This window comes from Triturus cristatus, chromosome 5_1 (genome assembly GCF_964204655.1).
Source record: "Triturus cristatus chromosome 5_1, aTriCri1.1, whole genome shotgun sequence".
Lineage (NCBI taxonomy): Eukaryota > Metazoa > Chordata > Amphibia > Caudata > Salamandridae > Triturus > Triturus cristatus.
This window is the reverse complement of record NC_140587.1, coordinates 38,401,506-38,689,863: the sequence shown is the minus strand read 5'-3', so window position 1 is coordinate 38,689,863 and position 288,358 is coordinate 38,401,506. Positions and strand designations below refer to the sequence as shown.

General features: G+C 46.2%; 2 protein-coding genes across 5 annotated transcripts; one reads left to right on the top strand and one right to left on the bottom strand.

The window, feature by feature from the left end:
- Nucleotides 1-78,734: 78,734 nt before the first annotated feature.
- Nucleotides 78,735-152,067, bottom strand: LOC146830094 (uncharacterized). 2 transcript variants are annotated; one of them, XM_085604323.1, is made up of 3 exons: nt 151,671-152,042; nt 86,192-86,247; nt 78,735-81,795 (listed from the first exon to the last, which is right to left on the bottom strand). In XM_085604323.1, the coding sequence occupies exon 3, from the start codon at nt 80,852-80,854 to the stop codon at nt 79,913-79,915; it is 942 nt and encodes a 313-aa protein (XP_085460449.1). In that variant the 5' UTR covers nt 80,855-81,795; nt 86,192-86,247; nt 151,671-152,042; the 3' UTR covers nt 78,735-79,912. The 2 variants fall into 2 exon arrangements, with proteins under 2 accessions (XP_085460449.1, XP_085460450.1); XM_085604324.1 differs by lacking the exon at nt 86,192-86,247 and having other exon boundaries at nt 151,671-152,067.
- Nucleotides 152,068-152,073: 6 nt separating this feature from the next.
- Nucleotides 152,074-258,506, top strand: LOC146830093 (uncharacterized). 3 transcript variants are annotated; one of them, XM_085604320.1, is made up of 3 exons: nt 152,176-152,311; nt 166,057-166,189; nt 253,781-258,506. In XM_085604320.1, the coding sequence occupies exon 3, from the start codon at nt 255,054-255,056 to the stop codon at nt 256,050-256,052; it is 999 nt and encodes a 332-aa protein (XP_085460446.1). In that variant the 5' UTR covers nt 152,176-152,311; nt 166,057-166,189; nt 253,781-255,053; the 3' UTR covers nt 256,053-258,506. The 3 variants fall into 3 exon arrangements, with proteins under 3 accessions (XP_085460448.1, XP_085460446.1, XP_085460447.1); XM_085604321.1 differs by lacking the exon at nt 152,176-152,311 and adding an exon at nt 165,702-165,756; XM_085604322.1 differs by lacking the exon at nt 166,057-166,189 and having other exon boundaries at nt 152,074-152,311.
- Nucleotides 258,507-288,358: the final 29,852 nt, after the last annotated feature.

The following is a 288,358-nucleotide window of genomic DNA, read 5'->3' as shown; positions in this document are numbered from 1 at the left end:
TTGTAGATCAGAGGTCGCTTTGGCCGAGGTCAAAGGCACGGTTTGTTGTAAAAGAATGGCTTTCATTCTGCTTAAAGTATCAACTCGTATAGAAAAGATTTTCTTTGAAGGCCATAAAGGCGACTCCCTGACTGTGTCAACTGGGGGGAACAAGACCTGCATACAGCAAGTGACCCTGGAAGTAACTGTTGCTAGATACGGGATGCCTGGCAACATGCCACAACAGCTGTGACCATATAACATGAGGTAATTTCCATTCGAAAGTAATCCAAAAGTTGGATTAATCACGGCGGCTGGAGAACCCTGCAGGTTGCAGGATAGATTTGCAGCAGAACCATTGCAGGCCCCGTGTAAATTAATACCCTGACATATGAGAGAACTGCTAAGTGCATTTTCACAGTGTGTACCACTAAGAAACACTTCACGCCCCCCACGCCAACATCTGTGTGTGTAAGGTAAATCCCAGGATGTTTTGATGTACTCTTTACCCAACCTTTCATATCTGCCTTCTGGTATGTTTTAGGCAATACTGAAAATGGAAAGTTGTAACAGGCAGAATTATTTTGCCATGAATGATCCATTCAGTAGCTGATTTTTCTGCTACCGTAAATGGCAATTTTTCCAGTTTTTCAATGCTTAGCACTGTATACTTTGCTCCCCTTTATGCCAATTCATTCTGTTTATCAGTGAGATTAAATTCTGAAAACAGAGACGACGTGTTGATGAAACGCCAAGGCACATAGCCTGCACGCAAGTTTTGTAGCATCCAGCTCAATAACAGAATAGAATGTAATTGAGACAGGCCTTGTCACAGCATGACCAAGTCTTGTTCCACAATGTCTATGGCAGAGGATACAATGTTGCCCAATGAATGAATTCTGGATGACAGTCGTTAACCCATTGTCGATTACAGCGAGAGATTTCTCTAAATTAATAAAATCAATTTCTCATATTCTTTCTGCAGCGTCTGCTTGGCTTACCTTCCATATTTCATTATAAGCAGCATAGATACCAGCATATATGAAACGTTTTTGACGCGGTTTCCTTGGACCTAGCAAGAAATCCCTAAGTTCTGCTCCTTCTTTAAGCAAAGATAGGTGTTGTTTCACATCCTCAAGTGTAGATGTCTGTAGCCAATCAAGGCATAGTTTCCCTACACTGTATGTTGTTACTACCCCTGGATGCTGTCTTTGAACATAGCGTGGGTGTGGCCTATTGATAGTAAGAAATCGATCATGACAGATATTTGTGTCTGTGGGCCAGAGTAACCATTTTTCCCATTCGGGATCTGATCTATTATTTTGTAAGATTGTATGTACGTCGACCTCCCCCTGTGTAGTGCTATTGCGAGCATGTGTATGTATGGACTGTGTTTTCATGTCCTTGATCTTGGCTAACCCAAGGCAAGACGTTTCTTGGACAGTGTCATTCAAAAACATTATTTGCTGTGGGATAATGCAGGTTCTAAACAAAGCTTCATTTCCTTGTACTTGCCAATCTTTTGTACCCCAAAGAGATTTTGTGTCAATTGTGTCTTTCCAAAAGTCGAAACCCTGTCTAGACAGTTGGGCAATAAAGCTGCAAAATAAATCTGTTTTGTATTTGTTAACATATTTTTCGTTCCGTTTTTGTTCATATTCTTAAAATAAAACATTTCTGGATTGGATATGTTGAACCCTGAAAAATATGGAAACGTCTTAGCAAACGTTTTTGAACTACCCTTTGGTGGTGTCGGACAATGTTCCCATTGGTTATACATATATACATTTCTAGGTGATGCAGTTCTATGCAAGAAATAATGACCATAATGTTTGTAACAAAAAAGCTGTTCATAGTCTGTTGAACCCTCTAAGTACTCATGGTTAGAGAAAGCTGCAGACATTTCTCGATCAGACATCATGTTATTACCAGTCTCAATGTCCCAATCATTTGATAGAGAACTGGAGGTAATAAAGTCACTTAATGAAATCTTAAACAAGTATGGAATCGTCAAAAGTTCCGACGGGCCGAATATATCATATTCAGTTTTGTCCCAAACTATACCATCTGGTATAGGAAGGGCTGTGAAATGAAAAAAATCTGTTGCTTGTTCTTTGAAAGTTCTTTTTGCTGGCGACGTTTTGGGTTCACATGGATCCTCAGAAAACATATCAAGGTTAATGAAATAGCCAGAGGCAGTTCTGTCAATGGTCGAAATTGCATCAGGATTCTTTGAAATCGCTGGAACCAGTTAATCACTTGTTATGTTGGTGTAGACAGGTGTATCAGGACGAACTGTTTTTTGGGTCTCAAGAGGAATAAGTTCCATAGCATTGTTGCATGGTCCTTCATTTCTCCCTGGTGAATTCTCAATGGTGATGAGTCTTTCAGTTAGAACCTCTTGGATAGTAGCTTGAGGAGTGCATCTGCTACTTGGTCAGAGTCCACGTGGTCTACTGTTTAGTATCGGCCACATAGTGTGGTTTGATCAGGTCGATGGAGACAAATCTTTTCTCCTTTTTTCCAGCAAGGAGCAGCAGAAGTACTGTTCTTGATCCTTGGATAGCTAGGACAGGTACTGGTTGTCTGTAAGAAGGCCCAAATTCCTTCAAGTCCGCGATATTTTCTCTGACTAGATCCCCCAAGCTTTGGGATCCAGACAGGCCTTGCTGGGACGGCTGGTTTTTCCCCAGTGGTGGTTGGCTTCAGGAACACGTTGCTTTGTTTCGTTCTTAGTTCATTTAAGTCCTGTCAAACAGCCAAACGATCTTTGATGTCAAAAGGTTCATTTTCCACCACTGTGCCACTGCAATCTAGGTCCGTTATCCACATTCTTGTCCCAAATAGGACCTCATATGGAGTGACACCCCCTAGATAATTTCTTGGCATATTGTTTAATGAGCGTTGGACCCCATAAAGATGTTTGACCCACCCGTCACCCGAACCTAATACCCTAGCTGTTATAGACCGCTTTATGTCCCTGTTTTTCCTTTCCACAAATAAATTTCCCTCAGGATGGAATGGAGAGGAATACCGCAATGCAACACCCAAGCTGTCCATGGCTTCTTTGTATGCTCGAGAGCTAAATGCAGGACCCTGGTCAGAATGTAGGGTGATTATTGTGTATGTGCCGATAAAGACTCCTAAATCTTTTATAACAGTTTGAGCGTCAGCCGAGCGCTGAGGCCACATCCATAGGAACCTTGACTTAGTGTTGGTGGGATTGCATTCGTCCAAAGGGACGCCTGCACGTAGATAGTCTAATGCTGTCTAACAATGGTGTCTGTACTGGGCAGACTACTTCGTAGTCCGGTGTCTGGTGGCGTTCAGTACTGCGATCTCTAGTGTAGCCTATGCAATTAATGATGTAGATGTGAATCAGTGCATTCATTCCTGGCCACCAGTACCTCTCCTTTATTTTTAATATAGTTTTAGAGATCCCCTGATGTGACAGACCCTCTCCCAGATGTGTTTCATAAATCAAAGCAGCTCTGCGTTCCATGTTTGAAATTACCCTATCCCCCACTCTAGGGATTCGAGCAAACGGAACGTTGTTCGCATCAATTATATACGAGTATTTGAGTGGAGCTTTTTAGGTAACGCTGCACTACTGCCTTGAAGCATTGACAGCCAATAATATCTCACTGTCTATCCTCGTTTTGAATGAGTGATCGCAGCTATGGAAGCCGTTTGCACAGCCCCCTTCGCGGCTTCATCAGCCAATGAATTCCCTGCAACGTGAACGCCATCACGTTGATGACTCAGCGTGTGTATCACGTGAGTGTTTTGTAGTCCGTTTTGCAACTGAACTACTTGTTCCCAAAGCGTTTTATGCTTAATTGTGCCACCTTTGGCATCTTTGAAATCATTTTGAAGCCAATTCTGTGAATATTCATTATATGACTGAACACAATAAAAAGAATCACACACTATGAGTGTGGGGAATTCGCGATCCGTATTTTCAAGTGCCATTATGAATGCTTGTAGTTCAGCTCGCTGAGCTGTACAATCTCCTAGAGATTGTGTTTTTGTGACCATTGGTCGGAATTTACCATCGCGCATACGACCTTTAACGATCGTGAATGCTGCACTGTAGGCTTGCTTACTTTCCGTTGCGGGTTGTGCTGATCCGTCAGTACAAATTATAAATTCATACTGATCAAGAGGCAGAATCTCAGTGGGCAGAGGAAATTCTTGTTCATACTGTAGGAATGCTTGTGTTTTTAGATATGGATCAAAAACATATTCAACATCAGTTGCAGCAAGAGAATTAACCCGTTGTTTCCATCTTGGATGTAAAGCTTTTGCATTTGGAATGCTCGCTTTCGTGACCGCCTCTAGGGCTGGTACTGGAGTCACGACAATAATGTGTTTCCCCTGGGCTAGAGCTCTTTCATTTGCTACAGTGGTTTGAACTGCTGTCAGATTTTTGCTGTTGAAGTGAATCGCATTTCTGCTTGTGTGTACAAATGTGATTTGTACGCTATTGGTACTTTTTCACCTTCATTAAAAGTTAAGTAGGTGAATCCGCATTGAACTGGAATGATTCGGATCACTAAATTGCGTACGTTTACTCGTGTTTGTAAGTGATTTGTTGCTAACATGTCAGCTTGTAGTGAACGCAGGATATTTGTGTGTTCCTGTGTCCAATTATTGATTTTGAAATCAAGTTTGATTAATTCATGGAGAGGCTTAACCCTTTCTGCATAATTTAGAGTGTAAGTTCTTCCAAAATTCAGGAAACCTAGAATCGACTACGTTTTTCAGTGTTTTTGGAGGTTGGAGCAGCGCACACTTTTCTAAAAAGTTGGCTGCCAGGCTTTTGCCTTCACTTGAAAGTTCATATCCCAGGAAAAGGACATTGAAATGGGCAATTCTTGATTTCTTAAAATTGAATTTGTAACTGTCAGAGACGAAGCCTAATATAATGGTGTTCACCCTGTTCAAGTGCCTATCCAGTTCATCGTCTGTCAGACAGATGTAATCGACATATGACAATGCCTTGTCATCATAAATTTGTAGTAACTCTGTTACTCTTGCTGAGAATAACCCTGGGCTGTTCTTGAACCCTTGTGGGAGTCGACAAAAGTGACCCTGCGTCCCCATTATTGAGAAAGCTGTCAAATACCTAGTTTCAGGTGCTATGTTTTGACAGAAGAAACCATTAGAAATATCTAATGTGGTTTTATATTTTTTACACACAATGTTATTCACTAATGCTGTACTATGTGCATTTTGCACTGCAAATGTTTTAGAACAAGAGTCAGGTGTCTGTAATCCAAAACGAGACGATATGTATTGTCTGGTTTCGAAACAGGAAACAAAGAATTGTTCATTGATGAGGTGCATGTTTCAATCACCCCTTGGTATTCAAGTTGATCTATGATCTCCCTGACTTGTTTTTTTAGCTTCTTGCTTAATTGGGTACTGCCTTTGTGCAGTTGGTTGATTATTCAACTGGATTTTGTGGTGAGGTGAGCCCTCATTCCAGCCTACATGATTTTTATATAATGCTGGAGCCTGGGCCACTGCCCATTTTCTGGCATAAGTGTATTTTAAAAGTACTGGAACATGGTTGGAGAAAGCTGGCATAATGATGCCTTCGCCATGTGGGCACTCCCTGACAAATTGTGGTGGCCAGTCCTGTTCTGCTAGAAGTATATCATAACCGTTTGAAAGTCTCTCCCAAAAGAGTGCTTTTACTTTTCTTGGTATGTCTCCCTCCATCCAAAGTGTTATTTCAAATAACTTTTGTGGAGAACTAACCCTGGTGTCCACAGTTTCAACTTTGATGTACTCATTCAAGTCCACTGTCTCCAGAAGTCCCTCCAGGTTCTGACAAGCTATTGCTACTTCAGCTGCACTGTCCAGAATTGTCTGAGCCCATTCTCCGTTCTTGAGTTGTGTTCTCAGAATATTCGGCATGTCTGATCTTCAGACCTACTACCTTTTTCTTAGTGAATTGAGGTTTTGGTTTATTTTTCTGGACGTGTTGATCGTCTCTGGAATTCACGCGTTCTTCTTTTTGATCTGATCGTCCTCTTCTTTGGGATGTCTGTGAAGATGTCTGAAAGGAACAAGAGGAACATGTATCAGTATCTTGATACCTATCAGGTTTTTTCAAATTATCCCTATTCCTGAGGGTGTACCTCCTTTCAGAGGGCTCCTTTTGAGGAGACCTACCTCGGGATTAAGAACGTTTCTCTCGAATTATTTTTATTATTTTCCCACTTCTTTTTAGAAGATGTAGGATTGCGTTTACTAGAGTCCTTCTCAGGACCTACAGACAGTTGTGGTTTTACCAATTTTCCACCCAAACTGTCTCTGCCTAATTCTTCATAGGATTTTTCTATTATTCTGGGTAGTTCTTGTTGATGTTCTGTTACATCAAATTCCCTCAAGCGCTGGTGGATCGCCGCTGATGCTGCCTCTCCTTTAATATTAGATAATATTATTATTGTTGAGTCCTGGTCGAAGTTTTTCAGTAGTTTCATACCTAAATTTAGAGCAGGCCCTGCCCCGTATTCATTTTGAATTAGTTTCAGTTCATCAGGTATTACCGCAATAGACGGAACACTATGTGTTTTAGTGTAGATGGCAGCAAAGACTGTTCCCCATGTTGTGCAGTCTTCCAGATTTGGTGTGATCCCCATTGGTAAACAGATTGTTAGAATCCTGTGTTTCTCATGAGGGCTAGTATTGGGAAATACTGCTTCGATTTGAGTAATCATTTGAGCTATCCAGAATGGAATTTGTTCACGTTTTGTGGGCATTTTACCCGTGACTGCGTGTAAAGTCTGTGGAGTTATTTTTAGTGTATTCCCCTGGTGAGGGGTTTGTGTTGGAACCATTAATGGTGGTTGGACTGTGAGAGTCCGCATGACATATTGGACCAATTGTCTGTACATTTTTATTAACTCTTTTAGTTGAGTGAGTAAGTCATCCTCTGACATATCTTCTATGTCAGGGTGAGGTGTGTAGCCGGCTAAAATCGGCCATGTTGCTCCTGGTCTACCTAGTGGACCGAGTCTGGTAATGTGAATGTGATGTTTTAGGGCGCCTTTAAACCAGAGCTGATGCTCCTGGTATGTGAGTTGAATTTCAACATCCTTGAAAGGAATGTATTCCTCAGGTGGTTCATCTTCTTTGAAGAAGTGATACACTTTGGTTACTGGATTTACTACTGGGAATATAATCCAAGAATAGAATACCTCTGTCTGAAATGATTCATGTGCCTCTATCACAAATACTGCTCTAGCACCTCTTGGCTTTAGACTGTATTGTATATGTTTTAGAGTGATGTCTCTCCTTAAATTTGGTTGGATGTTTATAATACCCACCTCGGTTTCATTTAACTCTATAAGGTTAAAACCTGTAGCAACAATCGCAGCCACTCCGTTCTCGGTGACAATATCTCCATTTTTGGACATTGTTTAAAATTTTGCAGAACAAGTTTCAAGGAAACAAAGATAAGGTGCACAATATTTTGGAACACTGTAACCTTCAACGTTGAACAAACCAAACAGCTAATACATAAGATTTTTGTCCTACTCAGCTATGGCGGGTATTATCCCTACTCACTCCAGTCGTCTTATGGAGAATTATGAGTAGCGATCTCTGAGAAAAGCACGACTGAGTTAATTCAGTATCTAGCATTAAATTATTGCCGTACCAAACACGTTGGGCGCCATGTAGTGTAGTTCCTATTTCTCTTATAGGCTCTGCGCATTGGAATAATATACACTATAGTTTTTAAATAGGACTGAGGTCAGTATGCTCCTATCGAATATATTAAACTTAATTACTTTGTGCCAGCTAACTCAGAGGTCACTAGAAACTTCTCAAATGAACAAGAAGGGATTAGGTTCATAAACATGACAACTTTGTTTCCCTGTAGAATCGGAACTGTCTCAGAATCGTGGAAACAATAGATAACAGTTTCACTCAGTCTTTCGTGCATGCTTAGTTTCTTCAGAGTTACACAGAAAGCATAGTCGGGAGTTTTCAATAAAAGGGTTTATTGAACAGTCTTGTTTCTCGTGTAAGAGATATGAGCTGTTACAATCGTAGGACAGTATGCGAGATATAAGATGTACAGCGTAAGCAGTAAAAATAAATAATACTGCAATAGCATGGTCTTTTAGCTATGACATATATTCATATATACATACATAAATAACACAGGCTAAAAATGTGAATACTCATCTGGTGCTTCTAAATAGTTCCACGACAGTGTACCTAACCTAAGTGTAGTACGAGGTAAGAAGTAGGTGTTCCCTTCTATAGTTTAGTTTAGCTATAGTTGGTATGCCTAGTTTAGTATAGTATGCCAAGAGTTCCTCTAGGTTCTAGTCTGCTCCATACCTTAGAATGAGAGAGGTGGGAATCTCTTTCCCGAACTTCGATCTCTAACACCCCGCAAGGGGAGTCAGAACACTGGAAGCTGCATTCTCTGCGAGGAGGATGACAGCGTCTGGTCAGTGCGTCTGGCAGGGAACTCAAACTCCTTCCGAACTTGCCGTGGCGAGCCGTATCGAGCTGCATAGTCGAGTCATGGTTTTCCATGGTAAGTGAAGGTATATTTGTACCTTGAAGGTGATTTGGAATGTTAGCATTGACATAAAAGTCGAGCAGAGTAACGTCACGAAGGAACCCCCAAGGAATAGTTCTTGGAGAAATGAATATTCCCAGCAAGAAAAGTTCCAATCAATCAGTCAATCAATCAGTTAATTTTTAAAGCGCACTACTTACCCGTAAGGGTTTCAAGGCGCTGGGGCGGGGGGGTGCTGCTACTGGTCGAAAAGCCAGGTCTTGAGTCGTCTCCTGAAAGTCAGCAGGTCTTCAGTTTGTCGTAGGTTGAGGGGGAGGGTCTTCCAGGTCTTGGAGGCGCGGTGGGAGAAGGACCTGCCTCCAGAGGTGGTTCTACGCATGCGCGGGACCGTGGCCAGGGCGTGGTCGGCGGAGCGGAGTGTCCTGTTGGGTACGTAGAAGGAGAGTCGACTGTTGAGGTAGGCTGGGCCGGTTTTGTGGAGTGCCTTGTGTGCATAGATCAGGAGCTTGAAGGAGATTCTTCTGTCGAAGGGGAGCCAGTGCAGGTTCCTCAGGTGGGGGGTGATGTGGTCGCAGCGTGGGACGTCGAGGATCAGGCGTGCAGAGGGTTCTGGATTCTTTGCAGTCTGTTGATGAGCTTGGACGGAGCTCCGGCGTAGAGGGCATTTCCATAGTCGAGTCGGCTGCTGACTAGGGCCTGGGTGACTGTTTTCCACGTGTCTGTCGGGATCCATCTGTAGATCTTGCGGAGCATACGGAGGGTGTTGAAGAAGGTAGAGGAGACTGCGTTGACATGTTTGGTCATGGTGAGTTTCGAGTCGAGGATGACTCCCAGGTTGCGTGCGTGGCTGGTAGGAGCCGGGGGTGTCCCTAGTGATGCGGGCCACCAGGAGTTGTCCCATGCTGAAGGGGTTGGGCCCGAGGATGAGGATCTCCGTCTTGTCTGAGTTCAGTTTAAGTTGGCTTTCCTTCATCCAGTCGGTGACAGCCTTCATTCCCTGGTGGAGGTTGGATTTGGCGGTGGGGGGGTCCTTGGTGAGGGAGAGGATCAGCTGCGTGTCGTCGGCGTAGGAGAATATGTTGAGGTCATGCTATCGGGTGATGCGTGCGAGTGGTGCCATGTAGACGTTGGCCCAATGGCTTAAAGGTCTGAATTCTAAGAACTCGTTGTGACGTAGGATGGACGTTTGTAGGTGACCATGCCTGTATTTGGATAGCTTGGTGAATGCCTAAATAAGGACAATGGGAGTTGTGCCTATATAAGGGCAAGATTAGGGAAACCTACATACGGGTATCTAAATCAGAACACAACATACTCTGTTTACTATCCACACACCTGCTTTCACCTTTGCACCTATCATCTGCTTACTATCCAAACACCTGTGCTGCTTTCACCTCTGCACATATCCTCTGCTTACTATCCAAACACCTGTGCTGCTTTCACCGCTGCACCTATTCTCTGCTTACTATCCACACACCTGTGCTGCTTTCACCCTTGTACCTATCTTCCACGTACTATCCACACACCTGTACTGTTTTCACCTCTGCACCTATCGTCTACTTACTATCCACACACCTGTGCTGCTTTGACCCCTGCACCTATACTTTGCTTACTATCCACATACCTGTACTGCTTTCACCTCTGCTTACTATCCACACACCTGTGCTGCTTTCACCCCTGCCCCTATTCTCCGCTTACTATCCACATACCTGTACTGCTTTCACCTCTGCACCTATCCTCTGCTTACTATCCACTCACCTGTACTGCTTTCACCACCTGCACCTATCCTCTGCTTACCATCCCCCACCTGTGTTGCTTTCACCTCTGCACATATCCTCTGCTTACTATCCCACACCTGTACTGCTTTCATCACTTCACGTATCCTCTGCTTACTATCCACATACCTGTGCTGCTTTTACCACTTCACGTATCCTCTGTTTACTAGCCACACACCTGTACTGCTTTCACCTCTGCACCTATCCTCTGCTTACTATCCACACACCTATACTGCTTTTACCTCTGCACATATCCTCTATTCACTTATATGCAGCCTGCCATCACTCTATGCACTTATCCTCTACTCACTGCCCACATATCTGCAGCCGGCCCTCATTATCTGCACCTATCCTGTGAGAAGTTGGCCTGATATATGCTGTCCACTAGTTAGAGTGGGCACCTTGTATCAGTCCAAACAACCCCTTATGGTGATAGGTTAAAGACAACATTTATTGAAAGCTATCCTAGTGGTAGCTATGGAGAGCAGCCTTCAGGCTAAGTCTTGAATGAATGTAAAGCAGCTTGTTTTGCCAGTTTATAATCTTTTGAATGATCAAATGAAAAGACAACCACACCAGGTATATATTTAAAATATATGTATTTAAGATAAAACACAGGGGACCCACGGGGGACGCGTGCAGTGTGAGAACACAGCTGCGAATCGCCGTTAACTTCTATGGGGAAAGTCGCGGTTGGAAATTAAGAGTTTAAGGACACTTAGAGGAAGACTACGAGCGAACCCTTTTGGACTTAGAGGTGGCTAGGGCCAACACCCACGGGAGCACCAGAGTACTCGAGTTACCTCACCCATGGAAGCCGGGTGCATAGGTGTCAAATGGTGTCTGGTCGCGTCGCTGTTTTCAATGGAAGCTGCTCAGGAAGTGCTGCTGCCGTGAAGAGGAGAAGTGTCCGGAGAGATCCAAGCCCGGATCTAGGATGGAAGGAACCTGAAAGCAGAGGGGACAGAGTCTGGGTCACTTACCAGTGACCAAGGGCACGATAGTCCAATGGCCACAGATGTCGGGTGCTTCAGGTGAGTTGACAGGTGTCTTGACTCTTCAGCCACGAGGTCCAGGAGGCGCCAATGACAACCAAGAGCTGGATTCAAGCTGTCCCACGAAGTCTGTCGAGTGCTGCAGTGTCGGCGACCAGATTGGACCCAACAAGCCTTGCCAACGGCAAGTCACTGGGAAGCAGAGAAAGGACGTTGTTGCAGACCAGCAAGGTCTGGGGGACTCACCCAGCGAGGGTAAGTCGGGGCATGTCTGGAGCAACCAGGAAAGCCCAATCAGAAGAGGAGTCACCTTTGTGGGGACCTACTAGCCAACGGGCTAGCGATCGCGAAGGAGCCTCAAGCGGTTGCACTGGAAACTGGCCCACGGGTCACTCGTGGAGTGGAGGCCAGAAATCTTCAGTGCAGGAGGTGCTCAAGGCTGGGGCTACTCGGAGCCCAAATATATATATATATATATATATATATAATATAATATATATAAAGATATATAGATATATAGATAGATATATAGATATATATCCACACTAACAGGAACCCAAATTCGAAAAAGGCCACAAGACGTTTTGAGTTCAGCTCACTTCTTTAATATTCGGCAGCTTGCAGGCAAACCCACTGCCCAGGAAAACACATCAAAGATTAAAACACCAAACGCGTTTCGGGAAATGAAAATCCCTTCATCAGCGGCGTAAGTTCTTTGAAGGAGTGGAAGCGCTGTTCAAGAAGCACTCTTTTCAACCGCCCAGTGGGCGTGGCCATCACTATGGCCTTCTGGTACGTGTAGTGCCTGATTATAATCCCAAGTGGGTGCACTGTCCATTCTTTACACAGTAAAACCCAAATGAAAACCCCAGTGGGTTGACGCGAAATCCTGGCGTGCGCCTGCCACTGCTTTGTAGATGCCGAGTTGAGCATAAGCTGGCAGCTCCCTGCAAAGCGCCGACTTCCTTCCTTCCAAAATTCAAACACCAACGTGGTGTCGGAATGGACCCGCAGCTGCGGTGGGCCAAATCAAAAACACAGCGCTCTAACCAGCTCTCCAGACTAGGATCATCAATCTCGAGATCACCACAAAAAGGAATCAGATGGTGATTCAGGGCTGCCTTCATAGCCTTGGACTTAATCTGGCAAAAAGGTCTAAAACTATAAGGGCGCGGTGTGCCGTGCGGTTGGGAGTGGGGTACTATCTTGGAAACTCTAAAGCATAAAAGAAAATGGTCAAACCACACCACAGGACGAGGTTTGTCCGTTTCAATTCTAATATTAGAAAATATCTGATCTAAGATATGACCCTTCTCATGAGTAGTAAGGTGAACATAAGGGACCAGATAAAAAATTTCAAAAGAATCCCACAATTTCATGGACTCGGGATCTGGCAAGTTATCCATATCTATATTAAAATTTCTCAATACTACACAATGCTTATATTTAGTGGCCACTGGAGAGACTGCTTGGCTAAGTGACTCTGTAAATCTACCAGCAGGACCGGTAGGTTCATAAATGAGTACACATGCCAGAGTCTGATGCGCGGATGCGGTAAAGAGGAACCCAAGGCTCTCAACTCCATCTACATCCTCAATGGGGAGAATGGAACACACAAAAGGTTTTTAGAAAATTATCGCAATTCCTCCCCTTTTACCCACCAGCTAATCCTTTTTTATGATCAAATAGCCTGGTGGGATAGCGCAAGCAATGGTGGGATTAGAAGCCTCATTAAACCAGTTTTCAGCGACAAACATTATGTCATGGTTAAAATCAGTTAAAAGATCCTACAATTCTAACTCATGTTTTTTTATGGACCTGGTGTTCAATAGGCAGGCCATAAAGTGACCGCCTACCCGGGATCACATATCTTGGAGGGGTTCACTGGGCTTGCTTGCCATGCTTTCCCCAATATATATATATTTATATATATATGTATATATATATACACATTATCTACTGGCGGTCGCCAGTAGATAGGTATAGTTAGGACCGTGTTTCCAAAGGAAATCCGCAACATTCTATTTGGAATAACTTTGGCGCCAGTTGACGAATCCTCGCGAAATTTTCAAAATAGGTGGGGCGCTCCGCTCCTACCCTGAAAGTCTTGGGGGGATTCGTCAAGCGGGGGCTGAGAAAAAAGGGGGGTCCCAAAACGCGTTTTCCCCATGCAATTTTCCATAGGGACCTTTAGTCCAAGGTACAGCCCGAACGGCTGAACAGAATTACTTGAAATTTGGCAGAGAGGTAGTCCTCAGCTCAGGGAAGTGCCTTTTGCAGGTCTGGTGTCAATCTGTTCAGTAGTTCCTGAGAAAATCAAAAGTAAAATCATATATATATGTGGGCGGAGCCTACCCACAGATCTCATCCTGAGATCTTATTGGCTGTCAGCACTTCATCCAAGAAGTGTTGGCAGCCATCTTGGGACCAATATACATGATAGCACCTCATTAAAAAGCATTGCAGTTAATAGAAGGTTTTAAGACTTTAGTTACATTATAAATCATTTGTTGATGGTACCATACGCATTTTAGGAATTGTGGTATGTTCTAAGGTGATTTCACCATGTGAAAAAGCCTTCTGCTGGGATATCATGATTGAGAGAAAAATATTTTCTCATGCTTTTCCCACAGAGGTTTGGAAGGTGATCTATAAGCTAAACTGAGAGCTTATTTTCTGTAAATTCACATTATCTTTCTCAGTCATGTGAGAATGAAGTCTGACATTCTCAGTAAAACATGTACATCCAACAAGGGCAGAGACTGTCAGTTGATTCCTTTGTGTTCTACTGCAGCTTCCCAGAGTGTTCCAAAGAACAACTAGAGCGCTAACAGTCCTACTTATGATAAACGTATGGCACACCTGAAGCCATCTTGCTTGGATTAAAGTGGTAACTCTTAAAACATTTAATTTAAAAAGGAACAAAATGAGGGGGTTCATTTTTCCATAACAAGTATGATTAGTGCTGCAGAAAGAAAAACTAGGACACATTTTGACTTCTGAAATCCTCTTTTATTTCATAAAAAAATTCTGACATGCAGACTGAAACATGCACTTTCAATACCAGCAGCAGCTTTTCTTGGTGAGCAGTAGCTTTACTACAGTGATCTAATGAGCAAAAAGAGTGCTAACATTCTGAATTTATGGCAAATGTGTGACACATCTGAATGCCTTCTTGATGGAATCAAAGTAAAAAACTGAAAGTATTTCCTACTGAGGAGACTGCAGTAAATGAGGAAATTAGGAAACTTCATAACAAATAAGTCTCCCAAGATGGCCACCAGAGACAAAAGAGCCCAAATGTAGCCCAAATATCACCCAGATGTAGCCCAAGTATAGCCCAATGACAGAATGTCCCAGAGTGTTCTTAAAAACAACTAGAGCGCTTTCTGTCTTCATTATGACAAAAGTATGGCACACCTGAAGCCCTCTTGATTGGAATAAACTGGTAACACTTAAAACATTTAATTTAAAAAGGAACACAATGAGGGGGTTAATTTTGCCATAGAAATTATGATTAATGCTGAAGAAAGAAAATGAGGGCACATTTTGAGTGACTTCTCAAATCCTCTTCTATTTTATTAAAAAATTCTGACATGCAGACTGAAACATGCACTTTTAATACCAGGAGCAGACTTCCATGGTGAACAGTAGTTTTACTACAGTGATCTAATGAGCAACTAGAGTGCTAACTTTCAGAATTTATGGCAAATGTGTGACATATCTGAATACCTTCATGATGGAATCAAAGTAAAAAACTGAAAGCATTTCCTACTGAGGAGACTGCATTACATGAGGAAATTAGGAAACTTCATAACAAATAAAATACCCAAGATGGCCACCGGAGACAAAAGAGCCCAAATGTAGCCCAAAATCACCCAGATGTAGCCCAAATATAGCCCAATGACAGAAGTGTGCAAAACACTTATTATTTTGTGTTTTTGCAGTGTTATATAGTGCAGACTTGTCAGGTATTGGAGTGCTTTACATGAGCATTGGTTACATCACACAAGAACAAATTCATTTTGGTTGTAGACATGGGGAGACTAAGTGATTTGACCAAAATCCCAGAATGTCGAGCTGAAGCAGAAACTCCAACCTGGTTCCCCAGTTGCAAAGTCTGCAGTTCTGGAAGTAACACCACATCCTCTCCCCTAAGTGCAACATTTAATCAAGTGGGCAACTGGATAAAAAAACATAAAGATAACAAATAATTTAAAAGTGCTTTGTCGCTATTTGAAAACTCAGAAAATATGTCCTTATTTTAGTCTTTTAGAGCACTAACCATAATTTTGATGCCAATAAGACCCTCTCATATATGTAATTTCTAAAGGAAATGCTCTAGGCATTACAGTTTTGATTACATCAAGATGACATCAGGCGTTCCACACTTTTGTAATAAATATAGAATGTTAGCAATCTAGTTGTTCATTAGGATACTGTTGAGAGGCAGAGGCCAGGGGCACGGACTCTGAAAATTGAAGGCAATTGCAAAGGCAACAATTTAACCACACTGAGCAGGCAGGAAGGGCCGTGGCAGCACAACAGACTATGGAGGGCAGTGGAAAGAGGGGCAGGGGCAACAAACCAACAATACAGGACTTGCAAGAGAGGCTGTGGCAATGTAATAGACCATTGTGGGCAGAAGGAAGAGGCAATGGTAGTACAACCATACATGCCAACAGACCCGATTCAGCCAGGAAACGTCCAATGTTTTTAAGCTCAAATGGGCTTTATTTGATCTGTCTCCTGTCTACAATCTCCTCTTTTTCAATGTAACTCAAAGGGGAAAATCAATACCCCAGTTTTTTTTCAAAATCTCCCTCTAACCAAGTTCAAAATGTTCGCAAGTATGGTACATTGGATCATGGAAGGAAATGGGGTAGGGACATGGACTTGGATAACAGAGGACAGGAGGGACATGGAGAGGTGCACCAACCTGACCCTACAGGGCAGGCATCAGGGTTTGCAGCAGCACAATACACCACACAGCGCATGCGGGACGGGAGTGCAGCACAACAATCCATAGAAAGCAAGAGGGAGGGGACAGGACCATGCACATGGACAACAGAGAACAGAGGGGCAAGAGGCAATGGTAGCTAGCTGACCATAATGGACAGACAGGAGAGAAAGCTGCAGCATAACAGACCATAAAGGGCAGGAGGGACGGATCAGGGGCATTACAATGGAACAGACAAGCCAGGAGGGAGGGAGTAGGGGTCTGCACATGTAAACAGAGGGCTGGGGGCAAAGGGGCAGGGCAGGAGCAGCAAGATAGCCATGGAGGTCAGGCAGGATGGGCACTAGAAGCAAGACACACCATGAAGAGCAAAAGTGAGACTGTGATGGCATACACACAGACCATGGAGGGAAGGTGGGAGGGGGTCAGGGGCAGCTAACTGACCACACAGTAAAGGTGGGAGGGGCCATGGCAGCACAGAAGACCATGCATGGCAAGTGGGAGGGTTAGTGGCAGCACAATGGCTATGATGGGCAAGAAGGAGGGTGCAGGGGCATGCACAAAGGACGATGGAGGATAGAAGGGAGGGTCAGGACCTGTGCACAGACAAGAAAGTTCAGGGGAAAGGGCCTCACAACAGACCGCACGGGGCAGGCAGGAGGAGCAGTTGCAGCACAACAGACCAGGGAGGGCAGAAGGGTGTGGCAGTTAAATGGACCATGTAGGACAGGAGGAAGAGGATAGGGGCATGGCATGTGGACATGCAGGGTGGAGGTGGCAGGGACAGGTTACAGTCATCTGACAATGCTAGGCAGGTGGGAGGGGAGTGGCAGCTCAACAGAACACTCAGAGTAGATAGGAGTGGCAGGTCCATGGAACATGGTGGGTAAAAATGATGGGGCATAGAATTGGGCAATGGAGGGCAGGAGGAGGGGACTGGTACATCATACTAAATTGAGGGCAGTGGCAGCACATCAGACCATGCATGGCAGGAGGGAGGAGGCTAGTCCATGGATTCACACAACATAGGATAGGGAGGAGGGGGATGGGGCAGCAAGCTAACTGTTCAGAGAAGGCGGGTATTAGGAACTTTATTGTTTTTAAAACGTGTGTCTGTGCGAACTACTTAAAATATGAACAAGTATGCAGCATAATCTCACTTTTATTCAGGAAGAAGAAGACGTTTGTGACTGTGACTCCGGGCTCACTTGGCAGAAACACCCCCTGACCCTCCACCCCCTATCGCAAAATGTAATGCCCGTGAAAAGGGTAGGTGAACACAGTGGTATATAGAACATAGTCCTGAGAGCACGATTGAAAATGAAAACTAGATATAGTGTATGGTATAAACTATGCACCAAAAAGTGTGATATAAGATGAACCGGGCGTGAAATATAATATGCAATACATTGTGCGCAATGACAGATTCATTGGAGAGCGCGAGATAGCACAGGCACTAGCGCGTGCTATGCGATGTGCGCCTTGGAGTGTAATATGCACAGGGCAGTGTTGTGTAACCTAACTAGTCTCTAAAGTTGTAATATAAAATATGTGCTGGGGAGTGTAACGTTGCATATGCACTGTGACAAAGATATGGATCCCAGATTGTAATATGTATGGCATAGCACTGTGCGTTATAACGTAGGCATCGAGGAAGGCACGTTAGATGGGGCAATATAACCCGTGCGAAGACAAGTGTGGCATGACATATTCACGGGGTGGTGTTACAGTGCACATGGGCTAGAGAGTGTCATAGCATATGCACTAGCTGGTGGAATACAACACAGAGGTGTGTGGCACTCGGCAGGCAATGGTGGGTGTAACACAGCATTGGGCTCTGCCAGGAGCGCGCTGTAACTCTCAAGTGATGTTCGTCCCCTTTCCAGAGAGTAAAATAAAAAGTATTACACATCCGGCAGTGGATGTGTGTTTTATTAACCGTGAGGGGGGTTTCTTACATAGTTTTGGTCGAATTTTTGTCGAATCCTCTTTGAATGGTTTGGTGTGCATGTGTATTAAATGTGCCCGTCAATAGCTACCCATGTTTGTATAAATAAACGACAAGGGTGTCTACCGGGATTAGGCACGGTAGGTCATCAGACATGTCAGAGCTTCACTAGTGGTGTAAATACATTCCACGTGGATTCATTGTATGCATAGTCGCCTTTTAATGAATATCACTCAAATCCTCATGGTGATAGGTACGTACGGTTTGTCCAGCATGTCCTAGGTGTGTCTATAAATATATATTTTTAAAAAATAATAAAAAACAGTGGCCGGCCCTGGGGATTGGGGTCAAAAAAATATAATTAGGAGACAGGTCCTGGGGGATGGGGTCATCAGGGCCAATAAATTAGAATAAGAAGGGGAACCACACAGCCCCCCTTCTTAAAAAATTAAAATAAATAAAAGACTGGCATCGTGCCGGAGGCCACGCCCCCTCCTTGCAGCACTCTGCAAACGCACCCCCTGGCAACTTGTAAGTTGGGGAATTAATTCCTCTTCAATACTGAGGGTCCCTGAGGGCCAACTAGCCCAACAGGCATCTCCAGTATGCGCCAGGGAGCTGCGCTGCAGACAGGTGTTCTGAGGCCAAGCCCCTTTTTACACCTCTCTGCAACGCAGCTCTGTGGCGCTTACTGGAGGTACCTAGTGGTCTAGTTTGACCCTAGGGACCCTTAGGATTCAAGGGGACTTAATCTCTCAACTTAGAACAGCCACAGGGCGCGTTTACACAGTGGTGAAGGGAGGGGACGGGGCCTGAGGTGACGTGTGCAAACACGTACTATGGCACGTTTTAAATTGGGGATATAATTTCCCTTCAATACTGAGGGTCCCTGGGGGCTAACTAGCCCACCAAGTGCTTCCAGTAAGCGCCACTGAGCTGCATTGCAGAGAGGTGGTCCAGGCTGTGCCACTTTTTACACCTCTCTGCAACACAGCTCTGTGGCACTTACTGGAGGTACCTAGTGGGCTAGTTGGACCCTAGGGACCCTCAGGATTCAAATGAACTTAATCTCCCAACTAAAAACGGACACAAGGCGTGTTTACACAGTGGGGAGGGGACGGGGCCTGAGTTAACGTGTGCAAAAACGCCCTGTGGCCTGTTTTAAGAGGTAGTTTTAATCCCCCTGCCCTATTATATACTAGGGGCTTACAGAGGAGGTCATGCTAATCACAGGGGGACCCCAACGCATAATGTTCCCTAGTGTATGTAGGTGTTTTCACTGTATTCTAAGTGTCTTTTAACATAGCACTGGCTCTAGGACTGGTTAGTCAGACTCAGTTACCACCAGTATCCGTCTGAAAAAGTTGAGGGTACAGGATGATTTTGCAACAAGGATTCTTTCTGCTCTTCTTTTTGTTCTTTCTGCACGTTATCCTTCTTCCTGCACTTTTCTTCGTCTTTGAGGACTTCTGTTGCTTCTTTCTGCACTTCTTTTTTTTCTTTCTGTGCATTTTTTCTTCTTTCTTCACATGTCCTATCTCTGTAGGCATAGTTAGAAATTAGCATTTAAAAAACCTTTGAAATTCACAGAAAAAAACATAGGTTTCAGGCACGTTATAGTTAGAAATTAGCATTTAAAAAACCTCAGAAATTCACTGAAAAAACCATAGGTTTCAGGGGTGTTATAGTTAGCTGGACTTTTCACTTGTACAAAAACATTGAAATTCCCCTGTTATAGTTAGTCCAGCTAACTATAACTCGCGCGCCCGCAATGCACTGCTGATGACGTCACATATTACATCACTCATGACATGGTCAGTGACATCACTGATGACATCTCAAATGACATCACTGATGAGGTGATAGAGTGGCAGACCTCCTCTCACCCTAATATAACCTTTGATACACACATTCAAACATAGAGACTAAAATTTTCAAAACAATGGACATACCAATACCAGTTACAACAACCTCTTCAGTAATTCTAAGATCCACATACACATCCACTCATTCACCAACAGTCCTATACAGTCACTCATACATGTACTCACTCATCATATGTACTCATACACCTATACATCCTGTTACACAATGCCACTCATCCATAGAGTTACTCACACACATAGTCACTCATGCTAATAAAGAATCAAACATACATTTACTTGCATATACAGTTATACACACACCACCACACTTACTTCTACGGAAACTTACACATACTTAGTCTTTTAAACAATCACTTATAGAAACACATACTTATTCATCCAGGAACTCTTTCAATCTCTCACTCTCACATATACTCACTTATATACACCAATAGTCACATATACTAGTTTAAAACATATGTAGTTACTCATAAAGACACTATTGAGACAGTGATTCACTCACTAACACACCCATACACACACTCATCCACCCATACAGTCCTGCACACATGCTGTCTTCAACACATACAAACAGTGAGTCACTCGTTCATGCACCTATGCACTACGTAATACCCCCCACCGAACCAAGCAGACACTCAGACTGATACTCAAAAAACCAACTAATAACCTATATAGACACCCATGTAGCTACTCACCAACCCATGCAGCCACTTAAACACAAAGTGAGAGACTGATACAGATATTTACATATTTAAACATTACTCACTAAGCCATGTATTCACTATGATACACTTAATCAGTCAGTTACACAATCAATTTTTCAAAAACAAATCATCCATTTAGACACTTATATACCCATTTATTCTTCCATCGACCTTGAGATATACATATATAAAACATATTTAATTTTCAGAAAAACAGACATTCACTGGATGATGTCATCAGTGATGTCATCAGTGATGTCATCAGTGTTGGAAAGGCGTTCGCCGGAGGGGGGTTCAATGCCCGTCTTGCCCACCCCTTTGACCCACCTCTCCCACGTAGGCCGAACCAGGCGCGCACACCCTGATATACACTACGAACAGAGTGACACCACACGTATTCTTTGTAGGACGATAGGTTCTTTTATCGATGTTTTCAAGGGATCTTTATGATCCAAGATGCAAGCAGTACAGCAGTGGCACTTAGCACCACAAATTGGTCGTGGGGAATGGGGGTAGCGGGACAGTCTTTCAAGATAGTGTCTCTGCGGAATACCCTGCTGTAGGACTTGGCCCTTTTTCCCTCATTTGTTTTCGTTTTTGTAGTATTGATGCAGATTCAGGGAGCCATTTTATCTACCCCTGGAACTTCTGTCTGAGGGCCTGGAGCACACAATGGTGGCCACCTGTGACATCATCAGCACCCACTGGAACCTACTAGAACCTTCTCCAACATTCTGGAGCCCTGTGACAGTTGGAGGCGGTTTAGAATGTTGGGAAGCTAAGACAGAGTGTTGGCAGTTGGAGCTGGCAGTTGGCACCTGACTGGTGAAGAGAGAGCAGCAGAAACCTGAAGGAGGAAGGAGTGAAGCAGCAGGGGTGGAAACTTGTGCCTGGAGTGGGGTCCATAAACCCACCCTTGATAATAGTCCCTACTGACTGAGCCCAGCCTGGAGCCCTGTGTGGGAAGAAGCAAGAAAAACCATCCTAAGGACCTGGACAGCAGGAACAGGCCTTAGAAACAGAGAACAGCAAGATCCTGACCTGGAAACTGGTTTCCCTGGAGCCCGGCGTCGAGTAGCCTGAGACCTGGAGCCCGAGGTGGAGAAGCGGCGCTGACTGGAAAGCAGACGTCGTACCCGGAGCCGCCGGAGGTCGAGAGAGGGCGCCGACGGAGGTCGTGGAGAGTACCAGAGGTCGAGGAGGAAGTCACCCGAGGTCGAGTGAGCGGCGTCATCGGAGGAGTGAAGTCCGCCCTCCGGAGTCGTCGGAGACCGAGGTGAAGCGTGCCGGAGGTCGGGAGTGGAGATCGCACTCCGGAGTCGCCGGAACCTGAGGAGAATCGTGCCGGAGGTCGGGAGTGGAGGTCGCACTCCGGAGTCGCCGGAAACCTGAGGAGAGGAGTACCGGAGGTCGGGAGTGGAGATCGCACTCCGGAGCCGCCGGAAGTCGACATCGAGCCAAGGCCGGCCGACGTCATCGAATCCGAGGTCGCCATCGGACCGGAGCCGCCCGACGTCGACACCGAGCCAAGACTGCCCGACGTTATCGAACCGGAGATCGACATCGAACCGAGGCCGCCGACATCAAACCGGAACCGCCTACCGGCGTCGTCAAGAACTGACATTGTGCCGAGGTCGCCGACATCGAACCGGAACCGCCTCACGGCGTCGACACGACTCCAGTGGCGTCGGAGCTTCAGAAAAAGGGCAGTAAGTGGAGTAGAGGGCGCCGAAGGCCCTGTGGAGACCTGAGAGACAACTCTAAGGGGCTAGGGAGGTGCTGGAACCAGCTGGACTGTGCCAGGGGTGAGCTGAGACTAATTCAGTGGGGTTGTGTAGAGTGGGAGAGCCAGATCTCTAGAATCCCCCCTTAATCTACCTCAGTTTAGGCCTCAGCCTTGTCCAAGCCAGGGAGTAGACACCCTCAAGCCAACCACCTCACCACAAGCTGTGCCTGGGCCAATTCAGCCCATAAGAATTTAAATGTGATCTGATTCTATAAGTGTCACTGTCAGCTTTTGATTATTTATTGAGTGCACTGTATTTATTGTATTTAACCTATTTATTGCTTCACTGTATTTATTGTTCCACAGTATTTATGGTCGCACTGTATTTATTGGTTTGCAGTATTTATTGCCTCAGAATATTTAATTGCTTGTATGTATTGCACTTATATTTATGCCTTAGTTATTTATGATCACCCCTATTTATTGAATCCTTAAGTATTTATTTGACCTGCACTATTTAAAAAGCCTTGTATATTGTGATTGTGTTATTATTTATTTAATCAGCAACTAAGAGAAAAAGAAGATAAAGAGAGATATTTTCATAATTTTTACGGTGTAGAGTTGTTTTTGGAACGGATGCACGTATGGTTATTGTATGGGTATATCGTATGCTTAGCACGGTGCCTGATTCCTGACCACTCGAGCCAAGCTACCACAGTGTGTCCGGAAGAACACCACCACCCTTCCGGTGTGGGAGTGTGTTTTTCCAACATAATTGGTGTTCAGTGGTGGGATAGAGCTGTGCCTACGTATACTCAACAATAACTGTGGGTAGTCCATAGGCCTACACCGGGAGTTTTCTCAAAGCGGCCTTCCTAATTGTGGGTTTTTGTTTTTTTCCAAATTTACTCTGGTGGTGGGAGGAGGTATTATATAAGGTACCCCCCTGCATAGTTACTGCACAAAACCTGTCCTCTAACCTGAGTGGGCAAGATGGAGTTTGTACTGGAGAACTTAGAAACGTACACTGTGGCCCAACTCAGGGAGTTTTGCCAGCGGGAGGGGGTGTACTGTCCCCCAGGAGCAAAGAAGGGTGCACTCCAAACCAGCTTAAGGGCTTGGGGGGAGGCACGACGGGAAAGCAAGGCTGAGGAGGAGGACAGGGATAGTGAGCCCGACAGTGAGGGAGCTGGTTTGTACCAACCTGAGGTGGGGAACCTGTCAGCGGGGCCCAGGACACTCTCCAGGAAGGGCAGCAGTGCCTCTAGCGGTGGCTTGTCTAAAGTGGAGTTAACAGACCGGAGGGAGAAAAGACAGCTCACATGGGACTTAGCAAGGCTGGAGAAAGAGATGGAGGAGAGAAGGATGGCGCACGAGCTTCGGATGAAGGAGTTGGAGCTGCGTGCCCTCCAGATGAGTGTGTCCAGCGAGGAAACTGGTGGCAGCATACCGGAAGCTCCACAGGAGCTAGAAGTTTATTTACCCCAGGATGACATCACCAGGGTGTCTGAGGAGGCATTGGGGTGGGAACCTGAAGGGGGTAGTGCAGGGATCTCCCAACCCAGCGAGGTGGGAGGAGTGGCAGATAGCCCAGCTAGGTCCCAGGGAGAGAGGGTTGTAGGGCCTCACGACCTATCTGTAGGAAGGCGTGAGACGGGGAGGTGTCCCGAGGTGCCCCAACCGAAGTCTCAGGGCCTGGAGAGTTCCGCAAGGGAGCCCCAGGTTGGGAGCCTAGGCTGTCCCGATGTGCCCTCCAGTGCAGGGGAGCCCCTAGTGTCAGGAGGACCCAGGGCGACTGTAACCAGCGCGCCTGAGGTTCTGGGGTTGGCCCAGTTTCAGGGTTTAGGTCCTGGGCTGGGATGCCAGGCTCAGGGGTTGCCTGACCTGGCGGGTGGGGCCTCTGTTAACCGGGTCCCCCTGAAATTGACTTCCAGGGGTACTTTTCCCGTTAGGAGGGTGCTGAAATCTGGAAGGGGGTGCAGAGGGAGGAAGGTCTCGCCTCGGGCACCGACTCAGCCTAAGGGTTTAGACCCTAGGTTGAAGGATCAGTTGAGGGGTCAAGGCCCTAGACTGAGGAGGAAGTGTTGGTCTGAGGGTGCCTCGCAGGGTAGGGTGAGGAACCCCAGAAGGAGAGTTAGGGGGAGGAGAGCCTCGCCCCTGAAGGCTGGTCAGCCTAAGGGTGTGAACCCCAGGAGGAAGGACCAGAGGCAGTTTAGGACTGCAAGGAGGAGGACCGGAGTGGTCAATGGGCACTACAGGCCTGGGGCTACTGCCCCCCACTCCGCGAGATCACCCGGGCCAGAGACATCTGGACGGCCCAGGGGCCGGTCCTGGCCACAACTAGCTAGGGAGCCCCAGTGGGGTGGTTTTGTTGGTCCAGGGAGGTTTGTTAGGGAACCATTGGGTTCCAGAGCGGAGGAGAACTTGCGGGAGCTCCTGCCGTTGCGGGCCGGCGTCCACCTTTTCTCGCCCCAAGCAGGGAAGACCATCAAGGCATTGATCGGTCTACCCTGGCTTTTGGCTGGAAGGGGGTTATGTAGGACTTGGCCCTTTTTCCCTCATTTGTTTTCGTTTTTGTAGTATTGATGCAGATTCAGGGAGCCATTTTATCTATCCCTGGAACTTCTGTCTGAGGGCCTGGAGCACAAAATGGTGGCCACCTGTGACATCATCAGCACCCACTGGAACCTACTAGAACCTTCTCCAACATTCTGGAGCCCTGTGACAGTTGGAGGCGGTTTAGAATGTTGGGAAGCTAAGACAGAGTGTTGGCAGTTGGAGCTGGCAGTTGGCACCTGACTGGTGAAGAGAGAGTAGCAGAAACCTGAAGGAGTGAAGCAGCAGGGGTGGAAACTTGTGCCTGGAGTGGGGTCCATAAACCCACCCTTGATACTAGTCCCTACTGACTGAGCCCAGCCTGGAGCCCTGTGTGGGAAGAAGCAAGAAAAACCATCCTAAGGACCTGGACAGCAGGAACAGGCCTTAGAAACAGAGAACAGCAAGATCCTGACCTGGAAACTGGTTTCCCTGGAGCCCGGCGTCGAGTAGCCTGAGACCTGGAGCCCGAGGTGGAGAAGCGGCGCTGACTGGAAAGCAGACGTCGTACCCGGAGCCGCCGGAGGTCGAGAGAGGGCGCCGACGGAGGTCGTGGAGAGTAGCAGAGGTCGAGGAGGAAGTCACCCGAGGTCGAGTGAGCGGCGTCATTGGAGGAGTGAAGTCCGCCCTCCGGAGTCGTCGGAGACCGAGGTGAAGCGTGCCGGAGGTCGGGAGTGGAGATCGCACTCCGGAGTCGCCGGAACCTGAGGAGAATCGTGCCGGAGGTCGGGAGTGGAGGTCGCACTCCGGAGTCGCCGGAAACCTGAGGAGAGGAGTACCGGAGGTCGGGAGTGGAGATCGCACTCCGGAGCCGCCGGAAGTCGACATCGAGCCAAGGCCGGCCGACGTCATCGAATCCGAGGTCGCCATCGGACCGGAGCCGCCCGACGTCGACACCGAGCCAAGACTGCCCGACGTTATCGAACCGGAGATCGACATCGAACCGAGGCCGCCGACATCAAACCGGAACCGCCTACCGGCGTCGTCAAGAACTGACATTGTGCCGAGGTCGCCGACATCGAACCGGAACCGCCTCACGGCGTCGACACGACTCCAGTGGCGTCGGAGCTTCAGAAAAAGGGCAGTAAGTGGAGTAGAGGGCGCCGAAGGCCCTGTGGAGACCTGAGAGACAACTCTAAGGGGCTAGGGAGGTGCTGGAACCAGCTGGACTGTGCCAGGGGTGAGCTGAGACTAATTCAGTGGGGTTGTGTAGAGTGGGAGAGCCAGATCTCTAGAATCCCCCCTTAATCTACCTCAGTTTAGGCCTCAGCCTTGTCCAAGCCAGGGAGTAGACACCCTCAAGCCAACCACCTCACCACAAGCTGTGCCTGGGCCAATTCAGCCCATAAGAATTTAAATGTGATCTGATTCTATAAGTGTCACTGTCAGCTTTTGATTATTTATTGAGTGCACTGTATTTATTGTATTTAACCTATTTATTGCTTCACTGTATTTATTGTTCCACAGTATTTATGGTCGCACTGTATTTATTGGTTTGCAGTATTTATTGCCTCAGAATATTTAATTGCTTGTATGTATTGCACTTATATTTATGCCTTAGTTATTTATGATCACCCCTATTTATTGAATCCTTAAGTATTTATTTGACCTGCACTATTTAAAAAGCCTTGTATATTGTGATTGTGTTATTATTTATTTAATCAGCAACTAAGAGAAAAAGAAGATAAAGAGAGATATTTTCATAATTTTTACGGTGTAGAGTCGTTTTTGGAACGGATGCACGCATGGTTATTGTATGGGTATATCGTATGCTTAGCACGGTGCCTGATTCCTGACCACTCGAGCCAAGCTACCACAGTGTGTCCGGAAGAACACCACCACCCTTCCGGTGTGGGAGTGTGTTTTTCCAACACCTGCGGATAGCTCACAATCCTCGAGCCGGAGGGTGTCGTGTCTCTGGGCGATCTCTTACCGAGTCGTCCTCAAGGGGAGCGCCGCGAGTCTCTCAGCAGGCACAGGTGGTCGGAGTTCGGGAGCCGCGATTCCGTCAGCAAGGCTCAGATGGTTCAATAGCTGGGGGCCGCGAGTCACTCAGCAGGCCTAGGTGGTTCAGGGTTCGGGAGCCGCGACCTCGTCAGCAGGGCTCAGATGGTTCAATAGCGAGAGGCTGCGAGTCACTCAGCAGGCCCAGGTGACTTCAGCGTTCAGGAGCCGCGACAGCGTCAGCAGGCTCGGATGGTTCCAGGTCTTCTCTGCATTCGTCTCTCCGGCACCCCTTGTTATACTCCGCTGGCTCTTTGAAGTCCGGAGTCCTCGCAGAGGGGGGACTGGGGTGACGGAGGGGGTTCGGCGGGATTTCCTGCCGCTCACTTCTTTGGTCTTTTCAGGTGGGTCTGGGAGGGACCCCAGACGCTCGGCAGGGGAGGCGCCTGCTCCCCAGGGGCCTGGTGGCCGATCGAGTCCTCCCGGGGAAGGCGACCCGAGGTGTGACTGGGCTGGCGCCTCTGGGTCTGGTTCGAGGGTTCCCGCTCCCTCGGGCGGACATGCGTGGTAGGGTGTCGAGTCTGTCAGGGCTCTGGCCGGCCCTCGGATCGGGGTGGCTGGGGCGGCCGGAGTCGGAGATGTCGTGTCTTGAGGGTGGTGGCAGGTTGGCTGGGTGATGGGGAGGGCAACGCCGTGAGGCCGGTCTCACACGCGTCCCCCCCCAGCTGAAAGGCGTGGAGAACTACCCATCCACTGGGGGGTTCTCCTCGCCGAAGCGGAAGAACCGGGACAGGCCGTCGGCGTTGGCATGATCCGTCCCGGGGCGATGTTCGACAGTGAAATCCATCCCTTGGAGAGAGATGGACCATCGTAGTAGCTTGGGGTTCTCCCCCCTCATCTGCATTAGCCACCGCAAGGGCCGGTGGTCCGTCTGTACTCGAAAATGGGTTCCGAACAAGTAGGGCCGTAGTTTCTTGAGGGCCCAGACTACGGCAAAGGTCTCTCGTTCTATAGTACTCCAACGCTGCTCTTGCGGCAGCAGCCTTCGGCTGATGAAGGCTATGGGCTGATCAATGCCCTTGTCGTCGAACTGCGAGAGGACGGCCCGATGCCGTGTTCGGATGCGTCGGTCTGGACCACAAACTCTTGGGAGTAGTCGGGGGCCTTGAGTACGGGGGCGGTGCACATGGCGGTTTTCAAGGCGTCGAACGCCTGCTGGCACGGGGTGGTCCACTGCACCTTCTTCGGGAGCTTTTTGGAGGTCAACTCCGTGAGGGGCCCCGCGATACTACCATAGTTTTTAATGAACCTCCGGTAGTACGCTGTAAGGCCCAGGAAGGCCCAGACCTCCGTCTGCGTGGTGGGGGGCTCCCAGGACTTGATGGCGTCGATCTTCGGTTGGAGGGGGGCGACCTGGCCGCGGCCCACCTGATGCCCCAGGTAGACCACGGAGCCTTGCCCGAGCTGGCATTTGCTGGCTTTCACTGTTAGGCCGGCTTGGCGCAGGGCCATTAGTACTTGTCGGAGGTGCTGGAGATGCTCGTGCCATTGAGAGCTGAATACGGCGATGTCGTCAAGGTACGCTGCGCTGAACTCCTCGAGTCCGGCCAGGACCTTGTTCACCAACCGCTGGAACGTGGCTGGGGCGTTCTTCATCCCGAACGGCATGACCCTGAAGCGGTAGTGGCCATCTGGCGTGGAGAAGGCAGAGCGTTCTTTCGCTCCCTCGGTGAGAGCAACCTGCCAGTATCCGCAGGTCAGGTCGAAAGTGCTGAGGAACCGGGCGGCCCCCATGCGGTCGATGAGCTCGTCGGCGCTGGGTATAGGGTGAGCGTCTGCTCGGGTGACCGCATTGAGCCCCCGGTAGTCCACACAGAATCTTAGTTCAGGGGCGACCCCTGGGGAAGCCGCCTTCGGGACCAGGACCACCGGGCTGGCCCAGGGGCTGTCGGAGGGTTCGATCACTCCCAGGGTGAGCATCTTCTGTACCTCGGTCTTGATGCAGGTGCGGACCCGGTCAGGCACCCGGTAGGCTCGGTGTCTCACAGGCGGGCTGTCGCCAGTGTCCACGTCGTGGACACACCAGTCGGTGACCCTTGGAATGAGGGAGAAGAGGTCTGCGAATTGTCTGAGCAGCTGGCGGCAGTCGTAAGACTGTTGGGGAGTGAGGGTGGTTGAAAGTCTCACTCCCTCCACGGAACCATCCAGGTCTTTAGCGCACAGGGGGTCGGGCAGGGGTTAGGTGTCTTCTTCCGCCCCATCATCGGTGGCCAGTAGCAAACTTAATTCTGTTCTCACAAAGTGGGGCTTGAGACGGTTCACGTGGAGGACCCGGAGGGGGTTCCGTGGGGACTGTACATCGACCAGGTACGTGACCTGGCTCTTCCGCTCGATCACCTTGAAGGGACCAGTCCATTTGTCTTGTAGGGCGCAGGGCTTCACCGGGGCCATGACCCAAACCTGCTGGCCCGGCTGGAACTCGACCAGGGTTGCGTTCTGGTCATACCAGCGCTTCATTTCTTCTTGGCTGGCCTCGAGGTTAGCCTCTGCGAGTTCTCTGAACTTTCTCGTCTGGTTGCGGAGCGCCAGGATGTAGCGGAACACATCAGGGGGTGTCCCCCGGGGGCTTGTCTCCCAGCCCTCTTTGACCAGGCTCAGGGGCCCTCGGATGGGATGTCCGTATAGCAGTTCGAAGGGGCTGAACCCCAGAGACTTTTGGGGAACTTCTCGGTATGCGAACAGGAGGCAAGGGAGGAGGACGTCCCATTTCCGGCGCAGGGGCTCTTCGAGGCCCAGGATCATTCCCTTCAGGGTTCGGTTGAAGCGTTCCACTAGGCCGTTGCCCTGGGGGTGGTAGGGGGTCGTGAACTTATATGTGACTCCGCACTGCTGCCACAGGGACTTCATGTAGCGGGATATAAAGTTAGTGCCGCGATCACTCACAACCTCGCGGGGAAATCCGACACGGGAGAAGATCCCCATGAGAGCCCGGCCCACCACGGGAGCCGTCACGGTGCGGAGGGGGATGGCCTCGGGGTAGCGGGTGGCATGGTCCACCAGGACAAGGATGAATCTGTGGCCCTGGGCGGTCTTCGGATCCAGGGGTCCCACGATGTCGATGCCGACCCGCTCGAACGGGGTACTCACAACGGGGAACGGTTGTAAGGGAGCTTTGCGTTTTCCGCCACTCTTCCCACTGCCCTGGCACGTGAGGCAGGATTTGCAGTGTACTTCTACATTCGCTCGCATCTTGGGCCAATAGAAGCGGGTAACCAATCGCTGATATGTCTTGTCTTGGCCTAAGTGTCCTGCCAAGGGTACATCGTGGGCCAGGCCCAGGAGGCGGCTCCGGAAACGCAGGGGTACCACCAGTACCCGGGCTGCGCCTAGCTCGGCGGACTTTTGCTCGCTGTATAGGAGGCCATTGTCCCAATAGATCCAATGTGTCCCGGTTCGGTCACCGGCGGCCTGGGCTTCGGCTTGTTGTCCGAGTCCCACGAGGGAGGGGCAGGTGGCCTGTTCCTGGCAGAACTCTTCACGGGAGGGCCCCCCCTCACAGCGCCACTGGGCCATCTCGGGCAGTTCTCCGAGCTCGGTCAGGGCCTCCGGGGCGGAAGGTTCCGGCCCTTCTCCCGGGTTAGTGCCTTCTTCTCCCTCTGAAGGAGGGTTGTCCGCTTCTGGTAGGGTGCCCCGGCCCTCGGGGATAGTGTTCGGTAGGAGGGCTTCACCGCCCTCGGAGAGAGGCAATCGCGCGGTCATGGAGCGCGTGGTGACGCAGACCCATTCTGGTAGGCCCATCATCTCCAGATGGGCTCTTCGTTCTACTTGCCCCCACGGGTAACTCTCCAGGTCGTTGCCCAGGAGGCAGTCTACGGGCTGTGATGTCCGGACCGCTACCTTCAGTTCTCCGGAGACCCCTCCCCACTCGAAGGGCACCAGCGCCATCTGGCAGAGGCTCTCAGAATTGTCGGAGGATACGACCGGACAGAGGGCACCGGTTAGGATCTGGTCTTCTGAAATTAGGCTGCGGTGGACCGCGGTGACACTCGCCCCGGTGTCGCGGAGGCCCTCGACTCGGTGGCCGTTGATGGTCACCTGCTGTCGGTATTTCTTTGTGTTGGCGGGCAAGGGTGTCCCAGGGACCATTTCTCGATCACCCAGGGAGACCAGGGCCATGGCCGCCGGTTCCCATTCTTCGGAGTCCTCCATCTCTTCCCCCAGAGCCACGGAGGCCATCTGCCGGGCCGTGGGGTTGGTCGTTGTGGTTCGCTGATACTGGGGACACTGGGGGTCATTGGCGTAGTGTCCGGGCTGTTGGCAGCGGAAGCAGGTGATCCTAGCTCGTGGACCTAGCCGTCCTGGGGCTCCGGTGCTGGCTGGGGACGGGGCTGAACCCGCCGCTGGTGGGCTGCTGGGGGGGCTGGTTGAGGACCCCCCGGGGAAGTCTCTTGGTCGGCCGTGGTTCCCTCCGCCCCTCTGGCGGGGGGGGCCTTGACTGTGGCGGCCGTAGTCCCCCACGTGGCCCCGGGTGGCTCGGGTATTCACCCAACGATCAGCCTCAGCGGCCAGCTTCCGAGGGTCGGTGAGTTTACTGTCCAGGAGATGCTGGCGCAGTTCTACAAAGCAATTGGCCGCTAAATGTTCCCAGGCAATCAGATCAAACAGTTCTTCGAAGGTGGAGACCTTGCTGCCCTTGATCCACCCGTCCAAGGCTCGGCTGTAAAAGTTCACGTATTCTACCCACGTGGTGCCCGGTATCTTCTTGCAATCTCGGAACCGTTGTCGGTACATTTCGGGGGTGAGTCCATACCGTCCCACGAGGGCTTCCTTCATGTGGCTGTAGGAGTTCATGACCGTGGAGGGCAGATCTAGCAGGGTGTCTCTTCCTTCGCTTAAGAACCGGCCCCATAGGCCAGCCCCCCAATCCTTCTGCGGGACTCGGTGAGAGGTCATGGCGACTTCGTAGGCCTTAAACCACTGCTGGATATCGTCGTTCTTGTAATACTCCTTTACCACATCTTTGGGGATGTGGACTTTGGTTTCCCCGGTGGGAGTGAACGGTGGATTCCCGGGTGGCTGTGACTTTTCGTTTTTAGCCCGCCACTCGATCTCCTTCAGGCTGCGTTCATGTTCTAGCTGGAGTTTCTTTTCGTCGTGCTCCCTTTGGCGTCTCTTCTCTTCGAGTTCCCCTTGTAGCCGTAACTGCTCGACGGCCAACTTTTTCTCTGCCAGTTTTATTTCTCCCTCGATTTTTAGTTTTGCCAGTTCAAGTTCATGGTTGCGGCTTCTCTCTCGGTCCGCTAGCTCCTCGGGGGACAGGTTCCCCTCTGGCCCGTTGTTTCTCGCCGGGATGCTTGGTGGTTCATGGGCAGAGTCTCCTTCCGTTTGGGTCGGGGTCGCCCCCGTCTCGACCCAGGTTTTCAGTACTTTCTGGAAGTCTTCCTTTGTGCTTAATCCGGTGGTAGCGATGCCAAGGTCTTTGCAAAACTGTTTTAATTCTCTATGTGTGTAATAGTCCAATTGATCCTCTCGGAACGGTGAGCTTATTTCGGTACCTGCGGCACCCAGGGAGGTTTCTCCTTCCATCTCTGTTTGGTAGTGCGTCAGTCGTTCACTGCACGCTCTCTTTCGGTGTCGGCTCGGATCCCGTCGTCTGCCACCAAATGTTGGAAAGGCGTTCGCCGGAGGGGGGTTCAATGCCCGTCTTGCCCACCCCTTTGACCCACCTCTCCCACGTAGGCCGAACCAGGCGTGCACACCCTGATATACACTACGAACAGAGTGACACCACACGTATTCTTTGTAGGACGATAGGTTCTTTTATTGATGTTTTCAAGGGATCTTTATGATCCAAGGTGCAAGCAGTACAGCAGTGGCACTTAGCACCACAAATCGGTCGTGGGGAATGGGGGTAGCGGGACAGTCTTTCAAGATAGTGTCTCTGCGGAATACCCTGCGGATAGCTCACAATCCTCGAGCCGGAGGGTGTCGTGTCTCTGGGCGATCTCTTACCGAGTCGTCCTCAAGGGGAGCGCCGCGAGTCTCTCAGCAGGCACAGGTGGTCGGAGTTCGGGAGCTGCGATTCCGTCAGCAAGGCTCAGATGGTTCAATAGCTGGGGGCCGCGAGTCACTCAGCAGGCCTAGGTGGTTCAGGGTTCGGGAGCCGCGACCTCGTCAGCAGGGCTCAGATGGTTCAATAGCGAGAGGCTGCGAGTCACTCAGCAGGCCCAGGTGACTTCAGCTTTCAGGAGCCGCGACAGCGTCAGCAGGCTCGGATGGTTCCAGGTCTTCTCTGCATTCGTCTCTCCGGCACCCCTTGTTATACTCCGCTGGCTCTTTGAAGTCCGGAGTCCTCGCAGAGGGGGGACTGGGGTGACGGAGGGGGTTCGGCGGGATTTCCTGCCGCTCACTTCTTTGGTCTTTTCAGGTGGGTCTGGGAGGGACCCCAGACGCTCGGCAGGGGAGGCGCCTGCTCCCCAGGGGCCTGGTGGCCGATCGAGTCCTCCCGGGGAAGGCGACCCGAGGTGTGACTGGGCTGGCGCCTCTGGGTCTGGTTCGAGGGTTCCCGCTCCCTCGGGCGGACATGCGTGGTAGGGTGTCGAGTCTGTCAGGGCTCTGGCCGGCCCTCGGATCGGGGTGGCTGGGGCGGCCGGAGTCGGAGATGTCGTGTCTTGAGGGTGGGGGCAGGTTGGCTGGGTGATGGGGAGGGCAACGCCGTGAGGCCGGTCTCACAATCAGTGATGTCATGAGTGATGTCACTGACCATGTCATGAGTGATGTAATATGTGACATCAGCAGTGCATTGCGGGCGCGCGAGTTATAGTTAGCTGAACTAACTATAATGGGGGAATTTCAATGGTTTTGTACAAGTGAAAAGTCCAGCTAACTATAACGCCCCTGAAACCTATGGTTTTATTAGTGAATATATATATATTTGAATATCCTTTCGTCGCAAGAAGTCTCACTCAAGATTTCAAAAAGAGGGTTTCAAGTATTTATTGACTGATGTGTTTTGTTAGCACGGTCTTTGTCAAAAGTCATACAATGACCCGGAAGTGGCAGTGACCTTTTAAAGCATTTCCTGTGTGGTAATAAACATGAAAGAAATCTGCACAAAAGGAGTGTGTGTGTTAGTTTAAACAGAAAACAGACTCTTAACATGTGGTTGAAATGCATAATTATCACATGCTGTAAATAACAATATTTAATTTAAAAGAGTGCAATAAATGCTTCCTGAATAAAGGGTGTATTTTTAAAGTCCCGGTCCAAAAATGTCCAGATAGCAGCCCAGGCTAATACTAAAAGGCATGTGCATCGTGCGCGCTCATCGTTCTGTGACTTTAGCCTAAAAAGTTAATAATGGGAGGCAAGTGCCTGATTCGGCGCGTAGTAACTGACCTCTACCTGGCATGCTAGTTGTAGTAGCTCGTAGCACATCGGTCAAGTGACCTTACATAAGTAGTGTCAGGTAGTTCCTGCCATGACCTCTGGTAGCAGGAGGACCAGACCAGACCAACCCAGATAGTGAACTACGGAAGTGCCCATTAAAGAAACACTGGTTTACACCCACCCATGGTCTATTTAAACAAAAATAATTGGTAACGAAAACACGAGCAGGCAGGCATGGGTCATCAGAGCAGCCGCTCTAAAACCATGGTGTGTTAAAAAGCGTTAAAGGAGGTCGATACTCTGGGATAGCTGGAGGAGGGCAGGAAAAATTGAGGCGGTGTAGTGTGGGGAAAGTGGAGGATCTCTGGGGGAGGATTTTCTTATAAATACGACTCCCCCATCCTGGGTGATGTGATACTTGCGACGTGAAGGGAATTTGACTGTGCACCAGAAGTATACAATTATCATCACTACCCTAGCCTAGATGTACATGGAGGTCCTCCTCATGGTTGAGGCCTCTAGGGATCTTGCTCTGTAGTTGTATAATATATTCAGATTCCAGGCGTCGCAGTTGACGTTCCCGATCTCCTCCATGTGCTGAGGCTGGAACTCTGTCAATGCCAGAGTATTAGATATTAGTACTGATGTCTGTGACATTTCCATGCATAAGGTTACAGTGTTTTGCCAAAGTGTAAGAGATGTCACCATTTCTGATAGCGCGTAAGTGCTCTAGGGTGCGCTTCTTCACAGGGAAGATGGTACTTCCTGCATATCATAGGCCACATAAATAAGTTACAACATAAATAACATACTCAGCGTTACAGTTAATGAAATTGTAAATTCTGCCAGATTTGCCATTTAGGAGATGGTATGATTTCACATTGGTGCTACCACTACAAGCCTTGCACCGTCAACACTTGTGAAAACCTGGGAGTTCCCTCAACCAGGTGCCTTGTGTCTTACTTTTCTGCGAGAGGTGGCTATGTACAAGCATATCTTTTAGCGTGTTGCATTTCCTGTACGTAATGTGTGGTGTGAGGCTGACCAGCTAACCTATTACCACATCGTTCTTGACTATATGCCAATGTTTACGCACTAACTTTTGTATAGGTTGTGAAGCATGGATGAAAGTGGTAATTAGTCTAACTTCCTGTTTGCCACTGTCCTTTACTTTAGGAACCAGGAGACTGTTTCTGTCCCTCTTCTCTGCTTTTTCTGAAGCTATTTTTATGGTTTTGCTGGTGTACCCTCAAAGTTTAAAATGGCCACACATGCCCTTTTTGACCCTATTGTATGCCTAAGTGGAGCTGCAATTGCGCTTTGCCCTGAGAAGTTCTCCATAAGGGATACACACCTTCAGGCCGTCAGGGTGATGACAATGGGCATGCAGCATGCTGTTTCCTGAGGCGAACTTCCTATATAGACTAGTATGTATTGCTTCTCCCTTGGCTTCCACCAGGACATCAAGAACCTTGTTAGTCATGGTATGTGTCTTGCTAGTGAAAGTCAGGTTTAAGTTGTTCTCAGACAGACCTGTAATAAAACTGTCTAAATCCTCCTGTGGACCGTCCCATATCAGAAGAATATTGTCTATGTAGCAGGTCCACAGGATGAGATTGTTCATGTAGGCTTCGCTCCCACTGTGCCACAGGTGCTCCGCCTCCTACCATCCCATAAACAGGCGTAGCTGGGAGCGAAGCAACTTCCCATAGCAGTTCCAGTGTACTGTTCATACCATTTATCCTCAAAGAGGAAACAATTGTTGTGTAAGCACAAATGAAGCATTTTCGATAAAAAGTACGGTATGGTCATACATGTTCAGGGGCCTCTCTGAGATAATATTTACAAGCCTCCAGTCCCAAACTGTGCTCGATACAGGTGTATGAAGAAACCACATCAACTGCGGCCAGGATGTATAAATCCTTCCAAGGAATCTCCTGTATCTTGGAAACGAAATCCATAGTATCTCTGCAATAGGAGGGCAAATTGGGGACACATGGGCAAAGAAAGTAGTCCAAATAAATCGAAGTATTTTCTAAAAGGCTCTGGTTTGCCGAAATTATGGGTCTGCCTGGAGGGTCTGTGGGATGTTTATGCACCTTAGGTAGCATGTAGAATACAGGGATCACAGGTTTCTTCACCAAGAGAAAGAGAAATCCATTTTGACTCAACATGTCATTCTCGTACCATTCGTTTAGTAAGTTGTGAAACTCCTGTACTGTTTTATTGTATTTGGTTAAGCTGGATCTCAGATAGCTCCCTGAGAATTCCAGTTGCCGCTTGGCCTCTGATCGATATTTGTTAATGTCCCAGAGGACATTATTGCCCCCCTTATCCGAGGGCTTGATCACAAAGGTTGTCGCTTGTTTCAAGGACTGTAGTCCTGCCCTTTGTGATTGTGTTAGGTTACTAGCAAAATAGCTTCTCTGTTTCTTCCAGAGTTCCAATAAATCCACTATGATACTCTCATGATATGTGTCAATCCCATCATGTAGGGTCGCAAGATTGAATTTGGATTTAGGTTTAACATCGTTTCTGGATTTCCTGTCTAGCACCATGTCCATACTGACCAATAGTTCTTGATCAGTTGCTCAGTTTCTTGCTCTCACCGCCATTTCTCTTAGCGTGGCAAGCATCTCGATGTCACCTACGGAAAGTGCCGCTGGTGAAGGGTCCGCAGAAGTATCTGGTTGTGAAGCACCAGGTACATTACTGGTCTGCTTGAGGGTGTGAATTTTTAAAAGTTTACATTTTCTCATGAAGAGAAAAAGGTAAATAGGAGTTTTAGCAAAGTCAAAATTAGCTGTGGGGCAAAAAGACAGTCCTAATTCCAAAACAGACCGTTATTCAGGGGAAATCAAGTGAGAGGAAAGGTTAACAATAGAAAGGTTATGCTGCTCACCCATCATTTGTTGCGTTTGGGATGCCGTGTGCCTCTCCCATGTGGCGTCTCATTGTCTCTTGCCTTCACTCCCTCTCCTGGTCCTTCTTTTTCTTGTTCTTTGCCTCCTCCTTTTCCTCGTGGCGGTATTTTCTTTCCACTGAGGCTCAGTTGTAGAAGCTGGACCATATATATATATGTGTTATGCAGAAATGTTGAAAGAACAAATGATGCAATTCTCACCCTGGGCGAAGAGGTTGATTTTTTAGCGGATGCACGGAGACAAGCTCTGAGACCGCGAAACGAAAGGAACAATACAAGAAAAGACGCAACACAATCAGAAGAACGAGGCGCCGTAGGCGGAAACGTGAAGCGGAGAGGAAATCAGCGCAAATACTGGCGCAAAATGTAGAACCTGACGAAAAAACCATTATAAACCTATCGTCCACAACACTAACAAAGGCTGAGGAACAACTTCTAGCCCTCGGACTCAATTATTGCCCCGAAAGCAACTTTAATTATTCCACAACAAGAGTAGATATTTTTTGCTTTATACGAAAATTAAAATTGAAAAAATTCTTCATGATCAAAACAAGACTTGAAAAGAAAAAGAATACTTATGATATGACCAATCAGGCTGGATTACAAGCCTCAGATGTGCAAACATTATTGACAATGCATGAGTTGGAAAACAATGAGATCGAAGAACCATCACTGTCAACACAACAAAAATTACGCACTATTGATTTACTCCAAAAGGGTGCAGGAGAAAGCCCCTATAAAGCGAAATCTACATTTTTGCCAATCATGCCCAAGGACGCTGTGGATATCTTCCATGAACGTGTTACAGATGAAATAAAGAAACTTCATCGCCAAGTGAATTATAAAAAAAACAAACCAAATTTGAATCAAAGACATTATCAAAACTTGATAAAAAAACTCAGAGATGACAATGAAGTTATTGTGAAAAAATCAGATAAAGGTGGCAACATTGTTCTATGGCCCAGATCACAATACACACAGGAAGCTATGCGACAATTAAACGACACAAGTTGCTATGAGAAATCCACAACACTAGCCTATAATAAAGCGAAAGAATCATTAAAGAAAGAATTGAAAAAATGGAAATACGAGGGACTCATTTCCCCAGATGAATACCAATTTATGTTCAATGAACATCCGGTTCTTCCGTTTCTTTACTGATTGCCAAAAATACATAAGGGCAGGGTTCCAGTTCCCGGTCGCCCCATCATTTCAGCAATCAAAAGCATGACTGAACAAGTGGGATGATATGTCGATTTCTATCTACAAGACATAGTGAAGACATTGCCTTCCTTTGTCAAAGACACAGGAGATTTCATAAACAAGTTAAAGGATATTTCATGGAACAACGATTGGATTCTAGTAACTCTTGATATAGAATCGCTTTATACCAGTATTCAACATTCAAGTGGGATAAAGGCTATTGAACATTTTTTAAGCTCTAGGCCATGTGAATATGTGATGCATAACAAAATGCTGTCTTCTTTGATTACTTGGTGTTTGAACAACAACTACTTTATGTTTGGGAAAGATATTTACAGGCAAATACAAGGTGTCGCGATGGGGGCCTGCTTCTCCCCTAGCTACGCGTGTTTGCATGTGGGCTATTGGGAGGAGCAGGTCCTCAGAACAGAACATAAGGAAATGTTTAATACAAGAATCATGCACTGGTTGCGGTATATAGACGATGTTTTTATGATTTGGAATGGAGATTGCAAGAGTGCAAAGGATTTTATCAGCACCATCAATGTGAATTGTTTTAACTTACAATTTACATCATGTATTAGTCCCATCAAAATTGAATTTTTGGATGTCTCCATTCAAATTAAGAATTGTGAATTAGTCACTACTGCGTTTAGAAAGCCTACAGCAGGAAACGCTACATTACACGCGACCAGTGCACACCCAAAACATTTAATCACCAGCATTCCTTATGGGGAAATTTTAAGACTCAAGCGTATTTGCAGCAGTTCAGAGGACTTTGAAAAATGCCAAAGTGAAGCCCTAATTAGATTAGGGAAAAGGGGTTATTCTAACAAAATACTAACAGAAGCCGTTGTAAAAGCCAGTAAGAAATCTAGGGCATCTCTTTTACCAAATGCCCCAGATAATGAAGGACAGATTACTTCATCGGAAGAATCACCAAGACTTATTATGACATTTAGTCGTCAGGAAAGAAAAATCAGAGCCATTGTGAATAAAAATTGGCCCATTGTTCTTACCGATAACGTCCTCAAAAACACACTGCCAGATAAACCGACCATCACTTTTAGAAAAAACCAGTCAACAGCAGGTAGACTATCTAAAAACTGTCCTGAACTTGCACAGTCCACTTCATGGCTAAAACCCAGAAAAGGTTTTTTCAGATGCACAAGTTGTCGTGCATGCAAATTTGGTGTGAACACTACCAAATACCGTTCCCCATTTAGGGAAAATGAGGCACAAATCAATGGCAATTACAACTGCCGTACTGATTTCGCGATATATGTACTCACATGCACCTGTGGGCTTCGGTATGTGGGAAGTACCAAGCTCCAGGTGCATGTGAGAATCCTACAACACCTTCGTGCTATCATCAACAGCGATCCGGCATATCCGGTCGCTCGTCACTTCAAAGAAGTCCACAACAAAGATATCAATTGCCTTTCTTATTTTGTGATTGACTCAGTTTTAGCTTCACGCAGAGGAGGAAATCGAGAAAAAATACTAAGGCAGCGAGAAACAAAATACATTTTAGAACTTGATAGTAAATTTCCCAACGGTCTTAATAACACAGAGGACATGCATACCTTTTTATAGTTTTTAACTGGGCTCAGTTTTTAAACATGCATGATATCATTAGACCTTTGTAAACCCTGTTGTATCTCATAACATTTTATGTAGCTGCAATTGGAAATATGATCATTGTATTATCAGGTTCATTTATATTGCTGTCACCACTCGTATTTCCTTAACCTTAATCTGTGCCATTCGCTTCTGAACAATATTTGTTGAATTATTATTTTGTTCCCAATCAATAATTCTTATCGAAAATAGATTTTTTTTAAAAATGCATTTGCACTTGACAATTCACTAGGAACAACAATTTCTTTATACATCTAGGCTTTCATAAACATCAAAAGACACTTCTTAATATTTAACTTACGTTTTTAACATTGACAGCTAGCTTCACTTATAACAGCACCATTTTGCACAAGCGGATCCACATTAGTGTGGTGATTTGCACATCTTAAAATAACTTGCACCAATCATAGCTTAGTTTGCACTTGCGTATTTTGCACACATATAATGTGACATTATTTTATACATTATATATAATGTATGTAAATTGCATGTATAGTTGTATTCAGACACATCATGTCAATTATCAAAATGAAGATGCATCATTAATAATTGTTTACAGCGTAGTATTGCACATGCATACTTTGCACACTCAAGGTTGCTTAATATACATTACTTGTTGCATATTTATTATTGCTGCTAAATAAGTTTTTTTGAGATGTTTAATATTTGTGACGCTAAATACTGTCATGCAATAAGACAACGTATTGATTGATTGATTGAAGCTTTATTTCGATATAAAAACATATCATAAAAGCAATACATTACATCAATAGAAAAAAAAGAAAAAAAAGAACAGTTTGACAAAGCACAGTATAAAGGCCTACAGAATCAACAGTGGCATTTAAAAAAAATAAATAAAATGGTAGCCAAGTTTTAAGAGCCAGTACAGGCCGAAGCACATTACTTTATCAACTGTTTCTTTGCAGTTCTTATCCTCCAAACCCAGCCCAGAAATTTAGCCATACAGCAGGCAAAAAAGGGACGGGCATCTGAGCGCAATATGCGTAAGGCTTCCAAGTGTGATCTTGTGCCCAGACTCCTACATAGGGGCTTCAACCATCTCAACCTAGGCACAGCATAAGCATGGCACTCAAACAACAGATGAGCTATGGACTCAACCCTTGAGTCACAGAAGGGGCAATAAGGTATAGTTTGAAATGGAGGTTTCCAGGTGGAAGTTAACAATCCTAAGGGAAGTACACCCACCCTAAATTTAAAGTACAATGCTCTGTCGCCCGAGTTATGGATTGAGACCAGATAAGGTTCTCTGAAGGGGAGCTCCTTAACTAGCAGGAACTGGGCAACAGATTTACAATGTTTAGGGTTGCACAATCTCTCGTTATCCACCCAAAACCAATAAGCCTTCTTTAGCATTTGTTTTGAAGGTGCTGTTCTGTTGACCCAAGCGTCTCCTAAACCCAACTCATAAAGAAGTCGCTTAACCTCCCTGAGCCAGGTTACCTTATGCCAGCCTGATATGGATAAGAGTTCGCTTAGGGCATCTGCATAGCTACTCAGTTCAGGGACGTTCCATATCCTGGCCCATAATAAAAGGGGGCGTAGCCTAGCTTGCTCGCAAATTGGGCGTGTGCCTGCATCTAGCAAGAGGGGGATTGTAGGGGTACTGTGGAGTAACTTCATAAGATCTTTATAGAAGTTGTTTTCGAGGTGAGTTAAGATGTCAACTCTCTGTATGCCCCACAATTCCGCGCCATACAATGCTACACTCACCACCCTTGCCCTGTAAATGTCTAGTAGTGCCCCAATAGGTTTTAAGGATGAGGCACGTTGTTCTTTGAGCAGGGCCCCTGCAACCCTCTTATGGGTCAGAAACACCTTTTGGTGGTGCGCCTTCCAACTCATATTGTCACAGAGTCGAATGCCTAGGTAGTCAAATTCTTTGACTTTTTCGAGTGGAACAGAGTCTAAAGTAGGAGGGACAACAGATTTCCTGGGGGGGTTAAGAACAAGGAATTTGGTCTTGCTTATATTTATGGACAGGCCCTTGTTGTCACAGAAGGCCTTGAAACTAGAAAGCAACTTTTGGATACCTACTGGTGATTTTGAAATTAGGAGGGTATCATCCGCAAATAGGAGCGTAGGAACTTTCCTGCCAGCCAGGGATGGTGCATCTGACGGGTGCTGAAGCAGATGCTCCACCACTCTGTTAACATAGAGAGAAAACAGAGTGGGGGCAAGCACACACCCCTGGCGGACGCCCCTATCTACGGGAATACGAGATGTTTTTCCCCCTGGGTACCCCATCTAATCTGAGCAAAGTTGCTTTCATGAAACTTTATGAGCAAAGCCAACAAGTAAGGGGGTATGCCCAACCTATCGAGGACATTCCACAATTGGGCTCGTGGGACCAGGTCGAAGGCAGTTCGCAAGTCTATAAAGACTAAATACAAGCTGCCCCCACCCAGCACAACCACTTTCCAATATATCGTTAGAAGGCGAAATGTCTGCTCGATGGTGCCTATCCCTGTTCTAAAACCTGCCTGGAAATCTGACAGAACCTGGTTTTCTTCGGCCCACTGCAAGATCCTACCTAGCACCACTTTGCCCGCGACCTTTTGTGTTGAGTCAAGCAGACTAATAGGGCGATAGTTGGCTGGGTCGTCCCGGCAGCCTTTTTTAAAAATAGGGACGACCTCAGCGCCCCTCCATGAGTCAGGGAGAGAACCTCCCAGCAGAGCCTCATTCAAGAGTGAGGCAATTAGTCTACTCCACAGTGATGGGTATTTCTTCAACAGGTCACCCGGAATTCCATCAGGACCTGCAGCCTTATTGGATACAATACAGCTGATTGCCCTTTCAACTTCCTCAGTGCTGAAGGGGCAGTCGTTAAATGAAATCTCGGCTGGAAAACTGGCAAGAAGACCCATACTAAGATGGGGTGCCCCCCATGGAACAGAATACAGTTTGGAAAAGTGGGCAAACCAGACATCACCAGGGATATTACAGGTAAACTGAAGATCAAGAGGTTTGTCCCTGGCTCTCAGCAGATCCCAAAACCCCTTGGAATCTTTCCTGGTACTTGCCTCCACTAGATCCCGCCAAAAACTGTATTCATGAGCCTCCTTAGCCTCAGCTACAACTTTTTTGTAAAGTTTCCTCGCAAGTCTGATATTGCCTGGATCCTTGCTTTTCACTGCGGAAATGAGTTCCCCCTTAGCAACCCGACATTTGGAGGAATACCACTTATTTCTTGCCCTAGAAGCACCTTTCACAGCAACCCTCGCGCTGGTTTGGGATATAATAAACAGATCGCTTAATGCCACAATGGTTTCTGTGAATATCGGTAAAACAATTTGGCTGGTGACACCTAAGGCATCAAGGCGCGGCCCCACCGCTAACATGATGGTCCCTGCCTGAGCCATCCTTTCCTCATCCGCTGCTGCTTTAGCCCACTTTAGGCGCCTGCCACAGTTCGAAGGTACAAGTTCATGGGAGGTTTTCCACTTGTGGGGAAACTTGGCTAAGTTCCCAACCTGCCAAGGCGGAGTCAAGGTTAAAGAGAGATGATTGTGGTCACTATCACAAGACGCTATAACCTCCATGTCATAGTGGAATGACCACAGATTGTAATTCAGCATGATATAGTCTATTCTGGAGGTATGTCCCATCCTGTTATAGGTATGCGCACCCATAGGATCCGATTTGGATCGTCCATTAGTTGGTCTTAGGTCGTGTTCCATGCAGAGTGCATTGCTGTCTATCGCACTCTGCGTCCATTTAGGAATCGGGTCTAGGGTCAGGGTGGGGATACCTCTCCTTGTGTCCTCATCCCAAGTGTCCAAAATGTCCTCCCTAGCCAATGGTTCAAAGCAGCAGTTGAAGTCGCCTGCAAGAAAAACGTAAGAATCAATGCTGCAGGCGGCTAGATCACTGTTTAGTCCTGTAGAGGATAGAGATGATGCCCCGCCCCTGGCCCCCCTTAAATAGAGGTTAAAAACTTCTAACTTCCTTCCCCCTGGGCATAGTATAGTTATCCTCTGAAGGTCAGGAGAATGAGTGGACTTTTGGCTTACACTTAAACCTAGTGCGATATTGACCCATATAAGAAGGCCACCAGACGGGCGACCTTTGCATCCATGTTGTTGGGAAGCTGGGACGAAGTAAGTCGTGAAGCCTACTCTGTGCCTAGGTTCTAGGCACCAGGTTTCCTGCAAAAGACAGATGTTATAAGGGTCCAAAAAGGCATTCCATTCGGGAATTTCAAGATTGCGGGCAAGCCCTGCCACATTCCAACTTATGATCTTTAACAAGGGGTCGGCTGGGGTAATCTGCCTTGAAGGGTTATCAAGTATAGCCAAATTGAGCACAGGTCCTGCCACCCCCGCAGCTGTTCTATTTAACCTATGCAGTGGCTCAGTCTGGTGATGGTAGGGAGCCATTGCTGCATCGGTCAACTTCCTATCTGTTGGGACATTCTGAGTAGGTGGCAAGGGAATCGTACGAGGTGAGTCCAGTCGTTCCACTACGACTTGGGAGTCTAAAGTGCATGACGTGTTCAATCCCCCCTCTGTAGGTAAAGCAAATGGCATTCCCTCTGGGCCTAGGGAGCTAACAACAGAAGGTTCAATCAACACAGGAAAAGATTCTGTGAGCCCTAGGACCTGAGGTGAAGGTGCTTGGAGAGCAGATTGCCATAGGAGTCAATCTACCTCCTCAAGACCACCAAACCTATTCGAGGTTGGGAGGCCATTCCAGTTTAAGGGGAAATCTTGGTGGTTATTAGGAGGACTCCTCCAAGTGTGATGGTGTACTAATGACCAGTCCTCTTCCCGTGTATGTCTAGGGCGTGGTGGATAAAAGAAGGACAGTGGCCTAGGTATAACAAGAGAACCTTCACCAATAGGCCAGGAACAGATGTGGTGTGCCGTGTGAGAGTCCTCAAAGGTCACCACTATACAGTCCCCGGAACTGGTTTTCCTTGTGGGACCCACCCAGGGGATTCTACGTACTATCAGGACTCTGCTTCTCCGGCCATTGGGAATTGGTCTATTCACATGAAGCCAATGCATTATCTTATTCTTCAGAGACCAGTGGTTCTCGTATTGACCGTTTCCAATCTGGGGGACACCCGTCAACACAACCACATAATCATTGGCCTCTGGAGGGAGATCGATATAGCCCCCTCTAAAATTGTTCTTATCAGGAGGGCCCTGGGTTAGTTGGTACGCCACTTCACTGGGAGGGGGTCTATGTGGGACGCCTGCATTGGGTTTGACTGATGGTTGAGGGGTGGGGCGCTTGGGAGCCTTAAGTTTAGGGGCGGTGGTAATATGATCCACACCCACGGTCCGCGGTTTGGGAACCAGCCGTACAAAAGCTGGTACTGGAGGGGGGTGGTTGCGGGGCTTGTGAAATTAGGACTTGAGGTGGTGGGTCAACTACAGGAAGGCCCTGATTTTCTAGACTTCTCAGGCCGAGAGTGGCCAGGGCAATAATGCTCTTTTCCATCTCAAGCAAGTTATTCTCAATGCGTGAGAGTCTAAGATCAAGGGGGGAGAGAAGTTTCTTAAGAGTTTCCCAAACTAAACCTATTAATTCCCCTTCATTCCTTTCCAGACCCTCTACGTGTAAGCCCTCATCCTCTGCCATAATGGTGGAAAAAGCAGTGGCTGTCCCTTCTTTGGCTCCCTCACATTGTGGTTGTTCCCTGGAAACACACCCTCCTATAGCATTGGATACCGGTACACTAATCAATTTCAGCTGTTGTGCAACCGCAATTTTAGCCTTCTTACGACAGTAAGCAGACCGAGAATTGCATTTTCTTTTAGATTGTTTATCTTTACTAGTGATACACCTAGGTGAAAACATTGCAGGGGTGGGGGAATTAAAACTAACATCCTGCTTAAGAGAAATGGTAGGTAGGTTCACTACACTTTCCTGAGTCGATGGCTCTAAAGTAGGGGAAAGTGGGGGAAAAGTCGGGGTGTGGGGAACATCAACCTGCGTGACTACACAGTGGGGAATAACTGGACGCACCGGGGTAACCGCGGTGGCTATGTGGCCCAGGGAGGATTTTTTTGAAAGTTCGATTACCTGGGACAGTCTTCTGGCGGCTGCCAATTCCAGGGAGACACGAGTCTGAAGTTTAGAAATTTCATGGTCTATGGCTGTATTGGTACGGGTGATGAAATCATCCATGGGGCCATTGATTGGAGGGCCACCCTTGGCGGCCTTGCTCCGTGTTAACCTGGTGCACATAACTTAACAACAACAACAAGGGCAACCCCCTAGCTTAACAGTGGGGATGAGATGATAGAATGGTTTGACAATTTAGGCTCAGACGAGGAAATGTTGGGAAAAGAACGAAAGAGGGTGGCCCAGTCCAGTCCTCGCAGACCTCGAACGGCCTCAAACGGCCCGGTCTTCGCCCCGGTCTTCGCCCCGGTCTTCGCCCCGGTCTTCGCCCCGGTCTTCGCCCCGGTCTTCGCCCCGGTCTTCGCCCCGGTCTTCGCCCCGGTCTTCGCCCCGGTCTTCGCCCCGGTCTTCGCCCCGGTCTTCGCCCCCGCGCAGCGGTGACTCCATCTGGTTGTCTAGGGCTGGGGCAGGGCTGGGGGCGTGGCCGGCAGGGAGAACGGCCACAGGTGTGACACGCAGGGACTCCTGGGCAATGGAGTCCCTGCTGGGCTCGCTGCTCGCAGCCCTGCCGGTTCACGAGGGCTCAGATCTTTTTCAGCTCGCCTCCCCACAATGACTCCTAGTGCAGCGGGACCCGCGCAGCGGGTCCAGCAAGATGCAGGTTCCTCCCCTCAGCACGGGGCACAATCCAACGACGGCAGGTAAAGACTCCAGATCGTCCGGGCAGCAACAGCAAGGTTTGGTATTTATACTAGTGATTTGAAAACGAGTGAGAAGAAAAAAGGAAAAAAGCCTACATGTATAGTATGTTGTCACTTTTCATTATCACGTGGTGCAAACGTAAAAAAACAAAAGGGAAAAAAAGAAAGAGTATATATACCTGAATTGTACCGCCATTTCATTATGTGATCAAGGGCACTAGATGCCCGAAACGCGTCGTGAGGAACGATAAGCGATGTAATGAGCAAATAAATCACCTGTGATTGACGAGCTTTCGCGTGGGACGTTGCTTTTCTTGTTCGCCGCCAGGAGGTACAGGAAGGTTTGTGATATTGATTCACGGAAGTCCGGTTGCTTCCGCCGCAACGGTCCCCTCTCCAGAAGCTGGTGGCAGCCCTCAATCGAACTGTTGCTGTGGATCCGAAAAGGGAATTTTGGCTGCATACCCCCTACAAGCCGGAAATACGTACACCAAGAAGCAGACACCCGAGTTTGCAGTCGGAGGACTCGCGAAGGTATACTGCGCATATTGGTGAGTAATACGGCATTTTTGTAGGTTGGGGAATTACGTTAGCTCACACAGGACTGTTTTCTCTTGAAAAACAACATTATTGGTTGTCTTCATATCGCCTAACTAGAATCCTTAAAACATGTCAAATGACGCGGTACAAGAACGCGAAGCAGCGGCAGATATACTGTTTGCAAATCTACCAAGAGTCAATCCAAACACTACGGTCAGCAGTGAATTAAATGGCAATACAGAAAGTGATGTTAACTTCATGTTGAAAAATCTAGAGAAAAAGATGAGAAATGAAGTTACGAAGTGGTGGGAGCACAAATCCCTAACAAAGTATATGGAAGTAAACAGAATACCTCGTGGTCTAAGAATTCTTCTGGCTCCAAGTTTTGATAACCCTAACCCAGAAATGCTCAGAGAATGGGGTGAAAGTAACCTGACAGCATCCATGAATTTGGTACGCATATTAATTAAATATGCAGAAATAGATCGCCAAACATTACTAATGGAAATAGTGACAATCAATAAAGATCTAGATAAAATGGAAAACAAAAAAGATTTCATCTCAACGAAACGAAAATAAATTGATGAGCGCTTAAAGAAACACGAAGAAAAGATAAAAGCAAGAAAAGCCCACAAGTTTGCCCGGGATCAAACGGACTATGAGTTGGGTCAAATCTACACATTTGCTCGTAAATATGACAATGCAAGAAAACTAAAGGCAAGCAACAGCAATAAACCCAATGCCATACGTCTTGCTCAAACAGGCAATATTGAAAACAATACTATTGAAACAGATACTGCATCTCTCACAAGCGATTCTAGCATTGAGGGCAGAAATGTTGAAAGAACATCAAATGATGCAATTCTCACCCTGGGCGAAGAGGTTGATTTTTTAGCGGATGCACGGAGACAAACTCTGAGACCGCGAAACGAAAGGAACAATACAAGAAAAGACGCAACACAATCAGAAGAACGAGGCGCCGTAGGTGGAAACGTGAAGCGGAGAGGAAATCAGCGCAAATACTGGCGCAAAATGTAGAACCTGACGAAAAAACCATTATAAACCTATCGTCCACAACACTAACAAAGGCTGAGAAACAACTTCTAGCCCTCGGACTCAATTATTGCCCCGAAAGCAACTTAAATTATTCCACAACAAGAGTAGATATTTTTTGCTTTATACGAAAATTAAAATTGAAAAAATTCTTCATGATCAAAACAGGACTTGAAAAGAAAAAGAATACTTATGATATGACCAATCAGGCTGGATTACAAGCCTCAGATGTGCAAACATTATTGACAATGCATGAGTTGGAAAACAATGAGATCGAAGAACCATCACTGTCAACACAACAGAAATTACGCACTATTGATTTACTCCAAAAGGGAGCAGGAGAAAGCCCCTATAAAGCGAAATCTACATTTTTGCCAATCATGCCCAAGGACGCTGTGGATATCTTCCATGAACGTGTTACAGATGAAATAAAGAAACTTCATCGCCAAGTGAATTATAAAAAAAAAAAAAAAATATTTGAATCAAAGACATTATCAAAACTTGATAAAAAAACTCAGAGATGACAATGAAGTTATTGTGAAAAAATCAGATAAAGGTGGCAACATTGTTCTATGGCCCAGATCACAATACACACAGGAAGCTATGTGACAATTAAACGACACAAGTTGCTATGAGAAATCCACAACACTAGCCTATAATAAAGCGAAAGAATCATTAAAGAAAGAATTGAAAAAATGGAAATACGAGGGACTCATTTCCACAGATGAATACCAATTTATGTTCAATGAACATCCGGTTCTTCCGTTTCTTTACCTATTGCCAAAAATACATAAGGGCAAGGTTCCAGTTCCCGGTCGCCCCATCATTTCAGCAATCAAAAGCATGACTGAAAAAGTGGGACGATATGTCGATTTCTATCTACAAGACATAGTGAAGACATTGCCTTCCTTTGTCAAAGACACGGGAGACTTCATAAACAAGTTAAAGGATATTTCATGGAACAACGATTGGATTCTAGTAACTCTTGATATAGAATCGCTTTATACCAGTATTCAACATTCAAGTGGGATAAAGGCTATTGAACATTTTTTAAGCTCTAGGCCATGTGAATATGTGATGCATAACAAAATGCTGTCTTCTTTGATTACTTGGTGTTTGAACAACAACTACTTTATGTTTGGGAAAGATATTTACAGGCAAATACAAGGTGTCGCGATGGGGGCCTGCTTCTCCCCTAGCTACGCGTGTTTGCACGTGGGCTATTGGGAGGAGCAGGTCCTCAGAACAGAACATAAGGAAATGTTTAATACAAGAATCATGCACTGGTTGCGGTATATAGACGATGTTTTTATGATTTGGAATGGAGATTGCAAGAGTGCAGAGGATTTTATCAGCACCATCAATGTGAATTGTTTTAACTTACATTTTACATCATGTATTAGTCCCATCAAAATTGAATTTTTGGATGTCTCCATTCAAATTAAGAATTGTGAATTAGTCACTACTGCGTTTAGAAAGCCTACAGCAGGAAACGCTACATTACACGCGACCAGTGCACACCCAAAACATTTAATCACCAGCATTCCTTATGGGGAAATTTTAAGACTCAAGCGTATTTGCAGCAGTTCAGAGGACTTTGAAAAATGCCAAAGTGAAGCCCTAATCAGATTAGGGAAAAGGGGTTATTGTAACAAAATACTAACAGAAGCAGTTGTAAAAGCCAGTAAGAAATCTAGGGCATCTCTTTTACCAAATGCCCCAGATAATGAAGGGTAGAACACTTCATCGGAAGAATCACCAAGACTTATTACGACATTTAGTCGTCAGGAAAGAAAAATCAGAGCCATTGTGAATAAAAATTGGCCCATTGTTCTTACCGATAACGTCCTCAAAAACACACTGCCAGATAAACCGACCATCACTTTTAGAAAAAACCAGTCAACAGCAGGTAGACTATCTAAAAACTGTCCTGAACTTGCACAGTCCACTTCATGGCTAAAACCCAGAAAAGGTTTTTTCAGATGCACAAGTTGTCGTGCATGCAAATTTGGTGTGAACACTACCAAATACCATTCCCCATTTAGGGAAAATGAGGCACAAATCAATGGCAATTACAACTGCCGTACTGATTTCGCGATATATGTACTCACATGCACCTGTGGGCTTCGGTATGTGGGAAGTACCAAGCTCCAGGTGCATGTGAGAATCCTACAACACCTTCGTGCTATCATCAACAGCGATCCGGCATATCCGGTCGCTCGTCACTTCAAAGAAGTCCACAACAAAGATATCAATTGCCTTTCTTATTTTGTGATTGACTCAGTTTTAGCTTCACGCAGAGGAGGAAATCGAGAAAAAATACTAAGGCAGCGAGAAACAAAATACATTTTAGAACTTGATAGTAAATTTCCCAACGGTCTTAATAACACAGAGGACATGCATACCTTTTTATAGTTTTTAACTGGGCTCAGTTTTTAAACATGCATGATATCATTAGACCTTTGTAAACCATGTTGTATCTCATAACATTTTATGTAGCTGCAATTGGAAATATGATCATTGTATTATCAGGTTCATTTATATTGCTGTCACCACTCGTATTTCCTTAACCTTAATCTGTGCCATTCGCTTCTGAACAATATTTGTTGAATTATTATTTTGTTCCCAATCAATAATTCTTATCGAAAATAGATTTTTTTTAAAAATGCATTTGCACTTGACACTTTAATTCACTAGGAACAACAATTTCTTTATACATCTAGGCTTTCATAAACATCAAAAGACACTTCTTAATATTTAACTTACGTTTTTAACATTGACAGCTAGCTTCACTTATAACAGCACCATTTTGCACAAGCGGATCCATATTCGTGTGGTGATTTGCACATCTTAAAATAACTTGCACCAATCATAGCTTAGTTTGCACTTGCGTATTTTGCACACATATAATGTGACATTATTTTATACATTATAAATAATGTATGTAAATTGCATGTATAGTTGTATTCAGACACATCATGTCAATTATCAAAATGAAGATGCATCATTATTAATTGTTTATAGCGTAGTATTGCACATGCATACTTTGCACACTCAAGGTTGCTTAATATACATTACTTGTTGCATATTTATTATTGCTGCTAAATAAGTTTTTTTGAGATGTTTAATATTTGTGACGCTAAATACTGTCATGCAATAAGACAACGTATTGGTATTTATACTAGTGATTTGAAAACGAGTGAGAAGAAAAAAGCCTACATGTATAGTATGTTGTCACTTTTCATTATCACGTGGTGCAAACGTAAAAAAACAAAAGGGAAAAAAAGAAAGAGTATATATACCTGAATTGTACCGCCATTTCATTATGTGATCAAGGGCACTAGATGCCCGAAACGCGTCGTGAGGAACGATAAGCGATGTAATGAGAAAATAAATCACCTGTGATTGACGAGCTTTCGTATGGGACGTTGCTTTTCTTGTTCGCCGCCAGGAGGTACAGGAAGGTTTGTTTGATATATTTCCACAAGGAAGTAGCGATTCGAAAGTACGGAATAACTTCCAGCGGCACACCAAAGGACGAGACCAATAAAGATTTATTGTCTCAAAAACCAAACAGTACGACGCGTTTCGGCGAAGCCTTTGTCAAGTGGATGACCTGTGCCCAATTACCCTCAGAAATAGGGGTTATGGTTTGTAGATAGTGAGAAAATACTATCAACATATCAGCACTTTTAGGAAAACAAATTAATCGAAAACACAGTGCACACAGTTTCCTCATAATTAAGAAAAAACAAATGTATAAAATACAGATGTAAATTGAGTACAGTCTCTTACAATTACATCAAACAAAGTCAGTTATTATGCAACAAATGTTCAATATCAATAAAGTTTTGGCCGTTTTGTATTGCATATGAAAATTCACCTAATGACATTTCATTGTTTTGAATTGGCTAAACCATATAGCTACGCATGGAAAAATACATTGTGAGTGCAACAACGTGTTTTCCAATCGTGCCGAACCTATATAGATCCACGTGATGGTCATTTATATGAATAAAAAGTACAATCAAATCATAAACCCACGATTAGCCTGTGAATGACGGGTAATGTACCCAACTATTCCATGGTGCCACTGTATATACTATATCATATTCAGAGTAATGTACTCATGATAAGGCACCCAACAATCGTGTCCTGTAATACGGACCATCAAGGATCATACTAGTAAACTCACTGTCAATACGGGCAAAGGGGTGTTTAATGTTTGTGAATACAAATGTGTAAATAAACAGTGAATCTACGATGTGTAAATAACAGGCAAAATGTTAATGAAAATTAATGAAGGGGAAAGAGAAGATTGTGACTCGGGGTTAGGCTGGATATTATTTAGTCATAACATACATGCTACCTACACTGCTTCTAGTGTGGTAAACAGGGGTTCTGGGTCGAATTCTAATTATTTGTCATTTATGCCACAGAATCCCTTACCCCACAATCGGACACAATGGCTGGAAAGCCCCTACTTTAAAATGTGATAAAGTGAGCTAAAACAGCAACAGCTGAAAAGTATTGTGGAAGATGCGGAAGGTGGAGGTCTTTCAAGGTATCAGATATGGCCTATATGCGTTGCCAATTCCTCCCCATAATTCATACCATTCGGGATTTTCGTGTTTAAATCTATGATATACTTAGATTCTGTGATTCGTAACAATTTTTCCCGATCTCCCCCTCTGGGGTGTGGTAGAATTCTGTCAATGCCATAGAATTTGAGTAAATCTGCATTGCCATGATGTTTCTCTTGGAAGTGTCTTGCGACCGGGTAATTCAGATCAGCATTGGTGACAGCCCTCATGTGTTGTAACACCCGTGTTTTTAGTTGTAGTTTCGTACTCCCCACGTAGTTTAAGCCACAGGGGCATTCTAGGGCATAAATGCTGAAGTCACTGGTACATGTAATGAATTTGTTGATATCTTTTTTCTTTCTTTTATCCTGCCCTATAAAGTAGCTGTCACGATTTACACTGTGTTTACAAGCTTTGCAGGAGTTACATTTCTTGAAGCCCTTAGCCCTTCCTAACCAAGTGGTGGTGTTGGATATTTGCTGGTAACTGTGAACCAAATGGTCACGAAGTGATTTAGATTTTCTACAAGTTATCGCGGGTGCTTTTCCCACATCCTGACCAATTACGGGATCCATCTCTATAAGTCCCCAATGTTTTCGCATAATGTTTCTTAACTGATTGGACCTTCCATTAAAGGTGGTAATTAGTCTGGGTGCCCTGGTACTGTCTGTGGGTCTCTTTTTGGTTGAAAAGAGTGCTTCATTGCGGGAAATGGCTTTGACTTTTTTATTGGCAGCTTCAATAGTCTTGTATGTGTAACCCCTTTGTCTAAATCTTTCTGTCATGGTGTGTTGTTCCTTTTCAAAATTATTGTTGGTGCTGCAATTCCTTCGAGCCCGAAGGAATTCACCATAGGGGATACTGTTTTTTAGAGGGGCAGGATGGTTGCTTCCGGCATGGAGTAAGGTATTTCCAGCCGTTTCTTTGCGAAAGAGATTCGTGGTCATTTTGCCTCCCTCAATAGTGATTGCGACGTCCAGAAACTCGCAATACGAGCGGCTGATGGACTGTGTAAATTTCAGATTTAGATCATTTTTCCCAAGTTCATGTATGAACTCCAATGCCAAATCCATGGGGCCATCCCATATCAGGAACAGGTCATCAATGTACCTGATCCAGATAGGGATGTGCTCAGTGTACCTATCGTTCGCCTCCACCCAGACTACACGCTCCTCACACCAGCCGAGGAAAAGATTCGCCAGACTGGGGGCAAAGCATGTACCCATCGCGGTCCCTGCCTTCTGACGGTATAAGGTCTTATCAAAGAGGAAAATATTTTCATTTAGGCAGTAAAGCATCATTGTTCTTAGCATTGCGTATGATCCCATAGGGAGATGTGTCTTTCCTTCATGTTTTCCTCTTTGATAAGACCTTATACCGTCAGAATCCAGCCGAAATTGTTAAAAAACAAAATGAAGCGCTTCATTTAAATGAGGCACCCGGGTGGGCCAGGACCCGGGGGCATTGCCCACAAAAAATAGCGCAGGCCCCAGGACCGCCACCTCCCCGGGGCTTATTATAAAAGTATGTGGGGTGCACTACAGCCCCCGCAGGCCCAGGGACCGCTACCTCCCCGGGGCTGTAGAAAAAAAAAGTGTGTGGGCGTCCCAATCCCCCTACGCTGCCCCGGGGACCACCACCTCCCCGGGGCTTTGATAATAAACCACGGGGGCATGCGGCCCCCCCGCAGCCTTAGGGACCGCCACTTCCCTGGGGCTCTTTTTTTTATTACAAAAGATATGTGGGGGGCTGAGCCACCCCACACATCCCAACCCACTCTAAATTTAAATGCGGGGGTCCGTTATGGACCACCACCTCCCTGGGGCTTTCGACACATTGGGAGGGGGGCCGCACGGCACCCCTCCTGGAGCCCTCCATGGCCCTGGGGACCGCCACTCCCAGGGCCGGCTCCTGCAGTGTCCCAGGGTGCCCACCCTGGGACACTGCTGTTTGCAGGGTGGGAGCACGCCTCCCGCCCTGTCATAGCAAACTTGCTTTGGATTTTGGAAGCAAGAGTTGCCTGCTCTTTCTTCAAAAATCTAAAGTAGATTGCTTTTTCACGCGGGAGGTGCATGTCAGCAGCTCCCCGTGTGGAAAAGCAATGCCGGCTCCCGCAGGAGGCGGGGGGCCGGCGGGACCGTGGGGGAATTGGGGCTCCCCGCACGGTCCCCAACAAAGTGGCCAGGTCCCAGGGGATGCGGTCCCCGGGACCAGAAGTGGCCAAGGCCACGTCCCTTTGTACACCTCTCTGTAACACAGCTCTGTGGCGCTTACTGGACGTACCTGGTGGGCTAGTTAGACCCCAGGGACCCTCAGGATTCAAGGGGACTTAATGCACCAACTTAAAACGCGGCACGGGGCGCGTGTGCAGAGTGGTGAAGGGAGGGGGCAAGGCCTGATGTGACACGTGTGCAAACATGACTGTTCCACAGTGGTGAAGGGAGGCCCGCCCCTCCCTTCACCACTGTGGAAACACGCCCTGTGGCGTGTTTTAGGTTGGGGGATTAATTCCCCTTCAATCCTGAGGGTCCCTGGGGGCCAACTAGCCCACCGGGTACCTCCAGTAAGCGCCACAGTGCAGAGTTGCAGAGAGGTGGTCCGAAGCTACACCCTTTTTACACCTTTCTGCAATGCAGCACTGTGGCGCTTACTGGAGATACCTGGTGGGCTAGTTGAAGCCCAGGGACCCTCAGGATTCAAGGGGACTTTATCCCCCAACTTAAAACATGCCACAGGGTGCGTTTCCACAGTAGTAAAGACAGGGGGCGGTGCCTCATGTGAGAAGTGTGAAAACGTGCTCCATGGTGCGTTTGAAGTTGGGTCCCTGGGGGCCAACTAGCCCACCAGGTACCTCCAGTAAGCACCACAGAGCTGCTTTGCAGAGAGGTGTAAAAAGGGGTGTGGCCTTGGACCACCTCTCTTCAATGCAGCTCTGTGGCACTTACTGGAGGTACCTGGTTGGCTAGTTGGCCCCCAGGGACCCTCAGGATTCAAGGGGACTTAATACACCAACTTAAAACGCGTTACGTTGGCGCGTTTGCACTCTTGTCACATCAGGTCCCATCCCCTCCCTTCACCACTGTGCAAACAGGCCCTCTGGCACATTGTAAATTGGGGGATTAACTCCCATTGAATCCTGAGGGTCCCTGGGGTCCTACTAGCCCACCAGGTACCTCCAGTAAGCACCATAGAGCTGCGTTGCAGAGAGGTATAAAAAGGGGCGAGGCCTTGGACCACCTCTCTGCAAAGCAGCTCTGTGGCGCTTACTGGAGGTATCTGATGGGCTAGTTAGCCCACAGGGACCCTCAGATTCAAGAGGACTTAATCCCCCAAATTACAACGTGCTAGGGTGCACGTTTGCACAGTGGTGCAGGGAGGGGGCGGAGCCTGATATATGAAGTTAGCAATCCTTCTGTATGGGACTTAATGGTGATAATAAAAGGGGGAGTTGGCCCCTAAGGTTGGTGTTGGGGGCTAATTACTCCTCCTGTTACCTCCAGTAAAACCCACACAGTGGGATTTCTAAGAGGTGTTTGAAGACCACGCTCTCCTTTCTCCACCACTCTGCAAAGGCGACTGCTATGTTATAGTTAGAAATTAGCATTTAAAAAACCATTGAAATTCACTGAAAAAACCATAGGTTTCAGGGACGTTATATTTAAAAATTAGCATTTTAAAAAACCTTTGAAATTCACTGAAAAAAACATAGGTTTCAGGCACGTTATAGTTAGAAATTAGCATTTAAAAAAACCTTAGAAATTCACTGAAAAAACCATAGGTTTCAGGGACGTTATAGTTAGTTGGACATTTCACTTGTACAAAACCATAGAAATTCCTCACACTCTAATATAACCTTTGATACACCCACTGTAAAATATAGACTACCATTTTCAAAACCATTGATACACCAATACCAGTTACTACATACGCACTCACTGATTCCTAGTTCTACACATACATCCACTTATTCACCCATACAATATCTCATACATGCAGTCACTCATCAATACAACACTATCATAAGCACTCATACACCTATACACTCACACACCACCACTCATCCAGAGTTACTCACACACCTAGTCAGTCATGCAAAGAATCAATCACACTTCCATTTACTGACCTATACAGTTATACACACACCACATCACTTATTTCAAACAAACCAATGCATACTTGCTCTCTTCTACAATCACTGATACAAGTACACACTCATCCATTCCGCCACTCTCACAATCACCGACTCTCACGTATAGTCATTTATATACTTCAACTCTCACATACACTGCCTTTTACATATGTAGTTACTTGGACATGTACCATTGAGACATCCATTCACTCACCAACATACCCATACACACACTCACCCACCCATACAGCTGTTTTCACATGCACTCTTGAACCCATACACATGGTGAATCAACCACTCAAACATCTATGCACAGAGTCACATTCCTCCCACCCACAAACACACTCAGGTACCCATACAAATACTCAGGCAACCAATCGATAACCCATATAGACACTCATGTAGCTACTGACCAATGCAGCAGTTTATACAACAACAGACAGACTGATACAGACATTCACACAGTTTAGTCACTAATACATGCATTCAGTAATACACATGTGATCACTCACTTAAACAGTCAGTCACGCACCTACTAAATCCTCCATCCAGACATTTATACACCCACTCATTCTTCAATACACCTTGGCATATATATATAATAAATATTTAAACTTTAAAGAAAAACACAGTCACTGGATGATGTCATAATTGATGTCATCAGTGATGTCATTTGAGATGTCATCAGTGATGTCGCTGACCATGTCATGAATGATGTAATATGTGACGTCATCAACAGTGCACTGCGGGAGCACGAGTTATAGTTAGCTGGACTAACTAAAATGGGGGAATTTCTATGTTTCTGTATGAGTAAAATGTCCAACTCACTACAACATCCCTGAAACCAGTGAATATATATATATATATATATATATATATATATATATATATATATATATATATCTACATATATAACTATCTATTTTTTTTGGGGGTGTTATTAACTTTGGCCCGGTTTGATGAATCTTCAGAAAACTTGCCCCAATAAAGTTAATCCACCTCAGCTCCTTCCTGGCAAGTTTTGGGGTGATCCGTCTCTGCCCCTGGTCTATGTGGATTCTTTGAGAGACAGGTGGTGTTGTGTGTTTATATGTCTGTGTGTGTGTGTGTGTATATATATATATATATATATATATATATATATATATATATGTCACTCTTGTAACCGAACTTACTTGGTAAAGCTTAGGGCGACCACCAACATCCACGGGAGCGAAGACCAGAATCACCTATCTCCCCTAGGGTATATTCATTGTCAGGAGCACAAGCGCACTGAGCAACGATGTATACCACAGGGAAGAGCCGGGACCAAGAAAGTAATTCCAGATAGCCCACCAGGGAGGCGACAGAGTCTCAGGGGGACGGCAGGAGCAAGGTAGGAGACTGAGGACTGCAGTAAAAGAAAAATAATAAACAGGGAAACAAGATAATGAAGAGAAGGGTTAATACTACCGCTGCACTGTTGTGAGCAACAATCACCTCGCCCTAGGTATGTGTATTCAATGGAATAGGTAAAGAGGGAGTACCTTCGCAAAATCCTTCTAAATATGCAGTGGAGATCGTTGTTTCGGAGCGTGCTCCCCAATGAGGATTGAAGGGAGTTTGAAAAGTAGCCAAAAGAACGTAAGTCCCAATCTTACTCTCCTCTAAATAACGGTTGATTCTTGGTGTCGGGAATTGAATCAGCAATAAAGTTTTTGTTGAAGAAAAAAACCATTCAGGACGTACAAGTCTAGAAAAACTCCCACAAGAATTCACCAGGCTATCAGGAAAGGATTTGGAGTTCGTAAATGTTGTTAGCAGTCTTGTCGTTGTGCTTCTTGCAACCATCCAACAAAAATAAGATCCAACAAAAATAAGATCAAACCCAACAAAGCGGCACACGAGCAACGCGTGCTATACACTAGAAGCGCCAATATCAGGTTAGTCCATCAGTGCGGCGGGAATTTCCCCCTACGATGATTCCTCCAGGAGTAGGCACTGTTAACGGCAGCACAGTGCAAATGAATCCGGCAACGCGGGCAGAAGAGCGGGGACGAAGTAGTGAGGCTCGTAGTGGCAGAGCGAGGTTCCGTGATAGGCTCGGGGTCCTGAATCAAGGCAAGGGATACAATGTGTCTTTGCCGGTCCGCGGCTTAGGAAAAGCCATGAAAAGCTCCAAAGGAAAGATAGTTGATCCGGAGACCTCCTTTTCGTGACGTCGGGAAACGCTTCCGTGCAGCAGCAGAGTTCTGGTGTAACAGCAGGCAGCAAAAGCAAGGAAAGGGCTAGGCAGGTTCCACTGGTTTAGCAAGAGCTTCGGAAGCCAAGCAACGACTTCCAGGAGGGGCTTGGTTTAAACGTCCTCAAGGACCAATGAGCATTCTTAGGGGAGGGTTTGGGAAGGTACACAACTCGCCACCTATTAGGAGGCATTATGGGAGTCGTAGTTTGTGTTAGGGATCGTGTTCAATGCACAAGTGGACGAGCGGGTAACAGTTCTCCCCCTAATGGCCTATTTACAGGTCGAGGTTTATCTGGATGCAACGCATGAAATCGTCTTACCAGAAAGGGGGCATGAACGTTTTCTGCGGGTTCCCAAGACCGGTCTTCTGGAGCGTATCCCACCCAATCCACCAGGTACTGCAGTCTACCTCGTTCTCTTCGAGAGTCGACAATTCTCCTGACTTCATACTCCAACTGACCTTCCACAGTAACGGGAGGAGGGGGTGTTTCAGGACGAGAAGGTTGTTCATATTTCTTCAATAAAGAAATGTGAAACACAGGATGTATTTGGTACTCAGGGGGTAACTCCAGTTGCAGGGCTACTGGGTTGATAATGCGGGAGACAGGAAATGGTCCTATATATCGAGGTTGTAGCTTCCTAGGACCTGCTAACCTAAGGTTTTTTGTAGCCAACCATACTAGCTCTCCTACAAGGTAAGTGGGTGCACGATGTCTGTGTTTATCAGCTTGTTCTTTCATATGAATTTTGGCCTCTTGTAATTTTTGTTTAGCCAAGGCCCAAATGGAAGACAGATGTGCATGGTGTTCTGCTACTGCAGGTATGTCTGCCAAGGAGGGAGGAAAATGTACAGGTAGGGAAAGGGGAGGATATCCATGTAAGAAATAAAAAGGAGAAATCTGAGTGGCTGTGTGACAGGTGTTGTTGTAAGCAAACTCCGCTAAAGGGAGAGCTTGGACCCAATCACTAGTGACTGTTCCTAACAAACATCGTAAAAACTGTTCCAATGTTTGATTGGTCCTCTCAGTCTGCCCGTCTGTTTGGGGGTGATAGGCGGAAGACAGCCGGTGATCGATATGAAGGGCTGTACATAGCCCTTGCCGGAATTTGGAAATGAACTGCGGGCCTCTGTCGGAGATAATGATAGAGGGTAAACCATGAGCACGTACAATATGTTGTATGAAGATGTTGGTCAACTCTTTGGCCGATGGTAGTTTGGAAAGAGGTATGAAATGAGCCATCTTGGACAACATATCCACTACTACTAAGATCACACAATATCCTCTGACAACAGGTAAGTCCGTAATGAAATCCATGCTAATGGAAGACCAGGGAGTGTGCGGAATGGGCATGGGTTGTAACAACCCTGCTGGAGCACAATGAAGCGCTTTTTGTCTTGCACAAGTGGGACAAGACTTTACATATTCATATATGTCCTGTGTCATTCCTTTCCACCAAAACCATCGTTGGCAGACATTGATAGTTTTATCACCTCCAGGATGACCTGCCAAAGGGGAAGAATGACACCAGTCCATAATCAGAACTCTTAACTCTGGGGAGGGGACAAACAAACGACCCTTATGATAAAATAAGCCATTGAGAATAGAATTCTTGGGATCAACTAACCAGTCTTCTGTCTTGAGAGAGGAATATTCAGAGACGAGTCTTTTCACAAATGCGCACTCGCTCTGTGTCTCACCTATTGCCACGATTTTGTGTTCAGGTATGATGAGTGGGGGACTTTCTTCGGTGTGTTTATGCTCTTTACCGAGTCTTGATAAAGCATCGGCCTTGCCGTGTTTGGCTCCTGGTTGGAAGTGTATGACAAAGTCATATTCGCTAAAGAAAGACACCCACCGCATTTGTCGGGGAGTAAGGGCCTTTGCTGTTTTAAAAAACTGTAAATTGCGATGGTCAGAGAGTATGGTAATAGTATGAGGAGACCCCAAGAGATAATGTCTCCATTCTTGAAATGCAAGCTTAATGGCCAACGACTCCCTCTCGCCTATGGTGCAATTTTGTTCTGCCATAGAGAGAGTTTTGGAAAAATAAGCCACAGGGTGCATGGTCCCATTATGAGGGTGTCTTTGGGACAGTATTCCCCCAACCGCATATTGGGACGTGTCGGCTTCCAGGTAAAAAGGTTGCGGAGTATTTGGATGGCTCATAACAGGTGCTGTTATGAATCTTTGAGTGTTTGGAAGGCTTGTTCAGCTTTGTCATCCCATTGAAATACTACTCCTTTTTTCAGAAGTCGGGTGATAGGTGTGATGAGTTCTGAAAAACGTTCAATGAACCTTCTGTAAAAATTGGCGAATCCTAGAAAGGACTGTATCTCTTTTACAGAAGCAGGACTTGACCACTTGATTATGGCTTCAACCTTTGAAGAATCCATATGAATTCCTTCAGGTGATATGACAAAGCCAAGAAAATCCACCTTGGTAGTATGAAACAGACATTTATCTAGTTTGGCAAAGAGATGGTTCTCTTGCAGATTTTGCAGAATCAAACGGACATGTTGCACGTGTTCTTCTTCTGATTGTGAAAACACTAGGATGTCGTCTATATAGACAAATCGCAAAAACATCTAAATACTCTCTTAGTATGTCATTAATAAAAAACTGGAAAGCAGCGGGGGCATTGCATAAACCGAATGGCATTATGCAATACTCAAACAGTCCAAATTTTGTATGAAAAGCCGTCTTCCACTCATCTCCTTGCCTGACACGAATTAAATGATAAGCACCCCTCAGGTCTAATTTAGTGAAGATTTTTGCATTCCTAACCTGATCTAGAAGATTGGAGATGAGAGGAAGAGGGTATTTGTTCTTAATTGTGACTTTATTGAGGGCTCTATAATCCAGACAGGCTCTCAATCCCCCTTCCTTCTTGGGGATGAAAAAAATAGGAGAAGAAACAGGTGAGGTAGAATGTCTTATAAAACCCTTTGTTAGCATATCCTGTAAATAATCGTACAGATACTTATTTTCAGGCTCTGTGAGAGCATATACTCTGCTTACCGGCAGTACTGCCCCAGGGATTAAATCAATCCGGCAATCATATGCCCTATGTGGGGGCAAGGCTACTGCCTTTACGTCATCAAACACGTCCTTGTATGTCTTATATTCAGCTGGGAGTTCCGTAGCACTTGAAGATTCCATAGCACAACATAAAGATTTATGCCATGTGGGTGACTCTTGGTAACAATGCATAAGACAATAATGAGATCTTAGTGTAACCGTTCTGGAGACCCAATCTATCTGAGGGTTATGTACCTGTAACCATGGTACCCCTAAAATGGCACCAAAATTGGGTGTATCTATTAAATCAAACTGGATATTTTCCAAGTGCCCATTGTCGCATACCATCGTCAGACTGGGCGTTTGAAAAGCAAGGGGACCTGAGGACAACTCAGTCCCATCTACGGCTCTAATGGTCTCACGGTGAGTCTTAGGCACGAACTCTATACCTAAAGATTTGGCCAAGGATATGTCCAGAAAGTTCCCTGTGGCTCCAGAATCCAGAAGTATGGGCATCGTCTTACGATAGTGAGACGGTAAAATTAAGACTACCATTAGGATGAAATGTTTGGGTATCAGGGGAACTGAGTTGGCCAATAAGTGTGAGGTCTGTCTTACCGAACGACTTGGAGGAGCGACCCCTCGGTCCCCCAAGTCACTTAGTTTTCCGGAGCAGTAGCATGACTGGTCTGAACAGGAGATGGTCTTACAATCGGTTTAGGTTTATTGGGACATTCTCTCGCGTAATGACCTCCCTTCCCACAATATAAACATAAATTGAGTTTTCTTCTTTTCTCCCGCTCAGTACTGGATAACGGACCTCTGATACCCCCAATTTGCATGGGTTCCCCCAGATCTTTGTTTTCTTTCTTTTCCGTTCGACCCAATACGAAGCGAGGATAGTCAATCTTAGTTTTTTCACCTCGTCTTTCTGAAAGACGGTGATCCAATTTTACTACCAGATCTATGAACGAGGGACAGTCCTCAGGGGGATCTACTATCTGAGAGAGAATGTCTTTCAACTCATCTTTAAGACCTCTATAAAACAATGATGTCCTCTTCTCTTCAGGCCACTGGGTTTCCGCTACCAGTCTATTGAAAGTAGTGATGTATGTTAAGAGGTCTTTAGAACCCTGTTTCAAGCCCAACAATTCGTTATCACTGGCTTGCATATACGAATGACGAGCAAAAAGATTTCGCATCTTGTCGATAAAGAGGGTTAAATTATATAAGACGGGGTCGTCATTTTCAACCAATGGCACTGCCCATAAGGCTGCATTACCTGTTAAATATGAGATGATGAACGCCACTTTCGATGCGTCGTCAGGAAATGACGCGGCTCGACAAAGAAATTGGAGATGGCACTGATTTATGAACACCCCAGATTTGCTACTATCGCCGTTAAACCGTTCCGGCATGGCTAATGGTGTTGGGGAAGGGGTTACTACCGTGACATTAACAGGTGGAGTCTCACTATCCCTGATAGGTGTAGCTGTAAAGGGAGGTGTATGAGAAGGACCTGGGAAGAGAGCGGGACGGATATAGGGTTTCCTAGGTCTTGTAACTACCTCCTCTACACTAGCCCCTTCCCTTGCGTGTTTCTTAAAGTGGTCTAGTTCTGTAACCAGTCTTTGGTTCTCTGTGCGTAATAAACTGAGTTCTGTCTGTAAATTAACTACATCGGACGCTAATTCCTGCATGGTGGTTTCTGGTGTATCACCGGACTGGGTAGCGTCCGGGAGTACACGATTCATCTTCGCTCGGGGGATGCAACTGTTCGTGGGCTTGGCTTTCTGTCACTCTTGTAACCGAACTTACTTGGTAAAGCTTAGGGCGACCACCAACATCCACGGGAGCGAAGACCAGAATCACCTATCTCCCCTAGGGTATATTCATTGTCAGGAGCACAAGAGCACTGAGCAACGATGTATACCACAGGGAAGAGCCGGGACCAAGAAAGTAATTCCAGATAGCCCACCAGGGAGGCGACAGAGTCTCAGGGGGAAGGCAGGAGCAAGGTAGGAGACTGAGGACTGCAGTAAAAGAAAAATAATAAACAGGGAAACAAGATAAAGAAGAGAAGGGTTAATACTACCCCTGCACTGTTGTGAGCAACAATCACCTCGCCCTAGGTATGTATATTCAATGGAATAGGTAAAGAGTGAGTACCTTCGCAAAATCCTTCTAAATATGCAGTGGAGATCGTTGTTTCGGAGCGTGCTCCCCAATGAGGAATGAAGGGAGTTTGAAAAGTAGCCAAAAGAACGTAAGTCCCAATCTTACTCTCCTCCAAATAACGGTTGATTCTTGGTGTCGGGAATTGAATCAGCAATAAAGTTTTTGTTGAAGAAAAAAACCATTCAGGACGTACAAGTATAGAAAAACTCCCACAAGAATTCACCAGGCTATCAGGAAAGGATTTGGAGTTCGTAAATGTTGTTAGCAGTCTTGTCGTTGTGCTTCTTGCAACCATCCAACAAAAATAAGATCCAACAAAAATAAGATCAAACCCAACAAAGCGGCACACGAGCAACGCGTGCTATACACTAGAAGCGCCAATATCAGGTTAGTCCATCAGTGCGGCGGGAATTTCCCCCTACGATGATTCCTCCAGGAGTAGGCACTGTTAACGGCAGCACAGTGCAAATGAATCCGGCAACGCGGGCAGAAGAGCGGGGACGAAGTAGTGAGGCTCGTAGTGGCAGAGCGAGGTTCCGTGATAGGCTCGGGGTCCTGAATCAAGGCAAGGGATACAATGCGTCTTTGCCGGTCCGCGGCTTAGGAAAAGCCATGAAAAGCTCCAAAGGAAAGATAGTTGATCCGGAGACCTCCTTTTCGTGACGTCGGGAAACGCTTCCGTGCAGCAGCAGAGTTCTGGTGTAACAGCAGGCAGCAAAAGCAAGGAAAGGGCTAGGCAGGTTCCACGGGTTTAGCAAGAGCTTCGGAAGCCAAGCAACGACTTCCAGGAGGGGCTTGGTTTAAACGTCCTCAAGGACCAATGAGCATTCTTAGGGGAGGGTTTGGGAAGGTACACAACTCGCCACCTATTAGGAGGCATTATGGGAGTCGTAGAGTGTGTTAGGGATCGTGTTCAATGCACAAGTGGACGAGCAGGTAACAATATATATATATATATACATATACACATATATACATATACATATAAACATATTACCTACTGTCTGTCGCCAGTAGGTAGTTATAGTTAGGACCTATTATCCATAGGAAATTCGTAACATTCTTTTCCCAATAACTTATGCGCCGGATGACGAATCTTCGTGAAATTTTCAAAACTGGTGGGGCGCTCAGGTCAGCTCCTATCCTGAAAATTTGGGGGTCATTCGTCAAGCGTGGGCTGAAAAAAAATGGGGGTCCCAAAAGGTGGTTTCTCCGTGTTAGCCCTTGGCTCAGAATGAGACCTTTTTTTTAAATGGTGTAAATCCGTTCAGTCGTTCCTGAGAAAATGAAAAAATAGAGGTCAAAAAATCAATTTCCCATAGGAAAGTTTAGACACAGTTATAGCAAAAACTGCTGAACGGAATTACACCAAATTTGGCAAAAAGTTACTGCTTGGCTCAGAAAGTGTCCTTTTTTAAAATGGTGTAAATCTGTTCATTAGTTTTTGAGAAATTAAAGAAATAAAGATAGTGATATCTATGGCCGCAGAGGATTTGCGCACCCTCCCGATCACGAGCTTCATGCTAGTTGGCTGTCAACACTCCAAACCAGGAAGTATTGGCAGCCATCGTGTGCCTCGTTAGAAGTGAGGCACAAGAAAACAGAAAAACAGATGTATAAAACAGGAAAAGGGGCCAGGGCCCAAAAATCTTTTTTTTTCAATTAAATCGCTGGATGCACGGAGGATCCGCGGATCCGGACGCGAAAAGGTAAAAAACGAAGTGCGGGCACCCGTGCTTCGTTAGTAATTAGCCCCCGGGTGGGCCAAGTCCCAGGGGCATGGGCAAAAAATAATTGCGGGGGCCCAGGGGGACCCCCGCAGCCCCGGGGACCGCCACCCCCGGGCTTTCTATAAATATTTGCAGGGGGGGCCACACAGCCCCCACAGCCCCAGGGACTGCTACCCCCAGGGCTTTTTTTTTAATGTACGGGGGCCTCAATTATTTAGCGGGGGCACACATCCCCCTGCTGCCCCAGGGACCGACACCCCCGGGGCTTTAAAAAAAAAATAGTACCAGGGACCGCCACCTCCCGGGGCACTAGTATTTAAATTCAGGGGTCCGTAATGGACCCCTGGCCCCGGGGATCACCACCTCCCCGGGGCTGTGCAATTGTTGGGAGGGGGCCCGCGCGGCTCCCCTCCTGGAGCCCTTCATGGGCCTGGGGATCGCCACCCCCCGGGGCCGGCTCCTGCAGTGTCCAGGGGTGCCCACCTCCGGGACACTGCTGTTTGCAATGACAGGGCCGGAGCCGCAAGGCTCCCGCCCTGTCATTGCAAAATCTGCTTTGCTTCATTGAAGCGAGAGCAGAGAAACCTGCTCTCGTTACAATGAAGCAAACCAGAATTGCTTTTCCATAAGGGGAGCTGCATGTCAGCAGCTCCCCTTGTGGAAAAGCATTGTTGGCTGCCGCAGGACGTGGGGGGCCGGCGGGACCGTGGGGGGATTGGGGACCCCCCAGTGATGTCACTGAACATGTCATGAGTGATGTAATATGTGACGTCATCAGCAGTGCATTGCGGGGGAGCGAGTTATAGTTAGCTGAACTATAACAGGGGAATTTCTATGGTTTTGTACGAGTAAAATGTCCATCTAACTATGACTTTCCCTAAAACCTATGTTTTTTTCAGTGAATATATATAGTGAACAAGCCTGCGGGATAAGCGAAACGCGTCTAGCATTTTCAGCTGGCATTAAATTAATTTTGTGCACAGACACAGCGTCGATTGCTTTAGTTGAAAAGTGTGGCAAATATATATATATAAAAGGTATACATTAACTGCATTTCCCAGCATGCATTCGAAATGACTATTTACACCGTGGCACACCGGAGGCCAAATAAGGCTATTTTAGGAGCATGCAGGGGAGAGGCAGTGTACGAGATTAACTGGTATTTGACAAATGGCTTCTGAAGAAAGAGACAGACTCTCTGAAATGCATCAAGCAGGGACTGGAAAAGGGATGTGAAGTTGCCTGTTTGTCTAAATAAAGGTTTGCTGACATACCTGTAGCTGTGTGCGGCCTCAAGCGTTTGGGCGTTTTTGGGTGATATATATACAGCACTGTGCTGAAGTCGGAACACACAAGAAAGCTAACACTCTGAAATAGCATTTGCTGTAGTAGTTTACTCAAAGGCTGACTTGTATGTGTATGAACCTTGTGGGCTCTGAAGATCAGCCCTAGGACTTGTCTGCTTCCGCTTAGGGACTTTTTTTCTGTTCAACTGCCTCTATTTAAACGACAAGCAGAGGTCAATAAAATACCAGAATTACTTTCTGCATAGGGACTTTCTTTTTTACATTTTTCTGGCAATTGCCTCTATTTAACTTTCTTGATAGAAAGCGACCAGCAGAGGTCAGTAAAATACCAGAATCACTTTAGCATTCTCTAGATTCCAGTCCATAGAAATTGTCTTCCACAAGCAACCGTAGACAATATTTTCTTTTTCAAATCTTGTATTTTCAGTGATGTGACCACTGAAGGCCCTGATTTTATATTAAAAACAGAGCTTGGAGTTTGGTGCTTACTTTCCCTCATGTTAAAGAACAGTAGATGTTTGAGCACCCAGGCTAATGTGCTGCATAGCTAAATACATATAAGGTCCCAAAGGCGAGACCGATTGAATTCCAAATGCTCGTTCAGTGTTGCCGCCTGTTCTCAGACAACGGTTAAAGGTTAATTCAGAATGTTTGTGGTTTAAAGACTGTGCAAATGCCTTTGTGAGTAACAACATAAGTAGTGCACCACCTTTGAAGACGTTTGCCTCAAGTTTCCTGAGTGTGATTACAACGGATGCTAGTGGTAGGGGTCTAGAGGCTGTTCTACCACAGATAGAGGTAAATGGTAAGGAAGTAGTGATAGCATTTGCTTCACAGTGTTTGACACCCACTGAAGAAAGATATTCAGTGATTGAACGTGAGACCTTGGCATGTATGTGGGGGATGGAACATTTTAGTCAATTTGTGCGGGGGAAAGGAATTAGATTTAAGAACAGATCCCAAGCCACACACGAAAATACTTACTACTAGCAGGGAACAAAAAGTGCCTACACATATTGCAAATATGTTAATAAGATTACAAGATTTTATTTACAAGGTATCGTAGTATGTAGCTGAGGTAAGAAATTGGGTCACGGATTGTCTCATCAGATTACCTTAACCATTAAAGAAAATGCCAATAGATAATTGTGAGGATTTTGCAGTAGCCATTGTAGAAGATGACGAGGAATACAGCATTGAAAAGAGTAAGCAAACAACTGCATATGAAAAGGATGATGAACTTGTGAAAATCAAGCATTTTCTGAAGGGAGGTGGGTCACACAAGAGAACTTTGAGTGTCCATCTCAGGAAATACTGAGAGGTATGAATGAATTGAGTGAGAGTGTCTAGAGAAGGGAGAAACTTATACCTCCAGTGAATATGAGAAACAAGAATTATAGTTGTCACGTTAGTCATCTAGGAATAGCAAAAAATAAGAGAAGAGTTTAAATATTGATTGGTGTCCCTTTGTAGATAAGGACACAGAAAGACAGGTGAGGATGTGTGTAGATTGTTGCAGTACAGACAAAACACATAATCCCTTCCGTCCCACTTTAAGTCCGATTGGGTCCTAAGATAGTGTGGGAGACTCTTGGAGTGGATATCTTGGGACCAGTTTCAGATGATCAAGGTGGGTATAAGTATGTAATCGTTCTAGTGGATCATTTTTCTAAGAAGATTGAGTTGGAGATTATGGAAAGTGCTAATGTGAAAGCAGTGGTTATGTTTTTGGATGGGGTCTTTGCGCATGAAGGGTTACCCAAAACTTTGATTAGTGACAACAGTGGTGGCTGGTGACATTTGAAAGTGGGGAGGCAAATAGTTTGGGATGAGTGCCCTGTGGCAAGTGAGCGTACCAAGCGACCCCAACCATCATAAGGTGGGTTCAGGGAGGTTCTCAATGTCTCAATGGTGCATTTTCAAACAGATTTGAGAACACAAGAAGATTAATAAAGCTATTGTAGTTAGGAAATCATTAGGGCACACAAGAAGAATTTAAGCCTAATCATACTGTCAATATGTATATTATAATATCAACAGTATTCAGGGACTAGTACTACATTAGTATTCTAAAACATTTGTGAAGGAGTACATAGCATTCTTCACACTAACACTGATCCACTCTCTTATTCATTGTAGAGCGGGGTCTCCCATCCCTGAGTTAGTGACCAGGTGAGGTGAGGTCTGTATCTAGAAAGGTGCAGGTGAGTGCACAGCTTTAATAGCTTACTATTACAGTGCGCCAATAATTATTGGCATTTGCTTATAAAGAACCGCCTCGAATGATGCGTTGTTTAGACTTGTAAGGAACTTATTAGACTATGCCTATCTCTCAAAACAATAAATACTCTGATTTCTCCATTTGTTTCAGGAGTGAAGTTCACCCTGCCTTTTCTGAGATCTCATCACTCAAGGTTGTACATTTGACAATTTTGTTTTAAACCACTATTTCTCTGTTGCAGTAGCTCCATTTGATATATAGGTCCTGAAGAAAGCCGGACACAGTTCCATCTAGGCTGAAACTAGTTGACCCACTGTGAAGCAACCTATCTGTTCAAAGTTGCTTTAATATGTTATTAATAGGATTGGCACAGAGATGGTGATTAAAGGCTGTTTCTCTCTTCTCCAACTCCTTTTTAAATTTCACTGTCCTGCACTGCACTAATACTATTTCCATCAAGCAAGAGATAATTTACTATCTTTCGTGATCACACTGATCAGCCACCTTTTGCTTCTCTCCTTCTGCGACTAGACTTTGTTTGTTCAGTTGCAATCTTATTGCTACACGATTTCCCTCAAGGATTTGAGGAAGAGTGGCTAAGATTGAAGGATGACCAGATGATGACACTGGCCTCTCTTGGCAGTTGATGGAAATCCTGACAACTTTTTGTGATCTCTGCTGTACATAGGTATAATCCCATGTAGTTTAGTTCATCTTTGTGTTTGGGATGTTGGTAGTTCTGTTCCCTACAAGTTTTGTTTCATTAGACCACCAGTTCCTCACTGTTTTTTTGTTATAGGTTTTGGGGATTGGAACTGTAGCTTGGTCGGTAAACTTTCCCTCAGACCCTTTTTCTCCCTCTTGGAGTAGTGTATTATGATCATGCAATCTCCCCAGCCAATGAGCTCATAAATAGGTTGAGAGCTGCCAAGTTACTCAATACTTTTGATCTGACTAGTGGGTACTGCAGTGCTTAATTTGTAAAATATGAAGTGCAGGTGCTGAAATGTTTGTCGGAGGCCACACCTACTTTTCACCGGCTCCACCCACTTCCTCCACTGGCTCCACCCACTTACTATATTAGCTCCACCCACATCTTCAACTGGCACTGCTAAAAGTCAGAAACGACTTAGTCATGCATTTTCATTGAGCACCACCAGATTTACTAAAGAAACAACAATGCTCTTCCTATGGAAATTCTGACCTACCTACCTATATATCTACAGTTCTACACAGTATTGACAAATATACATACAGATAAACAGTGCATTGTAATAATGTGAACGGAGATATGGGCTTTGTTTAGCAGGGCATCTCAATATTATGGAGAAAGATTATGTGCCTCCTTAGCGGAGCTCATTAATATTGTGGAGGGAGCTGCACCCACAGTTCAGCTGGGCACCTAATAAGTCCCAAACCTGAGACATCTTAGTGACACAGACATGCTCTCTTTAGCACTACCATGGCAGTACTGTAACATGGTGCACAGCACAGAGTGGAGAATCTCTTGCCACTCCATCAATGGCAGTGCGTTGTGAATGACGAGGCCATGCCCAATGTATACACAGTAAGATCAGCCTGCCCTTACGTAGAATCATGGGTGCCATGCGCTGTGTATAGTGTACGCTACTGCTACGTAGTGCTCTAGATAACATGGGATGGGAGTCTTGCAGTCCTTTCAGGATGGACCTGAACCACCTATGACCCTCATCTCTTGTACCAATCTTTGCACTTCGCAGGCTATATAGACCCCGAGCTATCATCAGTAGCATCAGCAGTCTCTGCGCATTGCAAGCTGGGGTTCCAGCACGTTTTCAGTAAAAAAAAAAAAAAAAAAAACCCTGTGTACAATGTGCCTGCAACCGTCACTCCACCACCACACTGCACATTATGCTTTCGCAAAACGTAAACACACAACGTTCTCTCTTTAGTTCTTGTGACCGGTTTCGTCATGCTTCAGCGGCCGTGCCGTTCAATGGTTCAAGATTAGAACAGTTGGTTCTAAGTGAAAGTCTGAGTACTGGCATGCAACAGCTGACAGCACCAGGTGAGACAGGGCCTGGCAGGCCTAATCAGTTAATAAAGCTGCGCAGCAGCCTAAGGCAGTGCAGTGCACTGCAGCAGTCAGTGTGTGTCCCGGGCCTGCAGTTGTGAGCATGTTGAGTGTGAGAACGTTTCGCTGTTATAGGGCAGTGGTGTGCTGGGTGAAGAGCACTCCAAAGTTGGGATAATATTGGATGCCCGAAAATGCTTTTGCTGTAAAAGCTCTGCTGGTGAGAGAGTATTGGGTGTGAGAACGAAGCAACATGTACTGCTCTACCACCCAGATTGTCTTCACCACCACTGCGAGAGCATGCTGGCTGTGAGTGCAGGTTTAATTGAATACTGTGAGTGTGCTGGGAGGTTCGACAGCTTGCCCCGTCCCCCCAACACTCATTCACACAATTACAACCAGCCTGCTTAGGCAGGGGGATGATGTTCAGTATTCACTGCGAAGAGCGCCTAATTTTTCCATCCAAAATTTGGGTATGTCCAAAAATTGATGTGCGCAGAGGACACTAGCGTCCGAGGGGAACTTTAGCATCAACAGCGGCTGTGCCTGCTACTACAACCACCTGGGAGCAGGGGTTGGAAAGCATTCTAGGTCAGGCACAAAGCAAACAAAAGTCCTGAAAGGTTGCAGAAAGAGGGTGTATGAAACAGGAGAGAGAGGGGATGAGAAGATGAGGAGGAGCAAGAGAGTGCGCAACGGAGAAAGAAATGATTGTGACAAAAGAAGAGAGAATTACATAATATATATATAAATATATCGTCCTCCTAGTTCGGCATGCTGCCTCTGAGCAGGGGACCCTGAATAAGTCACGCATCCTTTCGAAATATTTGTCCCAAGTTAGGGATCTATATCGAGACAGACTCCTCTACAAGCCTCTGTGCACTGAATGGGTCTAGTTTTCAGAAATGTGCAATAAAATCAAAAAGCTCCGGTTTCTTGTTGCCAGTTCTTTAGAAACCACGCCACTCCAGCTCTGTTTAATTTAATCACGGCCGCTGAAGCACGATGACTCGGTGGTGGGGTGCGGGTGTATGCTAGGGCATGGCAATCATCATGCAGCAAATGCGCGCGCAATCTCAAAAAATATGCCCACGCTGCTGCGCACAGCCCCATCCCCCCACAGATTCATAGAACCAAATCCAGCCCGGGCCGGCAACAACACCGAAGGGCCGCGGCCGCCACACCTTTAACATTAATGCATCCATGACTTCCAATGACCAGACCACCCAGACAGTCGGCCACGCCACCACGTCACTCCCAAAAAAAAGCCAGACATGCCAACCCTCCCGATTCAGGCGGGAGACTACCGATTTCAAGGCTAGTCTCCCGCCTCCTGATTCCTGCAAGCAATAACCCGATTTCTCGAGGTTTCAGCAGACAGGGCTTGGTATTGTGTAACATGCAAATTCTTCCAGCAGTAGTCAGAGTGGCGATGCAGGGGCTCTAGAAGGAGTGAAAAACCAACAAAGCCTCATTCACATGCAAATGGTCTTTTAAAGACCTGTGAAGTACTGGTGTGCGGCTGTGTGTGTGCCCGGGAAGCTATTTCAGCCCGGGCTGCTACACACGGGGGGGGTGTATGCACTGCCAGCAACCTGCCAGGCCAGTGTACAACACTTGCATCACCCTCTCTCTGCCTGCCATTGCGCTCCATGCTTCTGAAAGGTAAGAAAAAAACGAACGTGCATTTGCATTTCAAATGTCCAATCCTGCAGCAGCACACTTCCAAAGCCCATACATGACAGTAACCCGATTCAAGGCCCCATTCTCCCGATTTTTTTGATAAAATCTCCCACTTTGCACTTCTGAAATGTTGGCATGAATGGTTTAGCATGGTGATGTTGTCATGGCATATTATTGGCATCGTCGATCATAACTACTACTTAGTTATATTGCAAGTGTCCGTACTTAATTTATTTTTCCTGTACTCTTGAACTGCACTGCCACTGACTGGTTCACTTAGGCGGGCCCCTGGAGGTGCTGCTGCCTGTTAGTACTAACGGATGACTCGCAGTAGAGTGGGGTGCGTGCATGCTGGGGCCTGACAATTTGAAAAAAATCTTCGCATGCTGACTGCTGCCCCTGTGGCCTCCCCCTGCAGAATTAGTGTGTCCCACGGCGCCGGCCCGCCCTCGCCTACAACACATAACTAAGGGCCGCAGCCGCCGTCAACACACTTAATCTAGTGATTTCATTTCATGAATCATTTATTGGCATCGTCGAACATAACCACTGGCTACCACTTAAAGATATACTGTCCGTGCTTAATTAATTTACCCGTACTTGGTGGCTTGGCCGCCGGACACAAACTGAAACTGCACTGTGACTGGACCGTGGTTCCGTTAGGCAGGCCCCTGGAGGTGCTGCTGCCTTCTAGTAACTGTCTGTTGAACGGATGACTGACTCGCCGTGGAGTGGGGTACGCGCATGCGGGTATGCTGGGGCGTGGCAATAGGAAAAAAATCTGCCCAACAACCAAAATTCAGATTACAGCGCCCAATGATGAATTAGTGTGTCCCACGGCGCCGGCCCACCCACCACCTGCAACACTGAACTAAAGGCCCGGGCCGCGGCGCCATCAATGAACATTTAAGTGTGATTTAGCTCAGCCGGCTGTTTCACAGCCGCAAGACCACTACTAGTCCGGGACACAGACACTCACTCAGGAGAAATGGAGTGTGACCACCACGTGCAGCAAATGGGTGTCTAGAATGTAGACCCGGCCCTGATCAGAAAGTGCCGGTGCTAAGCACCGGCACAAATTAAGCCCTGGGGTACTGCTAGTTGCCATAACTGAGGGGGTAAAAGCGAGGCCTGCATTCTCAACCCGAGAGACATTTCTAATTCAGAGTGATGCCCTTTGTGTTAAAGAATGCACCTGTCACCTTTCAGAGGTTGGTCAACAGGGTCCTGGCTGGGATGGAGGCATTCAGTGCCGCCTACCTGATGACATATCTGTTTTCAGATCCAGATAAGAAAATCACCTGCTCCCCCTACAGGGGGTGCTTCAGGCTCTGCAACAGGCAGGCCTGACTATCAAGGCCAGCAAGTAGTACATAGGGCTGGGATCTGTGGTGTATCTGGGACACCTGGGGGCTGGGCAAGTTGCAGCCCTCCAAGACTGAGACTATCCTGGCCTGGGATCCACCTAGGTATCAGACGGAGGTGCAGGCTTCTGGGTCTCACTGGATAATATAGGAGGTCTATTAAGGGCTTTGGCACTACAGTTGCCCAGTAACTGAACTGACTTCTAGGAAAAAGACCACAAAGGTGATAAGGACTGAGGCCTGCCACAAAGCCTTTGACCTCCAAATAATTAACCGTGCAGGCAGATGCTTCAGAACAAGGCACAAGGCTGTAATCACACAGCTAAATGAGGGACTAGACAAACCTGTAGCCTTCATAAGTAGCAGGTTATTCTCCAGACGGCAGAGTACTACTGAGAGAAAAGCCTTTGCTGTGGACTCACTTCCAAGTTCAGACATAACTCAGGCCCCTTAGATGGCTCATGTAGAAGGTGCCTCCATCCTGTATTCTGGATCACATTACTGTCAAGAGAGGCATTTTGTATTCCTCCCAGGCAGTGAGACAAAGGGGTTCTAGGTGTTGGCAGGATAAGCGCGGCGGAGCTCTTCCCTGGCCCACTTACATTTCAAAGGGCTGCCTCCAGTACACTCACAAAGAACCTGACACCAGCCTTTTGTCATCCTAGACCTCTTGGAGCCTCGGCAGGTGAATAACAGACAATTTCAGAACCAGATGTAGAGAGACCTATTAGTCTCTCCCACTTCAAATGCTGCAACCAGGTATAAATATTGGACGCTCAGACCCACTATTCAGTTCACTGCCTTGCTGCTTGAACACAGGAAAACCAGAGACACTCCAAGGGCTAGTTGGTTGGCATCCTGTTCTGAGCTACAGGGACACACCAACCTCTGACAATCTTGAACTGGTCCCTGCCACAAGTGAGTCATGCCCCCCTAAGTGGTCTCCAACCAGTCCTGGATCCGTGGAAGAAGTGTTAAAGGTTCTGTACCAGCCTAACCCTAAAACGTGGGACTTACAAAATGTCCCACTAAAAAGTGGCCTGAAAACTAACTGGAGACCGGGACCCAACTGCTTGCCGATCAGTCAGAGGTAAATCGCTGGTCCGCCTGATTTTGCAGTAGCTCCAGCCACATTGTTTTCCGTAGCAGCAAATCTTCAGCTGCTCCTTTCAGAAGGGGTATCCGGCCTTGTGAAGCCCTCGTCAGCTACAGCCTGCAGCTTCATCAATCTAGATATTTTCGACTTCTGAAAAATTGACACAGTCATAATGCAAACATCTTCACAGTGACTTCGTCAAGCTGCTCCCCGGCATCTTGGAGTACACCAGCTGCCTTTCGCCGCAGAACTTTACCATCTCAGCAACCTTTTCTTTAAATTTCTTCTAAATCTGAAGAGAACCCGGGACCGGGCCCAATCCACTTGATGTAGCCGAACCGTGCTTCATCGCCCTGGCCTTCTGCGTCTAGACACCAGTCATTGGCGCGTAGTTCTTTTTGGCGTTATTTACCTCATTAAACTTTAAAAATTCATAACTACGGTTCTCCTGCTTAAAATTACTTTGTTTTTGAGTCATTTATTTATGAAATTTTATTTTTATTTATTGTTTTGGATTTTTCTTGCATTGTTTTTCGACTTGAGAACCGTTTGGGTGCTGCATAAAAACCCAACACAGTGCCTCAAAGTTAAGCCTGACAACATTGTGCTCCGCTACCAGAGGGTAAAGCACAGATAAATCTGGTGATCTTTTGTGGTTCACCTGACTAGGATTGTAGTTGTTGCTTGAGAAGGGTTAACACCCCCCTCAACCAAAAAAGAAATACCTTACATATGGCATTTTGATACACTAGAATACACAATTCTACCCACTCCCAAGATTGCTAGACCTTACTGTGCGTGGAGCTCTCGAGCACCTCCCATAGGTGTGGCTACCTGGGGGCTACACTCCCCTTGAAAAACGAGGTTGACAACGGCTTTTCACTCTGCGCCTGAGGAACCAGCTTATCCGTCTAAACAAAAGAACAACCGCTTCCTTATGTGACTACCAATTGCCCTTCAAAGGTAGAAGAAACAGAGAAACAAGTGAATTGGCGCTCCAGAACACAACACACTCAACCCTCTCAGGAATTGCGGTAACAGGACACGCCCTTTCGCTCTCTCACTCGTACTTGTGAACAATAAGATAAACAAGAGACACAAAGAAAGTTTATAATATTTAGTTACTTTTTCGTGCTCTAAGATGCAGTATCTGTACCAAAATTCAAAAACAAATGCAAACCAAAATCATCATTAGTATGGTTAACACACCATATACCATAAAAAACCCAGTCATGTTATAAAACAGCTTAGACTAATCCCAATCCCCTTTTACTGAATCTAAATGATTATATTTGAGAGAACTCTGGGATTAATGGCAGACCCGGTACCTCAGCAGAGATGAGCGGATGCTCTGCATCTCAGCTGGTGCAGGACCTTTGCTCAGTGTGTTCTTTCAGAACCCTTGTCCTCAGTTATATGACAAGATATGTGTGCTCACAAACAGCAGCTGCATTCTCTTGTTATGTCTAAGTTCTAGTGACTGACCAGAGAGAATAACAAGGGGCATGGTTGTTTGACCTTGTCTAGTGTGTTCAGACTAAATCCCAGGAAAAGAATAAAATATGAAAACATGCGCAGGTTCTGGGTGAAAATACAATTTGGCCTAAACAACGTGCACAGTAAGGCTAACATAGGGAAAGCACCAATGGGCCATGCAAGAAACACATGACAGTGGCTTCCCCTTTCAAGCTCGCCTTCGGAGCTCACACCCCCAACTGGCCATCTTGCCAGAAGATCACACCTCTTCCCCTAGGCAGGTCCTTAGTTCCCCTCCTCTCCCTAGGAGGGTAGCAGGCTAGCTCGAGGACAGCACTTGTGTGCAAAGATGGTTACTGGAAAGTTTTAGGCAACACATTGACAATTTCCCAAAATTGCCATTTATAAAATCATTACATTAAATTCACCTTGCGCATGAAGTTAGATTTAACGCAATGATTCTTTTGATACCTTAAAGCTTCAACTTTAGTAGACCCATTTGGAAGTTAGCCATACTGAGTGGTCAGTGTGTAACTCCTTAATAACCAATGTGGCTACTAGTGAAAACGACAATGTAGGGTTTTTGCTTTCAGGACATGTAAACCATAACGGATATCCTCCACTTCAACATAATGCACCCTGCCTTTGAGGCTCGTTAGACCTACCTTAGGTGTGACTTACAAATATTAAAAAGGAAGATTTCGTCTATGCCACAGGTTGAAATGGCACAGGTGAGTTATCAGTTTTAATGCTGCTCTGCCAGCCTGCAATGGCGGTGTGGGAGAGATGTTACACCTGGTCACATTCGTGGTGGCACAATAAGTATTGCAGTCTGGAACGTCGGGTGTCATACATTAGGGACCAATGTATTAGTAAACTTATACCAATTGGAGATAAGCCAATCAAACATACACTTTGAAAGGTCAGAGTACATGCACCTACGCCTGGAATGCAAGGTCCACAGGCACTTCAGAGTCATTACACAGCTCTAACTCCAGCAACAGTAGAACAAAAAGTATACAGGGGAGCCTGCAAAAGACTCACAAACGTAACTACATAAATACATTGCTTTAGTTCTTTTAATACAAATAACCAAACAGTATAGCATTTCACCTACTCATGAAATAAAAATAAGTCTTAAAAAAAAAACAATGGTATTAAACAGTATATTACAAGTTACGGATCTCCATACGCCATGATGTTTTCTCATGAGAATTAGTCACGTCAGTCACATTGCATTGAGGCTATAACATGGAATTTTGTCATAGTAAGAAATGTTTGAATCTCGCTTTGTTGTTGCAAATAACATGTTATTGCACATTTATTTTCACAGATGTGTGTCTACATGTGTGCATATGAATTTATGAAACGAGGAGTATTTTTAAAAAAGGACAAACAGCTCTCATGGCGAGGGAATCTTAGAAAGCAAGTGAATGGGGTATTACTGACTTTAGACTTGGAGAAGTGTGGCTCAATGATTAGAGCGGCAGACCCTGATGCAGAGGTCTAGCCCGGGACCAGGGTTCAATTCCCCGCTTCGGCGGGTCTCGGGCTAAAAAAAATTCCACGGACCTGATAATTCTCGCCTCGGTGCCATTCCAATCATGGAGTCCCACTCTGCAACTCTGGGCAATAGCTTGCTTAATCTCCACAACGGCCCCCACAACGCTAAGGATGCCTGGCCTCCACCTTGGGGGTGCCCAGAAGTGGACGCCTCACAGGGAAAACCAGGATGGGTTCCACAGCGGTATTCGTACAAGCGCCTTGAGACCCTTGCGGGTGAGTAGTGCGCTATACAAGTATCAATTTACATTTACATTTAATAAAGCTCTTGATCGGACACCATGGCGATGATGATCTTTACCTTTATACTTTCAACAATTCCGCACACATTTATATTTACCAGTCTCGTACCCCTGTGCAGGGCAAGACGGCAATGTTTATAATATGAAGAAATTGTAAAAATAATAGAATACATAAGGTGAAAGAGAGGACTCATATTTTGAATTGGTCTTCTGGATTCGCTTTTGTATCCATTCTATCTCCCAAATGCTAATATATTTCAAGTCCCCTTGCTTCACTAGTACTCCTCATTCTAGGCTATGAGTTTTCTACAATGAACGGATTCTCAGATTATTTTACAATATCTGCATTCTTGTGAATCTTTTCTCATGTTTGCCACAATTAAGGGTATTTGAATGAAGTTGTTTTAAATTTGGAACAATGAAAAGGTTTCTCATCAGTATGGATTCGCTGAAAGTGATTTCTTATGAGTAAAGCTTTCCCTACATTCTGTGCATGGATACGGTTTCTCACCGGTGTGGGTTATATGATATCTTAAGATAGCTTTCTTATTAGTGAAGCCTCTCATACATTCAGTACACCAATGCGGTTTCCCACCAGTATGGATTCTCGGACACTTTAACAGCTTACCCTTTATAGTAAAGCTTTTCCCGATTTCTGTACACCGATAGGGTTTTTCATCAGTGTGGATTCTCTGATGCTTCAACAAATTGTTTTTCATAGTAAAGCTTTTCCCACATTCTGTACACTGATAGGGTTTCTCACCAGTATGGATTCTCTGGTGCCTCAACAGCGTACACTTCTGAGTAAAGCTTTTCCCACATTCTGTACACTGATAGGGTTTCTCACCAGTGTGGATTCTCTGATGCATTAACAAATTGCTTTTCATAGTAAAGCTTTTCCCGCATTCTGTGCAATAATAGGGTTTCTCACCAGTGTGGATTCTGTGATGTTTCAACAAATGGCTTTTCACAGTAAAGCTTTTCCTGCATTCTGTGCAATGATAGGGTTTCTCACCAATATGGATTCTTTGATGACTCAACAGTGTACCCTTCTGAGTATAGCTTTTCCCACACTCTGTACATTGAAAGGGTTTCTCACCGATATGGATTCTCTGATGCCTCAAAAGCGTACACTTCTGAGTAAAGCTTTTCTCGCATTCTGTGCAATGATAGGGTTTCTCACCAGTATGGATTCTATGATGCCTCAACAGCGTAACCTTCAGAGTAAACCTTTTTCCACATTCTGTGCAGTGGAAAGGTTTCTCTCCAGTATTGACTATCTGGTGTTTCAAAAAACTGTATGTCTTAATGAAGCTTTGCTTACATTCTGTATACTGATGGGGTTTATCGGCGGAATGGCTTGTCTGATGCATCATCAGTGTGCCGTTCTCACTAAAACATTTACTAAATTTTGTACAGTGACAGGGTTTCGAAGTATGGGTACTCTGATGAATCTGATCTATGCTATTCCAATGTTCTCACATTTGGTACACTGAAAGGGTTCCTCACCAGCATACATTATCTTATGCTTCACTATTGAATCTTTTTGCACTTTCTGTACAGTTGCATGGTTTCTAACCTGTATGGACTATATGACAATATGACAACAGTGATTTCTTATCAGTGAAGTTTTTCTCACAATCATTACAGTGGAAGTGTTTCTCACCAGCATGGATTATCAGTTGCTTTACCAGTGTGCCATTCTCAGTGTAGCTAATCCCAATTACTTAACAATTATAGCGCTCATCACATGTATGGACTCTCTGGTCTCTCAACAGCTTCTTTGGCTCAGTGGAGCTTTTCTTACATTCGGTTCACTGGTACAACCTTTCCTCAGAATGAACTATTTGATGCCTGCACAGCGAAGAATCTTCAGTGCATGTTTAGCCACATTCCATATACAGCTAGATTTTGGCTACAGTAAGCATTCTATGATATTTCAACAGAAATATTCTAGGGTCTCGCTTTTCTCACACTCCTTACACTGGTATGACCCATCCTCAGGATATTCAGATTAACTGCTCTTATTTCGGATTAGAATTACAATTGTGGGATTTCTGAGTGAACCAAAGTTTTTCACACTCGGTATACTCAAAGAGATGATCTCTGGTGTGCATCTTTTACTACTGTCCATAAAGATGAGCTCTGCATGAGCTTTTTCACAAACTAGGTCTGCGTTTTTCCAATGAACGTATATCTCGTAGGGTGTGTATCCAGGTCCAACCTCCAGCCGAGGGTTTCCTCAGACTCTACACACTGATACGGTGGATTATCTGGTGCTGGGGTCCTGCAGGTCTCTTCATCAGGTTCTTTGATTCTGTGAATGAGAAACAAATCTCTGTGAGGATGGGATTGAAATCAAAGGGACTACTTTATTAATTTATTTATACAGCACATCATTCATCAGTATAGATATCACGGACCTAAGGACGGCACATTATAAGTGAGGCTAGAGTTCGGACAGAGGGTCTCTAGGTTACTAAACAGGTCTTGGGAAACCGATGCATTTTTTATTTTTTCCAGAATATTAGGTAGTCATCGATGTAATTCATTCCAGCAAGTCGCTGCTAGATGTGAAAAGGAGCAACCTCCAGCCCTCTTGCTCTTCTTTATGCGCTTAGTTTTGGCCCGTGCCTGGTGGCATGACCTCAAGTTCTGTGTGGGTGCATAAAAGACAACTATCATGAAGAATTCTAGGGCCCAACTGGTATAGGACTTTGTACGCATGGCCTAATAATTTAAATTTGGCCCTTTGTCGCACAGGGAGCCAGTGGAGCGTCCTCATGCATTCTGATGCTGAACTGTTCTAGCTCTTGTTGCACACCAGTTTGGCTGCCGCATTCTGTACCATCTGCAGTCAAGTGAAGAGGTAGTCCGCCATACCCACGAAGAGTGTGTTCCCATAGTCCAATTCGCTAATGAGCAGGGCTTGGACGAAGGTCTTCCTACACTCTCGAGGGATCCATTGAAAGTCTTTTTAGCAATTTAAGTGTTGCAAAGCTTATCCCACAAAGTGCACAGACATTGTCCTGCATGGCTAGTGTGTTATGCCTACGTTTTTTGCAGCCTGTTTGGGTGCAGGTGCATTGCCCAGTGACGAGGGCCACCAGGTTGCATTCCAGACTGACTGACCGCCTACAAAGAGTAGAATCTCATATTTGTCTGCATTCAGTTTCAGACAGTGATCGGACATCCAAGCCGTCATTTCCGAGAGGCAGTTGGTTAGTCTAATCCTCGTATCTTTGAGCCCATCAAGAGCAATCAACAGTTGTGTATCGTCTGTGTAAGAGCAGATACCGACTCCCCATTTGTCGGCGATTTTCGCCAATGAGGATGCGTAGACATTAAAAAGGGTAGGACTATAAAAGGGATTATAAAATTTCTACCGGGTATACCAGTACTGCCATGTCTCTCCCTCTAGAAGGGTGGGATCATATCCTCACATCAAGAACTGATGTGGGGTATGATTCCAAAGGTGTTTGACACCAAACACGACATGTTTCCGTGCAGCCAGTCCAAGGTTAGCATTAACCGTTTAAGATATAATGCACTTAAGAGTATATGGTCAGGCTGCACCACTGACAACCCCGGAGAAAATATACCGAAGGCTGCAGAGGGGCTAAGCTCATGCCTGGGCACACTCTCACGTATAACCAAGCACCCTGCCTTCAGGATTGATAAGGCCTGCCATAGGGGTGACTGAGAGGTTTCTAGGTGCAGTGATAGTTGAGGTATAGTGAACCTATACCTCAGTAAGGGGTGCTTGCACCACCTTACCCAGACTGCAGTAGCAGACCTGTGGTGTCATTTTGCATGGCTTTCCAGGGGTGGCACAATACATGCTTCAGCCCCTGGTAGGCCTCTGGGGTACCTATGCCCTGGGTACATAGTATACCATATACTAGGGACTCACAAGGGTACCCCAGAATCCAATCTGGAGTGTACCTAAAGTACATGCAATCAATTTAGAGAGGAAGCAGCTAGGCTGGGGCCCTGAATAGCAGGGTCCCAGCCAGACCAAAGTCGAAAAACAGTGAAACACCAGCAAAAAGTGGGGGTAAACATGTGAAGCAGATCCTACTCTCCTACATTTATTAACTCACTACTAGTAAAAGACACACACCAGTGAATCATAAATCACACAAGCATAGTTTATGGATAATTCTTCACAACAAATGCTCCAAGTACTGAAATACTTTCTCACAAATTAATGAATATTGTCATCAAATCTCTCAATAAAAGCATCACCCCAAATCGGACTTGCAGTCAACAATACCATAACCGGTCTTCAGACATGCAATCATAGTGTTGAGAAGGACCACCTACAGAAAAAAATATGATGGCAGTTATTTAACAATTCTGCTCTCCATGGAACAAGCTTTGAAGCCTGGTCTATTTGTCTGTATATCTAATGCACAATCCAGATTGTTAATTTGGACTGGAGTCAAATAATCAATAACAAGTGACCCCCATATTATGACATTTTTTGGCAACAACGCTCTGGATTCTGGTGTACGCAGATTTACTTTTCCCTTTTAAGGCACAGGCTTCCGAGGTCCACTACGCAAGTGGTGTTGCCTAAAATTCAGATTTGCATGTTTGAGCCCCACATCCAATGTTTAAAAAAAGAATAATAATCTTAAGAGTTTCAACCCCAAAAAGATTTGTTGTGCATACTTCACATGCAATACAGAGCATTTCAGACTGCAAGAGTCTGCACAGGGTACACATTACTTGTGCAATAGGCAGACGTTCCACATGTAAACAACAAAAGTAGGGCCTTTAATTTTGATGAGAAGTTTACAATGTTATCACTGCCAAGCCTGAAAAAACCGAGGTGTGAACTAATATAATAAATTTCATAGACCTCGGTATGCAAAATCTCTTCGTTTTTTCCAACAATTTAACCAAAAAACACTTTTTGAAACATAATGCAAATGTGCATAAAATTCATATTTTATCTATTTAAATGTTTTTCTGGCTCAGCACTTTCAATTCTTTACTGAACCAACTTTCCTTTATGGAAGGCGCCCTTTACAGGGAGAATTCAATGCATGGTAGAAAACCAAGGATTGGAAAGACCTGCTGTAGATGCCAGTGGATGCAAGTCTGTTGCCTGATACTTGGAAACTGGACTGGCGCAGCAAAGGAGAACAAGTGATGGCCGTCCGTGAGCTCGATCTGCCACCTCTTGGCCCCCATGAACTCCCATCTTTCATCACAGGCAGTGGTGGCAGCTGGACGCTGCAGAATGTGAGCTGTGAACATAGCTCGAGGAGCAGGGGAGGATTGCATCTTTTAAGGTATTCTTCTCCCTGCTAACAGGTGTCGTGTTTCACGGCTGTTTGCTGCATGGTTCTCCACTCCAGCCCCACTTGGCATGAGGACTGATGGAAGCTTTTAAATCTGCCTTAGTGCAGCACATGTGAGAAGCTCACATAGATAAGGGGGGGGCCAGGATGATTGGTGCCAAAAAACACGTGTTACCATGACAGTCCTGACCTATCCTCGGCTACGGGTATGATGCCTGAGCTGCATGCAGGATTAGATAAACTGGGAAGTGACAGAGTCACAGACTTCACACTCAGAGCACCAATGACACTGTTACACATTCACTCCTGTAATATTATGCCTGTACAGCTCCACGTAGTGACGTGTGCGCGTACAGCCAATCTGATGCCACCATTTCTGCCAGAGACCTTTTTTGCGGCCAAGAAGATAAAAATAGTGGACATCATGCTCCTCACCTAATTTCATGATTATTTTGCAAATCTCAAAATGACTGAGGAACCAGGAGCTATAGAAGAGCACCTAGGCTATAGGAGCTCAGAGGAGCACCTAGGCTATAGGACCTCAGAGGAGCACCTAGGCTATAGGAGCTCAGAGGAGCACCTAGGTTATAGGAGCGCTCAGGCTGCAGGGAGCTCGGCGGAGCGCTCAGGCTGCAGGGAGCTCGGCGGAGCGCTCAGGCTGCAGGGAGCTCGGCGGAGCGCTCAGGCTGCAGGGAGCTCGGCGGAGCGCTCAGGCTGCAGGGAGCTCGGCGGAGCGCTTAGGCTGCAGGGAGCTCGGCGGAGCACTGAGGCTGCAGGGAGCTCGGCGGAGCACTGAGGCTGCAGGGAGCTCGGCGGAGCACTGAGGCTGCAGGGAGCTCGGCGGAGCACTGAGGCTGCAGGGAGCTCGGCGGAGCACTGAGGCTGCAGGGAGCTCAGCAGAGTACTGAGGCTGCAGGGCACTCAAGGGAGCCCTGAGGCTGCAGGGAGATCAGAGAAGTAATAAGGCTGCCGGTACCTCAGAGGAGCACTGAGGCTGCAGGGAGCCCAGAGGAGCCCAGACGGGCACTGAGGCTGAAGGGGGCTCGGATGAGCCTCAAGGTTGCAGGGAGCTCAGAAGCACACAAAGGCTTCAGGGAGCTCAATGGAGCACCAAAGATGCAGAGAGTTGAGAGGAGCCCCATGGCTGTACAGAGCTCAGAGGAGCCCCAAGGCGATAGTGAGCTCAGACTCTATATAGTTTGTTTGTACCTTACAGAAAGATTCTTGTCCTCTACAATCTAATTCATATAAACACTTTGATTGGGTCCAATCTTATATTCTTTCTCAATCTTGTCTGAATGTTGACTCAATTCTTTAATCAATGAAACCTACAAAGATTAAGGGAACCTATGTAAACTCTTTCTACATGGGTTTAATAGTCAATAGAGTCTTAGTTCATACCTGTTTCACGAATGCGGCAGCTGTCCTCCTTTCCTCTCACGTGTTTAATAAAGAACCTACACAATATAAAGAAGGAATTTGTTACCCTCTCTCTTATAGTAAAGCATTGTATTTGTTTAAAAAGATTTTGTATTTATTTATTTCACCTCCCTCTAGTAAATAACTGACCTATTTAAGGCCCTGGGTCTCCATTCCTACCTCACGCTTCGCGGGACGTGTGGTTCGTCCACCTTCTGTTTTGTTTTGCAATCTCTGCTGCCATTTTCTCTGACGTTAAATGCGTTTCTTTGTCGGGGAAAGATTATGGACACGTCACTAGTTTCCTCTCATAGATAGTAAATCAGTAACAAGTGAGAATCCAACAATGCTTAGATTTAGCGTTTAAAACACTATGTCTGTGTTGAGGAGGAACGTATAGTAATCCACATATATAACCTCAAAGTTTGTTAAACCTGTTTATAACTCCACCTTAACTTATGTCTATTTTCAATGTGTTTCTTCTAATAGAATTATAATAAAACCACGTGTCAACTCTCTATATTCATTGTGACAAAGATATACCTTTGTTTCATGCATAAACACCTTCAAATCCTTTCCTACGTGGGTGTATAGCATGCTGGGCCCTTTGTACAATTTAAAATCACCTTGAAAAAAAAAGATGGTGTCCAGGCAAGATGGCCGGGTGGACGTGAACCATTCCGGCTCTACCGCCACAAAGCTGTTTCAGGCAGCAATTGATGACACATGTAGTGACCAGCGGCCAGATCCCGAACTGGATGACTTCTAGAACAGGCCGGGATCGAAGAAAATGTCCACAACAACAATACGGCAGAGTGGGCTGACGGCAGAGCGCAGCCCCGAGACTCCGGAAGGCTGCAAGATGGCGGCCCTCACGTTTGAGAGCACCCGAGCTTAGATGAGGAATCGACCACTGGGCGGGCTGATTTGCTGGAGGCCAGACATCATCCAGCAACCTCCTCCCCAGAGCGCCTGGTACCTGCCCCAGGGGCCGTGAGGCTCAGGACCAAGGGACGGACCCAGAGACGGACCCAGAAAGCCGCTGAGTGGCATGGGCTCGGCCCAGCCCAGGGAACCGGCCCAGGAAAGGCCCCTCGATCGCCGCATCGGACAAGCAGTAGTGAGTAAAGGCCCGCAGTTACTCATAGGGGGCCAAGGGGCGCCTGGGAATGCGATAAGAGAAGGTGACAAGGCCCCGATATTATGCACATGCAAGTCGCCGGTCGCGCCTGACCCTAAGATGGCGGCTGCAGAGACGAGCGCGGCGGGAGAGAGAGCCCTGAAGGGTGAAGCAGCTGAAAGTAAAGACAGCAATGGGGCGAGACAACACAGAGAAGTAAAGTTGCAGGGCATACACTTTCAAGAAGGAGGGACCAGCACCAGGGAGCTGCACGCCTTACCCTAAGATGGAGGCCAGGGGCAATTGAAACCAGACTACACATGCAGCAGAGTTCTTAGGCCACCTCGACATGACAGAAGGAGATTCCTGAATATTGGGGGGCCAGGGGGCTCCACTGCCTACAATCACGATGCAGGGGGCCGCACCTATGTCACCTAAAAAGTCCACAAGTAAAGTCACAAATTTCTTCACCCCGGCAAAGAAGAGGTCTGCACAAGACCAGAGGGACAACGCTTCCATCATGGCACTTACTAAAGACGACCTCATGGCTTTCCTGAGGGAATTCAAATTCAAGCTGCGCGCGGAACTGAAACTGGACATACAAGCCTCAATGGAACAACTTAAAGCCAGCCACACTGAGCCTATGTCATCCCTTCAACAAGACGTTGACTCCATTGGCACAAAAGTACTGGAGGTGGAGGCCCGAGCACAGGATCTTGATAGGAGAACCACGGACACGCACACGAGAGTTCAGTACTTGCAGTGCCAGCTACAACAGGCCCTGTTGAAAAACGAGGATTTAGAAAACAGGTCACAGAGTGACAATCTGGAGGCGTTTGTCGAGGATCTTTTCGTGGAACTAGTGAGCCCACGTCTAGCCCACGTCTAATAAAAATCAAAATAGAGAGTGCATTGTGTGGGCGCACCCGCAGCGGGAGAAAGAAGACGGACCGGAGGTGTTCTGGTCAAGCTACACTCCTATAAAGTTAAGGAAGCAATACTGGAAGCAGCCAGGAAGAAAGACACGATCGCCTTTCAAGGATTTAGCTGTGTGCTGTCTCAGGACCTTGCGCAGTACACCCTGCAAAGAAGGCAACTCTTCTGGCCTTTGACCACAAAATTGAGAGCCGACCACATCAGATACCGATGGACATATCAGTTTGGACTAGCCTTCGAACTGAATAATAAGGCGCACCATGTCACAGATCTGGAGAGGGGCCTGGAATGCCAGAGGCTCCCTCCAGCTGAAGATTCAGAGCCTCAACCAACCTAAAAGACGGAGGGACCTTGCACACGTTGGCTTCCCAGTGGCAAACAATCCCAAGGGGGAGACAGACCAAGACGTAAAATTAATTTGACATTCGATAAAGACACCACGGTGACCTCGGAATAACTCAGATTTCCTAAGAGAAACTGAAATGGACAAAACAAACAGGTCGAGAGAACTGCGTAACTGAGATACAGGGAGGGCCGCACCTCCTAAGGATCTCAGAGTGGATAAAGACAACACATGGACACACTACATGTGAAACAGAGCAGAGACAGCCGAGGCGGCGGGCCTAGACCATGGCGCCCATCACCGTGCCCGGCATCACGAAGGACTGTATCGCTGGGTGCCCATCGGGCCCTCTGGCAAAGGTTTTGTTGGGTTTTGCAGTTCCACAGTTTGAGGGGGGTTGTTATGGGAGAAGGTGGTGGCCATACAAAGGTGTTACTCAGTCTACATCACAATGCCTCAACGGGGAGCACCTGGACAAAGGAACAACGGGGGGAGGCTGTAGGGAGCAATGAGGAGGGAATAGCTGCATGCATTAGGCTTAGCTGGGGATGGGAGGAAAATGGGATGACTCACCATGACGTTTAGTATAGCCTCCTGGAATCTTAAGGGGCTGAACTCCCCGCTCAAGCGCCAAAAAGTCTGGGAATACTTAATAGATCACCAACACGATATAGTGGCACTCCAAGAAACTCACTTAAAACGGGCAGACGTACATAGACTAAGACATGAAAGCGAACAAATTTGGGACCTTTTACGGTAATCTCTACCAAGCGGGGGCCACGGACCCGATGGCCCAAATCAATTATCCTGAGACAATGTCTCTCTGGATTGGAGAGATTAATTGGACGCCCCCATCACCGAGAAGGAGGTGAGACAAGCTATATCGGCGCTGAAACCCAATAAATCTCCAGGACCGGATGGCCTGACGGCAAACTTTTATAGAACATTTGAGCTGGAGTTCATTCCCCAGATGACCACTCCGTTTAATGCAATTGCGACAGGGTCAAAAGTGACAGATTCCATGGCTGAAGCCGGGATAACAGTGATCCCAAAGGCAGGGAAAACCCCTCAACTTTGTGCCTCCTACAGGCTAATCGCCTTGTTGAACTTAGACGCTAAGTTATACTTGGCGATATTGGCTGCCAGACTGGTAGACCTGATGCCTGACCTTATACATCCGGACCAATCGAGCTTCATAAAGGGGAGACAGACCCATGATAATATTCGCAGAACGCTCCATCTGATAGAGAAATTCTGCAAACACAAAGTACCCACAATAGTGATAGGGCTTGACGCGGAAAAAGCTTTTGACAGGGAAGACTGGCCCTTCATGTTCCATACATTGGAAAGATTTAGATTTGGGCCCCCATTTATTAATATGATCAGAACCAACTACGCACACCCGTACTCATGAGTGCAGGTGAATGGAGTGTGCTCCCGACCATTCGATCTACAAAGAGGGACGAAGCAGGGGTGCCCGTTGACCTGACTGTTATTTGTCTTAAGCATAGAGCTCTCTGCAGTGAGAATCTTTCCACCTTGGAAATCCAGGGGATAAAATTTGGCAGCAAGGAACATAAACTGTCCCTGTTCACAGATGACGTCCTGTTGGCCCTCACCTCCCCCCACTCTTCACTATCCGCTCTCTAGGAAGAGCTGAGGAAATTTGAAGATGTAGCAGGGTTTAAGTAAAATTTGAATAAATCATCCATCTTAAATATTACCCTGCCGGAAAGAGAGGCGGCGCTGCTGAGGGGGGAGACCCCATTTTACTGGGCCAAGCACATCCTCACACTCTTGGGGATCCAGATCACGCCTCACCTGGGAGGGCTCTTCAAAGCAAACTATCCTCCCCTCCTACTTCAGATACAACACGATCTTAAATGCTGGAAACCTCTATATAGCTCTTGGCGAGGATGGATCCACGCTATAAAGATGACAGTGCTGCCAAAATTTGTATATTTATTCCAGGACCTACCGATCGACCTAGAGCGAGGGTGTCTCCCTAGGCTATGCTCACTTATTACGTGATATATATATGGAAAAATGGCAGGTTACGCCTTCCGTTTCACACTCTCAGAAGGCCGAGACACGAGGGAGGAGTGGCCCTCCCAGATTTTGATCTCTATTTCAAAGCTGCGCAAGTACGGATGATAGCGTAGTGGTCCAAGAGGGAATCAGACAAACACTGGCTGCACATGGTCAGGACTATCATGGGGAGGACAAGCTGGGATGCGATTGGAAACAGAAAAAGAATAGGCCACCGAACGATTACCTAAGCACACCCAAGTGGACTACGCTCAGACTACGACGTTTCCCTCCCCATACACTCCAATTCATTTTAACCCGGAGTTGCCGCCCGCACTGGTGGAAGGGTCATTTGATGCATGGAGAGAGGGAGGGAGGGAGGATGTATAATGCTATCGGACCTCTCACAACTATGACATACTTCCATTGAACATTGTCAGAGGTACTGTAAACTAACACCCAATGAACACTACCACTACCTCCAACTTAAGCACTGAGCCCTCCACCCACCAATAAGGGAAGCAGCTACACGAGACCCCACACCAGTAGAGTCCTTCGTAAGGAAGGTGAGCGCAATGAAAGGGGTGATATAATTCCTGTATAGCATACTAGTATCCAAGCTTCACGCTCCACGCCCGCGTTATATCGCCAGCTGGGAGGGCAGAGTATGGAGAGACGTCCTAGAAAAGGAATGGAAACACCTATGGTCAGACATAGCGAAGAATAACCACTCGCTTAACCTCAGAGAAGCGCACTGCAAAACACTTTGATTGGTTCCTATACCCATCTAAGCTTAAACAGATATTCCCAGAGACCTCAGATTTATGCTGGCGAGGGTGCAGCTTACTGGGAGAGTTCCGCCTCATATGGTGAAACCGTTCTGGGAGGAGATTTTGGCACAAATGAAACACATGCTTGGCTCTCCCATCCAGACTTCTGTAGAAGCTGTTCTCCTGGACCTTAGAGATCCATTGCTCGAACGACAAACAAAGGCAGATATAGCTATTAAGTGGGTGTGTTTGGGGACAGCAAAGACGGCGATCGCTGTGGCTGGCGGAAAAAAGAAGCACCAGCACTGGTGCAATGGCACACTCGACTGTGGAAAATACTTACCATGGAAAAGATGGCAGATATTTTTAGAGAAGAGTACAAAAATGTTGAATACAAATGGGGCCCACTAGTGACTTATCGCACAAGTGGCTTGCCGTTAGCAGTATGTCCACCCACGTTGAGAGCAATGCACCTCTTCCAGTTCTAGTAGAAGGGAAGGGGAAGGCCCGCCTCTGGCTCCATATAAGTAGCTTCGACGGTCACAGTATCAATGTACTAGGCCGGTGACAGGAACCTATGAATCACCTCCCGAGACATACGATACTCTCATAGGCTGAAGTGGACACAATAGCAGCACCACCTGGGGGGTTGCTAGGGGGGAGGGTGTTGAGGGAGGGAGGGGTAGTTGAGACATGGTTTTAATAAGTAGTAAATGTAAAACAAGATTGCAGTGAATAGAGAGCATGGAGTGGTCACTTTGTTTTATAAGATAGAGTAACCCACAGAAGAAGCATCTGGGTTTCCTTTAGACATCTGGTGGCAATGTGGGAACAAATGTTTGTAACTTTGACTATGTCTGAAGCTTTATTTCAATAAAAATAAGTTTGATTTAAAAAAACATTAACCTGTATATTTACTTAGTATTGAGGCCCATCTAATCATCTAGCGGATTTCTCCCGTTCTTCTCTCAAGTTGAATCAGTTTCTTATTGTGTTTCATCTTGAGATGCACCATCGCGCCCTCAGTTTACGTTTCTCATCTAAACTACCCCTGTTCTGCTTATCGTAATCTTCTCTAAAATAAACCACTTAAAATCCAAGTGTCGGGATGAGGCCAAGATTGCGGCTGGATAAGACATGCTTTAGGGTCTTTCCGACTTCGCCACGAAATAGCACCTTCATAGTTTGCTCATTCGGGCCGCAAGCGATGTGGGAGTGAGTCAACCCGGCCTTAAAACATCGCCAGAGCATTTGGGGACAGAGAGAGAAGATCCCCGGAGACCCGGCTGGGAGCTTCATGGGAGACGCTCAACGGCGGCCTGCCTGAGCCGGCGTACTTGCGGCAGCCTGCAACACAGCAGGCCTGGTCCCGGCGGCAGAAAGGAGAAATCCCCGGCCTCCCATGTGCCAAGACACGCTCACCGTGGCTGAAGAGGTGAGACTAAAGGGTGCTGAGGTGTCCGGGGGCAGTGGGAGCAAAGGCTGGGATCACGCAGCCCAGGCTGTGTGCGGAGCCCCAGTGGGAGGGCCCTGGTCTGCCTGAATGAAGGACCCCGGTGCGTGAGGTGCTGCGGAGACCGCTGGCACAGAGACGCGGACTTGCTCTGCCAACTGAACACCCCTCCTTGAAGAGACCGATCGGCGAGCAGTGGGAGCAGAGCCGGGAGGAAAGATCAGCGAGATCCTGTAAGATGGGCCTCTACGGCCATAAGATCGAGCGGGCCCGTCAGCCATGTGAGGCATTGCAAAATCGGTGGATCCGGCTTCCAACACATGAGACTCCTGCCTGGGTCACGTGGAGCCTGTCGAATGAGTCGATACCCCGGGAGTGTCTGGGCCGCACAGTGAGGATCCATGTGGGTCCTTCTGTGAGGGCGTGCTGGGAATAGCATCACTCCAGTGCACAGCTGTTGAAACACGACCCCCTGCTGTGTGGACATAAAGAAAGGTTCAGCGGCATCGGAGAGCAGCCCTGTAAAGGCCAGGCCTGGCAAGATACCCGAGTGCCCACAGCAAGCCAATCTTCCTTTGGCCTGCACGCTTCTAGAGGAGAGGATAACAGCAGGTCCTGCCTACATCACAGTTGGTTGGCAGCGGTGATTCAAGTCAGACGAGGCATACTTTGAGTTCGGGCGACGCCCCTGGAGAGATCGCACCCCACCCGTGCCCAGTGGCCCCTGAAGAGACTTTGCACAGCCACAGGGTGGCATAATTTGGGTGCGCCTCAAGCCCTACGGGCCTTCACAATCGGAATGGAGTGGCATTAGGGTGCTCAAGATGTCTACTGCCCAAGTGAATAAAGACCGTTGGGTGAAAGAGATGCTGCTGAAACAGCCTACTCAGGGAACTGCCCCTCCATAGATGGAGAGGGACAGCAGAATGGTGAAGAAGGTGCGGACGCCCCAGCCATGAAGGTCTTCATGACCTCGCTGTTCACATCTCTGCGTGAAGATCTTCAAGAACTGAAGGGACAGCTCGCTGCCAACCTAAAAGAACTGAGGCGCAACATTGATGAGGTAGGCAACCGAGAAGAAACCACGGAGGAACATGAGACTGGCAGGGATGAAGAAATAGAGATGATGCAGCAAGAAATTATACGTTTGAAGGAACAGCACATTGAGCTGCAAGCCCAAGCCGAGGACTTGAAAACGCGGTCCCACCTGAGTAATGTTAGAATTCGAGGGATGCCATAGAACGCAGAGGGCGAGGACGTCAGGGCATACGTGCAGGCCCTCTTCCGACACGTGCTGGGCGAAGATCATACCACTGATATCCAGATAGATCGAGCGCACTGGGTGGGCTTGCTGTGGGCTAGTAGGACACCCCCCGCAGATATCAGGGTGTGTGTGCATGGCTTCCAGGTAAAAGAGCAGATCATAGATGGGCGAGACACACACACCTGGTTCAGGTCCAAGGGCATTTGTGAACCCTCTTTCAGGATCTTTCTGCTACCACTCTCCAAAAAAAGAACATTCCGACCAATCACGGCGTATCTCAAAGAAAAAGGAATCGCATTTTCCTGGGGTCACCCCTTCCAGATAATCTTCTCCCTTGCCGTCAAAACTCGGCAGCTTTGCTCGCTACAAGAAGCCCGGGAGGTCAGGGGGATTGCAACACCTATGTCTCCAGAATCGCATCGCAAGTCACCTGACCGCCAGAGAAACACACAGCCTCGATGGCAATAGGTTGGGAAACAGTCTTCCTCCAACAAACCTGATACAGAAACGATAGTAAAAGAAAGAGAAGCAGTAATTAATTCTCTGGCTAACGTGCCGGTCCAGTCATCCCCCAGCTGACCTGTAATATACTAAATTAAGAGCTGTCTGACAGGGTGGGGCCGGGAGACGCTGCCGCCAATGCCTTTGCCCCTGCAAGACATCCAACATCTACAAACTGTAAGTTTTGGGCTCTGGAATAGCCGCACGGCCCTCTGGCTATTGACCCTTCGGATACTCCTTTCCAGAAGAACTGTTGCCTCAATCGTTCATAATTATGTTCCCTTTGGGAAATTTTGGGGAATTATTTTGTAGTTTTTTAGGTCTCGCCTAGCTATTGAGTTTACGCAATCGCTATGCGAGACTCTAGTAAGAGGGGCATTTCAAAGTGCTCCCACAAGTGGATTGCATGGCGAGCACGCACACAAGCACGTGCATCGTGCCGCCATGCAATCCGTTTGGGGAAGCGATTCAGCCCACTGGCGCGTGCACATGTAGCCACAGCCTCGGCCTCATACTTCAAAGGGTCCGCTCCCCCGCCTGGAATGCGCTCCCCCGCCACAGCATGCCGAGAGATTGTTTCCTCATGGCGGCTCTCACAACTGTCCCTCCCCCACCACAAGGCTAGTCTCCATGCGCTGGTCAGCGAGACTTCTGCAGTAGAGTATGGGAGAGAAGCCCCACTCACTCTCCACCCATATTTTTCATTGTCTTGTGACTTTGTTCTTCGTAAATGCTGCTGGATTTTAACTCAGTTATCAGTTTGTTAGTCCCTCCGTAGTACAGCCTCAGCTTCATTTGTAGTCTCCCATGGGTACTGGCCGTTTTACTTCTGTTACACGGTTCATGTTATTTAATCTGTAAGCACTGCTTTCTTTAATAAGTTCTTCCTACTGCAGGCACCACATGCTTTCAGCGCACGATGCGTGCTTCAGTAACCAAGCAGCCCCTCGCTTGCTTTATCTTTATGCGCACGATGCGTGCTTCAGTTACCAAGCAGCCCCTCGCTTGCTTTATCTTTATCCCACCCCTGCCCTTCTGAGATGCCATTTATTTATTTTTGTAATTTAAAGTGCTAGATCCGGATCCAGATTTGCTAATAAGGCTTGAACACTGGTCCCCAGCGCCCGAGTCGGCAGCTCTGACCGCTGAACCACAACCTCGCCCTCCGAGAGCAGCGTATAGTTCTATTTCCATGCTTGTTCTTCAAGCAACACAAATGTGTAAAAGGCTCAACGCTGTGCTGGAAGACTGCAGGAACAGAACCATTGTTTTTGTGTACACACTTACCCAGGTTCTGAGGGTTACTGGGTTACCCCATTATCTTTAATGGGGAAGACTGCAGGAAGGCCAGCCATTTGATTCGGAGTATATACACTTTATTAAAAGCACAAGGAGTTTATGATCTTCCAAAAGGCACACTTATCATTGGCCTTACCCTAATGTCTATCGCCATTGCTATTGATATGGTAATCAGAAGATCTTTTATTTCTGCACCAGTCACTTGTATTTAAGCCATCTTTGGAAGTCGGTAGACGCTTTGGTGCTCAGGATAAACAGGCAGGTCTCGTATTTGTCTTGCATGCTCTTTTACTGTCAGTTCTGATCTCTCGTGGTGTCGCAGCTGTCACCAGCCGTCAGTGACATCCGCTCCTCCTCATCTCCATCTTTGGGATGGCTGATTGCTTGCGCTCCCTTTTTTAGTTTTATTTGACCTGAAGCCAGTTGCATATTTTTCAGTTGCCCAAAGAATGGCCCGCTGGAGTGAAGAATATTTAATGGCGACTACCGCTTCCACGTTGTGCAATCCTTTTCCAACGTTAAGTTCATAAATTTGCCTTTTTTCTGATATATTCCTTCTCCTGTTGCCAGACAAATAAATACCCATTATTGGGCAATTTAGAGGTATCCCCGCCTTCAGGCTTAATAGGCCACCTGACGTCATATTGTTTCCGAGTGGAAATACTGTTCCGATGTGAGGTGCTAAATGTTTATTTATAGTTTCTTTTTCTGTCTTGAGCGATGATGCTTTGTCACAGAATGTGTTTTCAATCGACAAAATGTTTACTATAAAAATGATTTTTTTTTTAAAGCGTGCACTCCTAGCTAATCGACACCCCTGTTTGAATTGGTTGCCTACGCCTTCTCACCGAACCAAATCTTGAATGTCCAGCCGTCTGATTTTCCCAGAGGCTGTACATGCTAACGTGAGTCGTTACCGTGCAGCGTTTCGTAGATAGCCTTTTCTATGCTCTTTATTCCCATCAATATAACCTCCAGCTTTCTTAAACCACATATAAAAACCTTTTCTGAATCGCCTTACAGGGAGGAGCCTGGCTCCTCAGAGGTATCTTACCAGAAAAGAGTTTTAAATATTGTTTTACAAAAATATGGTTGCCAGAATTTCGGCTACCAACATTTTATGAAGGAAAATATACATAGTTAAGTATACTTTCATAATACTTAACTCCACAAATACGTACGTTCTGGAAGGTACATGTGGGCTTACCTATATTAAATCTATATTGCCCTATGTCTACTTACCAGTATTTCGGCAGTCTGATACGCTGGCTATGATATTTTTGCATTAATATCATCCCAATCCATCTTTATGTTGCACACCACCCACCTCCGTTTACTTTAGAGGACAGTAGGGAGGCCTAATGTTATGAATCAGAGATGCCGGGTATCTGTCTCTACTACGAATGGTGCAGGAAATAACAAACCATTCATCACCAAATAAACAAGCGTTTGCAATGCAATAGGTCTCGCATTTACACGAGTTTGCGCTATTGGCATTGTAACTGACAATGCCTCTATGTTTTGTTATTTAAAACAAATAAAAGACATTGTCATTTACAATGCTAATAGATTAATCTCTCGCAAATGCGAGACCTATTGCATTGCAAATGCTTGTTATTGCACACTACAACCACAAAGGCAATGACAAATGGGGAGATTAAAGTGATTTTCACAGAGTCTACGGTTGATGTTAATTTTGAATGAAAGGTCCTAAAAGTACAAATAAAGACATTACAAATTATAAGGGAACTAACAGCCTTTGCTACGAACGCAAACACATGGATTTTATTTCCATGCTTGTGATGTTTTTCTTTGCATGTAATTCTGTAGCTCAAGTACTTGCAGATTTTAGTTCGTTTTTATATTTTTATGCCGGTCCATTGCTTTCCTGCCACCAGCCCTAAACATTCTTTGGTTCTCATTTCACCCTGGACTATGCACTGGCTTTAAAACATGACAGCATCTCCGGGAGGCCTGATAAATATCCCATGATGCTCTGCTCTGTACATGGGGCTCGCCATCTTTAAGGCGCCAAAGCAAATGAATTATTCCGACATAGTTTGGCACAGCCTAGGCAGAAAATACCAGTGTCAATTCGCTTAGCAAATATAGCTCTGCGTCCATCTAGCACATCCCTGGATATTAACTGTACCTAACTAACCAAGTGACAGTTGCACAACAATTTGGATGAGGCATTCCAAGAGTGACAAGAATACAGGCTGGAATGATTTGTATGTCAGAATACCAAGCACAAAAATATTGCGATGCAAATATCACACGACTGGGTCTAAAGCAGGTTTAAAGGATTTAAGCAGGTTTAGGATTTAAATTTCAAACATTAAAACAGTAATTTGAAAAAAATAAACACGTGTGCACACAAAACAAATACTCAAATTACTAAGGATTTTAGGGGCATATTTACAAGTTTCTATTGCCATGAGAACATCACTTTTTGCGATGTTCCTGTGGCAATAGGGGCTTATCCTTATTTACAAGGCAGCGTTAAGCCACTTATTGTGGCTTAACGCTGCCTTGTAAATAAGGCCCCCTTTCGTGCAATGCTTAGCGTGAAAAAGGTGGGCAGTGGGCGTTTCACTCCAACAACCATTGATTTTGACGCTGCCCTCTATTTACAAGGTCAGCTTAACCCCTTCGCTGCGGCGCGAATTCCGCCGCAGCGCTGGGGGGGTTTGGGGGGTTTGCGGCGCCGCTATGCTCATGACGGAACCACGCCGTCATGAGTCACGGGCGAGCTGTGCTCATGATGGCGTGGTTCCGTCATGACTCCACCCACTTGCGCTAATCGCCCGCACAGGCGGGGAATTAGCGCCGCGTGGGCGGAGCAGCCGCCAACGGCCGCAGCATGACGGAACCACTCCGTCATGAGCACACGGCGCCCGTGGCTCATGACGGAGTGGTTCCATCAAGGGCATGCAAGGGGTTAAATAGGAGACAGCACCAAAATTAAGACCATGAAAAACCTGGTCTTAACTTTGCAAAATGAGGAGAAATGCCTTATTCTCCAGTATTTGGGGTGTCTTTCATAGATTCACATGCTTGAATATTCCCCGTCGTCGAAGTGGGAGTCCCACGGTATATATAAAAAGCAATAAGTATCATGTATATATACATATACACATACCTAACCACATAAGAGTATATACATACCCAAATAAACATATATATATAGTTCAAATAACATATCAAGTTAAAAATACCATAGGAAAGCATTGAGAAAAAGAATCACTTTGCTAACATATCACTATCACTTTATAGTCCAAACTCCAGCCAATCAGGCGCTAGCACCCTCTAGAACCTTCTCCTCAGAGGCTCAGGCCCTCAGATTTTCTACCGCACGTCGTGTGAAGGGAGTCTCCCTGAGCTCTGCTCAGTTCTTCATCTGGTTTGAGGTTTTTTATCTCTCATCATGTCTGCAAGTAAGAAATCTCTTTTCCGTCCTTGTTCATCTTGCGGAAAGTCAAGACTTTTCTCTGAGGATCCCCATGAGAAATGTATTTATTGTCTGTATCCTGATCATAAGGTGGCTAATTGTAAGATCTGCAGAACTTTCTCTCACAAAACTTTGAAAGATAGAGAAGGTCGCCTTTTAATATGGCTTCAAAAACTAAAGGACACAGACAACCCACTTTCTGAGGTGGAAAGTGTAGCCTCTGTCAAAACAGGAGTCTCCTCAAAGCGTGGAAGTGTCCAGGACTTGCCATCTCCTTTTCTGAAAAAGAAGAGACTTCACCTTGAGGAAGTGTCTACAGGCAAAGTCTCTGTCTCCACGTCTGCGCCCCCGAGACGTAGCTCTCAGGCGTCTGTGACTCCGTCAGCACATGTTTCCAGTCAGAAACTTTCAAAACCGTCGACGGGCCCGTCGACGGCCCCTCCGTCGACGAGATCGGCTACTTCATCAGCCTCGTCGACGACGGTGACGACGGTATCGAGTAGATATCCTTCGTCGACGACACTGACTTCGTCGACGTCTTCTCCGTCGACGATAGTATGTGTGTCTCTTAGAACTGTCTCGTCGACGATACCACTCACTTCTTCGTCGACGACTGGGAAGCTGGCGCTTCCGTCGACGTCCACAACTCCGTCGACGATGGGTAAAAAGAAGAAGAGGAAATCTTCCTCGTCGACGACAGCCTCGTCGACGACAGCCTCGTCGACGACAGCCACACCGTCGACGACAGCCACACCGTCGACGACAGCCATTCCGTCGACGGCAGCCACCCCGTCGACGGCAGCCACCCCGTCGACGACAGTCCCGTCGACGGCAGCAACCTCGTCGACGGCAGCTCCGTCGACGATTGCTTCGTCGACGGTCGCCTCGACGACGGTAGGGTCAAATTTTGCGACAATGCCATTGGTGCCAATGTCAACACCAGCACCGGGGTCTGTGGACAGCTCCTTAATGCTTCGTCGTAAGGCCATGCTAGACCCAGTTATGTTACCACCTGGACCACGGCCACCTCGTCAACTATTTCCCTCAGGGGATGAGGACGATTCGGATGAAGGCGATCAGTCTCTTTTTCGGGATGCTCATAGTCCTTCGGAGCTCCATATAAAATGCCAAGAGTCTGAGGAGGATGAATTTTATGAACAGGAAGAAGAGCAAAATACCTCTGCTCCGGTTCCTATGATGCAGCTTCCTGTGCAGCTTGTTTCCAACCTCCAATATATGTTGGAAGACTATAATCGTCGTTTTCCAGCATCCCCTCAAAATACTCCACGTGAAGCGCCATCTGAGGTTCCACCTCCTATATTGCCAACGATACCCACGCCCTCCACACCTGCACTGCCTTTCAATGCAGAGGATGATAATATGGACAATCCGGATACGGAAGAGGGCGAGCTCCCAGAGGACGACACTATGGCGGACTGGGATGATTACCAAATCAATTCGCCCGCATCACCGCCAAGGTCACCAGTCAACTCGCCACCTGTCGACATAACAGGGTTCCATCAGCTGATGGAGAGAGCAGCACAACGCTTTCACCTTCCCATGGTGGTTAGGGAAGAGGACTGTTTCTTATATGACTTCAAGTCCCAGCCTCAGAAACAAGTACGAGCTGTGCCAATCATAGACTTCATATGGAATGAAGGCCTAAAATTAATGAAGACACCTAATTCTATTCCGGCGGTGCTCCCACGCCTGGAGAAAAAATATAAAGCTCCGGATTCTTCCCCAGCCTGCTTGGTGTCTCAACCTAAGCCGGACTCAGTGATCACACAAGCGGCACAGCGCCGCTCCAAGAATCCATCATCTCCAATGTCGGCGCCTCCGGACCGCGACGGCCGTCGCCTGGATGCTATAGGCAAGAAGTTTTCAACCATGGCGTCAACAACGGTCCGGGCTGCGAATTCCTTGGCTATCCTCGGCCGTTATGATAGACAGATGTGGTCGGACATGGCTGCATTGGTCAAACTTATACCGGAGGATTCAAGAGCGGAAGCTCAGAAAATCCTGCAAGAGGGAGAAAGGGCGTCATCCGAGATCATTGACTGCTCTGTTGACATCGCATCCACCGGTTTTCGCCAATTGGCGGGAGCAGCCGTCCTAAGAAGACAGGGCTGGCTTCGGTCAACCTCTTTTCGGCAAGAGGTCCAGGCTAAGATTTTGGACATGCCATATGACGGGGAGTCATTATTCGGCCAGCATGTAGAAGATGCCTTGCAAACCATTAAAAAGGATACGGATACGGCTCGTTCCCTCGGCACTCTACAGTTTAAGAAGCAGCCCTTTCGAGGTGCGCGCGGCCGCGGCACCTCCTCATCATCATCCTTTCGTGGCTCCTCGTCCCAATACCGCTCGTACAATCAGGGGCAACAGCGGTACTATTCACAACCGCAGCAGTCCTACAGACAGCAAACTAGCAAGTCATACAGAGGAAAGTCGAATTACAGAGGAAATTCAACCAAGAAGCAGTGACTCTTTACGGAAAGAACTTCCTTTTCCCAGTTGTCCTCTAGTTCTTGTTGGAGGAAAAATCTCCCAGTTCTTTTCAACCTGGTCCTTAATCACTTCGGACCGCTGGGTCCTGGATATAATTTCAAGGGGCCACGCCCTAGAGTTTGTGAAGGTTCCTCCACGCACACCTCCATCCGGGCCACCACCCGCCCATCTCAGAGAACTTTTCAAACAAATCCAAATAATGTTAAACAAGGGTGCCATCGAAGTGGTTCCGAAATATCAAAGAGGGTTGGGATTCTATTCCCGTTTTTTCCTCATACTAAAGAAATCAGGGGAATGGCGTCCGATCCTCGATCTCAGATTGCTCAACAAATTTCTCAAGACTCAGTCCTTTCGGATGCTCACATTGAAGGACATCCTCCAATTCTTTTCTCAGGAGGATTACATGACAACGATCGATCTGCAGGACGCATATTTCCATGTGCCCATTCTACCACGCCACAGGAAATACCTACGGTTTCGAGTGGGCCACAGGGACTACCAATTCAAAGTCCTACCCTTCGGACTCTGCTCAGCCCCGCGGGTCTTTACAAAATTCCTAGCCCCGGTGGTGGCTCACTTACGACAAGAGGGTATTCAGATATACCCCTACCTGGACGATTGCCTCATCAAAGCTCAATCCTCCCACCAGGCGGCCCTCGATACCCAGCGCTGTCTCTATCTGTTTCAGTCCCTGGGGTTGTCGATCAATGTACAAAAATCTCAACTCACGCCGACTACGTGCAAGACTTTTCTCGGCGCTTGTATCAATACGAGCACAACCATGGCCTTCGCTTCAGCGGAACGTCAGGAACGGATTCAACAGCTTGCGAGCTCCATCGCAGCAAAGCAGTCAGTTTCAGTCCGCATATTAAAATCCTTTCTGGGAATGGCGTCCTCATGCATCGCTTTGATCCCTCTCTGCAGACTAAAAAGTCGCATCATCCAAGAGGAGTTAGACAAGCAGTGGCGCCAGGTTTCCGGTTCCTTCAACGATCAGGTCGTGGTGTCACCCCGCATGGCTCAAGCGCTGCATTGGTGGACTTGTCCTGCCAACATCGCAGCAGGAACATCCTTTCTGTCGTCAACCCCAGAACTCGTCCTTACCACGGACGCATCCATGGAGGGTTGGGGCGCACATTTTCAAGATCTATCCGTCAAGGGCCTATAGTCAGCGGCTCAGCGTTGCTGGCACATCAACAGACTGGAACTGATGGCCATTTTCTTGGCGTTGAAATCCTTCCGCCTGCAGTTCCAAGGGAAGTCAGTCCTCATTCAGACGGACAACACCACGTGCATGCACTACCTGAACAAACAGGACGGGACAAGATCTCCACTGCTCTCCCGTCTGGCGCAGAGGATTTGGAGTTGGGCCATACTCCATCAGATGACGTTACAAGCAATTCATCTGCCCGGCATTTCCAATACTCTGGCGGATGCACTCAGTCGGTCAGCATCATCAACCCACGAGTGGGAGTTACATCAACCGACGCTGGAATTCGTCTTCAACCTTTGGGGTCACCCGACAATCGACCTCTTCGCAACCCCGCAGAATGCAAAATGCCAGTCCTACGCAAGCTGGTTTCCCCACGAAGGGTCGTGCGGAAATGCCCTTTCGATCAATTGGTACGGGATATTTGCGTACGCTTTTCCGCCGATTCCGTTGATTCCACGAGTGCTGCGGAAGATGAGACAACAACCGTGCCATGTACTTCTAATAGCTCCACGGTGGCCTCGGCAGGCATGGTTTTCGGAGTTGCTTCTCCTATCCCAACGCGAGCCCATCCTTCTCCACCTGAAGCCGGATCTGCTCACAATGAACGATGGTCGGATATGCCATCCGAATCCCAGATCTCTCAGCTTGTCGGCTTGGAACCTGAGCACCTTGAATTTGCTCATTTGAACATTCCTCCAGCCTGCAGGGAGGTGTTAGCTAAGGCAAGAGCTCCATCCACAGTGAAAACGTATAAGCTCAAATGGAAGCGATTTTGTCATTGGTGTGCTTCCGCCCACATTCATCCTGTGCACGCTCCTCCAGAACACATTCTGCCGTTCTTCCTACAACTAGCGCAGTCTGGATTATCGCACTCTACCTTAAAGGTCTTTCTAGCGGCAATATCTCGCTTCCGACAAGATGGCTCGTCCTCTCTCTATTCATCCAGAGTCATACAACAATTTTTCAAGGGTCTCTTCCGCATGTTCCCGCCCATTCGGCGTCCTCCACCCACGTGGCGCCTGAACATCGTGCTGGCTCAGCTTATGAAGGCGCCCTTCGAACCTATCCACTCAGCGGATGTCAAATTTTTAACTTGGAAAGTGGCCCTCCTCCTTGCTCTGACCTCTTCCCGCAGAGTCAGTGACATTCACGCTTTTACAATAAAGCCTCCGTTCCTTCAATTCAGATCGGATTGTGTCATCCTCCGCACTAATCCGGTTTTTATACCTAAAGTGCCATCCGATTTCCATCTTAACGAACCAGTGCTCTTAAAGACTTTTTTCCCGCATCCACAAACCCCGGCGGAGCAAAGCTTACACTCTCTGGACTTGAAGAGATGTCTAAAATTCTACATTAGCAGGACTCAATCCTTTCGCAAATCTGACCAGTTGTTTGTGGCCTACGGGCGTGCTTGCAAAGGACAATCTGTCACCAAACCTACTATTGCCCGTTGGGTTTCATCAGCAATCTCTTTTTGCCATCAAAAGGCTGGTAAGCCTCTGTCTTCGGGAGTGAGAGCCCATTCAACGAGGGCTATGTCATCTTCCACTGCCCTGTTCGCTGGTGTGCCCATCCATCAAATATGCCGGGCAGCTACGTGGTCCAGCAGGCACACGTTTACGAAGCACTACTGTCTGGAATCCATTAACGAAGCAGACACGGCTGTGGGACAGGCAGTTCTACGAAATCTGTTTAAATAAGGTGAGCCTCTGCTACTTCCCTCCTCCTGGGGTATTATTATTATTATTGCGCTTTAAATACATTGTTTGTATTACATGCAATATCAATACGGCTTGGTCAGCCGAATACTGTTTACTGCTTACTATTCTATTCAAGCATGTGAATCTATGAAAGACACCCCAAATACTGGAGAAGAACAAATGTTACTTACCTGTAAACTGTGGTTCTCCAGTATTGGTGTCTTTCATAGATTCACATGCGACCCACCCTCCTCCCCTCAGAGGCTCTCTTCTCCTCTTTCGGCTCTATGGTCACTCTCGTGCTCGAAAATCTGAGGGCCTGAGCCTCTGAGGAGAAGATTCTAGAGGGTGCTAGCGCCTGATTGGCTGGAGTTTGGACTATAAAGTGACAGTGATATGTTAGCAAAGTGATTCTTTTTCTCAATGCTTTCCTATGTCTCAATGCTATCCTATGGTATTTTTAACTTGATATGTTATTTGAACTATATATATATGTTTATTTGGGTATGTATATACTCTTATGTGGTTAGGTATGTGTATATGTATATATACATGATACTTATTGCTTTTTATATATACCGTGGGACTCCCACTTCGACGACGGGGAATATTCAAGCATGTGAATCTATGAAAGACACCAATACTGGAGAACCACAGTTTACAGGTAAGTAACATTTGTTCTTTCTCCTCGTTTTTGCTTTTTCCGTTGGAAAAAGCAAAACACCTTTGATTGTTTATGTTCAGGAAGGTGGCCCTTCCTGCACATAAACAATCTTTAATAAAAATTACGTTTTGTAACTTCCATGTGTGCTGCGTTAGGCAGCACACATAGAAGTGACAAAACGGCATTACAAAATTGTTCATGTGCAGGAAGTGGGAACATAGCAGCATCAGGATAATGATAGACTGGGAATAAACATATGTTGCTAACTTTTACCATGCAGTTTACAAGCAGCTCTTTGATGACAGTTTATAGGACACTGCTAGATTACAATAGTCCCTTATGAATTGCCCAGTGACAAAAGAATCTCTGTGACAAAATCAGTAACCCACTGACCAATGCACATAAAATACTGTTTTTTTAAATGCATTGTACACATTCTTTGCAGTAGGCATATTAACCCTCTGTGTCGCATAAGATAAGTCAAGGCTGCCACTGGACAAAACAGTCATCTCTCTCCAGCAGGTAAATTAATCACTGGCATTTTCTTGACACGTTTATAGTTGCTCGAAAAACTGCTAATTTTACAAGGAACTTTGCAGTGCTTTTAGAACTGCTGCCTGGGGACCCCCTGGGAATGAGCCACGGACCCCAGTTTGGGAAACACTGCCTTAGATAATGTGAAAAGGATACCTTGGTTGATGTATGTAAAATCAGGTCTTCACAAATTGGGACAGATAAAAAATTTGAATTTGAATTTGAATTTAAAAACATTTCTATAGCGCACTTTTACCAAGCGGTTTCTTGGCGCTGTTAGATTGCGAGAAGCAGGCAGGAGCAGAGGGGAATTTAAACATTGTAAGCGCGGGAAAAGAGAAAAGTTTTAAGACCCTTCCGGAACTCAATGTAGGAAGATGACATGCGGAGTTCCGGAGGGAGGGAGTTCCAAAATGCAGGAGCGAGCACTGCGAATTTCGTGCCGCCAGTCTTTTTCTTGCTGAAGCGGGGGATGGTTAACAAAGCCTGATGAGTAGACCTAAGCTCTCGTCCGGGTATGTAGGGGGTGATGGCAGAACAGATATATTCCGGGGCAGTGCCTGTTTTAGCCTGGAAAGTAGTACAGCCAAGCTTGAACAGAGCACGCTCTTTCACCGGCAGCCAGTGCAAGGCCTGCAGTAGGGGAGTAGCTCGATGGTGTTTGGGCAGGCCGTGAATCAGGCGGGCAGCCTGATTCTGCACTAGCTGCAGACGGTGAGTGGCGTAGGCTGGAGCGCCATTATAGATGATGTTCCCGTAGTCGAGGCGCGAGAGCACCATGGCCATCACTATAATTTTTAGGGCAGGTAAAGAAAAAAAACGAGAAATCTTCCTAATGATTCGAAGGGAAAAAAAACAGGAAGAAACAACTGAATTGACCTGAGAGTGAACAGAAAGTGAGGGATCCAGGAGGATGCCAAGGGTCTTGACCTTAGGAACTGGGAGCGGGGGAACACCAAGTGAGGGGGGCCAGTGGGAGGGGGACCAGGGACTGCAACCACCTCTGGTCAGGACTAATTCCGTCTTGTCCGGGTTGAGTTTGAGGTGGTTGCAGTTCATCCAATCCTGGATGAACAGCATGACGGATTGGACATTTGAGGCAGAGGAAGTGGAGTGGGAAAGGTCAAAAATTAGCTGGAGGTCATCGGCGTAATTGAACACCGTGACCTCGAGCTGCTGTAACATAAAAATGAGGGGGTAAATGTATAAATTAAACAAAAGAGGGGAGAGGGAGGAGCCTTGGGGAACTCCACATGCAACCTTACAAGGGGCAGCGGTGAAGCCAACAAGGTGGACTGCCTGAGCCCTGTCACTTAGGAAGGACTTAAGCCAGGTGAGGGCCGGGCCCTCTATACCCGCCGCCTTGACACGGGTGAGGAGGATGGAGTGGTCCACCGTGTCAATTGCGGCGGATAGGTCTAAAAGAATGAGGGCCTGAGGGACGTTGGTATCAATGCCCTCACGTAGGCTGTCCATCACTGAGATCACGACCTTCTCCGTCGAGTGGAGGGGGCGAAAGCCCGCCTGCCGGGGGGAGAGGCAGTGGTTGGCTTCCACATAGGTGCTCAGGGTGCTGGTTACATGGGTCTCCAAAACCTTGGCCAGGTAGGGTAGCAGGGAGATGGGACGGTAATTGGAAGGGGATGAAGGGTCGGCACCAGGTTTTTTTAGAATGGGAATGACTGCCGCAAATTTATGGGCAGTAGGGACCACTCCGGATTTGAGTGAGTCATTTAAAAGTGTAAGGGAAGGGGTAGGGCAGTGTAGGAAGACTTCTCGCAGGATACGAGCAGGGGCAAAGTCTAGGGGGGAACCTGACTTTACCTTTTGGAGCAGGGGAGGGAGTGTAACTGTGGTCAGAGGGGGAAAGGTAGTGAATTTGGAAGTGATAGCAGGGGGGGAGGGATTAGTGAAGGTGAGGGAAGGGGGGGAGATATTAGCCTTGATTGTTGCGACCTTATCAACGAAGAAGTCGTTGAGGGAGTCGCAAAGCTCAAAAAAGTTCAAATCCCCTACTCATCTCCTATTAAATGCTAAGATGATTGTGAAATCTAAGTACGCCATCCACTGTTTGGAGGAAAGATTACGGGGCACCCGGTGTATGAAAACAGTTGAACGTTATTTGCAAATCTCTACAGTCAAATTATTTGAACCATATCTGGGGTGGATTAAGAATGCAAATCACCGGCTCCTTTTAAAATACTTCAGATTTATTTAATTCATTTTAAAATGCCTTTTCCAATACAATGCACATGGCAGCCGGAATTACCCCAAGTCATCGTGATGATGCCATCGAACCAAGCACGTCACTTTATCTTATTTTGTTCACTTTATGCAGGCACAAGATGCACCTTTTTGATTCCTGTGTTGTGCCAGGTAGAGATTAGGCAACACCAGCAAGCAGTGAAATGTTTGCAAAAGCTAATCACGATAGACATGTTCTATGCAGTGCTAAATTTTATTAGTAGTGCGATCCATATTAGAAACCGGTATGAGCTTGTAAATTTTAATTGAGGCCTTGTTTTAAACAAGAATTATGCTTGTTCTGAATTTTAGAGATTATTGAATGTAATATTTCATGTGTTCTATTGAGCATTACTTTCTTTATATTGAATTTTATCCATGTTATGTGTTACATGCTTTTATGGCATTTTGCCGAAATAAAGATACTTCTCACAATATTTAGTGGCTTGGAAGTTTGCCTTTTCAACGCCTGTCTGCCACGGTCATACAAATGGTGTGTGGAAGGTCAAATTGTCTTTTGAAATCTCTAAGGATTACCGGTTATATTTCAAGAACGATTTTTTATTAAAGTTAAATTTTTTTCAAATTAGTCAGAAGACTAGGATTGTGTTGTGATCTTATATATGTATATGTCCTCATCTCTGTAGAGTTGTGCTCCTTTAAATGCACCTGCACGCTTGGAGTTTAGAACCCTGCTCCAGTGTAGTGTATTTTATACCAGTCAGTTAGATACTGTGGCTAACAGGCTGGCTGGGCTGTGTGTTGTTGGTGTTAGAAGACCAATAAAAGAAGAAGAGCTGGACAAAAGGACTTTAAAAATGTGTTCAAGAGCTGCCTTAATGATCTTTGACTGATAGTTGAACAAAGGGAGAAAAGCACAATAAAAATAAAGAACACCACCTTTTATATAAAGTCCTGTCTATTATGGCTCATCTACGCCAAGAGTCGCCAGTGCCAGGCTCAGCCAGGGTGTCTTCACCGAGCGGCAGGCAGAGCTAGAGGTAAGCAGATGGTACTCTGCAGTTGTGAATATTACAGCGAGAGACAAACTCTCCTCAGCCTAGCCAGCTGGCTACAGGGATGCACTGTCATCAGTGGGCCATGCCGCAAGGACCCGGGGGGCACATCCCCACTCCCTGGCAGGCGGTTCCCCACTGCATGAAAAAGTAAAACTAATTTGCCCATGAAGCCAGCCAGTAAAGGTCAGTGACAATACTCCTGTTGGGTGGCACCAGTTGCCAGAAAAATAACGGGTAAAGTGTCCACCCCCACCACATTCAGGTAAGGACACTGCTGCTGGGGTAATGATTCAATCAAGATAGAATGATTACCTTGTGACATGGTGCGGCCTCTTAAGCAGCAGCTGTGTCTGCGCTTGAATCAATGCAGTAGGCCATGCCTCAGCCTATGGCGTGCTGCGGGGAGGGTTCAGTTGCAGATTGCTTGTAGTGTCACATTGTATGGTTCGTATAATATAAACTCAGAAACTGAGGCATTACGCAGAGTGGGTCTCATTTGTAGCACAGGGTTCATAGCACTCGCTGCGCTGCTAATGATGCAGCTTCTTATGTCCAACCGTCACTATTCAGGTCTGTGCCTCGCAGCGCTTCAAGTGGTGTCAATGTGTTAATAATTAATGTGTAGTGATGTGGACCACCACACTGACATGTGTTAATCTAACCCCACATGCATGAAACTTGGCAGGGTTGCTTCTGAGCACCCCATGTAGCCCTAGTGCATCTCTGACTAGTCTCCACTGCTGTCTCAGATCCCCCTTGCCCTACGGTGCTCCGCTGCTCCCCTACAGCCTCAGTGCTCCTCAGAGCCCTCTGCGGTCTCTGTGCATCTCTGAGGTGTTATACCTTTGGTGCTCCTCTGAGCCTCCTGCACCCTCAATGCTCCTCTGATCCTCCTGCACCCTCAATGCTCCTCTGAGCCTCCTGCACCCTCAATGCTCCTCTGAGCCTCTTGCACCATCAGTGCTCCTCTGATCTCCCTGCAGCATCAGTGCTCCTCTCAGGTAGACTGAGATCTGAGATGCTGCAGGTAGTCTAAGACTTTTGGTGATTGAAAGGGATTATCCCATAGGCTCAATCTTGAAAGGCTAGGTCGGTGACCGTTTGGCTGAACTGTGACCGTGATCATTGCATGGTGTGAGAAGGATCTTGGCTCAATATATTCGTTAGTCAACCGAATCGGCGCTGTTGTTTTAGGATTTAAATTTAGGATTTAAATCCGAGGTTCATTTGAGGACTATACTGCCTATCACTCGGAGCCTAAGTTCGTGGTTTCCATTGCATGGGTATGCGGCATTTATGTATTTGACTAACATGTTGTATAAAGTGGTCTATTTGCCTTGCGCTGTTGTCTTGCTGCATATTTGCATTTTGGACACCTCATTTCAAGTTAGACATTATACGATATTCACTGGGAAATATTTTAAATATCAATGCACCACACAATCGTATAGATGAATAGTCTCTTGTATATCTTCTGGCGTGGTTACATTTTGATTTCTTCGTGAGTATCACCATAGCAACAACGAGACGCTGCATTATGCGTTCCCAGGGGATTTGACTACATTACCCAGACTGCTCGGGCATGCAGTCACGTCATCACTTGTGGACTGCTGGCCTACACGTGACTGCGTGCACCGATGCGTCTAGACGTGGCCTCTGTTTTTAATCTCGGAGGTTGTAGTCATTTGGGGCCGCCACTAGCATTCAGGAAGGAGGCCCGGGGTAGCCCCGGAAAGGTATGAGACTTCATTTGGGTGTGTATTATCACACTTTCTGCTTAGGTCTGTTTTATACAGGCTCTACGCTCAAAAGAGAATTGACACTTGTAATGAGATATATGATTGGGTAACCCCTGACTATTGCCCTTATGGCTTACCGATCTTTTTTTGGGTGATTGTTATTATGCCTTATTTCGCTTCGTGGCTAAGATGTGCACGAAGACAGAAAAAGATAGCGCTGCCTCCTAGGCGATTCCTCTATGCCCCGCATTAATACCGGCAGAAAGTTTAGCCGCGGCGGCATTGGCAAAACGTAGTCATGGTTTGTACGATTGTTGCCTCAGCGGAGGTGTTTTTATTACGTGTGAGGTTGTCACTATAAATAAAGGGCTGCTCTGTACCAGTATCTTGCAACCCTCTTTTAAAAACCTCTCAAGCCTCCTTGTATGAACACCATTTAGTGATCCATAGGGGTCCTTTCTATATGCATACCGTAAGCATGTAGGTTGTTCCCTCCCACAGTTCGACGGCATTTGTCTCTCTAGCAAATCTGCAGGGACTACTTGCCTTACCTTGTAAAATGTTGTAAGGATGAGTGTGTATCGATGAGAGTACAGTCCTTGGTTATACGCTATTTTTATAGCGGATCCTGGGTACATCAACGATAGGTTCTGTTTATATCCAGCATGATTTTGTTTAGGGCTGAATTTTCGGCCACTAACAGCGGGATCTAGTCTGCATGGTTCTCTCCCCCTCTCTCTCTCTCCCCTCAATTGTGAAGCAGATGGACACACCATCCACAAATTCCATTTCAGTATTAACAATGACTGGCCTGACGGCCTGGTACATGTTTGTTGGTTTTTGTTCACGATACTATACGCTGCTTTTATCTTCTTCTTTCACAGTGCGTTGTTTCACGCCCTGAGTTGTTACTAGGAGCGGCAGGCGTAATCCCGATTCAATTACTGGTAAGACTGACATATAGCAGTCCGATTGTTCTAGCCCATGTGGGCCTGTGCCTTGTTTGTATTACATTGCTTAGTTATTATTTTTATTATATGTTTTTCCGTTTTGACACAGGTACTTACCGTTTTGACTGGCAGGATACTTAAAACTCTTGAATTTGATCCTGCGGTACAAGGTTGGTGTATCGGCCTGTTTCCACTTAGACACTAGTTCACGTCAGTGCTTTTTGCACTTCTTCGCAGGTGCAGTAGTTTTTGTTGTGGTGGTCCTGATGAAAGCCTTGATACAAATTTATGATCGTTACAGGCTGAAACATGTAGACCGCTTTTTGGTTTTTGTGAGCGTGTTCGGCAATTGGGCCAGACCACGCTACTACTCTGCTTTTTACGTTGGCACAGGGATATTCCTTATTAAAGTCTTTTTTGTGTTCCTGTAGTCAATTTTAAATCACCCCTTTTACACTGCACTTTAAATTTTCACCTTACCTAGGCCAGCTTCATCAATCTTTAGGAGATCGCATTCCACTAGCGTAGAACAAAACATCCGCAAGCTCCTCCCTTAGTTGCATATTGGGAGTAGTAGCTCCTCAGCCAAACCAGGTTTGGTTGAGAGGAGATCCCATATGATGAAGCATGCCACCACGGTGGGTGATGGGATTATGTCCTCTTTATGAGGACTTTGTTGACTTGGCTTTAGTTTAGACGCATCCAGGCACTTTGAGCTCAATCGCTTTCTTGTTTGTTTGTTTTTTTGTTTTTTTGTTTTGTAGTTTTACACCTCTGGACTTCTGTGTTTAGACATTACCAGTTGATCTGTAACCCAGAAATGGTGCCAAATTTGGTTATTTCTCGTAAAATAGGGTTAAGATGTTCTTGGGTCTATTTAATGTATAATGTAATATCGTCTGCATAGAGCGAGATTAACAGCTGTCGAGAGGGGTATACTAATGCCCTTTCTTTGTGATGCTGCCGGATCTTTGCGGCTAAGGGCTCTATCGCTAAGGCAAACAAAATAGGAGACAGGGGGCAGCCCTGTCTCGTGCCTCTGGAGATGACGAAACTGTTGGATTGGGCTCCGTTTAACAGTACAGAGGCGAGCGGCTGCCTGTATAACAGCTCCACCCAGCCTAGAAAGGCTGGGGGCATTCCCATGTACCCTAAAGTGCCAAGCAGAAAGTCCCACTCAACCGAGTCAAATGCCTTGGTGGCATCAAGGAACACCGCCACTGCCGAGTAGTTAGGGTCTATGTCCTGCAGGACTGCTAATAGTGTTCTAAGATTATGCGATGTTGCACGGTTCAGGATGAACCCAGCCTGATCCGGCAGGACCAGTCGCTCCATCAGAAGGTTGAGATGATTAGCTAGTACGTTAGCTAGAATCTTTGTGTCGCAGTTCAACAGTGAGAGGACCCGGTAAGACTCGCAGTGGAGTGGGGACTTGTCAGGTTTTAGTAGGTAGACTATCTGTGCCTCTCTCCTGGTTCTTGGGAGATAACCTTCTTCTCTCGCTTCGTAAAAAATCTCTTTGAATATGGGGGCCAATTGCTGCACATAAATCTTGTAAAATTCTATAGGGAGTCCGTCCAACTCTGGCGTGCGCCCGGATTTCATCTGCATTATAGCCTCAGTGATCTCGACTACCACTAACTCAGCACTCAAGAATTCTCTCCGAGTGTTCCCAAGCCAGGCCAGAGCCGTGTCCTCAAAGTACTGTGGGAGGTCAAGTGGTTGGCCCCTCTGGGAGGTGTATAGTGTTTTATAGTATTCCACAAATGTTTGCAATTGCTCTGGAAGGTTTCTATGAGTTTGAGTTTAGTTTGAGTTTAAAATTATTTATAGAGCGCACGTTCACCAGCGGTTTCATGGCGCTGCAACTAACAGGTATCTGGGCGAAGGAAGCCGGAGCGAAGTTAAAGGGAACAGACTGCTAATGAACTAGTTCAAAAATTTAGTGAACAAGTGAGCTTTGAGCTGTTTCCGGAATTGCGGATAAAGAGTTAAGGCTCTGAGCTCGAGAGGCAGGGAATTCCAGAAGAGTGGAGCAAGGGTCGCAAATTTCGATCCTCCCCATTTCTTCCTCCGGAACCGCGGGACTGTGAGAAGGGATTGAGTGGATGAACGCAGGTCCCTGGAGGGAACATAGGGAATGATCTCAGATGAAATAAAAGCTGGGGCCGTGCCCAAGCGTGCTTGAAAGGAAGCCAGCTTAAACTGGACCCGCGCGCGGACAGGGAGCCAATGTAGGGACTTAAGGAGGGGAGTGACGTGGTGAAACTTTGGTAATTTAAACACCGGGCGCGCCGCCTGGTTTTGGATCTGCTGTAGACGCCTTAAGCTATATGCAGGTATACTTGCATATAAGGCGTTACCGTAATCCAGGCGGGAGATGACCATTGCCATGGTGATCAGTTTCAGGGCGTCAAAAGAAAAAAAACGGGACACCTTGCGTATAGTGCGCAGTGAGAGAAAAGAAGAGGAAACCACAGAACTAATCTGGGAGTGAAGGGTGAGTTGAGAATTGAGATTAATGCCTAGTGTTTTTACTGAGGTAGAGGGGATAGGTGGAGAGCCAAGAGAAGGGGGCCAAAACAGAGAAGACCAGGGGCTGGATGCGCCACCCGTCAACACCAGTTCGGTCTTATCTGGGTTGAGTTTCAGATGGTTGTGGTTCATCCAGTCTCGGATGTGAATCATGATGGATTGGAAGTTGAGAACAGAGGCGGGGGAAGAAGACAGATTAAAGACAAGTTGGAGGTCATCCGCATAGTTAAATACGGTGACCTCCATTTGCTGCAGTGAGAAAATAAGAGGGGCAATGTAAAGATTGAACAAGAGAGAAGAAAGGGAGGAGCCTTGGGGGACCCCGCACTGAACTTTCCGAAAGTCCGCAGTAAAGTCACCCAGGCGAACTGCCTGGGTGCGGTCACTCAGGAAGGAGGATAACCATACCATCGCGGTGCCCCCGATCCCCGCCGCCCTGGCACGGGAAAGTAAGATGGTGTGATCAACCGTGTCAAAAGCGGCTGAGAGATCGAGGAGGACCAAGGCCTGGGTCTGGTTAGTATCCATTCCCTCCCTGAGGTTGTCCAAGACCGCAAGGACGACGGACTCCGTAGAGTGTGCGGGGCGGAATCCAGCCTGGCAGGGGGAAAGAACCCCATACTTCTCCACAAAAGAGCTCAGAGCGCAGGTGACATGGCGCTCGAGTGCTTTCGCCAAAAACGGCAGGAGAGAAATGGGGCGGAAGTTGGCAGGGACTGAGGGGTCTGCGCCCGGCTTCTTCAAGATGGGAACAATGACTGCTGTTTTAAGTGGATTGGGAACCACGCCCTGGCAGAGAGAACAATTGAGGAGGTGAAGGGGAGGGTCTGGACAAGCAGTAAAGATGTGACGAAGGATGTGGGCTGGGCAGGGATCTGACGGAGAGCCGGATTTGACAAGGGAAATTATAGAGATCAGGGATTCCTTGGTCAGGGAAGGGAAGGTGGTGAGTTGTCCCTTGGGGGGTGGGCACTGAGGGTCCGCAAAGGTAGGAGAGGGGGTAGGGATATTGGCTTTAATAGTGGCTATTTTCTGGATGAAAAAATCGTTTAGGGAGTGACAGAGTTCCTGGGAAGGGGTAGGCTTCAGAGTGGTTCTGTCGGAGAATGCCAGGTTGTGCACAATCGAGAAGATTTCCCTCGATTGGTTCTCAGCTGCGAGAATTTTTGAAGAAAAATAGGTTGTTTTGGCCGCCAAGATAGCCTTTTTATATTGAGTCAGAATGTGAATAAACTCCAATCGCAGTGAGGGGCAGTAATTTCTCCTCCAGGCTCGCTCCGCTCGGCGTACCGCTAGTTTGGTGGTCTTGAGATCTTCATTAAACCACAGGTTGGCATCCTTCTCCCGCTTTGAGGTGACCCGTTTCAAAGGGGCAATGGAGTCGCAGCCTGAGGAAAGCCACTGTTCAATGGCCATGAACTGGGAAAGGGTGGGTAAACCTTGTAAGGAGGGGTAGGAGGTGGCGAGTAGGGTGGATAAATTTCCAGGGTCTATTCGTCCCCAGGCGCGGATCCAGACGTTTTTGGGAAGAGGGGGCTTGGCCGGAGGGTGAATAGGAAGGGCAAATGAGATCAAGTGATGGTCTGACCACGTGCAGGGTGAGATGGACAGGGACTCTACCGGACAGTTCAAGGACCAAATCTGGTCTAGGATGTGACCCTTGACATGGGTAGGAGAATGAATGTGAGATGTGAAGTTGAGAGATTGAAGAGTATCTGAAAATTCTTTTGAGGAAGGGCATTCTGCGGGATCTGAAGGCCAAAAATTAAAATCCCCCAGGAGCAGGATGGAGGAGTTGTTAACTGTGATCGTGGCTAAGACTTCCAGGAAATCTGGGAGAAACAGTAAAGGGGATTGAGGGGGGCGATAAGTAAGTATGCAAGTGAGGGGAGGTGTAATAGAGGTGGTACGGATAGCCAGGTACTCCGTGGTGGCAATATCTGGCAGGGAAAGAGTTAGAAAGGGGAGGTCAGTACGGGCGATGACCGCAACGCCGCCCCCAACTCTGCCATTCTGGCGATCCGCACGGAGGGCGTAATATGGGGCTGGGAGAGTGGCCAATAGAACGGGGAGGGAGTCATTGCAAAACCATGTCTCTGTTAATAAGAGAAGATCTGGTGCATAAAGATCTAACAGCACCGATAGTTCATGCGAGTGGGCTACTGCAGAGCGGGTGTTTAAGTAATATACCGAAAGGGTTTTGGAGAGTCTAGGGTTACCATCACTCACGGAGGGGCGAGAGGGAATGTGTTGAAGGGGGGGAATAGCGGGAGAAGAGGCCGGAGACAGGCCGAGAGAAGAAATGAGGAGACAGGTAGTGTCTGGTAGAAACCATGGGCCCTGGAAGCTGTGGAGCTGGGCGGGGGAATAGGTGATAGAATGGGCAGAGTGACGTGCCCCTAGCCCCGGACGGGCGCAGACGGGCGCAGACGGGCGCAGACGGGCGCAGACGGGCGCAGACGGGCTTGCCTTAGGCGCGCCTTTGGCGCGCCATCGTCGCGCCTGCTGCGCCCGTCCGCTGCGCTTCCGGCCCATACACATTGTTTTGTAGGGGTGTTTTAGGGGGAGTGGAAAGCAGAAAGGGGGTGTGGCCGGCGAAGTGGACGGAGCTAGGTCGCTCGCTGTTGATGGCGGCAGCGAGGGAGGATTCCCCGTGACACGTCTTGCCATTTGAGCATTGGATCTCGGCTATATAATTAGAGAACTTGGGTGGACACACAGAGTTTGCCAGGACCTTCCCCGGGCAGTCTCCCTCCCCATATACTCTGGCTATATGATATTTTCCCCGAAATTTACATTCTCGTTCCGCAGTATCTGTGTTCTCTGTTAACTTGTCTCGTAATTTGGCGCGGGTCTCCTCTACCTCCCCCGCAGAGGCAACGTCTCTCTTAAGCATTTTGATATCATTTTCCAGCCGGTGTAGTTCCCCCCCCCCCCCCCCCGAATGTCCCGGGGTATTCCTCCTCCTTTAGAAATACACCATCTTCTAACTGTGACCTTGAAAGCCTCCCATACCGTTGTAAGGCTAGGCACAGACTCTGCGTTACGCGCAAAGAAATCTTGAATTTCTGACTTGAGCTCAGTCCTAAAAGCCATGTCAAGGAGGTGCATGGGGTTGAGATACCAACTAGCAAAGGGGGATTGGTCCGCCACGGGCAGCAGTACTAATTGAACGGGAGAGTGGTCCGAGTACGTATGGGCCAGGTGTGTAACTACTTCTATCCAATGTGCCATACCCACGGAGATGAACTGGTAGTCCAGCCTGGACCATGTTGAGTGGATTGCTGAGTAATGTGTGCCCTCTTTCTGTGCAGGGTGCTTGTAGCACCATGTGTCAAGGAGATAATTAGTGTCCCTCAGGTCAGTTAATAGTCTCTGTGTAGCCGTGTAATAGAGTGGCCCGGGACCTGTCCATCTGTGGGTTCACAGTCATATTGAAGTCCCCTCCCCAGAGTAGGTAAGTGGATCTAAGAGTCTGGATCTTGCTCCACAATATACTTAGGACGTGTGGATCATTGACGTTTGGGCCATAATAATAATTAGCAATCGTAACATCATGCGAGGCCAAACGCCCCCAGACCAAGCAATATCTCCCCTGCGAGTCAATCTCAGATCCCCCATCACAAACACCACACCACGTCTAATGAGGATAGCGACCCCTCTGGAATAAGTAGAGTAGGACGAGAAGCAACAATGTGAAGCCCATCGTGTAGCAAACTGGGGCTTGGTCCCAGGGTCCAGGTGAGTTTCCTGTAATAGTGATATGTTAATGTGGTGTCTCTCCAAGTACCTTATAACCTGCCTCTTCTAACGTGAGTTGTTGTTCAAACCTCAAACATTCCATGATAATATGTGCATTTTGTTATTGGTATTTACAGCATCTATCATCTCTCCCCCTCAAATAGGTTAGTGTGATTCTTGTGTTGCAAAGGCTGGTGTACCGAGCGAAATATAGCATTTTAGGGCTAGGACTGCATCCACCCTCTCACACCGACATACCCAACTCATCAGGCATCATTACCCTCCCTACCCAGACCTAAGCTAAAAACAAAACTAACTATAAGGCTTAGAATAAGAAATATAGGGGGGGGGGGAGGGGGAAATCGCCCTCACGGGGATAAACCCTAGGGGCCTGCAACCTGCCCTCTCTCCTCCTCTATTTCACCCACTAGCCACAGAGTCTTTCTGAGACTAGCAGCATGCGTGGGATGGAGGTGAGTGGCCGGACAGACCATTGATCGAAGTCATTTCGGATGCAAAAGGTCACTGATTCTCATCAAATGGCAGTAGAGGGCCGGTTGGAGCAACAAGTCATTATGATGCAAGTGATAAGAACGTTATCAGTCACGAGCCGTCGTCGGTGATTGGAACCTGGAACGTGAGCGGGCAGCTGACTCCGTGGGTGACATCCGGCGGCAATGTTTGAGGTAATCTTCTACTTGCTGTGGATTTTGGAAGAAGTGTTGTTTTCCTCGGTGCGTGATCCGTAGTTCCGCTGGGTACATCATCGCATATGGGATGTCTTGAGCTTGTAGCTTTTTCTTGACAGCTGCATACTTGCGTCTTGCCTCTTGTACGTTTGGAGTAAAGTCCGTGTAAAAGGCAAGAGTAGTGTTTTCCTATTGGACTTGCTTCTTCTCTCGGGCGAGGCGTAGGACAGTATCCCGATCCAGATAGTTGAGGAATCGAACTATCACAGGGAGGGGGTGTTGCACCTGGAGGTGGGCGTGTAGTCAGGGTTTTTTGCGCTCTCTCTATTGTCAGGTGAACAGAGAAGGCATCTCTCCCAAACAGGTCTGTAAGGAGCCGCTCTATAAAGTCCTCCATGCGGCCCATGTTGGTTGTCTCAGCCAGGCCTAGGATGCGGACATTGTTTCTTCTGGACCGGGCCTCCAAATCCACATTTTTGTCTGCTATGAGCTTGAGGAGCCTGTCCATGTGGGAGACTCGTTCCTTATTTGCCGTGGCCCCGTTCTCCAAATCTGAGATTCTGGTTTCCATCTCCTTGAGCCTTTGGTCGTGTTGGTCTAGTTTATGCACCACAGAATCCAATCTCGAGTTCATGTTGTCTATTTTCGCGTCTATGGATGTCAGGCTGTGCTTCATGCTTAACAGTAGAGTCTTCTTCCTGGCTGTCCACTGTGTCCGAGTCTGCATGATCTGAGGAGCCAGTTTTGGGCGCCCTGCGCGATTCGAAAGGTATTTTTGTCTGTTTCGGATCGGTTTTTCCCATTGTGCCCGCTAATGATAAGTAGAGTCCTTCTGAGCGGGGTTAGGGTGTGCCACCGGCTCTTTTGGGCGCAGAAGCGTCCGAGGTGAACTTGCAAAATGGCCGCCACTGGCTTCTCCTGCGCGGTCTCGTCGTGGTGCTTAGGAAAGGCCCAGAGATTATTCATAGTATCTGCACCTGAGCGAGTGGGTATGGACAACAATCAGGGGGTATGACCGTGTGAGATTGGGGTGCAAGGTCTATGTTCGCTCTCCGCGCCAGGCCCAGATCCACCGTATAGGACTAGTCCTGTGGACTTGGGAAAATGGCGCTCCCGTCACAGTGCTGTACTGGGCGTGGCGGCTGTAGGCAAGGCTGAGTGCTCCTAGTTCACTGGTCAGTGGAGCTCCGTCCCTCTATGTCTGGCCTCCAGTGCCCCAGCCTCCCTGTAGTGGTATGTATCTCTCCGTCCCCTCACTCACCGTCGGAAAGCTGCTGGGCCTCACGAGGGAGCGTTCTCTGGATGTAAAGAGTCCCGGCCCAACTCAGCAGCCCTCCGAGGCAGTCTCACAAACTGGTACAGGCTGCAGGCACCAGTTATTATCCCTCTCCATTGTAGCTCACCTCAGGGGTGTGGCGATGTGTCCTCGCGGGGCTCCCGATCTCGGCGGCTCCGCCAGCAGCGTCCCGCACCTCAGCCACCTCCACGCTCGGGCCTGCAATCTCGTGTCAGACCGCGGGCTCACTTGCCTCTTGCTGCCGCTCCACTGTCCCAGCCCCGAGCGCGGTTTCAGGCACGGGGCCGCGCAGCTCTCAGTCTCTCGATCCCCGGCACCAACACTGGGCTGACCCCACGAGGAGGATCTTCAGAGGTTTCGGCAGCGATTTAAATGAAATTAAGGCTGTAATGACATTGCAGGATGGGGTTGAAGGATATTGTTTTTGCCCGGCTGGCAAGAGCCTTACTGGTGTGCAGCCCTCTTGGTCACGCGCCACCTAGCGCCCCTCTTTAAAGTCCTGTCTTATTATGTTTGAGGTCTAAGAAAGCACTGAAAAGAGGAAAACATTATTTTCGTTATTTTTGTGCAGGCCAAGACATTAAAATACTGGTCAGGCCAGTAAAGAAAACAGTCTTGCTGCGACGCTGTGGTTTTAGTCGATGTAGATGAGGCTACATTGGTTTAAGCTGGAGTTTGCACACCCTGGGCAGGGCTGGCTGATTCGGAATGGGCCTACTGGAGGGGACTGGACAGGACCACGCTGGCACTGATGGGCGATAATGGGGCTAGACTGGACTGGGCCTGGCCACACTGGCTCTGCTGGATACAAATGAGGCTAGAGTGGTTCTGAACTGCGTTGGCTGGCTCTTATGGATGTGAACAGGGTGAGAGCTGATTGAGCAGGACTATACCTGCTTGATGTGTAGATGGTTTAACAAAAACTGGTCTGCCTAGCCTGTTCAGATACTGTTAATGGACTTAGGATGGACTGGGTTGGTGGAGGCTAATTCCAGTGGATTTTAAAGGGGTTAAAATGGACCATATAGTCAGTATAGTGCTTATTTTTGCACAGAAGGTGGTAATGCCTGATATTTAGCTCTTCATATTGACTTCGTTATTTGATTATACTACATAAAAAGTGTCACTCAAAATGTAATATTTTAGGTAGTAGAATGTCACTCATTAGTATACGGAAATGTCACATAAGCAATATGAAAACTTGGCAGGTATGTAGAAGCCGTGTAAATAAAGCAGGTTAACCTGCCTACGGGATGACAGGGGCACAGGCTACTACAGGATCAGCAGCAGAGCACTGAAGAGATACAGGATGAGCAGCAGAACACTGACCGGAGGAGCTACAGGATGAGCAGCAGAACACTGACCGGAGGAGCTACAGGATGAGCAGCAGCACTGACCGGGTGAGCTACAGGATCAGCAGCAGAGCACTGAGGAGCTACAGGATCAGCAGCAGAGCACTGCCTTTTGGAGCTACAGTATTAGGAACAAAACACTGACCTTAGTGACTACAGGATCAGCAGCAGAGCACTGGCCGGAGGTGTTACATGGTCAGCAGCAGAGCACTGACCAGAGGAGCTACAGGATCATCACACACCGACGAGAAAATCGGAACCAAGACCGGACCGTCCAAGACTGGACTGTTATTAATCTGAGCTTCCTTTAAATCCTTGCATCTGGAGCAGACAACAGAAGTAATAGATATCGAAAGTTGACTTAATGACAGTGTTGCCAGATTTTGAGACCCATCCCAAGCCCAAAGCTGCTCAAGTATAAGCCCAATTTAGCCAAACGCAGACCAGTGTCAGCCCAAACCAGCAAAGTCACAACTCTCAAATTATGCAGAAAGAGTCATCAGAAATCACTTCAAGGAGGAGTCTATATTCTATTCAATATACAGATAGTGGAAGGGGGTTAACTGGGAACCTATGTTTATGCTACTCATTTTCAGGACCCCATTGTGACTTTGCAACTAGTAACAGGCACTGCTAAAGCTACAATAGTAGAAAACACTGAGATTAAGAAAGGCAGCAATAGTAGTATGTGCTATTTACTACTCCCTCTAATTTGTTTTTTAAGCAACCCCCAAAGTTAATGCCCAGTAGCCCCAGTTTACCCCATAGCCCTCAAGCACCCCTCCATCGTCCACAAATGGAGTCTAACAACCTCCACTTCTATTTCATCCACAGCATATGTGTCAATATTTGGAAACAAATAGGAGGGAGATTAAAAGACAAATCCAAAGTAAAATAATTACCCCTTTAACTTGTATTTTGGTTGAGGGGGACTTTAAGACCTAATGACGTAAAATAATACTTTTTTGCTTACAAAATGTGCAGTATCCTGTCTAAATTGAATATTAGTACCACCTATGGGAGAGGATGTGGCGTATGGCCACAGCCATGTGTTGGAGGCAGCAGCAGTGTGTGCTTCCCTCACACAGAACAGGTAACACACAGTCAGTAGCACAGCAACCTTCGCTTATTTATTTATTTGAGAGTTTTATATAGCTAGATTCACAGATATCAGAGCGCTTAAAACACAGAGCATTTGAGTCAGAGTGCTTTATTGATCATATAGCACTCATTCCTACTCTTACCACAATAAACAAGCAATGGCAAAGCCAATAGGTCTCGCCTATGCAAGAGCTATTGGCTTTGCCAATATGTTTTAGCACTGTTTTACACCAGGGTGGCTGCTGTTCAGCATGGCTAAGTAAGTTTGGTAAAGGAGAGTGGAGTGGAGTGCCGTAACGTAGAGTGGAGTGTTATGGAGTGGCGTACAGTGGAGTGAAGCGCCATGGGTAGCGTACAGTGTTGTGAAGCGTCTTGGAGGGAGGAGAGTGTTGTAGAGTGGAAGGGCATAGAGTTGAGTGGAGCACAGTGTCAGAGATGAGTCGAGTGTCATACAGTATATTGTGGATTAGCATAGAGGGTGTTGTGTAGAGTGGAGTAGAATAGAATGGCGTACAGCGGGATAGACTGTCAGAGTGGAGTGGCACAGAGTGGAGTAGTGTGTCATAGAACAGAGTGGAGTAAAGTGGCATGGAGGCGTATAGAGGGAATTGCACAGAGCGCTGTAGAGTGGAGTAGTGCTGTAGAATGGTACGGAGAGTAGGGTGCTGTGGATTGGCACGGGGTGGAGCAGAGTGTCAGTGGAGCAGAGTTTAATGGAGTAGAGCATCAGAGTGGAGAGGAGCAGAGCAGCCTAGTGAAGTAGCATAAAGTACAGAGGTACAGAGCATATTGGCGTAGAGTGCATTGGTTTTGAGTTCAGTGGTGTAGAAATCATTGGCGTAGAGTAGAGCGGGGGCACATTCGATTGCAGTGGCGTAGAGTGCAATGATGTGGAGTGGTGCAGTGGCACAGAATAGTGTAGAGTAGAATGAAATGACAGAGTGGAGTGGTGCAGGGTAGAATGCAGAGGTGTAGAGTAGAGTGGCGTAGAGTGCAGTGGCATAGAGTGAAATGTAGTGCTGCAGAGAAGAGTGGTGCAGGGTAGAGTGCAGTAGTATGGAGTAACGGTGTAGAGCAGAGTGCCACAGCATTGATTGCAGTGGCACAGATTGGGTATATTGGCATAAAGTACAGTGGTGTAGAGTAGATGGTTTAAGAGTAGAGTGAAGTGGTGCAGAGTAGAATATAGTGGCGCAGGGGAGAGTGCAGTGGCATAGAGTAGCGCAGCGATGATTGCGGTGGCAAAGAGTGGAGTGACGCAGAGTGGAGTAGAGTGGCATAGAGTGCAGTTGCATGGAGCAGATTGTTTCAGATTAGATTGAAGTGGAGTAGGGTAGAGTGGAGTTCCATAGAGAATTGGCGTAGAGTGCATTGGCATAGAGTGCAGTATTGTGGAGTGGTGTAGAGTATGGCGGCGAAGAGAACAATGGTGCTGAGCGGGGTGGAGTGGTCTGGCAAAGAATGATGCAGAGAAGAGAGGCGTAGAGTGCAGAGCCAGATGTAAGGAAGAGGGTTTCTGTTGCAGTAACCCCACCCCCCACTTTAAGCCCGATAATTGATGCATTTTTCCTAGTTGTGCCCTGGGAACCTGCCAATCAGGTGCCCAGTGCCTGTGTTCCTTCCCTAAAAACTGCCTAACAACCAAAACCCAATTGGCATCTATGGTCACGTGTTAGCCCCTGGTAAATGGTACCCTAGGTACCCACGGCCTTGTGACCAGAGAAGGCCCCCAAGGGCAGCAGCACTTATTGTGCCACCCTTAGAGGCCCTGTAGCCTGACACACACACTGCCTTTACAGGCAGAGTGTCTTGGTGCAGAACAAAACAAAGAGTTGACATGGCACACATCCTTGTGTGCCATGCCTACAACACACCGCCCTGGCATACCTCAGTCACCCCTCATGCCAGTGGTGTGGGCACAGCTGCATGAGCCCTGTGCCCCTACAGTACCCAGGTCCATTCTTGGGCACTGTAAGTGCAGTGCTGCCATTAAGAGAATATGGGGCTGGGAGGTCGTCAACACGAACTCCACAGCACCATGATGGCTACACGGAAGACTGAGAAGTTTGGTATCAAACTTCTCAGCACAGTAAACCCACACGGATGCCAGTGTGGGATTTACTGTAAGATGCACGACAGAGGGCATCATCGAGATGCCCTCTGAACCTAACCTACAATCCACGTTTTGTCTGAGGGGCTGCCTAGGCAGCCACACAGCAGACATGTTGATGGACCCCTGGGTTGAGAGCCATCTGCTCTCCTGGGCCTGCAACAATGCACATCATGGGCGAGGTGCAAGGTCTCCTCCCCCAGGATGGGCAGGGGAAGCTTCAAAGGCATGCCGCCTTTGTGAGCATCATCAGGCCACTTGCTGTACTCCGCAACTAGCCACTACCGGTTCTAACCCCCACTGGCGGGGAGACTGGCCAGAAACCCCAAGGAAGGACAGGGGGTGTGCCAACCTCTGCCAACCCCATCCCTCAGGTGGGGGAGGCGAGGTGAAGCACATCTACCGGGCTCTCGCCATCTTGAAGATGGGAAGCTCTGCCCAATCAGGACTAGGCTACTTCCCCCCTCCCACAGGAGAGTGGCAGAATAGGGGGTGTACCCACCCCAAGGCAGGGACCCAGTGGTCGCTGCCCTTTACCTACCCGTAACGCCCCAAAATGTAGTATTTAGGGGCACCCTGAACCTTCCTTCCTCAGATCCAGATTCCGAAACAGCAAAGAAGATCAAGAAACAAGAAGACCTGCCGTGCAGCTGCTAACAAGAGGAAGACACCAACTGCTTTGGCCCCAGCCCTACCGACCTGTCGACCCTCGAACCTGCTCCTGCTAAACCCCAGCATCTCCAGTGGCCAGCAACCTCACAAACCCCGGAGGACCTGGCTACCTTGTGACTCTGAGCATCTGGGACTCCCATGAGCAGTGGTACTGCTCAGAGCAAGTAAATGACCCCTGGCATCAGCCAGGAACTGCGAACCCTGCACACTCTGCACCCGCCAAGCCTGGCCTGTGCTGGAGTGAACAAAGACCATGAGGACGTCCCCCCGGCGACTGTGACCCCGAATCCAACACCCAAGGACCCACCTCGACGCTCCGGACGACGCCTGCAGCCTCAGAACCAGGGACCCCCCCCAACCGCGACCAGCAGAGGGTAAGATTTCCCGACACCAAAAGGCACCCCTGCACCCGGCGCACTGCGGCCCCCTGTGCACAACTCCTATGTGCCTACCTATCCCCCAACTTACCTCTCGAAGTGGTGGTCGCACCTGAAGAAGCTTCGTCCCCGAGCTTGCAACCTTTGTTCGTTCTTGAGCTTCTCCATTGCAATCCACTGAGCGCCCGATGGCTCAAAAGCACCCTGCACCCAGCCGCCCGAGAGCCCCTGGCAGTGCAACCTCTACTCTAACCTACTTCCCCATTTGCCCTGAGCAAGTGACCAGGAACCCAGCTCCCACAGCCGCGTGGCCTGCTAGCCAGCAGCCACCAACCAAGGGCCCTCTGCCTCCCATAGGATAACATTGGGCCTAACTCACTCTGCACGCGGCTGCCCCTGTGCCGCTGAGGGTGTAACAACTGTACTAACCTGACCCTCGGAGACCCCCCCCCCCCCGAGTCTATGCCCAGAACCTTAACTCTGCCAGTCGAGTACTTACTCAAAAGCCGATAACTCTCTTTTCTTCCACAGGGTAACATTGACTGGTTTCACTTTGAAATTTCTTCTAGGTGTGGCGTTTCTAAACTTTAAAATATTCACCTAAAATCAACCGAGTAACGAAAATGAAAATACTCACCTGCTATAAGGAGAGATCCCAGTGCTGGATCTTGGTGCCCAGCACTGTCCCTGAAAAGTAATTACAACCATACTTACCGCTAACCTAATTTTCTTCCATAGGAAACTATTGACTGTTTTTCTCTGAAATTTCTACTTCATGTCGATTTTTGCAAACTACAAATATTTTTTTTTTTAAATCACCAACTGTGAAAACTTAATTGCTTACCTGTATTAGATAGATGACCCAGTGCTGAACCTAGGAGCCCAGCACTGGATTACAAAAGTAACAAGAACATACTTTACCTGCAACTTGAATTTCCTTCTATAGGATAACATTGCCTGGTTTTTGCAGAAAAAGTTTCTAAGTGTCGATTTTGCAAACTTACAAATATTCGTTAAAAATCGCCTGTATAACCAAAACACATTCCTTCAACTGTTTACAGGTGATGCACCAGTGCTGGATACAGGATCCAACACTGAGTTAGAAAAAGTAACCATAACCCCACTTACCTGCTAAGTAAATTTCCTCCCATAGGATAACATTGGTGATTCTATGTGAAAAAGTTTACAAGTGTCAACTTTTAAAATAAAAAAAATTGCTTAAAAATAACAACTGTAACCAAAACACGTTTACTCAATTGTTTACAGGAAATGTCCCAGGACTGAAACCAGGATGTAGTCCTGTGGTCAGAAAAGTAATCCTTAAAGTAACTAATTGCATTTAACTAGAAATTCCCATTGAGCTCAATGTATTATTGTGTTTGAAATGGTGTTGCTCATTGCAACCACTGTAACTTATATTCAAAAGTCTATTGCCTATTAAAAAGTATTTATCTAAAGCATCTCATCCTGAGAAAGTATATTTTGATACCCATTGTTGGTTCTAAAATAAAACAACTATATATTTTTATACAAAAACCATTGGCCTATAGTTCAGTTCTTTAGTGTGTAAGACCATTTGCTGACTGAGTGTGTACAACAAATGCTTTACACTGTCCTCTGATACTGCCTACTGCTCGACCAAGCTACCACTTTAGACAGTAAGGTTTATATCTAACTTTAGCCTCTGCCAAACCTCTGGGGACGGTGGACTCTGTGCACACTGTACCTATTTGGGAACAGTATATACAGAGCCACTTTCTTACACCAGAGTGCAGTAGATTAGAGTGGTGTACAGTGTATTGGCATACAGTGCAGTAGCGCAGAGTAGAATGGCAGACATAGTAGAATATCGTACAGTGCAACAGTGTAGAGCAGAATGACACTGAGTACAATAGTGTAGAGTGCAGTGGCGTACAGTGGTGAAGAGTAAAGTGACGTAGAGTGCAATGGTATAGAGTGGCGTAGAGTATGACGGCATACAGCAGAGAGTGGATTGGCATAGAGTGCTGTGGCATAGAGTGTATTGGCTTGGAGTAAAGTGATGTAGAGTGCATTGGCGTAGAGTGCAGTAGCATGGAATGGAGTGGCGTGCAATAGAGTGGTGTAGACTGCAGTGCAGAGTAGATTGTTTTAGAGTAGAGTGAAGTGGCGAAGAGTGCAGTGGTATAGAGTAGAGTGTCGTTGAGTGCAGAGTAGATTATAGGGGCTTAGAGTGGATTGATGCAGAATTCAGTGGCATAGAGTGCAGTGTAGCAGAGACTGCAGTGTGGCAGAGAGTGCAGTGTGGCAGAGAGTGCAGTGTGGCAGAGTATACTGTCGTAAAGTTCAGTGCAGTATAGTGGAGTGGCGAACAGTACAATGTCAAAGAGTGCAGTGGTGCACAATACAGTGGTGCAGAATAGAATGGCATAGAGGGCAGTGACGTAGAAAGCAGTGGTGTAAAGTAGATTGACGTACAGTGCATTGATTTAAAGTACAGTGGTGTATAGTGCATTGGCATAGAGTGCAGTGGCATAGAGTGCAGTGGAGCATAGTGGAGTAGTGTGAGGTTGAGAGCACTGGTGTGGAGTAGAGAAGAGTGCAGTGACGTGGAGTGGCATGGAGTGGTGCAGAGTAGAGTGCAGTGGCGTGGGGTAGAGTACAGTCGGGTAACGTGGAGTATGCACGTTATGGTAGCGTGCTGCCATTACAGACAAAAGATCTTCAATTGAAATAACCTTTACATTTGCAATCACACAGTTTCACTGATAAAAGTATACAGCACACAAACGATAATCTGTGGAAAAGTCATCACCCAATGTATTGATTTGATCGTCAACACAGTTCATTTAGATATTTACATTTTGTTGTGTGCAAGGAAAAAAAATCTGTACAGCCATCCTCAAATCTGTACAGCCATCCTCAAGCAGATCCCCACTAGCAAGCATGATTCTCACATAAATCGTCTCACGTTTAAATCAGAGAAAGGAAAATAAACACCAAGCTCCCTGGAAGACACAGCCTAACATTTGACCTCTGTCTTTGATTGCACAGCAAATGCGACAAGATAAGAACAAGACTTAAAAGCACGTTTACAGAAAGCGAGTTTGTGGAAGAACACAGTATACAAGATTTTGGCAATGGAAGGGACAAACTCGACAGCCTAAAACAAAGCCAGCAAACAAAAAAATTTGAGTTACAAACCACAAAGCTAGTTGTAAGCAACGGGCGGAATGCATTCCTGGGTCAACTTTCTCAATGTCCCCAATGTCTTTAGCAAACCAGACAGTTGCGCTGTTTGGTAGGCTGAGACGTAAAAAAGTAGTTATATGAATGTGAGCAGTGGAAGGATAGAGGTCATGCAGTCAAAGGGATTGTAAAGAAGCTATTTTTCAGGAGAATGACAAACACGAGCGAAGAAAAGACATCAAGTAAGAAGCAAGCAAACAAGCAATTAGACAGGCAACCAATGATAAGCAATGGGCTGGCACAAAGTCCACTGGAAGTTTTTGATATGGTTCACAGAATGTCTTTTACGCACAGACAGCTAAAAGGCATCTGTGGGCAAGATCTAAAAATAACAGATCACTTTCAATGCCTTGGTGGGACTATTGGGCTACTAAGGCTTTGGCGAGCTGAAGGGAGAGGGTGCAAATGCATGCGTGTGAGCGAGGGCATAGCTGGAAAGATGAAAGCATGTGTGCATGGATGAAAAGATGAATGTGTGAAAAGATGGATGCTTGCCACTCTCGCCCCATTTTGAGGGCAGAGAAAACAAATGCTTCCCCAGCTCCATGAATCAGAAATTTGGGGAGAGGTTGCATGGTTATGGCTATGCTGGGATCAGGAAGGGCCAAATTTCAAGTCCAATAACATTATGCGATTTTGTTTCAAGTGAAAGTCTCGTGCATTGAGGAAAGTATGGCCACAACACGATGGAGCCACAGACAGTGCACGGACACACACTGGTGAATGTATTAATGCACCAGTGTCTGTGACAATGCGTCAATGGGTGCCTTAGAGTGGGAGCATACATGGATGGCTAAATAGGTATGGATGAGTGCCTGGGTGTGATTGGACTGATAAATGAAGGTGCAGATGAGGTGGAAGTAAAGAGATGGACGCCTAGGTCAATTTCGATCCGACGGGAACCTCACAGAGATACATGTAATGAAAAGATAGAAGACTACATGGTTCATTAGTGACCGGATCCATTATTCTCTCTCTTTATGGACGTACGTAAAGCAATGCTTATTGTACTAGTGAGACAGGTCTAACTAAATATGTATATACCTATCTGTTGACACCAGTCCATTTATTTATGATTGAGATGATGTAAGAAAGCTGTACATATTATTGATAGGATGATTTATTTTTTAGTTGTTTCTTTGCTGTGATTCACTGGAACTGGGAGACATCTGTGAATCACATCACTGTATTCTGTGGGTGCTAACATGGAAAAACAATGTAAAGGATTATTTAATTTGCTCCATTATCCAGCTTAAATACTCTAATTGAGTCTTTAAAATACTCATTTGTTATTTGAATAAAATATATATATTTTTGTACTAGGTTCACTGGTTTCTGCCAGTTTTCTTTTCTCATTCAGGTTTTTGAGCCCACCATGGCCCCATTCCCCGCCTGTCATATTTGCGCTGCTATTGTGAGACGCTCAGCGCTCCAATTATCTAGTCAGGTGACATACATCCCCTTCTCTTGTAGGGTTGTTGCTTCCAGTCTCTATTCCTAGCCTTCTCAAAGTAACTGCTTCTAGAAGCCACAATTTCCCTGCTGTAATGTGTGTTACAAAGAATGTCTCCTGAAAGTAGTACCAGAAAAAAAAAAAAATCACTAAAGTACAAACAAATTCCAGGTGCTGGCCAACTTTTTATGTTAAATGTACAGGCTTGTAAATGCTGAACTGTAGCTAGGTTATATCATTCGCCAGAGGGAAAGAAGGATAGCACCTTTGGCCACACAAAAAAAAAACATTCTAGAACGCAGAGGATGTATCTCTTGTCGCTTTCTGGTACTTCAATATGAATTCACTGGCAAATAAAAAGTTAAAAGCAAATAAACGCTTCAGTGTGAAGGTTAGATGAATGTGCTTCCTCCCAGACCAGACAAAAGAATAGCAAAGCCAGGGATATTATTACGAAAATAAGAAATAAGAAAAACACTGCTCTCTCTGACACGGAGCTTGTCACACATTGTCTTACCAGAGTGTTTTACAAACATGTTTTCCATTTATTACGCTAAATCCTCGTGAAATTGTAGCATTGGAGGGTGGCTCACAGGGGAATCCAGGCTGCACAAAATCTGGTTGGAGTGGGACACCTGACTGTACAAACAACGTCCTTCAGAATGATAACAAGATGTCACATGAAGTAGTGATGAACAGATGCTCTGTAAACAGCTATAACACGTTTGACATCCTCAATTAGAATATTCCACACACTCAGGGATGGACTAGCGGATTTAAAAAACAAGCATTGGCATAGCCAATAGGTCTCGCCTTTGGGACCTTATAAGTGTTTAGCCTTGCAACAGTTGATGTTGTTGCACCAAGGATATTGTGCTGCACAACTAAATACTTATTAGGTTCCAAAGGCTAGACCTGTTGGCTAAGCCAATGCTTGTTTTATATAAGCTGGGCTCAGCTCAGAGTGAAGGGGAGCCTCTATTTACCATGCAAGGAGGATGTAGGCTGTAGATGGAGGTCATTGGAGAGGGAACCTGCCTCTGTCCTTGTGAGCTTGGAACATGAACTGATGCAGGGATCTCACCGTTCAAGGATGCTTTGCAGCCAAATGGACAGGCCCTTGAAACCTGACTATCCAGTTCCATCACAGTACCCCTCTCCAGACGTCCCGTCTGCAGCGCTCAGAAGCACAGTCCTGTGACTTTAGAGCACCAGGTCTTCTCCAGGGACAGAAGATCTGAGCAGGGCACACGTCAAGGATACACCTTTGTGCAGGATGCTGCCTAAAGGTTGGAAGTATTAGTGCCTGGGGGTCCAATCATGGGTCTGCTGCCGCTTGTGATCTTGGGCAGAGCCCTTCATGCATCGTTGCCTCGTTTGTTTCTCAGCTGTGAACTCTGGGGACAGAAGAGGCGAAAACTGCACTTAAGAAGTATTGGTTTGACTTTCACTGTAGATTGCTGTCCCGACTTCAGCATTACCCCTCCCCAGAAATTATAACAAGCCTGGGTGTTGTGCGCGAGCGCGCTGAAAGAAAAGAAAAAAAAAAAAAAAAAAAAAAAAAGAGCACGCGAGTGGTGCGCACGCGCTGGCAAAAGTAAAACAAGAAAAGACAAGCGTGCGCGCCTCGCGCTGCAAGTTAAACAAGCAACAGAACATTGGAGAGGCGGAGCGAGGTGCGCGCACTGGTGCGCCTAACAGCAAGCTGGTGGCTGCCTTTTGCAGCACTTTCAAAACCCGCTTACTAAATGTCTTGCCAGATCAGCGCATGCGCTGGCTCTAGCGAGACCTAAAAACGTATTCACAATAAGAAGAAAACCAGGTCACCCCAATATGGACAAAGAGCTTCAACTCAATATGAGAAGAATCCCACATCACTTAAAAGTTGTCAGGGATACAACCCACCTGACGTGTCCCCAACAGCGTGAATGCACCATGGACAACTAGAGAGGCATTGCCAACCTCAAGATCTACAGCAGTCACAGCACCACGAACTGAGGATGACTGCAGGAGGCTGAGAAGAGAATATTTCCCGGAACGCAACTGACAAGAAAAAGGCTAGACTAATCCACCATATCTGACCACAAGTCGCCACACCAGCTTCTGTTTCCCACTTGAAAAACTTAGTTCGAGAGAGTTGGAAATATCGATTAACCATTAACTTAAAGTTGCATCTAGACCAGCTACGTGTTTACCAGGAATCCAAAACGTGCAACGTTGGAATAACTGGGACCTCCCAGAGTAACACTGTCAGAGTTTCCGGTGCTGCAGTTTATGGTCTTGGTGTTGAACTATTAGGAGTCTTATGTAGCTTAAAAAGTGGCAGCAATGAACTGCTACTTAATGTCTGAAACCCTCAATTATGTAGAAGTAACAGTATTAAGATCAAGAACTTAAGGTATTATGGGTCACTTTTGTTAAGAGTTACTTAAATGGGCACTGAGCTTAGACTACTGCAGACACGTTTGTACTTTTAGACGGACCACAGTTATCTTCTGAAGTTCAATGTCCTTTTACAACACGAGATTTACAACCATTCGTGGAGGAATTGCAAACGTAAGAAAACAAAGAATCACTTTTAAACACATGGTAACCACAGTATTGCATTGCCCTGATCTTTTATATAGTGCTATACTGTACTGTAGCTTATTTTATAGCGCTTCATAGTTTGGCGAAGCACATTAATACTTTTGTACATTACACTTAAATTCTATGTCAGCGAGGAGAATTGGTGAAGGGGAGATTTTCCGATGCTTTGTTTGGAAATCGAGGGTGGGGCCTGGCCTTTCATGTCGTGGCCCATTGGACATGTCCATGTAGTGTTGCGGTCTAGTTGACGCGCACTACGTCAGGGCAGGAATGCGCGTAGCGGCCATATTGGACGCTACTGCGCATGCGCGTTAGTTAGCGCAGAGCGAGAGAAGCGAACGGAGCTTGTTGCCCAGCGCTCTCTCGGTGAGTTGAACATATTTGTGAATAAAGGCAAATTACACACTTATATCCAGTCTCCTGCACATCCTTGGGAAGTACCTGCACCAGATAAGCAGCAACTTTACAGTGGCGACGAGGCTCGGACAGAGCGGACCCGGTGATCCACAGTGAGGGTGGTGCCCCCAACCTGCACATAGGAGGAAGACCTACGCAGGGGGACGACAACACGCGGAAAGCAGATCCGGGAGGTCAAGGACAGACACCAACGCACCGGGAGAGCGCGGCAGTGGCAGACTAACGCCAGAGGGAGGCACGTGAGCAGTAAGTGTGCCGACCACGAGGTAGAGGAACGTCAGGGGCGAACCGTAGTGCGGCAGCAGAGACCCTGGCGGAATCGGGTGGAGACGGCGCAGGCAGCTCCGACGAGATCCCAGTGACACGAAGAAGGGGGGGGGGGGGGGGAAAGAGGACAGAAGCGCCAGGTAGCCCGAGGAAACAGGCGGACGTCAAGATGAGTGCGCAGGCATCAGCATTAACGACGCCGGTCCCGTTCCTCCCACGGCCAGGAGAACCCCAAATGAAATGGGAAGACTGGAGGGAGTACTTCAAAAATTACCTAGAAGCGCTGGAAGATGAGAACGAGGAGGCGTTCTCCAGCGCCAGGAGGAAGAGGATACTCTTGCACAACCTGGGACCAGAAGGCATACGGGTATTCCAAAACCTAACACCGGTCGCCAGACAGGCAGCGGACACCGATGTGTTCAAACACGCCCTTGAAGATTTGGACAACCACTATCGTCCCGCAGTGTGCACCTCCATCGACCGCTACAACTTCCAGCAGAGGAAGCAAGAAGCGGGGGAAACGATAGACGACTACGTGGCGGCACTGAGTAAACTTGCGATAACATGCAAATATGGGGTAATACAAGACGAATTCATCAAAGACCAAATCGTAATGCATACGACAAGCAAATCAGTGCAAGATAAATTGTGGGCGAGTGGAGATGCGACGCTGAAAGACGTGATCGCCATAGTGAAGAGGGCAGAGCTGACCAAGCGCTGCGCAGAAGCAGCAAAGAGAGATCAAGCCCCGAGACTCACGATAAATAAGGTAGACGACGCGGACCAGTATGGAAGAGGAAAACCGGCGCCTGGAGAATACAGAGGATCATACAAGGCGAAAGGAAAACCGAGACAGCCGTGGAAGCAAGACAAGGGAGAAACGGCGAGGTGCTACAGATGTGGAAGCCCGAGCCACGCGGCGCATGACAAACGGTGCCCCACCTTCAGAGCCAAATGTGCATTTTGCGGCCTGGTCGGCCACTATGAGAAGGTGTGCAGAAGGAAAGGGAAACAACGCGCGGTGAAATTCGTGGTGCAGGACATAGGAGAAGAAGAAGACGGCCAGGAGGAAGACGACGAAGTCCTGTGTGTGGAAGACCAGGTACTGGGCATCGAGGGGAGAAGAGCGCGCAAGCCCCAGTGCGACATGCTCATCGGAGGAGTAGGAATCACCATAGTGGCGGATTCGGGGTCCCCTTACACGATCGTCCAAAGATTGGTATGGAACGAGAGGTTCAAACCCACACTGGGCTCACGCCTAGAACCACCCGACATACGACCGGTCACCTACACAGGGGAACCCATTCCGATGGTAGGATTCAGGAGACTGCTGTTCCAGTTCAAAGAACGCAGCGCCCACTGTAAACTATACGTCGCGGAGAAGGGACCATCAGTCCTTGGGTGGATGGACCAAGGAGAGTTGGGCGTACAGCTGAATCCAGGAGGGGACACCCAAGTGCTGGTGACTTTGGACAGAGAAGAGTCGTCAGCAGCGAAATGGCGGGGCGGACACCCGAAATTGTTCGGCGGCAAGATCGGTAAACTTGAGAAGTTTACCCACAAGATCGTCCTCAAGGAGAACGTCAGCCCTGTGGCGCACAGAGTAAGGAACATACCGATCACAGTGAGAGAGGCAGTGCAACAGGAACTACACCGACTGGAGGACGGGGGAATCATCGAACCGATCGACAGTGCGGAGTGGTTGGCGCCACCGGTAGTGGCCATGAAACCGTCAGGCAAGGTGCGCTTATGTGTGGATCTCCGAGAATTAAACAAGTGCATCGTGGTAGAGAAATTCCCCTTACCGCGCATAGAGGAAATGTTGGCCCGCACGAAAGGCGTGAAATGGTTCTCCACCATCGACCTGCAATCGGCATACCACCAGGTGGTGCTGCATCCCACGAGCAAGAAACTGACGTCATTTATAACGCCGTTTGGATGCTATCAGTTCTGTCGCATGCCCTTCGGACTAGCATCCGCAGCAGCAGTGTTCCAAAAGCTGATGGCCCGCCTATTCAAGGGTATAGAGGGAGTGCAATACTTCCAGGATGATATCCTAGTAATGGGGAAGGAGCTAGAAGACCACGACGAGAAGTTGGAAGCGGTGTTTAAGATCTTGGAGGAAAACGGTCTGAAGGCGGAGTGGGAGAAGTGTCATTTCGGAATGACATCAGTCACATACCTGGGGCACGAGATAGGAGAACACGGGATAACACCGAAGAAAGGGAACGTGAAGGCCATCTGTGACGCGCCCCCGCCCACATCCAAGGAAGAAGTAAGGTCCTTTCTAGGGATGGCGGAATACTACAGCAAGTTTGTCCACCATTTCGCCACGAAAACACACAACATGAGACAACTCACGAGGGACAAGACTGCGTTTGCATGGACGGAAGAGGCGCAAGAAGAGTTTGACACAGTGAAACGTGAAATCAGCCAGGCGATCCCGCTGCATGGGTACGACCCCCGGGGGAGATCCATATTGATGACGGACGCAAGTGAAAAAGGGTTAGGAGCGGTGCTCATGCAAGAAAGACCAGAAGGCGGGACGGAGACGATCAGCTTCGCGTCCAGAACATTGACGTCCCCTGAACAAAAGTTCAGCGTGATCGAAAAAGAGATGCTAGCCGTGGTCTGGGCCATGGGAAAGAACCGCCAGTTCCTGTGGGGCACACGTTTTCAAGTGAAGACGGACCACAAACCCCTAGTGAAGGTTTTGACGTCCTGCGGCCATGCTAGCGCCACACCCCAGATTGCAAAAATGACGCTGAAACTCCTGGAGTATCGGTACGACGTGGAGTACATACCGGGCTCGAGAAACAAGATAGCGGATTACCTCAGCAGGGCGTCAGCAATGGAAAGCGCCACCAGCGGCACTGAGGAAGACGACGAGATGGTGGCCCTGACGGACGATCCGGAAAAGACCATCAGTAGACAGGAGTGGAAAGACGCGTACGCAGCAGATGGAGATCTGGGCGACATCAAGAAGTACATCGTACAAGGGTGGCCGGAGAGAAGACGACAGAGGCCCAAGGTCCGGCAGTTCTACGAGGTTCGAGAGGAGCTGTCGGTGGGGAACGACGGGGTGTTCGTATACAGAGGAAACAGAGTGGTACCACCGGAGAACATAATACCGGACCTGCTATCCATATTACACGAAGGACGCCTGGGAATCGTGAAGACGAAGGCCAGGACCAAACAAACGTATTGGTGGCCGGGGATGGATATGCAAGTAGAAAGGCACGTGAGAGACTGCGCGCAGTGCCAAAGAGCGGCCAAAATACTAAAGCCAATGAGGCCGGCTCTAGGGAAATTCACGAATCCCAGCAACCCATGGGAAGAGGTGGCAGTGGACATCTTAGGACCTATACTGGACGATCAGGGGATACCCAAATACCTATGCGTATTAGTGGACAAGTACTCAAAGTGGCCAGAGGTACACATCCAAGAGGTCATGGACACAGACGCAATATTGCGCTTCCTCAAGGAGGTATTCCTCAGGGAAGGCATCCCCAGAATTATAATCAGTGACAATGGTCCCCAATTCACCTCGGACAAATGGTCCAAATTCGCAGAAAGGAACGGCATTCTACTCAGACACACGTCGATATATCATCCGGCCAGTAACGGACAAGTAGAAAGGTTTAATTAGGTGATCATGGGCTCCATACAGGCCGCCATCACGAGGGGCAAAGACTGGGAAAAGGAAGTACAAAGCACCATCTGGGCATACCGCATCACCCCCACCGGTACGGGGTACAGCCCCTTCCAAATCCTACGAGGAAGGCAACCAGACAATGTTGCTTGGCAAGAGAAGACAATCACCAGCAAGTGGTCTCCAGCGGTGGTACAACACAACCTGGAGAAGGCACAACGCATTTACACGGAACACTACAATCGCAACAAAAAGGTGAAGGAGACAGTGTTGGAAAAAGGGGAGTGGGTCAGAGTGAAGCTGGCAGTTCTAAAGCGAAAGGGAGAAAGCAAATACTCCCCACCCCTAAGAGTGGAAGAAGTGTACGACCGAGCAGCACTGCTCAGTGATGGAAATGTGTGGTCCCATGACCGCATGGCCAAGTGCAACAAAATCTTACAATGGCCCCGGGAGGACGCGGTAGGGGCAACACCACCAGAAGGGGCGACAAGGGAAGCAGGAGCTCCTAAGAGAGAATGCAGAGAGAACAGGAGTGAAGAACAAGACGGTGAGAGAGACATACCGGAAGGATGGGCCCCGGAGGAAAGAGCCCGGGATGACGGTGAGGACAGAGTGAGAGAGAGCCAGGGCACTCTGGAAGGTAGAAGGGGGAGCCCTGTCGCAGAAGGAGGTCAAGAAGGACATACCACCCCGGTAAGACACACCCGGGTTGAGCGAGCAGTGGTGAGACTGCTGGAGCAGAGTTTTCAGTTTGAAAATTCTGGGGCTTTTGAAGCTCTGGCATGTCTATTCGTTGTATTAATTTATTAATAATTAATAATTAATTACTTGTCTTGTGCAAGTGCGTTTATATTAATCAATCTGTTTGTCCTAACAAGAAAGGGTTACACGTGAGTGTGCTTAAATGTGCTGACTGATAATAACGCGTGTGTTAAATGTGTTTTCATGTTTAAACGTTGCTATGTGCTGTTTATTTTTGAGCACAAAACGCTTTTGAATTAATGCTTTTCCATGTTGCAAGTGCTAGATAAATGCATACACATAAGGGTATTAGTGGGGTTAACACTGTTCAATCATTATGCTGTAGTAACGTTGTTTTTGTTTCTTTTAATTAAGATGGTCTATTAAGGCCTATGTTGGCCTGAGAAAGAAGGCTGAATAAGTGAGCCTGACTGTGATTATAATTTGAAAGCTGAGACGAGGGAGACCCCTGCTGGAAATGGTCCTGAAGTTAACTGACCATGGTCCTTGTCGAAAAACTTTCCATGAGGACAGCAGCAGTTTTTGGGAAGTCTCCAAGAGAAGTGAAAGTGTCCTTGGCAGCCTTGGGAAACAAAGGAGCCTTAGAGAGAAGCTCTGAACTGTGGCTCGATGGCCGAGGAGAAGCAGGATAATTGTGATACATGTTTTATTTTCTTGGTTCCTGTTCCGTAGTTTTCGCTATGTGTATTTTTCCTGAGCGGAGATTCTCAAATGTAGCAATGTTACACCCTTTCCTTCTCGCTCTGCTCAGCAAGTCCGGCGGACATTACAGCTTTTTCTATGTTTCCAATGTATCTTTCTATTGTTTAGAGTATTATAAGATGTTAGCCTAGAGAGGGTCTGTTGCCACTTGCCATTTTGCCTTTGCCGCGTATCGAATCTGCGTTGCTGAGGATTGATGCTGACGGGACTTCGTCTTGAGAGACATTTACTGAGAGACTTGTCCTGACCCGTTCTGACATTTAGCTAGAATAGGCAACTATGAGAAATGATTTACTCTGATTGATTTTCTTGACTAATTTTAGATAAAGCAATATAATTTTAAACATGGTGTTGGATATTCTTTCTTGTCAATTATTGAGTTTGCATTATTGATTATTGTTGTATATATTGTATAGGTAATGCTTAGGGACAGTCACAAAAACCAGGTCTTATCGACCTCGATATAGATGCAGGGTGTTCAGGAGTGTTTTCCTTCCACAGGTTTATTGCTGGTAGAGTATTTGAGCGTATGTTAGTGAAATGGGCCCTAGCGTATGATGTATGCATGTGCGTGTAACTGTGTAATTACTTTATCCGTGGTAGTGGGAATATTGTATACACCCTGATCTCTATCAATTTCCTGGTAGCAGAGGATGGTTTTTGATGATTGTCTTGATTAGATAAGATTGTTTTTATTGATTATTGATTATTGGTTCATGTTGGTATATGTACTAATACTATATGTTGAGTTATATGTAGTGCTTCTGGAACTTGGAAGCTGTAGCGGTTCCGTAGTAGGGCAGAGGGAAGTAAATGCTGCTCTCGGGAAAGACGGAATTGTAAGGAATAACGTGTGACAATTGAAGTTGCGCGTCACATTGTCTGGGTTCGGAATTAGTGACATCGTCGTATGTTACTATTAGATATTTCTGGTATATAAGGAGTGTGAATGATAGTGAAGGTTATCTGTGAAACTCTGGTCTTAAGTCCCAGGGATCCGTAAGGATTTCCGTTAAAGCTTATCGCGGGAGGAGTAATAGGTATTCTCTGAGCTTGTTTGAAGAACTGGGCAAAAAAGAAAGCTTGCTTAGTTAATGTGTGTTATAATTCTGTAGTGGAGCAGATTGTCTGTTCTCGGGAAGCAGGATTCTGTGCGTATGTACTATATTTTCTTTGTATGAATGTGCGTGAATGTTTGTACATTTAGTTGATTGTAAGACTCTTTGGACAAGTCCTAGAGGAAACAGTTAATGAATGTATGTTAGTAGGGCAGAGTAGAAGAAGTGCTACTGTGTCAATGAAAGGTTTCTTATGAAATAGACTCTCTTTTACTATTCTGTGGTTAGCGAAGCAGACAATGGAGATGTTTTTATGTTGTAACTAATAGATTTTGTAGAAATTTTGACACAAAGTCTACTGAAAAGATTTTGTAAAGGAGGGGTAGACGAGTGACAGAAGACAGAGACAAACTGCAGCGACTGTTGACGTCAGAAGACCGCGCTCTGATTGGGTGGTAGATCAGAATAGTGCTCGCGCTAGGATTGGTGCGTTAGTGTGAGCCGCGCAAGGATTGGAAGAGCTATTTAGTGACGTAGACGTTCCAGGATTGGTGCGTTAGTGTGAGTCGCGCTGCAATTGGTTGAAAATTCGTATTGTAGACATATAATACGGAAAGAGTAGAGAGTTCTTTGTAAACGTTAAAATGTATTATCAAGAAGAGAAGAAGAAGAAAACATTTTTGGGTAAAGTTAAAAAGTGGTTTAGCAAGGATAAAGATGTTAAAACAAGAGAGGGCGAGTTGTTACCTCCACCGAAAACACCTGCATCCTTTATGGCTGCGAGACATGGGTTTCATACCTGTATATGGTTGGAGAATTGGGTTAGGTATACTAAAGAAGATGGTGTTCTAGCATTTCCAGAACATGGTTCATTTAATCTGGCCGTGTTGAGAAACTTACGGGAAAAGATGTTATGTCTTGACCCGAAACCGAGACCTACACAGTTCGAGGCTTTAGTGGAATGGGAAGAAGAAGTACATGAGAGAGAGAAACAAAGATCAGGAGGGTACTATAGGTACATGTTTGGGAGGAGACATGATCGTGAGACTCATCATGATCGAATGAAAAGGTGGCGAGATGTTAGTATGTCAGAGGGATTATATCCGATGAGAACAGTTGAAGGAGGAGCAGAAAGGGTTCCTGAGTCAGAAATAAGGAAATATGGAGTTAATGAGTATGAGGATGAGGTCTTAAATGACATGATTTACAAAAGACCACCTCCATATAGACCAGAACCGGACAAAAGTACACCAGTTGTTTCTCCGATAAGAGATACAGTTTGTGTTAGTGAGACGGAAAATGAGACACCTGAGGTGAGAAGTGATCATTACCTTGATAAGAATGCCAGACAATTAGCCAGAACTACAACAGACTTGACAGAGAAGATTAGGGAGTTAACGAAGAATCTAGAAGCTGTTACGGTGCCTGTAACAATAGGTCCAGTTATGCCTGTGTTTGACAAACAGAGAGCAGGTGAGAATGGACTGGTGATTCCATATGTTGGGAATAATCTGACAAATTCAGTTGGTCCTTCAGGAGATTCAGGCAAAAGAGCAGAAAGAAATGACCTGAGACAATCAAGACATGACACATGTAGTGAAATATTGGATGCTAGTGAAGCTAGTAGTTCAGGGATGCCGATTTTAGAACCGCAAAAGAGAGTGGTTCCAGTGAGAAAAACTGCTGAAATAACAGTTGATGATTTGAATGATTGGATGAAGGTTCTACAGAAAAAAGATAAAGATTCACAAGTAATTGATGTAGCTAAGTTACGTGTAGAACTAGAAGAGCTTGTCACAGGGACTGTTCCAACAGAGATTCTGAAGAGTCATCATGATGGTGAACTAATGTTTATGTGTAAGAGTGTGACCTGGAGAGCAAGAAATACACATGACAGGCTAAGAGCAATAGCAAATGAACAGGGAGTCGACATTGATAAAGTGAAAGCTTTACAGAGAACTTACAGGATGGATTTTACTGAAAAGGATATTGAAAATTTGAATGCTACTGGTAGAACAGGACAGATTAAGGAGATGGTAGCATTATTGCGAAGATGGGGTGATGTTGAAAAGTGGAAGGATAGGTGGTATAAGAAAAGAGATGAGACTGAAGATAGAACAACTTATTCAGCATTTCCAGTGAGAGAAAAGGAGAAACCAGTGGATAATTATCCTATGAGAGAAATACCTGGAGGAGGATATGTACATGTTCCATGGACCAGACAGGATATTTTATCATTTACGAATGATTTCCCTCGATTGAGAGAAAAGCCCGTCGAGTGGTATAGGCAGGTAGATAGGTTTGTGAAATTGTCAAAAGTGCTGTGGGTTGACCTGAATAGTCTGTTTGATATAATTGTTCCAGCAGACTTGTGGACTGAGTGTAAAATAGTTGTGAGTTGGCCTACTGAGGAGTATCCAAGAGACCCAAGAACAGGGGCACCAGATCCAGAGGTAATGAGGAAGTATGATCAGGTGATGGTATACCTGAAGAGTAAAGTACCTGCAAAAGAGACAGACTGGGTAAAGATAGATCGAACACAACAGGAAGCGAAAGAATCAGTTCATGCTTTTTACGAGAGGCTGATACTGGCATTTAAACAATTCAGTGGAGATGAACACCTGGGTGACAAAGATTTGAGTCACTTTGTATACAGATTTGTATATGGCCTTAGACCTGAAATTGGTGAGAGAATTCGTGAGCACACAGTGGATTGGCAGAGTAAGAAAGTAGATGAGATCCTGAGACATGCAAAATACTTCAGTGATGAAATTGAAGCAAAACAAAGAAAGCTGAAAGAGAAAGCAATGTGGGCACAAGTGAAACTTGCGGAGAGACAGGAAGCACAGTTAGTGGAACAAGCGAATAATCCAGGAAATAATGCAGGGAATAGACCAAGATATGCAGGAAAAGGAAAAGGAAGTCTTGAGGAAGCGAAGAAAAAGTTCCCTTGTCACAACTGTGGCCAATTGGAGCATTGGAGATCGGAGTGTCCTAATCCACCATTAGTGAGTAATGAGAGTAAACCTTTAAATCAACAGGTGCAGAACCAGAACGAAGGAAATAATCAACAGCAGCAACAACAGAAAGTTGTGAGACAGCAGAGTCAAGAGCCAAAACCGCCCTTGCCGCAGAATAGAGGGTTACAAAAGTATAATCAGGATTCAGGATTCTACAATGATGAGCAGGTAAACAAACCAAGACGTTCTAACAAAGTACAACAGTACTTGTTAAAGAGTGAAGGGAGTGAGTCAGAGGGTGATTATTGACGGTGCCGAGGAGAGGAAGAAGAGTGCATACTTGGTGCAACTCTAGAAATAGACCAGGCAGGACCATTTGTGGATGGGAAAATAAATGAGGAGAGTGTTACTTTTTTGGTAGACACAGGTGCGACAAGATCAACTGTCAGGTCAACAGATGTTAGAAATCTTCCTCTCTCGGATGAAGCAATCCAAGTAGTTGGTGTAGCCAATACACAGATCAAAACACGTCTTACTGAACCTGTAAGAGTACAGATAGGGAAATTTTCAGACATGCATAGATTCATTGTCTGTGACACGAGTCCAGTGAACCCATTGGGTAGGGACTTGTTGTGCAAAATGAACTGCACAATTTTTTGTACACCGGATGGAATAGCCTTGGAGACACCAGATGAAGATGCTTTGTACCGAGTGACTCTAGAAAATAGAGAAAGTGAGTTAATTGGTGCATTTGCTGTGTTTAATCCGGAGGATTTGCCTCAAGAGCTGAGAGACACAGTGAAAAGGACAGTTTGGGATTTTACTGGAGAGGATGTGGGATTGATGAATAATGTAGATCCAGTGAAAATTGCAGTAAAAGAGGGAATCACATATCCTAACATTCCTCAATACAAAATGACACCAGAAATAATTGAAGGGATAACTCCTATAATTGAGAAAATGATTCAGCAAGGAGTCCTGAGAGAACTACTGAGTAGTCCGTGTAATTCACCGATAATGGGACTAAAAAAGCCCAATGGGAAATTTAGGATCGTACAGGATTTGAGAAAGGTTAATCAAATTGTGGTGGCATGTTGTCCTATTGTGCCAAATCCATCAGTGATCCTGTATCAAATTCCACATGATGCTGAGTGGTATACAGTGATTGATTTGTGTCATGCGTTCTTTTCAATTCCATTGCATCATGATAGCCAGCCGATTTTTGCATTTAGGTTTGGCCAGCGTATCTTAGCATGGTGTCGAATCCCACAGGGGTATACGGAGAGTCCTTCGATATTCAATCAGTTATTGAAAAAATTGTTGGAGAGTTTGATCATGCCTGAGAGTTCAGTGCTAGTGCAGTACATTGATGACCTATTGGTGGCATCAAAAACACGTGAAGCTTGTGAAGTAGATACCATAGCTTTACTGAATCATCTGGCAGATGGAGGGTTAAAGGTATCTCCAGCCAAATTGCAATTTTGCAAGAAAGAGGTGCATTATCTTGGACACAATATTGAAAGAGGTCTGAGAAAAGTGACTACTGACAGGATCAGAATAATCAGAGAAATGAAAGCTCCAAAGACCCAGAGAGAAGTGAGAATGTTCCTGGGAATGGTGGGTTATTGTCGTCAGTGGATAATTAATTTTTCCCTGATAGCAAAGCCACTGATTAAACTGACAAAAAGTGAAATGATGGATCCATTGGATCTAGATGCAGAACAAATGGCAGCATTTGAAGAGCTCAAAAGTAAAATGTGTGAGGCTCCAGCTTTGGGTATGCCTGACTATGAGAAAGAATTTGAGCTGTACTGCAGTGAGAGAAATGGATGTGCACTTTCAGTGTTAATTCAGAAACATGGATTACTGAGAAGGCCTATTGCGTACTTCTCATCGACACTTGACCCTGTAGCTGTGGGTTTACCAGGTTGTCTGAAATCTGTGGCTGCAACATGCAGGAGTCTGGAACAGAGTGAAGGAATCATAATGGGATATCCTGTAAGGGTATTCGTACCTCACAATGTGGCAATTCTTTTGACAAGAAGCAGAACTCAGTACATGTCACATAGTCGATTGACCAAATATGAAAAAGTGATTCTGGGAGCATCAAATGTGACTCTCGAGAGATGTGTGAATGTGAATCCAGCGACACTTTTGCCAGACATTGAAAATGTGGGTGTGAAAATGGAAGATGATCATGATTGTTTGGATGTGCTTGAGTACTGTACAAAACCAAGACCAGACATAAGAGATCTACCCTTGAATGAGAGTGATCATGTGTTGTTTGTGAATGGATCATGCCTGAGAAATGATGATGGTGTGCTATGTGCAGCATATGCGGTGTGTAAAGTTTCAGAGGTCATGGAAGCATCACCATTGAAAGGAGTGAAGTCTGCGCAAGTTGCTGAGTTAATAGCATTGACAAAAGCTTGCGAAATTGGGAAAGATTTGAGGACGACTGTGTTGACTGATAGTCAGTATGGATTTGGAGTGGTGCATGATTTTGGCCAACTTTGGCTACAAAGAGGTTTCTTGACATCGAGTGGAACTCCAATAAAGAATGCTGAAATGATTGGTAAATTGCTTGAGGCGATACAGCTGCCTAAAGAGTTAGCAGTTGTAAAATGTGCTGCCCATGGACTAGGGGAGGATTTTATAACGGTCGGAAACAGATATGCCAACGATGTTGCGCAATACTGTGCCAAGACGAATCAGTCCATCAACAGGGACAGAGAAGGGGAAATGTCTTTTCTCTCTGTGATGTTTACTAATGTCCTAGAGACCTGGGATGAAGTGAAACAGTTGCAAGATGAGGCAGGAGAGGAAGAGAAAAAGGATTGGATTAAGGCAGGATGTGTTTCAAGAGAAACAGACCATGTTTGGGTCTACAGAGATGGCAGACCAGTGATGCCCAATTCCATCTTGTCGTCAATGGCAAGGATGTATCATGGCCAGGGACATTTGGGGAAGGACGCGATGGTTAGGTCGTTCAAGCAGACCTGGTACAATGCAAAGTTCAGGACAATTGCAGAAAGCATCTGTCAGAGGTGTTTAGTTTGTCAACAATTTAACACTGGGAAAAAGACAGTGGTGAGTCTGGGAACAATAGGCAGAGAAGGAGGTCCTTTTACAAGAATTCAGATTGATTTCATTGAAATGCCCCAAGTAAACAGACTGAGGTATGTTCTAGTGGTAGTCTGTTTGTTTTCAAGGTGGGTGGAAGCTTACCCGACTAGAAGAAATGATGGATTAACAGTGGCAAAGTTACTGTTAAGGGAGTTGATTCCTAGGTACGGGTTTCCAGTAACAGTTGAGTCTGATAGAGGTGGACACTTTCAAAATGAGCTTATGGGTTTGATTTGTGAAGCATTGAAAATACAGCAGAAGCTACATTGTGCATACCGACCAGAGGCTTCTGGTGTGGTTGAGCAGATTAATGGCACAATAAAGAATAGGATTGGAAAGATGTGCTTAGCCACTGGCATGAAATGGCCAGATGTTTTGCCTCTAGTTCTGATGACAATGAGATCTACTCCAGATAGAACTACTGGTTTGAGTCCGCACGAGATAATCATGGGACGTGCTATGCGCCATGCATTCGTGCCTGTCAATAAGTTGGTGACAATAACTGATGACATGATTTTGGATTACTGTAAAGGCCTGGCTGACGCAGTTCATTCTGTGTTTCACCAGGTTGGAGAAGAAGCTACCACACTTGAGAAGAAGCAAGCCCATGATCTGAGTCCAGGAGACTGGGTGAGGATAAAAGTTCACAGAAGAAGAAATTGCTTGATTCCAAGGTGGGGAAGGCCAAGACAAGTTATTCTGACTATGACGACTGCAGTAAAGTGTGCTGGAGTGAAGCACTGGGTACATGCAAGTCATACTCTGAGAGTTCCAAATCCGAAAGAAGGGACTGGTAAAGAGTATTTTGAAGAGTCAGATTCCAGCGATGACGAAGATACAGAATCAGTGGGGAAAGAAGTAGGAAGAGCTTCGAATGAACCACTGCGAGTATCAGAGAGGAGATCAAATTCTGTAAGAGAGCCTGAGGTTTCAAACAGCAGTGAAGGGAAAAGAAAAGAAAAGAGAAATCACACAGAGACTACTCCTGAATCAGAAGAGGAGGAGATTGAAGAACCACTTGAGATTATACTTGAAGAAGTAGGGTCAGAAAAAGATAGAAAGGGACAGATTGCGGAAGACCCCCGAGGAGGTGTAGGGAACATTCTTGATGAGCCAGGTGAAGGGACAAGTAGACAGCAAGAAGATTGCGTGTCGGAGACCCGAGGAGGGACAGGAGTAGGGAAGTCTCAAACAGTGGTGAAAAAATCTGTGGAAAAGAAAAGAGCTGCTGGAAAACGGAAACAAGAGGCACTTGAAACAGATGATGAAGATGAACAAACAGAGGGTCGAGTTCTGAGAAAGAGAACTTGGATTGGAGAAAGAAGTAATAAAGAAATAAAGCCGAAAAAGGTGTTAAGAGGAGACCGTTGGCCTAACAACAGAGTTAAAAGGCTGAGATACAAAATAATAAGAGCAAATACATCGAAAGCTGAACAAGTGAATGAAGTTTCGAGTCAAAGTTCAAAAGCTGAAGGAGAAGAATCAAAGGAGTCAAACGAACCAGTGGAAATAAAAAGAGTAAGAAGACCCAACCAAAAGTACAGATCACCGGAATGGTCTTATGTGGCACTGTCTGAAGGAGGAAAAGAAGAAGCAGTGACTCGAGATAATCCGGAAGAGATCTTGAGAGAAGTGGTTGAGGAAGATACTGGTGAAATTCTGAAAGTACTCTTGACTGACATTGGAGAAGAGTCGAGTACTGAGGATTTTGATGTTGGAGATCTAATACAATTTGATGTTGAAGAAATTGAAGTGAAGAATGACAAGTATCCAAACTGAGTGAAAGAAGGATTCACTTGGATCAAGTGAACGGAGAGATCATTTGGATAAACTGAAACCTGAAGAATTGAAATTGAAGAAGTTCAAACAGTAGTGGAGGAGTAGAGGCTAAACTAAAATGGCTAACATAGAGGATAATAGAAATAGATGTGCCTTCTTTAAGAGGTGGTGTAGGATGTGCTGCTGTTGTACTGGATTATTAATGCTTGTTTTGGGGTGCTTTAGTTTTATTAGTTACTTTTAGAGTAGAGTTTGAGATGCATACAGAGAATGTGACAAATGTAGAGAAGAATTCACAAAAAGTAGTTCCAATTAGAATTAGTAATGCTTACACACACAAAGATAGATCAATTAATAACTTTTCTAGTAATGTTTTTTCGAAACTGTTATATGAATATGTGAAGACAATGGAAGTAAGGGATTGCTACGTCTGTATGCAATTACCTGCATCCGTCTCAGAGGGTGTTACTTATCATCATTTACCAGCTACATATGGTATTTCCTGTAGTATTTTAAGTAGTGTTTTTTATTTGTTAGGGAAAGTAGATTATAAGATGTCTAACAGAGATAGTATTTTTGGGCACTTGCCAATGAACAAAGAGCTGAATCCAGCTAAAGAAGCTAACACTTTTGGTGAGATTTTTATTGAAGAAAAAGGATTAACATTAGATTACATTTTTAAGAATAATTTAACTTGCAGTTTGAAAGGAGAGGAGAAAGCTTTCCTGGATATGGTAGAAGAAAGGAGATTGAACATGCATGAGGAAGCAGGAAAATATAAAATGAGTGAGACAATTTGGGACATTGAGATGGGAAAAGAGTTGAGGAATGGGGCTAGTCCAACTTTAGCTCTAGATGCACCACAGAAGGGTAAACTTTGTATTACAAGAAGGAAATCCCAATATGATACATATGTTGTCGGGACTAGTGAGTGCCATGATACATACTTCATTGCAACAGGTTGGGGTTTCAGAGGTGGAGAAGATACGATTTTTCCGGGAGTATATTATGTTTGTGGGAATAAGGCTTATTACAAGTTGCCTGACCATTGGTATGGCACATGTTATGTGGGCCTAGTTTTTCCAAAGATTTTTCATATAGATAAAGTAACAGATGTAGAAGATGTTAACTTACTAATGCGTTTTAAGAGAGAAACTTGGTCTGAAATAGTGGGTGATATTTTTGGGGTTTTGATTCCAGCAGTGGGAATTTCTTTGAATGCTTATGGAATTCGGAAACTGTCTACAGTGGTTGATCGCTTATCGACAAATACCGCTGGAGGGTTTCTTTTGGTGAATACGGAATTAAGTGCCGTACGTGCCATGTCTATGCAAAATCGACTTGCCCTTGATATTCTATTGGCCAAGGAGGGTGGAGTCTGTGGAATGCTGAAAGTTCAACATTGTTGCACTTACATTCCAGACGAAAGCAGAGACCTAAAGGTCTATATCAAAAATATTACTGATTTGCATGAAGAATTAGTACCACTTGAAGCTGAGAGTTTGTGGACTAAAATAGCTAATAAAATGATAGCTGTTAAGGATTTTATTGTAAAGATAGGTAGTACTATTATTGGTAGAATATTGTTTCCCTTGTCTTGTATAATTGTGGCTTTATTAATAATAAGATTGGTGTGTGTGTGTTGTAAAAACAGGGGAGGGAGGAAGAAATTGAATAAAGAAAAGAAAAACAGGAGGTTGAAGAGAGAACCTCAAGAAATTGAACTAGAAGAATTGAGGGAGAGTGTTTACTTAGAGACAAAAAGGGATGATGAAAGAGTGACTGGTGTTTAATGTTGTGTAAAGGGAAAAATACATTTCCGATTTCTCCTAAAATGGGACTAAATTTTCACCAATTTTTTTTTTTTGGGTTTATTTGGTGATAAAATCACCAAAGGGGGGATTGCTGGAGCAGAGTTTTCAGTTTGAAAATTCTGGGGCTTTTGAAGCTCTGGCATGTCTATTCGTTGTATTAATTTATTAATAATTAATAATTAATTACTTGTCTTGTGCAAGTGCGTTTATATTAATCAATCTGTTTGTCCTAACAAGAAAGGGTTACACGTGAGTGTGCTTAAATGTGCTGACTGATAATAACGCGTGTGTTAAATGTGTTTTCATGTTTAAACGTTGCTATGTGCTGTTTATTTTTTAGCACAAAACGCTTTTGAATTAATGCTTTTTCATGTTGCAAGTGCTAGATAAATGCATACACATAAGGGTATTAGTGGGGTTAACACTGTTTAATCATTATGCTGTAGTAACGTTGTTTTTGTTTCTTTTAATTAAGATGGTCTATTAAGGCCTATGTTGGCCTGAGAAAGAAGGCTGAATAAGTGAGCCTGACTGTGATTATAATTTGAAAGCTGAGACGAGGGAGACCCCTGCTGGAAATGGTCCTGAAGTTAACTGACCATGGTCCTTGTCGAAAAACTTTCCATGAGGACAGCAGCAGTTTTTGGGAAGTCTCCAAGAGAAGTGAAAGTGTCCTTGGCAGCCTTGGGAAACAAAGGAGCCTTAGAGAGAAGCTCTGAACTGTGGCTCGATGGCCGAGGAGAAGCAGGATAATTGTGATACATGTTTTATTTTCTTGGTTCCTGTTCCGTAGTTTTCGCTATGTGTATTTTTCCTGAGCGGAGATTCTCAAATGTAGCAATGTTACATCCTTTCCTTCTCGCTCTGCTCAGCAAGTCCGGCGGACATTACAGCTTTTTCTATGTTTCCAATGTATCTTTCTATTGTTTAGAGTATTATAAGATGTTAGCCTAGAGAGGGTCTTTTGCCACTTGCCATTTTGCCTTTGCCGCGTATCGAATCTGCGTTGCTGAGGATTGATGCTGACGGGACTTCGTCTTGAGAGACATTTACTGAGAGACTTGTCCTGACCCGTTCTGACATTTAGCTAGAATAGGTAACTATGAGAAATGATTTACTCTGATTGATTTTCTTGACTAATTTTAGATAAAGCAATATAATTTTAAACATGGTGTTGGATATTCTTTCTTGTCAATTATTGAGTTTGCATTATTGATTATTGTTGTATATATTGTATAGGTAATGCTTAGGGACAGTCACAAAAACCAGGTCTTATCGACCTCGATATAGATGCAGGGTGTTCAGGAGTGTTTTCCTTCCACAGGTTTATTGCTGGTAGAGTATTTGAGTGTATGTTAGTGAAATGGGCCCTAGCGTATGATGTATGCATGTGCGTGTAACTGTGTAATTACTTTATCCGTGGTAGTGGGAATATTGTATACACCCTGATCTCTATCAAGACCAGCCAAGTTCAGAGACTATGAAATTGACTGACCACCTGGTTGGGTACATTGTGTTGTATGGTATAAAAGGGGGAGATATGTAGTTTCGCGGTCTAGTTGACGCGCACTACGTCAGGGCAGGAATGCGCGTAGCGGCCATATTGGACGCTACTGCGCATGCGCGTTAGTTAGCGCGGCGCGAGAGAAGCGAACGGAGCTTGTTGCCCGGCGCTCTCTCGGTGAGTTGAACATATTTGTGAATAAAGGCAAATTACACACTTATATCCAGTCTCCTGCACATCCTTGGGAAGTACCTGCACCATACAGATAAGCAGCAACTTTACAGTCCACACTTTGTTGAGACACAGCCAAGGCCTGCAGGTCCAGACCGTTTACACTCCAGTACAGCACTCACACTAGTCATCCATACAATGCAAACCGGAAGTAAAATATCTGCGTGTTGAGTACCATGGACACGAGGCAGGACTCCACATACTCTGCAGTTTAGAGAGAAAATGTCACATCTGTCCAATCTTACAGAATAACCAAACAAGCATTTTAAGTAAAAGGGTCACTTCATGCTTTCAATTCAAACTTACCCTAAAGTCCGACACAGAATCTGCACAGAGACGAACCCTTTCGAGCACAAGCTGTGGGTGCAGCGGCTCCTGCAGCTGCTGCCTTCGTTTTGCGGCACGAAGCCCTCCAATGCCCTAGTGCAGCTGTAGGAGCCAGCCATATGTTTGAAGGAGCATAGAGCGTGGAGGAATGAAAGCAGAACTGCTTCCGGGTCACGACAACACCGAAGGGTAAGAACTAGACCTCATGGGTTCAACACGATGCAGTAAACAGCTAGGAGCCATCTTGGATGAGGTTGAAGATAAAAAATTTGGGAAAACGTCATGCAGTTTATATTTTTTGGGGTGCTGCCATTGAAAGTTTCTCCCGGCGCCATCTTGGAATAGGACAGTGATGAAAGGCGGCAGACAACGAACGTCGCAGCCTCCTCCCAGTTCCCCTGTGACAAACTGCCGCTCTTAACCGTTGGTTTGAGTTCTGTGCACAGACGTTCCAAAGTAGAATCCTTGTGAGCATAACCGACAGGGCACCGCCATTACACTGCAGATAAACAAACACAGCGCGGCGTCTGTATCTCTGCTGCCTGCTCAGAGCTCCCCTTCCATATCCAGCAGCACCGCCTCCCTCGGGCTCTGCGGGAGCCTGAACGAGTCTTATTAAGGTGAGACCTCCTGGGAGCGTCTCGGTGTTTATTGGCTCCTTTCCGGCCCCTATATCCGTTTGTTGTCTTTTTTCAGGCTTTGCGATCGTGCCTTTGTGACTATTTTTAACATAGATCATGCACACGAGGCAGCTTTCTGTCCGGTCTGCTCGTAATAGTGCACGGAGTGTATTTACTCACTTGCTTGAATATATTGGCTTGTCTCAATTTGTCTCTTAATGGGAGAAAAATAAAAAATAATGTTTCTAGTTGCCATCTTGATTTTAATTTGGTCTCAGCATATGTATATATTTTCAGTAGGTGAACCGCGATCAGGCGTCTGGTTCAGATTGGAGCCAGATTGGTCTATCATATTTTAATCACATGTCGACACTTGCCTTTCATAGGCATACGATAAACACAACACAGTGTTTTTTCGTTATTTGAATTAATTATACCGTTGCATTTCCAGTATGAAAGTTGGCTCACGGCCTTAATACATGAAGAGGTGACCCTGAACTTACATTTGTTTCTCAGGATTTACGGCCTGTCTGGTTATCTGTACAGGCATAGGCTGACCTCTTTGCCTTTTTTCGAAGTGACTGCTATGGACTACAGTGTTACACTTGTGGTTCTATGGGCCAGGATGGCAATATGCTATGCATTAACATACTCTATCTGCCTTGGGATTGCTTCAGAGCTATATAATGCGGTCTAGGTCCTCGCCGCAGCCAAATAATTCTTACATTTAGTGTGTTGGCAATACGGATCTTCCCTGTTTGTGCATCATGTGTTTTTTTATTTTCCCCCATCTAAGAATGATTAGGTGATTTTATTTATTTTACAAGTTTTATATGGCACAAACAAGACCCATGAGGGTATCTGAGCGCTTTACAGGCGAGCGAAAAAGAGAGGAGACTGAATAACAAACAGGGGGGTCAGAAGTGCCAGGGCAGGGAAAACTATGTCGGCAAGGCATATATACATAATCAAAACAATCAAAGGAACAAGCATAAATGAAGCATGTTACAAGGTCCTAAAGGAGTAAATGCGGGGGGGGGGGGGGACTGAAGCATAAGATGAGTACAAAAGTCCATCCAATCAGTACAATAAAAGACAGGTAAAGAAAGGTTATACGAAAGCGGAGACCAGTCTTTAAGAGCGTATAAGGGATTCTAGGGCAACAATTTGTTCATCAGAAACGCTTTAACTGCCTTTTTGACATTACCAGTAGAAGGGATCGTCCTGATTTCCGGAGGCAGGGAGTTCCAAATTCTAGGGGCGATATCGAGAAGGCTCGATCAAATTTTTTTTATTTATGGAATTTCTGCGGCTTCAGCACAAGGGTGCTGGCACTTCAGGAGGACCTGGAGCCACCAGATAGTACAAGTTTCTGTGCAAGGTATAGTGGGGTGTTGTAGCGTAAGGCTTTGAGTCATGCAAGCAATTTTTAGTTGTATCCTTGTTTCATAGGGGAGCCAATTTAGGGATTTAAGCTCTGGTGTAATATGGTGTTATCTTTTTGAGCCGGTGATGAGTCAAGAGAGGCCGGAGTGGCGCCATCTTCGATCTCGGGAGTCCACAAAGGTTGGCACTACCTTAGTCCAACTTGGAGATCACCAGAGATTGCACTGCGGATTTTAAGTCGTTGGATGGAGGGGGGAGTAAAGGTTTGATTTTCCTTAGGATGCTCATTTGAAAGTTGGCTCCCTTGGTGAGGGCCGCAATATGCTTCTGAATGTTCAGGTTCTTGTCGAGCATTATGCCCAAGGAACTCATGGAGTCAATGATACGTGGTATGTAGTTAGGAGCTGTTAGCTGATTCATCCATTCAAAGATAACAGGAGAATGGTTGGGTGGGGCGATTAAAACAAATTCTGTTTTCAGAGCATTAAGTTTGAGATGATTTAAAGTTAACCGGTTTTGGGCTTTCAGGGGTAGCGTTGAGGGCGCTGATATCAGAGGAGGAGACTTTCAGGTACAATTGGGTATCGTCAGCGTACATATGATAGTGGATATCAGATAGTTTTAAGATTTCAGTTAGAGGCTCCATGAACAGGTTGAAGAGAGTTTGAGAGAGTGTGGACCCTTGTGGAACCCCGAGATTGGCTGAGGAAGGGTTAGAAAGAGATTGGTTGACCATGAATCTTTGAGATCTATTGTGGAGAAAAGAAGCAAAGCAATTAAGGACGGGCCCTGAAAACCCCATTCTGTGTTCTAGTAGGTCGAGTAAGCAGTCATGTTTGACTGTGTCGAAAGCTGACGATAGGTTGAGGAGGATCAGAAGACCAGAATCGTTATGATCCAGCATTTTGAGGGAATCATCAACAATGTGAGTGATGGCGGATTCTGTACTATGACCGGGACGTAGAGAATTTCCATAATCTGTTACATAAAGGAAACATTGCCTCTAGGGGAATGATAGATCAAGTGGAATTTGCAGACTTGCCTGGTTTTGCTCGCGACCTTGATGCATAGGTATTCATATGTTGTGAGAGCTTCAGACATAAGTTGTGAAAACCACAAGATTGCTGCAATAGATACAAGCAATACCCCCCCCTTGCCCGCAAGATCTGTCTAGCCTAATTATGTCCTAGCTAGGCAGGATGAATAAGTCAAGGATAGGAGCAGAGGAGACATTAAGCAAGGTTTCAGTCAGCATTAGGAGATCCGGTTCTTGGTCAAGAATGAGGGCAGTGATATCTGCTTTGAGAGGGGGTGATGTACTGGAGGCCTAGAGTCGAGGTATGTGGGAAAGGCGAGGTTATAAATGTGAGTCGAAAGAGTTGCTTAGGCACCCCTTTTTCGCCAGATCCGAGGTGAGGAGTAGAATGCTTTTAACATCAGACTTGAGTTGTTGGATGGCCCGGGTGATGTCCTCCAGCTTGGAGCCGAGTGAGGAGTTGGAGTGGGGATCAGAGACTTGAAGCTGGAAGTTGTGTAGGATGGGTGTGTTCAAGGGGATAGTCCTGGAAAGAGGTTGGCCAGTGAGAGCCGTCTGAGGCGAGGATGGGTTACGAGTGTAGCGGGGTTTGACGGGCAGTAAAAGATTGCACATTGAGTTGCTATATGAGGACTCTGTAGTGTGAGGGGTCTGACTGATATCAGGGGTTGGAAGTTCTGTACCGGATTGTGAGGAAGATGAGTCTATGATTAGGGTTTTGGGCCCGTTGATAGGGTTGTGAAAGGTCAGGGTAAGGAAGGGATAATTATGAGATTGTTAGAGGTGTGTGCCTCAGGGCTGGCTACTCTGAGAGAGCGGTGGGCGTGAGGGCAGGTTTGGCGTATGATGGGGGGGCTGCTCAGGCCCAGTAGATGGCGATGATGGGTTGGTGCCAAGTAAGCAGATATAATTTGGTGATGTGAGCACGAACCACTAACATGTTAAGCGCAAAATGGTAATTGGGCTTATTCTCAGGTGGCGCATACTTCTATTTATAGCAATGAGTGAAAAGCATTTGCCCTGATGATTTGGGGTCTTGATGAATAGTCAATCACGCATGCTGGGAACTCCATGATTTTCATATGTACGCCTTGAAGGATAATACTCAAGTAATGTTTTCTTGTCCCCTTCTCTGGTATATGTTGTCTATACAGGTCTCCTACTTACGTTCCAAGGGATAGATTTCACTATTGGTTCTTTTCTTTCTCTTTACTTATAGCATAACTATAGACATACTATGCTCCCCCTAGTTTCTTAATTTAAACATGTTCACTCATTGGTTTCTGTAGCCCCACTGGGCCCCTGTCCCAAAAACATATGAAAATTTATGGAAATTGCTAAAAAAAAAAAAAAAATTAAAGTTCTATTTGTATATACTATTTGGTAACATGAAAAGTTTTCAAATTTTCTTAAGGTTATTTTTGTTGTCTTTGTATGTCTTGACTTTTTAATTTATTCCCTGTTTGTCATCTGTGCCTTTTTCATTTATTTTGTTAAAGTATGTACGTGTTTTAAATTGTCTTGTGATACTTTGCTGCATGTTCGTGTTTTTATACTATATGTATTTGTATACTTTACAGTCCTTATGAAGTTCACATGAGGTGAACAAAACGCTTTGGCTGTTCTGCTTGTTGTACAAGAATAATAAAGAACATTCTGAACAATACAAGACGGAATTGGACTGATATTTGTGAATAATAACTGTGCGGTGCACTGCACAGAATTTGGTAGCAAGCTTACTATGCCATCTTGCACCCCTATCGACTTCAGTACACATTTTAAGAAGCCTTCATTGGCTGCCAATAAAAAAGCGTGTACGATTTAAACTTCTCTGTTGGTCCACAAGTCTCTATATGGCAATGGTCCTCAGTATCTACAGAATAAACTAAACTGGTATGCCGCCACTAGGAGTCTCAGGTCCAGCAGGAAATACCTACTACATGCCTATCATATTCGTACCACCAGAAATTGGGGCAGAATATTTTCATACTTGGCTCACCAATACAGGAACCAGCTCCCAACACAGGAACCAGCTCCCAACACATCTCCGTGCTAACACGGATTATAGACGTTTCAAAAAAGCTCTTAAAACATGGATGTTTAATCTGTCTTAGTTTATTTTAAATATCCTTACCTTAGCTCCTGTCTGAATATTCGCTACAGCGCCTAGAGACCCTTTTCGGGTGATTTGCAACGCTCAATAAATATCAAATAATAAATACCTCAGAGAGTGAGGAAATTGTCAATGGAAGTTGTGTTCTACATGTGATGGAAAGTGTATTGAGTTTGAGTGGTAAGTCTCGCAATAAGGAGGGTGTGGCTTGGTAAGATGCGCCTCCACAGAGCTCCTGCTGGCAGAATATTATTCCAACTGCTAATACTCCTGAAAACTGCTTGCCTCAGGTCAGCGCTGACCCCCCGAACTGTCTTTTCCCCATTTGCTTCCTGTTTTGTGACGTCCTTGTCTCCGAGAAGCAAAGACCCGGACTGCAGGGCAGAACCTGCATGCTCTGAGCAAGGCCCAGAAATCATTGAAGCACTGGGACCCCTGAGAGGAGGACACACGCGGTTGCTGCCACCCTGTTGCTCTGCTAGCCGATCTCCAACTCACCTGAAGTACCCTGGGAACGGTCTGGAGGAACAGACATGGGTGGAGCGGGCACCAGGCGTCTAGCCGGAACATCGCTGGCTTGCTGTGTCATGTAGTTCCCAGGAATCCCCAGGACTTGCGCGTTTTGGATGACCTAATCTGAGGGATTGGTGTACAACCAGACAGACTGGTGCATTGTCGCCTTAGCTGGGCACTGCACCAGTACCCAAACAAGTAGTGAAAAACCTGGGGTTTAAACTCGACCAGACCCTCTCCATGAAGGATCACGTTGCAGCAATCTCTAGCTCCTGTTTCTTTAGGCTTCGACTACTACGGAGGATCCTCCCTTTTCTCCCCATCAAGCACCGTAGAACACTAGTCGAGGCCATGGTGATCTGCAGCCTCGATTATGGTAACGCTCTGCTGGCGGAACTTGGCCCGACACTGCTAAAAAAACTTCAGGTTATTCAAAATACCTCTGCCCGAATGATCCTAAATCACCCCGCAGGTACGCCATCAGCCCGCTGCTTTTTGACCTGCACTGGCTCCCTATTTCGAAACGAGCACACTTCAAGACGTGTTGCCTTACGTATAAGGCCTTCAACGGTAAAGGTCCCAAATACCTGGCAAATAAACTAATAAAAACTACCTGTACTCGTAACTTAAGATCAAATGCTCTGGAGCTCCTGAAGACCCCCCTCATCCGGCTTACCCGCTCTGGGGGCAGGGCCTTCTCCTATCTTGCACAGCGTTACTGGAACGCACTTCCCATCTGCATACGCACCTGCCCTTCCTTTGCTATTTTAGGAAACAACTGAAAACCTTCCTATTCTGATCTCTTAGAGTTTCTACCTATTCTGACTTGTCTGTCCCCCTTTCCTTCTCAGTAGACCACTAGGTATAGCGCCGAGATGCCCCAGGGTGAGTTGCGCGCTCTATAAGTGCCCATAACATAACATAACTCCGGACACCCCCACATGTTAGGTCAGCTAGCTCTGCATTAGGGGATTTGGCTAGCAACCTGGAGGAGGATCTGCTCCAATTGGATCGTCCCTGAGAAACGAATAGTGTTCGATATCTGGGGGTTAAACTCCAGCATGGAGCGCCGGAGCTTGAAGTTGCAAAAAAGGTAGAGTACTGGAAAGGTTAAAATCATCAGTAAAATTTTGGAACACTCTACGTTTATCCTTGGTGGGGAAACTGGCGTTAGTGAAAATGATGATCTTGCCACAATGCCTTTACATTTTTCAGAGGACCATCTTTGAGATTCCTAGAGAATACTTTGCGGAACAGGATAAGCTGATAATCGAACTACTGTGGGCGTTAGGGAGGAAAGTTAGTCTGCCTTGTTTTAAGCGCACAGGAGGTAAGGGAGGTCTTGAATTACCAAACCTGGAGCTCTACTATATTGCAGTTCAGCTGCAACATGTGGTGCACTTGATGGACAACCTTGAGTACTGGGTATCTACATTGCTGGACATGGGAGAGAGCGGTCCGACTGGTATTGCCTAGGCCCCCATTTACATTGTACATGAATATTTAGGCTCTACACCTACTGTCGCTTATCACACAGTCGATGCCAATAGGCAGATGGCGAGAAGGTGGCTTTGAAACCTTGCAGGACGTATACCCCACTGGTGCCTTTATCATTTTGACAGCTGCCATGGAGACGTTCCACCTGGTGCCTGGTCAAATCCTACAATTTGATAAAATTGCAACAATGGCCCGTGGAATATGGCCCCTCTTTCCAGACGACCCCCCCTGGAGACCCAGACTCTGGTAACTGTTAAACTGGCGGATGGCTGAAGTTTGATTTCGCACATCTATAGGGCATTGAGGGAAGACTTGCCTCTGGTAGAGCTTGTAGTACAAGCCAAATGGAATCAAGTTTTGGAGGCAGCACTTGACCAAGGAATGGGAGGGAATTCAAGAAAGGGTGAAGACCACCTCTTCTAATGTGCAGTTTGAATTCATTCAATTCAATGTGATATATCAGGTCTATCTCACCCCTAGTACTCTGCATGTAATTTACCCTGCGCGACCACCCTCCTGCTCCCACGGCACCAGACTAGATGCAGATTCTATGCATATGATTTGGTGCCCTAAAATAAGTGAATATTGGGAGGCAATATTGAAATCCCTGAATGCGACCACTGATTGTCCTAGAAATGTAGGGCAATGCCTGTTAGGGTGGATTCCAATAATGAAAAAAACTGAGTAGGAAGTTCCTCCTGCTGGGGTTCATATGGGCCAAACGCAAAATTGCTATTAGATGGATATCCTCAGCAGACGATTACAGAATGGATGAGAGATATGGCAGAATGGCCAAATGCGGAGGAGTGCCAAATGCGTAAAACATGCAGGGATAATAAGCCTGCGGATGACTTACAGGCCTGGGCAGCAATGCTCACTGAGCTACTGGACCCCCAGATGCCCTACCCACTTGAGCGTGATCGTGAGATGGAGTTAGGGAAGGTAAAATGTTGAACCATAGAGGGGGCACGAGGAAGGTGCACAGTGTTATATGGAGAATGTACCACAATTATGCCTTCTGCACTGTGTATGGTTGGTTTTATGGTGTCTAATACTGCAATACTGGGAAAACTGATTGAGTCTGCGGGAAGGCGGGTGGGGGACTTAGGTTGTTATCGTATTTCTATGACACTCAGAAGTGTTCCTGCAAAATGACAGTATTATGTTTATTGTACAAATGCCAATAAAAGTGAAGTTGTGGACATAAATATTGTGGCTGATTCAGGGTCACTTTACACAATTGTGAAATCAAAATGTGTGGAAAGAAGTTTTTTGGGGGTGATAGGAGAAACTGAGCAAAGTGATGTTAACCCTGACAGTATATAGGGGATTCCATTCCTATGATGGGTTTCGTTGGATTACCGTTGAAGTTAAGTGAAGGAAAGCAGAAGGAAAGTTTGTTGTAGCAGAAAATGGTCGTTTTGTTCTGGGTTGCATTGATTAGAGGTATCTGGATATTATCCTGGATCCAAATAGCCCGGAACAAGTCCTTGTGGTGAAGGAAAATGTTGATACAGGGAATAAGTAGCGGTGTAAATTTCCTAATGTGTGTTCTGGAAGAGTTGGCGGGTTTCCAACACAAGATTATTTTGAAGCATGGTGTGTGTCCTGTGATCCACTAAGTATGGAATAGTCCTATGTTGATTTGAGAGGAAGTTGAACAGAAATTAGAGTAGCTATGTGAGATGCGTATAATTGAACCAGTTGAGTCTTCAGATTGGATCACTCCTGTTGTGGTGGCGTGCAAGCCTAAAGGGAAAATCCTACTATGTATTGATTTGCGTAATCTCAACCGGAATATATTGGTAGACCAGTTCCCTTTGCTAAAAATAAATAAAGGGTAGTAATTGGTTTTCAACCTGTCACCAGCCTATCATCAGGTGCCACTCCATCAGAAAAGTAAGAGACTGTCTGCTTTCATCACACTGGTGGAGTGTTTCCAATTTGTAGGAATGCCATTGGTGTGGCATCAGCATCTGCAGTCTTCTAAGAACGGATGCATGAAATCTTAAAAGGAATAAAAGGAGTTATTTTTCCAAGATGACATTCTTATTATGGGCACAGATATAGTTCAGCATGATGAGTGACTATGGAAGGTGCTGTTTGTTTTAGAAAAGAAGGGTGTTACAGCGGAATTCTGTAAATGCAAGGAATTCTGTAAATGCAAGTATGCTATGGATACAGTCAATTACTTGGGTCATGAAGTATGTAACCAAGAAATCACACCCAAGCTTGTATTGACTGAAGCTGTGAAAAATACTAATTTTCCTGGAAGTAAGGAGGAATTGTGCACCTTCTTAGGACTTATTGAGCACTATTTTAAGTTTATACATGATTTTTCAGAATGTTTGTCTAATGAGTGTGTGCATGCCTTTGAGATTATAAAAAACCAACATAACTAGTGCATCACCTTTGAAGGGGTTCAACCTGAATTTACTGAGTGTGATTTCAATGGATCCTAGTGGTAAATGTCTTGTTTGTGCCTCCTCTGCTTCTTTCTTGCTCTGTTTTGACTTTCCTGCTAATTTTTCTGCAATCTGGTTTGCCTTTTGTTAGAAATGGGGTTCTCTAGTTGGTAGTGACTTGCACCGTGTACCTGTAGGGACCTTTAATTTAGTCAGGGTAAGGGAGTTACACACCCAAGATAACACCTGCTCACACTCTTGGTAGCTTGGCACAGGCAGTCAGGCTTATATCAGAGGCAATGTATAAAGCATTGGTACATACACACACAGTAACACAGTGAAAACACTACAAATGGACATATACCAGTTTAGAACAATAGCCAATATGTATCTAAATAGAACAAGACCAAAATGCTAAAAATCCAGTGTCCACAAGTAAAGATGCGCTTTGCAAGAATAGACTTAAACATACCGTTACTTGTAGTCAATAGCACCAACCGGGCTTATTGTAGCGTTGTGAACAACCAAAATCCAAACAGTACATTTGGAAGTGGAGATGCCTCTGGGATGTTGCGATGAAATCCGGTGAGGCATTGCTGGCGTCGGCAGAGGTCGGGCCCGAAAATCGGTGAGTCCTTGAAATGACATATGTTGCAGATCGATCTCCTTGATGTCAGGAGTGCTGGCGTCTGCAGGCTGCGATGTCATTGCGGATGATGCTTCATGCTCATCACGGGCAGTGCCCAGGGCTTCGGTGCAGGCAGTGGCACGTCGTGGATGCAGAAGCGCTGTCTTCTCTAGACCTGGGGTTGTGATGTAAGACCGGGTAATGCAATGTGCTATACATGAACGGTGCCCTCAGCCATGGTGCAAATGCAAAAAGAACAATTAATGGTAAGAATGTAGAACAATGTCATACATTCACCTCAGTACAGAGATCTGGGGCTAAATCCATCATTTTTTTGCTCCCCATGCCATTCCAATATGAACCCAGCCATATGCAGATCAGTCTTGACCCTGCACCCAATGGGAACAGTCCAGCCCGAACTGCCAGGCCAGGTCCTCCCTGGACTGGAAACAAGCATCCTAGGACCAATTTCGGGCTTTCGCCTCTCATCAGCCAGGATAGCTTGACTCCAGTGGCATGGAGACCACGGGACCCTCGTCTGGGCGTACCCGTCCCACTCGGGGTGACAAATGCAAAAAGAACAGTTGATGGACAGAATGCAGAACAATATCATACACCTGTACAGAGATCTGGGCCTAAATCTATTGTTTTCTTGCTCCCCATGCAATTCCAGTTTGATCCCAGCCATATGCAAATCCGTCTTGACCCTGTGCCCAATGGGAACAGTCACCATGAGCAGTGCCCAGGGCTTCGGTGCAGGCAGTGGTACGTCGTAAATGCAGATGCTCTGTCGTCTGTAGACCCGGGGTTGTGATGTTTGATGGGGCAATGCATCGTGATATTCACGAGCGGTGCCCTCCGCCATGGTGCAGGCAGTGGCGTCGATGGAAGAAGTTGGAGTCGATAGTGCTGTCGTCGGCATAAAAGGGGCTGAGATGTGAGAAGGAACGATGTGTTGTGCTCTTGAAGAGTGTTGCCTTCAGCTACGGTGTGGGCAGCGATGTCGAGGACGGTGTGAAGCGACGTCATCAGTGAGGGCAGGGCCGCGGTGTTATCGTGGTTGATGTGTCGTACTTCTCACGAGTGGTGACCACCGCTTCGGTGCAGGCAGCGATGTTGATGATGGCTTCAGGGTTGCTTTTCTTGGAGTTATTGCACAACCACCAGGGTCCAAGGGCCCAGGACTGTTGTGGCACCACTTGGCAATGCAGGACTTCCTGCAGAAGAGTCCCAGTGCTGGCAATAAGATGTGGATGAAGTCTTTGACCTCCCTGAGACACAAGCCCTTGGAGAACCTTGGCAAGCAGGATGTAGAAAGCAAAGTTCAGTCCTTTTACTGCCGAAGACCGAAGCGGCAAGCTACAGGCTAACACTGCAAAGAACAAAGTGGTAGTCCCTCTTGACCGCTTCTCCAGCTCTTCTTCTCAGCTGAATGTCCACTTAGTCTAGAAGTGTTCCCACGTTATGGTGTCATAGCTCCAGTACTTATTTCAGTTTCTACCTTTTGAAGTAGGCAAACTTAAAAGGAAAGTCTTTGTAGTGCACAAGACCCTGCCTTTCCCTAACCTGGCTCCAGACACTTTACAGGGGGGTGGAGACAGCTTTGTGGGAGGACTGACACAGCCCTATTCAGGTGGCAGTGACAATGCCTCCCACCCCTCTAGCTCGGGAAGACCCATCAGCCTGGTGATGGGCCATCAGGATATGCAAGGCATACCTCGACACCCTTTGTATGACTCTCTAGAGTGAATGCACAAACAGCCCAACTGTCACCCTCCTCGGACGTGGATTCCACAAGCAGGCAGAGGCACAGAATGGTAAATCAAGAAAATGCCTACTTTCCAAAAGTACTAACAACAATAGGGGTTAAGCCCAAAGGACTGGGGCCAGTAGGGCTATTCAAAACGCAACACGAACACCTGGCTCCGTACAAGCCTACACTCCTACTATTTATGGAGTAACGGGCAGACTATTCTTTTATCTGTCCAAGTAGAATTTTTATTAAATAGTCTTTAAATTGATCCAAAACAATTTTTTCAAAAGACTGAAAAAGAAACTCATATTTCCCAAATTGACACGGAAACCATCACATATGAGTAACACAATTCGCAGTCAAAAACAAATTGAACATGCCCATTCCATAAATGATCTTCTCTTGCAGAATTACACACGTCAAAAGTGTGCACGTGGCGCTTTAAAAATACAGTAGAACGAGTCCACTGTCATATAGATAAAACGCGTGGAATCAACAAACTGGAGCGGCTGCTCCTAGTTCAAGAATCAGGTACACAATAAATTAGAGATATATATGAGAGAGAAAGGTAGTTTGGGGTTGATGCTGTTGCATCACGTTTTTCATTTTGTTTTTTTTAGAATATCCCGATCATGTTTGAAGCCCTGAAGAGAGAGTCCCAGTACTATCCAGCCTGGGTCTTGAAACGCGTTATTGGTATTTCGAGAGGCATTTAGTTAAATCCTAATGTGTTGAGTGTTGGATGTATTAAAAGATTAATTCATTATTTCTAACACTCTTGTGATAGTCTTGTTGAAACAACAAGTTTAGTCCATAAAATTGGACTCTTTTCACAATCACTTTTGTGTTTTACACAGATGATGCAAGCTTTAAATGTTTTTTGTACTTAATTCATGTTTGTATTTAAGTGATTTTGTTGTAAATAATTCTTATTTTGAAGTATGTTCAATTTGTTTTTGACTGCGAATTGAGTTACTCGTATGTGATGGTTTCTGTGTCAATTTGAGAAATGTGTTTCTTTTTCAGTCTTTTGAAAAAATTGTTTTGGATCAATTTAAAGACTATTTAAGAAAAATTCTACTCGGACAGATAGAACAATAGTATGCCCGTTACTCCATCAATAGTAGGAGTGTAGGCTTGTACGGAGACAGGTGTTCGTGTTGTGTTTTGTACTTTCCTAAAGTGTCATTTCCAAACACACAATTTAAACACCAACTTCACTAAAAGATGTATTTTTAAATTGTGAGTTGAAGGACCCTAAACTCCAAATCTCTAGCTCTTCCCAATTGAAAGTTACACTTATATTATAAGGCAGCGCCAATGATGACCTATAGGAGAGATAGTCCTTACAATAGTGAAACAAAATTAGCAGTATTTCACTGTTAGGACTTGTAAAACACATCAGTACATGTCCTAACTATTAAATACATTGTACCCTGCCCTTAGGGCTACCTTGGTCCTACCTTAGTTGTGCCTTGCATGTAGTAAAAAGGAAGGTTTGGGCCTGGCAAGTGGGGGCACTTGCCTTGCCGACATTGCAGTTTAAAACTGCACGCAGACACTGCAGTGGCAGGCCTGCGACCTGTTTGCCGGGCTACTCATGTTGGTGACATAATCGGTGCGAAAGGCCTACTAGGAATAAGAATTGGGGCAGACACAGGAACAATCAGACCATTACCTTTTCAGACTCCTCCAACATCTCCATTGAGGACTCGGACCCTGGGGAGGGCACCAGCTCAAAGCAAAATCAAAATATACCACAACCACTCCTACCCCCCATTTGTTAAGGGGGGAACCGCGGACGTGGCAGAGGGAGAACCAGACCAAACTACCAATACCCAGGCGAACGTCCAGACACGCCGCAAGTTTTACCAATGGGGCCCTCAACAATGATCCCATAGGGTATTGCTCCAATCCCTCCCTTCACCACTTCCATACCTGATGTCTTCCACCAGCCCAACATTGACACCATTCCCATATTTAATCTCTCAACACGTTCTATCCTCGGAGAATGTCTCACTTTTGAGCAAGATACTATTCCTTTTCCCTTCCTTTCCAGAGTGCTGCCCTCCTCCCGCACGCTTGTTTCCTTAGATGTTGGACCTTCATTTTTGGTAAGTCCTCACAGCCGTCACTATTTTTTATTGTATTCAGTCCCCCTTCCTTCCGATGGCTATTACCTTGTCCTCCCTTCTTCCCAGACCATTTCTTGGACATTGACCGCCTCCAAGCCATAACCCCTCAAGGTTTCCAGAAGTGTAGGATTCACCCTCTGACCTTCCCCCTCCTCTATCCTCATTGATTGCCGCCAGGTATTAGCTTTTGCTCCTGCCTTCGGTTTTCCCTTGTAATTCAATTGTTTTTCTGGGCCCGAATCCTATTGATTTTCCCTCCGTTTCTTTTTGTTTCTGTAGAGCACTCTTATTGATTTGTGTAACTATCGTCCTGATGATGACCTCGTTAGAGAGGTTGAAACGCCATCGACGCCACAACACCAATTACGAGTTAAAGAAACAAGGAGACCCTAGGAGTCAGACGGGACAGAGGGTAGGTACATTTTTGTAAGGAACAGTGGTCCCATTCAAGCAGAATAAATTGACATGCCGCAATTAGTACAATGAAAAATTGGGTTTTATGTTTAAGAAAAATGCAAAGAATAATAGTAAATTACAATAAAATAGTAAGGAAAAAGTTGAACGGTGAGTGAGTTGGTGGCAGGGTAAAGGGAAATCAGCCGATTTCCGGTACCCAGGCAAGTGATTAAAGGGTGACTTTTTGGTGCACGAAGGGAAGTATTAACAAAAAGTCAGTAAAGCATTTCATACGCCAACATTACAGATAATAATACAACGGAGTTTAGAAATGGTTGTCGCCGATGTTTCGATCCCTGTGCGAATAATGGGATCTCTTCAGGACAGGAGGATTTCAAGATTACCTGGGGGTTGCCTAGTAGGGAGGGGAGAGAAGGAATTACAGTTGCAGAATTTAAGAGAGAGAAAAGGTTCAAATTAACAATAAAAAGGCGCGGGGGAGGGTGAGTTGGGTAGAAGGAGGATAGTGAGAAAATTGCGAATAGTGAATCCTAAGATAAGAAGTAAAATGAGGAAGGAAGGAAGAGGGGTGTATCCCTATAGTGGTCAAGGGACCAGTGTGAATGGGAAGGGGAAGTGACACGGAGGGATGGCTTGTTTCCATGGCCTCTCCCCCTACCATCTGCACATACCTTCCTTAAGCCTAGCCCTGACTCTGGGTCAAGAGTGTAAGAATGAAACTGAAACCCAGGCCTCCCCTCTGCCTTTGAAGAGCATAGTTTACGACTCCACCCCCTGGCCGGGCATTCCTATAGACCAGCACACTGCCCTCCCAGCAGAGATGTTAACCTGAGGGGTTCTTTATCACCTCCTCAAAGCAGCCTGGCTAATCCACTTAACTCTGACCAATCAGGGCAGACCACTGGAAGGCTGAATTTGGACTTACAAAAAAAGTCTTATAACTTCTTGTATGTACACTTTAGGAGTATTTACTACTACCATTCTGGGAAGTCTTTGAATGATCCGGCTAGTCCTCTCCTATCAATTTTTATTAATAATTAACTTCCTACCATGTTAACCTATGGGCCATGGGGTTTGCAATGGGGAAAATGACTTGGACCAGTCTTCTAGCACCAGGGCTTATAAAAAGATATTTTATAAGTATTTCCCCAATTTCTACATGACCCCCACCCCCTGTGCAACTACGGGAGACTTTAGCGGTTCTGAATCTTCATAAATATTGCAGATCCTCCTTACCCAGCGTTCCTAGCATCAAAGTCAAATTTGACCAGCAATTTAACACAATGTGGGGAGTGAAATGGGAAATTTCACTTTACCCAGGCATATAGAAACTCATTTTATAAGGGTGTACCTTATAGATAACTGACCCCCCACCCCTGGGATACCTAGGGGAGACCCTGGGGGTTCCTAATATGCCAAAACATTGTAGGTTTTCCATTTTTAAGCACCCCCCCCCCCCCCCACCAAAGTCGAGTTTGAGCACAATTTACGTTTTCAAAGCAGTCCTGTCAGCCAGGGCTGGTTTTAAACTGACCCCAGGCTCCAGCAGAGCATTCTTGCAAGTGCAGAAAAATCTGCTGGCCTCTAAACTGCCATGCCCCAGGGTACTTGGGACTTCTAGGTAGTTTCAATCCCCTGCCCTATTATATACTGGGGGCTTATGGGGTAGGTCATGCCAATTACAGGGGTACCCCACCATACCATAGTGTACCCTAGTGTATGTTGGGTGTTTTAACTGTACTCCAATGTGTTCCTTTCAGCTTGGCCCTGGGCCTGGTTAGGGAGAGCCCAGGGTCAGTCAGTCAGTTACCACCAGTTCCAGTCAGCAAAAAGTTTGGGGGTGCTCAGGGCACAGGATGACTTTGCAACACCATTCAACATCGAGACTCTGATCTGATGGTCGGCTTAGACATTGAGTCTCTCAACACCAACATTCCACACTAAAAGGGTCTACAGATCATCCAGAATTTACTCGATAACCGTCCCAAACCTACACGTATCCCGACTGAATTCATACTAGACCTTCTAATCATTGCTCTAAACAACAACTACTTTTTGTATAAAGACACATTCTACCTACAGGTCAAGGGCGTCTCTATGGGAGCTTGTTTTGCGCCTTATTTAGCTATACTTTATGTACACAATTTGGAAACTACACACATCCTCACCCCAGCGAACCGTTTCCTCAATCAAATCTGCTTGTGGTGCAGATATATTGACGATATTCTGCTACTCTGGAATGACACAGCTGGCAAGCTTTCCACTTTCATTGATTGGCTGAACAACTGGCAGCCCATCTAAAATTTACATCTGAATCTAGATCAAATGACCTTCTATTCTTGAACTTCACCCTTCATGCAGAAGAGCAAGAGGGTTCCATCGTTGTCCCGCAAAGCCACAGAACGCAACACGCTCCTTCTTTACTCCAGTTACCATCCACGTGGCCTGCGAGATGGTCTCCATTTTGGTCAGTTCCTTCGTATACGAAGATACTGTAAGTGGAAAAAGGATTCCTTCCGTGAAGCAGCTATCCTGTCTGAAAAACGTCCTAGTCGTAGCTATCCTAAACGCCCGATTCCCCGTGCCTGCAAACGCACATGGTATTGCCAGAGGGATGTCCTCCTATCACCTAGCACCAAACATGTCCATACACTCATTCCCTTTGTCTCCACCTTATGTCCCTCAAGCGATAAAGTCATTAAAATTATTTTTTAAAAGCTGCAATGTGCTCTGCACACAAACCATATTTCAGGAACCCCCCCTTGTTTTCTTATAAGAGAGGCAACAACCTGTCTGACCAAATGGTATGGCATGTTACCTGGCACGACACCAACAAAAATACCACATCCATTGCCTCGCTATGGGGTCTACCACCCATACTTAAACACTTTAAATGCCAGATTTGCGTAGCCTGCCCCCTGACCATAAACACCAAAGATTTCACGGTCAGGAACAGCGCATACCAACTTGAACAATTTTCCAACTGTCGCATGACGAATGTAATTTACGCCAACCGTTGCCCATGTGGCTTGATTTACATTGGCCAATCTACTCAAATGATCAAATAACGCATCATACAAGATAAGACAAATTAAATGCTAAATTGAGACTGGCCCTCTAGTCTCACACTACATTGAAAAACAACATTCATAGACTGATTTGATCTAGCAGGTGATTGACCAACCTACCCTACCCTTGCGTGGAGGCAACTTACAACTGCTTCTTAACAAATGCAGATGGATCACACAATGTGACTCTGTTAATTAGGGATTGAATACCCTGGACAATGTAACACCACTATTGACACCCATCGAGCCAGCCCCCCTCCCTCTACCCCTGCTCCTTGGGTTTCATTCCATTCACACGTCAGACGGTTGTCACGTGAACACTGGTCACCGTCTCCTTCTTCCTCTCATACTAGCTAAACATGATACCTGGATAGATTAGTTTCACACACATTCACTCCCTTGTACCAGGACACCCGCTGAGCATACTCTGCCATGTGGATTTTACTGTGTATTGATCCTGCTATTCTAGTGTATATACCAGACGGTGGTCCCGTCAACACTGGTCCCTGTATGTTTTTCCTCTTAAACACGCTATGACGACACCTAGATGGGTGCGATCCTTACTCATATTGATATCATCCGCCTTTGCATCACGATACCCATTAAAAAGATACTGCTCTAAAGTTTATACCGTTTGCCGATCTGGGGGCTATATCGTGCCAAGAAAGCCATTGCTGGTTTTTACTTTTTAGGTCTCGCCTGAGCCAATGCATGCGCTGGTCTGGCGAGACATTTAGTGAGTTGGGGCTTTAGAAATGTGACCACAAGCTTTTGCTTGTGTCCTAAGGCTTGCTATTACGTGCGCGTACAGCCGCCATCTGGCTTTCCTCTCTTGTCATGGGTCGTCGGCTTTCAAGCTACGAGAGCTTTCTTTCACATTCCTGAAGTCGCTAGCTTCCTTTTCATTTGCGTTACTAAGCAATCCTGGGCGGAGCTAACTGTTAAATTAAATGAATCAGGTTATTCGTGTTTACAAGCATCTCCTGAGAAACGCGGCAAAACTTTCAAACAACATTGTTTCTGTGGTTTGAAAGTTTTGCCGCGTTTCTCAGGAGATGCTTGTAATCAGCTTTCAAGATAAGAGAGCTTTCACATTCCTGAAGACGATAGCTTCCTTTTCATTTGCCTATATATCCCTACCGCTCTTCTACCTCTCTTCTACCCCTCTACCTCTCTTCTACCCCTCTACCCCTCTACCACCCGTCTACCCCTCTACCCCTCTTCCACACCTCTACCCCTCTTCCACACCTCTACCCCTCTTCCTCTCTTCTACCCCTCTTCTACCCCTCTACCTCTCTTCTACCCACTGTAACTAGCAAAGACACAGTGTCACCGCAGCATCACTCGGCACCACCACAGCATCACTCGGCACCACCACAGCATCACTCGGTACCACCACAGCATCACTCGGCACCACCACAGCAGCATGACTCGGTGCAACAGCAGCATGACTCGGCACCACCACAGCAGCATGACTCGGCAGCATGACTTGGTGCAACAGCAGCATGACTCTGCACCACCACAGCAGCATGACTCGGTGCAACAGCAGCATGACTCGGCACCACCACGGCAGCATGACTCGGTGCAACAGCAGCACTGAATCGGCCCTCATTCATGTAATGGATGACATTCTAAAGATTCTCGATCAAAATGAATCCTGCCTCCTGATCCTCCTTGACCTTTCCTCTGCCTTTGATACGGTCAATCATGACAACCTCTTAGCCATTCTGCAAAACAGGATGGGCTTTGGTGATCAGGTGCTACAGTGGTTCTCGTCCTTCCTCCATCACAGATCGCAAAGAGTCAAGGCAAATCACTCTCTCTCCAAGCCTTCGCCTGTTCTCATGGGGGGTCCCCCAAGGATCTGCTTTATCTCCTATCCTCTTCAACCTTTTCTTGGAACCATTAGCTAATGCACGTAACTCCATGGATATTCATTTCCACATGTATGCTGATGACACGCAACTCTACTTGAAAATCTCATCCCCGGAAAACCTCATATCACTCCACACCATCCTAACATATACTCAAAACTGGTTAACTGAGAACCATCTCCTGCTCAAGACCTCAAAAACTGAATTCTTGCTCGTCTCCCCTCAGAATTACACCCCCAATCTTGACCTCTGGATGAGCCACCTCACTGCTTTCAACTGCACTCCGCTCATCGTAAACTCAGCCAAATCTCTAGGAGTCACCATGGATAAGAACCTGAATATGAAAAATCGTATCAGCAACACATGTAAAGGAGCAAACCACTTGATTAGGACACTCAAACATCAAACCTTTCCTTCCACTTAAGGATTTCAAGCAGGTGGTTCAAGCGCTGGTCCTACCGAGGATTGATTACGGCAGTGCTACCCTCTGTGGCCTGCCCAAATACACCCTGGCCCCACTAAGGGCTTCACTGAATGCTGCTGCTAGATTGGTTACAGGCTCCAAACGCAATGAGCGCATATCGCCAGTCCTAAAAACTCTAAATTGGCTTCCCTATGAAGCACGAATCCAGCTAAAAATTGCCACGATGACGCACAAAGCAATCCACTTCAATACGCCCAGGTATCTGGCGCAAAAACTTGAACTATCTTGTGGTGTAAGAGTCTCTAGAAGTGCTACTACCTTACTCTTGAAACCACCTATCTTTAACAAAAAGAGAACCTCCCACAGAGCTTCTCTGGCGCGGCTCCAAAGATGTGGAACTCTCTTTCTCCAGAAATACGCAGAATCACCAGAACAACGGTGTTCAAACTGGAAGTCAAAAGATTCCTGATGAATAAACTCCTTCAGTAATTGGGCTAATCACCTTGGCCCGTTGACATTGTTCCTACTTCCATTGTGTCAACATTTTATTACTATACTTTTTTTTTTGTGACATACTGTGTTCTGCTGTCGTTACATTGTACTTTGTTTAACACAACTTCCATGTGAATTTCCGTGCACTTTATAGATCTTGTTCGCGCTATATAAAACTTTATAAATAAATGAATAAAACACCTCACAGCTGTGCAAATTGCACATTTTTTACCACCCCCCTCGGCAAAAATGACAGCTTTACGGACCTCCTCATGGAAATCCTCACTGCTAAGGTGTCCCCAAGCTCTAACGAAATTTTTCTTGGTGACTTTAACTTGCATTGGAACGATCCTAAAGATCCTCAGGTTAATGCAATCAGAGACCTCTTGGCTGATCTGGCCCTTACCCGAGCTTGCTCCCTCCCTACTCACGCGAAAGGTGCCACCCTCGACTGGATCATTGCTAAGAAATCAGCAGTCAAACTTATTTACATTGATCCTTGTGATTGATCTGACCACCACGCCATCACCTTCCTCCTGCCCAGCACTCGCAAATCATGGGCCCCCCCATCCTGTGATTCCCAAACGATGGGTTAGGGACACCAAGAACCTCAACCACGAGAAATTGGCAGCCCCTTGTGAGTCTGACCTCCCCCTCCCCTCCCCCCCCCCCCACCACAGTGGTCACAAACCTGGCGGACCACTACTCCTCCACCATATCGGATGACCTGGCACCGCTAAAACTAAAAAGAACACAGATCAAAGACAGAAACCCCTGGTTCAGTGGATCCCTCAACAAGGGGAGGAGGTCCCTGCGACAGTCTGAACATATCTGGAAAAAACGCCCATCTGCAGCACATCTTTAACTCCTTCGCCAGGCCAGAAATGTCTACAACAAGAAAATTCAACCCAAAAAAAGAATTCTTCAGAACTAAACTGGAAAATGCGAAACATCGGCCTCACAAGCTGTTCGACTTGGTCAAACACCAATCCAACAAACTAGTGAAAACTGCCAAAGAAACACCGAAACCCTTAATATCAAGTGAGGAATTCTCTTCCTTCTTCTGTGACAAAATCTCGGCCCTAAGAAATGAGCTTAAATCTGCAACCCACCACCAAAATCAAAATCAGCCAGCTCCACCTCTTCTCTCCGTGTTGTCCACCCAAACCTCACCCAAAAACCTAGCACACTAGTCCAACTTTAATATATATGACGATCAATCTATCTCAAACTCTTGCCTCCCTAAAACCGAACAATCACTTAACGATCCTCTCCCCTCTAACTGCCTAGCTGCCGCCTCCAAGGCGATCATCCCTTCCTGGACCTCAATAATCAACGCCTCCCTCCTACAGGGCTCAATTCCTGACTCGCTCAAGGCGGGTCAAGTTGTCCCCATCCTAAAGAAACCTACGCTGCACCCTTCCTCCGCCGAGAACTATAGACCCATTTCCAACATCCCGCTCCTTGCCAAAGTTCTGGAAAAATGTGTGCAACAGCAGCTAAGCCTTCACATCAACAACTTTCACCTGCTAGATTACTTTCAATCAGGCTTCAGACCGGGACACAGCAGAGAAACCACCCTCCTCCACATTGTTGATGACGCTCTCCAAGCCCTAGATCTAGGCAAAACATGTCTCCTAATCCTTCTAGACCTCTCTTCCGCCTTTGAGACGGTGAACCATGAAATTCTCCTTGAACGTCTCAAATCCAGGATGGGGTTGGAGGGCACCGTCCTTGAATGGTTTAGATCCTTCCTCCAAAACCGCTCACAAAGAGTCTTCATCAATGGCGATCTATCCACCCCCTCTCCAGTCTCCGTGGGAGTCCCCCAAGGATCAACCCTCTCCCCTACCCTTTTCAACCTCTATCTTGAACCTCTCACCGAGGTGCTTCGTGCCGCCAATACCTCCTACCTTATGTATGCCGACGACACACAGGTCTACATAATCTCTTCCCCTCAGGACATTCTCTCCCTAAACAAGGGCTCACTGCCAACCAGCTTAAACTCAACGCAAACAAAACCGAATTCCTTCTGATCTCCCCACCCAAACCAAATCCAGACATCCAGGAATGGATCAAGACAATCACGGCACTAAACTGCCCTCCTACCATTGTTGACTCGGCAAAATCCCTGGGAATAACCCTTGACGGCAGCTTGAACATGCACAGCCTTATAAACGCGATGGCCAAAATGGCTAGATTCCATCTGAGCTACCTAAGGAACCTAAAACCCTTCCTCGATAGGTCCGACCTTAAAATGGCTACCCAGGCCCTTGTCATCTCCAGACTTGAATATGGATGCTCTACTCTCGCAGGGCTACCCAAGAACTCTCTGGCCCCACTGAAAGCCTGCCTCCACACCGCTGCCAGACTCATAACGGGCCCAAAAAAATTTGACCACATCTCTCCCCACCTCAAAGCTCTGAACTGGCTTCCCCTGGAGGCCAGAATACAATTTAAACTGGCTTGCATAACTCACAAAGCTCTGTACACGAACTCACCGACATTTCTTGCACAAAAACCCGTGATATCCGGACAGGCCAGAAATTCCCGATCTGCCAAAAACCTGCTGTTGCAGCCAGCACACTTCCGGAAGAAAAAAACCTACAATCGAGCCTTCTCTGTAGCCGCTCCAAGAATCTGGAACTCTCTTCCACCCTCCATTAGAAGACTCCCGTCCTTGGCACACTTTAAGAAGGAGACCAAAACTTTCTTAATGGGAAAATACCTCATCTAGCGAACTCTTTACAAGCACCTCACAGACTTGCCTCTATTTATCCCAAATGAAGCGTCGACCTCCGCTATGATGCACCTCGTGGATTGGAAACCTTTTTATTGTTACTCTGCATGCCTCAATTTTTCTCCCTCATGTAGCTTGACTTTAAACTGCGTGCTCCTCCTGTATCCCTCTCTCTCCCAGTGTGATCCCTCCCATTCTTATGTTTTATTCCCCCCCCCTTCAATCCTGTAAAGCGCTCTGATACCCTCACGGGTCTGGTTCGCGCTCTATAAAACTGTAAAATAAATAAGGCCCCAAAGGCGAGACCTACTGGCTATGCCAATGCTTGTAATTTAAATTTACTGTTCCAGTTTATACCGTGATTGCTGTTAACTGTAATGTATAATTTAATTGGCGCACACTGTGAACTTGTAACACCACACATATTGAACTTCTTGCACTTCATGTAAGTTCGCAAATCTGCTCCAAACCGTCTCCCTTTCCCTTACTGCTTTCAACTACCTTGTGTTCCTTTTCCGACTTCACTCCTTTCATACTCCTCCCCCGGGGGTACTGACTTGCACCGACCCTCGTTCTTCCCCGGCCTAGTTTTTTCCTTTGACTCCCTGTATAACCTCACGTTAACCCTTGTGAGCGAGGACAATTCCTGAAAGCCGCCTCTCGTGCCCTGACTGCGACCTTGAACATGGCGCATGGCCGAATTCATTTGCCTCTCGTGCCATGACTTCTGCTGGTCACCTTGTTGTGTCCAAATAATTATTCCAAGGGCCACACTTACCATTGGCCCGCAATATCAAGTAAAATAAGGAGCAGTTGGCAACGTGGAAGGTTCAAACGTTTATTAGTCACCATATATCTCTATATAGAGGAGCCTCGTCGATCCTCACCCATCAGGTGCGCCGAGGAAGACTGCTGGCTCCTTGACAGTAACACACTTTTATACATTGTCAGCATAGCATACAAAACCTTATATGTGGAAAAGTACCAGTTAGTCCTGGCGCCCCTAATGAGCTCATGCCTATTTCTAGTTTCGGTTACACACACAAAGGGTTACTATCTTTACAGAGAAGGTCGGAAGGGTGACTCCCTTCTCGTCCCAGGTCTAGAGGAATTCGCTTGATACTCCCTTTTAGCAGATGTGACCTTGCTTCTCAGCAACTCTGTCTGTCTCCTAATAATTACCGAAGAAGGGGAAAGGCAGATGGTGTGCAAAAGGCCACGTGACTCCCAAGCGAAAGAGCCGCAATCCAAGATGGAGGCGGTTTGGTTCTCGGCCCTTTTGTCATGCTAAACGTAACGGGGATTTCGATCCTTTGAATGCACCATGGCTAATCATACCATCATTAGATATACTGCGCTAATCATACCATAATGACTCGAATACCTCAGAACGGCCCTTTTAGCGCAGCATAGCTAATAACGAAGTCAGTCTTCAAAAATACCCTCATCAATCTGCATTAAGTCATGCATCTCCTTCTGAGTCCGCTGAGCATCTATCCTGGTTTGGACGGGCGTGGGCTTAGGGATGGATCGGCGAACCTGAGCAGCACAATATGCACAGCAGGCAGGCCCGCACTGTAGACAAATGCAACAGGTGAAAATGAACCCTACTACTCCCAGGAGAATCATGAATAACTTCCATCCCCAGGTGGTCACCAAATCCCAAAACCACCCGGACAAGGACCAAGTACCAGTCTCGGTGTGAATTTCAGAGGCCAGTCGATGCAGTTTCTGGATGGCCAGATGGACGGAAGGGGCGGAGTCAGGTATATATACACAACAGGAACTGCCGATGACTCTACAAGCTCCTCCATGATCAGCTAGGATAACATCTAAAACAAGACGATTTTGAAGGGTCACGAGCCGGGTCGCCTGGAGCTCCACCGTGATATTAGTTAATATCCCTGCAGTAGTATTAACCACCCCTTCCACCACTCTGGATAACCTCCTAACTTCTTTACTATTGAGGATGGGTCCCCATATGGGCAACGCCCCTTTTATGATATCAACGAAGTGTTGGGCTGGAGTGTCAGTCTGGTCAGTGGCATCATTACTGGCGGCTTCAGCTTTCAGTCTCCGCCGATTTAATGAATGAGACTTATGATAATCAGAAGGAGCTATGTAAACTGGTGGGTAAAGGAAAGATAAGTAACACCTACCCGTCCATCCTCTGGGTAGCCACGTGTATGCGTTTTCACCGCACACAAAATAAACATTGGGAGGGGTGAGTGTTGGGGGGCTACTGAATGTCTGCAGTCTATAAGTGTAATTACATCTACTATACCCTACGAACAAATGTCCAGTACCCTGCACGCAGAACGAGGAGGATGTATTCAACACCGGGACCGGAATGATTTTTTCATCTGAGACATTTCGCTCCTGGAAGTATTTGAAATACTCAGTAAAGTTAAAAGTCATGAAATCCAGTACTTCATCCCTCAACCAGGTATCATTTTCATGATCAGTGTATACATTCATGCAGGCGGTGGGGTCAAGGGTACCATCCGTTCCCTCAGCATTAGGGGTAAAACCTTGGTGTTTCTCTATATATGCTAGAATCAAAGCATAATCCTTCTCTGAGAATCGACGTCCATCTATAGTGTAGTGCTCGTACAACATGGATAACATTTTAAACCAAGCTTCGCAACTACCTAAATAAGATAAGGGCACTGGTATAAACAAATCTTGCTTATGCATCACTGACGGAAGAAGCCCACAGACCCAACAATCAGTAACATTTGTGGAGCTATGAGTCTGGTGCAGCATTTCAATGAAAGCATTATGTACATATGTCTGTCGGTGTCTTTCCTTATGAGGGGCAAAGGTCTGGAAATGATGTTCCTTAGGGGCAGGAGTAGACATTATCAAGGTGTGTACAGGATGACGAAACTCTAGATATATGAACAAACCTAAACATAGTGCAAATGATACAATCAATATAGAAATGAAAACAACTTTAACACGCAAGCTCCATGAGGAGAACATTGGCAAATGCGGGGGAACGGCACGGGGTACTATGGGACGCCCGTCTTCAGGGACAAAACGAGCAAAAGGGTACATTTCCTCACTAGAAGTCCAATATAATCTCGGGAAAAGGGGGTCTACAAGCAGTCCGACCTGCCGGAGGGTGCTTCTTTCCTGTGTCCGTATAGAGCCTCACAGGCAGACTCCTATTGTTCAGAAAAAACAAAAAGGTAAAAACTTCTCGCGTTGGAGTCACACTTGACGCAACTCGTGTTGAAAAGAGACCTCCACCTGGGCCCCTCCGTTTATCTGATCAATGTCTCTATCTTCGTTCTGAACAGAGCTCTACTTAAAGTTCCATGCTCTCAACGAGTTCAGTCCAGTGTTCCAACAATCCTCAGGTCTCTGCGGGGGCCTCCAGCTGCACTTGCCGGGGCTAGACCTGGGATTGTCTATTTCCGGGGCCGCAGGTGATATCGATCCCGACCAGGGGTTTCGGGATTCGCAAACAAGGTGGGCACAGTGGGGTCAGACGAGGAGCTGGGCTACCAACCAGATGCTTCACTTTGGACGATTGGGTGGCGACAGAAAGGGGTTTCCACGCTCACAGCACTCTCCCCTTGCCCGTCAACCTCTCTGCGGGTGTCCGGGGAAAGTGACTCTTCTGTGCTGGGTTCACCTTGAGTTGGCTGACCTTCCTCCTGGTCAAGTTGCTCCCTTTGCAATGGGAGGGGGACTCGCTTAAGATGGGAGATATGGATCCAGTGCTGCTTCCCTTCGACTTTCACCGCCGTTCGTGTGGCCAGGAGCACCTGGTACGGCCGGGACCAGCGCGGATCCAAACTCGACTTCCGTTGGTAGTTTCGGACCAGGACCCACTGTCCCGGTTCTACGCTGTGTCCAGGACCCTCCGGCAGGGGCTGCAGTGCGGCAGATATCTGTTGATGAATGGAACGAAGATCTTTAGTCAAAACATACAAATAGTCAGTCAACATAGGATGGTCAATGTCCCTGAAAGATTTGGGCCGGGGTACTCCCCATACGTTGGCAGGTCTGCCAAAAATTACTTCATAAGGGGAGATACCGCTCCGTGAATGGGGAGTAGTTCTTACAGACAACAGGGCCAGGGGCAGGAGATCGGGCCATTTTAATCCTGTCGTGTCCTGAAGCTTAGCCAATCTCAACTTCAAAATCCCATTATATTTCTCAACCAGACCCGCTGACTGAGGATGTCGGGCTGCATGTAACTTCTGCCGGATGGACAGACCCTTGCATACATACTTAACTAGGTTAGCATTAAAATGTGTCCCGTTGTCACTCCAAATCACCCGTGGCAACCCATATCGAGGAAAGAACTCTTTCACCAGAGCTTTCGCAGTTGCCAGAGCAGTATTTTCCTTCGTGGGATACGCCTCCACCCGTTTACTAAAGGTACAAATCACCACTAGCACGTATTTCAGATTGTTAACTCGCTCTAGCTGTATGTAATCCATTTGGAGTACTTCGAAAGGCAGAGTGGGTGGTGCAAAACTACCCGCCAGGACGGGAATACTGACCCCAGGATTATGCTGGAGACAAATTATACAATGCTGGACCAAGTTCCTAGCTGTCTTATGTATATTAACATTATACCAGACAGGATCCAATATGGCACAGATGGCCTGAACTCCCACATGCGAAGGTCCGTGTGCCATGGTCACTACCGCATTTACAAATGCGTTCGGCAGTAACCATCTACACCTCTCTGACAGATCAGTCCAACACCCATTCTCATCAAGACTCCCCACCTGCTCTTGCCAGTATGTCAGCTCTTCCGGGGTCACCTCTTTCTGCAGCTCTTTCACGCTATCTATGGTGTTGTTAAAAACCCCTGCTTCTATCATTCTTGTTACTACAAGCATAGAAGTGGTGTCAGACTGGGCCGTTTCCTTGGCGATCCGATCTGCAAAGAAATTTCCCCTCCCCACATCATCAGTTATAACTTTGTGTGCACTGCATTTGACTATAGCCAGGGTCTTGGGCAATGTTAATGCGGCTAGTAACCGTTCAACTAATGTCCCATTCTTTATTTTCTCACCATGGGATGTCAAGAATCCTCTTTCCGCCCATAACCTCCCGAAGCTATGTGCTACACCGAACGCATACTGGCTGTCTGTGTAGACATTTAGCCTGATGCCTTTCCCTAACTCGCAGGCCCTGAATAATGCAATCAATTCGGCCGCCTGGGCCGACCGGTATGGTATCTTCGCTGCCTCAACTACCGTTTGCAGAGTAGTGATCGCATAAGCCGCAGCTGTCGTACCATCCGGTAACCTGAAGCATGACCCATCTACATACAATTCCCCTTGGGCATCAGATAGTGGGGTGTCAGTTAGGTCTATCCAGCCCTTGGTTTCTTCTTCAGTTCGAAAGATACAATCATGTACGTCTTGTCCACCGCCTCTCGAAGGGAGGGGTAACAACGTGGCAGGGTTCAAATTAACACATCTCTTGATCGTTATATGAGGTGCAAACAGGGTCAATTCGTACCCTGTAAGACGCGCACTAGTTAAGTGCTGTGTCTGTGTCCTGTTTAATAATACGTCCACAGCATGAGGCACCATCACTGTTAGATCCGTATTCAGGACTAGCCCTTCCGATTGTCTGATTGCTATGGCAACTGCCGCTGTAGCCCTCAGACAACTGGGAAGTGCTCTGGCGACATTGTCCAAAACCGCCGAGAAATATGCACAAGGCCTTTGCTTACCACCAAAGTCTTGTGTCAACACTGAAAGAGAACAACCGTCCACCTCATGCACGTAGAGCACAAAAGGTTTCCGGTAGTCAGGGGTGCCAAGCACAGGAGCAGAGCAAAGAGCAGTTTTCAGAGCGGAAAAAGCAGTCTGGCATTCATCAGTCCAAGGTAAAGGTTCATGCACATCCTTCGTAGTTAGATACAGGAAAGGTTTAGTCAAGAGAGAATAGTTAGCAATCCATTGGCGACAGTAGGAGGTTATGCCAAGCAAAGCGCGGACATCACGTTGCGTGCGAGGAACAGGCATGTTAGTTATGGTTGCGATGCGCTCAGAAGTCAACCGTCTTCCCTCCTCCGACAGGAGATGACCGAGATAGGTCACCTCCGGTCGACAATATTGAAATTTAGAGAGCGACACCTTGTTACCGTGAGTGGCCAGATGTCGTAGCAGGGTAACCGTGGCATCACGGCAACCATGTTCTGTATCAGAAGCCACAAGGAGGTCGTCGACATACTGCAATAGGACATTACCTGGGGGCAATTGTAAAGAGTCCAATACCCTCTTTAGGGCTTGGCTGTAAATACTAGGACTTTCGGTGTACCCCTGGGGGGCGCGACAGAATCTAAAGCTGCGGCCTCCCAATGAGAAACCGAGCAAATGTCTACTATCTGGATGAATGGGAATACTAAAGAAAGCATTCTTCAAATCAATCACCGAGAAAAATGTGGCAGTGGGAGGAATCATGGTCAAAATGGAATTAATGTCTGGTACCACAGGATACTGGGGTACCACAATCTTATTAACTTCTCGTAGGTCAATCACAAATCGATAGGTATCAGCATAATCAGGGGACTGGGGTACAGGGGCTCGTTTAAGAATCGGAAGAATCGGGCTGTTGCAGATATTGGAAGCCGTTTCCTCCACCACCCCTGTTTTAATCAGATCAGAAATAATGGCCAGTAAAGCACGTTCACCCTCGGGGGCTATTTTGTATTGCGGGATCCTCGGCAATTTAGCATTCTGTTTCAAAGTGATGGACACTGGGGGAATTTGTAGGTACCCGACGTCAGTGTCCCCCAGGGCCCAAAGATCCCTCTGGAGTTTTGCAAGCTCAGGGGTTAAGGAGTCCGTCTTTGAAAAACATTGAATGGAGGGGATAGAGGGATTCCTAATGGTCAGGTAAACTCCATCGGGGGAGCAAAAGATGCGGGCATGTAATCTTTTTAATATATCCATACCCAGGAGATTTTCCCCACACTGGGAGGTGAGGAGGAAAGGTGATTCGATCGTTACTGGTCCCACAGTAAGGGAAAGTGGCTTCGAAATGGGGCTTACCACCGGAGTTCCAGAGAACCCCACGGACACATTAGTCTGGCCAGACAGAGCGGCCCCCGGGACCAAGGCACGTGAAACAGAACTGTTCATAGCCCCTGTGTCAACCAAAAACTTACCTGATGCCTCCAGCAATTGTGCATGGACATAAGGTCCAGCTTGATCTATCGGGATTGACACATGCCCCTTACTGTGCCCTTGGCTATCTTATGCTTGAGTGTACCCGGTGTCTCCATCCCTCACACGTCCGTCATGGTAGTATTGTTTACCCTGACTTTGATCGAAATAATTCTGACTGTTCTCACCTCGTACCGCCTGTTCTTGTCTCGTGTATCCGCCTCGATGCCCACTTACTCTTCCCCTTCCACGACCCCTAGAAGCAGTGTTCTGCTCATACAATAACGGGCATTGAGCTCTCCAATGCCCCTCCTCCTTGCAGAAAGCACATTGATTTATGCCTAGATCCGTTCGCCCAGTCGTGTGCGTGGGCCCCGCCCCTCTTGGAACGAAATTCTGCAACCCTCTTCCTCTTCCTCTACCCCTCTCCACTTGCTGTAGCGACACTCGTGTCTTCAAATCTTTCGACTTTCTTTCTGTCTTATCCTTGCTCTCGTTTTCCCGATGCTCATAATACTGAGCCATGCTTAGTATCGTGGAAGGCGTGGTGGTCGTCCAGGTACTCTCAGCTGCCTGTAGCCGGGCCGATACCTTGGGTAGCAAATTGGTTACAAATCTATTAACAAATAAACGCACACCCCCCTCCGTAGCCAAGTCCTGTCCGCTGAAATCAATGAATACTCCCTCAAACCTTGTGAAAAAATCAGATACGCTCTCATCCTTCTTTTGCTTACAGGCCGTCAGCTTATCCCAATCTACTTTTCTAGGTGGGATCAATGAATGCATATAGGTTATTATTCTCTCAGGTAAAGCCAGTATCTCAGGTCGGGGCTTGTTCCCCGGTTTGCGATCTCTATCCCAATTTCTCAGTTGGTCCCATGTTCCACCAAATTCCGTAACATGGTCCTGGTCGTGTACCTGGCGCCAAATGTCCACCGGTACCAATAGGGCAAAGAATAATTCAATATCTGCCAACGTCATTATTGCTGACGAGGCGGCTTCGGTCAGTTCTTTGTAATATGCAGTGGGGTTTTTTCTAGGATCTGGCAACTGGCTTTTTAAGGATAATACCTCACTCCGCTTCCAGGGGGTATAGACCCATTGTCCCTGGAACCGGGCGTCTATTCCCGGGCGGGTAACAACACCGTTGTCATCCACCACCGCGGCAACTTCCGGATGGAAGATAGGGTGTACTTCCCGCATAGGGAATTGGGAGGATCCGGCGGGAAGGGCGGACTGCAAACGAGTTCTATAAGAAACCAAAGTCTGCACCTTCCCATACACGTCTTCAGGCGTCAATTGGGATTTGTGAATCTGATCAAGGATATCATACAATATGGCCGGAGCTCTCCCTCCCTGGTGTACCTGTTCCCATACAGAGATGAGACGGTTGGCCATATGTTCCAGGGCATGCTGTTGCATTACCGGTTCGTAGTCCCTCATGGTACTCCAGATATCAGCAAGAGTATAAATAGGATGTCGCATCCACTGGGACGCTTGTGTGGCAATAGCTGCCCTTTCTTCCGTTCCCAAAGCAGAACGAGTGAACAACCTCCTACCCTCCGTTAGACTGGTCGGATGTATTGGAGTAGTCACAGCTGCTACCGGCGTTGTACTAGCGGAGGAGGAGGGCAGAACAGAAGGGGAAGACATTGACCCCGGCAACAGCTGAGGGGTCCCGGCTGCAGCTGCCGTCAGTAAATTAGGCAGCATGGCTATAACGTCAGACACAGATGTCGACAACCGGGAGAGGTTTGGCAGGGAGGGAGGGGTAGTAGTGGCCGGGGGAGCCGAAGCCGAGGCCCTCAGGGACATGTCCGGGGCGGAGGCCCTTGACACCTCTGGATATAGTCTCTGGGGCACATAAGGGGGCGGTGGCCTGGTGTCCAACAAATCCTCTATTTCATCTTCCGCATTTGGGCGGGTCACATAGCTTTTATCAACCTTTAGTCTAAATTCGCGATTCATGCAATCCAATCCTTTCTCTACTCTTTCTCGGTCATAGGCCATAGCTTTCTGAGTAACGTTCTGTCCTGCTTTAGCTCTAGCTACTTTCTCTTCCCTTATTCGCCGTTGTTTGGCCTCCTTCTGCCATGCAATTAGAGCATCGAACATGGCCTGCCTACTTCGCCTAGAAAACAATTGTTCCTGTAGGAACGCAATTTTCTTTTCATCAAACGAGCCAGTCTTGGGCCATCGTAACTCTTCATTACCCTTGGTATACTTATGCCACAGAGTGCAGAACAATAGCGGAGAGATCCCATGTTTTACATACATAAAATGGCTTGGACTGCCCTCCGGCGGGGCGGGTTGGCTCTCAGCTAATCTGAAGTCACTTGTGCGGCAGCAGCAGCCAAAACAATTCAGTTTACTAAAACAGGACATTTTGGTTAGTTTTCAGACATGTACACATAAGACAACAATCAGCACAACTCATACGAAACATACAATCAGTATCAGAGAACCAAGCCCGTCGACTCTGGTTCACAGTCCAGACATAAAACTGCACGCGAGATTCCGGCCACCCTCCTGGCTCACCACTAAGAGCAGCCCCCCCCCAATGGGGACTTGCCCCGTCGGGAGTACGCCCTGTGGCTACCCAGTCTTAGGTCACCGGCCCCTCCACGTGCAATCCGTCAATATTCCTTCGGCACGCTATTTCTAATCAAATCAATACAATCTGTACGTACTTTGAGTCAAACCACTGTAATGCGAAACCGATCAAGCAAGACACCACCTTCCGGTGCGTGCCTTCAAATCAATGCACCGCTATCCAGCGCAAGCTTCAAACAAATGCAGTCAGTGTTCTAACCAAAAAGGCATTGTTCTCAACGAATGCTCTTAAATCAATCAAATAGCACACCGTCCTCGACGCGTGCTCCAACAAAACCAATTGCACCGTTTACAACGCGTGCGTCAAATCAACTTCAACAAAAATAATGCACCGTTTACAAGGCGTGCGTCAAATCAAATCAATCTATACTCACCGGGTGCACCCAGATACGAATGTTCATTCTCCGCTGCCAACTCCTCCTGATCAAATCCGCCCCATGTTCCGGGTTAAGCCCGTAGGACACCGGTGAAGGGTGACTAGCAGCAGGGGACGTACCGAAAAGTCGCGCAGGGTGGGAGAAATCCTCGACTCCTCTCCCGTCAACCGGTCAGGACGCCCCCAATCCCGCCACCCGAATACGGGGGGGGGGGAAGACCCTTTCACGGGGTCCCTTCGTGGTCGCCAACTGTTGTGTCCAAATAATTATTCCAAGGGCCACACTTACCATTGGCCCGCAATATCAAGTAAAATAAGGAGCAGTTGGCAACGTGGAAGGTTCAAACGTTTATTAGTCACCATAGATCTCTATATAGAGGAGCCTCGTCGATCCTCACCCATCAGGTGCGCCGAGGAAGACTGCTGGCTCCTTGACAGTAACACACTTTTATACATTGTCAGCATAGCATACAAAACCTTATATGTGGAAAAGTACCAGTTAGTCCTGGCGCCCCTAATGAGCTCATGCCTATTTCTAGTTTCGGTTACACATACAAAGGGTTACTATTTTTACAGAGAAGGTCGGAAGGGTGACTCCCTTCTCGTCCCAGGTCTAGAGGAATTCGCTTGATACTCCCTTTTAGCAGATGTGACCTTGCTTCTCAGCAACTCTGTCTGTCTCCTAATAATTACCGAAGAAGGGGAAAGGCAGATGGTGTGCAAAAGGCCACGTGACTCCCAAGCGAAAGAGCCGCAATCCAAGATGGAGGCGGTTTGGTTCTCGGCCCTTTTGTCATGCTAAACGTAACGGGGATTTCGATCCTTTGAATGCACCATGGCTAATCATACCATCATTAGATATACTGCGCTAATCATACCATAATGACTCGAATACCTCAACCTGCAAACCCGGATTGTCTCCCTTCTACACACCTCATCTGTTTTGGAATCCCTCAGAGTCCGCGTGTAACTGCTACCAACCAGGTTATTACCTAAACCTCTTCCTCACATTCTTCCTGTCCCCCTTTACAGGCGGACATCCCTAATCCCCTTTCCTCCATTACCCTTTCAGTCGCGGCACCGGCAGATTTCCTAGCCCTGCTTTTTCAGATCCGTCTAATCCTGATCTTGTTTGCCTTTGACATAACACGGAAATCTTTGTGTTCCGACAATATCCTATGCAGTAAGCTTTACCCGATTGCCTTTCTATCCCTCGCACAACCATTCCTGGTTGTTTTTATTCACCCATTTTGTCCCATGCATTCATTCACTGGTACTTAATTTATTTTCCCTTTCCCTACAGACCTCTTCACGAAGACTTTCTGCCTTGACTTGATTTATTCTACTCATAAGGTTACCCCGCAACCCCCGCAGGTAGTCTTCTCTCCTTTCGCTTTACCCCTTACTCCAGGCGGGTACCTCCTGTTTTTCATTTCTCCTCTTATCTCCTTATACGGCAGTCATCGTATTCCAGTAACCCGGTCCTGATGATGACCTGAAATTGTACAGGTTGAAACGCCGTTGACCTTTCAGCACATCCGTGGGCGTTATTGTGGTTTCTTTAAATAGCAGGAAATTCATAAATTATTCAGCTGTTTTTTTTAACCATCAACTGAATTGTTCCTTGCGCCATTTTTTGCTGTTACCTCACACTTGTCACCTGTCACTTGTGCTGTTCATCTTCTTCACGAGCACATATGTGCACACAAACGTTTGGGTTACACCTGCATATAATGTTGTGTAGTGCTGATATATCTACTTCCATTTATTAACCGAACCCTTTCTTCTTGTTAACTATTGTGGTCTCCCTTATTTCTCTTCGTTTTACATTGAATTGTTTCTTTTATGTAGTTGCCTAATTTAGTGATTACCGGTTGATAGATGTTGTCATTTTGTTAAAGGCCCACTAGTAGCATTTGAATTACAGGCCCTGGGCACCCGCAGTGCACTTTAATACGGTCTTAATTATAAATCAAATATGCCAATCATGGATAACCAATCACAATTTACACAGAGAACATATGCACATTAGCACTGGTTAGCAGTGGCAAAGTGCCCAGAGTCCTACAGCCAACAAAAACACGTCAGAAAAAATAGGAGTAATGCTGGAGCAAAGGTTATCCCTAGCTCCGACCACCTCTCCTACACTCACCCCCCCCCCACTCCCTTTCCTCCAGGCTCTCTCCTACATAATTCCCTTTCTCCACAGCAGGCCCCTCCTCCTGGCTCTCTCCTACACAATCCCCTCTCTTCACCAAGCTTGCCCACTCTTCCCCCAGGAAACGAGTTTCCCCTATCCTCCGCAACACCAAAAGACCCCACTCACTCTCTAACCCTCAACTCTCGAACCCTTCCCCCTGATACCCAAAGTCCTGCCTCACGACAATTATACTGCCCACTTACCTTACTCTCCTGTACAGCAGAGACGGAAATTCTCCTCAGGGGACGTCCCCCATCCCCCCCCCCTCCTCCTCATCGTCTCCTTTCCTGGGACTCTCCTACCTCCACCCTTGTGAACAACCCTTCTCGTTCCCTCCACAAGAGCTATGAACCACAATCAGATCCTGCATCTTAGCTCAAGGAAATTAGCAGGGAACTTTTGAAAGTCAAAAGCTGACATACAAAATCTCATTAACATCACCTCTGAGCTGGCCCTTCACCTCTCTTCCAACAAGACCTTGCAGGAGATCCTACATATGATCCAACCTCACCCTAAGCTACCACCTCCTTCCACTATGTTGGCGAGTGACCTTGGGCAGAAACCCCCAGGTCAGGACTGGAATACCACTCCCTACCCCAACGCCCCATCTTGACCCGCTAGATCCAAAAGAAATTTATCAGAACCAGATATTCTCTCCCTCCTCCGAGCTTACAACTCCTCTCTTATGGTCATCCCAGAACCTTCATGGAACTTCACAAACCGCCCCTTCAATGGCACCTGGAGCTACTAATCCCAAGCGAGGCAACACGGAGGCTATACAAAGCATTAAATCTAACTCGCATAGAGCTCCGAGTCTCAATGCCAATGCCCTAAACATTAATAACCTCATGCAGATCCCCATTACACAGCCCTCGCTCACTGACCACATATCACACCTGAAACACAGGTTACTCAACTGTAGATCAGCTATGAAACCTGCCACGGACCTTGCTGATCTCATCCTTGCTCAGGAACTAGACCTCCTTATCTTCACCGAAACTTGGCTCACCGACTCCTCATGTCCCTCCAAGCCACAACATTAGCAGACTTGATCGAGCTCAGAGAATGGATGGTGGCATAGCCTGTATCTACTACAACTTTCTCTCTCTCAGCAAAACAGTCCCCTTCTGCAAATCTCTCATCCTGTGAATATTTATGCATAGACATCACTAGCAAACATAGACCCTTATGCAGCCTGCACATCTTCTACCACCCTCCAGGAGAGAAACTCCCTCTAATTGAACAAAGTATGGAAACCATTTCCTCCAACCAGGGCCGACACTGCCACCAGATCTTCCTTGGTAACTTCAATCTCCATTGGAATGACCCGAATGACCAGGCGGTTAACAATCTCAAAAACCTCCTAACGGACCTCTGCCCGACTCCATTCTGTGACAGTCCCACGCACAATTTAGGCTCGACCCTCGATCTAATCTCCAATCCCAACGCCATTCAGCTCGAATCTGTTCTCCCCTGTGACTGGTTGGACCATCTCTATATCACCTTCCGTATCCTAGAAAGTTGGAACTCCAAAAGATCGCAACCATTAAAACAAAAACATTGGAAAAGAACGCTGCAAAATTTAAACGTTAATGCGCTCATATCTCGCAGCAATATCTCCCTACCGCTGCCTGCATACATGGCTGACGTTCACGCCCTCACTGAGCACTATAACAACTCCATGTTGTCTGCCCTGAATGCAACTACCCCCCTTCAACTTAAAAGAAAATCCATCAAAGACTCCAAACCATGGTTCAATGACTGCCTAAATGCTGACAGACGCAGTCTGAGATTAGCAGAGCGCGCTTGGAGATCTGCTCCATCCACTGGTCTACTAAAAATGTTAAGACTAAAAAGGAGTAGATACAGCAAACTCATCAGAACGACGAAAGTAACCTTAATCAACTCAAACAGCCTTTTCGGACGATTTTTGGCTGTCAAGTTGGGATTTGAAGAAGTTACAATCCAATAACACTCCTATCCAATCTCCTCTCATCTCCTGCCCTCAGCCAAACTGCGATGCCATTGCCGACTTCTTCCTTGAAAAGGCTAGTAATATCGAATCGGATCTAAAGTCTGCCCTGATCTTTCTCTGACCCTCTCCTGACTCCTCCTTCTCCTCGCCTCCTCTTACACCGCCCTGTCCCTCCCCTAAAAACAATGCCTCTTGGAGTCAATTCACACCCCTCCATGACACTGCCATCTTCAGCATTCTCTCAACCCTGAAACCTTCAAATCACTTTAGTGGTCCCTTCCCCACCAAATTCTTTAAAGAAATGATAGGCTCACTAGTCGTGCTCTGGTCCAAGATCTTTAAGGCTTCTCTTCTTCAAAGTAAGTTCCCTGACTGCCTAAAGGCAGGCCTAGTTCTCCCTAGTCTCAAAAAACCCACGGCGGACCCTGATGACCTGAACAACTATCATCCAATCACAAACATCCCTAACCTGGCAAAACTCCTTGAGAAATGGGTACATGAACAACTGCACAAACATCATTGAGCAATTCCAACTTCGTGACCAATTCCAAGTGGGCTTCCGTCCCGGCCACAGCACTGAAGCGGCCATCACTCATTTAGTGGACGACGCGCTCACTCTGCTTGACCAGAATGAATCTTGCCTACTACTACTACTACTCTCTCTCATCTGCATTTTACACTTTTAAACATGACAATCTACTTAACCTTGTGGAATGCAGGATGGGGCTCTCAGGCACTATACTAAAATTGTTTGCCTCTTTTCCCAACAACAGAACTCAGAGAGTCAAATCCAATCAAACTCTATCCAACTCCAGTCCCTGCACACTGGGAGTGCCCCAAGGGTCCTCGCTCTCCCCCAAGCTCTGCAACCTTTTCATTGAACCACTGACTGTAATTCTCAAAGGATCTAACATCCAATATCACATGTATGCGGATGACACCCAACTGTACATGGAAATCTCTTCCCCCTGAAGATATCAAGTCAACGATACCCTGCGCAAAACCCTAAATTGGCTAACCTCCAACCACCTCAAACTAAAAGCCCTTCAAACGGAATTCCTCCTCATTTCACCCCAAGGCAAACCCCCCATTGTTGAGAAATATCTACAAAACCTCTCAGCTCTCAACTGCACACCATTGATTCCACAAAATCACTAGGAATGGTGCTAGATAAGAACCTAAACATGCAGGATCACATCAGAGCATCTACCAAAGCAGTGAACTACCAACTGAGCATCCTAAAGAAACTCTCAAACCCTACCTTCCCCAAGATGACTTAAAATCTGCTGTGCAAGCACTAGTCCTCTCAAGACTAGATTACGACAGTGATACTCAATGCAGGCCTCCGAAACTCAGTTTAGCCCCCCTCAGAGCATCTCTGAATGCTGCGATTAGACTCATCACTGGTTCAAAGAAAACCAACCGCATCTTTCCGGACCTGAAATCGCTCAACTGGCTTCCATTTGAGTGAATCCTCCAGTTAAAAATTGCATGTATGACTCGTTGAGCACTACACTTCAACACTCCACTTTACCTGGCAAAGAAGCTCGAACTATAGGAGTCTAGGAGCACCAGCACACTGCTGCTCGATGCCGAAGAAATAAAAAAAAACAATCGTGCATTCTCTGGAATTGCCCCGAGAATCTGGAACTCCCTGCCTGTGGAAGCAAGACTGATCCCCTCAACATTTGCCTTCAAAAGGGAAGTGAAAGCCCTACTGAGGAACACTGCGCTGAACTGGAGGCTGTTCTCTTTTTGTCTCCTATCTTGTTTAGCCGATTAATCTGCTACTTGGCATTTGTTACGGCCTCTGTGTCTCCCTCTCATATGTCCTTGTTTTCCTGACGTATATGTTTCTACTTTTCTCCCACCGCTATCTACCTATGTCTTCCACAACTCGTATGTTCGCGCTATACAAAACTTTAAAATAAATAAGGCAAAAAGTTTGGGGAGAACCCTGCAAAAAGAGCCAGGTCCAACACCTTTCCTGCTCATTTTTCTGCCCTCTCTTTTGCCTTTCCTGCTTGTTTCTCTGCCCTATGTTTTGCATTTTCTGCTCCTCTTTCTGGCCCCTGTTTGGCCTTCTTCTGCTCTGTTTTGCCTTACCTGCTCATTTTTCTGCCCTCTGTTTTTTGCGTTTTTGCTTGTTTTTCTGTCCTCTGATTTGTCCTCCTCTGCTTGTTTCTTGCTCTGTTTTGCCTTTTTTTTGCTTGTTTTTCTGCCCTCTGTTTGGCCTTTTCTGATCTCTTTTCTGCCCAACGATTCAGTTGCCTGAAATGGGTGATAAGGACTAGTTAGTTGAAGTAAAGAAAATAATTTGGGCTTATAGGTCCCCTTCTTCTGTTACTGGATATAGTCCTTTTCAATCCATGTGAAGTAGGAAACCGTATACTAAGGACAACATGGGTTGGATGAGCGAGTCTAGAAAGGTGGAATGGTCTGCTGAGGAAGTAAGGAATAGCATAATGAAGGCGAAACACGTTTGTAAGGGTTATTGTTATGAGAAGCATGCATGTACTGATGTGGGTTTGTCTGAAGGAGAATGGGTCTGTGTTAAGAAGGCAGGCAGCGTTCCAAACGGTCATAGTTCTTTTTCTGAACCATTGACGGTGGTAGAGTCTCTGAGGGGCATATTCAGTACGCTTAAGTGATGGTAGTGAGTGGTGTAGGAGAGTAGGATCTGCTTCTGATAGTTACCCCCACTTTTTGCTGCTGTGTCACTGTTTTTGACTTAGATTGACTGGGATCCTGCTATCCAGGACCCCAGTCTAGCTGCTTTCGCCTCTAAATTGATTGCAAGTACTTTTAGGTACACTCCAGATTGGATTCTGGGGTACCCTTATCAGTCCCTAATATATGGTATACTATGTACCCAGGGCATAGGTACCCCAGGGGCTGCAGCATGTTTTATGCCACCCCTGAGAGACCATTCAAACTGACACCACAGGTCTGCTACTGCACCCTGTGTAAGGTGGTGCATGCACCCCTTACTTAGATATAGGGTTGCTATAGTTATTCAAAATCACTGCACATATAAACCTATCAGTCACCCCTATGGCAGGCCTTATAAATCCTGAAGGCAGGGTGCTGGGGTTTTATGTGAGAGGGTGCACCTGCATGAGCAGAGCCCCTCTGCAGCCATCGGAACCTATTTCCTGGGGTTGTTTGTGATGCAGTCAACCATAAATATTTAAGTGCATTATAACTAAGGCTCCCTGTTTTCCGTTTTTACGGATTTATACAGATAAATACAGACAGAAAACAATGTTTTTTCTGTCTGCATTTATTTTTAAAAGTGGATAAATACATAAAATAGTGGTTCTTTTAAGTGTCTCTCTGTGCTGTCTTTCATGAATTAGAGGCCAGCAGCTGAGCAGATCGACAGTATGGGAACTTTAATAAAAGGATGAAAGTTCTTTAAATAATGGCATATGTCAACATACATTTGTGGTATAATGCTAGTATTTACCAGTGGTTGTATTGTTATGTAATATATGGCAGCTTAAATAGCTAAAACACGACAGACTTCAAAGTATGAGTGCCCGTCTATTAGTAAAATAGGTATGGTGAAGCTTCATTTATACGCAAAACATAAAATAAATATGGATAAATACAGATGGAAATGGCCAAAAAATAAATACCATAAAACCAGGAGCCCTAGTTATAACCTTGCAGTAAATGCTAACTTTGAAACAGCTGCTTAGAAACATCTTGTTTGGTGTCAAACACCTTGGAATCATACCTCCACACCAGTAACTGGTGTGGGAGGCATGATTCTACCCTTCTAGAGGGACTTAGGTGACACACCGGGCTACCCGCTACCAGCTTTCTTGACCTGGGCATCACAAGATGGATGCTGCGAACCACAGACATGAGTCTGCCCTCCTGCTGCTGAGCCAAGCTTGAGCAGGGGAAGGCTTGACAATAGGTTTCCTGTCACAGGGAGGTGTGACCACCTCCCAGACAGGATTTAGTGTATTGGGGCTGGGTTGGTGCACTCTGAGAATGTTTGAAGGCTGCACCGGGAGTACATTTGGTGTCCCTGTGCATAGTCCAGTTCAAACCGGTAGCAGGAGCTATTTGCTCCTGGTCTGGCGCGAAACTGGACAAAGGAAATGGGTGTAGCCACCCCCCTGTCCTGACTCTCCCATAGGTGGGTCCCCAAAGTTTGTCCCACCCCTTCATTGGGTATAAAGTAGGAACCCCTGACTACAGGACTTTAGATTTTCCCTGGACTTTATTTTGCTACAGAAACCAAGTACTTCGATCTACGCTACGCTGGATGACTGAAGAATCTCCCTTGGAGTAAAGGAGTTACTCCCCAGCAAGGCAGGCACCTTTAACGCATTTGACCGGTTTGCATCTCCCTTGCTCCTGAGGACTCCGAAGATTTCTGCAACACAGGAGGTGGGTTCCTGAGCATCCCTGAGGTTGATCTGACCTCTCAGCAATTCTGATACCAGAATACCTCGTGGGTACCGTGCAACCCGAACCGCTGTGCACAGTGTACTTTTGCAGAAGCATATGCCTTTTGGCAATCGCTGAGGCTGTGCTTTGGACTACGCTTAGTCTCGACCCTAAGCAGCATTTCCACGAAGTTCTCCGGCCTCCACTCTATGCCTGCTCTATGGGCTGGTGTTTTGTGAATTTGCTCGAAGTCCCCTCGCGATCCATGGTCCGTTGGCCTGTGGCTCCTGGCAAGGGTCACTTTGATTTTCCTTGGGCTTCTCTGGTTGCTCCATAGGTGCCCTGCCTCCCCATAGCTTGGAGAGTCTCCTGGACCTTGCTGGTCCACACCGTAATCGGTTTCCTCTGACCACATGGGTTGCCTTGGCCAATGCTTGTTGGTGTTCAATCCGGACACTGCCCTCTCAACATTCAACATCCTTCCTGGGACAGCTCACCTCCGGACTTTAGTCATCGTCGACATCTCCTGGTCCCCGTGGCTGCAGAGTCAAACATCCTATCTTCACACCTGAAGCACCCGACATCGGTGTGCATTCGTCCATCGAGCCCCTGGTCACCCTGAAGTGACCCAGAGTCTGTCCCATCTGCTTTCAGGTTCTTCTCACCTCAGATCCAGGCTTGGATTCCACCAGAGACTTCATCTTTCCGGGAGCAGCACTTCTTCGCATCACGCCATTGAAAACGACAAGAGTTTCCGACACCACTGGACCCGTATGCACCGGCTCCTCTGGGATAGGTAACACGAGTACCTCGTTACTCACAGGGGTGCTGGCCTTAGAACCTTCTATGTTCCAAAGGGTTTGCTTGAAGTCCTCTCCGAAGTGTCCTTAAACTGTAATTTTCCAGCCGCAACTTTCCCATAGAGTTGTACGGAGCACATGTCTGTGTTTCCACACTGCACCCGTCCTCTGTGGGCTCCCTGTGTCACTCCTTTGGGTGGTTCCTTGGGGTCCCAGCGGTTCTACGTGCTATAGGCACTGTGTCTAGTGAAGTTGTTATACCATTTTTTTAGTGTATGGTTCGGTCTCTTCATGGAGACCGCTGTATATTGTGCTGTTTACTGAGGTTCTATTGATTAAGTATTGTGTGCCTTATTTTCTAATCTCGTATAGAGATTAGTAGAGTGTTTAGTAATAAATACATATTTGTGATATAACACTTGTGTGGTTCTCCTTTCATTTGATCACTCAGGAGGTTCTTTTCTGGTAAAACAAGCTGCTTTACATTCCTTCAAGACTTGGCCTGAAGGCTGCTCTCCATAGCTACCAGTAGGATAGCTTTCTATGAAGGTTATTTTTGACCTGATCACCATAAGGGTCGTTTGGACTGGTGCAAGGTGCCCACAGGCGGTGCTTTGGGCTACTTGTAGTCCTGACCCCGAGCAGTAATTGCACCGAAGATTTCTGGCCTACACTCCACAAGTGTTCTCTGGGTTGGTATTTCGTGATTCAGCTCGAGGTCCCTTCGCGATCCCTGGTCCCTGATCCGTTAGCCTTTGGGTCTCTGTGAAGGTAACTTTGACTTTCCTTGGGCTTTTCTGGTTGCTCCAGACGTGCCCTGACTCTCCATTGCTTGTAGAGTCCCCAGGACCTTGCTGGTCCTCACTGTAGCTTGTTTTCTCTGACCGGGTGGGTTGCAGATGCCAAGGCTTGTTGGCGTTCAATCCGGACACTGACCCCCCAGCACTCGAGATCCTTCGTGGGACAGCTCACCTCCGGACTTTGGTAGTCGTCTATGTCTCCTGGTCCCCGTGGCTGCAGAGTCAAGCATCCTATCTTCTCACCTGAAGCACCTGACATCGGTGGGTATTCGTCTACCCTGAAGTGACCCAGACTCTGTCCACTCTGCTTTCAGGTGCTTCTCACATCGGATCCAGGCTTGGATTCCACCAGACACTTCATCTTCCCGGCAGCAGCACTTTTGCGCATCACGCCATTGACAACGACAAAGGTTTCCGACATCACTTGACCCCTATGCACCCGGCTCCTCTGAGATAGGTAACACGGGTATCTCGTTACTCTCAAGGGTGCTGGCCTTAGAACCTTTTATGTTTGAAAGGGTTTGCTTAAAGTCCTCTCCGAAGTGTCCTTAAACTCTAAAATTCCAACTGCGACTTTCCCATAGGATTGTACGGAGCTCGCGCCAGCGTTCTCACACTGCACCTGTTCTCCGTTGGTCCCCTGTGTCACTACTTTGGGTGGTTCCGTGGGGTCCCAGCGATTCTACGTGCTCTAGGCACTGTCTAGTTAAGTCGTGGTTGTAATACCACTTTCGTAGTATATGGTTCGGTGTCCCCCCTGGAGCCTACTGTGTATTGTGCTATTTACTGTCGTTCTAGTAATTTAATACTGTGTGCTTTGTGCTCTAATTTCATAAAGAGTGTTTTGTAATAAATACGTATATTTTATATATCTCTTGTGGAGTTCTCCTTTCATTTTGTCATTCAGGAGTTTCTGATCTGGTAAAACAAGCTGCTTTACATTCCTTCGAGACTTAGCCTGAAGGCTGCTCACCATAGCTACCACTAGGATAGCTTTCAATAAAGGTTGTCTTTAACCTAATGATCAATAAGGGGGGTTTGGACTGGTACAAGGTGCCCACTGTTATTAGTGGTCAGCACATACCAGGCCAACTTCTCACATGTGGGGTATTCAGTACGCTTAAGTGATGGCAGGGTGTGGCATTTGAGTTGCATTTCAAGATAATAGGGAAAAGGATGCAATGTTCCTGTGTTTACTGGGAGGCCAGTGATCGGTTGCAGGAAACAGGAGGCGAGGAGGAATGCCTGGAGCAGACTGTCCAAGCTGATGAGACTGTATCTAGCTCTGAGGAACAGACCGGAGAAGCTAATATGGTGGGAAGCCAATTGAGTCGAATGGGTAGGCCTATTAGTTTATCCATTAAGGTCCAGGATTATGTTTTGAAGTAGTTTTAGTTATCAATATTATGTTGTTCAGGGAGGGTTGTGCATTACCGTATTATAAACCACCAGTTATATCTTGTTTTTTTTTTCATAAGTTCTGTTGCAGGTCACCATATATTAGCTGTTCGAATTTTATTGCTACTTGTTTGCATCTTTATTATAATTAATTATTATTATACCTGAAATGAATGTATTTATAAAAACAAAATGTCTTGTCTTGTACTTTATTGTTATTGAAAGGCTGAAGATATGTGTAGAGTTGATTCTAGGTTCCATTTCATGCCATAGCATTCTATGATGCTATGGAACTTGGTATCAAGAATTTGTGGGTAGAGCAAGCAGAACGGGTGCAGGAGATGGACGGTTAAGTTGGTTGTTCAGGAGGTTAAATAAATAAGGGTCTTGGTTTATTGCCCCAAATCTCAGGTTCACCTTCTCCAGGGGTCAAGCATCCATCATCAACCTCCTTGAGCAACACAGAACACCGTCCTGTGTGCTCCAGGGCCATGTAACTTGAGCATTTCTGCATGACGATTTGTCTCAAGCCACACAGAATGGTCTTTATCTGTCATCTCGCACAATCTTCTTTGCGCCAAGCTTAATGCTCATTATGCCTAATATCTCTGAGCCCACCTTGAAGAGCCTTGTGCTATTGTGGCATGTCTCTGTGTAACTTAGGTGTGTTACATGTTTCTCCTTACCTGAGAGGTGTATACACCCTTTTGTATCTACTTGCCACACTGACGAGGACCAACCAAGCCTGAGAGAGTTTTGGGTTGTTTGTGTTCCCATTCAGAGGGGAAGTGATATGTGAGTAAAGGCTGTCCTGCCCCTTTGGGATTAAAGAAAGACTGACTGACTTGCATATAGATCACTGGTTTCTAAACGTTTAAGAACTACAACCCACTTTTTAGATCGACAAACCTTTGCGAGCCACCAGGCTTGAATGGGCATGAGGTGTACCATTTTTTCAATGTAACTAAAGCATAGTGTGGTAGGGCACTGTCCTTTGCAAACAGAACATTTTACGTTGAAATGGCCACAAAATTTGCACAGGCCATACATTTTACTGAAAAAATATATTACCCGCGGATATGTGCACATCGCATTTCATTGAATATCATTTGTACATCACCAAGTAAAGTGTCCTTATTTGTATTGATCCAGTTTGCCTTACACTTCTGAAATTCATAGAAATGTGCTTCATTTTTAGGTCGAGCCTGTAACAGTGCGCATGCGCTGTTCTGGACTAGACTTCATGTAAGGGCTTTCGAAAATTGACCTAAGAATCGCACACGCTCATGCGTGTACTTTTTGTTTTGGCCCACGCTATTGGCCTTTGCGTGCGGCTTTTTAACAAAGACAGCACTCAATTGGTCAAAGGCAGGCGCATTGCTCCGCCCATGGCCTATTGGTGGCGGTTACCCGCACGGCCGCCATGTGGTTTCAATTATCGTGCCCAGACACGGGCGCGATAATTAAAACCAGATGTCTCGCACCACTCGCTGGCTTGTTGCTTCTTCCAGGCGAGTGCCCATGAGAAAGTGCCCGGACGCAATCTGATAGGGTTTGGGGTGCAAAACTGCACCGACAAGTGCATCCACTGGTGCAAGATTTGTGTTTTTGCATAGGACTTACAGGAAATTGTTATTTTCGCCTTCGCTGGATGGTGTAAATGTCGAAATATATCTGCACTGCAGTAACTTTTGGCAATCTTACCCCATGTGTCCCATCGGAACTGCTCAAGTTGGGAGGGGGATGGGGGAGGGAGGGGCAAAATGTTGACTCCTGCACCGGCCCTAGTGCAAGACTTTTTTTGTAGTTGGCTGTTAGACAAACAGAAGTTAATTGTCGTTCCATTCGTCAGACAGCCAATATCGAGGGAAAATTACATGCCACCACTTTTACATATTCTAACCGGCACAGCTCCCCTCGCTGTTCTGTTTGTGCTTTTCCAAGGCGTGCGCTGGGCAGAACAAGTCGAGCGCTCTGCGCGCACTCCCAAGAGGCGTGCATGGCAGGGAACCTTGGAAACGCGTCCATTCACAGCTCCCGTAAAGCACATTCCTGGGACTGGTGCCAAATACCACTTGACGTCAGGGCTCACCCAGGAACACCGTGTCCTGGCAGCGGAACAGGGCCCGGCGGTGGAAAAACACAAAGAGCCGGAGCCCCATATCCGCGCACTCTTCAGCGGCGCACAGGCAGCGGATAGGATACCCCTGTTTAGACTTCTTTTTTTCTGTTACCTATTGTGCAGAGTTTGCACTCTTTCAAACATGAGTGCTTTGTGGCTTGTTTTTTTTAACTACCCGTTCTGTGTCACACATGACAACAAATAAGAGCTTAAAACAATCCACCTAGGTTATGTTATTTCTGACATGTTTTCTGCATTTCATGCATTAGTTGGGAGAATTTCTATGATATATTACTGAATGACGGAGACATGCTTAGAGAAGAGCTGTGAAGGCCAATGAAGGCTCACAGCGTTGTGCTTAATGTAAGTAACCTCTACCCCATCGTTACAATGCTCCTACCCCCTCCCGTTGTCCACATTCCCTTTGTTCCCCCTACCTACTTGCAGCGACCCATGAGGTAACCCCCCCTCCTGTTGTCCATGTTCACCAGGCTGCCGCCCCCTCCCACTGTCCGCATACCCTTTGATTTGTTTTCGCCCCCTTCCCACTTGTTCCCTCAGGTTCTTCTTTTGCGAACCCGGAGTTTAGGTATGTGTGTCTTACGCCACAATGAAAAGCGCCCACATCATTTCTACTCGTCTGATTGTCTTTGCAAGCTAACGACCTTGCTCCAACCCCAAGTGAGCGCGCAGGACGTTTCGGGATCCTCTGAAGAGTTGGCTGGCCGGACGCGCATGACTCGCTTTTGGGCCCTTATAAGTGTTTAGCCATGCAACAGTTAATGTTGTTGCAGTAAGGATATTGTGCTGCATAACGAAATACTTATAAGGTCCAAAAGGCGAGACCTATTGGCTATGCCAATGCTTGTTACTTTCCTCACTGCCAAATGTATACAATTCATTTGCAGGGATTACTTTTCGTTGTGTGTTACAAAACCCTGCAGCCTTCCTTTCACAGTCTCTGTACCCCAGTACGATTGTCAAATCACTGCTCTTTCTCTAACTGCAAAGTGAGAGGAGTTTGTAAACACCAATTCCCATGTTAATAAAATAAGCAGCAGTTTGTCAGGCGACGTAGACTGGAATTTGACGACTCTGATTTTGGAGCGCAACAAATGTTACAAGATAAATACAGAATTTAAAGGCATCTTAATTTATTGCTTGGACTTTCACAACCCATCACCTCATGAGCGACCATAGGGTCGGGACCCACAGTTTGGGAAACACTGATATAGATGATCCCCATCTCTAATAGTGGAGACAACGAACAATGCAGTGCACTGGTGTGCTGCCAACAGGAAGGCCTCATGGTTGTTTTGATTTCAATCGTCTAAGTCTATCATATTTTGACTTGTTAAATGTGTGTCTCTGTGCCTGCTAGCAGACAGAGCCTTGTCCGTAAACTTTCTTACATAAGGATTGTTGCTGTCTTTACTGGCCTCCCTGCGCCTTCCCAAAGGAGCGCTCTACCTCAGACGCATGCTCTCCAGACTTATCCAAATGAACCACCCACTCTAGTGGCAGAAGCTTGTCAGCCACCACCCACTTCGGCTAGAGCGTGTGACCAGGCGTTTGAATAAGTTGTACTGTCAAAACCCGCAACTTCCCGCCAAATGAGATCTTGTGGAGTGTAGGTATTTTATTATACAGGCCATATGTACGAGCAGTTGATCCTCTAATGCAAATTCCATCCTAATTTGAGCTGGTGAGGTGTTGCCTGGCAGTTGAAATAAAGACCTGAACACTCTGCTCTGTGCCCTGTTTAAGAAAGCACTTTTCTTGTCATTTCGCTGGTGCCAATAGGCAGAAATCACCCGGGCCCTGCCCCCACACTAGCCAGAACACCATCCTTAATGCTTCTCGGCCACATGACTCAAACATCTCTACGTGACATTTTTTGTCAAGCTACACAGGATGGTCTTTACCGGTCACCTCGCACAATCGTTTTTTTCTCCAACACTAATGCTCTTTATGCTTAATCTCTGAGCCTGCTCTGAAGAGCCTTGTGCTTTTGTGGCATGTCTCTCTCTAGCATTGGTGTGTTACATTTTTCTACTTACCGGAGAGGTGTATAAACACCTTTGTACCTACTCACCACACTTACGAGGACCAAAAAGGCCAGAGAGGTTTTCGGTTGTTTGTGTTCCCATTCAGAGGGGAAGTGATGTGCGAGTAAGGGCTGGCCTGCCCCTTTGGGATTAAAGAAAGACTGACTTGCATAGAGATCACTGCTTCCCAGACTTTTTAGGACCACTTGAATGGACAGGTGGTGGACGATGTTTTCAATTTAACCAATGCATCGTGTGGTAGGGCACTGTCAGTTACAAACAGCACATTTTCCTTTGAAATGACCACTAAATTTGCACAGAGCTACAATTAGACTGAAAAAATATATTACACACAAATTATATTTGGACATCAAGTTTCAGTGAATATCATTTGTGCATCACAAGGTAAAATCTTTGTTTCCATCAATCTTCAGAATTACAGAAAAATGTGCTTCATTTTTGCTTTCCTTTTTTTTTTTTTTTTTTTCTTTATAAATCTTTTTATTAGTCTATCATTAAAGTCACATACATTTCCCAGCTGCCATTTCAAATAATTGTACAATTCTGCATCATCCAAGGTAAGGAGAAAATAGTTACAAACATAATGCCCCAACATCACATTCTTCTCTTCTTCGCATTTCCAGCTCCTCTGATGGGGGTATACACAGGTTGCCACAGTAGATATTCCATTTGCCCCATTTTCTATCCCATTTCTTTGGACACCCACGCGTTTTGAATACTTCCGTTTCTGCAATCATACATTTATCTATTTCTTTCACCCATACTCTGGAAGAAGGCGCATCTGCCGCCCCCACCCCCTCGCAATCTCACGCTTGACAAGGGTGTAGCCCGTATAGTTAGTTGTTGTTCCACTTCTGAGAGGTCAGTCGGCTCCCAAATATTAAGTCCTAGTCTCGGTGTGAGGGTGACTTCCTTTCCTAATGCATTCTGAATGTGGGTCATGGCGCCCTCCCATATGTATCGTACTACCGGACATTCCCAGATTGTGTGATAAAAGGTGGCAGTGTGTTGGCAGCCCCGGAGGCACATTGGATCCAGTCTGGCACCTATCTTCGCTAGAGTAACTGAAGTACCGGGTTTTTAGAACCCAGCGGTGCAGGGGAACACACCCTAAGACTTCGAGTTCTTCCTGTCTCAGACCACAGAAACAGTCTTCTAGGTGAATTCAAAGAACATCTTTATTGGCTGCAGACCAATAACAGGTATCCGAGAAGTACACCACGATGTATGTTCTCAGGAGACTGCTCCCGACCAAAAACCAGTCTTTACTTATATACACACAATTACGCTTTGGGGGCAACACCGCCCCTGTTTTACAAGTGGTCATTCACATATTTTAGTTTCAAAGGAATAGCAGAGCCATAATGACAATCCCACATTTCAGTTCATTAAGCATGCAGTTATTGTACCCAGCAAGGCTCAGAACCCTCATCAGATAGCAGCAGACCCCAATAAAACAGGCACCTCCTGCTCGTAAAACAAGCCATAAAGTAGGAAGCAGAGTCAGGTGTGAAAACAGCTTAGTCGGGGATCGTGTGCGAACGGGGGTTTTATGATGGGTCGAGCCCTGATGCTAATCCCATTAGGCCGCGAGAAAGGAACCGGCCGGACAGGATTGACCTCGGGCAGCGGAGTCGGCTTGCACAGGTCAGAGAGAAGTCACAGAAGGTGTACGTGTCCTTTAAGCATAGGCATGGCCTTAGTGCGCAGCCTATGTGAGGGCAACCACAAAATGGCTACTACTGTAAAATGGAACCCATGGATACAATATGTAGTATCGTATACACGGTGAATTCATCAGTGGAACATGACGAAAACACTCCTACATACCGCGTTGCTCATTTGCGGTTCGCTGATACCAAACTTGGCATGGTGGGACCATGCCACCTACACGGTTCCGATTTTTACAGTACCACAGACCCTCCTTTTGCCCTTACATAGGCAAGAACTATACTAATCTGAGTCCAAGTCTACATTCATGAAGTCATGGAGATGTTGCTGTAGCATCATCCTATTGCTTAGCTCGTCCTTCGATATAGGTTTCCTTACACATGATGTAACACAGAGGCCACACGCCACAGGGGCACACTGTATACATAAACAAAACAGGAAAAGAATGGCTAAGATCATTCCAATGACTATTAGAATCTTCCATCCCCAAGCTGATATCAGTCCCCAGAACCACCCCATCAGCGACCAATCTCCTTTATCTACCTAAATGGATTCAGAAATCTTATGCAGTTTGGAAATGGCCTGGTAGACTGTCGGAGCGTTATCCGGTATGAAAATACAACAGCTTGATTGGATGACCTTGCATACCTCACCACGGTCCGCCAGTATGACGTCTAGAACCATACGGTTCTGCAACGTCATCAGGCGATCCGCTTGAAGCTCAGCTGTCAAGTTACCAAGGGCACCGGCCGTTACATTAACAGTGGATTTAACTACCCGGGTCAGTTGTCTCCGGTTCCGACTATTGACCATTGGTCCCCAAAACGGCAGGATACCCAGGAAAAAGTCTCCCGCTTCCTGACCGGCAGTATCCTCCTTACTAACAACGCCTCTCAACTCTTGTCTTGTGGTAATCAGAGGCGGCAGTAAATGTTGGCGGAAGCAAATTCGCAACATAGCATGTGCCCAAGAAATCAGGGGGCAACCATGTATATGCTCGATCATTGCAGACAAAGTATGTACCCTTGGCAGCCAAAAACGCAGGGGAAAACTGTGATGGAAAAGTGTATGTCTCAGTACAGTTACTCTTCCCTAGTTGAGCTCTTGGATTCTGACCATTACCTTGTAGACAGAACCGACCTATGTGGGGTACGACCCAAATCAGAGATGAACTTTTGCGCTGTTTTTCACCCAGACTGATGCTATACCCAGTCGCGTTCCAACCCACGTAAGCTCGCAACTCATCCTTGGGAATAGATGTATATGCATCGATATCCCTACTCATATCTGCAACTCCTTTCATCAAGGCTTTATTATTCGAGTTAGGTCTAATGGAGCGCGGTGGTCGCTGGGAGTAGGTTTCAAGCGCAAAAAGAAACATGGTCTGGAATGCCCATGATGAACCGTTATAGCTGAATGGCAGTACTAGATATGGGATGCCCTTATTAATGGTGTACGGCATCAAACCACACACCCAGCAGTTCGTTGTATTCATAACTAGTTGGTGCAGGAGTTGAATGAACGAATTGTTTACAAATTCAGCACGTCTAGCTTGTTCGTGTTCTGGCAGAGGGTGGAAAGAGTGTTGGGAAACAGTAGGAAGAGGTGTGGGCTGTACAGTGGGTGCAAATGACACTTGGAAAGACAATAATACGCAACCTACAGAAAACATCATTATGCTAGAGAGTACAAACAGACATAATACTACAAGACATTTGCTATTAATTATTTTACATATTCTGCTCTTGAAATTAATTTCCTCGGTGGGCCTCTTCATCCTGAAAAACTCCATCCTCTAATCGTGCTGCTCGCGGCGGATGAGTATCTTCTGCTAAGGAGTACACCTGTCAGTCCAGGGAACGCCCTAGACCAACCAGAACCGTTGACCTAACGTCTTCGGCTTCTACCCCAAAGTCTTGGCACCGCGACCCTGCAGCTGAACCCGGATGGTGGTTCGAAAAACAAAAAGTCAAAAAGGTTCTTCAGGTGATAGAGCTGCACTTTTGAAGATATCAAAGAAAAATAATTTTTATTTGTCCATAGTTCTTGGTCTCAAATTATACCTATTTCTGCCAGGCACTGTCTGGTCTTGAAACAAGAGTTCAGGCTCTGTGGTATCCAATCGAATTGATGGCGATATAGCTTCCTGCAGAATGTCGTCACTTTCTCGCTCTGTATTTGTCCCCTTTACATGGGCATCGCTAAAAGGCACAAAACGAGGCACAGTCTCAGCCTCGGAGTCAGCGATCCCCTCCTGGGCCCACCGGTCATACGGTAGGGGAAAAGGGATCCTTTTACAGTGTATGCCGTGAATCCAATTATTTTTCCCTTTCACTCGAACTGCTGATCTTGTCGATAGCAGTACTAGGTAGGGGCCGATCCAACGGGGCTCATCATTCTTTGCACGTTGAAAATTTTTACTAGCACCCACGTTCCAGGATTAATAGGGTGTCCTGGAGCTTCAGAGGCCTGGGGCAGAGTATCGTGGACCTGTTGGTGTAAGACACGCAATTTAGCCGTCAATTCATACAGGTAATCAAGCAGTACTGGATATTCGATTTCACTGAACTTTGTCTGCCTTGGCACTCCCCATACATTGGCCGGACGGCCAAACACTATCTCATATGGACTAAGTCCCACTCGTGAATGTACAGTCCTTCTTGTTGATAGGAGTGCTAAGGGCAGAGCGTCAGGCCATTTAAGACCGGAGCTCGCCTGAATTTTGGCCAACTTAAGCTTCAAGGTGCCATTGTAGCACTCTACTAGTCCAGCTGATTGGGGGTGATTTGCAGCGTGAAACTTTTGCTTAATGCCTAGTCCCTCACACACATTCTTCATCACTTGGCCTACAAATTCACTCCCGTTATCACTCCATACCATCCTTGGCATTCCGAACCTAGGAAAAAATTCTTTGACAAGGGCTTTAGCTGTGGATAAGGCAGTATTGTCTTTTAGGGGATATGCTTCTATCCATTTTGAAAAGGCACAAACAACAACCAGTACATATTTCAAATTGTTGCATCTTTCCATGTGGATGAAGTCTAGTTGCAGAACTTCAAAAGGATATGATAGAGGTGCAAAATGACCAGGTGGAGTTCCCCTACCAGGATTGTATTTCAGACATACCATACAATTTTTGACTACATTCTCTGCACATTTAGGGATTCCTGCATTCTGCCATACTGGAGCCAACAACTTGCAAATCCCTTTCACACTGATATGTGCCATTCCATGCGCCATCGTAACCACTGGAAGCACATACGCATCAGGTAACAACCATCGCCGGTGTTCTGACAAATCAATCCAACAACCGTTTTCATCTAATTTACCCTTACTCTCTTTCCACATACTCAATTCTTTCTCTGTGGCTTCAGCTTGAAGGGACTTCACACTCTCTACCGTGTCTTCACACATTCCAACATCACCATCTTGCAGGACCTGCAACATACATTCGGGGTGTCACATCTTTTGCTGTTTCTTTCGCGGTCTCGTCAGCAAATGCATTACCACGCCCAACATCATCGGTAACCTTCTTGTGTGCGCTGCATTTCACAATAGCAACTTGTAATGGCAAGGTCAGCGACTCAAGGAGATCATTCACTAACTGACCATTCTGAATCTTAGCTCCATGCGAAGTCAGGAACCCACGTTCTTTCCACAGACGCCCAAAACTATGGGCCACACCAAAAGCGTACTGACTGTCAGTATATATGTTCACTTTCATTCCTTTTGACAACACGCATGCTCTTGTGAGTGCAATTAATTCTGCTGCTTGGGCTGAATTATGTGGTATGCGTGCAGTTTCAACAATCGTGTGCAGAGTCGTGACAGCATACGCAGCAGTCGTATCACCATTCGGAAGCTTGAAGCATGAACCATCCACCCACAAGGTACCATCACATTCAACCAGGGGAGTATCTTTAAGATCCACTCTCCCTTTTGTTTCTTCTTCTGTTCTGAACAGACAATCATGCTGTTCAACCTCATCTGTGTCTGCTGAAATTGGCAGTAATGTGGCTGGATTCAACATATTGCACCTCTTTATGTGTACATGACTTGCTAGCAGTGTCAACTCGTAACTTGACAATCGATCATTAGTTAAATGCTGTGTCTTGGTCCTATTTAACAATGTGTCCACTGCATGAGGAACCATTACAATCAACGTGTTATTCATCACTAGTCCAGCAGACTGTCGAATAGACGCAGCTGCTGCCGCTGTAGCTCTTAAACAACTTGGCAATGCCCTCGCTACAGGGTCCAAAGTCGATGAAAAATACGCGCATGGGCGTGGTCTGTCTCCAAAAGGCTGTGTCAGTACTGACAATGCACAACCGTCTCTTTCATAAACATACAGGGTAAAAGGCTTACTATAGTCGGGGGTACCCAACACAGGAGCTGAACATAATGCCTCTCGTAATTCCACAAAACTTTTCTGACACTCTTCAGACCATGGGACAGGATTTGGTATATCTTTATATGTTAATGCTAGCAATGGTTTTGCCAATAAAGAAAACCCGCACTTCTCTCTTTGTCTTTGGCACGCTTAATTGTGCAATGGCTTGGATTCTTTCTGGGGTCAGCTTCCTTCCCTCCTTCGAGAAGAGATGACCTAAATAGGTCACCTCTTGTCGACAATATTGCAGCTTGGAGAGAGACACTTTGTGATGGAAGGTAGACAAATGACGCAACAATGATGATGTGGCTCCTACCTAGAGCAGCGGTGTCTATGGGAGGAACTTTCGTGCTGCCTGTGGTGTAGCGAAGCTCTTCGCCTGTCCGTCTGCTGTTCCCGTGTCCGCGTCTACCCCCAGCTGCCGCGGCAGAAACGCTAGCGGTAGCGGCCAGGAGGGGGACTACACTCCCCAGCAGCACCTGGGGCGGGCGGAAGTTGGAGGCCACTGGAGGCGCTTTAAAACCGACACTGACCTCCGCGTCGCGGGACCGCGCGCGGGCTGAGCCCGGGCAGAGGGCGGGCCGTCTGTGGCCGTCCGGGGCCGACGGAGGCCGGGCTGGGCCAGCCCTCTAACTGTCAGCTCAAACCGTGAGTATCGATAATACTAACTCCCTACCTTATTATCCTTGTACTATGGCCGCTAGAAGGGGCGCTAAAACGACACCTATAGGAATGGTTGCAGGGACTCTCGATCAATTCATAACGAGAGCATCATCGGTCCTAGAACGAGAAATTGAACTGACGCAACGCCGTTTGTCCCAAGATCCTATCTTTCAGAGGAGATCCTCTCTGGGCCCTGTTGCACATGTATGCTCACCAGTCTCAATCCAGCCAAACAGAGCTATTTTGGACCCTCCTGCAGATGAAATCGAGGCCAATTTAGGTGCCCCGGCCGACGGCCCAAACCGATCAAACCAACCATTACTCGGCCAGCCTACAAACATATCTCCAGTCTTAACGGAAGTGAGTCCAAATAAACTGAAGAATCCACGATCTAAGGAAGGTGCAATTCCTAAAAAGAAGAAGGCTGGCACTGCACCTCGGGCCAGAAAACCCAAACAGCCTAAATCTAATAGTACTCCGGCATCCCAGCCCATAGAGCCATGCCCCTCTGAGCTCTTAATAGATATTCCTGTTAAGGCCGGCGGTGACCCTGAAACTTCGATTCTTTGGTGGGGAAACTGAGTTTGGTCTTATCCTCTTTTATTCAGCCTGTGGTGCATAAATTGAACTGTTTAGATGAAAGACTGGGAAAAATGGAGGCTTTGCTTGGGGGAAATATGGGCCTTAAAACGGACCTTCTTGCCATTCAAACCCAAGTTGAAGCCTTAGCAATAACAGCCAATGCCCCACAGCTACAACTTAAGTCAATGCATACCATTGTAAATGACCAACCTATTTTGCCTACTACACTGGGACCGACTTTGGGCTCTAATTCAAACGGCTCAAAAAATAACCTCTCAATTGTGGAAAAAGCATATCCTTCACAACTGGCAAATTTATCAAATATCGCTACTTCAGGGAAGGAGTCTTCAAACCCCCATGGAGGAAAACCTACCCACCGAGACTCACCTTGTATCAATTTACCCCCGGACTGTGCCCCATTTGTAGTGATTCTTACGGAGGTCCCTGAGCTAATGAGTTCCAAACAGGAATCTTATGAGGAACTCAAAAATAAGACAATCCACTGGTTGAACACCCATAGACCCTTGCCTACATCAATTCAAAGCAAGATTTTGTTTGTTAGAAGGGTGGGGTGGGTGGGACATAAACCAAAAAATGTGGATGGGGACTGCATAATAATTAACTTTGACGATTATAGGGCTGTTGATTATATTTGTAGTTGGCAACAGATAAGTTTCAATACAATGATTAAATCTCTGAGGTTAGACTATTTTTATCAAACAGATCATGTTTATCCTTTGTCTGATTATGGAAGGAACTTTGCGAGGCCACAGCAGGAGGACACATGGCACTTTGTACATAGAAGTAGGGGTGGCCAACCTAGGGGAGAAGCAACGGGAATTCCCTTGAGTAACAGATATAGTTTGCTTGATCAGGTGGATTGACTTTTCGTGCCCCCCAGTTCCACCTTGATCTATCATCTAGATTCTATTAACATGAAAGGCGCTTCTAAGCCCACCAGGAGGGAGCACATGGAGGTAGCTAAAATTGCAAATAAACCTTCGCCCCATATAGCAGGCAGCATGATGTATAATGAAAAGCCTCATGCAAGTATAGGGGAGACTAGGGTTGACTCACCTCTCCCCATGATTGACAATCGCACCCTGGACACACAACTCCAGACTGCCACTGTGCACCCAGCTCCTCTCCTAGCTGGCCCTGGGACACTTGACCATGATGAGTTAACCAACAATGTATGCCTGAGGCAAAAGCAGGCATTGCCAACCGGGTCCCTTAAAATCCTATCATGGAACATAGCGGGACTTACATCTAACCTAGACATCCCGGATTGGTGCACCTTTGTGGACTCTCATGGGATTTGTTTATTCCAGGAAACGTGGGCGGCAGGTCCAACCCACAGGTTGGGGTTTGTTACTTTTGTGGAACCTGCATTAAAGGGTACTAGAGGAAGACCATCAGGGGGGTTGTGTATCTGGGTGGGCATCCATTTAGGTTTTACGCTGAAAAAGTTAGAGACAAGCAGCCCTGACATCTTATGCATCCTGATGACCCATAACAAAACACCAAAAATGGCCTTGATTAACATCTATTCTCGGTCAGTACAATCTGGCAGAAGCTCTACAACCTTGGATAACCTAATTGCGCTGCTACATACGCTTGGGGGCGATGTAGTTTTGCTGATTGGTGGGGACTTCAATTGCCATTTTGAACCTCTGCAAGGGGTCCCTCCAATCACATTGGCTGAGGACGAAACTTGGTTAGTCCCGCCATCTAATGCTTATCCTGTGAAAAACTGGTCTGCCCTAGCCCTCCAGCTGACCTCTCTTACCTACACGTTTTCCGTCAGAGCCTGCAACGGACGCTTCAAGAGCGATACCCCAGCCCAGCATACTTATAATGCCTTGGGGCACACATCCATTATAGATTACTTTTTGGTGAGCTTGGCATCTTGGCCAAAAATCCTAGATTTTAGCGTACCGCCCCGCATAGAAAGTGACCATAATCCCCTGATAATCGAGATGGATTATCAGTTAATCAGTGGGGATAGCGCCCTAGTTAGCTCCCCAAGTAATAATTTAAGAATAGTACAAGGTGGGAGAAGAATTCGATGGGTGGTTGCCCATTCATCCATTGAAACTATGGCAAAACTATATCATGATGCTATCCCCCTGCTTGAAAGGGCATATTCCACCCTTATCAATCCCTTGAATATGGATGTCGAGTCAATGGCCGATATTCATAGTGGAATGGTTGTTATATTAAAGGACTCCTTTTATAAGGAAGGCATTGCCAAACCTAAACAACGAAACGATAATAATTTATGGTTTAACAAATCCTGTAGGGACGCAAAAAAAGCGCTACTGCTGGCCTTAAGGCTAGGCAATAGGCCTAATGTCATCGTAGCCAGAAATGAATACAAAAAATTGTTAAAAAAATGCCAAATCAGAATGGGAGGCAGACCGTTGGGTGGCCATTACATCTGCACTTGCAGCAAAGGATTCAAGGACCTTCTGGAACCTTGTTCATACAGGGAACCCAGAAGGTAGGACCACGATCCCCCCCAACATCCCCGAAGAAGCCTGGTCTACTTATTTTAAAGATCTTTACTCACTTTCTTTTCTATGTACAAATCAACCTCCCCCTAGTCTTCCGGCCCTGAACTACACATGGCCAGCGCTATCTTTTTCATTGGAGGAAGTAAAGCTGGCCATTTCAAGCATTCAGTCTAATAAAGCGCCAGGACTTGACAAGATTCCTGGTGATCTATTTAGAGAAGAACCAGCAGTTTGGGGCCCATACCTTCTGGTATTATTCAATGCGATTTTACAGGGCCTACCACTGCCAAGTACCTGGTTGGGGGCGGAGATTATTCCAATACACAAGAAGGGTTCTCCCCTCCAACCTTCAAACTATAGGCCGATTAGCCTTATTGACGTCACACAAAAAATTTACGCCAGGCTATTGCTACAACGTTTAGAGACTTGGATCAGTGACAATGATATATTGACGCCGCTACAGGCGGGGTTCAGGGCAAAAATATCAACAATTGACCAACTATTCCGGTTGCAAGTACTCCATTGGAAGCATGTGACCTTGAAAGGGGGTAGCCTCTATCTCACATTTGTTGACTTAAAGTCAGCATTTGATATGGTGGATCGGAACCAGCTATGGTCCATCTTACTATCAATGGGGGCCCCACCATATCTATGCCAACAGTTTAAGAACTTACATGAAGGCACTTATGCGAGAGTACGCTTCGGTAAACAAGGACAGCTAACTGGTCCTATCCCGATTGAGAAAGGCGTCAGACAGGGCTGCGTCCTTGCCCCAACTCTATTTTCTCTTTTTCTCAACGGGCTTATCGAAGATCTTCTAGCTACAAACGATATCGACTCCCCCAAATTGGGTGCCAGGAGATTTCCCGCCCTAATGTTTGCGGATGACACGCTCCTGCTTTCAAAATCCCCGATGGGGATGCAGCGCGTGTTAAATCAATTCTCTAAATTTTGCACCAAAAGAAATCTGGTGGTTAACGTAAATAAGACTAAGTATATGGTCTTCAATGCCAACACTGTTAATTGTCCCCATCCAACAATGGATGCCAGACCCCTCGAAAGGGTCCCGACTTTTGAATATCTGGGTCTGACTCTGAACGATAAAATGGGATGGGGTCCACAAGTGGCTAAAGCAAATCTAAGGTTAACCCAAGCAGCTGGTGGAATTTTGAAAGTACAGAAGAATTGCACTCATAAAATAATAAGTGCCCCCCTCGAAATTTTTAAAGTCCAAGCTAGGGCATCTTCCCTGTATGGGGCGGAACTTTGGGGACACATATCAGTTAGTAACCTATCACTAACTGAAAACAATTTTTTAAGACAATTATTGGATTTGCCAAAAAGCACTCCTTTGGTCCCGTTAAGATTAGACCTAAACATCTGCCCAATTGCAGAAGTTATTGCTCTCCGGCCCTTACTGTATTGGAAGCGCCTGTGGAGCACTCCTGAGTTGGCCCACTATAAGGAGGAGCTTAAAATCGTGATGGCTTTATTAGGCTCTGGTAAAATTCCATGGTTGGCTTCCGTAAAACAGTCACTCATATCGACTGGGTTTGAGGATCTCTGGTTTAATCCTGAGGCTTCCTGCCCAGCCTTTTCCAAGCAAACTATGATAAGTACTGTTAAAGAAATTAACCTAATGAACCTTTTTAGTTCTACAAAAAGGTCAAGTTTGACCGATATTTTCTTGGATACCAAGCCCTTCTACAGCTTTGAGCCTACGATTGACATAATCCAACCTACATTAGCAAAGAAACTGTACTTACAATTTAGATACGGCACTTTGCCCCTTTTCCAAAAAATTGATAGGTGGAAAGGGGGTTTTGTACGTCCCTGCCCAGGTTGTTCCCAAGAGGATGAAACTCCTGTACACGTCATCCTCTTTTGTCCAGCTTATTCCTATATTAGGAAGAAATGGATAATCCAGCTATGTAAAAACTCGGGTACAAGGCAATACTTGGTTTTCTTTAGGATACTGAAAACAGATACAGACGCAGTGATTGTTTCTGCAGTAGCTAAATATTTATATTCTATGTGGATAACCCGAAGGAATTTGATAAATAATGCTGTAGTACTCTAGTACTAAGTTTATGACTACCAAGTGACCAGATATATTTTATCCTTTTTGAATGATCTGCTTTTTATCAATTTTAGAATTTTTAAGAACTATTTAAATTTTTCAAAAAGCAAAAACAAAAAAACAGTGTCTAACAATCAACTAAAAACCTGAGATTAGTGCATTGAAATGGATTGCTTGATTTGTTGTCTTGTCGTGTTCTTTTCTTTTTTTCTGTATGTGCTTTTATGGTAAATCTAACCGCAATAAAGTTTGACTTGATGATGTGGCTCTTTTACAAATCTCCTCAGTATCTGCAGCGATTAGTAAATCGTCAACGTACTGGATAAGGGTAGCACCTTTAGGTAAAACAAGGGCATCAAGCTGTGCTTTTAAAGCCTGACTGTATATTGATGGGCTTTCACAATAGCCCTGTGGGGCGCGTTTAAAACGGAAGCTTCGACCTCCTAAACAAAAGCCAAAAATATCTCTGCTCTCCTCTGCAATCGGGATACTAAAGAAAGCATTCTTTAAATCAATTACTGAGAACCAAGCAGCGGAAGCTGGGATCATAGTCAACAAGGCGGTTATATCAGGGACCACTGGAAACTGTGGCACAACAACCTTATTGACCTCTCTAAGATCGATCACAAATCTGTAAACAGGTGGCTGAGAAGGGTCAGTACGTTTTAAAACAGGCAGAACCGGACTATTGCAAACGTTGCCTCTTGTCTCTTCAATGACATCCTTCTCAATTAAATCATAGATAATGGCTAACAACGCTTTTTCACCTTCCTTAGAGATCTTGTACTGGGGAATGTGGGGCAATTTAACATTGGCTTTTAAAGTGACAACATAAGGCGGTATTCCCAAAAGGCCCACATCATTAGGGCCAGTGGCCCAAAGGGCACCAGGAAGAGAAGACAATTCAGCTGGTAGTTCATTCTTTGACAAATACATGGGAGAAATCACTTCCTTACCCAGCGTAAGTTGTACTCCTGAGGGGGAACAATATAATGTTGCATGTAATCTCTTCAACAGGTCCAATCCTAACAAGTTTTCATTACATCCTGTCGTTAGGATGAGGGGTGCTTTCAGCTCACAAGGTCCAACAGAAAGGGCCATAGGACTTGAGATCGGGTTCCTAACCGGGGCGCCAGAAAAACCTACGGAGACATTCATTTCGCCAGACAAAGGCGCGCCAGGGAGTTTGGAGCGCATAATAGAACTCTTTGCAGCACCAGTGTCCAGCAGAAAGGGCTCTGTTACACCCGCTGTAGGCACCTTAAGATACGGTCCGCTCTGGTCCACTGGCACTGAAACAACTCCCTCTCTCTGTCTACGGCTGTCCTAGTAATCATTCCCTTCCGTATTATCATCTTCTGCATAGTAGTCATTATTATAGTACTGCGCTGTCTTGCCAGTCGCATTGGCTTGCTGATCAAAACTATTCATCGTATTTTGAGGCGGAAGAGGACGCGCGTTCTGGGGAACATTTCCACGCCCTCTACCTCTTGGGGCTTGCTGGCCACCTCTACCTCTTGTGCCATAAGCATTATTTGTGCGTTGCAACAATCTGAGACCATTATTTTTAAAGTGCCCCTCCTCCGTGCAATATGAACATTGATTGGGACCGATAGGGACACGTGGTTGATAATACCCATACATTTGCTGATTATTCTGGAACTGTTGGGGTTGCTGATAGATACCCTGGGTTTGCCTATAATTATTCTGACCTGCACGTGGCGGATAAGCCTGCTGTAAAAGAACCTTCGTTTTCAACTCTTTCGTTTTCTTATCTGTTCTATCCTTCTCATCTTTATCCCTATTTTCATAATACTGTGCAGTAGCCAGTATTTGTGCTGAAGAGGAAACGGCCCAAGAACTCTCCGAATCTTTTAATTTCTTACACAACTCTGGAAGCAAATTATGCACAAATTTATCAACAAATAACCGTTGGCCACCTTCTGTACTCATGTCCTGACCACTGTGGTCGATAAATGTTTCTTCAAACCTAGTGAAGAAATCGGACACTGTTTCATCTTTCTTCTGTTTGCACTCGGATAATTTATCCCAATTTACACGTACTGCGGGCATTAAAGTTTTCATATAATTAATTATTCTACCAGGGAGTTCTGCTACCACGGGCTCAGGCTTGGCACCACCGACCTGTCCATTGTGCACGTTAATGATATTAGACCATGTGTCACCTAGTTCTGCAGCATGATCTGCATTACGAATCAATCCCCACAAAGGCTGTGGAACAACATTTCCGAACAAGATATCTATGTCAGCCAGGTTCATGACACATGATTCTGCAGTCTGTGATAACTCCTTATAATATCCTGCAGGGTTCTTACGGGGGTCAGGCAATGTCTGCTTAAGGGCTAAAACTTCAGATCGTTTCCAGGGAACATTTACCCAAACACGCTGAAAATGTGGCAGAACAGGTGGATTAGCATTCGCATCACCAGGTCTCCAAACTGGAGGAACCTCACGCATCGGATATTGTCGCGCTTTTACTTGTTTCCCTTCAGGGAATTCCTGTCCAAACAATGATTGCTGACAATCCCCATTCCTGAAAGACAGCAGTGTCGCTACTGCTTTCTCAACATCAGAACCCACAATCGTACCTTTTTCCAAATTCAAATCGCACTTGACACAACTCTTGCGGACTGGAGTCTAAATCATTATCTTCCAATTCCTCACATAGGATTTCACACATTTTCTCAAAAACGTATCTCTGTTGTGGTGCTTCCCACTGATGAAAAACATTAACAACAGATTCTACTTCATACCTAGAAGGATAAACAATCCATCTACGTGCCATGCGGTCCAGTTCTTCTAGGTATTTGACTACGTAACTGCTTACGCTGTGGACCAGGGGTCGTAGTAGACGACCCAAAGAGGGGTGATACAAGACTAGTGACTGCACTAGCTATTCGCTGTCGTGCAGAAGGAGAAGTCGAGGCAAGAACCGAGGGAAAAACAGAGGGAAGGAAAACGGGTGCAGATACAGGGGTAGCAGCAGGTAGGGCACCAAGGGAGGCAGCTGATGTGCTGAGTAAAGTCGCAGGGGACGCAGAAGTGGTAGGTAACAGAATCGGCGGCCCTTGGGAAGGCTGTGCTACCAGGTTAGGAGCCGGCTGAGGAGGAGCTGGCGGCTGCGGGAAAGCTTGCTGCGCATTAGCTGGAGGCTGCACATTTACGGGTTGTGGAGGCGCTGTAGCATTTTGCGCATAAGGGGGTGGCGAACCTAGCAAATGCGACATCAGGGAATCTTTTTCTTTCTCTTTTGACTCATCTTGGTGAAGGGGTGGCAAAACTGGATAACATTTATCAATGACTAGTTTGCGTTGCCTTTGCGACTGCTCATTCATTCGGTCCTCTTCATTATCCTTAAACTGCAAAGCTGCTTGCATTATCGACATACCTCTCTCTCTCTTATTTTTCTTTGCTAATTTAATTTCTTTTTGTTTGGCTTCCTTTGGCCATAGGCGGAAGGAATCAAACATCGCTGGCCGGGCTTTCTTCTTGAACAATTTAACTTCTAAATTATCTAGGATCTCTGTGTCGAAACTACCATTTTGGGGCCATTTTAAAACCCCATCCTTTCTGGTGTATTGGACCCATACTTCATTATACGTAATGGGGCCCACGCCATGTTTCACATAAAGCTCATAAGTTGGAGTTCCAATTGGAGGAACCGGACACGAATCCTCCAATCGGGAGTCCCTTTTACAACCAAAACAAATTTCCAAATATACTAGAACCAGGCATCTTTGCTCACTAGTCTAGTTTCAAACTTCAAAGGATTATCGAATACGATAGTCTCGTGGATACACGAGTCCTCTGGCTTTGGCACTTGCAAGACCCAAATCAAAGCGATCCCGAAGGATACCAAAATCCCGAAGGATACCAAACAAACTGGGAGACGCTCCACTTATACTTAACTGAGGTATCGATGACTTCACCAGAAGACTCTCTCAATTGTTTCGCTCTACCAAATCGTCAAGGGTCCAAAACAGGGCGATTAATCAGGGCAGCGGTCCTTCGTAGCCGTCGGGACGCGGAGAACCTCGCAGAAAAGACTTTCGGACCACGTCGACATGCAGGGGTCGATGAAGTGGCGGCCTTCCTCCAGAATTTCCACACGAAGCTCCTCACGAACCTCTGGCTTGGACCGGTACCACTGAAATCGCCCCGAGTTGGGCGCCAACTGAAGTACCGGGTTTTTAGAACCCAGCGGTGCAGGGGAACACACCCTAAGACTTCGGATTCTTCCTGTTTCAGACCCACAGAAACAGAGTCTTCTAGGTGAATTCAAAGAACGTCTTTATTGGCTGCAGACCAATCACAGATATCCGAGAAGTACAACACGATGTATGTTCTCAGGAGACTGCTCTCGAACCAAAAACCAGTCTTTACTAATATACACAATTACGCTTTGGGGGCAACACCGCCCCTGTTTTACAAGTGGTCATTCACATATTTTAGTTTCAAAGGAATAGCAGAGCCATAATGACAATCCCACATTTCAGTTCATTAAGCATGCAGTTATTGTACCCAGCAAGGCTCAGAACCCTCATCAGATAGCAGCAGACCCCAATAAAACGGGCACCTCCTGCTCGTAAAACAAGCCATAAAGTAGGAAGCAGAGTCAGGTGTGAAAACAGCTTAGTCGGGGATCGTGTGCGAACAGGGGTTTTATGATGGGTCGAGCCCTGATGCTAATCACATTAGGCTGCGAGAAAGGAACCGGCCGGACAGGATTGACCTCGGGCAGCGGAGTCGGCTTGCACAGGTCAGAGAGAAGTCACAGAAGGTGTACGTGTCCTTTAAGCCTAGGCATGGCCTTAGTGCGCAGCCTATGTGAGGGCAACCACAAAATGGCTACTACTGTAAAATGGAACCCATGGATACAATATGTAGTATCGTATACACGGTGAATTCATCAGTGGAACATGACGAAAACACTCATACATACCGCGTTGCTCATTTGCGGTTCGCTGATACCAAACTTGGCATGGTGGGACCATGCCACCTACACGGTTCCGATTTTTACAGTACCACATAACCCCGCTTAAGTACGACCTATTTAAGATTTTGAGCTGAATCAATCGGAAGCGGAGAGTGATTGCTGCTTCTCTGGGGGACATTAGTGCCGTCTGCCAGTCCTCCTCGTCAATGGGTCCTAGGTCTCTTTGCCATTTCTCTCGTAATGTGTGGAACATGTCAGGTAAGTTGTTGCACAGCTTTTTGTATGTCAACGATATAGCTTTTGAATGTAGTGGTCCGTCCAGTAATCGGTCTTCCAGTGGTGATATCTCTGGTATGTCCGTGAGATCGGGTATTGTCGTGGTGAGGGCGTGTCTAATTTGTAGGTATCTGTATATATCACTGTGGGCCATTCCGTATTTCACCCTGAGGTCCTCAAACCTGAGAATCGAGCCCTTTCTAATCAAAACTCCGATATTGGAGATTCCTATGAGATCCCATTTGTCAAAGCCAGGTTGATGATATAAGTGTCCCAGCCTCTGGGTATACCATAGGGGCATGGCTTTTGTGAGGACATTGGACCAACCCAGACGGGAGTTCGCTTGATGCCAGATCGTCACCGTGTGAGATGTGGGCCCAAAATATCTTTTCTCGTTAATTTTTGAATATATTGCCCCTAAATACCCTTCTCGTCCCATTTGGTATCTGTCTAGAAGATAGGCTGGATCTATGGGGGAGCGATATAGCCAATGATTTACTACCACTAACTGAGACGCCCAGTAATAAAGTCTAAGGTCCGGAAGGGCAATGCCTCCATCGGACCACCCTTTCGGTAGTTTTTTAATTGCGATACGAGGAGACCCACCGTCCCATAACAGCGTACGAATTGTACTCTCTATTTCCGAGAAGTAGGCATCTGGGGCCCGGTAGGGGCAGTTCTGAAGGATCTAGAGAAAGCGTGGGAGGGCCAGCATCTTAAAAAGAGCAGCTCTGCCCACCAGGGAAAGCAGTAAGGATCACCAGTGCTTCACATCTGCACGTTATGTTATGTTTGTTATGTTATGGTAGCTTGTATAGCGCATGGCTACCCCAGCAACGGGGCGTCCCAGCGCTTTGCAGACGGACTAGATACTGAGCAACCAGGCCAAAGGTAGGAAGAGCCACAGAGTCTGGCTAGAGAGTGGCAAATAGCCAGGTCTTAATTCTCTTCCTGAAGAGCAGATGATTCGTAATAGCACGAGCTTCGAGTGGGATTGTGTTCCATAATTTTGGGGCCAGGTATCTGAAGGATCGACCTCCAGCTCTACTTCTCCGGATCCTAGGAATGTGGGCCAAAAGCAAATCTGCAGACCGGAGAGCCCGAGTAGGGACATATAGAGAACTTAGATTATGCAGAATTTTTGGGCCCAAGGAGTAGAGAATTTTATGGATAAGGCACAGTGCCTTAAATTGAATGCGTTGCTTTGCAGGCAACCAATGCAGACGATGAAGTATGGGGGAGATATGACAGTTTTTTTGGCAGACCGAACAGACTGCGTGCAGCCGCATTCTGCGCTCTTTGAAGTCTGTAGATTGTGGATTGATTGGAGCCTAGCATAAGGACATTGCAGTAGTCAATATTAGACAGCACCGTGGCCTGGATGATCATCTGACGAACTTGGGGTTCAAAAAAGCCCAGGATGGGTCTCAGAGACCGTATTCGGCCATAGCACGTGCCTGCCACCTTTTTGGCGTGGGAGTCAAGGTCTAGGCGGTTATCGACCATAATACCCAAGTTTTTGACTTCCTTCTTAGGGGTGGGTGCAGGGCCTAATGCAGAAGGCCACCATTGATCGTTCCATTTTTGAGGTTCCTTGCCGACCAGTAATATTTCCGTCTTAGATGAATTAAGCTGGAGGCGATTTTCAGTCATCCAGTTTGCAATTGCCAATAGATCTTCCTGAAATTTAGTTATATATGCCTCTGTATCACTGGAAAAGGAAAAAATTAACTGTGTATCATCCGCATATGATGTTAATTTGATGTTACGAGCTCTGGCTAGTGCGGCCAGGGGGCGGACGTATACGTTAAATAGCGTAGGGCTGAGTGCGGATCCCTGGGGAACGCCACAACACAGCGGGAACCTTCCTGATTTATACGGTGGAGCATGGACCTGAAAGGAGCGGTCTGTCAGAAAAGAAACAAACCACTCTAGTGCTCCGTCACGGACTCCGATCTCCCACAGTCTTTTTAAGAGGATCTCGTGGGAGACCGTGTCGAACGCTGCACTTAGGTCCAGCAGGACCAGTACCGCTGTACCATCTTGGTCCTGTATCTCCCTCAGTTGCTCTGTAACGGCTAATAGGGCCGATTCAGTACTATGATTCGCCCGAAAACCGTTTTGAGAGTCCTCTAGAATTCCATTGACCTCTAGATAGTTAATCAGAGTGGAATTTACATCACAGTGAGCATTGGAAGTGATCGTATTGTTAGGGCCTTCTGGTAACTTAGTCATGTCTTTCACCATGGCGAATATTGTTTTAGGTTGATTTGCACTTGACAAAATCCTGTCAGTGTAATAGCTGGCCTTAGCTTTTTTTATTAGTTTATGATACTTTTTGGTTGCAGACCTGAATATAATTTTGGCCTGGGGGTCATAGGATTTTCTCCAGGCGCGTTCAAGCAGCTTACATTGCTTTTTTTGTCCAGCAAGAGTTTCTGAATACCAGAGATGAGGTTGCCCACGTTTGGACTTGGACAGTGTTGCGGGAATCAGCTGGTCTAACGATTTATTTATCCACTCTCTATATACGACATCTGCTTCCTCCAGATTCACCGGCCAAACAGGGCACGTGGTTTTCAGGTTGTCTATGAGCAGACTACTGTCTAGTTTGTGCCATGGGCGTCTTGGGATAGGAGGGGGAAGCTGTCTTTGAAAGTTATTAGCTATCCGGATAGAAATGTGGATCAAATAATGGTCTGTCCAACTGAGGGGGCTTGGAGAAAAAGCAATAATGTCCGGAATGTTTGAGAACACTGGGTCCACGTAGGCAGGACAGTGGGGGTGCCAGATTACGCTCATAAAAAATGTTAGGGCTTGAGGTTATGTATATCCCTAGATATCGGAATCCATCAGTGGCGACTTCTAAACCGCAACCCGTATGGAGCCGAGGGAGCGGGCCTCGGAGCACAAACAGCACTGACTTGCTCCAATTTATGGCATAACTGGAGTATTTCCCAAAATTCGTGAAGATATTTAAGACCCCGTGGATGGATCTATATGGGGAGGCAAGGTAAAGCAGGATGTCGTGCATAGAGGGATATTCAGTCGTCATAACCCTCCGCCCATTTCAGGCCTCTTACCATGACGTCTCTCCTCACCCATGCAGCCAGTGGTTCCAGCATGAGGGAAAAAATCAAGGGGGACAGGGGGCATCCCTGTCGGGTGACTCTTTTTAATGTGAATGTGCGAGATGTGTAGTTGTTTACTCGCACTTGGCCTTGTATACCCGTGTAGAGCAGTTTCAACCATCCAAGAAACTTCGGACCGAAGCCCATTCTCTTCAGGACTTCAAATAGGTATGGCCACTCGATAGTCAAATGCCATGGAGGCATTGAGGGACAACACCACTGCATCCTCTTCTATGTAGTCCTGACGCGCAAGCACATTATGTAGGCGTTGGATATTTAGCGCCGTATTTCTTCCTGGCATGAAGCCAGATTGGTCTGGATTGACCAAGGAGGAAATGACCGTAACCAAACACGAAGCCAGTACTTTCGCTAGGACCTTAGCTTCTATAGGACCCACAATTGTCAACCGTTTTCCCTGGCTTGCGTATCACTACTATGGAGGCTATACGTTGATCCTCCGGCAGTATCCCTTTTTCGTAGCTTTCGTTGTATATGGCCCTTAGGTGAGGGGCTGTCTGGGAAGCAACCAATTTTAAAAATTCGATCATAGTCCCATCGCCTTCCCTGATTGGATATGGCTTATGGCCTTTTGGATTTCCTAATCTGTCAGGTCCTCATCTAGGGTATCTCTATCAGTGTCAGAGCTTCTGTACATCACTGTCGGAAAGGAACTGACTGGAATCTTCTGCCGTATAAGAAGTAGTGGACCGGGAATAGATGTGCTCCAAGTGACTTGCAAAGGCTTCTGCAATGTCCCTTGGATGTGAAACTTGCGTACCGTCTTTGAGAATCAACCGGGGCACCCATCTCTCGCCTTGTTCCCGGTTCTCTAGCCAGGCCATGGTTTTTCCAGCCCTGTCCCCCAGTTCGTGCATTCTATGTTGAGTGCGGAGTAGTTTGACCATCATTTGTTCCCTAGTTTTAATCTTCTATTCCTTTTGTTTAAGTGTGAGATGGTGAAGAGTATCTTCCGAAGGCGTCATAGTGCTTTCAACTAGTTATAGTGGCCACCTTGCACCGGTCCAATTCGACTCTTATGGTAGATAGGTTTAAGACCACCTTTTTTAAAGAAAGCTATCCTAGTGGTAGCTGTGGAGAGCAGCCTTCAGGCTAAGTCTCCGAGGAATGTAAAGCAGCTTGTTTTACCTTATAATCTCTTGAATTACCAAATGAGAGGACACCACACAGGTATATATATCAAATGTATATGTATTTATTACTAGACACACTCTACTAATCTATGAGATTAGAAGTCAGGAACATATGCAAATATCAAATGTTTCACAATAAGTTAAGCACAAATATGCCTGGGGCCCTAGGGGCGTACCAGATCATATACTAAAAAAGAGGTTTAGGAAAGTCGACTTGCAAGGGGACAAGGCCTAGGGCCTGTAGAATCGCTGGGGCCTCACTAATCCACCCAAGGCAGGTAAGTAAAGGACCCACGGGAGACGCGTGCAGTGTGAGAACACAGCCGCGGGTTCCCTATTGATTTCAATGGAGCAAGTCGCGGTTGGATTTTTAAAGTTAAAGGGTACTTCTAGAGAGTCTACAAGACAGCCACTTACAAGGGAAGTAGTTAGAGGGCCAACACCCACAGCAGCACCGGAGTGCACGAGTTACTCACCCAGGGAAGCCGGGTGCGTAGGTGTCTTTTGGTGTCGGGTTGCATCGTCGTTTTCAATGGAAGCCGAATAAGTTTTGCTGCTTGTGAAGACTGGAGAAGTGTCCGGTGGAATCCAAGGCTGGACTTAAGATGAAGATGACCTGAAAGCAGAAGGGACAGTGTTCACAGTCACTTGCCAGTGACCCGGGGCCAGGAAGATGGATGCCCAAGGAGGTCGGGTGATTTCAGGTGATCAAGGGTGTTTTTACTCTTCAGCCACAAGGTCCAGGAGGCGTCGACGACGACCAGGAGCTGGATTCGCAGTGTCCCTGTGTGCTTACTGAGGCGTCGGCAACCGGATTGGAGCCAAAAAGCCTTGGCAACAGCAAGTCTCGTGGAAATTGAAGAAAGTCAGCGGTGCTGACCAGCAAGGTCTGAGGGACTCACCCAGCGAGGGTAAGTCAGGGCAGGCCTGGAGCAACCAGGGGAGACCTTTGGTTTGATGAAGTCTTCAGGGGACCCACAAGCCAGCCGACAAGGGATCACGACGATGCCTCGTGAGGATTCGCTTCACAGGAGCCCACGGTCACTCGGGACGAGGTAGGCCTCTGATTTTCGAGGGAAATCCTGCTGGAGGCTTGGACCACAAGTGGTCCAATGAACAAGTTTGTAGAACGTCGTGAAGGGGTTGCACTCGACAATAGAGCATGTTACCTGGGTATTGCTGTTCCTCGTCGCTCGTGGGGTCCACTCGCCTCAGCTCTGCTGGGGACTCACAATGGCCGTCGAGGTCAGGAAATCCACTTCCGGGGCTGCAGGGACTTCGGACTCCAGCGGGAGCGGGAAAGTTTGCGACCGTTGATTCAAGTTTTCAGTGCCTGCCAAGCAGGGGAGTCACTCCTTGACTCCAAGGGAGATTCTTCTGTCTTCCAAAGGTAGTAGAACGTGGAAGGACCAGGATTCCTCTTGTAGAGCGTCGTCCAGGGATATCTGATTTTCAATGGCAAGGTTTCCCTATCTTATACTAAAGGAAAGGGAGGGACTAGCTCTATGACCACTCCTCTGGGAGGGTCAGGGGAGTGGGTGGTTACACCCACTTCCCTTTGTCCAGTTTCACGCCAGAGCAGGGGCAGGTAGCCCCTGAACTGGTTTGAGCTGGCATATGCACAGAGGAGCCTACTGCCCCCCCAGTGCAGGACTTCAAAGCACTCTAGGAGTGCACCCACCCAGCCCCAATATACTAAATCCTGTCTGGAAGGTGGTGACACCTCCCTATGACAGGATGCCTATTGTTGGGCCTCCTCCACTGCAATTTCAGTCAGCAGCAGGAGGGCAGCCCAGTGTCTGTGCTGGTGGCATCCATTTTGTGATGCCAGGGCTCTTTCAGATTTCTACTGTGTTTCCACAGTAGGTACATGTCTTCCCCTCTAGAAGGGTGGGATCATACTCCCACACCAGTTACTGGTGTGGGGGGTATGATTCCAAGTTGTTTGACACCAAACACGACATGTTTTGATGCAGTCATTCCAAAGTTAGCATTTACCGCTAGGTTATAATGCACTTAAGAGTATATGGTTTAACCGCATCCACAAACAGCCACAGAGAATAGACTCTGCCAGCTGTAGAGGGGCCCTGCTCAGGCAGAGGCACCCACTCACATTGTAAACCAAGCACCCTGCCCTCAGGATTGATAGGGCCTGCCTTAGGGGTTACTGATAGGTTTATATGTGTGTGTATGGTGAGATATAGGAACCTATACCTCAGTGAGGAGTGCTAACACTACCTCACCCATGCTGCAGTAGCAGGCCTGTGGTGTCAGATTTAGTCTGCTTCCCAGGGCTGGCATAATACATGCTTCAGCCCCTGCCTGTAAGCCTGTGAAGTACCTATGCCCTTGGTACCTAAGGTACAATATACTAGGGGCTCATAAGGTACCACAGTATCCAATCACTAGTGCATCTAATATGCACCCCATGTCATTTAAGGGAGAAAGCAGATAGGCCGGGGTCCTGGATAGCAGGATCCCAGCCAGACTAGTCAAAAACCATCAAAACACCAGGAAAAAAGTGGGGGCAACCATGCAGTCAGATTCCACATTCCTACACTCTGGATATGAGATATGCACGCACAGTGAAAATGTCAGCTGTGCTGGCCTGTCCCAGTATTTACACAAATAACAAATTAAATATCACTACTTTGTTTTATTTCTTTTATAGCCAATGAAGGGTGCCAGGGCGCTTTACATCACACATACACATTCAACATTGATTTACACACTTATTTGATATATTGTCAATGTACATGATGTGCTACATAGGACAGTGAGGGTTACAAGGTGAAGGAGTCACATGTCCTTCGTAGCTCGCTGTGCTATATTAGGAGGATTACAATTCATGAACTGCAAGTAACAAAAGAATCGCCATGTTAAAAGCAGCAGTACACTTGCCTATCAACAAAAAATACAAATCTGCCACCTGCTTGTTACATGATGTATTTTGCAGGAGACACATTAACTTTGATTCAAAACTCTGTCTAGACAAAACGCAGATCTCTCCAGCAAATATGTTAACCTCCAGAATTATCTTACCATTATTATTATTTAATGAGATTTACGGGGCACAAAAAGCTCAGTGCAGCAGATGCCTTAACCCCCAGAACATATTTTAAAAAGCAGACTTTGCAACCAGTTAAACAGAACAGATTTATTGCCATGTTTCTCCTTGTGTCAATTTGTTTGTGGTAGAGATTTAAAAAAAAATAGATTTAGAAACAGACACAGATTTTGTGTCGGTTGTGCCACTTTTTTGGCACAACCTGATGCAAAATCTTATTTGTTAACTCTGGTAATTTGCTCAACTGTACTCCTCATATATTTGCTAACCATATGTGTGACGTCTTAAGATCTGATGTCACTTCTTGTGATGTCACTTCCTGTGAGGTTATGGGTTTTAATGCTACTTCCTATGATGCCACTTATGATGTCACGCACTGTGATATGTGTGCGATGATGTCACTTGCATTCTGTCTAACTTGGTTGGTCCCACTATTTCTTTTTCTAGGACTCGTGCCATGTTCAAAATAAAGACATCCTTCCAACCACATACCCTACGTGGTGTTGTCCTCATATAGAGGTAATAAGGTCTGTATAAATGCTGCAGTACAATAGAAAACACTCTCTAGGGTGTTAAAACCCAATACAAATGTTAACAAAACTAAGTTCCTTGACAAAATCACACCTGCCAATACACCCGATTCAGGCAGGAGACTTAGTTTTGAAGTCGAAAAGGGCTTTATTTTGGCTGTCTTGTCGCTTGAAATTGCCTCTATTTCTATTGCTTCTATTTCAATAGAAGTCAATGGGGGGGAAACATTATCCAGACAATTTTTTAAAAAAATCTCTCACATTCCTCTTGTAAAATGTTGCCATGTATGCAAAATGCAACCTCGTACTAAAGCTGGCATTCCTGTGCCCCACTGAGGTTAAAATATAGAAATTTAAAACACAATGTATTTGAAGCCCAAATGGCTACATTGAAATGATTTATCTCTGCCTGCTCAGTCTTTGGAGCTCCCTGATGCACCTGTTCCTGTCTCAATAAAACTCTCTGCCCATTGTCCATGGGCAGTGAGGGGTGCAACAAGCGCCCCAGCAGCAGCCCCCAGGGTGCAGAGGACACTGGGGCCCATGGTAGAAAGAGACAGGGGCCCGAGGGAGGTGCTGCCGCTGTATGTTGTGCTAGGTGGGTGTTGACGGCCTTTTCGATGACTTTGACTGCAAATGGAAGCAGTCCTCTGCTCTGCTACTGACCCTGCAGCTTCTCAGTGCTCTGCTGCTGACTCTGTAGCTCCTCAGTGCTCTGCTGCTGACTCTGTAGCTCCTCAGTGCTCTGCTGCTGACTCTGTAGCTCCTCAGTGCTCTGCTACTGATCCTGTAGCTCCTCAGTGCTCTGCTGCTGATCCTGTAGCTCCTCAGTGCTCTGCTGCTGATCCTGTAGCTCCTCAGTGCTCTGCTGCTGATCCTGTAGCTCCTCAGTGCTCTGCTGCTGATCCTGTAGCTCCTCAGTGCTCTGCTGCTGATCCTGTAGCTCCTCAGTGCTCTGCTGCTGATCCTGTAGTTCCTCCGGACAGTGCTTTGCTGCTGATCCAGTAGCCCATCTGGTCAGTGCTCTGCTGCTGATCCAGTAGTATCCTGTGTCCCAGTCATCCCGCAGGCAGGTTCATCTGCTTAATTTACACGGCTTCTACATAGCTGCCTCGCACACATATTGCTTATGTGTGCCGTTTTTATGTACGAATGAGTGAAGAGCTACTAGCTGAAGTGTGACACTTTCTTCCTAGTAAAATCAAGTAGCGGAGTCAATATGAAGAGCTGAATATGAGGCATTACCACCTTCTGTGCAATGATGAGCACTATACTGACTATATGGTGCATTCTAACCCCTTTAACCTTAACATCCAATGGATTTCGCCTGAACCAACCCAGTCCATCCTAACTCCATTAACATTATCAGAAACAGCTGACCAGATCCATTGTGTTTAAACCCTGTACACATCCAACAGGTCTACTCATGCTCAATCAGCTCTCACCCTGTTTACATCCATTAGAGCCAGCCAGCCAGGTCAAAACCACTCTAGCCCCACACGCATCCACCAGAACCAGTGTGGCCGTGCCCAGTCTATTCTAGTCCCATTAACACCCATCAGAGCCAGCGTGGTCCTGTCCAGTCTCCTCCAGTAGCTCCATTCCCAATCTTAACCAGGTAGGCCTTCCCATTGCATTCAAACACCAGCTCAAACCATTCTAGCCCCATGTACATCGACTAGAACCACAGGGTCGCCACATAGTTTTTTTTTTTTTACCGGCCTGCACAAAAATAAAGAAAATCACCTAAAGCTGATATTGTTCCTCTTTTCAGTGCATACTTAAACAACCATAATAAGAAAGGACTTTAAAAAGTGTGTTCTAGAGCTGCCTTAATGATCCGTGACTGATTGACCAAAGGCAGAAAAGTAGTATAAAAATAAATAACACCGCCTTTTATATAAAAGTCCTTTTTATTATGTATCACCTGTATTAAGAAGCACAAGTGTCACTGCCAGGCTCAGCCAGGGTATCTTCATCGGGCCAGCAGGCAGAGCTGGAGAAAAGCAGATGGTGCTCTGCTGTTATGTTATGTTAATTGGATCTTGTTAAGAGCGAGCATCTCACCATATAAGGGTCTCATGGCGCTGCTGCGAGAGGTCTACTAGATATTGATAGCGGTGTTAGGAGTGATTAGAACATCCATGTTTTTAGCCTTTTTTAGGTCTCGCCTGTAGGAAAGTGGCTCTGTATATACTGTTCCCAAATAGGTACAGTGTGTACAGAGTCCACTGTCCCCAGAGGTTTGGCAGAGGCTAAAGTTAGATATAACCTTACTCTCTAAAGTGGTAGATGGTTCGAGAAGTAAGGCAGTATCAGAGGACAGTGTAAAGCATTTGTTGTACACACTCAGTCATCAAATGGTCTCACATACTCAAGTACTGAACTCTAGGCCAATGGTTTGTATATAAAAAAAAATGGTTGTTTTATTTTAGAACTAACAATAGGTATCAAAATATACTTTCTCAGAATGAGATACTTAGTTAAATACTTTGCAAGAGGCAATTGATTGAAATGCAATAGTTAGTCTGTTGCAATAGGCAACACAAATTCAAACACAATAATACATTGAGCTCAATTGGAATTGTAGGAGAGTAGGATCTGCCTCTTGTGTTGCCCCCACTTTTTTTCTTCTGTTAACACTGGTTTCTGGCTATAGTCTGGCTGGGTCCCTGCTAATCAGGGCCCCAGCCTCTGTGTTCTCTCTAAACGACCTGGAGTGCATATCAGGTGCACTAGTGATTGGATACTGTGGTACCTTATGAGCCCCTAGTATATGGTACCTTAGGTACCAAGGGCATAGGTACTTCACAGGCCTACCAGGGGCTGAAGCATGTATTATGCCACCCCTGGGAAGCAGACTAAATCTGACACCACAGGCCTGCTACTGCAGCCTGGGTGAGGTGGTGCTAGCACTCCTCACTGAGATATAGGTTCCCTATATCTCTCCAGCACACACATTTAAACCGATCAGTCACCCCTAAGGCAGGCCCTATCAATCCTGAGGGCAGGGTGCTTGGTTTCTATGTGAGAGGGTGCCTCTGCATGAGCAGGGCCCCTCTGCAGCTCTCAGAGTCCATTCTCTGGGGCTGTTTGTGAATGCGGTCAAACCATATACTCTGAAGTGCATTATGACCTAGCGGTAAATGCTAACTTTGGAATGGCTGCATCGAATCATGTCGTGTTTGGTGTCAAACGCTTTGGAATCATACCCCCACACCAGTTACTGGTGTGGGAGTATGATTCCACCATTCTAGAGGGATAGACATGTACCTACTGTGGAAACACGATAGAATGCTGAAGAGCCCTGGCATCACAAAATGGATGCCACCAGTCACAGACACTGGGCTGCCCTCCTGCTGATGACCGAAACTCGCAGTGGGGGAAGCCCAACAATAAGTATCCTGTCACAGGGAGGTGTGACCACCTCCCAGACCGGGTTTAGTGTATTTGGGCTGGGTGGGTGCACTCCTAGAGTGCTTTGAAGTCCTGCACTGGGGGAGCAGTAGGCTCCTCTGTGCATACACCAGTTAAAACCGGCTCAGGGGCTACCTGCCCCGGCGCGAAACTGGACCAAGGGAAGTGGGTGTAGCCATCCACTCTCCTGACCCTCCCATGGGTGGGGTCCTAGAGCTAGTGCCTCCCTTCCTTCTAGTATAAGTTAGGGAACCCTTGCCATTGCAAACTAGATATCCCTGGACGACACTCTGAAGAAGAATCCCGGACCTTCGACGTTCCACTACCTCTGGAAGACTGAATCTCCCTTGGAGTCAAGGAGTGACTCCCTTGCTTGGCAGGCACCCAAAAACTACAACAACGGTCGCAAACTCCACCGCTCCCGCCGGAGCCAGAAGTCCCTGCAGCCCAGGAAGAGGATTTCCTGACTTCTCTAAGGCCATCGTGAGTCCCCAGCGACGCTGAGGCAAGTGGACCCCACGAGTGACGTGGAACCACAATCCCTGGGTACCGTGCACTACTGTCGAGTGCAACCCCTTCACGACGTTCTACGAACCTGTGCTTTGGTCCACGTGTGGTCCAAACCTCCAGCAGAGATCCCTCCAAAGATCAGAGGCCTACCCCGTCCCGAGTGACCGTGTGCCCCTGTTGAGTGGATCCTCCCGAGGCGTCTTTGCGATCCCTTGCCGGTTGGCTTGTGGGTCCCCTGAAGACTTTTCTACAAATCCAAAGGGCTCCCCTGGTTGCCCCAGGCCTGCCCTGACTTACCCTCACTGGGTGAGTCCCCCAGACCTTGCTGGTCTGCACCACTGACCTTTTGTCCTTTTCACAAGACTTGCTGTTGCCAAGGCTTGTAGGCTCCAACCTGGTCGCCGACAAAGCAGTAAGCTGCAGACTTCGTGGGACACGCCGAATCCAGCTCCTGGTCGTCGTTGACGCCTCCTGGACCTCGTGGCTGAATAGTCAAGATACCCGTGAACTACCTGAAAACACCCGACGACTGTGGGCATTCATCTTCCTTGCCCCGGGTCACTGCCAAGTGACTTTGAACATTGTCCCCTCTGCTTTCAGGTCTTCCTCCTTCTGAATCCAGGTTTGGATTCCACCGGACACTTCTTCTTACTTCACAAGCAGCAAGTCTTCATTGGCTCCCATTGAAAGCGACGCCGCGACCCGACACCAAAAGACACCTATGCACCCGGCTTCCCTGGGTGAGGTAACTCCAGCACTACTGTGCTCCTGTGGGTGTTTGCTCTAGAACTACTTACCCTGTACGTAACTTGCTTGTAGACTCTCCAGAAGTGCCCTTAAACTCTTAATTTCTAACCTCAACTTGCCCCATTGAAGTCTACGTCGATTCGCACCTGTGTTCACACACTGCACGCGTCCCCCGTGGGTCCTTTACTTACCTACCTTGGGTGGTTTCGTGAGGCCCCAACACTTCTAAAGGCCCTAGGCCTTGTCCTTTTGCAAGTCATTGTTCTTAAGTCTCTTTTTTAGTATATGGTCTGGTACGCCCCTAGGGCCCCAGCCATATTTGTGCTTAGTTTATTGTGAAACGTTGATTTGTGCATATGTTCCTGACTTCTAATCTCATAAAGAGATTAGTAGAGAGTTGTTTAGTAATAAATACATATATATTTGATATATATAACTGTGTGGTGTCCTTTCATTTGTTGATTCAAGAGATTATGTGGTAAAACAAGCTGCTTTACATTCCTCCAAGACTTAGTCTGAAGGCTGCTCTCCACAGCTACCACTAGGATAGCTTTCTTTAAAGGTTGTCTTAAACCTACTACTATAAGAGTCGAATTGTACTGGTGCAAGGTGTCCACTTTAACTAGTGAACAGCATAGACCAGGCCAACTTCTCACAGGAATGTTTGCTATATGCAATTGATTACTTTCAGGATTACTTTTCTAACTTCAGGACTGGATCCTAGATTCAGTCCTGGGACAGTTCTTGGAAACAAGTGAGTAAATGTGTTTTAGTTACTGTTGTGATTTTTAAGCAATATTTTGCTATTTTAAAAGTTGACACTTAGAAACTTTTTCTGATCAAATTACCAATGTTATCCTATGGAAGGAAATTCACTTAGCAGGTAGGTGGGGTTATGGTTACTTTTTCAAGGTCAGTGTTGGATCTTGGCTCCAGCACTAGTGTACCACCTGTAAGCAGGTGAGAAACTGCGTTTAAGTTATATAGGCGATTTTTAAGGAATATTTGTAGTTTGCAAAAATAGACACAAGAAATGTCACAGAAAAACTGTCAATGGTTTCCTATGGGAGAAAATTGAGTTAGTGGTAAGTACGGTCGTAAGTACTTTTCAGGGTCAGTGCTGGGCACCAAGATCCCGCACTGGGATCTCTCCTAATAGCAGGTGAGTATTTCCGTTTTCGTTACTCGGTTGATTTTAGGTGAATATTTTAAAGTTTAGAAACTCCACACTTAGAAGAAATTTCAAGAGAATCCAGTCAATGTTACTCTATGTAACAAAAGTGAGTTATCAGCTTTTGGGTACTCGACTGGCAGAGTTAAGGTTCTGGGCATAGGCTCGGGGGTCTCCCAGGGTCAGGTAAGTACAGTTGTTACACCCTCAGCGGCACATGGGCAGCCGGGTGCAGAGTGAGTTAGGCCCAATGTTATCCTATGGGAGGCAGGGGGCCCTGGGTTGGTGGCTGCTGACTAGCAGGCCACGCGGCTGTGGGAGCTGGGCTCCTGGTCACTTGCTCAGGGCAAATGGGGAAGTAGGTATGGATTGCAGTGTAAAAGCTCAAGGACTAACAAAGGCTGCAAGCTCGGGGACGAAGATTCTTCAGGTGTGCCCACCACTTCGAGAGGTAAGTTGGGTAGTTGGAGGATAGGTAGGTACCGAGGAGTCGGGCACAGGGGGGCGCCGGGTGCAGGGGTGCCTTTTGGTGTTGGGAAATCTTACCCTCTGTTGATCGCGGTAGGGGGTGGTCCCTGGTTCTGAGGCTGCAGGCGTCGTCAGGAGCGTCGAGGTGGGTCCTTGGGTGCCGGATTCAGGGTCACAGTCGCCGGGGGGACGTCCTCGGGGTCTTTGTCCACTCCAGCACAGGCCAGGCTTGGCGGGTGCAGTGTGTGCAGGGTTTGCGGTTCCGGGCTGGTGCCAGGGGTTAGATACTTGCTTTGAGCAGAGCCACTGCTCGGAGTCCCAGGTGCTCAGAGTCACAAGGTAGCCAGGTCCTCCGGGGTTTGTGGGGTTGCTGACCACAGGAGGTGCCGGAATTTAGCAGGAGCAGGTTCAAGGGTTGACAGGCCGGTAATGCTGGGGCCAAAGCGGTTGGTGTCTTCCTCTTCTTAGCAGCTGCACAGCAGGTCTTCTTTCTTCTTGATCTTCTTTGCTGTTTTAGAATCTGGAATCTAAGGAAGGAAGGTTCAGGGTGCCTCTAAATACTAAATTTAGGGGCGTTACAGGTAGGTAAAGGGCAGGGACCACTGGGTCCCTGTCCTGGGGTGGGTACACCCCCGATTCTGCCACTCTGCTGTGGGAGGGGGGCAGTGGCCTAGTCCTGATTGGGCAGGGCTCCCCATCTTCAAGATGGTGTGAGCCCAGGGATGTGTTTAACCTCGCCTCCCCCACCTGAGGGGTGGGGTTGGCAGAGGCTGGCACACCCCCTGTCCTTCCTTAGGGTTTCCGGCCAGTCTCCCCGCCAGAGTGGGGGTTTAGAACCGGTAGGGGCCAGTTGCTGAGTACAGCAAGTGGCCTGGAGAAGCTCAAAGGGGGCATGCCTTTGAAGCTTCCCCTGCCCATCCTGGGGGAGGAGACCTAGCACCTCGCCCAGGGTGTGCATTGTTGCAGGCCCAGGAGAGCGGATGGCTCTCTACCCAGGGGTCCAGCAACATGTCTGCTGTGTTGCAGCGTAGGCAGCGCCTCAGACAAGACGTGGATTGTAGGTTAGGTTCAGGGGGCATCTCTAAGATACCCTCTGTTGTGCATTGTACATTAAATCCTGCGCTGGCATCAGTGTGGGTTTAATGTGCTGAGAAGTTTGATACCAAACTTCTCAGTCTTCAGTGGAGCCATCATGGTGCTGTGGAGTTCGTGTTTGAGGAGCTCCCAGCACCATATACTCTTAAATGGCAGCACGGCACTTACAGTGCCCTTGAATGGACCCGCGTACTGTAGGGGCACAGGGATCATGCTCCTGTGCCCACACCACTGGCATAGGGCATCCAGCTAGAGGGGTGGCTGATGTATGCCAGGGCTGTGTAGGTTGTGGGCATGGCACACAGGGATGTGTGCCATGTCGACTCTTTGTTTTGTCCTGTACCCAGACACTCAGCCTGCAAGGGCAGTGTGTTTGTGTTAGGGTGTAGGGCCTCTAAAGGTGGCACAATAAGTGCTGCAGCCCTTAGAGGCCTTCCCTGGTCTCAAGGCCCTGGGTACCTAGGGTACCATTTACCAAGGGCTGACATGTAGCCAGGGTTTGCCAATTTGGGTTTTAGGTTTTAGGGAAGGAACATAGGCCCCGGGCACCGGATTGGCAGGAGTTCAGGGCACACTCAGTCAAAGTACATTCAGCAATTCAGCAAAAAGTGGGGGCATACCATGCCACCACGTCCACCACCACGTCCGCCGCCACCACCACGTCCGCCACCACCACGTCCGCCACCACCACGTCCGCCACCACCACGTCCGCCACCACCACGTCGGCCACCACCACGTCGGCCACCACCACGTCGGCCACCACCACCACCACGTCCACCACTACCACCACCTCCACCACTACCACCATGTCCACCATCACATCCACCACCACCACATCCATCACCACCGCGTCCACTACCACATACACCACGTCAGCCACCACCACGTCAGCCACCACCACGTCAGCCACCACCACAACCACCTCCACCATGTCTACCACCAGCACGTCCACCACCCTGTCTTCCACCACCACATCCACCACCACGTCCACCACCATGTCCACCACCGCGTTCACGACCACGTCCACCACAATGTCTACCACCACCATGTCCACCACCACAACCACATCCACCACGTCCACCACCACCAGCACGTCTACCACCACCACCAGCACATCCACCACCACATCACCACCACCACGGCTACCACCACGTCCACCACCATGTCCACCACCACTACGTCCACCACCATGTCCACCACGACAACCTCCACCACCACCATATCCACCACCACCACGTCCACCACCATGTCCACGTCCACCACCACGTCCACCACCACGTCCACCACCACATCCATGTCTTCCGCCACCACCATGTCTGTCACCACCACGTCCGCCTCCACCACCACATCCACCACATCCACCACTACGTCCGCCACCACCACCATGACAACGTCCACCATGTCCACCACCACCATGTCCACCACCATGTCCACCACCACCTCCACGTCCACCTCCACCTCCACGCCCACCTCCACGCCCACCTCCACCTCCACGCCCACCTCCACCTCCACGTCCACGCCCACCTCCACGTCCACGCCCACCTCCACGTCCACGCCCACCACCACGTCCACGCCCACCACCACGTCCACGCCCACCACCACGCCCACCACCACGTCCATGCCCACCACCACGTCCATGCCCACCACCACGTCCATGCCCACCACCTCTGCTTTCACCACCACGCCCACTGTGAGAAGTTGGCCTGGCATATGCTGGTCACTAGTTATAGTGGCCACCTTGCACAGGTCCAATTCGACTCTCATGGTAGATAGGTTTAAAACAACCTTTTAAAGAAAGCTATCCTAGTGGTAGCTGTGGAGAGCAGCCTTCAGGCTAAGTCTCAGAGGAATGTAAAGCAGCTTGTTTTACCTTATAATCTCTTGAATCACTAAATGAAAGGACACCACACAGGTGTGTGTGTGTATGTGTGTGTGTGTGTGTGTGTGTGTGTGTGTGTGTGTGTGTGTGTGTGTGTGTATATATATATATATATATATATATATATATATATATATATATATATATATATATATTCACTGAAAAAACCAAGGGTTTCAGAGGCGTTATATTTAGCTGGACTTTTCACTCGTACAAAACCATAGAAATTCCCCCGTTATAGTTAGTTCAGCTAACTATAACTCACGCGCCCGCAATGCACTGCTGATGACGTCACATATTACATCACTCATGACATGGTCAGTGACATCACTCATGACATCACTGATGACATCTCAAATGACATCACTGATGACATCACTGATGACATCATCCAGTGAATGTGTGTTTTTCTGAAAATTATATATGTTTTATATATGTATATCTTGAGGTCGATGGAAGAATAAATGGGTATATAAGTGTCTAAATGGATGATTTGTTTTTGAAAAATTGATTGTATAACTGACTGATTAAGTGTATCTTAGTGAATACATGGCTTAGTGAGTAATGTTTAAATATTTAAATATCTGTATCAGTCTCTCACTTTGTGTATAAGTGGCTGCATGGGTTGGTGAGTAGCTACATGAGTGTCTATATAAGTTATTAGTTTTTTTGAGTATCAGTATAAGTGTCTGATGTCTGTATGGTTCGGTGGGGGGTATTACATAGTGCATAGGTGCATGAATGAGTGACTCACTGTTTGTATGTGTTGAAGACAGCATGTGTGCAGGACTGTATGGGTGGATGAGTGTGTGCATGGGTGTGTTAGTGAGTGAATGACTGTCTCAATAGTGTCTCTATGAGTAACTACATATGTTTTAAACTAGTATATGTGACTATTGGTGTATATAAGTGAGTATATGTGAGAGTGAGAGATTGAAAGAGTTCCTGTATGAATAAGTATGTGTTTCTATAAGTGATTGTTAAAAAGACTAAGTATGTGCAAGTTTCTGTAGAAGTAAGTGTGGTGGTGTGTGTATAACTGTATATGCAGGTAAACGGATGTTTGATTCTTTATTAGCATGAGTGACTATGTGTGTGAGTAACTTTATGGATGAGTGGCGTTGTGTAACAGGATGTATAGGTGTATGAGTACATATGATGAGTGAGTACATGTATGAGTGACTGTATAGGACTGTTTGTGAATGAGTGGATGTGGATCTTACAATTACTGAATAGGTTGTTGTAACTGGTATTGGTATGTCCATTGTATTGAAAATTTTAATTTCTAGTTTTGAATGTGTGTATCAAAGGTTATATTGGGGGGAGAGGAGGTCTGCCACTCTATCACAAGGATGATGTCATCAGTGATGTCACTGACCATGTCATGAGTGATGTAATGTGTTATGTTATGTTATTTTAATTTACTAAGTGCGCAGCTACTCGGAAGTGTCCCGGCGCTAACAACAGAAGAGGCGGCCAAACCACAGATATTCATCAAAACAGCAGTGTCTTCAGGGATTTTCTAAACAGGTGCGGACCACAAATAGCCCTCAAAGACAGGGGAAGAGAGTTCCAGGCAAGGCGGGCTCTACGGGCAAACGAGTTGCCCCCCAATCGAACACGCCTAAATTTGGGGGTCTGCATAAGCAGCAATGAGGATGACCTCAGCTGTCTCCTAGGAATATAAAAGGAGAATCTGTCATGCAGATACTTGGGGCCCAAACCGTGAAGGGCCTGTTGAACAATAGACAGCATTTTGAATTTAAGGCGTGATTCCACTGGAAGCCAATGAAGTGCCCGAAGTTGGGCCCGAGCACTTTGCTGGGAGGACAAGCCGCCCAGGAGTCTGGCTGCCTAATTTTGGACCACCTGCAATTTCCTTACTAGGTGGCCAGGGCAACCTACCAGGAGGGCATTAGCGTAGTCTAGGCGGGAGAGAAGCAGAGCACGCACCACCGTTTCTCTGTCCCTGTCTGGGAGCAAGGGTAGAAACTTCTTAAGACTCCTCAGTAGCCCAAAGCATGTGCCAGCAAGTTTTTTTTATATGCGAAGCAAAGTTCAGGTTTTCATCAAACCAAACACCGAGATTTTTAACGGCTCCATTGATCGCTGGAGGACATGGAAAGCTCGGAGGCCAGAGTCTTGTTCTAAACTCAGAGGAAAAAGAGCCGAACAACAGGACTTCCGACTTTGCCTCATTGCATTTCAGCTGTGCATTGCCAACCACTGAAAGACCGAGGACAGACACTGATGAGGTCTGACCACCGAGTCATCTTCTTTGTTCCAAGTGAACAGTAGTTGGGTGTCATCCGCGTAGGCCATCACTTTAGCCCCCAGGGACTCCGCCAGGAAAACCAGCGGAGTCACATAAATGTTAAACAGCAGAGGGCTAAGTGACGACCCCTGCGGTACCCCCGTAGTAACCCTCAAGGGGACCGAGGCACAAGGAGGAAGCCAAACCTGCTGCATCCTTCCCTCCAAAAAGGAGCTGATCCAAAGCAAAGCTTTCCCAGACACTCCAATGTCCGAGAGGCGGTCAAGGAGCATGGCATGAGGCACCGTGTCGAATGCCGCCGAGAGATCAAGCAATAGAAGTGCCGCTTTCCCGCCGGCGTCAAGACACTCCCGAATCGACTCCGAAACCTCCAACAGGGCGGATTCGGTACTGTAGGAGGCACGGAATCCAGACTGCGCCGGATGGAGAACACCAGCCGCCTCGACATAATTAGTCCGTTGGAACGTGACTGCCTTCTCGCAAACTTTGGCCAGACTAGGCAAAAGTGAGATAGGTCGATAATTCTCTGGGAGCAGAGGATCAAGGGATGGCTTTTTAAAAAGTGGCAAAATTAAAGCATGTTTCCATGCCATGGGCACATGTGCTTCCCTTAGTGATTGATTGACCAAGTAATTGACCTCAGTGTTGATGGTATCTGCCATATCCGAAAGTAGTCTGGCAGCGCATGGATCGTTCGGCGAGCCCGACTTGAGGGCTTTAAGAATTCTAAGGGTGCCGAACAAGTCAATCGAACAGAACTCAGAGAAGCAGGGGATCGAAAAGGCCTTAGGCAGGGTGGGAACCTGCTCAATACTAGCCGACTTCAACAAAGGCTGAAATGTCTCCTGGATGCTAATAATTTTATCCTTGAAAAAAGATGCCAAAGTGTTACACCAGGTGTCCGAGACAGGGGCCACAGCTACCTGAGCACTAGGAGCAAGGAAACTCTGCACTATGGCAAAGATCTCTTTGGCGTTGTTATTAGCCCGTTCAATACGAGCAGCATAGTACAGGCCCTTGGCCTCCCTAGTCGCTCTATAATAGAGTTTTTGTTTAGATCTGAGAAGCACTTTGTCATGGTGCTGGTATCCACCGGAACGCCAGGACCTTTCTGCGACTTTGCAGATGTGCTTAAGACTCCGCAGCGAGGGAGTAAACCATGGCTTAGAGGGGGACTCTCTTCTCAACTTGGGCAGCCCAGCCGCCGACACCGAAGCAACAGCACCTGTCATCCACTTATCGAATTGGGTGACATTAGCCTCCAGGACTGTGCCAAAAGTGGGCCGAGAAGCATCAAGCGCGAGGCTGAGCTGAGTAAAAACCACCTTCTTGGAGAGGGGCGGGCGTTTACTGTTGGACGGTCTCCAAGCGTCTTGTAACGCCCAGGAAAAAAAGATAGGAAAATGATCTGACCATGCCACAGGGCGCGGCTTCATGACAGAGGTAGGAAAATTAGTGCAAATCATATCAAGAGTATGACCACCCTGATGAGTTGGAAACAAGACCATTTGGGATAGATTTACAAGATGTAAGGAGTCTAGAAAGGCAACTGAATCTGCCTCTTCGCTGCAATCAAGGTGGATGTTAACATCCCCAAGGAGAATAAATTTCGAAAACCTCAAAACTCGCTGAGCTAAAGCCTCGCCACAGGATGCTAAGAAGTTCACAGCTGAGCCAGGGGGGCGATAAATCGGAGAGCCACCAAGAGTGAATTGGGCCGAAAGTTGCAAACTAAAATGCAAGGCCTCGCAATTGCCCCAGAGAGTAGAAGTTTCACTTCGAAAGGTCCAATTGTCCCTATACCAGATAATATGTGACGTCATCAGCAGTGCATTGCGGACGCGCGAGTTATAGTTAGCTGAACTAACTATAACGGGGGAATTTCTATGGTTTTGTACGAGTGAAAAGTCCAGCTAACTATAACGCCCCTGAAACCTATGGTTTTTTCAGTGAATTTCTAAGGTTTTTTAAATGCTAATTCCTAGCTATAACGTGCCTGAAACCTATGTTTTTTTCAGTGAATTTCAAAGGTTTTTTAAATGCTAATTACTAGCTATGCCTACAGAGATAGGACATGTGAAGAAAGAAGGAAAAACGCACAGAAAGAAAAAAAAGAAATGCAGAAAGAAGCAACAGAAGTCCTCAAAGACGAAGAAAAGTGCAGGAAGAAGTATAACGTGCAGAAAGAACAAACAGAAGAGCAGAAACAAGCCTTGTTGCAAAATCATCCTGTACCCTCAACTTTTTCAGACGGATACTGGTGGTAACTGAGTCTGACTAACAAGTTCTAGAGCCAGTGCTATGTTAAAAGACACTCTGAATACAGTGAAAACACCTACATACACTAGGGCACACTAAGTGTTGGGGTCCCCCTGTGATTAGCATGACCTCCTCTGTAAGCCCCTAGTATATAATAGGGCAGGGGATTAAAACTACGTCTTAAAACGCACCACAGGGCGTGTTTGAACGCGTCACCTCATGCCCCGTCCCCTCCCTTCCCGACTGTGTAAACACGCCCTGTAGCCGTTTTAAGTTGGGAGATTAAGTCCCCTTGAATCCTGAGAGTCCCTAGGGTCCAACTAGACCACTAGGTACCTCCAGTAAGCGCCACAGAGCTGCGTTGCAGAGAGGTGTAAAAAGTGGCACGGCCTGCACCACCTCTCTGCAACGCAGAGCAGTGGTGCTTACTGGAAGCACCTGGTGGGCTAGTTGGACCCCAGGGTCCCTCAGGATTGAAAGGGAATTATTTCCCCAACTTAAAAACGCGCCACAGGGCCTGTGGGCGTTCTGAGTTGAGAGATTAAGTCCCCTTGAATCCTAAGGGTCCCTAGGGTCAAACTAGCCCACTAGGTACCTCCAGTAAGCGCCCCAGAGCTGCGTTGCATGGAGGTGTAAAAAGGGGCGTGGCCTCAGAACACCTGTCTGCAACGCGGCTCCCTGGCGCATACTGGAGATACCTGTTGGGCTAGTTGGCCCTCAGGGAACCTCAGTATTGAAGGGGAATTAATTCCTCAAGTTACAACTGGCCAGGGGGCGCGTTTGCAGAGTGCTGCAAGGAGGGGGTGTGGCCTCCGGCGCGATGCCGGTCTTTATTCTCTCAAACATGGTCCTTATATCACAGCAGAAGGCTTTTTCACATGGTAAAATCATCTTAGAACACACCACAATTCCTAAAATGAGTATGGTACCATCAACAAATGATTTATAATATAACTAAAGTCTTAAAACCTTCTATTAACTGCAATGCTTTTTAATGAGGTGCTATCATGTATATTGGTCCCAAGATGGCTGCCAACACTTCTTGGATGAAGTACTGACAGCCAATCAGATCTCACGATGAGATGTGTGGTTAGGCTCCGCCCAGATATGTATATGAATTTACTTTTGATTTTCTCAGGAACTACTGAACAGATTGACACCATATATGCAAAAGGCAGATGCCTGACCTGAGGACTACCTCTTTGCCAAATTTCAAGTAATTCTGTTCAGCCGTTCGGGTTGTACCTTGGACTAAAGGTCCCTATGGAAAATTGCATAGGGAAAACGCGTTTTGGGACCCCCCATTTTTCTCAGCCCCCGCTTGACGAATCCCGCCGAGACTTTCTGGGTAGGAGCGGAGCGGAGCGCCCCACCTATTTTGAAAATTTCGCGAGGATTCGACAACCGGCGCCAAAGTTATTCCAAATCGAATGTTGCAGATTTCCTATGGAAACACGGTCCTAACTATAACTATCTACTGGCGACCGCCAGTAGATAATATAAAATATATATGTATTTATTACTAGACACACTCTACTAATCTCTTTGAGATTAGAAGTCAAGGACATATGCACAAATCAACATTTCACAACAAGTTAAGCACTTAAATGGCTGGGGCCCTAGGGGCGTACCAGATCATATACTAAAAAAGAGGTATAAGAAGAACAATTGAGAAGGGAGAAGGCCTAAGGTCTTCAGAAGCGCTGGGGCCTCACTAATCCACCCAAGGCAGGTAAGTAAAGTACCCACGGGAGACGCATGCAGTATGAGAACACAGCCGCGGATCCCAATAGACTTCAATGGAGCAAGTCGCGGTTGGAATTTTAAAGTTTTAGGATACTTCGGGAGAGTCTACAAGCAAGTCACTTGCAGGGTAAGTAGTTCTAGAGCCAACACACACAGGAGCACCGGAGTACTCGAGTTACCTCACCCACGGAAGCCGGGTGCATAGGTGTCTTTTGGTGTCGGGTCGCGGCGTCGTTTTCAATGGGAGCCAAAGAAGACTTGCTGCTTGTGAAGATAGGAGAAGTGTACTGGTGCAAGGTGGCCACTTTAACTAGTGACCAGCCAACTTCTCACAACGGGCCAAGGGTGTTAATACAAACCGACAACACCACAACGATGTTCTACATCAACAAGCAGGGAGGAACACAATCAGTGGCACTATCAAGGCTCGCGCAGGAGATATGTAAATGGGCCATACCACTACAAATAGACCTCCTGGCGATACATCTACCAGGGAAGGACAATGTGGAAGCAGACAGACTCAGCAGACAGACATCAGCATCCCACGAGTGGGAGATCAATACACAGGAAACGCAAAAGACAATACTTCGCATTCAGACAGCCAGGTCAGCAATCCCAAGGAAATGCCCTATGGATAAGCTGGTCGAAGACCTTTGCCTATGCTTTTCTCCCGATACCGCTGATACAGAGTGCTCAGCAAGTGCAGAACCAGCAACATGACACTGACACTGGTAGCACCACAGTGGGCCAGGCAGTCCTGGTTCTCACAAATAGTGGAAATGGCACAGGGGCCACCACACAAGTTCCCAAAAAGAAGAGACCTGCTCTCGTTGCAAAACAGAAGGGTGCTCCACCGAGAACCAGAGAGCCTCAGCCTAACCGCTTACAGTTCGCGCACATAAAACTCCCAGAGAGCACGCTGGTGGTGCTGCGGGAGGCAAGGAAACCCACCACACCGAAGTGTTATGTAGCAAAATGGAAAAGGTTCACCCAGTGGTGCATGAGGGAAAAGTTCCAGAAGAGAATCACCAGGGAATCAATAGTGCTAAGATACTTAACACATTTGCTAAAGAGTAACCTAAGCTACATATCGCTAAGAGTACACCTAGCAGCAATAGTCGCCTATACAAGAGGAGAAACAGGGAAAAGTTTCTTTACATCCCAGGTGGTAAAAAGATTCCTGGAGGGGGCCAAATGAATCGCCCCCCTAAAGAGGATGCCACCACCGGCATGGAACCTCAATGTAGTTCTAACGCAACCTATGAAGGGACCTTTCGAACCCATTCACAAGGCCTCTCTACATATGCTCACCATAAAGACCGCTTTTTTGGTAGCAATCACCTCGCTACGCAGGGTGAGCGAATTGCAAGCGCTAACACTACAAGAACCCTGCATTCAAATTCACAATGACAGGGTGGTAATGAGAACAGACCCACATTTCATGCCAAAGGTGGTGTCAAAGTTACTCTTAAGCCAAACGATACAGATACCAAATTTCTTCCAGAAACCATCCACAAGCGCAGAGATGGCACTGCACACTCTGGACACTAGAAGAGCAGTGATGCATTACATTGAAAGGACTAAAGATTGTAGGAAAACAAAGCAATTCATTGTCTTTCGCAAGCAGTTTCTTGGGAAGACCGGTAACTAAAAACACCACTGCACGATGGATTGCACAGACAATCCAATTCTGCCACAAGCAAGCTGGCCAAGAGCTACAAGGAGCAGCACAAGCTCACTCTACCAGAAAAAAGGGGGCAACAATAGCCTTCCTGGCTAACCCACTCATCCAAGACATTTGCCTGGCGCAACATGGGCTTCAGTGCACACGTTCACTAAGCACTATTGCGTGGATATACAGATGAACAAGGAAGCACAAGTATGACAAAAGTGCCTCAACATATATTCAACAACCAACGCTCATCTTCCACCCAGCCGCCACAAACATAGGAAACCGCTACAAAGTCTATGCACAGCATAGTGAATCCAGAAAGATTTACGCTGCAAAACGAATCGTTTCTTACCTGTCGGTGTAGTTTTGCAGCTTGAAGACTTTCTGGATTCACTAGCGAACCCACCCACCTCCGCCAGAAAGATGAGACAGGAGGAAAGTGTTTATATAAAAAAAAAATGGAAATGGACTTTGGAAAAGGAAGAGGATAAACAAGGATAGTACAAGACATGAAAAAAAAATCCGAAGATGGCGCCCAAAGGTGGGAGCTTCCGGAGGAGGCGCGCTGATGTCACAGGAGGACACCAAATGGTGGGACGTCGACGCCAACCTGGGCCACGAAAAAAATAAAAATAAATAAATACTACGATTCTGGACCCAACCACTAGACCGTGGAATAATGCACAGCATAGTGAATCCAGAAAGTCTTCAAGCTGCAAAACTACACCTTAACAATTCCTCTTTTCATCCGTCTAGTAATTGTAGAAATTGGAAAAAACTAGATGTTGACGGCCTGAACCTCCATCTTAATAACACCATGCCTGTTACCTCAATAACTCCTGTAGATGATGCTGATGTTATCCATAACTGGCTGACCTCATCAATTGACGCATGTCTCCCGCTGTCCAACAAGAAATTGGATCACCATCGCCCTCCCGCCCCCTGGTTTTCTGAAGAACTTAAAATTGAAAAAACTAAATGTAAAAATTTAGAAAGACATTGGAGGAAAAATTATGAGCCGGCAACAAAATCCACGTATAAATTAGCTATCATTCAATGTGCAATGTTGCTCGGGCTGAGCACGCCAATCACACTATTTTACGATCACAAAATTGCCCAAAAGTTTTGTTTAAAGTAGTGAAGGAATTGTCAGGTGCCACTTGTCAACCAGAGCCTCCGGGTCTTGACTCAAAACACTGTAATGAACTGGCGGCATTTTTTGTTGAAAAAATCGATCAAATTTATTCTGTTTTCAATAATATTAATATAATTGTAGATTTGCAATCGAATAATTCTGCACCAAAATGTGATGGCTCCTCGCAGGAGGTCCTTCAAGATAGTCGAGGCATCCTGCTCGATGAATGGACTCCACTCGACATCTCTTCCTTTTGTAATATTCTTACTAGTATTAAATCTGGTTCTCCTAAGGATCCGATCCCCTCTTCCGTGCTGCAAAAACTGGACCTCCCTATACTTACTATCATTATGGAATTCCTCAATGCATCGCTATGCGAAGCGAGGGTTCCAGCGGCCTGGAAACATGCTATGGTCCTTCCTTTGCTAAAAAAGGCTAACTCTGACCCAGAGGTCTTATCAAACTTCCGTCCGATCTCCCTACTTCCTGTTTTCTCCAAAATTCTAGAAAAACATATTAACCTTCAGTTGACTAAGTTTGTTGAGTCACATAACATTCTACACCTGTCTCAATCAGGTTTTAGAGCAGGCTTTTCCACGGAATCCACACTTTTGGGAGTCACTGAGACTATTCGCCAATATGTCGACAAAGGAGACACTGTGGCACTCATTTTATTGGACTGGAGTGCTGCGTTCGACACTGTTTCCCATACGTCTCTTTTAAGACTCCTACAATTGAGGGGCATTGTCGGCCCAGCACTCAAGTGGTTGTCCAGCTTTCTGTCTAACAGGACCTTTCAGGTCTTTTCCTCAATTGCTAACTCCCAGACTCCGGTTTCCCCGTTTGGAGTCCCTCAGGGCTCCATACTCAGTCCATTGCTTTTCAACATCTATGTCAGCCCCTTGGCCACAATAGCAGAGGAAGCGGGGCTGACAATATATTCTTATGCGGATGACACCCAGCTCATTTTCTCTCTTTCCTCTGCAGTCGGGGCTAAAAAAGATAGCGGACTGGATGCACACAAACAAATTGAAACTAATGGTGGGAAAACAGAACTCCTCATCTTTGGTGGAAACAAAACTCTCTGGGGCCCCCAACATTGGCCTCCTCAAATGGGCGATCTTCCCCTCCCGTCACAATCTGCCCGCAACCTTGGCGTTATTATTGACGACCAACTGTCTATGAAGCAGCAAGTGGTTAAGGTCGCCTCTACCTGTTTTGCTATTCTAAAATGGCTCAGAAAAATTCTCTGGATGCTTTCATCCCCTACGTAAAAAACTGTCATCCAGGCCTTGATCGTGTCCAGGTTAGATTATGGAAACGTGCTTTACCTGGGTGCTAGTAAGGAAGTGCTTTGCAAGCTGCAAGTGGTCCAGAACTCTGCGGCCAGACTGCTTTGCCAACTCCCCAGAATGACCTCCACTACAGGTTCACTCCGTGAACTACATTGGTTGAGAATAGACAATCATGCTAAATTTAAAGCCCTCTGCCACATGCATAGGATAAACATGGGCTCCACTCCTCAGTATTTAGGTGCTTTGGTACACCATTACCGTCCCTCACGCCTACTACGATCCTCTAATCAATTAAAATTCTAAGTTCTCAGGATCAAACGAGCTAGAATGGGCGGTTGCTCTTTTGCCTATCTAGCCCCTTCCCTGTGGAACTCACTTCCATTTCATTTACGCCACGAAACAAGTTACCTTAAATTTCGCAAAAATTTAAAAACTTGGCTTTTTAATCAGTAGAGCTTAGGCCCTCTTCTACTTGTAGTGCGTGTCTGTAGGCGCCGGGAGACCTCCGGGTAGCTGTGCACCATATACATTTAATAATAATAATAATAATAATAATCTCTGCAGTCTCAGTGCTCCTCTGCGCTCCTAGATCCTCAGTTGTCCACTGAGCCCCCGCAGCCTCAGTGCTCCTCTGAGCTCCCTCACAGCCTTCGTGCTCCTCTGACCCCTCACAGCTTTAGTGCTTCTCTGACCCCTCACAACCTCAGTGCTCCTCTGAGCTCCCTGCAGTATTAGTGCTCCTCTGAGCCCTCACAGCCTCAGTGCTCCTCTGACCCCTCACAGCCTCAGTGCTCCTCTGAGCCCTCACAGCCTCAGTGCTCCTCTGACCCCTCACAGCCTCAGTGCTCCTCTGACCCCTCACAGCCTCAGTGCTCCTCTGACCCCTCACAGCCTCAGTGCTCCTCTGACCCCTCACAGCCTCAGTGCTCCTCTGACCCCTCACAGCCTCAGTGCTCCTCTGACCCCTCACAGCCTCAGTGCTCCTCTGAGCCCTCACAGCCTCAGTGCTCCTCTGACCCCTCACAGCCTCAGTGCTCTTCTGAGCCCTCACAGCCTCAGTGCTCCTCTGAGCCCTCACAGCCTCAGTGCTCCTCTGAGCCCTCACAGCCTCAGTGCTCCTCTGACCCCTCACAGCCTCAGTGCTCCTCTGACCCCTCACAGCCTCAGTGCTCCTCTGACCCCTCACAGCCTCGGTGCTCCTCTGACCCCTCACAGCCTCAGTGCTCCTCTGACCCCTCACAGCCTCAGTGCTCCTCTGACCCCTCACAGCCTCGGTGCTCCTCTGACCCCTCACAGCCTCAGTGCTCCTCTGACCCCTCACAGCCTCAGTGCTCCTCTGACCCTCCTTCTGCAGTGTCAGTGCTCCTCTGACCCTCCTTCTGCAGTGTCAGTGCTCCTCTGACCCTCCTTCTGCAGTGTCAGTGCTCCTCTGACCCTCCTTCTGCAGCCTCAGTGCTCCTCTGACCCCTCACAGCCTCAGTGCTCCTCTGACCCCTCACAGCCTCGGTGCTCCTCTGACCCCTCACAGCCTCGGTGCTCCTCTGACCCCTCACAGCCTCGGTGCTCCTCTGACCCCTCACAGCCTCGGTGCTCCTCTGACCCCTCACAGCCTCGGTGCTCCTCTGACCCCTCACAGCCTCGGTGCTCCTCTGACCCCTCACAGCCTCGGTGCTCCTCTGACCCCTCACAGCCTCGGTGCTCCTCAGACCCCTCAGAGCCTCGGTGCTCCTCTGACCCCTCACAGCCTCGGTGCTCCTCTGACCCTCCTTCTGCAGTGTCAGTGCTCCTCTGACCCTCCTTCTGCAGTGTCAGTGCTCCTCTGACCCTCCTTCTGCAGTGTCAGTGCTCCTCTGACCCTCCTTCTGCAGTGTCAGTGCTCCTCTGACCCTCCTTCTGCAGTGTCAGTGCTCCTCTGACCCTCCTTCTGCAGTGTCAGTGCTCCTCTGATCTCCTAGAGCCTGAGTCAGACCCTCCAGCATTTCGTGATTTCGCGATTTGCAAAATAATCTCGAAATTAGGTGAGGAGCATGATGACTGCCATATTTTTCTTCTTGGCAGCAAAAAAAGGTCTACGGCAGAAATGGTAGGATTTGATTGGCTGCACATGTCACTACGTGTCGCCGTACATCCCTAACATTACAGAAGTGATTGTGTAACAGTGTTGTCGCTCGGAGGGTGGAGGCTGTGACTGTCACTTCCCTATTTGTTATCCTGCTTGCAGCTCTGTAATTGTACCCAGAGCCGAGGATAGCTCAGGGCTGCCATGGTAACACGTGATTTGTGGCGCCGAGCAGCCTGGCCCCCTCACTCTACATGAGCTTCTCACAGGTGCTGCACTAAGGCAGATTTAGAAGCTTCCATCAGACCTTAGGGCAGCCAGGGCTGGAGTGGAGAACCACGCAGCTGTGACACACGACACCTGTTAGCAGTTGCAACCCTCCCCTGCTCCTCGAGCTATGTTCACAGCTTACATTCTGCAGCGCCCAGCTGCCACCCCTGCCTGTGATGAAAGATGGAGTTCATGGGGGCCAAGAGGTGGCAGATCGAGCTCACGGACGGCCATCACTTGCTCTCCTTTGCTGCGCCAGTCCAGTTTCCAAGTAGCAGGCAACAGAAGTGCATGCACTGCCGTCCACAGCAGGTCTTTTCAATCCTTGTTTTTCTACCACCCATTGAATACTCCGTGTAAAGGGTGTCTTTCATAAGGGAAAGTTGGTTTAGAAAGGAATTCAAAACGCTGAGCCAGAAAAAAACATTTAAATAAAGTATGATTATTTTTTTTGCATATTTGCATCATGATTCAAAAAGTGTAATTTGGTTTTCTTGTTGAAGAAAAAAAAACATTTTTGCATACCGGTGTCTATGAAGTGTATTACATTAGTGCACACCTCCAGTTTTTTAAGGCTTGCCAGTGATGACATTAAAAACTGTTCATCAAAATGAAAGGCCCTACTTTTGTTGTTTACATGTGGATTGTCTGCCTATTGCACAAGTAATGGGGTACCTGTGCAGACTACAGCAGTCTGAAACGCTCTGTATTGAGTGTGAAGTATGCACAACTACTCCTTTTTTTTTTTTTTTTTTGGTTGAAACTGTAAGATCATTTTTTTTGTTTTCAAAGTTTGGATGTGGGGCTCAAATGTGCAAATCTGAATTTTAAGCAACACCACTTGCGTAGTGGACCTCAGAAACCTGTGCCTTAAAAGGGAAAACTAAATCTGCGTATACCAGAATGCAAAGCGATGTTGCCAAAAAACGTCATAATATGGGGGTCACTTATTATTGATTCTTTGACTCCAGTCCAAATTAACAATCTCGATTGTGCATTAGATATACGGGCAGATAGACCACGCTTCAAAGCTTATTCCATTGAGAGCAGAATTGTTACTTACCCTCCATCCATCATATTTTTTTCTGTGGATGGTCCATTCCAACCTATGAGTGCAAATCTGAAGACAGCTTGTGGTATTGTTGACTAAAAGTCCGATTTGGGGTGATGCTGTTATTGAGAGATTTGATTACAATATTCATGCATTTTTGAGAAGGTAGTTCAGTACTTGGAGCATTTGCTGTGAAGAATTATCCATAACCTAGAGGTCACAAGTTAGAACCTGCTTTTGATAATGTATTGACAGCTATCCCGCAGAAATTGAGTCCTCCAACCTAATTTAACACAGCACTGTGCTCTGTGACAGTTTTGTTAGGTCACTTTATTTTCACAAAAATACCAGATTATAAATTCTCATTTGAAGGTCCTAACTTTAGCATAAAAGGCTAAATGGAAAACACTCTCAGACACTTTAGACTTGCCTATTTCAAAGTGGAATACTCTGCCAAAACAGTTTCCATTCATTTAAGGCTGAAAAGAAATGATTACAAATAAAATAAAGTGCTACAATAATGCCGCAAAATTTCAATTCTTGTCCCGCAAAATTAGCAAATGTATGCCACAATATCCTGGGGGCTCTGCTCAGTGCTCCTCGGAGCTCCCTGCAGCCTCACTGCTCCTCTAAGATGCAATGCAACCTCCGTGCTCCTCTGAACTACCTGCAGCCTTAGTGGTCCCCTGAACCCCTGGAACCTCATTGGTCTTGTGAGCTCCCCGCAGCCTCAGTGCTTCTCGGGGCTCCATGCAGCCACTGTGCTCCTCTGAGCCCCCGCACCCTCAATGCTCCTCTGAGCCCTCAGGAGTCTCAGTGCTCCTCTGAGCCCCCTGCATCCTCACTGCTCCTCTGAGCCCTCAGGAGTCTGTGCTCCTCTGTGCCCCCTGCAGCCCCTGTGCTCCTCTGAGCCAGCTATTGCCTCGGTGCTCTCCTGAGCTCCCTGCAACCTCTCTGCTCTCCTGAGCCCCCTGCAGCCTTAGTGCTCTCCTAAGCCCCCTGCAGCCTCTGTGCTCCTCTTGAGCTCCCTGCAGCCTCTGTGCTCCTCTTGAGCTCCCTGCAGCCTCAGTTCTCCTCTGAGCTCCCTGCAGCCACAGTGCTCCTCTGAGCTCCCCCAGCCTGAGTGCTCCTCTGAGACCCCTGCATCAGAGGAGCACTGAACAATGGAAACCCTAGGAGAGAGATTGGTCGATAGTTTCCTGGCCGAGCTGCATCAATCGAGGGTAGTTTCAAAAGAGGAATGATTTTCGTGTGTTTCCATGGGTCATGAGAGAGATATCACTGATAGATGGGGCACCAACCCCACATGAGATTGCGGCTGGATATTACTTGGGAGGAAGATAAGGCACCACTGAGAATGGGCTTAGGACCCTGATTGGAATGTGGTTAGTCATTGCTGAACCTCTCACTTATACAAACATGTTAATTGGTCACAGACAAGTGCGTGCACTATACTGATCCTGTATTGTACCTTTGTAATCACTGTATGCATTTAGTGTTCTTTTTCAAATTGTCTCACACTGGAACTTAGCCAAACCTCAAGAAAAGGAGAGTCTAATTGTAAGAAACTGGAACCGTACTAACATCAACGCATTTTGTAAACTGCTGGGAACTACAAGGCCGAAGGAGCAGTCCCTGGTCAACCAACATGAAGAAAGTATTAAATCATGGATAGTGGCCGCCAGGGACAGTCCTGCCCCCTTAGGAAAGTCATATTGGCTAGATGCCACAACGCTCAGAGATGGTTCTCAGAAGAACTAAAACTTTAAAAATTAGCTCTTCGCAGAGCGGAACATATCTGGAGACGGAACTACTCTCCAGATAAAAAATATATCTACCAAGCGCAACTTAGACAGAATAAAAACGATCTTACAACCCAAGACCACCTATTTCTCCAATAAAATTTAGAGTTCAACAAATAAATCCAAAGACATTTTTGCAATTATTGAGGAGCTATCCAATCCGTACAGAGTCAAATTAGCTCCTACCCAGATATTATGTAATTCCCTTAACACCTTTTTTATTGATAAAATCATCACCATAAAAACTAGTTTCCCTGTAAACTCTCTCCCGCCCCCCACCCCCCGTGAAACACAGCCAGCTGCTCTCAGGAACACTTTCTCCCTGCACCAGTTCCCCACTATTAGCAGAGAAGCTTTTCTGGACCTGTTGATGAAAGTTAAATCTGGGTCACCGGCTAATAGTTGCCCCCCACACATTTTGAGGGAAGCTTTTCTCACTTGCCCTGACCCTGCCCTCTCATTATTGAACAACTTGCTTATCCAGGGTGTGGTTCGCAAAGCTTTTAAGGAGGCTGAAATAGTTAAAATTATTTAGAAAATAGGGGCAGACCCTCTGTCCTCACAAACTATTGCCCTATCTCTCTGCTCCCCTTCTTAGCCAAGGTATTGGAATCATATGTTGTCAACTGTCTCTGCTCCTTTGAACGGTCTCAATTTCTCGACTCCCATTAAGCGGGCTTTCGGCTTTCTCATTCTACGGAGGCACTTATTCTGACTTTACTAGACGAATTAAGGAAAGAAGCAGATAAGGGCACTAATCGGGCCCCCGGTGCTTCTAGACCTCTTGGCTGCCTTCGACACGGTCGACCATGAACTCCTAGTGGACAGAGTCAGCGATCCAGGACCCTTAAATGGCTCAAGCCCTTTTTAGATCACCGTTCTCAATCAGTCCGTCTCTCCCAATTCACTGCCTCTAAAGTCAAACTGACTGTGGTGTACCGCAGGGATCTTCCCTGTCTCCCCACCTATTCAATTTATACCGCTTTCCATTAATTCAATCGTTTAGTGAAAGAAAGGTGTGTACTTCCAACTATGCATACCACTTTTAACATAACAAGTTACCTCTGAAATCACTGGCACATCTAGTGTTCACTTTAAATTGTATTGAATCATAAAGTGCCTCAAGGTCAGAATAGGCCTGATGTGAGTTAAAGAAATAAAACCTGGAAAAACATTTCTCCACCTTTGTGGTTTGATATTGAGCAAGGATATGCGAGCACTCTTGATTTGCAGTTAAAGTGGCAGACGTCATCCTGGCGGCACGTTACTCATGTGCCAAGACTGATTACTGGGCACATTGTGTTGCTTGGTGTGCTGGTGAAGGTGATGTTTTCTGCCGCCGACTCTACACCTCAGGGCACATGTCATGTCAGACCCTATGTGGTTGTAGATCTGAGCTCTCTCTGGAAAGTGCTTTATTCTCTGTGGACTATCAACTTTGGAATGTCCATGTTTCTCCCTTGGTATGTGTTGAATGCATAGAGAGCTGGGAAATCATTTTTGGGGGAGTGTCTGTACAAAGAGTGAGCAACTTTGTTGGAAAATGGTTGTGTAGAAAATGTGTGAATGAAAGGTTGTCTGGGGTTAGTCTAGGGCCAGTTTTTGTGTGTTCAGGACCAGGTCTCTATTTTGGGTCTCAAAAATCCTCTCACTACTAAGGTAACAACACTTAAACCATGCAGGAGGGAGGTGGTCGGGCACTCCCCAGTCATGCTCCGTATTAGGGAGGTGACTCTTTGCCCAGGAGTCAACTCTATGGTGAGCATGCTCAGTTGTTCCTGGCAGAGGTAAGTGTCACCCTCCCAGATCCCCCTGAAACTTTATTGCACCTCTTACCCCAACCCCTATTCCCCTGGAACAGCATGGTGCTATGGTGGGGGAAACCTTTAGGAAAAGATTGCTGATGGGTGTGAGTAGGGTTCCTAAGTCTTACTTGTCAAGGCTGGGGAGGCTCTCATGGTCCTGGATTCTTTTCTGGCGAGAGAAGGATGTTGTCTACCATTCCTCACAGTACCAGGTCTTGGCTGTCTCGGATCCCACATGTGCTCTGCGAGGTAGGGCTGCCTGTGTTGGGATCCTAAATCATTATTGGCTTTATACTCTCATGTATGCTTGCATGATTTATGATTCACTGATGTGTCTTTCGCTAATAGTGGATTAATAAATATAGAATATATTCCTCCAGAGATCCGTTGTCTGTGTCTGTTGGTTGATTTATGCTTCCTTACCCACTTCAAGAAGAGAACTTTTCTCTGGATTTCTGAAATGGCATGGCACTTCATCACATCGCTGCTTTATGGGAGATAACTAACTTGCCTTAGGACATTGTAGGTCTGCAATGTTATGAAACAAATCCTTAGATTTGAAATTCTGCTAATTTACTCAGAGAAGGAATCCAATATTACTTGCATTATGGAAGTTTACTTCACAGAGTCAAAGATCCTGGAGCGGATCCAGTGGCGCTTCCAGTGATCTGGTATTTGGAGTCTGAGTCATTGCAGGGATCGTTCACACACTCTACTAGTCCTAAAAGTTACTGGTAAATCTTTTTTTTTTTTCTTTTTTTTTTTCATTTATGAAATCCTTTTTATTGGCATTTTCAAAAAATAAAAGCACATTTGTATCTTTTGTGAATGTAGTGTAACATCTATTATTTATACGTCTTTTCCTGGATTACAGTAACCTCTAAATACATGTCACACCAGGTATTGTCCTACAGGATGCCATTTTTAAAGACTGGTAGGCAGGGCTAGATATGAGTCCATGCATGGTAGTCAAAAGGCCGTGCCTACAGTAGGGTGATCGCTCTCAACTTCAGCCCTGTGTACTAAATGGTTCTATATGCCAGCCAATGGTTTAAACTGGAGATCTGGGGTAATATAACTGGGGGTACACCGTGTCTAATGTTTAATCACCCTAAGAAGGGTCGCCTAGTTTACCACTGTCTGGTTAGGTCTCATTGGCAGAGGCACCAACTGGATCAAGTAGTTCATCAGTTCCAAACAGAAAACTGTTCTCTACATTTATGCTCTAACTATAACATTAAACCTTAATATATTGAGTGCAGACCTGTTGCTTTTCTCTTCTGTCTGTGCCTCTCCCCTTTAAAAACACACTTTCCTCCTCCAGTTTCTCTCTTTTATAGTCCTTTTGATGAAAGCAGGTATCTGATTTAATCCCCACCCTCACATAGAGTTGTTTCTCATTCACAGAATCAAAGAACCTGATGAAGAGACCTGCAGCACCCCGGCACCAGAAAAGCTCTTGGCAGCATCACCAGATGATCAATTGTATCAGTGTGTAAAGTCTGAGAAACCTCTCAGCTGGAGGTTGGACCTGGATACACACCCTACGATAAACGTTCAGGGGAGAAACACCGGCCTTGGTCTGAAAAAGCTCCTGCAGGGCTCATCTTTAGGGACGGTTTTTAAAAAGATGCAGAGCAGAGATCATCTCTAAGTATACAAAGAGTGAACACCTTTGTTCTGAATTCATACGTCTGAAAAGTAGCCCAGATGTTCTTTTCTAGTGAGAAAAAAACGAGTGCAGAATGGGAGAAAATCTTCGCTCAGCAATCCCACAATTGTAATTCTAATGCGAAATTAGAGCAGTTAATTTGAATATCCTGAGTATAAGCCATACCAGTGTAAGCAGTGTGAGAAAAGCGTGGCGTCCAGAACATCTCTGTTGAAATATCAGAGAATGCTTACAAGGGAGAAAATCTAGCTGTATATGGAATGTGGATAAACCTGCACTGAGCGTACTTCGCTGCACAGGCATCAAATAGTTCCTTTCGAGGATAGGTCATACCACTGTGTGGAATGTGGGAAAAGCTCCACTGAACCAAAAAAGCTGTTGAGAGACCAGAGAGTCCATACAGGTGATGAACGCTATAAATGTCAATAATGTGGGATTAGCTTCACTTAGAATGGCAAACTGGTAAAGCAACAAATAATCTGTGTTGGTGAGAAACTCTTATAGTGTAATGAATGTGGGAAAAACTTCCCTGACAAGAATTCACTGTTGTCATATAGTCCATACTGGTTAGAAACTATGTGACTACAGAAAGTGGAAAAAGATTAACTGATAATGGCACACTGGTGAAGCATAAGATAATGTATACTAGTGAGGAACCCTATATTGTGCCGAATGTGAGAACATCTTCACTTGGAATAGCATACAGTACATTCATCAGAGTACCAGTACTGTTTAGAAGCCCTATCACTGTACAGAATGTAGGAAATGCTTCAGTGGGAATGGAACACTGATGATGAATCGGACAACCCATTCCGCTGATATTCCCCATCAGTGTATGGAATGTGAGAAATGCTTTGATGCAAAGAAAAAACTGTTGGTGAATCAGAGACTTCATAATGGATAGAAACCCTATCAGTGTGCGGAATGTGGGTAAAGCTTTACTGAGAAGAGCACATTGTTGAAGCATCAGATTTTCCACACTGGTGAGAAACCCTATCATTGCACAGAATGCAGGAAAAGCTTTACTTCGAAGGGCACGCTGTTGCATCATCGAGAATCCACACTGGTGAGAAACCCTATCCGTGTACAGAATACGGGAAAAGCTTTAATGTGAAGGATACACTGTTGCACCATCAGAGGATCCATACTGGTGAGAAACCCTATCAGTGTACAGAATGCGAGAAAAGCTTTACTGCGAAAAGCTATTTGTTGAACCATCATCGAATCCACACTGGTGAGAAACCCTATCAGTGTACAGAATGCGGGAAAAGCTTTACTGAGAAAAGCCATTTGTTGAACCATCATCGAATCCACACTGGTGAGAAACCCCATCAGTGTACAGAATGCGGGAAAAGCTTTACTGTGAAAAGCCATTTGTTGAACCATCATCGAATCCACACTGGTGAGAAACCCTATCAGTGTACAGAATGTGGGAAAAGCTTTACTGAGAAGAGCTCATTGTTGAAGCATCAGAGAATCCACACTGGTGAGAAACCCTATCATTGCACAGAATGCCGGAAAAGCTTTACTGTGAAAATCCATTTGTTGGATCATCAGAGAATCCACACTGGTGAGAAACCCTATCAGTGTACAGAATGCGGGAAAAGCTTTAATGTGAAGGATACGCTGGTGCGCCATCAGAGAATCCATACTGGTGAGAAACCCTATCATTGCACAGAATGCCTGAAAAGCTTTACTGTGAAAAGCCATTTGTTGACGCATCATCGAATCCACACTGGTGAGAAACCCTATCAGTGTACAGAATGCGGGAAAAGCTTTAATGAGAAAAGTCATTCTTTGAGACATCAGAGAATCCACACAGGTGAGAAACCCTATCGGTGTACAGAATGCGGGAAAAGCTTTAATGAGAAAAGCCATTCGTTGAGACATCAGAGAATCCACACTGTTGAGAAACCTTATCAGTGTACAGAATGCGGGGAAAGCTTTACTAAGAAGGGTGCTCTGCTTCAGCATCAGAGAATCCATACTGGTGAGAAACCGCATTAGTGCACTTAACATGGGAGAGGCTTCACTAAGAAGAAAGCTATCTTAAGACAAGAAATAACCCACACTGGTGAGAAACCATATCAGTGCACAGATTATGGGGAAAGATTCACTGATAAGAAATCTTTTCATAGGAAAAGTTTCACTCAGATTCCCTCATTAAAGGCAATTCATTGTGTCAAACGTGAGAAAGCTTGACAAGAAAGCAGACATCGTAAAATAATCAGAGAATCTGTTAATTGTAGAAATTTCATAGTCTAGAGTATGGAATACTAGATATATCAGCATTTGGGCGATAGAATGGATACAAAAGCGAATCCAGAAGTCAGATAAAAATACAATAAGAGTCCTCTCTTTCACCATATGTATTCTATTATTTGATAATTTCTTCATATTTATAAACCTTGCAGTCTTGCCGTGCACAGGGATGCGTGACTGGTAAATATAATTGTGTGTGGAATTGTTTAAAGTATAACCAAGACCAAGAGCTTTTCTAAAGTCCGTATTACCCCATTCACTCACTTTCTAATATTCCCTCACCATGACAACTGTTTGTCCTTTTAAAAAAATACTACTTGTAGCATGAATTTAAACGCACACATGTAGACACACGCCTGTGAAAATAAATGTGCAATAACATGTTATTTGGAACAACAAAGCAAGATTCAAACATTTCTTACTGTGACAAAATTCCATGTTAAAGCTTCAATGCAATGTAACTGACTTGAGAAAATATTTATAACTAATTCTCATGAGAAAACATCATGGCGTATGAAGATCCGTAACATGTAATATGCTGTATCATTTTTTGTTTTTTTAAAGACTTATTTTTATTTCATTAGTAGGTGAAATGCTATAATGTTTGGTGTTATGTAGTAAAAAGCCAAAAGCAATGATTAATTATGTAGATAAATGTGAGAGACGCTCTTTTTTGCAGGCTTTCCCCATACACTTTTTGCCCTACTATTGCTGGATTTAGTGCTGTGTAATGACTGTAGTGCTTGTGGACCCTGCATTCCTGGCCTCAGTGCATGGAATCTGACCCTTAAAAGTATTTGTTTAATTGGCTTATCTCCAATTGACATTAGTTTACTGATACATTGGTCCCTAATGTATTACACCCGATGTACCCGGGGCCTATACGTTAAGTGTTCCTCATGGACTGCAACACTTATTGTGCCACCACGAGTGTGACGAGGTGTAACATCTCTCATACACTGCCACTGCAGGCTGGCAGAGCAGCATTAAAACTTTTAACTCTACTGTGCCATTTCAATCTGTGACCAAGCCAAAACCTTCCTTTTTAATATTTGTAAGTCACACCTAAGGTAGGTCTACCGAGCCTCAAAGGCAGGGTGTATTTTTCTAAAAAGAAGTATACCAGTTATGTTTTACATTCCCTGACAGCAAAATCCCTGCATTGTCGTTTTCACTGTATTAAGACAAGTACCCCCATTGATTAGTATAGAATTACACAATGACAGCTCAGTATTGCCAACTTTAAAATGGGACTACTAAAGTTGAAACTTTAAGGTATCCAAAGAATCATTGAATTAAATCCAACTTAATGCATAATGTGAGTTTAATGTAACTATTTTATAAATGGCAATTTTTAGAAAGTTGTCACTTTGTTGCCCAAAACCTTCCACTAACCGTCTTTGATTGCACACAACTGCTGTCCTCGAGACAGCCTGTTGCCCTCCTGGAGAGAGGCGAGAACAAATCTCAGGAAGGGGAAACAAATGACCTGCCCAAGGAAAGAGGGGTGATCTTCTGACAGGATGGCCAGACGAGGTTGTGAGCCCAGAAGGCGAGCTTGAAAGGTGAAGCCACTGTTGTGTGTTTCTTGCATGGCCCATTGTTGCTTTCCGTATGTTAGCCTAACTGTTGACCTTGTAGGCTGCTTTTCTTTTGCACACATTACTACATAACACGCTTGCCTTTGTGCCACATTGTATGTTCACACAGAACCTGTACATATTTTTGTATGTTATTTTTTTCATAGGGTTTAGTCTGAATATGATAGACAAGGTCAAACAAGCATGCCCCTTGTTGTTCTCTCGGGTCAGTCACTAGCACTTGGACATAACAAGAGAATGCAGCTGCTGTTTGTGAGCCCCCCCATCTTGTATAACTGAGAACAGGGGTTCTGGAAAAACACACACTGAGCGAAGGTCCTGAAGCAAGTGTGCTGCGTCATCTGAGCTGTAGGACATCCACCTATGTATGCTAAGGTACGGGGTCTGCCAATAATTCCAGTGATCTATAATATCTAATCATTTAGCTACAGTATAAAGGGAGAGGTTAGGTTAAGCTGTCTTATACCATGACATGGCTTTTTATGATATATGGTTTGTTAACCATGCTAATGATATTGTTGATGTGCATTTGTTTTCTAATTGTGGCGCAAATACTAAATCTTCGAGTGCAAAAGTTTAAATTAATATTATAAACTTCCTTTGTGTTTCTATATCTTTTTGTGGACAAGTATGAGTGAGAGAGCGAAAGGGTGTGTCCTGTTACCACGATTCGTGAGAGGATCGAGAGTATTGTGTTCTGGGGTGACAATTCACTTCTTTCTCTGGAAAGGTTAGGAGGGCAAGTGAGGCACTATAGCTAGTTGCACTCTGGCTCATAGATACTGAGGTAGTATGGTGACTCAGTCTCTACATGCTGATTTTCTATGGTCTTAAGCATAGTTCTGTTAATGAGCAGAATCCATGCAACATGCCTCCGCAGTTTTGGTTGGGTCCTTTTTTGTGGGAACCCTGAGTAGGGCTTGTTGTTGTCCACAATACCCTCACTCTTTTTACCGGCGACGCCCATGGTGTGGGTGATTAATCCTTCACAGTTTTTAGGGATCACCTAGTTCTGTTGGTTTTTCAATCTTGAATATTGAAAGGTTACAACCCAGTTTGTTTTAGACTTTGTTAATTACTTATGGCACAACCTATTGCGGTCAACTGCTGACCGGTGGTCTATGCATATTTAACATAACATGGAGTCCCTAATACTCGAGCCCCTGTAATCTTTGCAGTAGAAACATACACTGCCTTCCGCTTTGAAGTTTTTAATTCTTTGGTCACATTTCCATCTGTGGATAATAACACTAGCACTTTTCATAAATACACTGTCCCTCAGACACCTGCTGCATCTAGACCTTATGCACTTGTTGAAATTCCTTTTATGGCCTGTGAACATCAGCCATGGTTTAATTGCACCATTCCCCATGTGCCTGGACCAATTTAAATGGTTCCTCTCAGCAATGAGGGGGCTTCTTGGCCGGCATTAATTGGGTATACACCATATCCAGATTTAGGCAATCTAAATCTCGTAGAGACGTCTAACTCAATTTATTTTGCAATCATTATTAGCTGGTCCTGCTAGACTTGGCCTGCAAGTACAAGCCCAGTTTTCTGCAGCTCCTGTTATGAGTCCTGTAATTGTTCATTCAACTATGGGCAAACGCCCCACTAATGGGGGACTATTTTTGCCACAGTCTATACTCTGTCATGGCACTTCTTGGATGGCCGTTCTTCCAAACGTCCTCGAACAGATACAGAATGAACATGGGGCAGGTCCTTCCCTAGATTTGGAGATGAAACTAATGGGTAATTTTCCCATAGTCTCCGAAATAATTATAATATTAAAGGTGGATCAGTGTCTCTGGCTATACGCCAGCGACTTACCTCGCTGGCGGTTGCCGACCGTGTAGGTGAGTTGCCTATAATTATTGCTAATGTATATACATCGGTAGGACGCAATCATTTGGGAGCCAGACCTTCTGTACCACCTCTTGGCAAGCCTAGTACTGACAAGGATGCCAGACAAGCCTGTGAGGTTGCAAAAAAAAAAAGGGATAAATCTAAACTGCAACAGAAAGGTAAACCTCATTGAGGTTCTCCACTCCTGAAGTCCTCTGAGAGACGTACGTTTTTCGTGATAGTACTAAAATCAAGACTCCACACTTGGTCATCAAATAATATATTATGGTAAGTGCTGGACATATTCCTTGAATCTTAAGTTTATTTCTATAGTGAGTCTTCGTATTCCATATTGACTGCAAACCAGACCGCAGTCAATGACCAAGTGTGGAGAAATCTCGATCTGATGCAATATTGATCCTTACTAGTACCATAAACTCATCGTCTTAAACGGCTCAAAGCCCTGATAAAGTTCCAAGCTTTGGAACGAAACGCATTGGCTGGATTTTAATGCTTACTACTTTTGAGAAAAGAATAAATTAGATCATTTAAAAATGGATACTGGAATTGGACTTCTTTCTGGTGGCCTTCTATTTATTTTTTAGGAGTGCAATTGTATGGTTTGGAGTGGCGTGAAATTATGTGTAGTTTGTTATTGGTTTGTAATTGTGTGACATGGAGTGAAATAATGTGGTACAGAAGTGTGTGTAGGTGAATTGTGTGGCATGTTATTATAAGATGTTAAAATGTGTTGTGTTGGATTTATGCGGAATGGATTTGAGGGTAAGGATGTCTGTGTACGTGTGATGTTTACTAATGTTTGCAAGGATGTTGCGTGGCCACATCCCTCTGGTGGTGTTTAAGGTAGGGGTGCGGTGCCAGAGTAAACTAGGGTACTGTTAGAGGGTCCTGGCGGGCCAACAACTCCCTGTTTGCAGCCACATTCCATGTGCATATGAGTCCCAAGTCTCCATTCAGACAGTGTTTGGCTAGTCAAGGTGTGAAGTGTATTCACCTTAGCTAGGAATCCCACGTCTGCTCCTGCTGCGCAGAGTCGTGGCAACAACACAGACAAAAGTGAAATGTTGAGTTTCACCCAGGCGGACGGTTCTCACTGTGTGTCAAATAGAACTGGCTGGGTCTGTCAGCACTGAACAAGTTTCAGGCTTCAGAGCGGGGAAAGCGATAGTGGAGGTGCCATTGTGTCCTAACTGAAGAGTTAAGAACAATGGTTCAAGTATGGCCCAAAAGGGTCCGATAGAAAAGGTGACCCAAGCAGGGTCACTTGTTGTTTAAGAGAAGTGAAATCAATTCCGTAGGGAGCAGGAGACAAAGTACATAAAGGGTCATGTAGGTCAAAAGAAAACAGGTATTTATTTAAACAAAGTCAATTTTAGAATGCTCACATATTAAGAAAGCGTGGTGTGAAATAGTGATAGTAGTTTTAAAAAGACATCGCATTGACAACAATATAGTAGTTGAATTCCATAATTGATCTTTACAACTTATAAGGAATTCATGTTGTGGGGTGGTCGACGGCGTTTCGAACCCAATTATTGGGGTTCATCTTCAGGACAGTGGTGAGCATGCTGAAATTAAAGAGGGGGAAGGGGAATGGGAACACATTTGTTTAAGACCCTGTGTATATGTATACAAACACATTACTGCATACATTCTAGTAAATACAACAATAGCTCCCTAGAAGGAAAAAAAGGGGGAACATAATTCTTACATTTGGCAGGCATTATAATCATGCGTTTGAAACAAATTATCAAGAATTAGAGCTTGGAGTCCATAAAAAATGACATAAAAATGAATCAAAAGAGGAGAGGGCAAAAATTGCAAAAGTGGGTGTTTGTTTAAATTAAAGGATGACAACGTGCAGTTATCAAGGCGCTAGATTTAACCAGCTAAGACATGGCATTTCAAAAACAGTAACAGGTGGTGCTAATTAGATGAAGTCCGGTGCTGGGAGCCGTCACATGAAGCAGCTAATTAAATAAACTTGGTTTTAAAGAGCTATGATGGCTTAGCACTGGCAGTGAATCCGGCACACTATAAGAAATGAAGGCACAGGGGTGACTTGCTTAATTCTGTTCTAAAAAGCTGTCAGTGGTACAGGGATATCTGATGATGCGTTGGTCCAGGTGGAGAGGGCGCCATTTGAGATCTTGTGACCCTTGGCATTTCCCTGACTGTTCATTCTACTTTATACTTTCACGATTTACCCGGATGGAAAACAGAGGGCTTAAATTTATATGGAATAAACAGGGCCTCCCAAAAATATAAAAATGGGAGCTGGGAATTTGAACTCTGAGGTAAGGCCGGGTGTAGTTTTTGGAAAAGTGGGTTCTATATATGCTTTAATAAATCTCGCGGTCTTTCTGCATGTGTATTTGCCACGTACGTGGGACTTTTATCTCGGTCATCATTGTAAAGAGGCAGTGATGGCATCATAAACTACATTAAGGTGGTTATTTTAATTACCAGTAGATGGCGATGTGGTGCAGGATATGCTGTTTGGAAACTTTGCTAGCTAGAGAAATGTTCCTCTGACTTTTCTTCTGTTTCAGTTGGTTTGTATTAAGTAAGCACCAATTGTTTCTCCAGTCTTAAACATCAGTACCAAGTCACCCCCACCGCTGCACCCACGACCCCTTTTCAGTAGAAACCCCATATGCAGCACTTCCTGAAGAAGCCTCGGATGGAATAGAAACCAACGGAAGCACGCGACCAACAAGCCCTAACCCCAACAAAATAAGGCAGTAATAAGCCTGTCCTGTATAACGAGCTAAGAGGTACAAAAGTGACTGCTGCCCATGGCCAATGTGGCACACATTTATGGCGCATAAATTAATTGCTCATATTATACATGCCAATACCTCCGGATTAAGGCAGGAGACTACTGATTTCAAAGGTAGTCTCCCGCCTCCCAATTCCAGCAAGCAAAAACCTGATTCCTCTGCCGGTTTCTGCCTTTTGCGACTGGTCTAGTGAGACTCATAATTCACTGCCAGTAACCCGTTTCTGCATTCCAAAGCAGTTTTTTTCAAGCGCACTGTATCTGCAATAGCATTTTATCTGTGCTCCTAAGGGAAGGTAAGGGAAACAAGAATCGGCCGCCATTGCATCCCGTCCCTTAAGTGCTCTGTGGGGCTGGATAGAAAATGAGCAGCCACCATTGCTATGCGCTTGGTGCCTGCGCCAGCAAAACTTTAAGTAAATAAATAGTACTCGCTAAGAGCTAATGAAAGCTAGGGAGTGAGGACACATGCAAGAGGGGGTGTCCTCGTGGGAGGAAACAGGAGACGGGGAGGTACTCAGGCAGGACTAGTAAACCTATTGAGGAATCAAAAGCAGTCATTGACAAAAGACAGGAAGAGGAGCCAATTGTAAAGATGGGCGTAAAATGGGCAGAGCTCAAAGTCCATACCTGAATACAGCATGTCTCGAAGAGACAGCACAAGCGCTGCCTAGGCGAGACCTAAATTTGCAGTTTTTGCTAGGGTTTCTAAATTTTGGCAGAACATATATTCCCGATTATGCACAGCGCATAAAACCTCTTTATGCATTCATTCACCCTGATTCTTCCACTGCATGATGGACATCAGAACACACAGATACACTCAGGTCTTTACAATCTGATTTGCTTGAAGCACATCACCTGCATACACGTGTCAATAACAAACCTGGTCATCCGTATTTTACTGCAATTGGATTTACTTACATCATCTTTAATGAAAGTGAAACCGTGCCTATTGCATATAAATCACATTTACATTCCACAGCGGAAATGCGTTTTGCTTCCACTTAAAAAATACTGACGGCTGTGCAGGTGGCTGTCCTTAAAGAACGGCCACTTGCTCAAGGGAAACGCCATATGGTCGTCACACCTGTGTCAGCCTTAGAGGCTGTCACCAAAGCTAGCATTCCTAACGCTGAGGCCCTCCATCGTAGATGGATACAATGGGAAACATCCTTAATAGCTGTTGATGTCCACTTTGTCTTTGACCCTTCTTTACAAATCGAAGAATTTCTAGAGTATGAGCATGTATATCATTTGACATCAACTGGTCTACCTCTTGATCAGTATAAATATATTACTTACACTGAAGGTTCAGCTCTACCTGCCATAGGTTCAAAGAGGGCAATATTCAACTGCAGGCACCATCATTATTGGTATTATGTTAGATGGTGTTTATCACCCTCTAGTGGACTGCAGCGTGCAGTTAGCTGAACTGAAGGCTTTGCATCTTGCACTTGAACATACGGAGCCTGAATTCCTCAGCTTGTAGTATGTGATTCGTATTACTGAGTACAGTCCTTTAATGATAATTTACGTTATTGGCAACAAAATGAATTCAAGAATTCGAAGGGTAGCACACTCGAGCACAAACTGCATTTGGCTTAGGTGGCAGATCTTAAAGCGAGGTTGCCACAAACTCCTGTAATACATACACTGACTCAGTGTGGCAGCACACACTATAGGGAATTCTCTGGCCGATGAAGCTGCCAATTCTGTAGTAGCCACAGCTGAAGTAGCAGCAGTTACATGCTCTAAAACTTATATCGATAACAATATCTTGCCTGCCGTTAATGCACTAAGAAAAGGCACCCTTATAGGAAAGGATTTTCCTTTTAAATACATTTATCATTGAAATAACCAGAATGTTAGTTTTATAACTATTTCTGGGGTTGGCGATCATTTGATTCCCAACCAAGACCCCAGACACGCTTTAGTTGTGGTTGCACTTTAAGGTGTTGTTTCCGCGCATGTGGGAGTGGCAGCCACAATTTTGCTGGTAATGGTGGCAGGGCTTGTATCATCAGGCCAAAAAATATGTCCTGTGTTGTGACATCTGTCAACAGATTAAAATTAGCTCCACCATAGCTCATCCACCGCAGACATACCTTTTGATTTCCAACAAACCTTCTGGCTGTATTTATCTTGATCATTGTGGTCCACTGATTTTAGATACTGCCTTTAAATTTATTTTGGCTGCGTTGTAACGATGTACCTCTCATTGCACTGTCTTGACAGTATTTGAAATTGGATGCTCTTGCTATAAAATTTAAATAGTTTGTTATAAGAAAATATTTTGGTTGCAGTTGATTCTTGCCCTAGATTCCTTTGGGTTTGGCCACAGGACTTGGCTGATTCTCAAACTGTTATTAAAGACTTGCAAGTCTTTGTCGGTACTTATTATGCGTGCTGTGCATTCCATTGGGACCAGGGTCCAGCTTTCGCTTCTAAAGCGTGCCGTGATTCAATGAAGCCCCTTGGAGGTACAGGTGCATTATTCGTCTCAATATGGGCCAGAGGGTAATTCTATTGTGGAAAGAATGAACCATTACTTAAAGCAGACCTTAACGGCTAGTGTATTAGGTACCGGACATGGTTGATTGAACCATCTCTATGGGGTTCAACGAGCTCTTAATGACCTCCCTAAACGATCTCTGGTTGGACGGAGTCCATACAAAGTATTTTTTGGCATCAAGATGTATGTTCCAGACCTTGACGGTCCAGACATTGTGGCAACTGCCGCAACCTTTGACTTGGATAACCATTGTGCTTTCTCACAGAACCTAAAAAAGTTCTGTGATACACAATCCAATAAATTCTTGCCTACGTCTCCGTTTCCGAGTGCAGACATACATGCCACAGTTTTTGGCTGGCTTCCTTAGTTGGAGATCTGGTTTGAGAGAAGGTGGTGATTAAGAAGGAATTTGGCTTACAGGAACTGTGATCTTGCTACTGCTTTCTGGTTCTAATGACAAATGCTTTGTCTCCATGGAACATGTCAAATTACTCCTTGTGGCTGATTCTACATAGTATGTCATGAGGTGTTTGTGCTCCTACACGGGACATTTCTTTGCAGGCCGTGAGCACCAACAATGCTACTCCTTCCCAGCTGTGGGACGAGGCTGAGTCCTCAGCTGACATGACCAAAATAATGACTGTTTCTACTACTGCGTCTTCTGCAGCTGATGTCATTTATACTGATCCCCCATATCTGTTGGATTTTCTGAGTCCTACTATTGAATAACAGCCTCCTGTTTTTCAGCTAAGTACCTCCGGGTACTATATGGATAAAGATTTTTCCTCAAACAGTTCTTCTGTTTTGCACCTGCCTCCAGCACGAAATTGTGTTTTTATTTCATGGTTGAAATGCACTCATCTAGTTCCTCCTTGGATATATGTCTGGATCATACTTTCCTTGTTTTTTGTTTGTTCATGTCGATTGGATTTGTGACTTTTTTTTTTTCCTGTTGATCGATGGCCACTGCCTCTTGGAGCATTTTACTGCGGGACTGTTCGATAAGGTGTTGGCCCCCCCATTCTTGTTCACAGGGACTAAGGGGAGACTTGTCCCTCGTCAGCATTTCAGCTGTTTCAGTGACTGATGGGATTGTTTGGGATGGAGTTCCTTTCAATATATTCGGCCCTGCGGAGACCCTGCAGATGCCATATGTGTCCAAGGTTTCTGTGGGTGATGTGATAGTGCCGGGGTTGCATTCTGATGATTGGGGTGTTGAAACCATGAATTCTATGCTTTCAGAGCAGAGATATTGTACTGTTTTTGAGTCGTAGGACCTGTGCCTTAATTCTGCTAACTATACTGACATGTTCTGTTGTCACCCTTGTAGACATCACTTCATACTCGGAGCCAGTGGTCAGCATCCACATTTTGATTGTAAGCGGTGGGGGCATTGCCCGGCTCCCTCGCAGGGGAGCGCCAGTGTGCATAGAGATGGGTTCACGTATTTTCTGGAATATGACACTTTGGACCCCATGTCATGTTATTTCAGATTAGTTCCTGCCACATCGAGGGAATATGTGCTTTCCCGGACTGGGCTCGTGTATATCACTTTGTCAGTCGGTTGCCCCTTTGGGCTGTGACTACTGGAGGGACACAATTGATTTGAAAACGATGTGGGGAACTGAATCTTGGCGGGTTCAAGGAACGGAAACCTTGTTTAGAGCCTGCTTAATTCCCACACCGATGATTTTCTTGGATGATACAGTCCAGCAGACTAGATGTCTGGGATTGGCGGAGATTAAAGAAGTGAAAGCCCAAACAACTCCCTCTATTTCCTGCTTTGATAATTGGCAAGGTTTGACAAATTACACCGAAGAGCTAAATAGCAAAGTGCAGAATGATACATTTAATTCCACACGTTCAGTTCCTAATGGGTGGTTATTCTGGCCTGTAGATGCTAATGGTTGTCATGCTTGTTTTCTTAATTCCACACCTGGGTTCAAATCAAACAGACGAGATCCCCGATACTCTCAATCACTACATTTCTGGTATTATCACCACCTTTTTGGTGGAAAGGTTGTCGGCAATGGTTGGAACACTCCACACTGTCTTCATTGAAACATCTTTTTTTTCTGATCGAAGGCCTGAATCTATCAGATTTTTGGGGGGGTCCCAAATCTCCATGTTCTAAAAGATTTATTTATGCTACGTATAATGAAATTTGGAATATAGCCCAGATGGAAGCTGCTGCACGTTTAAGAGAAATTGACCAAGATAATTTGGATAAACAACAACTGATGGCGATGAAAGACGCAACTTATACAATGCTGCATTTGGAGAAATTGAACTACTTCAATTCACTATAGCTGAAACACCTTTGGCTGTGAGGTTGATACACAGCTTTATTTCTTTACCTATCTCGACATTTCAGTTCAGTTCACGCCTTGCATGAAACATTCTCCTGTTGGTAGATATGAACCCATTGGGAACAGCTTTATTCATGAATTATGGTCAATTCTCTTTACATATTGTTGTGAACGTGCCAATAAGGAAGTTTCCTTACTGGAGCAGAATGTGACTCTTCTGTTGGACATTCACTCATTTACAAACACATTAAAATCCACCACGCGTGTAATACTTCTGCGTCAAATTTGGCTTGTTATTTAAAAGGAGTTTTAGTTCCCGCAATTTTTTCCCTTATTACGGTCCTTTCAAATGGGAGATATTTGATGCTTGGCGATAAAGATCGCTGCGGAATGTGATCTGGAGTCCCTTATATTTTGTCCACCCAACTTGTTACATGTTGCAACAACGTCTTGTTTCCCCCTCCTCATGGGATTGTAGCTAGCTCGTCTTCCATTCCAACTTTAAAGGTAGACTTCAGCAAGCTAAGCAGACTCAAAGCATTATTGTTTCAATATAAGGTAGCTCTCGCATCTGCTTGCGAAACCTTTGAATTGCAGGTGGCTAAAACTTCTAGTGAAATCCAGTCATTGTTAAATACAAACCTTCCCCTGCATTTCAGCTAATTAGTTCATCTCCTTTTTAATAACTAATATGACCAATCTCGCACACTTCTTTAAAGTTGTCGGCTCCAGCCTCGTCAGTTGGTTCCAATCTGTCTTTGGAATAATACCGACTTTTATCCATTCAATTTTTCAAGTGTATTCAGAGGATTTTCGCTGTTGTTATTCCTTATTTGCAGCATTCTCATCCTATTTCTACTTCTCCGCAATGGATGTGCCTTTTGCGGGCCCTCTGGAACGAAAAAAGCTCCAACACTATTGTGAGCGTATGCTTCAGATTTTTGGAATACTTCTACTGCAAGAGCTGGATCTTAACTGGTTCTTAACATTCCAGCCTGCCTGTCTTACCTGCGTACAACCGTTGTTCCACTGACTCTGGTGCCCCTTTGAATGGCACTGGATATTTGCCTGGCTTTGCCGACGCCCGCTGCCTTGAACATTGGACTGCTAATGAGTCCCTTAGCGAACCCATTGTCAGGATTGTCCCTCGGGTTTGCGACTTCTTTACAATACGAGATTTGAGCCACTCACTTTCGAGGAAATAAGTGCATCGGCACATGGATGAAAGAATACAGGCTCTACTAACACGATGCAGGTTGTCCGTGAATTATTCCAGCATTGGCTGGGAACGAGAATCATGTCTGTTCTTTGGAACTTTTTCTTGGGCTGTGGATCAGTCATCTTGTGCTGAATCAGACTGCTTTATGTAGACCCTGGCCTTTGAATTGACCAGTGACGCAATGGATTTCTCTAAATCACCATGATTCGATTACTTTTTCCAAATTGACAATTCCTTTAAAAAAATTCAGAATATGACTTTTACAAGCTATGCTTTGAGTTTGTTTATCTTTCAGTTACATTCATACTATTTAGTGCTATTATCCTGCCCAAAGGGAGGGTGTTTCTTTCATGGCCCATTGTAGTTTTCCCTATATTAGCCTAACAGTACACATTGTAGGTCACTTTTATTTTGCAAACGTTACTACATAGCACTCTTGCCTTTGTGCCACATTGTATTTTCACACAGAACCTGCAGGTTTTTATATTTTATTCTTTTCCTGGGATTTAGTTTGAATACACTAGACAATGTCGAACAACAGTGCCCCTTGCTTTTCTCTCTGGTCAGTCACTAGCACTTAGACATGACAAGAGAATGCAGCTGCTATTTGTGAGCAAACATATCTTGTCATATAACTGAGAACAGGGGTTTTGAAAAAATACACACTGTGCGAAGGTTCTGAAGCAAGAGAGCTGTGCCAGTCGAGATGCAGAACATCCACCTATGTCCGCTAAGGTACGGTGTCTGCCACTAATCCTAGAGAGCTATAATATATAATCATTTAGCTTCCGGCGAAAGAGGGGGTTAGGCTAAGCTGTCTTATAATATGACTGCTTTTTATGGTATATTGTTTGCAAACCATGCTAATGATATTTTTGGTATGCATTTGTTGTCTAATTGTGGCGGAGATACTGCATCTTAGAGCACAATAGTTTAAATAAATATTATAAACTTCCTTTGTGTCTCTAGCTTATCTTTTTGTGGACAAGTACGAGTAAGAGAGCGAAAGCGTGTGTCCTGTTTACCGTAATCCATTAGAGGGTCCAGAGTGTTCTGGTCTGCGGTGCTAACTCACTTGTTTCTCTGGAAAGGTTAGGAGGGCAAGTGAGGCACTATAGCAAGTCGGACTCTGGCTCATAGATACTGAGGTGGTATGGTGACTCAGTCCATACATGCTGATGTTCTATGGCCCCAAGCACAGTTCTGTTCCTGTGCAGAATCCCTGCACCCTGCAACACCACCTTTGAAGGGCAATTGGTAGTCCTATTAGGAAGGGGTTGCTCTTTTGTTTAGACAGACAAGCTGGTTTCTCAGGTGCAGAGGGAAAAATCATAGTCAAACAGTTTTTTCAAGTGGAGTGTAGCCCCCAGGTAGCCATACCTATGGGATGGGCTTGAGAGCTCCACACACAGAGTAAAAGGTCCAGACAATTTGGAAGTGGGTAGAATAATGTACTCTGGCATTGCTTAGTGCCACATGTAAGAATTCAGTTTTTTTGGGTTGAGGGGAGTGTTAACCTTTCTCAAGCAACAACCACAATCCTTGTCCGGTGAACTACAAAAGGTCACCAAATTTACTTGTGCTTAACCCTCTTGTAGCATGGCACAAAAGCAGTCGGGCTTAATGTATAGGCACTGTGTTGAGTATTTATGCTGCACACAAACAGTTATCAAGTGAAAAACAACGCAAGACAAATCCCACACTAAATTTAATTAAATAACTCAAACACACGCCTCGTCAGGGGTAGTAAGTGCTATATAAATGCAATCACAATACAATACAAAGTAAATAAGTAAATTCAAGCAGTACAACCAGAGTTATGAATTTTTAAAGTTTAAGGTGAAAAATATCACCAAAAAGAACTAAGCGCCCACGACAGGTGTCTGGTCGTACAAGACAAGGGCGATGGAGCATGGTTCATGATACATGGAGTGGATTGGGCACGGTCCCGGCTTACCTTCATCCTTAGAAGAAATTTAAGAAAACGTTGCTGAGACTGTAAAGTTGAGCGGGGCAAGGCAGCTGTTGTACTCCGAGGTGCCTGTAAGAAAGTGGCTCGGTATATATACTGCACCAAAGTAAGATTCAGTGTGCACAGAGTCCACAGTCCCCAGAGGTTTGGCAGAGGTTAAAGTTAGATATAACCTTACTCTCTAAAGTGGTAGCTTGGTCGAGCAGTAAGGCAGTATCAGAGGACAGTGTAAAGCATTTCTTGTACACACTCAGTCAGCAAATAAAGTCACACACTCAAGAACTGAATTCTAGGCCAATTGTTTTGTATATAAAAAATATATATATGTTTTATTTTAGAACCAGTAGTGGATATCAAAATACTTTCTCAGAATGAAATGCTGTAGTTGCATACTTTCAATAAGTAGTAGACTTTTAAATGCAGTAGTTACAGTTGTTGCAATAGGCAACTCAATTCAAACACAATTATAACATTGAGCTCAATGGGGAATTGTAGGAAAGTGGCTCTGTATATACTGTTCCCAAATAGGAACAGTGTGCACAGAGTCCACTGTCCCCAGAGGTTTGGCAGAGGCTAAAGTTAGATGTAACCTTACTCTCTAGTGGTAGCTTGGTCGAGCAGTAAGGCAGTATCAGAGGACAGTGTAAAGATTTTGTTGCACACACTCAGTCAGCAAATGGTCTCACACACTCAAGAACTGAACTCTAGGCCAATGGTTTTTGTATAAAAATAGTTAATTGTTTTATTTTAGAACCAACAATAGGTATCAAAATATACTTTCTCAGATTGAGATGCTTTAGATAAATACTTTTCAATAGGCAATAGACTTTTGAATATAATAGTTACAGTGGTTGCAATAGGCAACACAATTTCAAACACAATAATACATTGAGCTCAAGGGAAATTTCAAGTTAAATGCAATTAGTTACTTTAAGGATTACTTTCCTAACTCCAGGACTGGATCCTAGATTCAGTCCAGGGACAGTTCCTCAAAACAGGTGAGTAAATACGATTTAGTTACTGTTGTGATTTTTAAGCAAAATTTTGGTAATTTAAAAGTTGACACTTAGAAATTTTTCTCTAATAAAATCACCGATATTATCTTATGGGAGTAAATTCACTTAGCAGGTAAGTGGGGTTATTGTTAATTTTTCTAGTTCAGTGTTGGATCCTGGATCCAGCACTAGTGTACCACCTGTAAGCAGTTGAGAGAATGCGTTTGTTATACAGGCGATTTTTTACGAATATTTATAAGTTTGCAAAATCGACACTTGGAAGAAATTTCACAGAAAAACAGTCAATGGTTTCCTATGGAAGAAAGTTCAAGTTACTGGTAAAGTATGTTATCGTTACTTTTGTTATCCAGTGCTAGATGATTGTAATTACTTTTCAAGGCCAAGGCTGGGCACCACGATCCGGCACTGGGATCTCTCCTAACAGTAGGTGAGTATTTCCGTTTTCATTACTCGGTTGATTTTTAAGTGAATATTTTAAAGTTTAGAAACGCCACACTTAGAAGAATTTTCAAGTGAAACCAGCCAATATTAACCTATCGAAGAAAAGTGAGTTATCGGCTTTTGGGTAAGTACTCGACTAGAAGAGTTAAGTTTCTGGGCATAGACTCAGGGGTCTCCCAGGGTCAGGTAAGTACAGTTGTTACACCCTCAGTGGCGCAGGGGCAGCCGGGTGCAGAGTGAGTTAGGCTTAATGTTATCATATGGGAGGCAGGGAGCCTGTGGTTGGTGGCTGCTGGCTAGCAGGCCACGTGGCTGTGGGAGCTGGGCTCCTGGTCACTTTCTCAGGGCAAATGGGGAAGTAGGTAGGAGTAGAAGTTGCACTGCCAGGGCCACTCGGGTGACTGGGTGCAGGGTGCTTTTGAGCCGTCGGGCACTCAGTGGATTGCAATGGAGAGGCTCCAGAACGAACAAAGGCTGCAAGCTCGGGGGACGAAGATTCTTCAGGTGCGACCACCACTGCGAGAGGTAAGTTGGGTAGTTGGAGGATAGGTAGGTACCCAGGAGTTGGGCACAGGGGGCCACAGGGCGCTGGGTGCAGGGGTGCCTTTTGGTGTCGGGAAATCTTACCCTCTGTTGATCGCGGTTGGGGGTGTCCCTGGTTCTGAGGCTGCAGGCGTCGTCAGGAGCGTCAAGGTGGGTCCTTGGGTGCCGGATTCAGGGTCACAGTCGCCGGGGGGATGTCCTCGTGGTCTTTGTCCACTCCAGCACAGGCCAGGCTTGGCGGGTGCAGGGTTCGCGGTTCCTGGCTGATGCCAGGGGTCAGTTACTTGCTTTGAGAAGTGCCACTGCTCGTGGGAGTCCCAGATGCTTAGAGTCACAAGGTAGCCAGGTCCTCCGCGGTTTGTGAGGTTGCTGGCCACGGGAGATGCTGGCCACGGGAGATGCTGGGATTTAGCAGGAGCAGGTTTGAGGGTCGACAGGCCGGTAGGGCTGGGGCCAAAGCAGTTGGTGTCTTCCTCTTGTTAGCAGCTGCACGACTTCTTGCTTCTTGATCCTCTTTGCTGTTTCGGAATCTGGATCTAAGGAAGTAAGGTTCAGGGTGCCCCTAAATACTAGATTTAGGGGCGTTACAGGTAGGTAAAGGGCAGGGACCAATGGGTCCCTGCCCTGGGGTGGGTACACCCCCTATCCTGCCACTCTCCTGTGGGAGGGGGCAGTAGCCTAGTCCTGATTGGGCAGGGCTTCCCATCTTCAAGATGGCGAGAGCCCAGAGATGTGCTTCACCTCGCCTCCCCCACCTGAGGGGTGGGGTTGGCAGAGGCTGGCACCAGTGCGGGTTTAATGTGCTGAGAAGTTTGATACCAAACCACAAGTTCCTTCGTCTCAAATCCGGCGAAGAGAGAATCGCCAGATTTGAGACGAAGGAACTTGGAAAGGTTTATTAGGACCTGGTCGAATTGATTACCGAAGTGAAAATTGCACGATGAATGCTTTCCAGGACTAGTGATATAACGTGGGACACTTACTTTTCAACTGGTCTTGTATTTATTTCACCAATTATGGAATAACTATTGGATACATCGACTTAAATTAGCCTTGAGAAAGTCCATGGGACGAAACACGTGTCGGCTGCCTGTACATATATTTTGTTTCCATAGGTATCAAAATATACTTTCTCAGATTGAGATGCTTTAGATAAATACTTTTCAATAGGCAATAGACTTTTGAATATAATAGTTACAGTGGTTGCAATAGGCAACACCATTTCAAACACAATAATACATTGAGCTCAATGGAAATTTCAAGTTAAATGCAATTAGTTACTTTTAAGGATTACTTTTCTAACTCCAGAACTGGATCCTAGATTCAGTCCTGGGACAGTTCCTCAAAACAGATGAGTAAATACGATTTAGTTACTGTTGTGATTTTAATCAATATTTTGGTATTTTAAAAATTGACAAACTTTTCTCTAATAAAATCACCAATGTTATCCTATGGGAGGAAATTCACTTAGCAGGTAAGTGGGGTTATGGTTACTTTTTCTAGCTCAGTGTTGGATCCTGGATCCAGCACTAGTGTACCAACTGTAAGCAGTTGAGAGAATGCATTTAGGTTATACAGGCGTTTTTTAACGAATATTTATAAGTTTGCAAAATCGACACTTAGAAGAAATTTCAAGTTACCTGTAAAGTATGTTCTCGTTACTTTTGTAATCCAGTGCTGGGCTCCTAGGTTCGGCACTGGGACATCTATCTAAAACAGGTAAGTAATTACGTTTTCACAGTTGGTACGATTTATTTATTTATTTTTAACTCGTTTTTATTAATTTCCGGGCATAATAAAATTACATGACATAAAAACGTATTGCTGTTCGTTGGTACAAGTTCCGTTGACATTTTGCACATCATCAATAACTGTAGTACAAGAAACAATTCTTCTGACAATTCATACTTCCTGTTCCTTCCCCCCTCCCTCTGTCGGAAGTCTCATCTGCCGGTAACCTGGGTGGATCACAGATGTAACCCCTAACTTTATTCCATGCTCCCCAAACTCTCCCCCATTATTGGGGACATCCTCGGTTAAAGTATGCCGCTTTCTCTGCCACCATGGCTCCATCCATGTCTTTGCACCAGTCATTGAGCATTGGTGAATCTCCTGAACCCCACTTTCTGGCTATATTACGTTTTGCGGGCATTATCCCCAACGTTGCCCAATCCTGCGCTGGATGGTTAAGATTATTGGGCTCCCATATGTTTAATAAGCATCTCCTGGGTTCTGGTACCAATGATACTTCCTCTGTAATATTGTTCTCGTTATCTGTATCCAGTATGATGCAACCCGGTGTGGTAGAATGTGCCCTCTTCCCCACATTCCCTCAGACAAAACGGGTGTGAAGCCGACCCTGTTTTATAGAGGGTTAATCTTGTGTAGTACGTGCGATGAAGTATCTTGAGTTGTATTAATCTTAATCTTGAAGTTATTGCTACTTCTCGTGGGGACGATAGTGCCTCTTGCCAATCTGCATCGTCGATTTCCCCTATATCCAAGAACCATTTTTGTCTAAGTGCTTCTGTTGGATCAGGTAAGTTGTTTACTAGTTTGCGGTAGGTGAGGGAAGTGGCCTTTTTATGCATAAATCGTTCAGTAACCTATCTTCTAGGGGAGTGGCCTCTGGAACAACGGTGCCAGGCGGTATAACCGCTTGCAATGCATGTCTGATCTGTATGTATCTGAATATTTCAGAGGGTGCCAATTTGTACTGGCCCTTCAGGTGCTCAAATATGACCATCTCGCCCTTAGACCATAAGTCTCCCACCGTAGAAATGCCTATCGTGTCCCATTTACAGAATCCTTTACTATTTCTGAGTCTTCCAAGCCGTTGTGTGTCCCAGAGTGGAGTCAGCTGGGTGATAACTCCCTGACAGCCCAACCTGGTAGTTGGTGCGATTTTTAAAGAATATTTGTAGTTTGCAAAAATCGACAGAAGAAATTTCACAGAAAAACAGTCAATGGTTTCCTATGGAAGAAAATTGAGTTAGCGGTAAGTATGGTTGTAATTACTTTTCAGGGTCAGGGCTGGGCACCAAGATCCAGCACTGGGATCTCTCCTGATAGTAGGTGAGTGTTTCCGTTTTCGTTACTCGGTTGATTTTTAGTTAATATTTTAAAGTTTCAAAACTCAACACGACGAAATTTCAAGTGAAAACCAGTCAATGTTACCCTATGGAAGCAAAGTGAGTTATCGGCTTTTGGGTAAGTTCTCGACTGGCAGAGTTAAGGTTCCGGGGTAAGACTCAGGGGTCTCCCAGGGTCAGGTAGGTACAGTTGTTACACCCTCAGCGGCACAGGGGCAGCCGTTGCAGAGAGAGTAGGCCCAATGTTAGCCTATGGCCGGCAGGGGGCCTGTAGTTGGTGGCTGCTAGCAGGCAGGCCTCGTGGCTGTAGGAGCTGGGCTCTAGGTCACTTGCTCAGGGCAAGTGGGGAAGAAAAATAGGATAGATGCTGCACTCCCAGGGGCACTCGGGCGGCTGGGTGCAGGGTGCTTTTGAGCCGTCGGGCACTCAATGTATCTCAATGAGGAAGTTGAAGAAAAGCTGCAGACTCTGGGACGGAGATTCTGCAGGTGCGACCACAACTTCGAGAGGTAAGTTGGGTAGTTTGAGGATAGGTAGGCACACCGGAGTTGGGCACAGGAGGCCGCAGGGCGCCACGTGCAGGGGTGTCTTTTAGCGTCAGGAAATCTTACCCTCTGCTGGTCGTGGTTGGAGGGGTCCCTGGAGTTGAGGCTGCAGGCGTCATCAGAAGCGTTAAGGAAGGTCCTTGGTTGCTGGATTCTTGATCACAATCGCCGGGGGGGCGTCCTTGGGGTCTTTGCTCACTCCGGCACAGGCCAGGCTTGGCGGGTGCAGAGTGTGCAGGGTTCGCGGTACCCGGCTGGTGCCAGGGGTTGTTGCTTATTGTTGAGCAGGACCACTGCTCGTGGGAGTCCCAGTCTTTTAGAGTCACAAGGCAATCTGGTCCTCCGGGGTTTTTGAGGTTGCCGGCCACTGGAGACGCTGGGGTTTAGCAGAAGCAGGTTTAAGGGTCGACAGGCATGTAGGGCTGGGGCCAAGTCAGTTGGTGTCGTCCTCTTGTTAGCAGCTGCATGGCAGGTACCATTTACCAGGGGCTGACCTGTGGCCAGAGATGCCAATTGGGTTTTGGTTCAACACAGTTTTAGGGAAGGAACACAGGCCCTGGGCACTGGATTGGCAGGAGCCCAGGGCACACTCAAAGTACCTCAGCAAAAAGTGGGGGCATACCATGTAAGAAAGATGACACTTAATCACAGTGCCTTGCTCTACATCATCGCCGATGAGCAGCTTGAGGAAGTTGCAGTGAAGATTTCTACTTAGTCCATTTTTCAAAAGTCGAAAATCTCCAGATTGATGAAGCTGTAGCTGACGAGGGCTTCACAAGGCCACATACCCCTTCTACGAGGGGCAGTTGAACAGGATTTGTTGCTGCGGAAAAGAATGTAGCTGGAGCTACCTCAAAATCAGGCCTACCGGTGATGCACCTCGGATGGATCGACAAGCAGGTAGGTCCTGGTCTCCAGTTACTTCTCAGGCTACTTTTTGGTGAAAAATGTTGTAAGTCCTATGTTTTAGGGTTAGGCTGGTACAACACCTTTCTCACTACTTCCAAGGATCCAGGACTAGTTGGAGACCACTTTGGGGTCAGGACTCCCTTCAGGCATGGTCCAGGTGCTGACTCAAGGTTGTTGAAGGTTTTTGTGTCCCTGTAGCTCAGAACAGGAGGCCAACCAAGTAGCCTTTGGATTTTCTCCGGTAGTCCTTTTTTTCAAGCAGCAAGGCAGTAAACCGAATAGTGGGTCTGAGGCTCCAATATTTATACCTGGTTCCAGCATTTGAAGTGGGAGAGACTAGCAGGTCTTTGTACATCTGGTTCTGGAAATGTCTCCCCGTCCTGTGACCAGGCTCCAAGAGGTCTAGGATGACAAAAGGCTGGTGTTGAGTTCTTTGTGAGTGTAATAGAGGTAGGCCTTTGAAATGTAAGTGGGCCAGGGGACCGCTCAGCCCCTCTTATCCTGCCAACACCTCGCCCCCCCCCACCCCCTTTGTCTCACTGTCTGGGAGGAATACAAAAATGCCTCTCTATTGACAGTGATATGATCCAGAACACAGGCTGCAGGCACCAAATGGCTAGGGTATGAAAATGCCAACTTTCTAAAAGTGGTATTTTCAGAATTGTGACTTTAAATCAGATTTTACTATTAAAGAGGAATTCAAATTACAATTCTTTAGAGACCAAACATGATATTTCTACCTATTCCCAAACAAAAGTGATCACTTATTTGATGTTATATGGTAACTCAACGTTATCTAATGGGAGAGGTAGGCCTCGCATTAGTGAAAAAACTAATCGATGTTTTCACTACCAGCACATGTAAAACTTGTAAGTACATGTTCCACTTTTTAAATACAATGCACCCATGCCCTATGGTCTCTTTAGGGCTTGCCTTAGGGATAAGACACATTTTCAAATTGAAGGTTTAAGCTTGGCAAAAGGTTTTTTCTTTTGGAGTTTTATATAGCGCAAACTTGACCCGAAGGTATCAGAGCGCTTTACATGAGCACCAGTTGCGTTACATAAGGACACATTCATTTTTGTTAGGCATTGGGAGATTGCGTGATTTTGCCCAGAATCGCAGGATGCTGAACCTTGTTGCAAAGACTCAAACCCGCCTCCAGATTTCAGGTAGACCGCCCTAGCCATAGGCCACATCCTCTTGGTTGAGGTTGATTTTGGCACTTCGAATTAGCAGTTTAAAATTGTACACCTGCTGCAATGTCAGGCCTGAGATGTTTTAGAGGGTTATGTGAGTGGCACAATAAGTGCTGCAGGCCCACTAGTAGTATTTATTTATAGGCCCTGGGTGCATGTAGTCCCTCTTTATTAGAGACTTATGATCAAATTAAATGTTCAATTTGGTAAAAGCTGTTTTTACCATGTTTAAGTTGCAGGTAGAAGCACTTTAGCACTGGTTAGCAGCGATAAAGAGCACAGTGTCCTAAGTCCAATAAAAAAGAATTCCAGGAAACTGGAGGGGCCAAGAAAAACATTTGGTGGAAGAGCACACCAAAGGCTGTCTGGTCTAACGTGTTCTTCACAGCTGAAAGCTGGGGTAGCTACCCACTCTCCAGGGATTTCTCATTATTAAGGCAAAAGAACCTGAATAAACCATCAGCATTGGAGGGGTCAGACTCAGGGCGGTGTTCCAGTGTAAAGTCCTTTCCCTATACAGAGATGGACCACCTCAGCAGTTGGGGATTCTGACCCCTCAGCTGTATGAGCCATCTAAGGGGCCTGGGGTCTTCCTGAACTTGGACGTGAGTCCCAAACCGGTATGATCTCTGCTTCTTCAGTGTCCAGACCACAGCAAAGGCTTCTCTCTCAGTAGCCCTCTACCTCTGTTGCCTGGAGAATAACTTGCTACTTATGAAGGCTACATGTTGGTCTAGTCTCTCATTTAGCTGTGTGATCACAGCCTCTATGCCTTGTTCTGAAGCATCTGTCTGCACGGTGAATTCTTTAGAGAAGTCAAGGGCCTTGAGTACAGGTGCTGTACACATAGCCTCCTTGAGGGTATCAAAGGCTTTGTGATGGGCCTCAGTCCAGATCACCTTCTTGGGCTTCTTCTGAAAAGCAACTTCAGTTAAGGGGCAACAGTGGTACCAAAGCCCTTAATAAACCCCCTATAGTATTCAGTGAGACCCAGGAAGCCAGCACGTCAGTCTGTGTCTTAGGTTTCCAGGCCAGTATAGTCTCAGTCTTGACTTGGATGGGCTGCATCTTGCCCCCGCCAACTAGGTGTCCCAGATACACCACAGATCCCTGCCCTATCTAGCACTTGCTGTCCTTGATAGTCAGGCCAGCCTATTGCAGAGCCTGGAGCACCTCCTGTGGGGGGAGCAGGTGATTTTCCAACTGAATCTGAAGACATATGTCATCCAGGTAGGCGGCACTGAATTCCCCCAACTCAGCCAGGACCCTGTTGGCCAAGCTCTGAAAGGTGGCAGGGGCATTCTTTAACCCAAAGGGCATCACACTGATTTAGAAGTAGCTCTCTGGGGTGGAGAATGCAGACCTCGCTTTATCCTCCTCGGTTATGGCAACTAGCAGTACCCACAAGTCAGATCAAAAGTACTATTACTTGGCAGCTCTCAACCTATTTATGAGGTCTTTGGCTGGGGAGATGGCATGAGCATCAGTGTTGGTAACTGTGTAGAGCCCCTTATAATTCACATAGAACCTGAGTTTTCTCTGGTTGCACCTAGTTGGGTGGGTGTAGGTACCAGCACCATAGGGCTGGACAAGTGACTATTGGAGTGCTCAATCACCCTCTTTCCTTGGGAAGAACAAGTGAGAATCTTCTTGTTCTTGCCCTTGGACATAGAATTGCTCTCCCTCTTCCTGATCGTCCTCTACTTGAGCTCTGTCTTTTTGGGAAGAATCATGAATTAGAACGGAATTCATGAAACTGCCTTCTTCCTCCAGAAATATACTGTAACCACTGGAAACCACAGCCGGATGAATGTTTCCTTCCTCCAGCCTTTCCAAAAACTCCACTGCCCCCAAAGAGTCATTAAGGAACTTTGAGCCTTTCCAAAGCAGTGAACGTGGAGACATATTTGCCAATTGTCTTCACCATTCTGTCACCAAACAGAAGGCTCATTGAACACTCCTCAACTTTCCTCTTAGCAAACTTGCCCAGGTCAGGGCTAATACGCATCAAAATGGGTTTATAGCTCTCAAAAATAAAAGCCAAATTAGCAGCTCCCACTAAGCATATACCTTGTTGGCTTCATCCGTGCAGAAAATCTACCTGCACCTCTTTACAATTCACCTTTTTGGTGTTATCCAAGATCCTAGCTAAAGGTCCTACCACTTCAGGAACACGGTCCTTGCACTGCTTTAGTGCTTTATAATCTTTTCCTTGGATAGATACCCAATGTAAAGAAATACTTAAATCTGGATCTAGGCCTTCAGTAACAACCTTATTTTCTACCACTAGCCTTGTTCACTCTGCCTTTATAGCATACCTAGCTTCTCTCTCTATGGGCTTTCTCACAATCAACAAGATTAAACAATAACTCTACCAAGTGTTTTCTAATTTCACCTTTAGTGTCACGGCAAACACAAGATGATTGATGGAGTGCTGAAACTTTTCAACCACTCGCCCCCAGTCAAAGATCTAGGTTTAATTAATCATTCTTTTTCTCAATATGCCACCCCAGTTTGGACCTAGCCATATGCAAATCAGTCTCGACTCAATTCAATTAATATTTATTTCGATCGCACTGATCATAAAAGACAATCGTAAAATGGACAATATCACCATGATAAGATAAAAACATGGTTTTAAAATGATGAAAAACTATGGAGCTGCGTCTCTTGGCATTTGACAGTGACATTAAAAAGTAGTTACAGTGCAAGATCGAAAAGTCAATAAAAACAAATCATTTAAAAACTGCTAAAAACTATTATAAAATATGAAACTGAATGACATAACTAACATGCACCTAATTTCCTGACTTTCACTAGATCACTTTAATAGCCAGTTACTATGGTTAACCTATACATGATTTTATCTATACAATAGGCTATTAAAAAACCATAGTAAAAATTAAGCTGCCAGGACAGTGGCAAATACATTACACTAAGTATTGCCACTAGACTTTATCGCCCGCTGCTTTGGAAAGTTGGTACAAATTCTCCACATCAGCTTAAAATTTAGCTATAGCTATCACAATGGGATTGTTAGTGTTAGTCTTCAATATTCGCAGTGCTGTGGCACATGACCTGGTTCCCATGTTAATACAGATTGGTTTTAATCATTTGTCCTGAGGAGCCATACAATCGGGACATGCAAATAAAATATGTGGTACTGTCTTATCCTGCTCAGTACAAAATAAGCGTTTACTGTCAGATGTTATGCCACTTGTGAGTGAAGGATTTGACCGGAAGTACGCCAACCCGAAATTGATAGAATAATCTCCTAATACTTGGTCTTGGTTATAATGTCCCAGAAGTTTTTATACATAGGATTTGGCTTATGCTGTAAAAAACATACCGGTCAGTGAGGTGTTCTTAGTGGTGCGTATACTATTTGTTTTAACCATGGACCAATAAGCTTCCTTAAAATCTTTTTTTTAGGGAAACCGATTGCCGGCTGGATCTCCCCAAAGGTGGCTCAGGCCCATATTCACCAATGTATACTTCACCTTTTTGGAGCCAAGTTATCTTACATGATGTGTCGGCGGCTCAAACATCCTTTAGCGCATTGGTGTAGTGTGATAAATCCGGGGTTGACCATAAACTATGTCAAAATGCAATTGGTCTAAACCTTGCTGCCTCATCCACAGTGCTACATTCCAGGTCAGAGTATAGGGGCTTGAGTGGAGTATTTTGCGAGAGACCGGTAAGGCCTCTCACAAATATGTTCGGTGCTATAACTAACGATGACAAAGTATCCGAGCCCCAGGGTTCGACTCTGCAGAGTGTAGAGGCCCTAACTTTGGTGTTGTAGATCTTTAATCCTGGGACTATCAGATTAGTTTGCCAGAGCCTATGTTCTTTCAATAGTGTTCCTGCCAATTGACTGTGTTTAGGGCCATAAATTCAATCTGGGGCTTCCAGATTAGCTTTCTTTTTTAAATTTATTTATTAACTTTTTTTTTGCACATATTGGATTACAGCAGACATAGAAAACAATCCACATGCTAACGACAATTCAAATATAATTCCCAGCAGCATAACCTAAGCAATGCACTTGTAGTTTAGCATTCAAGTATCACATTTATACAGTAAGTGTAGCAACAAACATTGGTATTCAGCAGCGATATTCTACACGTCATGCCAAGAGCGAAAGGCTTGGGTTAGTGAGTGGAAATAAATATAAGCAAACAGCAGGGAACAAGCATCGCGGATACATAGGCAAATATGGTAAAAATCATTAGGCAAGTCACTAGGCTACAGATAGTGGGGGATCATGTTTCACATCCAGTATCAACCGGGTGTTCTAGGCCCGGATTGGAGCGGGCCCCAGATATCTCGGGGCGTGAAGAACTTGGGAGGAGTTCAGCATATGTGTTTGCTCTTGCCAAAGTATCTAGTCCCCGATCCCTTCTTTGAATTTGGGTGCCTGTCCGTGACCCCACCTGCAGGCCACCCTCCATCGGGCAAGCAATAGGCTATAGGAGACAAATTTACGATATGCCACTAGCAGTTGTTCGGTATACCCAAGTAATGCCAAGAGAGGAGACAGCGGGATTGTAGTGGAGCTCATCAGACCAAGTGCTGCAAATACCTGTTGCCAATAAGTATTGACCAAGCAACATTCCCAGGCGAGATGTAGAAAATCAGCCCCTTCTGCCCGGCACCCGGCACACCTATTAGTGTCCCGCAGCCCAAATTTGTGTAGTTTAACCGGGGTGTAGTAGGTGCGATGCAGAAATTTTTAATGTATGAGGCGCAACTGACTGCTAGAAGAAGCCATCTCCATCTGCTTACAGCAGTACACCCACTGTCGGTCTGTGAGTTCCACCCGAGCTCTGCCGACCATTTATCCCCAGCTGCGCATGGGAGATATTCAGTGTCTGTGTAGAGGTTATGGTAGAGATTAAAGACTAGATGAGAGGCGGTGGGTGCACACGATGTAAGGGGGGATCATTGGGGGTTCTTGAGGGTATGTTGGAGTTGCAGGCTTTAATCCCTTGACGCAGTCGAACATAAAGAAATGTCTCCATGGCAGAGGGGGGGGGGATCCGAACATAGTTGTTGGAGTGTGCGAAATGTGGCATTCAAGTAGAAATCTCCCCAGCATTGTATATGACGCTGAAGTTTGACTCCTTTAAAAATATAGGGATAGGCAATAGGGACAGTTTCGGATGGTAAGTGAGCGGAAGCAACGGGGAGTATAGCATGGGAGTGTGTAGACTGTTCGCAATGCGAGTCCAAATTGTGCAGTCAACAGAAGACGGGTGGGTGGCTCGGGGTGCTAGTGTTGTCAGCAAAACCCCGTGCAGCGGGATTGGATCTGCTAGCCAGTGTTCAGATGCAACATGGGGCGCGCATATTGCAGGGCGGAACCAGTAGTGGGCATAGTCTGCCTGGGCCCACAAATAATACAATTCAAAATTGGGGACATCAAAGCTGCCTTTGGAGTATGGCCTCGCGAGCTTGTCCCATTGAATGTGGTTGTTTGCTACCCCATACCAGTCGGAGCAATTCCGTCCGGAGTAAGGATAATAAATGTCGGCCTGGGTCATATGGGATATTTAAAAACCGGTGTAAGAATTTCAGAAGGACTACCATTTTAATAAGGGAGATGCGGCCCACCATATTAAGGGGAACTTAATTCCACCTAGTTATACATCCCATTACTTGGTCAAGTGTTCGCCTGTAGTTGAGCCTCATCAGCTCCTGGCGGTCTGCAGGGACATGTACACCCAGATATTTGACGTCAGTAGAGCACCATTCTATGGAGTAATCTCTATCAAACGGTGTCGTCGAGGCAGTTAGTGGAAAAATCTGAGATTTGGCCCAGTTTATGTGGATACCGGAAATCCCACCAAACAAATTCTCGCAGGAGTGGTTTAAGGTTCTGTTAGGGGTCTTTTACATACAAGGTGTCATCGTCAGCATATAAAGAGATAAGGATCGGGCGAAGGAAGCAACAAAGGCCTTTTTCGTGATGGTGTTGACAGATCTTGGCAGCTAAGGGTTCTATAGCGAGGGAAAATAGGAGGGGTATAAAGGGCACCCTTGCCGGGTGCCGCGAGAAAGAGACAAAGAGGGGGAGCTATGTCCATTAATTAGAACTTTTGCCTTTGGAGAGGTGTAGAGGAGGCGAATATATGCTAAAAACACATTGGGCAATCACATGCACTGAAGAATAGTAAAGAGATAATCCCACTCCACTGAATCAAATGCCTTTGTGGCATCTAGGAAAACAGCGACAAGGGCTAATTGTGGATCAATATGTTGGAGAATGGAGAAAAGCGTCCGGAGATTGTGAGACGTCGCCCTCCCGGGTATGAACCTGGCCTGGTCAGGCAAAACCAATTTTTCCATCAGGAGACTAAGGTGATTAGCCAACAGTTTAGCAAGAATTTTTGCATGTGTATTGATAAGGGAAAGGGGGCGGTAGGAGTCGCAACGATCTGCAGGGTTGCCGGGTTTCAGAAGCGAGGTAATGAGTGGCTCCCTCATCGCCTCTGGGAAAATTTGGGTCTCCTGGGCTCCAGGGTAGACCTATTTTAACGCAGGGAGTAGTTGGTCAAGGTATGTTTTATAAAAATCGACATGTAACCCGTCTGACCCCTGAGCTTTCCCCAATTTCATCTGCATAATAGCTGCACTGAGTTAATCCTCCTCAAATGGGGCTGCTAGGAACTCCCGCTGGCTATCTCCCAGCCAGCCCAGAGCAACATCTTCGAGATAATGAGAGAGATCTGGGGGAGTAGTCCTACGAGAACTGTAGAGGTCGGTATAAAACTCTGAACGTGCACAGGATTTCGAGAGAATTCCTGTAGTGCACCACAGCCCCATCCACAACTTCTATAATGTAATTAGAGAATTGGTGAAGCTGAATTTCAGTTGCCAAAGCTCTACCGGGTCGTGACCCCTCACCATACCGTCAAGCTATGAAGTATTTGCCCTGGAATTTGGCTTCACGGTCGACCGTGGTGGTGTAGTCAGTGAGCTTTTCCCGAAGTGATGCTCGTTGAGCTCCCGATGTCTCGGTCCAGAGATAGTTTTCGAGTTGTTTCAACTTCCCCTCCAGATGTCGCAAGTTACGACGAATATCTCGAAGGACTCCAAAACTTTTTGACAGGCAGGTGCCATGCATCGTAACTTTGAATGCCTCTCAGACTGTGCCTACATGTGTAACCGAGCCCATGTTGCGAGTAAAAAAAATCTGAAATATCCTCTCCAAGCTCTGCCTGGAAAAACAGCATCTAGCAGTGCCTCAGGCACCAGCCTCCAGCAGCGTGGGGTCGCAAGAAGATTGGGGGGGCAACCGTTATACAGACTGGTGCATTGTCGGAAAAAGTCCGAGCCATATGTTCAGCTGAGAGAATTCAGGGGCCAACCTCTCAGGTGCATACCCAATAGTAAAGGCGCAACCATGACGCATGTGCTGTAGTTTAATGGGTGCCTTCCCTCCCAAACGGATGACGCCAGGCCGGGTTATCGTGTCTTGAGCTTTTGTGTAATGATGCGGAAGGGGATTGGACATATCATAAAGTAGTGTTGAAATTGGCCCCCCCTTCATAAGACGTGAGTGGACCCCACCATGAGAATGCATCCCCAGAGGGTAGTGAAAAAGTCTGGATTGTCCATGTTCGGTCCATAGCAGCAGACCAACGTTACGGACTGTGTACCCAATGTGCCCCAGAGCATGCAGCTTCTCCCCGAGAGATCGCTGCAAGCGCCACCAAAAATAAAGGGGGTGTTTTTCTTAATTAAAATCAATGTGCCTCGCGAATATGTGGAGGATGAGGAAAACACTAGATCAGAGTCCCATTTGCCTCCAAAGCAGTGAGGGCGACGAGGGTCAGTGTGTGTTTCTTGAAGCATTGCGATCTGTATATGATGCCTATCAAGGTATGCAAGAATTTGACTACGTTTGTGTGGGTCGCCTAGACCCCTGACATTCCATATAAGTCATTTTAATCGCAACTGATGAGAGTGTGGAAACATTACAAAATACAAGGTGCTGCATAAATGATGTCTCAATGTGTGGTATTTTTGGTGGTTGTATTACGAGAGTTGGCATGTCTATCTGCTGGTGTGCCAAATATTCAAGAAAAAGGAGCAACAATCCCAAATCACTCCCCACCCGCAGCAGCACCCCAATCGTACTGGCAGTGTAGTGAAACCCCAGTGACAAAACCACCCCCACCCACAACAGCACCCCAATCGTGCTGGTATATGAATACCCTCCCCTACCCCAAATGTGTCTTGACTTTACAGACCTAGTCAAGAGAAACCAACAAGAAAGTACGAAATGTGGGGGATTGCCCATTTGGGGGGGCGCCTGTAGGCCATGAAACCCTCCCGTCTCCCAGCCAAAACTGCCAAGCAGTTACCCAGTGATATGGGGATGCGGAGGGGAGAACTATAGAGGGAGGGTGCATGGCATAGTCTAGAACAAGCCTACCGCAAGGAGGCAAAAAGACCCTACTAATAAGGCTTTAAACATCTGTACCGTCCAGGATACCTTCATCTGTCAATAATTAACCATAAGCCTGTGAAAACAGCAGACAGCGTGTATTGACCAGCCAGCGAGAACAGGAAGAGAGTGTAACATCTGAGAATACACAGAACAAAGTGTTTGAAAGGGAAGGAAGTGGGAGCCAGTGTCAAATCTCAATGCATTGATGTCTAAATTTCGAACCAGCTCCCTGGAGGGGATGGTGATCTGGAATCGCGATCATTGGAATCTCGACATGGGGATCTGCGCCTGAGTGTCTTTACAATGTCCTCAACTTGTTGCGGATTGGTGCAGATGATGGTTTTACCTTGATGGGTAATCCGCAATCGTGCCGGGTACATGAGGGCATAGGCAATTAGGGCTTTGTGCAACTTTTGGTTAACTTGCAGGAATTTACGGCGTGCCTCCTGAACTGCAACTGTGAAATCTGGATATATTGTGAACTCATTACCTTCGAAGTGCAGCGATTTTTTTTTTTATTTTTTATTTTTATTTTTTCTCGCAAGCTATTTTCAGAGCGGTGTCTCGGTAATTAAGGAGTCTGGCCACAATGGGACCTGGAGGGGGCCGGGGACCCAGGGAGTGATGTGCACGCTCCACAATAAGCTCCAATGAGAAGGATTCAGCACCTAAGGTGTCCAACAAGAGGCGCTCGATGAAGTCTTCCATGCGGCCCTTGTTTGTGCTTTCGGGTATGCCCACCACTCGGATATTATTGCGGCGGCTGCGAGCCTCGAGGTCCTCATTTTTGGTCTCAATGACATTCAGGAGCTTGTCCATTTGTGTAATTTGGAGCTGCATCTGAGAGGTTGCTTCTTCAGTATCGGAAATACGATGCTCTGCCTCTAAGTTGCTCATCAAGTTTGTCCACTTTCTGCACAAGAAAGTCAAGGCGGCTATTCATGGTATCCATCTTGCCAGAGAGATCAGTGAGGTTATGTTGCATAGCTAATAACAGCATTTTTACCTCATCCTCTGGGGCCGGTGGTGGGTCCTGCGATTATTCAGAGCCTTGGTGGCTATTATCATTCGGATTTGCCTGAATAGCTACCTTTTTGGAGTCGAAAACCAGTTTAGATTGGCGACCATGTGGTTTCGCCATCTTTGTACCCGCAAGTGCGTGCACTCTGGTGAGTGTGTAGGGGTGCTGAAAGGTGGGTAGAGTGCCCAGGGAACCATCGGAGGGATCGGCATGCAAGTAAGTCACACTCCAGCAGAGCTGATGTCCCTCAATCCGTGCAATACGTACTTACTGCACACTGTAAGTTAACACCACAAGTGGGGGCACAGAGTAGGAGCAAGCAATACTGTCAAGATTGCTGGGGATAGGGCCTCCAAGGGCGTGCTCGAGCAACACTCAGAGGGGGGACATCAGGCAGGTGAGTGCAGCGAACGTGGACAGAAGTCGTCACGAAAAAGGCAAAATAAAATGGAGTAGCGCAATGCACTTCTTTGCTGCGCTTCGAGAGTCTAGTGCAGGCGGAAACGACCATGGCGCCTCTTCAGCAATTATCCTGCATATACAGCAGAAGCCACGGGGGCCCA

Excerpts from the sequence above, each read along its gene's own strand:
- LOC146830094 (XM_085604324.1), bottom strand. The coding sequence starts at position 80,854 with ATGATGCATCAGACAAGCCATTCCGCCGATAAACCCCATCAGTATACA.
- LOC146830093 (XM_085604322.1), top strand. The coding sequence starts at position 255,054 with ATGCAGGAAAAGCTTTACTTCGAAGGGCACGCTGTTGCATCATCGAGA.